The following is a 288358-nucleotide window of genomic DNA, read 5'->3' as shown; positions in this document are numbered from 1 at the left end:
CTACAGCGACCAAAACATGGGGTAGGTAAGTATAGATATTTTTTTTTACAGGTGTAGTGGATGTTACATGGAGAAGAGGACGTGAATGGTTACAGGGATGACAGGTAAGTATGTGTGTAATAAGCTTATACTTTCACGTTGTGTGAGTGTTGTCTTTATTTTAATATTTATTTTACAGGCGAACTAGAGGTACCAGTGGTCGTTTAATATCCTGAATGCTGGTACTTGTAGTTCTCCAAGTACTAGCATGCAGGGGAAGCTTTCTGGGACCTGTGCTTCTACTGTAAAAGACAAAGCTATTAAGTCTATTCTTAACACTACACTTTCATACACAATCAACCCGGCACCCACTGCCCTGGAGAGGGGGAACCTTTTATTGCAGGGGTTCCCCACTACTTGGGCTGACTAGTTGTCGGGTATAATGCTTTGGCTGGGGGGGACACAGTGAAAGGGTTACCCTGGCTGTGGCATTACGCCCCTGCTAGAAAATGTCCAGTTCCGGTTGTGCACAATATAGGGGAATCCCTACATCTTTTGTCCCCTGTATTGTCACAGCAAGGAATGTCTCTGAAAAGTCCTGGGCTGATTGTGCTCATAGGGGGGAACATTTTTTTTTCAATGTAACACTTTACAAGCAGTTTTCACACAGATGCATGTACGGATCTCACTGATCTGTGATTGCATCTGTGTCATTTATACCTGCTCTCATTACTATCGAAAGCATAAAGCAGCTCTATTATTTTGGGGATTTAAAGTTTTATTTGAAGTTTGATTTGGTGTTCATTGTCAAATCAAATCTTAGTAAATGTGGGATTTGTATGTTGGTCTATGTAAAAGTTCTGATGTTTTTCCGATGTTCGATTTTGAGTGGGATTTGAGTGAAATTTAGTTTTATGTGTGATCTGACAATCGATTTTGCCTTTAGTAAATCTCCAAAGGCAAAATCAAATGAAAATCAATTGTAAAATAACACTAAAATCAAAATAAAACATTGGTAAATATACCCCTTTGTGTCACCCAATCTTATCTCAGCCTTGCCCCTTACCATTTGATTGAAAGCTCTCACCTATCACCTTAACCATTCCTATCTCATCCACCAATTTTTTTTTCTTGTATGCTACTTACTTGTTCAACATATTACCTTCTACATATGATGAACCGTGATTTGTGTAATTAAACTATTCTTTTTGCATTTACGTTTCTTGATTGTCTGGAATTTTGCATTTCATTGTTTTGTATTTTGCCTGTTACTCCATTCTGCACCATTTTTGTGCAATAGATTTTTTTTTCCTGTGGGGCTGATTAATAAATGATACTATTGTCAGAGATCACTGATTGCTTATTAGATCGCAGCAGCACTTATATTTATTTTCCTTCATATGTAAATATTGAATGCTAAATTGATGCATAATCAGTAATGTTATAGGTTTCCTTTATAGCACACTATGCTCCAGTGACTTATGTAATAGCTTCATGTGAGCCAGACACTGAACATATTTGCATTTGATCTGCACATCGTATATATCTCAATCTCTTTCCTTGTTGTAATCATTTTGTTACAGGCGTCTTATCCATCAGGGAATTGTTACAAAAGAGGATTTACCATACTTGTAGACAATGCTGTCCGCTATGAACCTGTACACTTTGATTACTACGATGATCACTGGGATTTTTGGGGTCATCATACATTTTTCAATTATCTATGTGTACTTTAGACAGTGGGAAAAGACCAGTTCTCTGAGTGTTTGTGATAAAATCTATATCGGTATCGTGCTGACAAATGTCTTCTTCCAGGGCTTCCTGACTGTTGATGGTGTTTTTTACATCTTTGGGATATATATGATGCTGGGTAAAAACATATTTCTATTGAAGTTTATGCTACAAACTATCCTGAATATTGTTACTTTGTGGAACACCTCCTGGCTCTCCATCTTCTACTTTGTTAGATTGGTGAAAGCCTCGCATCAGGTTTTCATTTGTGTCAAAACAAGGTTCCTGTCTTCTGTTCTTCAACTCATGATGGGATCATTGTTATTTTTAATTATCATTAATGTGCCAATCTTATGGATAACAATCTTTGACATTCCTGTAAATAGCACTGAGCAAACCAATCTGCATGGCTTTGTCATTACTTGGAATTCTGCTTACTTCATCTATGGCTCATTGTTTGGACGTTATCTTCCATTGTCTGTAACTTGTCTCTGTATCGGGCTCAGTGTCGGAACTGTACTGAAGCACATCAGGAGGATGAGGCAGAGAGACTGCCATGTAAGGTCCTCTCAGCTCCAGGGCCATGTCCGAGCTGTCTGGTCAATGATCATACTAGCTATACTGGAATTTGCTTACTATACAGTAACAACAACTACACTTTTAGCTGTAAGGTTCCGTGTTGATAGTAATTCTCTGTCATTCTTTTGGGTATTATTTTCCTTTTTTCCTTCTGCTCACACTCTGATTATAGTCCATGGAAATCCGAGGTTCAAAAGCAGATTATGTGGCCCCAGCATCACCGACTAACTGGTACAGTAATTATGTCATGTGTTGCTTCTTATAACTAAGCCTAGAATTGACAGCAGACATGTAGAAAATCTTAAATGTATTTGCTACAAGCTAAATTACCGTTTATTAATGAAAAAACAGACAAAATAACAAAAAAAACCAAGTAATTGCATTTGAAATATTAATCCACTTCATATGTGTGTTATATATTACTATAGATATTATTCATACCAGGGACTATAGTAGAAATTTTTGTTTTTCTGTTAGAATAATGAGAGTAGAGGGAATTATATTCTTTTTAGATCTCTTAAATTTTAAACCGGAAGGTAAAACACGACTCCAAGTGTGATGTTTGTGTCATTATACTGTTGTATTTCAAAATATGTAATTGTACTGTGAGTCTAGAATCCCAAAACATAATGCGTCACTAGTGCTTTGCACAATCAACCAGAAAATGTTATTCCAGTTTTCTCCATAGAGGAACTAATGAGGACTATAAATCAGCCAGAAAGATATTGATACTAAACTTGCTAAGACAACTATACACCAATCTCCTCAGTAAGGCATACAAGTGTGCAACTGCTTCATGTATGGGCTGTGAAAAAGGATACTCACTAACCGGGGCTGTTTTCATCATAAACTAACTCAAGGTGAACTAACGTACAAATTATGGAGAAGCTTGCGCCGTCACTTTCTGCATATTCTACAGTAAAAGTAACATTTGTTCTAAATATAGAATGAAGGTGGAAAATACAGTATATATGTTGGTGTGTGTGTCAATTATTTATCTAAGCTTCCCATGGTTGACGACAATTACAATATTAAGGTAAATGCAGAAATGTTATGTATTAGTAATTAAATATTTTTCTGAATTAAATAATATGTATTTTCTATCTTAAAGACTGGATCCAAGTCTTTGGTTGATCACAGTGTTTTGCCATTTAATAATTACAAATAACTATACTTTCTTGCGCTGTTGTTTCCTTTTATTTTCTGTAAATATTTATATGGAGAAGCTTGTACTATTTCAGTGAGTATCAGCAGACGAAAGTATATGATTTGGATACATTGTAACTGTACTGATGTGTCCTGATTTATACCTGATTCAGAGATAGACAAATTGCTGATGTTTATGCAGTTGAGCAATTATCGGGGGTCTGCACTTGAGTCAGCATTGCACTGCGCATACGTTGACCTTAATTACCGTTTGGCGGTCACAGCGGTCATTTACCTGGAGTGTGATTGACAGTGAGGGAGCATTTATGGGAGGTAACGGGGGAGTGGCCATTCAAACACTGCCCAGTCACGACCATTTTTGTGGCAAATCTCAGCCTATGAGCAATAAAAATTACTCCAGAGTCCTAGTTCCCGCAGCCATTTTGCGCGACAATAGGGTCACTCAAAAGGCTGATTATCAACTGATCTTCACCAATACTTTGTACGCAGATGCTTTGGGTTTGCAAAGATGCCAGTGGACATCTCAGTGTATATCCCACATGTTTTGACATTCACATGTTTTTGCACAGTCGGTGTGTATGGTCGCACAGGCGGTGTGTATGGTCGCACAGGCGGTGTGTATGGTCCCACAGTCGGAGTGTATGGTCGCACAGGTGGTGTGTTGTGTATGGTCGCACAAGCAGTGTGTATGGTTGCACAGGCGGTGTGTATGGTCGCACAGGAGGTGTGTATGGTCCCACAGGCGGTGTGTATGGTCGCACAGGCGGTGTGTATGGTCCCACAGTCGGTGTCTATGGTCGCACAGGCGGTGTGTATGGTCCCACAGTCGGTGTGTATGGTCACACAAGCAGTGTGTATGGTCGCACAGGTGGTGTGTATGGTTGCACAGGCGGTGTGTATGATCGCACAGTCGGTGTGTATGGTCGCACAGGCGGTGTGTATGGTCGCACAGTCGGAGTGTATGGTTGCACAAGCTGTGTGTATGGTCGCACAGGCAGTGTGTATGGTCGCACAGGCGGTGTGTATGGTCCCACAGGTGGTGTGTATGGTCACACAGGCGGTGTGTATGGTCGCACAGTCGGTGTGTATGGTCGCACAGGCGGTGTGTATGGTCGCACAGGCAGTGTGTATGGTCCCACAGTCGGTGTGTATGGTCGCACAGGAGGTGTGTATGGTCACACAGGCGGTGTGTATGGTCGCACAGGTGGTGTGTATGGTCCCACAGTCGGTGTGTATGGTCCCACAGTCGGTGTGTATGGTCGCACAGGCGGTGTGTATGGTCGCACAGTCGGTATGTTTGGTTCCACAGTTGGTGTGTATGGTCGCACATGCGGTGTGTATGGTCGCACAGGCGGTGTGTATGGTCGCACAGGTGGTGTGTATGGTCCCACAGTCGGTGTGTATGTTCGCACAGTCGGTTTGTATGTTTGCACAGGTGGTGTGTATGTTCGCATAGGCGGTGTGTATGTTCGCATAGTCGGTGTGTATGGTCGCACAGTCGGTGAGTATGTTCGCACAGGCGGTGTGTATGGTCGCACTGTCGGTGTGCATGGTCCCACAGTCGGTGTGTATGGTCGCAAAGGTGGTGTGTATGGTCGCACAGGTGGTGTGTATGGTCGCACAGGTGGTGTGTATGGTCGCACAGTCGGTGTGTTTGGTCCCACAGTTGGTGTGTATGGTCGCACATGCGGTGTGTATGGTCGCACAGGCGGTGTGTATGGTCGCACAGGTGGTGTATATGGTCCCACAGTCGGTGTGTATGTTCGCACAGTCGGTGTGTATGTTCGCACAGGCGGTGTGTATGTTCGCACAGGCGGTGTGTATGTTCGCACAGTCGGTGTGTATGGTCGCACAGTCGGTGTGTATGTTCGCACAGGCGGTGTGTATGGTCGCACAGTCGGTGTGTATGGTCCCACAGTCGGTGTGTATGGTCGCACAGGCGGTGTGTATGGTCGCACAGGCGGTGTGTATGGTCCCACAGTCGGTGTGTATGTTCGCACAGTCGGTTTGTATGTTTGCACAGGTGGTGTGTATGTTCGCACAGTCGGTGTGTATGGTCGCACAGTCGGTTTGTATGGTCGCACAGTCGGTGTGTATGGTCGCACAGTCGTTGTTTTGTATGGACGCACAGTCGGTGTGTATGGTCGCACAGGCGGTGTGTATGGACGCACAGTCGGTGTGTATGGTCGCACAGGCGGTGTGTATGTTCGCACAGGTGTGTATGGTCGCACAGTCGGTGTGTATGGTCGCACAGGCGGTGTGTATGTTCGCACAGGCGGTGTGTATGGTCGCACAGGCGGTGTGTATGGTCGCACAGTCGGTGTGTATGGTCGCACAGGCGGTGTGTATGTTCGCACAGGCGGTGTGTATGGTCGCACAGGCGGTGTGTATGGTCGCACAGTCGGTGTGTATGGTCGCACAGGCGGTGTGTATGTTCGCACAGGCGGTGTGTATGGTCGCACAGTCGGTGTGTATGTTCGCACAGTCGGTGTGTATGTTCGCACAGTCGGTGTGTATGTTCGCACAGTCGGTGTGTATGTTCGCACAGTCGGTGTGTATGTTCGCACAGTCGGTGTGTATGTTCGCACAGTCGGTGTGTATGTTCGCACAGTCGGTGTGTATGGTCGCACAGTCGGTGTGTATGGTCGCACAGTCGGTGTGTATGGTCGCACAGTCGGTGTGTATGTTCGCACAGTCGGTGTGTATGTTCGCGCAGTCGGTGTGTATGGTCGCACAGTCGGTGTGTATGGTCGCACAGTGGGTGTGTATGTTCGCACAGGCAGTGTGTATGGTCGCACAGGCGGTGTGTATGGTCGCACAGTCGGTGTGTATGTTCGCACAGGCGGTGTATATGGTCGCACAGGCGGTGTGTATGGTCGCACAGTCGGTGTGTATGGTCGCACAGGAGAAGGTGGACAAGGCAGGCAATGTATGGGAACTGATGATTGTTAGAGTAAGCGGAGGTACAAGTACCATTCTGTAGATTCAAGATGTGGTTCTGGGTATTCTGGTCTAGCTGCTCTATATACAGTACTAACACCTTCATTTCTTTACATAGTTACGGCATTGTACAGTGACCAGCTCTGGTTACTTCTTGCAGAACAGTGTTATCTGGAAGTTCTACCGCACAGTATGATGACTATTGTATATAGTGTACTGTATGTGATATCTTTAGAGTGTGTACTGTACAAACAGTACATAACTTATGGACATCTTCTATAAAGGCAAATGTGAAACACACTCCTATTATATCCTGTGTGTCTATAAATGTGACATTTGCACAAATTTTAAGAAATCATCAGATAAATAATTGAAGTCCCCACGTCAGGTTTAGTTCAGTGTCTCAGCATATTGGTTTCTAATAGTTCTTGTCTGTCATTTAGTGTGACCCTCCTTTACCAATGTGCAAGTCTATGGTCATTAGGCATTCCCCAGCACCCATCAAGCTGCATCGATCACCTAGGTGAAATATCTCATTCAGTTTATAACAAGTTTATTTAAACATAGAAATAAAACCATAAAGGAGAATGATATTACAGAAGTACAATGCACAACATCTACACCACAATAGGATATAAGGGTCTGTTTACAAAGCAGTGTTAGGAGACAGCGTAAAAGAGCGATAAGTTACCAGCCAATCAGATCCCAACTGTCATTTTTCAAACACAGCCTGTGACATGGCAGTTAGGAGCTGATTGGCTGGTATCTTATCACTTTTCACTCTGTCTCCTAACACTGCTTAGTAAATAGATACCTCAATCACATACAGGGTACAACAATAAGTGTGCTCTCACCAGTTATCACAGAAAGTCCTTCACAACAGCTTCTCCTAGGGATTGTCTGTCCCAATCTAGTCAGTCGGCAGGAAACACAACCCCAATGCGAAACTAACATAATACTCATGAAGTACGGTACAAGAATGGAATCATTTGTCCTTTGTTGCCAGATAATTAAAACACAGAGCTGGGAAATCTGTTACTGAAAGACATACTCTGTGCTGTATGAGATATATCCAGGGGCGTATCTATAATGGGTGCAGGGTGTGCGGGGAACACAGGCACCTGGGTCCCAAGGGGCCCTGCACCGCACACCCTGCACCCATAATATTACTTACCTCTCCAGAGTCCCACGTCGGCGCTGGCATCTGGTGCCATAAAACGACTGGAAAATGGCCACGGCGGCCATTTTCCTGCCTTTTGCGCATGCGCAGTACAGGGAAAATGGCTGATGCAGATATTTTCATGATGATCTGTGCATACACTATAGACTCTGGGCACACTCTAATGCCCAGAGTCTATAACTCCGGCGCTGGCCGCGCACAGCTCATTGTGCTGCCGGCCGCCAGGCGTAGAAAAGGGGGACCGTGTCAGAGACTGCACAAGGGCCCCCTCCTCTCTAGAAATGCCTCTGGATATAGGTAATAAAGAATAAATTCCAACTGAAGCTTCTTATTATTTTTTGTGAGATACAGATATGCCCTCATACAATGTTGCTCAATTGTGGCAAATATTCACTTTTGTCATGGCAGGTGCTGGGCAACTCGATCGCACACAGTGTCTTTCTGGCTCAATATACACTTATTATGTACATTTATAAGTTTATTGCATTTCTGGGACACAGAGGAGTTAGTCCTAGGTCCAGTTTAATGTGTCACAGGAGCAGATACTTATGTTGACTACTTATTGGAAACTTTTTATGCAATTAATGCTGCTAATTTTTATAAAGCACTTGATTTTAATTTAAGTTTTTATTAATATGATTTATGAAACCGTCCATCTGTTATTTGTAGCGCTGGTACTTTTCATAAACTTAACATTTCAGAATTGATTTGACACGTTGCCCACAATCTGTTTGCATCATCAGGGGCATTTGGAAAGAAATATATTACATATTACTTAAAACTAGAATCAAGCATTGATGCCAAAATGTAATCATAATTTTTCAAGAGCTTGCAAATCTTTGTGTCCTTACAATGCAAATCCAGAACTTGATCTACACTATGTAAACAAAAGTAATTGGTCTCCTGTTGGTGAATGAATATTTATCTGATTCAGGAGTCTGTCACAGAGTCAGATCCTAATGCAAGGAACGAGTTGTCACAATTTGTTACACCTACATTGTGGCAATTTTACGTAAACAACAAATGTCACCTGTCAGGTTTTCCAAGATGACAATGGACTGGTATACAGAGAATTCGGCAACCCGGATGGACTGGCCAGCTCAGAGGCCAGATCTTAACCCCTGTGAGAACCACTTTGATTAATTGGAGTGATGGGTGCATTCTAGGCCAACTTTACCTTCTTCAGTGTCACAGTTGGTCTGAATGGGAAAACATACCGCCTGCTGTTGTCCAGGAACTTGTGGACAGTTTGCCAAGAAGGGCGTCTGCAGTAATCAGTGCTCATGGTGGACCTACAAAGTAATGATGTCAATAAAATCTTGTTGGTCTATTTGCTGTCAGTGTTCAATCACTTTTGTCTACATACAGATGTGTCCTCTTTCAAATTTGCCGCTTGGCATGTGTCTCGCACCTGAGAATGGGTACATGTGATGTGTTCGCACCTGTGACTCCAAAGGATTGCATGATGAGAAGGCAGCGAGCGACATAGGTTAGCATGGCACAAGTGGCCAGGGCTAATCGCATGGCGTGATGCGTGCACATGTTTACAGTGTGATAAGCAAAGATGCAAGAGTACAAATCTGTAGTGTACAAAGTCAAGGAGTGCAGGAGAGGTGGTAAAAAATTTAAAAAGTGTAATATTAAAAGAAACAGACCTTTGTATCACAAGGGTTAGGAAAACCACAAGGAAAAGGAAGCCAGTGTGGTTTTGGAAAGTGGTAGCAAGTATTGTGACAGCAAAAAAGATGGCCTTTAGGAAATACAAGCAGATGCAAAATAACGAGTACAAAGAGGTGTATCTTGTAAAACAAAAGGAGGCTAAGAAAGTCATTAGATGTGCACAGGCGAAAGCTGAGGAGAAAATGGCACAGTCAGTGGGTAAAGGGGCCAAACTTTTTTAAGTATATACGCAAAAGGAGAAAAACAACAGGTGGAATAAAAAGACTAAAGACAGACAGAGGGAGTCTTGTTGAGGGAGACAATGTAATAGATGATCATCTTAATAATTATTTTTGTTCAGTATTCACTACTGAGAGAGAGGGCAAGGGGCCACAGTTAAGTTGCAGGTGTGATCAGGAAAATGAGGTAGGAACAAGCACATTTACAGAGGAGAAGAACTCTCAAAACTGAAAGTGGATAAATCAATGGGGACAGATGGATAAATCCAAGGATATTAAAATAGCTTAAAGGGGAGCTGGTAACACCATTAACATTTTTATTCAACCAGTCACTAGCTACTGGAGTATTTCCAGAGGACTGGAAAAGAGCAAACGTTGTCTCACTGCACAAAAGTGGAAGCAAGGAAGAGGCAGCAACTACCGACCAGTGACTACCAACCGTGAGCCTTATATCAGTAGTAGGGAAATTAATGGAAAGACTATTAAAAGAAAGAGTCGTAGATTATCTCAAATCCAGCAATTTGCAGGACCCCATACAGCATGGATTTACAGGGGGGAGATCATGTCAAGCAAATCTTATTGATTTTTTTGACTGGGTGACTAAGGAAATAGATAAAGGGGGGCAATACATATAGCTTATCTAGACTTTAGTAAGACTTTTGATACAAAAGGCAATGAAGAGCGCTGGACATGGGTAAATAATTTATTGATCTAAAAATCACTGTCACAAGACATGTATTAAATCTCATATTACATGAAATGACATATACATAAATGAATCCCAGACTACATATTGTTGAGGCACCTTAAATGATTAAAAAGCAGAAATATGCAAGAAAGCAACATGCAATTAGCAGCAGATAAATTTGCATTTAATTAACTACAAAGCGTCTCATGAATTCTCCATCTAGCTCAACCAGAGTTAGTGAAGCAAATTGAAAATGTTTGAAAAATAAATCTGCATGTATAATAGTGCTCCAACTGAATGATGGTACAGAACAATGATACTTGAAATCACCAGAGGACTTGTATAGATGGCGGGCAATGGTGAAAAGGTAATCACCTATGTGGAGTTGAAGCTGTTAATCGGTGTTCCAGTAAAAACAGATATGTGGCATCTAGCCTACCACTCAACAGGTCCGGATGGTGTGTGTGACCTGGCCATCTGGAGAGGTGGAAGGCCACGCTGCCCACTGAAGCTCAACAGGTGAGTAGCTGGAGACAGAGGTAGGAAGACGTCTCTGTCTGCAGATGTCCCAGCGGCTGGCCATCTGGGGTGGAGATAAATGGCCATGTTGCTTACTTGGGCCCGATGGGGTAGATGGCTGGAAGCGGAGGTGCAGGCAGCATCCGTGTCCGGGGGGAACCAAGCAGCTGGAAGGCACAACAGCGCATGCCCCTGTGATTGCACTGGAGTGCTGGAAACACGCTTCGGCTGGCAGTGGTTGGTGAACCAATCGGGTGCTCTCTAGGTCCGGGATGCACAGGAAACACGTGATGCATTTCTCGGCCAATAGGAGGGGCCATTTCATAAGAGCCCAATCATAGCAAGTCTCCTTTTGACATTGTTCCACATTTCAGACTGTTAAATAAACTGGAAAGCATGGGATTGGATACAAAGATAGTGCAGTCTCAAGAGGGAAATGTTACCAGTGGAGTACCTCAAGGATCTTTACTTGGACCAGTGCTTTTTAATATCTTTATTTCTGACCTTGCAAATGGTATCGAAGGGAAACTATGCCTTTTTACAGATGACACAAAGGTATGCAACAGGGTAGACACACCAGGAGGGGTAAAACAAATGATTCATGATCTAGGTAGACTAGAGGAATGGTCAAGAATATGGCAACTACAGTTCAATGCCAAAAAATCAAGATCATGCACTTGGGTTTCAAAAATTCAAAGGCTAACTATAGCATTAATGGCACTATACTGGAAACTACTAAAGATGAAAGGGATCTTGGAGTCACTATTTCAGGTGACTTAAAGGCAAGCAAACATTTTAGCAAAGCAATGAGGAAGGCAAGTCAGATGCTTTTTGCATAGGGAGAGGAATCAGTAGTAGAAAGAAAGAAGTGATAATACCACTACATAGGTCATTGGTACATCCTCATCTCGAATACTGTGTTCAGTTCCGGAAGCCATATTTCCAGAAGTATATTAATACATTAGAGACTGTACAAATAAGGGCCACTAAAATGGTGCAAGGTCTACACCAAAAAACTTACCAGGAGAGACTAAAAGATCTGTTATGCCACAGGGGTGATTTAGAGGGTAAGTTCGATGACCTCCTTGAGGGCGGGTAATTCTTGGCTAGATGCGGCCATGCTTCAGCTTTGAGTGCTGGGGTAATCTGGCTGGCTGTTGCCAGTGGGCATAGATGAGATGAAGCCTTTGGGCTGTGGATGCAGCCTTGAGGGCTGGTATGCCTTGGCTAGTTGCGGCCTGAGGGCCGAAGATGAGGTGCAGCCTTTGGACTGTGGAAGCAGCCTTGAGGGCTGGTCAGCCTTGGCGGGTTGTGGCCTGAGGGCCAAAGATGAGGTGCAGCCTTTGGGCTGTGGAAGCAGCCTTGAGGGCTGGTCGGCCTTGGTGTGTTGCGGCCAGAGGGCCAAAGATGAGGTGCAGCCTTTGGGCTGTGGAAGCAGCCTTGAGGGCAGGTCGGCATTGGTGAGTTGTGGCCTGAGGGCCAAAGCTGAGGTGCAGGCTTTGGGCTGATGATTCTCTGACAGGATGTGCACAAAGAAGTGGAGGTGTAACCAGTGTTGCCGGGTTGACACTAGCGGAGGTATGCTGGGTTGCGCATGTAAGATGCTGAATTGTGGCCAATGTCGCCGGGTTGACACTGGCATGGATATACTGGATTGGCGCCCTTTGGATGCTAAAGTGCGGCTAATGTCACCGGGTTGACACTGGCATTGGTCTGCTGAGTAGCGCACTTGAGGATGCTAAAGTGTGGCTAATGTCACCAGGTTGACACAAGCCGCCGGATGTTAGCATGTCCCAGGAGTTCACTCTGAACCTCTGGGATGATGCACGCGGCTGAGGGCAGAGGTGCACGCCATGCTGCCTGGATGACTCGAGCAGCACACAGCAGGTGGAATGTGGATTGTGCCGCCTGGATGGAATAAAATGGCACAGGTAATATATCACTACTGGAACAATAGGAGAGGCAGGTACACTGGATCTCAACTGATGGACAGGAGATACAGCCAAATTCAGAAACACAAAACTTCTATTATCGGCATGGAGTGCAGGGCTAGCTGGAATTAAACAGAGACAGAACCCAATCAGAGCAAGTCTCCCTTGATGACAGACTACTGTGCACCTGGGCTTTGCACAGACAGGAGAATCAATGTGTGCACACAACAGGTAGTAATTAGTGCAGAGCCTCAGCAGCAATCAAGACTGGAATTGCAAACAATATGCTGCTACCACAGATCCTAACAGGAGGAAGGAGGAGACTTAAGCGAACGCTTGTGCAGTGTTCACACCGCACAGCATTGGTAGTGCTGCAACTTGTGACAGTACCCCCCCTTGATGAGGGGTTAAGGAATCCCTAGAGCCTGGTTTGTTCGGAAAGTTCTCGAAGAATCTTCTCTGCAAGGTGAAACTTCTCCACCACAAACTCTTGGTGCCCCTGGACGAGAACTGGTAGAGGTCTGACTGACATCTAGAAGTGAACCTGGAGGAAAATAACCTTGGTTTGAGGAGAGAACAATGAAATGTGCTGTTGATTCTATGGGTCTTTGGTAACTTCAGCTTGAAGGCTACGGGATTGATCTGGGCAATGATGCAAAATGGCCCGATGAACTTTGGCCCCAATTTCTGTGAACTCTGAAGCAGATTGATGTTCCTGGAAGATAGCCACACCAGATAACTGACTTACACTCCAATGTTGGTCCACCCGCACCTTGGACTGACAAGATGCTAGCAGGAGGGCATGATGTACTTTCTTCCATACTGACTGTAGTCTTGAAACAGAAAAATTAGTTCCTGTTGTTGATGGCTCAAGTGAATTACTCCTTGGATGACTCCCGTAGATGCAATAAAAAGGAGAGACAGTGGAGGCAGAATGGCAGGAGTTATTATATGCAAACTCCGCAAAAGGCAGCAGTGGAACCCATTAATTCTGGCACTTGGAAATGAAACAGCGGAGAAACTGTTCCAAGGACTGATTGGCACATTCCGTCTGACTGTTGGACTGCGGATGATAGCCTGAGGACAAACTGACGTTGATCCCCAGATTGGCACAAAAACATCTCCAAAACCAGGCAATAAATTGCGTACCACAGTCTGAGACAATATCCAGTGGAAGTCCATGGAGCCTGAAGACAAATGGTGAAGAAATAATGCTGATAATTCCTTAGCAGATGGTAACTTGAAGAACCGATCCATGATAGTCCAGATGAAAGAACAGTGTGAGGAGCTCGGCCGATCGACAATGAAGTCTATAGCAATATGGGACCATGGCTTAGAAGGCATAGGAAGAGGACATAGTAACCCTTGAGGAGTGTTCCTGGAGAGTCTTATTTTTTGCACAGACATCACATTCCAAAATGATCTCACGAATGTCTCGAGACATGGACTGCCACCAGACAGAATGATACACCAGCTCCAATGTACTGGCGATACCAGGATGACCCCCGTGATTTAGAGGAATGAAAATCCTTCTATACATCCTTGTGCGGTCTCTCAGGAACAAAAAGCACTCCTGATGGTGTTTCCTGAGGGGCTTCAGACTGACAAGAAGTAAGAGAATCTACCAAAGTCCTGGTTACTGCAAAGTGAATTCTAGAACCCGGAATGATGCTGTCTTCAAAGACCCTTGAGGATGACTGATGGAAAAGCTTTGAGACAGTGCATCTGCTTTAATAATCTTAGACCCTGGCCTGAAGGATATCACATAATTAAAGCGGGTAAAGAACAAGGCCCAGCGTGCATCTCTCGCATTCAATCTTTTAGCCATCTCAATATATGCCAGATTTTTATGATCCATGAGAACAGTCACCACATGAGATGCGCCTTATAGCCAGTGCCTCCAGTCTTTAAAGGAAAACTTGATGTTCAAAATCTTCCATTTGCCGACATCATAGTTTCTTTCCGCGGAATCAAATTTTCCAGGAAAAGAAAGTGCATGGATGAAGTTTGCCATCTTAGATATCCTTTTGTGAAAGGATAGCACCCACACAGGGAATCTGGATTGCGGTGTCAATGGACAGGAGCAGACACAAAAGCCTCTTTCAGGTTATTAAAGGCCTGGACAGCCTTAGATAACCATTTTGCAACCTCAGCTCCTTTTTTCATTAACTCCACGATGGGTGCCACAATCGAGGAGAAAGATTTAATGAACCTATGATAATAATTGGCAAACCCAAGGAATCACTGGATGGCTTTCAGCATTGTCGGTTGTTCCCAATCCAGGATGGCTTTCTTCTTGCCAGGGCCCATAGAGAAGCCTTGTGGATAGATAATATAACCCATAAATGACACCTCTTTCACATCAAATTCGCACTTCTCTAATTTGGCATAAAGGTTGTTAGCCAACAGTCTTTGAAAGATTTGCCGCACATGCCCACAATGTTCCTCTACCGACTTGGAGTAGATGAGGATGTCATCTAGATAAACCACTGCACAGACTCCCATAGAAATCCCTTAACACCTCATTGATGAAATCTTGAAAAACGGCTGAGGCGTTGGAAAGGCTGAACAGCATGACAAGATATTAAAAATGTTGTAAAAGGTTGTATGTGCCTTTATGATCAATCTTAGAAAAGATAGAAGCCTCTCGCAGCTGATCTAAGAGAACAGAGATGAGTGGTAAGGGATACACATTTTTGACTGTGATCTTATTCAGTCCTTGGAAGTCTATGCAGGGTCTAAGGAATCCATCTTTCTTCTCGACAAGGAAAAACCCTGCTCCCACCGGGGACTTAATAGGCCTAATGAATCCATTATCCATGGCCTCCTGAATGTATTCCTGCATGGCCTTATCCTCCGGAATGGATTAAGCATACAATCTGCCCTTAAGAATTCTAGAACCAGGTATATGATCAATGGCACAATCAAAAGATCGATGTGCTGGCAAGATGTCATCCTTTTTCTAGGAAAAACCTTGCCAAGGTTATTGTAAGGAGCAGAAATAGGCAACAGTTTGGCTTACACATTGGTAGCTAATCGAACAGGACGGGACAAGCATTGAGAGAAGCACGTCGATCCCCACTCAAGAATCTCGCCAGTTTGCCACTGGATGATGGGATTATAACATCTAAGTCACAGTAATCCTAACATGACTGGTGCCAGCGGATGCCACAGGAGCAGGAATTACAATTCCTCCTGATGGAGAGCTCCAATGGACAAGTGCAATGGTGGTGTATGGCAGGTTACTGAGAGTTTGACAGACTTGTCCCATCTAAACTGGTCACCAACATAGGTGAGGACAAGAACTCTGGATTCAGGCCTAGGGTCTTGAAAAAGGTCATGTCCATGAAGTTTTCTGCAGCTCTGATGTCAACAAATACAGGGACAGAGACCTGACCGTTGGACAGAGTGATGACTGTAGTGATGAGAACCGAATTTTCGGGGGAGACGGATGCAAGGCCTAAATGTACCTCCACTAAGTCATCTAGACCCTGCCTTTTCCTGACTTCAGCGGACAGACATGAACTATATGTCCTTTACTGCCACAGTAAAGGCACAGCCCTAGGACTCACCTCCTGTATTTCTCTTCAGGAAAAAGAAGAAATACTCCCAGATGCGTCAGTTCCTCAGAGTCGAGTAGAGACAGGAAAGACTGACTTTTCTCTACCTGGTGCTCTATGATCAACACAGATGGCCAAGTTCGCGAGCTCGTCAAGACAATTCAGAGAAGGATACTGAACCAAAACATCCTTGATATTATCCGCCAATCCCCAACGATACTGACTTCGCAAGGCTGGGTCATTCCAGCCTGCATCGACTGCTCATCTATGGAAGTCTGAACTGTAGTCCTCAGCAACCCTATTAACCTATTTTAAAGACCTTAGATTTGCCTCTGCCATAGCCGTTTTATCTGGGTCGTCATAAAGCAAACCCAAAGCAGCAAAAATAATTTTAAGGTCTAAAGTGCCAGACTAGTGGAAGGAAGACCGAAGGCCCATGTCTGTGGATCACCCTGTAACAAGGCTATGACAATCCCAACCTGTTGAACCTGAGAACCTGAGGATCTAGGACGGAGCTTAAAGTAGAGTCTACAGCTCTCTCTGAAATTCAAGAACACCCTGTGGTTCCTGGAAAACCTGTCAGGAAAGTTCAGTTTTGGTTCAGTCATAGCAAGAACAGTTGTACCCCGGGTCTCTTCTACCCAGAGAGATAGTGCATGTACCTGCTGCGTGAGCAGCTGAACCTGTGTGATCAGAACCTGAGCAAGGCTCTGAGTCTGCTCCATGACAAGAACAAAAAATCTTCAGAGTGATTATGTGTGTGGACAGTGATAATGTTATGCTACGGGGGTGATTTAGAAGGTAAGCCAATTATTGGCTAGATGCGGCTGTGCTTTAGCTATGAGAGATGGGGTAATCTGGCGGGCTGTTGCCAGTGGGCATAGATGAGATGCAGCGTTTGGGCTGTGGAAGCAGCCTTGAGGGCTGGTCGGCCTTGGCGAGTTGCGGCCTGTGGGCCAACGATGAGGTGCAGCCTTTAGCTGTGGAAGCAGCCTTGAGGGCAGGTCGACATTGGTGAGTTGTGGCCCGAGGGCCAAAGCTGAGGTGCAGGCTTTGGGCTGATGAGTCTCTGACAGGATGTGCACAAAGATGTGGAGGTGTAACCAGTGTTGCCGGGTTGACACTGGCAAATGTATGCTGGGTTGTGCACGTAAGACGCTGGATTGCGGCCAATGTTGCTGGGTTGACACTAGTGTGGATATACTGGATCGGTGCCCTCTGGATCCTAAAGTGAGGCCAATGTCGTCGGGTTGACACTGGCATTGGAGTGCTGTGCATCGCACTTGAGAATGCTAAAGTGCGGCTAATGTCGCCAGGTTGACACAAGCCATTGGATGCTAGTGTGTGCCCGGGTGTGCACTCTGAACCGCTGGGATGATACATGCAGCTGAGGGCAGAGCTGCACGCACAGCAGGTGGAATGCAGATCGTGCCACCTGGATGGAACAAAACGGCACAGGTAATATATCACTACTGGAACAATAGGAGAGGCAGGAACACTGGAGCTCAACTGACGGACAGGAGACACAGCCAAAGCGGAAAGACGAACTTCTGTCACCGGCATGGAGTGCAGGGCTGGCTGGAAATTTAACAGTGACAGAGCCCAATCAGAGCAAGTCTCCCTTTATGACAGAATACTGTGCACCTGGGCTTTGCACAGACAGGAGAATCAATGTGTGCACACAGCAGATAGCAATTAGAGCAGAGCCACAGCAGCAATCAAGACTAGAACTGCAAACAATATGCTGCTACCACAGATCCTAACAGGAGGAAGGAGGAGACTACAGCGAACACTTGTCCAGCATTCACCCCGCACAGCATTGGCAGCGCGGCAGCTTGTGACAAGATCTTAATATTTATATTTTGGAGCAGAGAACAGATAAAGGGGAAATGATAGAAGTGTTCAAATATATAAAGGGTTTTAACAAAGTAAAGGAAGGAGACATTCTTCAAAGAAAGAGAAGTATTAGAACAAGAGGACATGTTCTGACACTGGGGGGTGGTAGGTTCAGGGGAAATTTGAGGAAAATCTACTTCATAGAAATGGTAGTGGACAGTGGAATAGTCTCCCATAAGAGGTGGTATAGGCTAAGACAGTAGAGCAATTTATACAAGCATTGGATAGACATAAGGATATCATTCAGAATAAGTAAGGATCAAAAAGGGTTGATGTAACAATATGTTTAAAAATGGGGCAGACTAGATGGGCCAAGTGGTTCTTATCTGCCATCATATTCTATGTTTCTATGTTTCTATGTAATACACTTAGCAGAATCACTTGCTTTTAGAACCACCTTCAGCTTTTCTAGCTGCTTTTCCATTAGTATGATTAAGGTTATGACCTGACTCAGGCTGGCAGTTTCTGAACTCATTATGGACCTCATTCAGAGCTGTTCGCAAAAAGCGAGCGCTCGCTCTGAATGAGGGCGGCAGCTTTTTTTTTTAAGCCAGCCTCCTGGCTGCTCGGTAAGCTGTGGGTGACCACCAACAGCTTTTGCGAGCGGCCAGGTGGTGGTCACGATGATCGCGACCATCGGACATGTGATGAGAGCCTTGTGGTAGGGGCTCATCTGCCGCAAGCCCCAGTGAGCTTCCAGCTATAATAGAGCTGGAAGCTCACTAATGACATCATTGGTGATGTCAGTAGGGCCACCCACAAATGGCAGGAGTTCCTTCAGGAACACCTCCATTTGTCCAGCCACCCCACCTACAAAATTGGGCAGCTGTCGATCAACATCGACAGCCGCCCCATTTGTAGCGAGCCCTGAAGAGAGTGAATTTCTCACTCGCTACGGGGCTTGCGCAAGCCACGCGTGTGCAATGCACAACCATCAAACTGCTTGCGAGTGCATAGCGCTTTCAAGCGGGTCTGAATGAGGTCCTATGTTTATTAACCTTTCAAATGGTTTTAGTATCTTGTATACAACTGAACAGATTATCCAGTTTGCTTCAATAAATTAGCATGTCCACCCTCTCCTTATGTAATTGTTTTAGGTGTAGCTTTTGATAACTTTTGATGACTTGCTGCTGTTCCTTCAGTAACTCAAGCATATGAAGTTTGGAATTCCAAATTGTTAATATTGCTTGCTTAAGCTAATGCTATGGTAGCTCATATCTTTTTTGCAGATGGTGCAATTTTCTACATGTAGTTGCTAATACTGGAAATGCTACAAATGTTTACAGGTCACAGAGAGTATCTTCTTCACAGACCTTTTTTGATGAAATTCTAAAAAATAAAATGTATTGGGAGGAGCATAGAATATGTTTAAATTAACCCTGTCATAATTCATACACAATGTTCACTCTATTATATGAAATTGTGAATCTTGAGGAGAGTTTTAGCAGGGGAAGACATTTTGCTATGACATTCCTGAGTTTATACAACATACAGTATTAACACTGATATGTTTCTTAAGGAAGCCAGTTATACTGTACATAGACTAGCAAATCTGTATTTAAGCTGGCATTGTATGCTATGACTACTATGCTGAACGGATGAGGGAGTGATGATGCTACTGGTGCTGCTGCTCCTAAGGGTGATATACCTACCCAATGGGCTGTCGTGGTCATGCAGATTTTTGTTTGACATATCTTTGTTGTTCATCACATTTCTGACTGGATTGGCAATGTACATTGTAATTTTTCCCTTCATACTACAAAAACAAAATCCAGTTGGTACTGTATTGCCTTTTTCCTATGCGTCACATATGTTCACCTTAATCATTCTTTTAATAACTAATTCCTGCACCCACTACTCGCACACCTCTCTTTATATATCACTTTTGGAGCTGTGCTCATACATTAGCAGCACTGTTCTTGTACATGTATTTCTGAACATTTAACTCCAGTTTTCATCTCACTTATTACCTTGTCCACAGCATGAACACTCTTACTTCATACACCCTCATTCAGTGCCCACATAATCCTCTCCTTTATCCATCCCTATCCTCCCCATCTCATCTCCTCCACTTGCTGCCCCCCTTATTTTCTCTCATCAGTCTGCTTTTCAACCCTCTGCTCCTTTCCCCGGCCTTTCCTGTTCCTCCACTCTCAACCACCTCCCTACCTTCATGGCCTTGTTACCCCACCACTAAGCCCTATGCCCTCCTGGTTCAGCCTGTCATCTCCAGGGCTGCCAAGACAAATTCTGGGACTGGGTACAGCAACAGCCTGTGGGACCACAGCATATTGGGCATGGCTGCACCCATTTGTGGGTGGGTCTAGCATGTGAGATGCACCCACTCACAGGAGCATGGCATAGCACCCAGCAGCTGGGATTAAAGTAGTCACCACTGTATCAGGATGGCAGGACAGTCCCATAATAGCTGCATTTTTATCTGGATGTATTTAGATGCTAAAATGTAACACAATAATTAAAGTGCTACAACTTAATTTTATACATCTCTCATGTACATAACACATAATCAAAATCTATTTTTTGACATAGCAATAAATGAATGAAGGACTTAATTTTGACATAACATCAGGTCATCTGAAACACACGCATTCTGCAGCACATATCCTAACCCACTGTTCCATGCTCCTTCCTCACTATCTACCCCATCAGTATCACCCTTGTCTATCTACCCCTTCCCTTTAGAATGTAAGCTCTCACGAGCAGGGCAATCGTCCCTCATGTGCTTCTCCTCCCCTTTGTATAGTATCATTTACTCCTAACTCCCCACAATGGCACCTAACACTTGGTTGCTGATGTCCTGCTGCTTGTGTTATGCAGGTATGTGTATAAACCTTGTCCTTGTCCCGCATTGCTTTGTATTACTATTAACTGTTTTTCTTGTGTGCTCATTTATTTACTGTGTAAGGCACTGCGGAACCTTTGTGGCACCATATAAATAAAGGAGAATAATAATAATAATAATAATAATAATAATAATAATAATAATAATAATTAGTTAAGTGGATAGTTGATACAATGCTATTTTCTTGGTATCTATTTACTTTTGCATTAATCTCCTGGAACAGCTGAGGGACTGTTATCAGGAGAAATGTGTCAGGAATCGCATTACAGTGCTAAAGATTTCACCTTGTACTGGCCTGTGCAGGTCATCTATTCAGGTTAGCTCTCTGGTTCCTGCTTTGCGATGCTATCCGCAGTGTAATCCATCTTTCCCTGTCTGCTGTAACTTCACTAGCATGCCTGCTATCTCTGGGCCAGGGAACTACAATGACACCTGCATTCAGCTGACCGCTGATCCTCCAGTCCTTGGGTCAGCGGTGATCATGTGATTCTGAGTTTCACTTAGTGTGGAGTATCCTTCAGCCAATCGGACCCTCTGCAGCAGACACCTAATACTGTCAGCCAACCAACACAGACCAAGAGGGATAAAAGGATTTCACTTACTGGCAGTCAGTGCCTTGGACAACACTTCTCACGCTTGTGCTACATTACTAGGCTCCAGACTTCTCCTCGATGATGTTGCAGAAGTACTCTCATCATCGATTCCTATCCAATACCAGCACTATTGGCCCTTTTTTACAATACCAGAACCATCGGTTCCACATTCATCGGCTGTATTCAGAACCATCAGTTCCACATTCATCAAGTAAATCCAGAACCATCAATTCCAACGTCATCAGTTGCAATTGGAATCATCAGATCTTTATCATTGGCTGTTGCTATCAATCCCTATAGTGTTAGTCTGTGGTTCTGGGGCTTGGGCCTCAGTATCTTCGAAAAGTTCAAGATAGAGTTCCTGAGAGATCCTACCAGGGGGCCGTAACCAGCACTTCAGATGCACGAAGATTCATATCTCCTTGCGGGGTTCACTGGAGAAGACCACTGTTGTGTTTAGACTCTGCACCCCTAGCTAGGGTATTAGTCAACTTCCCATACCTTTCTAGTTCTCAGTTCCCCTAGTCCAGTCTACTGTGCTACCTCCTGAGCCCAGTCTACAGGTGCTGCCTCCTGAGTCCTGTCAGTCTGTGTTGCCTCCTAAGTACAGACTTCCTCCTCCAGTACTCCTGGTCATTGCCAGACTACAGTGCCTGAGCTTACTCCTTGAGTTCTATCAACCTATTACACTTGCTGCCATCCTACAGTACCATCTGCTCCTGTATATACACATGCTAGGAAACTATAATAAACCTGCTAGTCTCCAGATCCTGAGTTCCACCTCTGAACCACCAGCATCACGGTAAAGAATACAAAACACCACAGTCCTGACAAAATGGAATTAATGTGGAATTTTCAAGTGTGGGCACATTACCTTATCTAATCACCTAAAACACTTTTTCCCAAACTGGGCACCATTGCAATCTGGGGTGCTATAGGGCACCAGCAGTGGTGCCACAGGTTGGTGGTCAAGCATAAAACAAATGATTTTGATCAATGTGATAAACAACACCATTGCTGGTGGCTGCCAGTCATTCTTTTACGTGGACAAACATAAGTGCAACTCCACCACATAACTGGCTCTACGGAAGGCAGGTAAGTGTTGGATGGAGTGCGCTGAGTCCACTGCCAACAAGGCAGGGCCACCATGAGGGGGGACTGCTGGGCCTTGAGTCCCAGGCAGGGTGGGGACAGAGAAGAGGGCCTGGGTTGCAACACAGCAGCAAGTGAAGACAGGGAGGCACAGGAAGATACAAGGCAAGCAGGGCAGCCAAAATTCAGCCTGAGATCGCGGAACAGCAGCCAATCAGGAACGGCCGTAGCGGCAACTCCTGATTGGCTGCCGGTCCGTGAGCTGTGATTGGCTAGCAGAACGGCACCAAAAATCAAGAGGAAAAATATAGAGTCAGACGAGGATGTAGGGGGGGGAAACACTCCAAAAAAGCTAAAAACAAAGACATAACACCAAAGGTTATGAATGACTACGATCAAAAAGAGTCCTTGTGTATTTTTAATTTGAGTAACACCAAACTGACAACACAACATGAACAAGTCCTATCAAAAGGATTAAAATTTGCACCGACACGTGCACCTAATAAATTTGACATATATTGTGATCAACAGGCATTTTTGAGGAAATTAACACTCAAAAAATATTTTATGAATAACCCAATAATAAAAAATCATTCAGAAACAGGAAAATTTAAACACACCAATCTCAAACCTAAATCAGATTTTTCCCCGAGCCATTTGAAAAATCATTACATCAAAACTTTTGAGGCTTTGGTTATCAAAGACCTCGAACAAATACAACCTGAAATTACTAAGTATGGGAGGACACAACAGCAGGGGCAATCACAAAATATTACTAAAAAAGAGAGACTAGCGTTAACAGAACTAGAAAGGGATAAAAATATTGTGATTAAACCAGCGGACAAGGGGGGGGGGATTGTGATCCTTGATAAAAAGAATTATATTTCAGAAGCCCACAATATTCAGAGGGATAATGATACATATCAGATACTCAAGGGAGATCCCATACATAAATACAAACAAGAGCTAGACACCATACTCAAGCAGGGACTCCAGGACGGTATTCTCTCAAAACAAGAATTTCACTTTCTAAATAACACACATGCGGTCACGCCAGTTTTTTACTTTCTCCCCAAGGTCCATAAAGATCCACTGAACCCACCCGGGCGTCCAATAATTTCTGGCATTAAATCACTTACAGCGAATTTGGCACAGTATGCAGACACTTTTTTACAAAATATAGTCAAAGGATTACCTTCCTATATTAGGGATACCACAGATATAATCAATACTTTAGAGACAGTAGAGTGGCATTCAGATTACTGTTTAGTCACCAGTGACGTGTGCTCATTCTATTCGGTTATTAAACATACACAGGGCTTGGAAAGCACCAAATACTTTCTTGAAAAAGACCAACAATTAGAACAAGCACAGATAGAATTCATCATCAAGGCCATTGATTTCATATTGCATCACAATTACCTGTGGTTTGAGGATACATTATATCTTCAGACCACGGGTACCGCCATGGGATCAAAAGTTGCCCCGAGCTATGCCAACCTGTTCATGGGCAAGTGGGAGGAGGAGCGCATATGGGGGGGCATGGCTTTGGGGCAAATTTGATCCTATGGCGGAGATATATAGACGACATCATTTTTATATGGAATGGCACCAAAGCAACTCTTGATGCCTTTTTAGAACATGTTAATGATAATGACCATAATCTCAGTTTTACCACACAGATGAGCAGAGATAGAGTTGTCTTCCTGGACCTAGAGATTTACATTGATAACAATAGACTACATACTCGGACGTATAAAAAGAAGGTGGACGTGAATAGTTATATTCTATCCACTAGTGGCCACTATAAGAGCTGGCTAGATAACATACCTAGGGGACAATTTAGGAGAATACGGAGAAACTGCTCCAAGATTGAGGATTATCAGGAACAAGGACGTGAATTAAGTACACAATTCACTAATAAACTTTATGACCCTAAATTAATACAACAGGCATTTTTAGAGGCTGGACAATTGGATAGGAGAACAATTTTGAACACAAAAAATAATGATGAAACAATATCAGCATCCCAACAACAAGATGTCCAATTCTTCACTCAATATAACAAATCGGGATATCACATTAAACAGATTCTAAAGAGACACTTGGACATCTTATTACAAGATGATGATCTGGATAAAGTCCTCAGCAGAGTACCTAAAGTTATCTACAGGTAAGCCCCAGATATCAAACAGAAATTGGTCAAAAATCATATTCCTCCAAAAACATTTGTACAAAAACAACTACCCTATATGTCACAAACAGGAGGTTTCCACTACTGTGGAAAATGTACAGGGTGTAAAGTTACACACACCCGTATCAGTAAAAAATTGACACATTTCCATTCATCAACAATTGACAAGAACTTTAAAATTAGACAGAATATGTCATGTGAATCCCGGGGGGTGATTTACCTTTTAAGATGCGAATGCGGCCTCGAATATGTGGGTCGGACGATTAGACCTCTTAAAAATCGTATCTACAAGCATATCAGGAACATCAAAATTGGCTATGAGAATCATAGCGTGTCCAAACATTTCAAAGAAGCACATAATTCGGATCCTACCAATTTATTCTTCATGGCCATAGAACAACCGCAGGTCAATTGGAGGGGGGGAGATCAAAAATGAAATGAAATGGGTTTTCATTTTACACACCATGACCCCCAAAGGTTTGAATATTGAATTCAATAACATAATATTAATTAATTAATTAACACCAACATATAAGGATTCTCTTCCTTTTAAATGAATCATTCAATTTACCTAACTTTGAGTGCTCATGTACATCAGAAATGGATTAAAGATAGGAATTTAGATTTATGGATTAGTGATTCACAGATAATGTGTAGGATATATATGTTGAAGATTAATATATCTGAATTCATAGAGAGAGTAGTTCCTTTTCCCCTTCCCCACCCCTTTTTTTAACCTTGCATAACACAATCTGACAAATTCAGAGACTGGACACAGTAACATAAAAAAGAAAAAGTCTGACACACCACAACTTTAAAATAGTATGTTGTGGACTCCTCAATCTTCACACTTGCATGTCTATAAATTCAATTTTTCTTTTTCTTTTTCTTTATGTGATCTATATTGAGCGACTGCTTAACCATTTATATCAGATTTCTACTATATATTTTTATAAAGTTAGAACAACAGCCCAAAGATGCTTTTACACAGACGATTGAGTCATCAGACCTATTATTAAGGGAGACTCCCACCTCATAGATGATTGGCTGCCTGATAACATATTAACCAGCCAGCATCAGAACACACCCATCCTTGAAGAAGGCCTGATTGGCCGAAACGTGTCGACGCCCAGCTTTCCACACACGTGACTAAGGAAGCAGAGAGCCTTGTACACAGCCTCACGCTGCTACTCCTTATCCTCCTAACAGGAAACAGCACCCTCCTCTGCCATACTACAGAGCAGCATGCATTAGAAGCAGAGGGTTGAGCGAGTGGTCCGGCTGGACTGACTGCGGCAATTGAAATCATACCGCACTGCTCCCCTCCTCCATACACCGCATGGACAGTGCATCAGGTGACATTCAGTGAAGACGCTGACCGGTAAGCCCCGCTAGCGGGACGCTGCAGTCACACTTTGCACTGCTCACTCTATCACCGGGACATTGCTTCAGACAGTGCAGGGACACGTACGTGGATATCCACATACGGAGAGCTACCTTTCTACATAAGGTTACCCTCACTTCCCTAGCACATTGCAAGTAGCCAAAGGGACATACACATACTTGTCTTTTTAGACATAGTGTACCGTATATATTTATGGGAAGGTAACCCCCTCGAAGGGCACACCTACCACCCGGACATTATTTACTCACTTGGGATCAGTCCTGTTGGCTGACTTTTTCTTGGCTACTAGTAGGTATGGACAAATACTGAGCTGATATTATAACATAAGGGTACCGTATATATTTACGGAAAGGTAACCCCCTCAAAGGGCACACCTGCCACCCAGACATACCTTGATCCTTCCATATAGGACTTAATCATCATATATAATTTGTATTAGATTATTTTACCATCATACTCCTACTACCAGAAAGGAGACATATAAGAGTCTAAAATAGCCATCCATATCACTAGACGCATTGGTATATGGTGTCTATATAAAAAAAAGATTGTTTATAACATTCATTAGATCTGTTGTCATCTCCACATTTTTTACCTTAGCTACATTTTTTATAATATGATATATAGACAAGGTGAGCGCATGGTACAAAATCTATTTTTATTAGCAGAACGGCAGCCAATCAGGAATGGCCATAGTGGCCACTCCTGATTGGCTGCTGGTCTGCGAGCTGTGATTGGCTCGTGGCCCAGTGCAACAAGCTGCAAAATTAGAAATGCCATCAGGGCCGGCTCAGCAAATGTCAGCATCCTATTCTATCTCTGCTGTCCTGGCTGCCGCCGCAGCACTGCTGCCACCCAGTGCCCCATCTCTCTCCATACTTCAAAAGTAGCCAGCACAGAAAAGCATAACACACCACTAACCAGATACTCCCTAACATTGACATGAGCTACCCCCCTAGTTCAGCCAGCCTGTCCACATCCCTGTTCCAACCAGCCTTCAATGCCCTGTGCCTCCTCCCCTTGTCCAGCCAGCCTTCTCTGCACTGCCCCCCTGTTACAGCTTTCTCTGCCCTGTACTTCCCCTCATAGTTTAGCCAGCCTTCCCTGTCCTCCCCCCTGTTCCAGCCAGCCTTCAATGCCCTGTGCCTCTCCCCTTATCCAGTCAGCCTTCCCTGCTCCCCCAGTCCAGCCTGCCTTCCCTGCCCTGCCCAGTCCCCCCCAGTCCAGCCAGTCTACCCTATCATCCCCTCTCCTCCCTTGCCTAACCAGCCTTTCCCTGTCCTGTGTCCTAAACTTATCCTTCCTTTTGGCTTTGAATGTGGATGTGGCTTTTACAGTGTATTTTATGTGGGGCATATATATATATATATATATATGTGTGTGTGAATTTTATAGCAGTTTTAAAACTGGCACATGCACCAACTGATGTCCCACCCCCACCACTGCTCCAACCATCCCGGGGTGGAGGGGGGCCCTGCTGATTTTGCCAGTACTGGGCCCCACAATTTATGATGGCAGCCCTGCAACAAGGTTAGCTAATTGGGCAGTCACTTGACCCACCAGAGCTCAGCTTGCAGCCACAACCTCTAACGTGTACTACTGTGCATGAACAGAATGTGCCTTTCCTCTCTGGTGTTCCATGTAAACAGACAGACCCAGAGATTCTTCCATCATACAGCCAATCAGAGCACTATCTGAGACCACATTATTTAGCCACTGCTATAGTGAGGGGAAATAGGGCAACCATCTGCAGGTGCATTTACCATTATCAAGCCAGGTGCACTGCAAGGCCCATCAACAACTCAATCTCCATGCTGCTCTTATCCTTATATTAGTATACCTATGTTACACCTGTGACTTCCCTGTGTTCTACCTGAATAAATACATTTAACAACTGGTTAAACTGTACCACATGTGAACTAACAGCTACCAGCACCAACAAGTGCGTTACATATTTAATACAACAAATATTCTGGACAAGTATATTGTTCCATGGTTTATCAATCTGTCTGAAGGACTAATGTAACCAGCACATCCCACTGCACTTCACATTAATAGATCAACTTCTGATACCAACACTCTGCTAATAGTCCTAGGCCCAGAGTGTTGTCACAGATTACTCTGTAAAGAGTAAAAATAATTTACTTCATTTAATAATTTTTATTGAATTTCTCAAAACCAAAATGTTTACCTATTGACACTATAAGAAATGCTGATACTCTAGGGTGCCTTGATTCAAGACAGTTAGGGGGAAACTGGGCTAAAACCTGTTGTTGTTATCGCTAAAATTGAATGCAGATCCAAAGCCATCATAGCTGTCATGGCATAAGGGATCCACTGTGCAACTTGCTTCCCCATTAAAATGTTTTTATTTTACAAAGCAGCACTCCTGGGATCTAAGGAATGTATTTATGGATACAGTTTGCCTTTCTGAAATGGGCGCAGCAGGACTACATTCAATGTCACTAATGAGGAGGAGACCGATGTGAAGATGTTGGCTTTGAAGATTGCTTGAAGTATCTATCCATTCTGCTTGCACCTGATGTTGGACTGCTAGTTACTAGATATGATCTCCCTGCTGTTGTTGAACCACCTATATGAACTTGCTGCACATAATGTAACAGGAAGTAGGTGCCTAGATGGTTAACGTCCCTACCTTAACTTATTTTGGCATAATAAGACTACAGATGTTTTGATTCTCAGTTTCTTGGTTGAGGTAAAAAAATAACCGTTTAGAGTTGGGCTTTTTGGTATTTTGCCCAGGCATGATAATTCTCATATCATGGACAACTGGTCACTTTATTTATACAGGCAACATCATCATTTTCAGATACAAAATAATCCTCTTCATACTGTTGCAGATTACGAACCTCCACAATTGCTGTGTCTAGCTGTGAATCATCAACATTTCTACTCATCATTATGTTTCTAAATGGTTCAGAAATTGTGGAGGGAGGATTCCATGTCACAGTTTCAGGTTCAGAAATGTCGGCCAGACACATTACACTCATGGACAGACTTACACTTCCTTCAGGTGTCTGTGAAGGCCAATTTAGTTCTTCTTCAGGCCCAATGTTCTTTGCATGAACTAATTTTGCAGTTGTGGAGGTGACACTACACTCTAAGTGGGAAGCTAGTGTATGGGTAACTACAGAAGATGCATGGTCATACTGAGCAATGGCTGTTGCATTGGTGGGCATTCTTCTAGAACATGGAGCAGGACCACTAACAGCAGCACATAGAAATGGTCTTGACCTTTCTTTGCCACTGTGGTTGGTGTCCAACTTATACACACAGTCTAAATGTACTATTATACAATGTTTTCAATAATTTCGAGCCTTAAAAAAGTTTGTGTACATTGCACCATCAGAAAGCAAAGATATCACTATCTCAGTAATGCTCAAAACTTCTGTATTTCAGAATATTTAGACATATGAGACTCAACCTGTACACACACACACATATATATATATATATATATATATATATATATATATAGAGAGAGAGATCTATTTGATAGTAAAATCCTACTATATATTAAGTAGGGGATGTAGTCGGCATCCCGGAATGGAGGATGCTGATGGTCTAAATACCATGTGAGATTAGAGGACACGTTACAGAGATGCCATATAAAATGGGAGAAACTCTCTTTAGCTGGGCAGACCTGTTCAGCCATTTATCCATGTACCAATTATTTCTGTAGAACACATGAGCTCAGCCCCAGCCTCCAACTCCCAGCCAGCTCCTCGTCCTATGCAGTGCTGAGGAAGAGGAGGAGCTAAAGGAAGAGAGGTCAGGTGGTGGGCAGCCACATATGTAACCACAGCATGTCAGCACTGCACTACAGTGCTGACAGCCCAGGCGGACAATACAGAGACCTGGCGCTGGTAGCGCCAACATTGAGGTCATACGTGGACTGAGATAACTGATTGACAGTGGCAACTGCGGCTGGTTAGACCCATGGCCACCGCTAGCGCAAAGCTGAAGAAGGATGTCTCAAAGAGATATCCTTCAATACTTAAGTTTTTTAGTTTAAAGCATTCAGCAGCGCCCTCTAGTGGCCGGCGCCGATAGGCAGCTGCCTAAAGCTGCCTAATGGTGATGCCGGCCCTGTATATAACTGTTCTATTAGATTCATTTGTGTATTAATTGTCTTAAAATTCTCACCATTATTTCAGGATGTTTTTAATCCTTGTGAAATAAGTTATTTTAAATATTCCTGGATCCATCACTACAGATAGTTGTAGACTCCCGTATAGCTGTATAGTTTTTGAGTCAGACAACAATTACATACAAGGGTGGTTGGAGAGTCAGTCAGTAATCAGGGGCCTAAGAGCAACAGCGCTGTAACTGGGCAGCAGTGCCCCCTGTGCTGGCCCTGCCCCCACCAAAGCCGTGATGTCATGACCTCTGTAAAGAAAATTTATTTATTTTAGGAGTTATTTAGCTTTATAAAATTCTATTTTGAATATAAAAATTACTGAAATAAGCTTGTATGAGCCAGTTGAAATTACAATGGATATGTAGTTAAATAGCTTGTGATTTACTCTGAGGCTACAGACACCTGTTGAGTAACTCTATATGTACAAAGTTTGCATCTCTCCCCAGCCAGGAGAAATGACTGAGCACTTTGTTTGTCCCCATGTGAGGAGTAATGTGTAAATGACTGGTGTCGAATATAAACGTTTCCTAACACTAAACACTATCTTCCCTTGTTTCCTTCTAACACGGCTCAGATCAGTCCACTAGCTGAGCTGATGGATCCTGTGATTGTGACTTGTCTCCTTGTGTGTGCTCTGGAGGCCATTGCTGGAATCTCCACCAATCTATTTATTCTGTCTAATATTTTTATTGATGAATTTTATAAGAAGAGATCTAGCGCAAAAAATAAATTTCTTGCTGCCTTAACCATCTCCAATGTTCTCTACACGGTCATGCTCTCAGTTAATGTGTTTAGCAGTTTTTTCATGACAGATATGTACAATTTAATCTATGTATCGTACATTGTCCTTATTTTGACACTTTATGGAATCATGTCCTGTTCCTGGCTGACTGCCTGTCTCTGCTTCATGTACTTTGTGAAAATTACCCATTTTAGATGTCGTTCTTTCTCTTGGGTGAAAAGGAATATTAGCACCATTGCACCTTGGCTGATACTAGCGGTGGAAGCAGTGTCTCTATGCAGCAGCTGCTTGGATATATTTATTTCCCCAGCATCTAAGAACTCTTCAACATATCTCTTAGCCAACAGGACATTAAGCATTGAGCGAGCTATGCCAAAGAACATGTACTTTGGCTTCATTGCAAACTGTGTGCCCTTCCTCATCTCCATTGTGACCACCGCTTCCACCGTTTGGTCCTTACGTCAGCACAGTCGAAGGATTGAGAAAAACGTTGGGACATTTGGAAATATAACAGTGTACCAAAATGCTGTGCGTACAATGATAAGGCTGCTGATTTTTTATGCCGAGTTCTACGTAGTCACATTTTTTAACTATTTTAACTACTATTATTTGATTTACCCATGGGTGTTGGTATTTCTATTAATGATGTTTTCCTTTGCCCCAGTACAAGCAGCTGTTCTTATTCTTGGCAACCACAAACTGAAGAAATCCTTGATCCGAATGTTCCACTGTATGAAGGCACGGGTAGACAATTCTACAGGGTAGTGTTAGACTTCCCTGTCAACCATGATGTAATAAAATTAGGGATGTGCAGGCTCGGATAGGTTCGAGTTTGCACGTTGAGTTCGGATTTTTCCCTCCAAAAAAACGGAACTCAGAAAGAGGCTAAACGTCATCTTACATGGACAAACATCATCATTCCAAGTCCTGGAATGATGATGTTCGTCCATGTAAGATGACGTTTAGCCTCTTTCTGAGTTCCGTTTTTTTGGAGGGAAAAATCCGAACTCAATGTGCAAACTCGAACCTATCCGAGCCTGCACATCCCTAAATAAAATACTTTATGGTATATACTGTATGCATAGAGCACAGATAAGGTAATATAAATTATATGAAGTAAATCTGACAGAATGACATTCGCTTTAATCCACAAAAACCTTTTGTTCCCTGATTATGTACAAATAATGAACATGTTCAGTCCGTGGCGGGCAGGCAATTGTTTGTTCTGTCTCATTAGAAATGTGGCTGCACCAAGACATGATGGAGACATTTTCCAGTGCCGCTGTGTGTTTTATTCAGTTTTTAGTTCCCCAGCTAATATTTATTTGTAATAACATATGTGTTGGCAATCTTCTCATCGAGGAGGCGCGTAGGTCATGTGACTTCTGTCACGTCACGTTAGGAAAATGGTATTTCTGCATTGACAGCTGTGATAATAAATACTTTTGTGACGCCATGCTTAAATGACATTTCCATTTGTTGGGACTTATTGTTAAATTAAAATGAAGGGGAAATGAGGGTGTTGAGCCATTCTACATTGTACACATACACTGTAAAAGGCCATCATTCCATACTCTTCTAATTAAGAATACTCACGCAGCAAAGCTCACAGAAGCATACTCAGTGCCTAGCTGGGAAGGAAGCGCCAATCAGTGTCAGCAGCGAGTTTTACGGACGATTAGCTAGATCCAATGATTGCATCATCATCATCATCATGCATTTCCATGACTGCATCTTTTGTCACTGTTGCTTTGATTTTGGCAGCTATGTTTAAACGGATAATCTGCGCCTCCATAAGGCTGGTGCAATGTTCGATGCAGCGACCTGTGTGCAGACGATGGTGTGTATTAATATGATTGGCAGCCTGTGGGGATCCTGTATGAATCTCATACAGCTGTGGCATCAGTATAAATGCATTAGTGCCCATCTCTGAATCATGCCCAGGGTGTTCATATCTTTTTCTTTTTTTTCTAATGTCTTCAGTGTTACATGTCTGCACTGCTAAAGAACATTGTGTTCCCTTATAACTAAGTCACTCTCTTTGATCGAGCAGCACTAATTATATATCAGTTGCATCATTATTTGTGATCTTACAGCAGTTATGGGGCTGATTCTAAGATGGGAGCAAAACAGAAATAGCCAGCAACTGTGCACTGTGGTAAAGCCATGCTGCACTGCAGGTCGGGCAGATGTACAATGAAAAAATTAGGACAGCAATGATTATATACCATTTAACATCTTATCACATCCTCAGGACTAATGTAATTTATTATTTATTTATTAACAGGTTCTTATATATCATAACAGATTCCATTGAGCTTCACAATTTGAAACATTAATAGAACAAAACTGGGCAATTACTGACAGACATAGAGTTAGGAAGGCCCTGCTCGCAGTCTTACAATCTTTACTAAAATTGGTGTTGTTACACAAGTTTAGTTGCTATATATTGTATTTTGGTCCAGCTAGATTGCAGAGTTTCTTGGTGGGCTGTAGGATCCAGCCACACAGGAATCTGATAAGCTTGTATGAAGAGGAGAGTTTTCAGGGAACACTTGAAGGTTTGGAGACTAGAGGAAAATCTTATTATGTGTGGTAGGGCATTCCACTGAGTGGGTGCAGCCCAAAAAATGTCCTATAACTGTGAGTGGGAGCAACTAAACACAGATCTTGTGCTGAGTGGAGAGGTCGGGTTGGAAGATAATTTTAGTTGAGTGAAGAGATGTATGTAGGTGTGGTTTTGTTAATTGCCTTATGTGTAAGTAAAAGTCTTTTATATTGAATACAGTGTAATACTGGTAACCAATGGAGGAACAGACAGAGGGGAGCAGCAGATGATGAACTTTTGGTGAGGAAAATCAGCCTCACAGCTGTGTTCCGAATGGATTATAGTGATGAGAACCTGTTTTTGGGAAGACCAGTAAGGAGATTATTGCAATAGTCAATTCTGGAAATAATGATTGCCAGGATTAGTGTTTTTGTAGTCCTTGTGTAAGCTATGGTAACATTTTGGATATGTTTTTTCAGATGTATCTAACATGATTTTGAGACAGATTAAATGTGGGGAACAAAGGACAGTTCAGAGTCAAGGATAACACCAAGACAGTGAGCTTGTGGGGCAGGGTAGATTGTTGAGTTATCTACAGTGATAGAGAGATCAGGAATGTAACTGCTTTTGGCTGGTGGAAATATAATTAATTCTGTTTTGAAAATATTAAGTTTAAGGTGGCAAGATGCCAATAAAGATGAAATGTCAGAAAGACATTCAGTGACATGGACCAATACAGTTGGTGACAAATCTGGAAAGGAAAGGTGGATTTGAGTATCATCTGTGTGCAGATGGTATTGAAATCCAAAAGAGCTGATTAGTTTTCCAACAGAGGTGGTGCTCCAACAAATAGATGTAGTGAAGAGGAGGCAGAATCAGGAAAATTAACAGTGAAAGAGTGATCAGATAGGTAGGATGAGAACCAAGAAAGGGCTGTGTCCTTAGGACCTAAGGATTGTAGTGTTTGTATAAGAGAGTGGTGTACAGTGTCAAAAGCAGCAAAGAGATCTAGAAAAATAAGTAGTGAGTATTGGCCTTTAGCATTAGCAGTGACCAGATCATTCAATAAAGTGTGTGAGGCGGGTGTAGACAAGTCTCTCAAGTAGCTTGGAGGGGCATGGGAGCTGGGAGATGTTACATTAATTTGAGAGATAGTTAGGGTCAGAATTATTATTTTTGATCAATGCATGCTTGAACAGTGATGGAAAGATACATGTGACAGAGAATACAGGTTTTATTTAGGGTTGGGATGATCACAGAAGAAAGAGCTTTACTGATTTGTGAGGGTATAGGATGAAGAGGAGAGGTAATAGAGTAGGAGGATGAGAAGAGGGAAGATACTTCATCTTCATTAGTGAGGTCAAATGAAGAGAATGTGCCAGAGGGTTCAGGTAGGGAATTGAGAAGGTTCCTGTCTGAGGAAGAGAATAACATTTCATTTCAGAGCTTATCAATCTTGCCCTTGAAATATGAAGCAAGATCTTGTGCACAGAAAGTAGCAGATGGGTTGGGTGAAGGAGGGGTAAGAAGTGATTTAAATGTATTAAAAAGTAACTTGGGGTTAGAGGCTTGGGCATAGATGACAGATTGACAATGTGTTTGTTTGGCAGTGTTGGCAGAGCATTATGGTAAGAGTGGTAGATAGTCCTATATGTGAGGAAGTCACTTGGAGTGAGATATTTATGCCACTGACATTCTACTTTATGTGAGAGTTTTTGTAGATGCCTTGTTAATTTAAAGTGTTATCTTAAAGCAGCAGTTCTACTTTTTTCTGATGTACTTTTAGCAGCTGATTCTGAAATGAGAGCAAAGCAAAATAAAAAGGAGAAACTTTGCACCTGATCAAAACCATGCTGCATTTTTAGGTGGGGCAGATGTACAATGTGCAGAGAGAGTTGGATTTAAGAGGTACAGGTCCTGTATGAACCTTAAATTGTTGTGCAAGAATAAAGTACAGATTGCGGTCTCGATTTTCTGGAAACCAAACCCACCCAAACTTCCCTGATCCCAGTGAATCTGAACGGCAGCTCGAGTGCTCCCGCCTTGCTCGGATTCCAAATTGAGGCAAAATGTCATCATCCTGGAGTCAGATTCTTGTGGATTTTGGATTCTATATAGTGCCTCCTGCAGTGATTAGGATGTCATTTCACACTGACTCCAGTATAGGCTAACATGTTCAGTGGCTGCTGTACTATGTCCATCTTCTCCACCTCCAATGGCTGCTGCTGTACTGTGTCCACTCCAGTCCCTGTGTTCAGAGGCTGCTGCTGTGTTTATCCACTTCCTGCTGCTGTGCCCACTTCAGTCCCTGTGTCCAATGGCTGCTGTTGTGTTAATCCATTCCCTGTGTCCAGTGGCTGCTGTGTCCAGCCTCTCCAACTCCAGTGGCTTCTGCTGTGCTGTGTCCAGTCCTCAGTGCATTTTTGTTCATGTATATATATTTGCTGTGACTGTACACATTGTTAACTGAGCTGCACATTAAATAAAGTGAAGAAAAATATGTCTTCTATTGTTGTTTGTACTACATCTGTGCGCTGTCCCCCAGTGCATTGTTGTTTGTTTACAACAAATGTTGCAACTAGCCACAAGAATACATAATATGTGTATGTTATTTAATAACTTGGGATTGTAGCACTTTATTTCCTGAGCCGTATTCCTATATCTCAAATTAATAGTAAATCAGGTATAGTGAACTGTGATCAAGATCTGTCCTCTATAACAATTTTATTGACCCCTTCAGAACAAGACAGATAGAAAAACATTTATTGATAATTGTGATTACTAATAATTTATTCCCTCTTATCCCTCAGAATGTATAATCACATCACTACAATTAGTATCAGTGTAGTATAGTTTGATATAGTGTCAGGTGTATAGCCAGCACTAAGCGTTATTATGTGATGTATAGTAGGCACATCCTGCTAGAATCACTTTATTTTCTCCTATAACTACTCTATATAGTCAGAGAGATGTTGATACAGACTGATACTAATCACTAAATAAACAAAATAATAATTTCTGGGTGTTTTTATACCCAAAGGAATAGGGTAGTGAGAATGTAAGTTTAACCACTATCCTCAGTAATAAGTAGGGGTGTGCACCGGCCACTTTTCGTGTTTTGTGTTTTGGTTTTGGATCTGGATCTTTCTTCGTGTTTTGGATCTGGATTGGTTTTGCCAAAACCACCCTTCCGTGTTTTGGGTTCTGGGTTTTGTGTTTTGGATCTGTATTTTTTTGAAAAAAAGCATAAAAACAGCTAAAATCACAGAATTTGTAGGTTTTTCTGCTCCTATGCTATTATTAACCTCAATAACCTTAATTTCCACTCATTTCCAGTCTATTCTGAACACCTCACACCTCACAATAGTGTTTTTATGTCCAAAAGGTTGCACCGAGGTAGCTGGATGACTATGCTAAGCGACACGAGTGGGCGGCACAAACACGTGACCCATCTAGGAGTGACACTGCAGTGGCAGACAGGATGGCAGTTAGAAAAACTAGGCCCCAAACTGTACATAATGCAAAGAAAAAAAGAGGTGCAAGATGGAATTGTCCTTGGGCCCTCCCACCCACCCTTATGTTGTATAAACAGGACATGCACACTTTAACAAATCAATCATTTCAGCGCCAGGGTCTGCCACACAACTGTGGCTGAAATGATTGGTTCGTTTGGGCCCCCACAAAACAAGCTGGCAATTAATGTGTCCCTGCACAAACTGGCTCTACGGAGGCAAGATGTCATCCTCATCCTCCTCATCCACCGATTCCTCACCCTCTTCAGTGTGTACATCCTCATCCTCACAAAGTATTAACTCGTCCCCACTTGAATCCACCACCACAGGTCCCTCTGTACCTTCTGGAGGCTGGTCTCCCTGGAAGAGCTGATAATTCATTTTGATGAACATCATCTTCTCCACATTCTGTGGAAGCAACCTCCTACGCCTTTCGCTGACAAGGTTCCCGGCTGCACTAAACACTCTTTCGGAGTACACACTGGAGGGGGGGCAACTCAGGTAAAATAGAGCCAGTTTGTACAGGGGCCTCCAAATTGCCTCTTTTTCCTGCCAGTACAGGTATGGACTGTCTGACATGCCTACTTGGATGCTGTCACCGATGTAATCCTCCACCATTCTGTCAATGGTGACAGTATCATATGCAGTGACAGTAGACATGTCAGAAATTGTTGCCAGGTCCTTCAGTCCGGACCAGATGTCCAAACTTGGTCCTGCCTGCCCTGCATCACCGCCAGCGGGTTGCTTAGGATACCTAAGTTTTTTCCTGGCAGCCCCAGTTGCGGGAGAAAATGAAGAAGGAGCCGTTGACGTGTCACGTTCCGCTTCAGCTGACAGTGTGTTCACCAGCAGGTCTTTGCACCTCTGCAGGCTTGTGTCGGCCGGAAAGAGAGACACCACATAGGCTTTAAACCTAGGATCGAGCACGGTGGCCAAAATGTAGTGGTCTGATTTCAACAGATTGACCACCCTGGAATCCTGGCAAAGCGAATGAAGGGCTTCATCCACAAGTCCCACATGCCGAGCGGAATCGCTCCGTCTTAGCTCCTCCTTCACTTTCTCCAGCTGCTTCTGCAAAAGCCTGATGAGGGGAATGACCTGACTCAAGCTGGCAGTGTCTGAACTGACTTCACGTGTGGCAAGTTCGAAGGGCTGGAGAACCTTGCACAACACGGAAATCATTCTCCACTGCGCTTGAGTCAGGTGCATACCCCCTCCTTTGCCTATGTCATAGGTGGATGTATAGGCTTGTATGGCCTTTTGCTGCTCCTCCATCCTCTGAAGCATATAGAGGGTTGAGTTCCACCGTGTCACAACCTCTTGCTTCAGGTGATGGCGGGGCAGGTTCAAGAGTGTTTGCTGGCGCTCCAGTCTTCGGCACGCAGTCGCTGAATGGCGAAAGTGGCCAGAAATTTTTCGGGCCACCCAAAGCGTCTCCTGCACGCCCCTGTCGCTTTTCAGAAAATTCTGCACCACCAAGTTTATTGTGTGAGCAAAACATGGGACGTGCTGGAATTTGCCCAGATGTAATGCCCGCACAATATTGGTGGCGTTGTCAGATATCACAAATCCCCAGGAGAGTCTAAGTGGGGTAAGCCACTGGGCGATGATTTCCCTCAGTTTCTCTAAGAGGTTGTCGGCGGTGTGCCTCTTACTGAAACCGGTGATACACAGCGTAGCCTGCCTTGTAACGAGCTGGCGTTTCTGAGATGCTGCTACTGGTGACGCTGCTGCTGTTGCTGCGTAAGGTGATACATCTACCCAGTGGGCTGTCACAGTCATATAGTCCTTAGTCTGCCCTGTTCCACTTGTCCACATGTCCGTGGTTAAGTGGACATTGTGTACAACGGCATTTTTCAGGACACTGAGGACACTTTTTCTGACGTTTCTGTACAGTCTCGGTATCGCCTGCCTAGTGAAGTGGAATCTAGACGGTATTTGGAACCGGGGACACACTACCTCCATCAATTGTCTAAATCCCACTGCACTAATGGCGGATACCGGACGCACGTCTAACACCAACATAGCAGTCAAGGCCTCAGTTATACGTTTTGCTTCAGGATGACTGCTGTCGTACTTCATCCTCCTCGCTAAGGACTGTTGGAGGGTCAATTGTTTAGTAAAAGTAGTGGTGTTCCTACTTCCTCTCTGGGATGATGAACGACTCCCAGCAGCAGCAACAGCAGCAGCGGCAGCAGTAGGCGTAGCAATGCAGGATCCTCCAGAGGAATCCCGGATAGGAGAGTCAGTCATGCCAGTGACATGGCCTGCAGGACTACTTCCGATCCTGACTAAGGAGGAAATTGACGAGGAGGGAGTTGACGGTGTGGTTTGCAGGCGCTTGGATACAACAGGACAACGGGATTTAGGTGTCCCTGGACTGCTTACGGTCTTAGCCAAAGTTTCTGAACTTGACAGTAACTTTTTATGAACGCGCTGCAGGTGCCGTATAAGGGAGGATGTTCCTAGGTGGTTGACGTCCCTACCCCTACTTATTTCACCTTTACATATGGTACATATGGCAAGACAGTTGTTGTCCGGATTTGGATAGAAATATTGCCAGACCAAAGAGGTGGAATGTTTGGTCTTCTGCCCAGGCATGACCGTGATGGGCTTTTTCATCCCACGGACAACAACTGTCTCCCCCGGAGCCTGATTTAAACAAACCACATCACCATCAGAATCCTCCTCGCCAACTTCCTCCTCAGCGCCAGCTACACCAGTATCCTCATCCTGTTGTACTTCAACAGTGACATCTTCAATTTGCATATCAGCAAGTGGACTGTGGGTGCTCCTTTCAGCACTTGCAGGGGGCATGCAAATGGTGGAAAGAGCCACCTCTTCCCGTCCAGTGCTGGGAAGGTCAGGCATCGCAACCACCACCACACTTGGACTCTCCTTGGGGATTTGTGATATCTTCTTAGAAAGCACAGTTCTTCGCTGTGCTTTTGCCAGCTTAACTCTTTTGATTTTTTTAGTGGGAGGAGGGCTTCCATCGTCATGTGAAGCTGAACCACTAGTCATGAACATACTAGGGATCGACCTTAGCCGTTCCTTGCCACTCCGTGTCGTAAATGGCATATTGGCAAGTTTACGTTTCTCTTCAGCTGATTTAAATGTCTTTTTCAAGGTCATTTTCCTGAACTTTGCCATTTGGGATTGTATGTGCCCTCTACTATGACATTGGGCATCGGCCTTGGCAGACGACGTTGATGGCATGTTATCGTCTATGTCATGACTAGTGGCAGCAGCTTCAGCACTAGGAGGAAGTGGTTCTTGATCTTTCTCTATTTTATTTTTATCGGAGAAAGTTTGGTCCTCCATTTATGTTATATCGATTTGATATATACGTGCTGCTAAACACAGAAAATAATTTTTTTTTTGGTTTGGACTGGAGTGTACTTTGTGGGTTACAGCACCCTTTAACGGTCAAGCCAGCCGGCCCTTTACTTATGACACAGGCGCACTCTTGGCACTACTTTGTTGATGCACGTGCGGCTACTGCGCACACAATTCACAAACACAGAAAATAATTTTTTTTTGGTTTGGACTGGAGTGTACTTTCGGGGGTTACAGCACCCTTAACGGTCAAGCCAGCCGGCCCTTTACTTATGACACAGGCGCACGCTTGGCACTACTTTGTTGATGCACGTGCGGCTACTGCGCACACAATTCACAAACACAGAAAATAATTTTTTTTTTGGTTTGGACTGGAGTGTACTTTCGGGGGTTACAGCACCCTTAACGGTCAAGCCAGCCGGCCCTTTACTTATGACACAGGCGCACTCTTGGCACTACTTTGTTGATGCACGTGCGGCTACTGCGCACACAATTCACAAACACAGAAAATAATTTTTTTTTGGTTAGGACTGGAGTGTACTTTCGGGGGTTACAGCACCCTTTAACGGTCAAGCCAGCCGGCCCTTTACTTATGACACAGGCGCACGCTTGGCACTACTTTGTTGATGCACGTGCGGCTACTGCGCACACAATTCACAAACACAGAAAATAATTTTTTTTTTGGTTTGGACTGGAGTGTACTTTCGGGGGTTACAGCACCCTTAACGGTCAAGCCAGCCGGCCCTTTACTTATGACACAGGCGCACGCTTGGCACTACTTTGTTGATGCACGTGCGACTACTGCGCACACAATTCACAAACACAGAAAATAATATTTTTTTTGGTTTGGACTGGAGTGTACTTTCGGGGGTTACAGCACCCTTAACGGTCAAGCCAGCCGGCCCTTTACTTATGACACAGGCGCACGCTTGGCACTACTTTGTTGATGCACGTGCGGCTACTGCGCACACAATTCACAAACACAGAAAATAATTTTTTTTTTGGTTTGGACTGGAGTGTACTTTCGGGGGTTACAGCACCCTTAACGGTCAAGCCAGCCGGCCCTTTACTTATGACACAGGCGCACGCTTGGCACTACTTTGTTGATGCACGTGCGACTACTGCGCACACAATTCACAAACACAGAAAATAATATTTTTTTTGGTTTGGACTGGAGTGTACTTTCGGGGGTTACAGCACCCTTAACGGTCAAGCCAGCCGGCCCTTTACTTATGACACAGGCGCACGCTTGGCACTACTTTGTTGATGCACGTGCGGCTACTGCGCACACAATTCACAAACACAGAAAATAATTTTTTTTTTGGTTTGGACTGGAGTGTACTTTCGGGGGTTACAGCACCCTTAACGGTCAAGCCAGCCGGCCCTTTACTTATGACACAGGCGCACGCTTGGCACTACTTTGTTGATGCACGTGCGGCTACTGCGCACACAATTCACAAACACAGAAAATAATTTTTTTTTTGGTTTGGACTGGAGTGTACTTTCGGGGGTTACAGCACCCTTAACGGTCAAGCCAGCCGGCCCTTTACTTATGACACAGGCGCACGCTTGGCACTACTTTGTTGATGCACGTGCGGCTACTGCGCACACAATTCACAAACACAGAAAATATATTATTTTTTTAGCACTTGGGGGGAGCACCCCTGATGGACAGAGCACCCCCTGGACAACACTACAGCACTCCTTTAGGACTGGGACACTGCACAGGACTTTGGAGTGGACACAGCCCCTATGGAGAACTGACTGCACAACACAGTCCAGCCAGCCCCTATGGACTTTGAAGTAGTGGACACAGCCCCTATTAACAACAGCAGCACAGCACAACACAGCCAGCCCCTATGGACTTTGAAGTAGTGGACAACAGCAGCACTACACTACACTACACTACACAGCCCTAACTCCCACCCTCCCTCTTCACTGTCCACAGCCGAGTGAGAAAATGGCGCCGACGTGTGTACCTTATATAGGATCCAAAACCCGCGAGACTCGGAAGGCGGGAAGATGACGTTTTGCCTCGATTTCAGATCCGAGTCAGGCGGGAAAAGTCGAGCCTGACTCGGATCGGACTCGGATCGGGGGGGCTCGGGGGGGTTCGGATTTCAGAAATCCGAACCCGCTCACCCCTAGTAATAAGCATCACTTAAAAACAGCTTATTCTCTCTGGTTTCTGCTAATCGCTGGACAAGTAATAGCTGCAATTATTCTCCCAACATTGATCAGGCAGAGGCTAAGTATGACCATATAGAAGCTCATGTATATTTTGTATATATAAAGTGGTCATTACCAGCAAATGGACACTATATACTCTTTACTGTCCCTATTCATCCACAGTTCCATTAACCTGTGCCTTTACGGTGGAGTCCGCTCTCACATATTCAATTAGTGTTTAAATAGCACTCCGTATAAAACAAATAGGCACCAACTATTTAGTGTATTAATAAACCCACTGGCATACATTCAGCCAATTAAAGTGGTGAGGACGTTATATCATAACCCTGTACTTAAACAGCGCTGTTATGTAGGTTCACATCGTGCACATTCACTCAGTGCTGCAGACCCTAGTTAAATAGCACTTTGTATATACCGTGCAACTGAGCAAAAGGCCCTATAATGTATTAATCAACCCGTTGGCATACATTCAGCCCAATAAAGGGGTGAGTTTCTGAGAGTAGCGATCAGCAATCTTTTCTGATCACAGTTCTAAATAGGAATGGTTCAGGTGCTTTTCCCATTTGTTTTAACTTTGTATTACTGCCATGTACAGACGTATGTTTCGCACAAAAACTTAATCATGTATTGAGGGGGTCATACACTGGTGCGGTTTTCTCCTTTTTGAACAAGACGTGTGTATTATCCCTCTTACTCACACTCCTTGGTGCTCATCAAATGTAAGTGTTGTGTCTTCGTACTCCACGCAGTGCGAGCTGAGGGTGTTGCAGTTGGTGGCCATTTTTTTTAGTCTTTTATCAAAATAAAAATAAAAATGTAATTGTGTGTATTATCCCTCATACTCAGACTCTCCAGTGCTCATAATTGTACCACAATTGGGGGGGGGGGTTATTATGGGCAGTTATTTAGTACACAATAGGCTGATTTGGAGTGAGTTGCAACTATAAAGATTCTTGGCTTCTCTTTCAACCCTTGTGAGGAATCCTTGGCTATTGACAACATAATCTTTTATGTCTTTCTTAAGTTTTTTTTAAATGTAATACAGGGGTGTGTTACCCAATAAGGGGAGGGGTAATATGGCCGATCCGATCAGTATCCTCTTTTTTTAGTATATAATAGGCTGATTTGGACTTAGCTTTGCAGTGCAACCATTAAGATTCTTGGCTTCTGTTTCAACCCTTGTGAGGAATCCTTGTCTACTGAAATATAATCTTTTATGGCCTTAAATATAATTTTCTTAATCAATCAATTATTTATCAATGAATTAATCATATATATAATGTATAACTTTCATCCATTTGGGTTCTTGTTTTTAATAGAATATTCCACTTCTCTGCTTTGTTATTTAATAGCAGTAATAAAATAATAATGATTAATCATGATTACTCAATATTCCACTACATACTCGACCTCCATTTTCCTGTACTGCTCTCGGGCATCTGATCTAGTTCTTGATTAACTAAAACATTCTGTAGCATCATATAGTTTATATTAATGAGTCATCCTATCTGCCTCTGCAGTGCCACTCTGTTTCCTAGATGTGCCATTTTGGAAGTTTAAGTGAAATGTGCTTGTGCCACCCACTGCTGTCGCTTAGCTTAGTCAGCCAGCTGGCAGGGTGCAACCTTTTAGCCTAAACTGGATGAAAATAATATTGTGAGCTGTGATGTGGTCAAAATTCTCTTGAAATGACTGAAAATTAATGTTATTGAGGTTAATATTGTAGAAACAAAAACAGGTCAAATTATGTGATTTTAGCAGTTTTTATCATTTTTAAAAAAAATAAAGATCCAAAATCGAAAAAAGTGGTTTTTCCAAAACACAAACTTAATATATATCCAAAATAAAATCAAAAACACAGGGGCTGGCACACATCTCTAGAATAAAGCTATCCACCATCTGTGGGCTACCAGCAGAAGCAGCAAGTATTTACTCTGAATGCACATATAATTAATGTATTTGCACTTCTATATTGCATCCTGGCTTGTTCCAGATACACAGCTACAGAACCTGCTTCTTTTGCAGTGCTCCCAAAGTAGAATTAGCTCCTATGTGTTTTCATTGGATAAAATCTGAGGACATGCTGCATATCCTGTTCTTTAAATTTATTGATTACTAATAATTCTTTAGATGATGCAAATAATTTTCTATTTATTTTAACAATGCTTTCTAAACAGTAAAAACAAATATATGATCATTTTAATGTTTTTTTACTGTAATTACAGTATTAAATACAATTACAAAAATGTAATTAAAATATATAGATGTAATGAACATTATTAAACTCAGTCTTTCAACACTTACAAAAACAATATTTATTATTATTTTTAAATAAACTTATATTTATTTAGTGCCAGTATATTTTGCTTTGCTTCGCAATTGGGAATAAAATAGCAATAAAATAAGGTGGGGTAATAACAGACAGACATAGAGGTAAGAGGGCCCTGCTTGCAGGATTAAACTCTAGGTGCTACATATTGCATAATGGTTGATCCAGAATACAGAGGCTCTTAGAGGGCTGTATGACCCAGTCACATGATTTTTGGCCTGTGGCAGTGGGATGTATGAGTGTAGAAAGAGAACATGCATTAGTTTTGTGTGGGCTGTGGGCCTGATTCAGAGGTTTACATTTAAAAATTATAGAGAAGTGCTTGTGATAGTATGTACTGTAACTAAGGCTTAAGACAATGTTTTTTTATATGAGAATGCACCTTAAAATGACAATGGAAGATTGCACCCAAAATTGTGGGGTTAAAAAGCTATTTAAAAGCTAATTAAATAGACCAGTAATGTTTGTAAACACAAAGTATTCAATACATAAAATCAAGCAACATGTTTATAGCTCTTTCTGTGAAAAAAATTGTTGTGTGTATTTAAATGTTCCCTGGAAATGACATAGGCGGCTGGTTCAGGATAAGCAAGACACCTGCTCTACCTTTCCCTAGTTGCAGTGACTCTGTGAGCAGCCTGGATCCCTTGGGGTGGTTTGTACGAAGTCAATCAGTCGCATGTAGTCTCCGTTGGTCTGCCGCTAGATCTTCTTCTTGCCGGGATAGTGTTCTATCCTCTGGCTATTTGCAGAGTGCCGCCATGCCTCACCCATCAGGGTTTGTATTACCGATGTTGTGTGGTCACCTGTGTGGTGACGTCTGTCAGGGGTTGCTCACACCAATGTGTTTTGTCATTAACGTGACTTTTTCAAGGTGCCTGCATGATGAACTCGATGTCCTTTTTATTCCTGTGGGGCTCATTTAATTGGCTGATTAACTGTAGGTTGATTTAAGCATTAATAACACAGGTCTGCAAAATTTAAAGTATTGAAAGCTTTTCTAATAATACTTTTATATACTTAATTACACTCCTGTGTACATCAAGAAATAGTATGTTTAAAAAAAATTACCACATTACATTTACCTATAAGGGGGTTACATAAATTTTTAGAAAAAAAAAAAGATTAATTATTTTTGACATATTTATTGTGAAATACGAAGAAGTGTAGATGATACTGTATCACTGTGTTTTTGTCTTAATTACATAATAAAATAACAATAAATTCAAACAATAATAGAAACAAAACCAGTTATTAAAAAAATTTGTTAAGATCTTGTTTTTTAGTCTTCAAACTTTTTGTCACTTTTCGCTTATAAGCTTTTTCTGTGTCATCTCTGTGTATCATCCAGCACTAGTCAGCCATCATGCTGACGTCCCAATGACCCTGGTATCTTCTTTCTACATTTTTAACATCTTGGTGGAACCATTCACCCTGTTCTCACTGTAGTCTACGAGATTATTCGGGAAATGCTCATTATGGGAATTCAAAAAATTTACAATGTTTTATAATAAATGTAGGCAGAATACATTTATTATTTTAAAGAATATGAAAAAAATTACTTAAACATAAATACGCATTTTGCAGAAAAACATGATGTGATATGCAGTCATTTTCTTGTTCAGAAGCCAAAAATCTATAAGTATCACATAAATTCAATAAAAAAGCTTTTTAATTGCAGACCTGTGTAATATATAAATAGTGTTATTTATTCTTCAGTCAAATATTAGAAATAATATTTGTTTAAATAGATCTGGTAATAATTTGAACACATTGAGATTTGTATATTTGGGATTGGCATTGGGGACTCTATGACTTCTGTGCTCCGGCAATACATTAACAAACTATAGATGTCAGCAAGGGTTTGCATAGATGCTGGATGGCTTCTGTCACGCCCTCTTTCTCAGTATAGGCGGCCCTGTTTTTCTCAGCTCTTGGTCAGGAGAGATTTTTATTTGATAGCAGAAAGTGTATGGACAAGATGGTTAGTGCCTCCATGTGGTTTGGAATGTAGTCTTAGTTGCCCGTGAGCATCCAAGCATTATTCACTAAGCTATGATGTATTGCACAATTACTGTCTGGGTAATTTTTTTTATATATATCTGTATATCTTATATTTTCCTCAACCTCAAGTTTTCCAGCTCTACAGACTGTGCTACAGCATGTATTTATGTTCACATTTTACTTGATGTGTATTCATACTTCAAATATAAATGTTTCTGTATGTTCATAAAATTTGAATAAACATACCCAATTAAAAATAAATAATTTTGAAATATCCCAGTAATAGCTTCAAGTGCTAATATACAGTAATAAAATAATTTTCAGTATGAGGGTTCTCATCCCAAGAGCTATGAGTAGTAGTACAAAGCTGTCTGGATTCCCACGAATACAGTATGTCTTCCCTATTACCCATTGCTTGGATTAAGTACTGTGTCAATGTAACAAATGTATTGATATATCTGTCCCTAGAAGCTTAAGTTGTGTGGTAAATACTGAGCATCACTTTGCAAACAGGTAAATTGTACTTTAAAAATCAATTACTCAAAGCAGGTTTTATTATACAACCAAATCGGTCTGATGACAATAATGGCCTCAGTTTGAATGCTTGAAAAATGTGACCATATAAAGTTACAGGTCTAACGATTGAATGCAAATACTACATGGAGATGAGGCTGTGCTACTGTAGATTTATGGAAATGCTCAAACAAGTTTAAGTTCCATTTTCAGTACTGTATCAAAGTTATTTGTATTTTTATTTATTGTCAAAAATGTTGTCCTCTAAGAAGGAGGGAGGATGAGACCCCAATAATTATCTCTGTATAAATTTACCTGAATTTAGATGCAAACCTGATTTGAAAATAGATTTTCAAATTAACAAATTTATTTAAGGAAATTATAACAGTAATCACAAATGTTCCAAGTCTCTTAAAATAATCTAAAATATTATCAAATTTCAATAATTTTAGAATATGAATCTTACCACACTGATATATACAAAATAATGCCATTCTTAAAAAGAGAAACACTAATTAAAAGAAAAAAAAGCATAAATAATCATTAAAAAGCCCAATGTGAAGCCAGATGATTAAAAAAAGAGACAAGGGCAATATGCATTAGTAAAGCAATAGAAATAAATGGCATATAACATCACTGAACAAACAAATGTATGATAGTGCAGGTTACTGTACATGAATTATGAGAGATTTTTCCAAATAACTTTATCCTTAAGATAACCAGGTTGATATTCATCCAGAAAATGTATCTTAATCAGTAAGATGCTGGCTCTATCACCTCCATGTAAAGTCTCTGAGAGTTGGTCAATCATAAAGTAGCGTAGGGTGGCCAAACTGTGATTTGTTTCTTTAAAATGGCATGCCACCAATTGGGTGGTCTATTTGCCCTCAACAGCCGTTCTTATTGCAGACCAATGTAATGTAATGCAAATTTACAGATATTCTGTCCACCATATTGAAGCTCACAAGGGCATACAATGACATATACAGCATATGTGGTATTGCAAATGAGTACAAATCTAATTTTATAATGATTACCACTATGGGCATGTTTGAATGATTTACACAACACCATGTACAGATTTGTCCACATACACCTTTCCTAATATCTAGCTTTAAGCCCAAATGTGCCATGCCATTGAACCTGGAAATTAGCCACGCATTGTTATTTTTCTTAAAATTTGCTACTTAATTTGCTACTTTATACGTATACATTTGGATCCATACAATTTCTACTCGTCGTGGTGCATCTTAGCCTTGGTGGCATCTCGTGCCAAATGAAGCAAAAAAGGAAAGGTATACGAGGACACATCGGTAGCTGCATGTAATACAATTGTTACATGTATAGTCGCCTGTGGGTTTACAATACAGATTAGGAGGATGTTGGAACCAAAACCCATAATATGTGTCCTCACCAGTCTGACTCTTAGTTTGCTGCCCCTTTTTAATGCAACTACTGGTCTTATAAGTCTCAAAGCAGGAAATTCCCAATCAGAGGACGCTATAGGCCCTAATGCTTGTGTGGCATAACAAATAATTAGACTATATAGAGTATATCTGCTGCTCGAAGTGATGATGGATGTCTGATCCTTCTTGACCAGCATTAATGACATTTCTTTATGTATTTGTAAAACTTTATTATTTTGCTTTAGCAGAATTTTTCTGCAATTTCCTCTGTCCAAGAACTTCACAATGAGATCATCCAGGTGTCACTAAATTTATTCATGTTTATTTTTACATTACAAAAGGAACTAAATTGATTCACTATAGGGATGGAAAAGAAAATTGTGGGTCTGCCAAAAATAGAAACATATGGTCCACATATAGGGACATTTTCTTCTCTCTGGTAGAGACAACTAGACCCTTGATTAAATAATTGTCTCTAATTGTACAATGTAATTGCAGGTGTGAATATAATCTCTGCAGATTTATAGAGGTGGATTATATTTTAGAATATTGAATCTGCATATAACTGGTTTTAATAGGAGGAACATTGTCACAAGCAGCAGCATCCTGAATGGCACATTATTATTATTTTTATTATTATTATTATTATTATTATTATTATTATTATTATTATTATTATTATTATTATTATTATTATTATTATCCTCTATTTATATGGTGCCACAAGTGTTCCGCAGTGCCTTACATAGTACATAAAACTAATAAGTGAACGAGAAACAAGTAACTTACAGTACATTACAGTGCAGGACAAGGACATGGATTATATACATTGCTGCAATAGCGATTAAAACACTCATAATAAGCAGCAGGGAGTTGGCAGTCAAGTGTTAGGTACCCTTGTGGGGAGTAAGGGTAGAAGAAAATGTAAAGAGAAGAACATGAGGGAAGAGGTTCCTGCTCATGAAAGCTTACATTCTAAAGGGGAGGGGCAGACAGACAGACATGACACAGAAGGGGAGGGGCAGACAGACAGGTGTGACACAGAAGGGGAAGATAGAGAGGAAAGAGCATGAAGTGGGTTAGGATGAGAGCTGGAAGGCCTTGATGAAGTAGCGGGTCTTGAGAGCCCATTTGAAGATTTGTAGAGAGGTGGAGAGTCTGATAGGTAGAAGGAGAGCATTCCAAAGTTAGTGAGCAGCACGAGCAAAATCTTGGATGTGGGAGGAAGTAATGAGTTGGCAAGACAGATGGCATGCATTTGTTAAACGAAGTTGGCGGGCAGGAGTGTGAAGGGAGAGAAGGTCAGAAATGTATGTGGGAGAGGATTTGGCGAGGGCTTTGTAGGCAAGTGTAAGAACCTTGAATTGGCATCTGAAGGGGAAGGGGAGCCAGTGTAGGTCTTAAAGGAGAGGGGGAGCAGATGTAGAATGTCTGGAGAGGAAGATGAGCCAAGCAGCAGCATTGGGGACTGATTGTAGTGGAGAGAGTTGAGAGACTGGGAGGCCAGCTAGGAGACAGTTACAGTAGTCTAATCTGGAGATAACCAGCGAGTGTATGAGGGTTTTAGAGGCATTCTGGGCGAGGAACGGTCTAATACTGGAGATATGTTTTATCTTCATCTGTCTCTACTTCTTGCGTCTCTTATGTCGTATAGCCACAGTAGTGTCACAGTGGTGTGCAAATTTCATTGGGATATTTTTGTGGCTTTTTTATGACACAGAGCATGGTCTGTTGTTTAATAGTAATGGTGAAAGCTCACAAACATTGCCCTGGGCAGGTACATGTGGTTTCAGCTGCTTCTGTCCACTTACAGGCAAGTTTATGTTCTGTTTAGAAACAGAAATTTGTCGAGTGAAGACTATATTGTTTTTCTAATTTCGTGTTAAATTATTGATTCTGTTTTCAGTATAAATGGTACCGGAAGAGACAGGCAAATGCCCAAAGTCTGCAGGGCGCTATTTTCTTTCATAATTTTTGGCAATGTGGCAAGATATCTGTGTTTTGTAATAAGGTTGTTAATTAAATTAACCAGACATTTTCTCTTCAACTTTTTAAACATCCATTAGCATGTTTATTTGCAAATTTTGAGGTGTGGGAATTAACTGTTTCTTTCAGTTCTAATGGTTATTATTACTGTAGCAAAAAAGCTAGTTCTAAAATATTGGATAAAATGGTCACCCCCTTCCTTAACAGAAGTCAAAAATATACTTATTGATATCATTTACTTTGAAAGGCAAGCTACTCTTCCTGACATAGAACAGGGTGTCCAACGCTTCTACAAAAAATTAAGTTGTTATATCGAAACATTGGACATGGATACATAATCAAAATATTCAGAAAATATTTGAAAATACTTCTCGGCACCTGCATAGACAACTGGTCACTTCTTCTTAGTTTCTATACCCATAAATTCACCACCAAAATATGGATTGATATTTCAAATAAACCCATAGTATTAATTCTCAATCTGTGTAGATTAAGGATCTTTCCCAACCTCCTGTGTGTCCCTCTTTCTTTCTAGTTCACTTAAGCTTATTTTTGAGTTTATTGCTTTTATTCCATTATTTGGGTATCTTTTTTGTTGTGTTTTTGTATATTGCTATTTCCAAGTTTTGTATTTTAGTCAAATTGTGATGACCTGATAAGTTATTTTGTCATTGTTATGAGTATGTTATTGGTCATGCTTATATTTGCAATTTCTTGTATCATCAAATGTTTTTATATATATATATATATATATATATATTATATTACAGTATGACCGTGCAAGATCCGGTTCGTCATTTCTAATGATACACAGATTCTTCTTATATTTGATTTATTTGAAATTCAAATAAACAGTATACAATAAAAAAATATTACACCCAGGAATAGAGCTTCAATTGTAAATCTTAAAAAGCACACTTCCATTAATGTCTGTGATATTGATGACTCTATAATTACTAAAGTGCGAGTGTTTAGATTAAGATTCTACTTATCATTTATCTAACACTTTCTAGAAGATTGCAGCTAAAATCTTAGTTGTTGCTATGGGAAACGAATCTACTTCTAAAAATCCACCCCTTAGGATTAGTAAATCTAGTGTCTTGATGCTGCTATAACCACAATGATACAGTAACTCAGTCAACAAAACAGAAGGACAAATGCAGACAGAAATGTAAAACCACGCCCAAAACTGACAAACTATAAATTAGAGAAAGTGATAATTGTGCAGATGAAAAAAAGGATTTACCAAGTAACTTATAGTGATGGGAAATGTAGTTCATTTTGGTGATCAGTTCATTATGATCTAGTTCACTGAAAAGAATAGTTCAAATGATCAGTTCATGTAGTTCATTTAGGTCATTACATCACTGGCTCTGATTCATTGCTGAGAGAAGTGATTGGAAACCTAGAACTAGTCTATTACACACAGTAGGGATTTCAACTACTAGCTCATTAGGTGAGTTATAGTATTTTTCAAATGGTCAGCTTTTTAATATGTCTGATCTTTTAATATTTTAAAAAAGCAATATATAACAAACTACTAATAGTCGTGACATGTTTAGCTCTGCAATGTTAATTTAATTGTTGTTATAATTTTTATTTCCATAATATACATGTGACAGAGACCCAAATTCAGAGTATTGTAACGTGTCACTTTTTTTTGTTTTAAAATACAGTAATTACAAGGAAAAAAACTTTGCCTCATTTTTTAATTGCACCCATTAATGGCACTTAATGCACACCAGAGCTACTGTAGATTAACAATAGGGCAGGTGGGATTACAGCCTCCACATAAAAATAGGGGGATGGTCTCAATATGGGCAAGTTCTTTACTTGTCCTCTTTAGAATGTTTTATACATCACATCTATAAAATTTAGCTCAGTACAGTAAAGATAGGAGGAAGATGTATCAAACCTTAGAGAGAGAGATAACGTAAAGAAGTTATGCAAAGCATAGTCTATAAAATGACAGAAGCTGATAGGTTCCATTTTATCTCTCTTGAAGGTTTGATACATCTCCCCCTGTGTCTTGTAGAGTAAACAGAAGCACAATATATAGCATGCAGCACTCCGCACTGCATCTTAAGCTGATTAGGAGTGTATCTTGTGAATTAATATACTAGGAGAATGAATCCTGACAATATACATCAGATCCATACAATGCATATGTCTGATCACAGCAGCGCCACCTTTGGTCGTTTAGCAGTATTGACTCATAACTGTATGTGAGAGAGCTAATGGGGCATGTATCATGTGACTTTTGAACTACTCAATGAGTCATCATGACAATATATTTCAATCAGCTCCACATGAGTCACTGACCTATTCGCACTAGTGAACTAGAATGCCTGAATTTAGTTCAATGAGCTGCACAGTCACGCACACAGGGTGGAATTCAATTCTTTCCAGCCCCTATCGCGCCCGATGGAGCTATTCTATTCTTGCTCCTGTCGGGCGCGATCAGCTGCCAAGCGCTACATTTCAGCTTGCAGCCCCTGGGGGATGAGAGCTGAAATGTGCGAAAAGTGACATGTTTGGGCGCCCAAACATCACTTTTCACGATCGCACCCAGCACTTTGGTCATGTTTAGCTGCTTTACGCGGCTAAACCTGACCTCTATGGGTGCGATCAGCGTGAAAAGCTGGCACAATTGCATAGCGGCCCACGATCTCCTGTCACTTTAGATGGGAGATGTGGGCCACGAAATCAATTGAATTCCGCCCAGTGTCTGAGCATAGCAGTGCCACCTGTGGTCATTTAGCAGTACTGACTCATGCCTAATGGAGCTGCTGTGCTCTCTCTGTCACTGTGTCTAACTCCTCCCTCTTGTTTTACATCCTGATGAACTGATCTTTGCCAGAGCTGTGAACTACCCATCACTAGTAACTTAGCAGTTGGTGGTGACAGAATGACAGAATGATTCTTCATTAGTGCAGATTTCTACAAATGAGAAGAATAATAAGAAGCCCATTAAATGCCCAAAAAGAATCTCCTACAAGAAAATGTGCTTCATATGGGCTCAAAAATACAAGATCTCAACTAGTGATGACTGGAAAATGCAGATTATCTGATTAATTGTTTTCCCAAGGATACAGAAAAGTTATAATACAAAGGAGCCAAGTTGCATCTTTATGAACAGAATATACTGTAGAAGCACTGCAAATAAACTGTGGCCTAAGGGCCTGATTCAGACCCGGACGCTATTTGTGTCCTCTCGCTGGCTAAAAAAGGCCGGCTATTTAAATCATGCGCTCGCACTTCGTCACGTAAAGCCGCCCATTAAGTAATAGCAAGCGGCTGCACTATGCGCTCGCACCTGTATAAAGACGCCCCTTTGTCACTCGCAACACTCGTCATCTCCGGCAGTTGTAGGATTAATTGAGAGCCATCGGAGCTGCTCGCAGCGCTTGTGGTAGCCTTTTCCCACCACAACATTGTTAGCAGTTCTGGCTAAAATACATCCCAGTCACGTGTGTAATGACGCTACTTTGCTAATTATGCATGCCCATTAAACGCCGTTCTGACGGTCAGGCACGCCTGTGTTCGCACATCCACTCCCCCATTTTCAAGCACATTCCCCTGTTACCACCCACAAATGGCACTATCTGTCACTCAAAATAGCGTCCCAACTGCGGGCTATGGGCGAGCACTTTCCCATTGCAATCACTGGTTTGCGCACGCGCATTGCGACTCAAACGCATGCGCAGATTGCGAAAAATCGCTCAATGCGAGCGAGCGCAGATAAGCATCCGGGTCTGAATCCGGCCCTAAGTTCTCTGATGACCATATTGAAATTGTATCACTAAAGCGATATTACAGTTTGGAAAAATTGACTGTTCAAATAAAGAAATATTAACTTTTAACCTAATACAGATGTCCTCTTACATCTTTGCCAATCATGCTACAAATGTGCACACGCATCGCGCCATGCGATTAGCCATGGCCACGTGTGCTATTCTAAGCCATACCGTGCGCTGCATTTGCACCATGCAAACCTATGAAGTCGCGGGAGCGAATGCATCTTTACATGTGTGGTGTCATGAAGATAATAAAAAGAAACATGTGATAAAGGTGCTATGTGGATATCATGTAAAACAAGTTATATCAGCTAGGGGTGACTAAGTATTTATCTATATAATAAGCGAGACAATGTGTGTATGTGTGTTTATCCTCTATGTATGGTCAGGGTAATTGTGTCCACCAAGTATGTCGTGGAGTCTCTGATTTGAAATTTTTGTTTAAGCAAGTTCACTCAGGATGTCTTCAAGTGCCTAAAACTGCACTTATCTGTAGGCACAGGCATTTATGTACCAGTGGGGGGGGCAGGCAGAGCTGAAACGTAAGAGCAGTAAGGCCCATATTCAATTGCCAGCAAAAAGTCTGCTAAGTTTTGCCTGCTGGACTTTTCGCCTACATCACGTGTTTTTGGAGAAAAGTGTTTTCGTGCTCGACCGCTTTTTGCCCAATTCAATTCCAAAGGACGTGAAAACGGGACCCGGTGAAACTCAAACAGGCAAAAAGTGCTGTCAGATTTGGGGAAATCAGCCTGACACCCCCCAAAAGATGCACTGGAATTGGGGAACACTATAGATACCCCCGAATAGCCCTGCTGAAGGTATTTGGGGTACTTAAATAATTTCAATAGCTGCTATTATCATCTTTGCATAGGTGGTGAAGAATAGCATTTGCATTATGTCTTTGTGAAAATAACTAGTCCCAGCAAAATTGGGGTACATGAAAATGGGTGCTAGCATCTTTTTAAGTTGATAAAGTGAAGTTTAATAAAACGTAAAAAATCCATAAGCCACAATCACCTGCAATCAAAAAACCACCTGGGGCATACTTGGGGACCCCCTGGAGTCTATTTTGCTAGTTTTTAACTTTGTGCCCCAACTTTGTTTTTTTTTTCCCCCAAAATGAAAGTACTTTTTTGGGGTGTTCTAAAGTTATTTTTTTTGTTGTTGTTGCAGTTTAACTTTTGGGGACTGTCCCAAGAGTGCGGGGGGGGGGGTTCTGAAGTGTGCACCCCAAAACCGCAATTCTGCATATTTTTCACTCCCCTATTCATAGGCGAACCTTTTTCGCCAATTCCAATGCATTGACTTTCCACCTAGGCGAAAAGTCTTTGGAATTGAATACGAGGATAAGTTTTCACCTAGTGAAATGATGTCAGCGGCGAAAAGTTTTAGCCAAAAATGGCTTATCGCGGCTAATTGAATACAGGCCTAAGTTGGAGGATCAACTGTCACACTGCACCTGCACTGACAGTTACTAATTTCCTCCAAGCACATTTTCCTATGCCATGGTCTGTGCATTATCCAACTGAAATTCAAAACTGCCAGATACCGCCAGGAATGCCTCTGCACACATTAAATTTGAAGGTTGGTGCACCAATCATGCTGCTCAGAAACCTGTATGCTCAAATGTTTTGCAATGGGATTAGACTTTGCATAAAAACTCTCAAAGCCCCTGTCATCAAAGCCACTATCATAACAGGATGTTTTAGAGGAGAGGAAGTGTTCATTCATTGCATCTGACTCATACCAACAGACATGCCATTTGAAATGAAGAAATAGCATTTCCAGTCAGACTCTCTTTTGCAATGGCCATCAGTAAGGCCCAAGGTCAGTCTTTGAAGGGAGCAGATAGAGGGCATCCAAAAAGTATTCACAGCGCTTCACTTTTTCCACATTTTGTAATGTTACAGCCTTATTCCAAAATGGAATAAATTCATTTTTGTACTCAAAATTCTACACACAATACCCCATAATGACAATGTGTAAAAAGTTTTTTTGAGATTTTTGCTAATTTAATTAAAAAAAACTAAGAAATCACATGTACATAAGTATTCACAGCCTTTACCATGAAGCTCAAAATTTAGCTCAGGTGCATCCTGTTTCCACTGAGATGTTCCTACAGCTTAATTGCAGTCTACCTGTGATAAATTCAGTTGATTGGACATAATTTTGAAATCATACACCTGTCTATATAAGGTCCCACACTTGACAGTGCATGTCAGAGCACAAACCAAGCATGAAGTCCAAGGAATTTTCTTAAGACCTCCGAGACAGGATTGTCTCAAGGCATAAATCTATCTGGAGATGGGGACAGAAAAATATCTGCTGCTTTGAAGGTCCCAATGAGCACAGTGGCCTCCATCATCCAGAAATGGAAGAAGTTCAGAACCACCAGGACTCTTCCTAGAGTTGGCTGGCCATCTAAACTGAGCAATCATGGGAGACGGGCCCTAGTCAGGGAGATGACAAAGAACCTGATGGTCACTCTGTCAAATCTACAGCATTCCTCTGTGGAGAGAGGAGAACCTTCCCGAAGGACAACCATCTCTGCAGAAATCCACCAATCAGGCCTGTATGGTAGGGTGGCCAGAGGGAAGCCACTCCTTAGTTAAAAGCACATGGCAACCCACCTGAAGTTTGCCAAAATTCACCTGAAGGACTCTCAGACCATGAGAAACGAAATTCTCTTGTCTGATGAGACAAAGATTGAACTCTTTGGTGTGAATGACAGGCGTTACGTTTGGAGGAAACCAGACACCGCTCATCACCAGGCCAATACCATCCCTACAGTGAAGCATGGTGGTGGCAGCATTATGCTGTGGGGATGTTTTTCAGTGGCAGGAACTGGGAGATTAGTCAGGATAGAGGGAAAGATGAATGCAGCAATGTTCATAGACATTCTGGATGAAAACCTGCTCCAGAGCACTCTTGACCTCAGACTGAGGCGACTGTTCATCTTTCAGCAGGACAACGACCCTAAGCACACAGCCAATATATCAAAGGAGTGGCTTCAGGACAACTGTGAATGTCCTTGAGTGGCCCAGCCAGAGCCCAGACTTGAATCTGATTGAACATCTCTGGAGAGATTTGAAAATGGCTGTGCACCGATGCTTCCCATCCAACCTGATGGAGCTTGAAAGGTGCTGCAAAGAGGAATGGGCAAAACTGCCCAAAGATAGGTGTGCCAAGCTTGTGGTATCATATTCAAAAAGACTTGAGGCTGTAATTGCTGCCAAAGGTACATCAAAAAAGTATTGAGCAAAAATTGTGAATATTTAGTTTTTTTTATTAAATTTGCAAAAAATCTCAATTTTTTTTTTACATGTTGCCATTATGGGTATTATTTGTAGAATTTTGAGGACAAAAATTAATTTGTTCCATTTTAGAATAAGGCTGTAACATAACAAAATTCGGAAAAAGTGAAGTGATGTGAATACTTTCTGGATGCACTGTATTGAGCTGCAAACTCCTTGCTTTTCCCATGGTCAGGTGTGTGTAGCATTTTCAAGTGAGGGGCCTTCCAACAACCCTTTCATTCTTGCTCGTAATGGAAAAACAAATAAGATTGTTAATACCGCAGTGTTGAAGTAACTGTGTCTGAATACTCTATATAAATGGATAGATGGGTCCTTTTCAGGGCTAAAACCATGTTAGCAAACAGTGTGTTTCAGGGTTAGTAGAATAGGGTTATAGGTGAGGACAATGTAAAAATTAAAGGCTGCAGTTGTAATTAAAGGTCCATTCTTCAACCCAGGCAACGCTGACCCATGGACAAACATCGGCCGGTCACACAGCATTGATGGCAGGTCTGACCAGCCACAAACACTGGAGCTCTCCTCACACGCAGACAGTTGTCATGCTATGAATGCAATCACAATGGCTGATTTATGCATGCCTGTTACAGGAGAACTATATTATTCACCATTTAGGACTCTCAGGTACTGGTCATTTCATGCATAGAAACCAGTTTTACTTGTTTCTATTAAGATTAGCCACTTCCACACACTATCAGCTATTGAATAGAGATTACTTCCCCCGTTTCCTGGGTCAGGTTACAGTCAGAATCATATAAGTGAAGGAACAAAGGCTGTGAGCACACATGTGTTGAGACTACTGTTGAACAACATCTAAGCCAGGCCTGTGATCTCCAAGAACATAAGTATCAATCATTATATTGTATTGTTTTTATGTGTGTAATTAAATATATTGTTTTGTAGTTAATTGTAATAGGATTATATAGGTACTGTGTAATCCTACTTTGGTAAAATAATATTATATAGAGAACTGTGGGTGTTTTACGTTATGTCATGTGGTAATAGGACTTATATAGTGGGATCTAGGATTTATAAAGCAAGGAACAGTATAAGGAATTAAAGGGAATAAGTATACCTTAACATTGGCGAGCCAGTCCTACTGTATTACAGTAATTGTAATTTTATTCTAGGATACAGTACAGTGGTGAAACAAGGTTTAAACATCTTTAGGCCAAAAATTTGGTAGAAAAGGATAGGTAACACAGTAGACAGAAGGAAGTGATATTAGTGTGTTATTACTGCAAGTCTTTTCTATAAATTTGGATAGATAACAAGCTTTCACCTGAATACTAGAAAAATAAGAATTCCTTGGATACTTGTTTATTTCTTTATCTTCCCAAATTTAAAGAGAATCTCTGCACACAGCAAGTTAAGTCTTGGTGACTAAAGGGGGTCAGATTTACGATGGCGAGAAATAACGCAGATCACAGACAGACAATGAGTTTTACAAAGGAACAGATACGTATGAATGTTTTTACTATTGGGAAATTGTGCAAAAACAGTACATTTAACCCTGTAATTCACAACAAATACACCTCAGCCGAGATGCTACAGAATAAGCTAATCATGTTTGGTGTTATACTGATCTACACTTTCTCAACAGCTTCCCGGTATCATCGGTGAGAAGATCGCAACAAGCATTCTCAACTTATGGACTGTAGAGAGTTAAAACACTAAAATGTACTTTGTAAAACTAACAGCTGAGATTTGCATGAGGCGGGAAAATGGAGACAAAAGGCTGTCAGAGGCTGGTCTGTGTCCATTTGAATCGACCAGTTAAATGTCCTGTAACAGAAGCACCATGATGGAGAACCAATGGGATCACAACAAACCTCTCTATTGTATAGTCTACTCCTGTATGGGTATATATATGTGTGTTCTGACCCCAATCTGGAGTCTTCTTGCTGATGCTGATTGATGGAGGTTTCTTGTTGATGCCGGTAACTGGTCCCAGAGCGCGTGCATATGTATAACTATACCTTGGGTCTGTATAATTTCTTTGAGCTAAATTGTATTTAGACAACAGCATGTAACTATCTTTACTTTGCTTGAATAATAACCTTTGTGCATTGGAAACACATTTTCTCAGAGTCTGATGGCATTTATTTACTGTATGACTGCGTACGCAAATAGCGTCAATTTTAGAAGGTATAGGCAGGTTTTAGAAGGTATATGCAGGAGCATATAGAGGTTTAAATTCAGTATCCTTAGTTTACACAATATAAAATCACAATAAAAACGTCCAATTTATACCGTGGTGAAAAATCAACACTTTGCATCGATTGTAAAATGTACAGTAATAATACCATACTGTTTGTACCATGCATATTGGGCCTGATTCATCAACAGACTCAATGCAATATTTACAGAGATCGAGCAATTATTTGCCATTGTTCATGCATGTAAGATGCACTCTGCACACATTGCGGTTGCTTTGTGATTACATATGCAAAGAGAGTGTCAGGTGGTTGGCACTTGGTGGAGGTAATGGAGGTGATTAGTTAAATGCAGATGTGTCTGGCCATTTGAACGCGTTTCATGGTCATTGTTAAGGGATACTTATTCCCTTTAATTCCTTATACTGTTCCTTGCTTTATAAATCTTGGTCCCCACTATATAAGTCATATCACCTGATTAAATAATGTAAAACACCCACAATTCTCTGTATAATATTAGTTTATCAAAGTAGGAGTACACAGTACATACTGTACATAACCCTGTTACAATTAACTACAAAACAATATATTCAATTACACACATAAAACTAATACAATGTAATGATTGACACTTATGTTCTTGGAGATCACAGGCCTGACTTAGATGTTGTTCGGGCAGTAGTCTCAACACATGTGTGCTCACAGCCTTTGTTCCTTCACTTATATGATTCTGGCCATAACCTAACCCAGGAAATGGGGGAAGTAATCTCTAATCAAAAGCCGATAGTGTGTGAGAGTGGCTAGTCTTAATAGAAACAAGTAAAACTGGGTTCTATTCATGAAATAACCAGTTTCTAAGAGTCCTAATTGGTGAATAATATATTTATCCTGTAACAAGTACCCCTGATGGCAGTTACCTGTTCTCAACAGATAATCTGACATATGTACAGTATATAATGTCACCATTTTAGTGTTTATATAAACATCTGATGAAAGAAGGTGTATTATGACAATGTACTTTTTATATTTCAGACTAAGAAGTAATGAAAGGGTTGAGAAGCAGGGTTTCTCTCCTATGACATAGTAGATAGAAAAAAAAACTAGTTTTCTGTATTTATGCAAGGACAAAAAAATCTACCTATATAATCAGCAGGCCCTATCCTTGTGTCCATCAACATTTAAAACTACTGTTAGAGTCTATAGCTGTTTCTTCAATGAAATCATCTTCATCAAATGAGGTGGGGGGCACTTCTGGAGTGTAATCATCTTGGACATCTATTTTGGATCATCTGTGTCCCGGTCCTTCCTATCTGTGTTCCATCCAATCATCTTAGGGTCAATGCAGTCATCTGCCAGAAATATCATCTCTCTACAGCTGGGCCTCATCAGCATCTAAATAAGAAATTAAGAGATATCAGTAATTTTCAATGTCTCCACCTTTCCTACCAAATCTGACATCTTTTCTTCCATCAGATCCACCTGCAGTCTTCAGATATCCTGTTGTTGACTTGATTAACCTATATGGATGAAAAACAGATTCTCAGAGCATTAGCTGTCCCTCCCCACCCACTATGATAATTTATAACTGTCTGCTCCATATTGGAGTTTCTAAAAATCATACATAATTAACCTTTGTGAGAGCTACAGACAGAACTTTACATTGTTTTCTCCACTAGGTGGCATTCAACTTCTGACAATGGTTTTCTCATTATCAATAAAAATCTCCAAATTATCCCTAATCATGGAAGTCCTTATTTTCATGATTCAAATAGTCATATAACAACCCCCTTTTTCAACTGTTAACAGTTAACTCGCCCTCAGCATCCTTTGTTTCGACCTCCTGGTGGACTCCGGATGCCGTACCGATGCCTTGGAAACCCGATGTTCTGTGCCCCTGAGTGAGGCAGCGTACCATCTGTGTGCTGCTGGACAGGTTGTTCCACACTACTGAGATGCGAGACTTCCGGGTCCCAAGATCTCATGAGATATCATGGGCTCCAGGCTCAACGTCCTTAGTAGTGGCTACACTCAGTCGGGATGCCGAGGAGACTGTTGGAGAATGGTGCTGAATAATTCAGAGGAGATGTGTGGATGATGGTAATGTTCAAGATGTAATGATAGAGACTGCATTACATATAAGCTGTCACTATCTATAGTGCATCTCCCTGGGGGATGGAGGAAGAGTGCTTTCTTCACTGCCTCCTATTCAGCACATTGGGCTGACAGGTGACCTGGGAGTCTAACCAGACTCTGAGTTCCTGTGGTCTCATCCAAGACCGCATAACCTGTCACATATGACCCATCCAGATGAAAGCGTGACCCATCAACAATTCGATTCTGTCATCAGGGTGCACTACCTGTCTAAAGAATGGTGTTGTAATCATGCTCTGTTCCAGTTGTGTTTAGCAACTGGGAAAGGACATACTTAGCCTTGTGACAGATTTTGATATTCTGTTCACTGAGGTCAATTATTCACCTCCCAAACCTCTGTTGAGAGACTCCAGGAAGCATTTCCTGGAGTAGGAGGGTTAATGGAGAGTGTGGTGTTTGCACATTGAGCTGCCTGAACCCTACAATATCCTCAGAATCTTTGACAGCATAGCAAATGGCTGCAAGTTGCTTTGCACGCTCATCAAAACCTCTTTCAACTGGTGAAAGGAGTTTTGAGAAATACCCTAGTGGTCTACTCACAGATCCTACTTGTTGTAGCAAGACCGCTGATATAGACTCTGGGCCAGTATGGGTCTGAATGGACATTTCACCTTCTGGGTGTGGAATGACAAGCACTGCAGCAGCCATCTTTCCACAGTCATTTTTCCCTTGAGCCTATAGTTCTGGGTATTGGTACACAATTGGTTCAAAGTCTCTATTGTGAGAGATCTCTGGCCATTTGTGTACTACCATTTTAGCAGTGTCATCAATTACATTTATGGGTGATCCTAGGTGAAGTTGCTTTATCACACAGACCTTTGAGTTTCTCGAGCCTCTCCACAACATGCAATTCACTAACTCTAAGATCCACCCATTCTGTGTCATTACATCAGTTCCGATTGATGTTATCAGAACCAGAGTAATACCACAGATTTCTAAAGTGACTTTGTCAATTTTATGTGCTCTCACCCCCCCTTGTTGGTGATCAAATCCAATCAGCACACACTGAGGGCTGTCTGGATGTAAATCATGTTCAACATTGGTGATTGAAATTTCTGCTCCAGTGTCAGCATGAATTCAATAATTTGTTTTTTATTCTGGCCATTATATAGAGTCTCCCTGAGGAATCCAATATGAGACCACATATTCTAGTCAGATCCTTAGGGACCCCTAACCGTCAATCTAGTTGCACCAGACTTCCAGTCGGGACATCTGATGTGTGAACTGCTATCACTGCCTTTTGTACTGTGCAGTTATTCACACGCTCTAGGCATTTCTGTGTTTGTTTTTGTAGAGGTCCCGATGTATGTGGCTGCACATGGATCAGTTCTTCTACTTATCCTGTGTGTGTACCCACCAGTGCAATGCATTTTTGCATCTGGTCTATGGGCTGAATCTGTGTTTGAGTATGTGGGTTAACAAAAGTTGGGTCTTCTGCCTGTCTGTTATACTAAGGCTTCTTTTTGAATCCATTATTATTACCCAGGTTGTTTACATACTCTCTGTGTGCTCCTTGTGGACAATTACGTTGTATATGTCGTACTTTAAACATGCATGGCAACAAACCTTACCCTATTTATCCTGTGGTGACGCTGTAGGAGTAAGAAATGTTTTCCTGTTTGTGTTACCATAAGTTGTGTATCGGCCATCATGTGATCTGCCATTTACCACAACATGGTCCCTGATTTTCAGTGATCTTTTATTTTTCAATAAATCTTCCCTGTATTCTTCTATAACCATTGCTGCATCTGCAAGCATTGATTCTTTTGCTGCACTTAAGCACATTGGTGAGTCAATGTACATAAATATTTCCATAAACATGTGTATCATGCCTTGTGGGACATCCGTACTGTGATCTTTTGTCACGCTCCTATACATGAGACAAAGGCTCATCATGTATGGTGGGTTTAAAGTTAGATAGAATATCTGGGGTTACTTCCCAATGACCTGTTGCCACTTTCATGAGAATAGAAAGTCTCTCTTCTTTATCAGGAAATATACAATTTTTGGGAGTAGTCTTCCCAGTTGCGGCATACCTCTGGTTAAGGTGAGTGTGTACCCATAATTTAAACAACTCCATGCAATATTCTGGGGCAACGTTAAATATTTTGTAGTGTCCCTCAAAAATATCACAAGAGGAAAAAAGGGGTCTATGCTGGGGTCATACTTTGGGATTTCCTTACGAATTTTTAACAAGAATTGCGTCTTCTCCATGCTATAATTTCTATAGGGAGTGTGCAATCCAGTTCCGTTATTCTGACCCCTTTGGAGAATAGGAGCAGACTGTACCATTTGCCATCCATAGCTGAGTCCAAAAACAGGGTCATCAACATGTACATGAACATTAGATCCACTCCCAATGGGTGATGGGGAATAATTTAATGTATGTGCTACAGGGTTCCTGGGGTCACCCACTGGGGGTGTTACACAATCAGGGGTAAGTATGGGCATAGTATTTCCCATGTTTCCCATCTAACCGCCTCTATTTTCAGTTACACTGACTTGTTTCCTAGACACCATATTAGATAAATCATTTATAGTTTTGTGCATATTTGTTATCATTTGGGTTTTGTTGCTTAAATTATTCTTTAACTCTGCAATTAATGCTTCATTGGATGCTGCTTTATCTTTGAATTCATTAATCTCTGTATATAGTACTGCGAACTCTTTATCAAAATTCACATAATATCTCTCTTTTTCTTACAATTGAGATTTGAGCATACAAAATAACCTTCCTCTATCAATATTGCGCAAATCTTTCTCTTGTAATTGTGATTCTAGGGTACACACCTAGACAGGTGTGACAGCACTGGCAATGAGAATTTCCATCACTTATCTTTGTGTTATTAGCCAACATCTCAGCATGTTCTGGTCTCCAAATTGTATCCTCAAATGCATGTACCAGTTTGGCTAAAATCTGCAAATGTTTTTTTTTTCTTTTATTGAACACACTGCGCTTATTTATACATTAAGCATCATGTGTAAAAATCTGCTTTCTGCTAAGATGCATAAAACAGTAATTTCTTTACACGCTGGCATTGTGAATGAATCATGTAATAATAACCCTTTTTGCGCTACGGAACAATTGCTTTAAGTGTATGTATGCAAGGGAGAATGACATTAAATAGCATTGTGCATCTGGGGGTCTGTGGGGTACTTAGCAAGCAGCACTAAGCTGGAAAGGTATCTCTGAGTGTATGGGACTAAGTCGGTATTGGTTGTGTAGGGATCGTTACAAAGCTGAATGTTCTAATAATTAGCTATTTTGCGTTGTGCACTTTTTAACATCTCGTGTATGTGTTAATGTGAATGCAGGGAAAACACCACTAATTTGCTACTATTTTGCACTGTTCATTATTTAAGTTCATGGTGATTCTAATGTGTTGGAAAGTCATTTTTATGTATCTTAAACACTGTCGGTATGGGTTTGGGGAAGATTGTTAAAAAGTTGGCCGTGCTACTTATTAGCAATTTAGCATTGTGTTTTGTGTACTATGTGGTTTTGACAAAATGGCGCTGTGTGACCTATTTCTAAGATGGAGTCTGGTTGCCATTCACAAGATGGCGTCGCTCCAATCTAATTTTACACTGATTCTGTCTCAGCCACTAAACCAGCTTCGACAGTCCACCCTTTGATAGCAAACAACATGCTATCATTCTCTGATTTTAAAATAAATTTTAGGCTTGCATATGGGATATTATTTAACATTATTTTTATGGGATGGCACAAGGTGGTTTCAATCCATCTATAATGTGTCTCTGGGAGGGATCATAAAACTACCATTATACGCACACCACGGATCTTGGAAGATCATGGGAGTGATGTGGGGATGCCTCAATCCTATAAAGGCAGTCTTGAGGGGGAATTGGGACTTACATTATTTGAGGTGTTTTTTTTTTTTTTTTTAATAACATTTTAATAATACATTTTGTGCTCGTCTAAATATAATACATTATATGATGGTATTTCCTAGTTCAGGGTTGTACTGCAGTTCTACATTTACCTCAGTATTCATATTGTCATTACTGACCACCATCATAATTCTGTTCTTCCATTGTAGCTTATCTTTACATTTTCCACACATCAACACAGTAGGAACACACCGGATACATATGCCAATTACTATGATGATAACCAGTATAAGGATTAGGAGTTTATCTATGCTTGCGATCATTTCATGGACCCATTTCCCTAGCCCTGAGAACCATTTCACGGGGTTCAACCATGAAACCCATTCCACTACCTTCTCCTCAACTTCAGCCACTGAAGCATTATGGATCTTTCAAACTTCCCATTTCAGCTGCAGAATTTCATCCATCTTCTGGTCTATCACCTCCTTGGGGTCGCTGGTATCATTGGTGACATAGGTGCAACACTTCACTCCAAATTGGATGGCCAAAGTTACACAGTACCCTCCAGTGACAGCGGTTAAATAATTTAACACTAGTCTGTGTTGCACCAGTTCTTTCTTGTATGCTTGCAATTTTCTACCTGTATACATGAAGGTGTCATCATACATCTCGGTGATATTATCTATCAATTTAGCAAGGTCTTGGATATATCTAAAATTTAATGTACCCCGAGCGATTCTGGTGGAATCCAATGCTACTAAAACTTGAAAGCCAGTTGTCTCACTAACTGAGTGGCTTTATGCACATCACCAGGTATCATATTACTTTTGTCTCTGTGTTCATACTGTGTGTGAAGATATGGTGTTGGTGTGTTTTTATGAATACCAAGCATTTCAACATGTGTGAGGGTCATAACCTCTGGGACTACTCTTCCCAGGTAACCCAAACCTTCTGAACTCAGGGATAGCCACTTATATGCTTTTCTTCCACATATAAAATATACATTATCGGGGAGAACATAAGGAATGGTATGCATCATTATTATTAAACACATTTCCCTTGCAAATAATCCTATCTCAGGTTCTTCCATCTGGTACATACAAGTTTCTGGTTGTATTATCTTAGCACAATATCCATCTGGTATCTTACCAATAATTTCTTTGGTGGAACTTAATGTATACCGATACCTAAAGTGTCTCCCATTAGACCTCATTGAGCATAACAGATCATGATTCATAGACTCATTATCAGCTCTCAGTAAGAAGGTCATTGTCTGATTATTCACCATCACTTACCAACTCCCTGGTTTATTGGGGTTGGTTATGTTTAAACACAAAAGTGATCTATCTACTTGGAATTGATAGATTTTGAAATGAGGTGGTTTGAATGAAAGGAATTTTCCATCCAATGTTTTCCCTTTTTGCAATGCTAAAATTTCCGTAATATTCAGCGGAAATGGCACCAACCCTACATTATGCTGACCCTGTGGAACGTGTGAACACACCCAACAATCAGTCTGGTTTAGTACTTTGCCTACCATGCTATGATAATCATCTAAAGGATACCCACCCCAGTATGGGTTATATTTAGGCTGGCACCGTTGGATACAGTTCTCATCATCTAGGGACCAACAAAGCTCACAAATACAGGAATCTTCAGACGATAAACCTCCACACCATCCCCGAGTATCTGGAATAGCAGCTCTCTTAACAATTAAAGTATTAAGATTGGTCAGACACTCCCATGATTGGCATAGCACTCCTCCTCCTGACTTCACTCCATCAGCACTGCCATCAACTCCCAACTCCTCTATTTGTCCCCATCACAGAAACCGGAAATTCCTGAACAACCAGAATGGTAAATACTCTGGAAGAGAATATCAAAATGAACACAGCAGGCCAGCCCATTGCCACAACAAAGACCTGCAAATTTCTTTTAGTTCAGGTATCTCACTACAACCTTTTAATCCTCCCGGAACAAGCTTGCGATTGACAGATCCATGTTATCAGCCTTGTCTCCACCTTTTTTCTCCTTTGGTTGGTTGACCTTTTTGCAGGGAGTGGAATGGACCCAGGTATCTCTCTCAGCTACCTTCAAAGATGTGGTACTCGTCAGCAACACCAGGTACGGACTTTCCCACCGATAAGTCAAACAACCTGAACGCAAGAAATTTCTGATCAAAACATATTCTCCAGGATCAACATCATGACAGTTAGTTTCAGGCAAATCATTGGACAACAATTTCAGTTTCTGCTGTTGCTGTTTTAACTGTTTACTCATTGATATAAGATACCTTACAGTTACCTCGTTGTTACCCTTCAAGTCTTCCTGTGGACTTATAATCAAATGAGGTTGTCTACCAAACAGTATTTCAAAGGGGGACAGATTTAGAGGGGGTCTAGGAGTGGTCCTTATACTATGTAGGACCAACGGTAATGCTTCTGGTCATCCTAGTCCAGTCTCTGCCATGATTTTACTTAACTTATTTTTAATAGTCCCGTTCATCCTCTCTACCTTGGCGCTGGCCTGCGGTCGGTAAGGGGTGTGAAGTCGACTATTAATACCCATTAGTTTACACATATTTTGAAAAACATCACCTGTGAAATGAGTACCCCTGTCACTCTCGATAATTTTAGGGATACCATATCTGCATACAAACTCCTGTACAATTTTCTTGGCAGTAAACGCAGCAGTATTAGTGGCCGCAGGGTAGGCCTCAACCCAATTGGAAAACACGTCAGTGCACACATACTTGAGATTCCTGCAGGGTGGTAATTGGATGAAATCAATTTGTATTACCTGGAAAGGTCCGTCAGTCGGTGGAATGTGGGATGGTTCGGTAGGGATTGCTTTCCCAATGTTCTTCCTCAAGCAGGTCAGACAGGATATTGCTCTCTTTTCTGCTTGTGAAGAAAAACCCGGTGCACACCAGTATGCTCTCACCAATTTGCACATACCTTGCTTTCCCAGATGAGTCAGACCATGTGCTGCCTGAGCCAGGCTGGGGTAATATGCCCTGGGGGCTGCTGGCATACCTTGTCCATTCTCCAGAGCCCGGAGGACTCTTGCTCACATCCCTTGGACTTCCAGAATGACTTTTCCTGGATTGAACACAAATTTTGTATCTCAATAAATTTCAGCATATCAATTGTTTGAAAAGACATAATTTGTTCCATTGGTATGTTCATTTTTAACCCTGCTGCCCATTTTGCAGCTTCATCTGCTCTGTTGTTGCCCAGTGACACCAGATCATCCTCACATGTATGGGCTTTACACTTAATAACTTTTTTACGTTTTGGGCAGTTGGATTGCTTTTAGTAATTGTTTTATTTGTCTGGAATGTGCAACTGGTGTGCCTGCTGCTGTCATAAAATTTCTCAGACTCCATAGCGCTCCGATATTGTGTACCACTCCGAACGCATACCTAGAGTCAGTGTAAATGTTAGCAGATTTGCCTGCTGCCAATTCACATGCTGTTTTTAGTGCTACTAACTCTGCCACATGGGTTGAGTGAGGAGGACCAAGGGGTTCAGCTTCTATGTTGTCTGTGTCATTCACAACAGCATAACCTGTACATAATTCACCTGTGTCTGTTTGTCTATGGCAACTCCCGTCTGTGTAAAATGTCACATCCACATTCTCTAAAGGTATGTCACGTATGTCATGTCTTACAGTAAAGGTCTCGTTCAAATATTCCATACAATCATGTGTATCATCATGTCCGCTGAACTCACTTCCCGCCAGCAACTCGTCTCCTTCCACCCTCTGTACATCATGTTGTACATTTGGTAAATATGTTGCTGGGTTCAGTGTATTGCATCGTTTAACAGTGATGTTTTCAGGTGCTATTAGAGCTAGTTCCCATTTGGTAAATCTGGCTGAAGAAACGTGTCTGGTTTGGGCAGAGTTCAGCAAAGCAGATACAGCGTGGGGAGTATAGACAATCATATCATGGCCCAATACTATGCCCTCACTTTTACTCACCAATAGAGCAGTTGCTGCCACACTTCTTAAACACGTTGGGAGTGATCTTGCCACAGTGTCCAATTGGGCACTGTAGTATGCTACGGGCCTACTGGCATCACCATGTTTTTGTGTGAGGACACCTGCAGCACAACCATCGGCTTCCGTACAATATAAATCAAAAGGTTTTTCATAATCAGTTATTCCTAATGCAGGTGTTTTTGTAAGACTATCCTTAAGATTAAGGAAAGCCTGCACTGATTCCTCTGTGTGTATGACACGATCGGGCTTTGAGGAAGAGACTAAGTCCTGTAATGGCAAGGCCAAAATAGAAAAACCTGGGATCCACATTCTACAGTATCCACACATTCCGAAGAAGGTACAAATTTGCTGTTGGTTCTGCGGCAGTGTCATGTTCTGTATGGCTTAGATTCTGCCTTTTGTGAGATGTCGTTACCCCTGAGTTAGGCAGTGTCCCATGTATTTTACTCTGGATTGGCACGGCTGTAGTTTGTCCTTAGCAAACTTGTGTCCTGTTTGCGAGAGATGAAGCAACAAAATTATAGTATCATTTAAACATGACATAAACGAATCAGAATATAGCAATAAATTGTCTACTTATTGTATTAGAACAGACCCATTGGTAGGTTGAAAAGATTGTAAACAGTCGTGCAAGGCCTGGGAAAAGATACTGGGGCTGTTTATGAAACCTTGGGGCAATCGTGTCCATGTGTATTGTACACCCCTGTATGTGAAAGCGAATAGGTACTGACAGTCAGGATAAAGAGGCACAGAGAAGAAAGCAGAACAGAGGTCAATGACAGTGAAATGGGTTGCATTTGGTGGGATCTGCATGAGAATGACAGCTGGATTTGGCATTACGGGAAATTGGCTCTCTACTACCTTATTAACAACTCTAAGGTCTTGTACCAGCTTATAACCCCTCCCACCACTCTTCTTTACTGGGAATATGGGACTGTTGGCTACACTAGCTGTACAAACTAAAATTCCCTGTTGTAATAATTGCTCAATTATTGGATAAACCCCTAATTCTACATCGTGTTTTAGTGGGTACTGGGGAATTTTTGGAGCTTGCCTAATACCTTTTAAATTTACCATTACGGAGCTACATTTGCCATTAAGCCAGTGTCCTGTCCATCCTTGGTACAAAGTGAATCTGGGATTTGGGATAACATTTGGTCTACTTGGGATGGAGTTTCACTTAAACTGGTAGAGTGATACATTATCCTTTGGGGAGTGTCCAACATATCCCTCACCTCATGTGCAACTCTCTCTGGGATATCTATAAATACACCATCAGGGGTACAATATATGACACATCAACATAACAAATCCCTTCCCAGTAGGTTAGTAGGAGCTGCTGCTGCCAGGAGGAAAGAATGCCTGGTATGCAATGGCCCAGTAGTAACCTCTGTGGATTTTGTTAAAGGATAATGTTGCACTTTACCCGTTATGCCCATTGCTGGTACTATCTCGTTGGTTACCGGTAAATTAACGGGAGAATTTATCACTGACCTGGTCGCCCCTGTGTCTACAAGAAAATGGTATTTACTACAAGCTACATCAACCATCATGACTGGCTCTTCCCTAGTACTTCCCGTTAACCTGACTAACTATAGACTACAGGTATGACCTGACCACTAGCTTTGGCTCCCACTCTCCAATAAAGCATTAACGGCCACAATTGGTGCTGGTGCCTGTTGGACATTTGCTGGTCTCTGTGTATATCCTTTATGGGGATATCCAGGTACTCCCTGGTTTGGGGGTCCTACTCTTTTTGCCATATAGTTTCTACTTACATGACCTAGCTGGGTGCAGGTATAACACTTTCATGGGTTAGATGAAGAAAAGGATTGTTGTGTAGGTTGAGCAAGAGAAAAAGGTGGTGGGAATGGGTAAGGATATTGAGGAAAAGGATATTGTAGGAGATATGGAGTTTGTGGGTAGTATGGGACCTGTGGCTGTGTATGATAAGTGGGGTAGGGCTGTGTTTGCTGTGGTGTGGGATTAGTGAGGACGTGTAACTGTTCAGATGCAGGTGTGGATGTGGGTGCAGGTGTGTCGGTTGGCTGTGGTGTTACCGTCATTCCTTCTAGAGCTTGAATACTGACAGCCATTAGTTTCTCGCTCTGGGTCTATCTCTTTTTAGAGATGTTTTTGTCATGTTCTATGGCAGATTCTATGAGGGTATCTATTGTGACTCCCCTCATGCCAGGCTGTGAGGTCTGAACCCGGGTCTTTAGGTTTTCTTTAAGACCATCCATGAGTATAATGACAATCATTCCCCTGTGGTGAGTGCTATCTTTAATATCTTCTAACCCTGTGTACTGGGTGATAGCCTGCAGAGCCCGGTCACAATAATCTTCTGCAGATTCACTCTCTTTTTGTTTTATGGTGAAGATTTTGTTCCAGTTAACCTCTACTGGAAAATATACTCCCAATTGAGTTATGATACGGGAAATGTTACCTTGGTTTACATTGTCTATTAAGGGAACATCACCATCCAATACACAATCCGTGATAAATATTGTCACATCGATATTGTATGGTAGACAGGCCCATAACACCACTCGCCAATCTTTATTGGTTGGCTCATGGGAACTACCCAAATTTCTCCAAAATCTTTGACGTTTGGCTAATTCCTTTTTGGGATCGGGGAAGTCATTTATGATGGAATTTAGCTCCACTCTTGTCCAAGGACAATGCATTACCACTTCCCTTGTGGGCACTACTCCGTTTGCATCAGTATTCCCATTCGGAACAGTTATTGTCCGGATGGGATGCAGACCAGCCGCACTGCAACTTTTGACCTTATTACCTGGCTGGAGGTTTAGTCTGCTACTGCTACATATAGGGTTAACAACTTCCTCTATGGGTGCAGTGGATGTTAACAGTTCCTGTACTATCACTGATGGAGATGGCGGCACCACTTGTGATTGTCATGGTGAAGCATTTAACCTGTGTACAGCATGGGAAATGGCAGACATAACAATAGGCTCATCATCCACATCATAAACAATTTCCTTATGGTTACTTAGGAGAGGGTACAAATTACTTGTTGCATTTTTATGGGTTTATTCAATAACTGTACCTGCACCCCCATCCAAAATGCTACCTTGCTGCACATGCGCACTATTTCGCGGTTCGCACGCATTGCAATTTAGCGCTGCGGGTGTACTTTCTGGTAATGCATTCACAACGCTAGTTTGCGTCGCTTGCACATTTTTAAGCCACGCATTCCCTTCATGCTGCCACAAATTTAAACATTAATTGTATTTTACCTTTTTCACTCGCACCAGGCTGATGTGATCCCGGTCATTGTTCAATACATCCTTATCAAAACTACCAATTCTGGGAAATGGCATTACACTCTTTATCGTCATCTTATACCATATATCACAGTACCTAATTGCACAAGCACCATACGGAATATGCATAATACAATGTGCCAGTCCAAGCAGCACTTCCATTAGCAGCACATCATTGTCTAACATCTCTACTGTTTGCGTGGCTCCCATCTTGGGATAACTCCTACATTTTTCAATAAAGATTTAAACAGGTGAAAGGCAGTCAAGATACTTTCACTTACCTGTGGATGCCTCTGAAAGAGGGTGTATCCACGAACGCTATGGAGGAACTCTAGACGCCTCCACTCACCTATGGAAGAAAGCTGCTTCCACGCAGAAATCCCTTTTTGATTACTTTCCAACTGCTAGGGGGCAATAAATACCCTTTTTTTCCAGTTGATTTTGTCCACTCTCTCACCAGTTCACAAGCACAGTTTATCCCAAAACTATGCTGTTCAATTAAAGTGCTCAAATAAGCCTAACAGATCACACACACTGATTACTGAATACTATAATCACACTGGGAGCCGAACCCTAACAAAAATAACAACCCATACACCTGCCTTGTGTAAAGTAAACAGTAAGATGCTACCAAGTCACTAGGCCGTTCGTTACACCTAGCACTTAAGGGTCCTATGATACCCTTAACATTTAGGTTCCGTGTTAAACCCTAAACAAATACTCACAGTTACACACTTTTTTCCTGCGCAGAGAAATACACATACCCAGGTATTGGCAACAATTGATAATGTAAACTCACTGGCTTTGTTTAAACACGTGGCAGCACAACCGGAAATACGTATATGCTATTGTGCGACTAGTCACATACACAATAATGCGACTACTACACAACCGTATGACTCTTACCCTTAGCTGCATACACAAAAGCACGTTTCTGCTGCATGCGCAAAAATGCAACTCAGCCTTGTACGCAATACTGCGGAACCCCTTTTAGCGTGAAATTCTATCAACAAAGGAAAACAAACTTTTTCCTTTCTTGTCCCTGGATTCTAGTCAGTGTACCACACAATAACGGGTAGCTATTTCTCAGCATCAGGTGGTTGCAGGTAAACTGCATGTGGCCACTCTCTACCCTTTGGTGAGAGATCGATAACCGTATGTTTATCGTGTGAATAGGTAAGTGACCTTACTCAATGAACTCCCAACTAATGATACTGAATTTAAACCTCTATACACTCCTGCCTATACCTTCTAAAATTTACGCTATTTGCGTACGCAGTCATACAGTAAATAAATGCCTTCAGACTCTGAGAAAATGTGTTTCCAACGCACAAAGGTTATTATTTAAGCAAAGTACAGATAATTACATGCTGTGATCTAAATACAATTTAGCGCAAATGAATTATACAGATCCAAGGTACAGTTATACATATGCACGCGCTCTGGGACCAGTTACCGGCATCAACAGGAAACCTCCATCAATCAGCATCAGCAAGAAGACTCCAGATTAGGATCAGAACACACATATATATACCCATACAGGAGTAGTCTATACAATAGAGAGGTTTGTTGTGATCCCATTGGTTCTCCATCATGGTGCTTCTGTTACAGGACATTTAACTGGTCGATTCAAATGGACACAGACAAGCCTCTGACAGCCTTTTGTCTCCATTTTCCCGCCTCATGCAAATCTCAGCTGTTAGTTTTACAAAGTACATTTTAGTGTTTTAACTCTCTACAGTCCATAAGTTGAGAATGCTTGTTGCGATCTTCTCACCGATGATACCGGGAAGCTGTTGAGAAAGTGTAGATCAGTATAACACCAAACACGATTTGCTTATCACTTATTAAACCTTAGATGCAGAAAACAGTCATTTCTTTACACGCTGGCATTGTGAATGAATCATGTGATAATAACCCTTTTTGCGCTAAGGAACAATTGCTTTAAGTGTATTTATGCAAGGGAGAATGACGCTAAATAGCGTTGTGGGGTACTTAGCGAGCAGCACTAAGCTGGAAAGGTATCTCTGAGTGTATGGGACTAAGTCGGTATTGGTTGTGTAGGGATCGTTACAAAGCTGAACATGCTAATAATTAGCTATTTTGCGTTGTGCACTGTTTATCATTGCGTGTATGTGTTAATGTGAATGCAGGGAAAACACCACTAATTTGCTACTATTTTGCACTGTTCATTTTTTAAGTTCATGGTGATTCTAATGTGTTGGAAAGTCATTTTTATGTATGTTAAACACTGTCAGTATGTGTTTGGGGAAGATTGTTAAAAAGCTGGCCGTGCTACTTATTAGCAATTTAGCGTTGTGTTTTGTGTACTATGTGGTTTTGACAAAATGGCGCTGTGTGACCTATTTCTAAGATGGAGTCTGGTTGCCATTCACAAGATGGCGTCGCTCCAAGCTAATTTTACACTGTTTCTGTCTCTGCCACTAAACCAGCTTCAACAAATATTTATTGTTTTACAATTCCCACTGGACTCAATTGATTCATTGAAAATATATATATTTATTATTTTTATAGTATAACTTGTCTTTCAATAAAAAATAATATATACTGAATACTCAAACCCCTCTCCCCATTCATCATAAATAGAGAGCTGCTGTTTTTGCACCCATTTAATTTTACACTTCATTTAATGTTTTGTTTTGTTTTTTTGCTGCTGGTTTCCTTTCATGTGCAACAAAAATAAGCCTTAACTGACTTGGAAAGCAAATTATTTTGCATGATGTTCTTATTTAAATTAATTCAAATAACAACCAAAATACAGAATCTCAATTGGTCCAGAGTTTACACAGATATACAATGTGAAATCATGGAATATAATCACATCTCAGTGCTATACATGCTCCGGCATTGCAGGAATATCATCAAGTCAGAGTAAGCTTTAATATTATACTGGTGAAAGTTTTGGACGGGACACAAAAATCCATCTGTAAGAGTTTCCAAAAAGAGACTTTGAGATCTGGAGACAGATCAGCAACATTTGTACCCAATGGATATTAATTTGAGGAATCCCGGTATCCTGACTTGTCTTATCATTCTGTCAATTGAGGTATTTACTGTAATATTCGCCTATGCCTTTATCACATATGTCATTTTATGTGATTTACATAAAAAGAAACATTTGCTGCCCATTACAAAACTTCGGTTTGCTGTTCATACGTCCTGTTTCTGTTTCACCGTTGTGTCATATGTCAATTTATTCTGTGACATATTTTGGCCTGATCTCTTTAAAACACTCTATTCAAATGGCATATTAATCTTACTTACCATATACAGCACGAGCTCCATCGCCTGGCTCACTGCCCTACTCTGCTTCTTCTACTTCACAAAGATTGTAGATGTCAGATCTGACTTTCTTGGTTGGGCCAAGATGAAGATAAACTCTTCTGTTCACTTCTTGATAGTGGTGATAAACCTGATGTGTCTGGGCAGTGGCTTCCTGAGTATTTTGTTTTGTAGAGCTCCTGAAGACCCTTCCACGAACAGCTCATTAATGCCACCAGCAAGCATTACAGCATATGGAACAAGAACAGCAAACTTCATAGTAGCAAAGTTTCTTCTGGCTTTGATTAGCGTGCCATTCCTGACTGTGATAATAAGTGTCCTCTTATCCGTCCGATTTCTGAAGCTTCATGGTCACACGATGGGGAAGAACATGAGGAATTCTACTGATGACTTTCTGATATTCTACCAGAATGTCGCTTCTAGAATGAGCTATTTCTTCATGGTATATGCTGTATTTTATTTAGTTTTATTTCTATTTTATTTTTTACCCTTTTCTCAGCAAAGTCCGGGGTATTGGGTGACTATGATACTGGTGTTCTCCTTTACCCCAATACAGTTTATTCTGAGTATTATTTATTTTATTAAAACTAATACCTGGAAGGATTTGTCCCAGTATATAATTTGCTCTGAACAATTTAGGGCTTGCAATCATTAAAGGTTCAAGCAACTGAATCATTGCAAGAGCTACACTAGATCATTACCTGGTCATTGTTCTGTATGTTGGGGCAATAGTGGTTACATCATATGGGTGAGGACATGTAGATGGGGTAACAGTTGTCCTTGAAAGCGTAGAAGATTTGTTCCATCCAGCAGCATATTAGTAAAAACACACAAATAATCACTTTATTTAAAACTAGAAATAGCCATTGACATAAATGTATCATTATTATAAATACAGAAATATTTAATCAACAAATAAATAGATCATCTGTCATGGGTGAGACTTTACCTGATCTGTAAAAAAAGATTTTTGTATCTCTTTCCTCATGTCATACTCTAGACTGACCTCTCAGGGGATCCCAAATAGTTTCCTCTAAGATTTAGGGGGGTATTTATCAATGCTGGGAGAGAGATAAAATTGTGAAAGATAAAGTATTAATCAATCAGCTTCCAATTTACATTTTGCAGGCTGTGTTTAAAAAATTATAGTTAGGAGCTGATTAGTTGGTAATTTATTTTTTACAATTTTATTTCTCTCTCAGCTTTGCTAAATATCCCCCTTAGTCTTAGGTGTTAATTAGATAATACTTTGGCAAGATAATATTGAATAACTTGTTCTACTTTTGACTCTAATAAAATTGTATATAATAATATTAGATATAGTAATAATCTCTGTAATGTTCTTTCATGATTCTTGGAATGACTACAAACGTAATGTAGCTATGATTTCTTGCCATGTATTTAGAAACCATTGGTATGACTGAGTACCTCTGATTATATAACACTTTATTCCGAATAATTCATTCATTAGACACTGAAAACTGTCTTTGATCTATGAATGCACAGTATGTAGCTATATTAATTTTAAAAAGAAATGTTTACAGCACACACTGCATGAAAGTTTGGCAGACTATAGGATTCAGAGTAGAATTTGTATCTAAGACTTCATACAAAATCACACAATTCACTTTCATCACAGAAAGTATCCAATTCCATTAAACAACTCATTCTGGACAGTGGGAGGTGGGGAGTGTAACTGGGGCAGTACAACCATCAGACTGTAATGTAGGTGGCCTAAAGGAAGATCAGGGAGGGCAGATACCTCCAGTTGGTCCTCAGAGCATATTTACATTTAAAAAAGTTACACTTCATTCACAGTAATACCTTGTTTTTGCTTCATCCCGAATTATAACCACCACCTCTCTCCTCAGATATGTTTATGAATGGAGAAGACCACAGATGGCAGTGTATCATGTCATATGTATGGTCATAATTCTGCTGCTAGGACCATGATTTTATATGTGTTCTTCTCAATTTCACAAATTCCCTGGAGAAACCTATCCCCGGCATATACTGTATGTGTAGTTGTACAATGTGGGTACTGGATTCAATTGTGTATATTCTTATTATTATTAATCAAGGAAATGCCCAATTTAGATTCACTCTATGGTGCTCAATTTTATTTATCACTAAAAAAATAGTATATTGCCATTTAATACCATTTTATTTGGTGATTATTTTATGTTTAATTATGATAAATGATACTAAATTGTAACATAATGTGAAAAGTATACAAATAACTATTTTCTTTCATTAACAGACATTCTTAAGACTTTAGAGACCATATTATAGCCCAAACCAATGGCAATCTATTGATTGTTCTTTCAATATACTGTTATTATTGTTTAATGTTCAAACTACATATTGTAATGAAGAAAGATTTCTGTGTTGTGCACACTCTTTTGCTTAACAAATGTTTCCTATGAAATGTCTGTGTGTGTTTTTTTAGGCATCTTAGAATAATTTTCTGTTAAAATGTTTTTGGAGAATAATTTCCTCTAATTCTACTAGAATAAACTAAAATGCAATACATTACTGCAGGTAACAGGTTTAATAAAAGTTCTTGTACTGTATTACTATTTCAGACAACTGTTCTGTTTATATTCCATTCTAAAACATAAATGGGTGTATGCTAAGTTGGTAAATAGAGGCATAATTACACTGGTTGCAGGAGATGCTATTGCTATGGGCTGTATGGGCCTGGAGACTGAGGTGGCCAGCCTCTGTACATAGCTCTCCTACCCTGCACCCAGCCCACATAAACATAAGTGCTGAATTATATGGTAAGTACAGGTGACATTGTATTGAATACATAAAAAGGACATATATGAACTACTCACCACTAGTTTATTTAAAACAAATTGAATACACTAAATCATGGTGGGTAGTTATAGCCTTTCCTTTTATACCATCCCACTCTCTCACAGTGGATGAAGTAAGTGGCAAAGGTCAAGGAGCATGGTAAGCAGGAGCATAACATTGTGAAGTGGGGGGCAATGTGGCATATTACGAACTGCGGTCATTCTATATCATAATGTGCATTATGGGCACTATGGTATATAATACTGTGTGATAATGTAAATTGGGGGCACTATGGTGTGGCATTATGTGAAGTGGGGGGCTCTCTGTCATAATGTGAACTGGAGTCACTTTGTGTGAACTGGGCCTAGTCTTCTATGGGGCTCAACAACTTATTTTGCCCCTTATACAGAGAGCTTTGGCCCAATGCTAACTTACAATTGGGCAATATTACAATCAATGTGATAGGATCAGTCTTTCTATTATCATTACAGAGATAACAATACTATAGATATAACAAGGTCAACATTTCTATTGGAAGCAAAATTATTATTACTAATATGGGGCACTGTAAGAATTAATAATATGGAGGAAATATGTCTTTGTTTTTTATAAGGGATAATAATAGTGAACCCTACTGTGCCACTACAATTGTGCATATGCCTTTAAGTAGGCCAGTACTTCAACAAGTTCCCTAAGGGTTGTATCAAGGGAGCTGTTACTGGTGTCACCACACAGAGGGCCTGATTCAGAGCCGCTCGTAAGCAGCCGCTCGTTCGCTCTGAGCGATGTTCACACAACTGCGCATGCGTATGGGTCGTAATGTGCATGCGCAAACCAGTCATTGCGGTCGGAAATCATGCGCTCGTAAAAACAACGAGGGGCTGCTAATTTGAGTTACAGAATGTACCGTTTGTGGGTGGTAACATGGGAAGGTGCTTGAAAACGGGGGAGTGGAGATCCAAACGCAGGCGTGCCAAACGGTCAAAACGGCGTTTAATGGGTGTGCATAATTAGTAAAGGAGCGTCATCGACCATGTCACTTGGTTGTCTTTTAGACTGAACTGCTCGCAGTGATAGCGGGAAGTAAATCCTACCTCAAGCACTGCGAGCAGTTCAGATGCCTTTCGATGTTCCCGATTATTCTAATAAATAACGGAGATGATGTGCGATGCGAATGGCAAAGGGGTGTCTTTACAAAATAGCGAGCGCATTTTTTGGATGCTTGCTCTGACATAGAGGAGTCAACACACCACAAAGAGCGAGCGCTCAATTTAAATATCCCTTTTTAAGAACGAGCGAGCGCAAATAGCGTCCGGGTCTGAATCAGGCCCAGAGTGCAGGACCAAGGGGGAAACATGTTGTTGTCCATCAGCAACTGTCTACACAGCTTGTGGGTCACCTCCTGACTGGGAGTGTGATGTTTGTATCTTAGATCACACCTGGCACACAGCTTCCTGCTCCCAACCTCCTCTTCTGTGACATCATAAAGAGTCATGTGAGCTGGGGGTGTGGGTAGTAGGACAGGCCCATTGAGCAGAAGTGCCCTGAATATAGCACTGAGTGCTAGCATGCAACAACAGTTGTGGATTGCCAGTGCATGCTGGAAATTGTAGTACCTCAATCGTTTGCATTATATTTTGGTGTTCTTACCTTGGTGCCCAATTATTATTATTATTATTACAGTTTATTTATAGGGCGCCACAAGTGGTCATTCCATTTGATAGGTGTATGGTAAATGTGATATCCGTGAGTTAATAGGGTGACACGCTTCCCAGCGTTTTTACTCACCCGGTGCAGCGAGCTGAAGAGCAGCTTCTTATAAATACCTTCCCTTATTTAAAACCGTGGAACTCCATCCTCAAAGCGGCTTGTAGATGGTGGGAGGTGAAGGAGCGCTCTCCGCTGGCTTCTGTTTAACAAAGACATCCTACTTGTGGGGCACTTTGTACTAACATTGCAAAGACTATCAAGGAGGATATCCGTTCTTAGACTGACTATTTACAAATGGACCACTGCCATTATTAATCTTGCAGTGGTTCTGTTTTCCCCTTTTTTTGAAAAGACTGCAAGCCAGCAAAGGAGATTAACTTCCTCACTGTGCAAATCAGCTGGGGAGTAAGGAGTTTTTCAGTGGAACTGTCCGTTTAATTATATTGGATAAAATACTTATTTTGTTGTGTTTGTCCTTGTCTTTTGTCTTAACCTACATGTTGTATACCAGTATTAGGTTCTTAAATAGTGGGAGGCACATATAGAAACTGTTGTAATTCCTACACCGTTCTCCTGATTTGGATGTAATTACCCTCAAATTAAATCTGAATTTAAATCACATCTTGTTTGTTTCATTTCAAAGCCATTGTGGTGGTGAATAGAGGACAAAATATGAAAATTCTGTCAACGTCCCAATATTTATGGACCTGACTGTACATATATATATATATATATATATATATTTATATATATATATTTATATATATATATATATTTATATATATATATTTATATATATATATATATATATATATATATATATATAGGGTAATCACATACACTATGTGAGCTGTTTTTATAAAAGAAGGTGTGAAGGTTATTATGATTGAATGCAATTACTGTTTAATTAGTGCCTACTGGCATATTTCCACACTGAATTTTTGGCTTCTGATATAAATATTCACTGGCTTACACAATGACCATTATAGCCTTTTGAAAAAATCCCTGTGAGAGGGGAGAAATGTGTCAACAGAATTTTTACCTAGAGCTGCTTTGTTCCTGATACTTATAGCATTGGATTGTGGACTTTTTATACTTTGCCATGATTCATTCATCCTACCGCGGCTTAAAGAGGAAAAAGATAAGTCATTCCCGACAAACCCGCACAGTTAAAAGATCTTCCGCATTACCCAGACTGTGCATGTGAATATATTCGGCTTATTGCATTACATTGTGTGGGCTTTCTGTTTTAGTTGCCCCCCAAATTGCCACTGGAGGCAAGGCAAACTCTGTGCTTTATATCAGGTGACGTACTACTGGTGTAGGAGACACATCCCGGCTATACTAATACTAATGCCAACTGAATGGCATGGATAACTAGAATCAGAGATTATTTTATCAGCCTTAGCTATACTCCTCCTTGAAAAAATATCATCCAATTTAGGCAAGGATTAACCAATGATTCTCTCAGCAGTTTTAACAACCCTATACAAAGAAACACAATCAGAACATTTGCAATTTCCATACCACACTGTGATAGCATAAGTTATAATACTTTCAATCACACAGCGGTAGAAATGAACAAGCATTGGCTTTGATAAACCCACTGCTCGGAGTCTTCATAAGAAAAAAATACGTTGCTGGGCTTTACTAACCATAGATGCAGTGTGGGAGGACCATGATAGATCATCAGTAAAATTAATACCTAAAAACTTAATTTCACTAACTATCTCCCCCTTCTTACCATCCAAGAACAATGGCTGTGGAGAGGTTTTCCTAGATCTCCTAAAATCTATAACCACCTCTCTAGTTTTCTTACTGTTTAACAACAAATTGTTATTCTGCCCCCACTTAAACAGTCGCTATACCTCCTCCCTACAGCTGTCCTCATCTCCCTTGCTAATCAGAACCACAAGCGTGGTATCGTCTGCAAATTTTTCAATTAAATTGGACTCCAAACAAATACCCTTTTTCAGATTTTAACGGGCAATCTTATAAGCAATACTATCTTTTGCTTTAAATGCCCTATCCCTAGATCTTAATAGAGACCGGACCTCATTATTCATCCATGGCTTCTCATTTGGAAATAATCAAACCACCTTTTCCTAGTAACACTCTCTATACAACAATTGAGATATATCAGGACCATAGAGGCCAATATATCTACATTGATACTTGAGTCCACTGTTACCTCCTCAATAAACAAGTCCAAGTCAGTACATTCAAGGCAGTCTAGCAAACTTAACAAAGCCCACTCAGGCCAAACAGTAACATTTATAGTGACCGGCCTAGACCTTTTAATCACCAAAATATATTTAGGGACCAAAAATATGGAGGAATGATCCAATTGCCCAATATGGGGGGTACAAAATAGACTTATAAGCATTCCTAATATTTGTATAAATGTGGTCAAATATGTTTGCACCATGAGTAGGGAGCTCCACATTCTGTTCAAACTTCAGAAGTACAGACTTTAAATTAGCCTGATTACAATCCCCGGCAACAATGAAAGCACAGTCCGGATGAACAGTCTGCTGTCTCGAAATAGCAGCAAACAAGATGTCCAATGCTGTAGTGACATTTGCTTGGGGTGGAATGTAAACTGTGGCCACAAGAACTACAGAGAACTCCCAAGGCAGATAAAATGACCTACCCCAAACCTTAACAGCATAAATTCCAAGTCAGCTGAACAATAGTTCTCAATTAAGCTCACATCCGAGAACCAGTTGTTAGGTGTTTAAATACAAAGTCCACCTTTTTCTTGCCAGATTCTAGTGTTCTCTCAGCTCTAAACAGAGCCCACCCAGGCAATTCAAAGGGGCAAACAGGATCATTCATTCCCAACCAAGTCTCAGTGAATATCAATAATGAACAGTTATTTAATGGCTGATGGCAATCAATTCCCAGCCTGATTTCATCCATCTTATTTGAAAGATATCTTACATTGGACAAAACCACACTAGGCAGGGAAGGTTTAAATGGCAGATACCTCAATCTTGCTATGGTGCCAGCAATCATCCCCTTTTTTGCCTCCTCAGCCTCCTCAGGTGCCGCCAGCACTGATGATTAGCTTTCGGCCAGGTCTGCCTCTGCTCCCAGCTCCCTGCCAGGCCTCGATGCTCCTTCCTGTCATTGCTCTTGCTGCGATGATTACAGCTCCATCCACCTTCCTGGGAGCTAGCTCTGTGGACTGTAGAGCATGCCTATTCTGACGCAATGACCCTGGCGACCCCAACATCTCTCCGGGACACGTCACCTGGAGGGATGGCCACTGAGCATATGATGCACGGACAGTGTGTGGCGCCCATAATACTCCACGCTCCCGCAGCTCCCAAGCCTTCCAATGCCAGGATGTCAACACGGGCATATTGAATCTGCCCCCAGAAGCCCGGAGCCATGAAAGTCAGGCACAACATCAGGAGACCAGGCACTGATAGCCCCTGCTGACATCTCTTGAGCACAGTCGTAAGTATAAGTGCTGCAGCCACTGCAACTGTGTGCGCTGCCATATCTGGAGAGATATTAAATTTCACTGCTCATACAATGAAGACACTGACATCTTATTTGTTCAATGCTGTTACTTTAGGAAGGTAAATTATACAGTAGCTCATGTGTTTTTCTATATCTATGACTGCATGCATTGTGAAGCTTCCTGCAGTTGAGGTCATCCATAGCAGAAGGGCAAGGGTTCTGGAACATTGAGGTTTCAGGCAGCAGAGCCGTAAACTTTATGTGCAAGAGAGAGCATTGGTGCCCCCCATTTTATATAGGGACATAAGATAATGTACCGGAAAAAGGGCCATGTTCTCATGGGGAAGGGCCAGGGAAGAGATAGGGGAGGCTAGGGAAGAGATAAGGGAGGTCAGGGAAGATATAAGGGAGATGCCAGGGAAGAGATAAGGGAGATGCCAGGGAAGAGATAGGGGAGGCCAGGGAAGAGATAGCGGAGGCCAGGGAAGAGATAAGGGAGGCCAAGGAAGAGATAAGGGGATAAGGGAGAGGCCAAGGAAGAGATAAGGGAGGCCAGGGAAGAGATAATGGAGAGGCCAGGGAAAAGATAGGGGCCAGAAGATGCTGGGGATAAAAGAAGAGGAAGATACAAGTGAGAATGATAATAAACAGGAATATTTACCGGCCCGAACGGGCACCCCCTGTCGTGTGGTGCCCTGTGCAATGGTACTGGTCACACCACCCTAGTTACGGCCCTGAAGGACAGTTCTGCTTTTCAAGGCTTTTTAATATATCATGTCTGCTTCATATGATCCAATTAAGAATAGTGTATTACAGATAAATTAGCAATACAGTGCTTGGGTTATGTTGTCGAAAGTGGTGTCGAAGACTAATTTACATAATTCCATATTTACATATGCTTTATGCTGTATAATGAAGCAGTACATGAGATGTAATAGGGCATTGGTACTTCCATTTTGTTTCTCTGTCCAAACTCAGATTTAAATGGAAATTAGTGTGTCTTTAAGGTCGCTCCCAAGGGAAACTGTTTATCTAACACAGTGAAGAAAGCATGCCCATATATGTATGCTTGTGCTGAGGAAAATATTCAGACTAAATATGGGATGCAGCACGCCATGAGTATCACTCAAAAGGAATTCAGTTTCGAGTCTGATTGCTAAGGAGGAGTTAGCAAGAACAAGCTTTGTCTATCTATCTGATAATGTTAGTGGGTGTATAAGGGGCATATTATTTGAATATTGTAATAATGTATAAATATTGTGAGACAATGTCAATCGTGGTTGACTACTGCATTAACCCTGGGAGAATATGTCCCAGTTAAAAGGGCTTGATCTAATTATTTAATTAATTAATAAAATGACAAATTCTTAAGTATACTGGTTTGGAGAATATTACTTGTTATGGAACAACACCTGGTTAAAGGTAACATAAACAGTGGTTTAGCAAATGTCCCATGTTCAATGCTGAATGGGTCATAAAAGTAAACTTACACATGTAATTGACAAGCTACAGTATGTGTTTCATTAATTATGCTAGTGCTATGTTTAATGCCTGCATTACTAAAGACATATTAGACCTGGCTAAGTGCAAGTCCAAGTGACTCCATACAATCTCCATGTCTTCTGAGATATTGTCATAGACCATAAGGTCTCCATGTCTTCTGAGATATTGTCATAGACCATATTAGACCAAGAACAAGTGCATGTGCCATAATGTATGCCAGATAAATTATTTGTTTTTGCTGTATCTTCTGATTTATGTATTAAGATTTTATATGATCGCTACGATACTTGGTAACAGTAACTGTGTGATTATATACACTGTGCAGTATTTTCTTATTTAATTCTCTTTTGCAGGAGTGATACAAAATGTTATTTGTATAGACTGATATGTAACAACCAATCTATCTACTGTACATATGAATAAACTGATAAATGAAAATGAGAAAGTAAGAAAATGTTAAAGTAAAAGCCTCATCATCATCTTAGTTTTATGAAATCATTCACTCATTATAAATTAGAATGTTATACTGTTTAACATAGAAAATATATAAATGATCACAATATAAGCATATTTTGCACAAAGTCCTGGAGTGCTGTGTGGTGCTTGCTGTATGCATAGTTTATCACTGGGGAGTATTATTTATATATATATATATATATATATATATATATATTATTCTATTTGGATCAAAACACTATGTTTTAGATTTATAGTGATTTTTTAACACCACTGTTCATGCATATGGCACCTGATAACTAATACAACAGATACAGTATTCATAGAATTGTTATTGAAAAATAAATTGTACTTAGTACATAAAATATTTAATTTAAGTTATGTATTTATTTGCTTCTTTACATGTATGACAACACACAAACCCTCTAAGCCTTGTTGCAAATATTGCTTCTAATCATGCAAAGTATCGAGCAGTTCTGTGACTGGAGAAGACTCAGATGCATGACCTCAAAACCAAATATTAGTTACTGTTGGAAAATCAGCAATGAGTAACAGAACAGAGAGAGGGAAGAAAAGGATGAGTAATGTGTTTTGTTGGGATGTAGTCAGCATCCCATCATCCATCGTGCGGGATGTCGATGGTCTAAATACTGGCGCCGAAATCCCATCAGCATTGGGATCCTGGCTCCAGTATCCTGACCACCAGCATCCTGAAGGTAAGTATCGGGGAAAGCAGATGGTTAGCTTTAGGGTTAGACACTAAGAGGGAAGGGTTAGGGTTAGACACTAAGGGGGAAGGGTTAGGTTTAGGGTGCGGGGAAGGGGAGGTTAGGTTAGGCACTGGGGAGGGAGAGTTAGGGGTAGGGAGAGGAGGAGGTTAAGTTTAGGCACTAGGGGTGGAGGTTAGGTTTAGGCAGCGGGGAGGGAAGGTTAGGGTTAGAGTAGGGGTTAGGATTAGTGGTACTATACTTATCTACGGGTGTGAGGATTCTCACTGTCGGGATGCTGCTGTTGGTATTCTGGCCGACGGCATCCTGACCGCTGGGAACTCATACACAACCCGTTCTGTTAGATCACTGCTCTTAGAGAAATATACTCACCAAAACTCTCGTAATAGAGACTGTAGAAATAATTTGCTTCATTTGTAGCATTATCATCTGATCTTTTGGAATATCTTGTAACATAATAATTGCAGCTGTCAGTTAAAGGACCCGGGAAACTGAGGGAAATCAAAATGCTTGAGAGCTCATCAAATTTTACATTAGTGCTTTATGACAACTCTGTTAGCTTGGATTCTATTTTCATGCTAGGTTAATTTAGGCAAAACTACATTTGTATAAGAACTCCTTACATGTATTAATGAGTGAAATGTCTTTGTATTAAGGTTCATTTAGGAATCCTGTATTACATACACTGGGGAATAGTCCCACCATGTAATGTGTTATAATTGGTATTTAGATTCCAATATTAGCGCACCTTTCTACAGAACACAAAAATATTTATTTGGGTCAAACATTGTTATACACTAATTTCATGACAAACAGTTCAGTTATGGCAGAAATTGCTTAGTTAATCAGATATTATATTGGCTTAGGTTATATTATAATGCAAAACAGTTTACCCATGACTGTGTCAAACATTTATAAAACACTCTATTTATTTATTTATTAGGTTCATGTAGGAATCTTATGTTATAAACATTGGGGAAGTTTTCCTCTATTTTATGTGTTTTCATGTGTATACAGTATAGATTTCAATAATCATATACCTGTCTATTGAAAACAAAAAAATATATTAAGGTCAAAATTATTATATACTGGCTGCATGAAAGAGATCTATGTTCATCTGTTTAGGAGATAGAATATATTATATATTAAATTATTCCCATAAATTTGTGACTTTGTAAAAGGATTTACAATGTTCCTTGTTTCAAACAACAATAATAGCAGAACTTATTTGTAGCTGTAGTATTTCACAGTAGCTGGGCTACACATGTATCCATATATCCCTTTCAGATATTGTTACTTGTGAGCAGTGGTTGATTTTACCTAGGGGCTTCGAGGCTGCAGCCCCCCAGTAAAATCCTCCACTTCAGTGACCCAGTGCAGTAACTGCACTGGCTACACTGTGACTGCAGGTGGCTTCCTATTGGAAGCTCCACCTGCCAATCACGCTCAGGACAGGACAGGACCCATCAGATGGGTGCCTAACATCTCATCCCCCTGGGACTGCCAGCTCAGGCTACCCTAAGCAGAGAGTGGCTTCTGCTCTGCCTTTTGGGCAGCCTTACAGGGCTTCTCGGTGCTGCTACCAATGCAGCCCTGAGAAGCTGGTCTAGTGTTATGCGCATGTGCGACGCTACAGCCACTCATGTGATTGCGCAAGTCCTAGTACCTGACAATCATTGTGCAGGCACCGGGACCAGAAGCAGCGGCAGCCCCCCCTACAGGTAAGAGGGCAGGAGCCACTGCTGCTTGTGTGCCTTCGTGTAACTTAATCAAGAGTCTATAGGTATGCTTCTATGTTACATCATAAGGTCATTGCATCCCTTGGTGTCCATTCAATTGCAGCAATATTCTATCATTAATCACTCAATAACTGGTATACTGTAGATACAAAACATTATAGTGTACTCAGAGAGTATAATAGTTAATTTTATGTTTCAAAAGACAAATATAGAGGACAGGGGGAGGGGGTTTGGACTGCCCACCATAATTTTAAACATAATAAGAGGTGTTACCATGCTGAGACTTGTAGTACAATGCAGGGAACAAAGAATGCAGGTGCACAGGATCCTACTGTACTTTGCTGTCTACATATTAGAATGGACACTGTTATAGGTCCAAGTCCAAGTCCTCTCATCCTTTCCTTCTACTTGGTATTAGCACCCCACCCATCTGCCATTAGGTAATTTTAATCAGTATAGGTTCCTACATTGCTGTCTACATATTAGAATGGGCACTATGTCCTGGATAAATGGGTAATGGGTAAGTTCTGGATAAATCGACATAATGTATTAGTATTAGGGATGTTAGGCACCCATCTGATGGGGTTCACGTTGACGTGGTGGATGGACAAAACATCTTTGACTAAACTTGTGTTAATTGTAAAGTTTATCAGGATTATTTTGACTATCATTGTTTTTAGTACATAGAGTATATACTTGCATTTTCTGTTCTCTGAATTGTACTACAAGTCTCAGCATGGTAGCACCTTTAATTATGTTTTAAATTAAGGTGTGCAGTACAAGCTCCCTCCCCCTTTCCTGGAAATTAATGTTATTGATATTAATCAATTCTGTAGGAGCAAAACAGGTCCAAATTATATGATTTTAGCTGTTTTTTTTTTTTATTTTAAAGAAATTCAAAATTGAAATAAAATTGAGGGTGATTTTGCCAAAACCGAAATACAACAAAGATTTAGAACAAACACACAGGGGTTCGCACACATCTTCATGTTTGACTAAATCTAAAACAGTAAAGGAGAAGTGGTATGTTACTGGAACAATTTCATTAATAAAAGTCTACAGTGATTTACTATTGAAGTCATAGTCAATTTACATTTGTAAAATAATAAAAGTGATATTATTTTTGTATCCTTAACACGTCAATGTTTATCCAATAAATGTAGGCAGAATCATAATGAAAGCACATATATCTACACATATATATTTGGCTCTTATCTTAAGTGTTGTGCTGTATATTCATTTGGAATTTGCATAAAATTCTTCAACTCAGACTTTAGTCAAATTAAGTGAACATTTGCACAGTTTTAGATGATATGTTGTAAATATAAAGTAGATTTTAAAATATTGCCGCTTTAAATCTAGCAGGTAACTCACCAAAATCTTGCTACTGCCTGACACTCGCAGGCTATACAATTTACCCCAGTGTCTTTATAATGCAATCATTAATCTGCCACTCCCTTTTTACTGTTTATACTTGGTATAATACTGCCCTTTATTGTCAAAATTTAGTATTGTACTGTATCTAACTAAAAAAAAAATCTAGTAAATATACAATTCCATTACATTATTATAATGCACTTTATGAAATAATATAAGCATATTTTACAAAAAGAATAATCAATGTAAAAACTTAGTTGTTTGGGTTCAAAGATACAACCTGTAAATATGAGAGTACAAAAGTTATAGCCTACATAATAAAAGGTCATAAGTTATCAGTATAAAGGGACTGATTTCACAATAATTTAATAAACAGATAAACTATTTATAAACCACATGTGGCAATAAAATACAATTCATAAAGACAACATCCAATGTGCTAAAAAGTACTCTATATTTTATTAATATTATCAGTAAGTTTATGTGGGTAAGAAACAATTTCTTGAATACATAACAAAATCCTTTATAATATATACAAGTATAAAATGAGAGAATAACAATAGGATTAAAATATAAAATCAGACAGAAAATAATAATAATAATAATAATAATAATAATAATAATAATAATAATAATAATGTAGATCAAAATATCAAAAAGTGATCACATACACAGTATACTCAAATTTCTATAGAGAGACTCCCAGTTAGCCCCAAGAAGTATATTTTCCTATAAGACAGTGCATGTTCTCTGGAATTGTGCAGCTACAGTATATGAGATAAAAAGGGTCTAATTCAGAGTAGCATGGAAGTCAGCCTCAGGCATGGACAGATTGCATGCTGGAAAATAAATGCTGATCTTTGCCAATTGTCAGAGTTAAACCACATTTATGTGGATGCAAAGACCCCTGAGATAGTTGCCATCTCCACTGTCAGTGCACATTTGAGCAAGCCCCATAATTGATTCAATAGATCCTTCTGAAATTAGACAGATCTCAGCATACCGCAAATTCATGAAACACCCTCAGAACTCTTGTCCAACATGCTAACATCCAGTTTCTGCCTACTTGCATGCATTCCACTACAAATGGAGATGCTGCAGAGATTTGTATGACATTAATCCACCCACAGTTGCTTAACATTTGTATTTTTTTTTTAAATACATCGAGACTGTGTCTGCACATGTGCCCACAGCCAGATACTGCAACCTCCCCTCACGACTCCCCCACTCAGATTACACTTACCTATGCCCTGGTTATGTCCTCTAGGGCTCCAGTCAGCTGGTCTCCCATCCTGCACAGTGATCTGGGTCAGCTGTTCTATGGAGCAGCTGGGCGGGAGACCAGCTGTCCGGAGCCCCAGTGGAGATCAATGGAGCACCGATCACAGTTCACTTGATGCAAGTAAGTGGGGTTTTTTCAGTATTTTTTTTTGCAGTGATCAGCTTGTAGTCTATTTAGACCACACAGCTGATCACTGTTCGACCAGTTCCCCAACTCCTTCTCTGTTAGATAAGAGCAGGAGTCGGGGAACTGGGGTAAACCCTGAATAATGCCATCTCCAGGTGGCGTTATTATCACAGGGCTTCCACAGGTATTTTTTTCACAATTTATTTTTTAGTGAATCTGGCCAGATCACATTACCCATTTATGGGAAATGCGATCTGCTTACTAAAATTATGTGATAATTTGGGTTTGGATTATAATTTTACATATTCTACTCCAATTTCCCTTTAGTAAATTTCTGTGAAAACAAATAAATGTGAAAAGGGTATGAAAACATTATTTTTCACTTTATTTTAGTAAATTTTATGTTAATAAATAGAGCCCATAGTGACATCAAGGGTTAACATGTCAATCCAGACACTAATTTCCAGTCTGGTGAATCTCATTATGTCATTTGAATGACAAATGTTTACTGATAAAATAAAAAAAATCACCTTTATTGAAGCATTCAAGCACATTTTCTTAAACTTAACATTTAATAATATTTAATGAAGCATAAATACACAGATTGCAAACATAGAGAGTTAATAACACAATTGCTAATCGGACGTAGAGAATATAATCAATTTACCCTAAAGGTTTCAAACATTTGTAGCCGATTAGAGAACATCTATGAACATTCCTCAAATTACTACAACCTTTCTCCTAATGTAAAAAAGGACACAAAGCAGCACACATACAGTTAAATTTGCAGTTTTACAAAGAAGACAGTTATTATGGCAGGGAATGCAATAAAGATAAGTGATACCCCTTTCACACTACAAACAATAGCAAGGATTATTGCACATAAACGCGAAGCAACCCAGGTTACTATGCAGTGTGAAAGGGACAGGTTGAAATATACTGTGCTGAGATAGCCGGCATTAGAGCCCTGGATACTAGAAGGGTTTAACGTGTGTTCAACCTGGTTCACAGGGAAGTGTGAACGAGTATCCCGGGCTTGATGCCACCCATGTCCCATTCACTACATAGGAAGTCCTGGAGCTTGGAGATGAGATCACCAGCTCACCACATGATGGCGGCATTAGTGCCAGTCCGGACCACCAGACTGAAAGGGGTTTCACCCGGGTAGCACCCAGGGTGGCCTTGTGAACAAAATCCCAGGTGTGACCCGGCATACACATGTAAAAGAGGTATCACTGTTACATAGCAAGTTCTGGTAAAATCAAAGAACATGTTGACAATGAATATTTACTGCCATACAGTAACTTTATCAGAGTGTACAATTATGGCAAACTTTACAGCGTGTCATAAAGGCCAAGATAGTATTAAAGTATAATAATTAATATACAGATCATATCAGCTATTGCGTTTTTCTACAATTCTTCAGTAGTTTCAAACAAATTTGCTTCATCTTAACATTACCCATAATTAGTATAAAAGACTGTGCAGTGGGAAAAGAATAAATAAGTACAAAACAAACCCAGAATAATGGACTCAACATTGTTAGGAAGCCAATCCCAAGTTCTACCACGTAAAAAGTGAGATAAAGGAAAAGAAGGGACATCATAGTGCGAGCAGCCCCTTGGTGAGCCTTCACACTTGGACCACGGTCATCCTCCATGTTCTGTCTCATATGATGGGCATGGTTGTGGAGTGATCTAATTATACGACCGGTCGTGATCATTACGATCAGAAATGGGATAAAACAATTCACAAACAGTGAAAAAACATTGTACAAAGAATTAATTTCATATCCAATAACAGCTCTTGAAGTGTGATTGGTCCCAGTCTCAGCTGTGGAATTGGGGCCAAGAACTTTTGTGAATGAATACAACAAAGGAAGACAGGTGCAGAAGGACATAACCTGGGACAGCAAAATCAGCCATGGGACCAGAGTTGATATCTTCGTCTTGAGCCATGCAAAACAGCCATTTTTGAAGTTAATTATTTTCAAACAGAAGAATAAACACAGCCAGGCAGAAAGCCAAGAACTGGAGAAAATAGAGTAGGACATTATAAAATATAATATGTAAAAAACATAATCCACAAGGAAAATATCAGTAAAAAAAATGGCCGACACAATGCTGGCAGCATTTACGCAAGAGGAACAAGCATTCGAAAGAGCCAGAGAAACCACTAACTGGTCACTAGTGTTCAGGGTTTGCCCTCTCAACCAGTCATGGAAATTGATGAATACAATGAAGCCATTGGTCAAAATTCCAATAAAGACCTCAGCAATGAGGATGATAAGAAATCCCATGGCAAATGTAGGGATGAATATGTGGTCTAAACCCATTTTTTATACACAAGGAAAACAGATCTCACATTTATTCCATATATAACATTTTCATGGAGGTAAAAAATCCCAAGTATGAATGAGGAGCCATGAAGCCAAATAGTCAAAGTCTTTGCACAAGTTTTCTGTCCCTGTGCATTATTTATACATAGTTATCCTGCAGACTAATCCACTGGATGACATCAATGGATGGAATCATGGATAATTCTTTGATCCCCAGATTAAGATTTATGCAAACACAGAAAATATTTTCTTACATTCAGTATGATGACGTCCATGATGTTTTAGTCTTGTCACAGAAGCTTATGCAGAAAACTGTTGTGCAAAGCTTTGTATTAGCAGTACTCCATCAGTTTCTCCAGGAGATATACAAATAAATGGAGAACAATTTCTCTCTCTGCACATTGTGTTTTATCAGTAGGGATTCTTACAGCACCGTGTAATCAGTTGTGACAATAATAATAATGTGCTTAGATAATGATTTTTGTACATTAAACATCTTGAAGTATTCAACAGTACTAAATTAGGTGAAAAATGCTTCTGGAGGAACAGCATTATACATGCACATTATATGACTGAAAGTATCATTGCTTTAGAACACACTGACTTTGCTGATAGAACCCAAAAACTCCTTGTCCTGGCATAATTCCAGTGATACAACTGAATTTCTATAAAGAGAATGAAATGCACCACTTTCCTAGATTTGTCTTTTAGCAACTTCCTCAATGAAGTCAACACACACAATGAAGCCCATCAGGGCTGAATTACCCTTTAGGCAAGGTAGGTGTCTAGGGCTTAGTGGGTCCTATGGGGCCTGCCAGTCATCTGTTGCTGGCTTGATAAAATACTTTGTTTTCAGTAAGAATTGTTGCTGCTAAAATACCTTGGGGTAAATTTATGAAGCAGTGGGTTTAATGTAATTTAAACAATCCAGAACCCGCCAGCAGGCTCTATTCATAAAAGGTACTATAGCATTTACTAAAGGTTGTTCTGACCTACTAAATAAAATCTGCTGTCAATCCCCTGTGGTTTCTAAAGCCTTATACCACTAGGACCCCACTGCAACAGCACTGTTGACCTACCACTGTCCCACCATGGTTCACAAGGCTGCACAGATCCCTTAGATCTATACAGACTTATGTAGTATAAAAATAGTAAAGTTAAATATAGGGATCATCAAATTTCATAACCAGCCAGGGCTTATTTAACCTAGACTGTTATTGAAAAATATGGGTGAAAACAACTGTGTGGGGTCCCACCTAATGTTCACTAATCAGCTGTAGGCTGAATCATCCTAGGCTGGTGACACACAGTGTGGGGTCTTCCTGACATAATGTCAGCCAGCCCTAAACTTCTCAGCCCAGGGTTTAATGTCCTTCAAGGGGGGTGACCCCAGTTTATGGGGGATCCCCACTTACATAAGGATTCCAATCCTGGGCTGCAATGTCTAGGGCTGGTTGACATTATGGAAGGGAATTTGCTGAATGTACTCAAGTATTCCCAGTAGGAGGAGGCTCATTGATACTCCTAGTACTAAATTCATGACAACAGTGACCTGGCTGTCATGTCTGGGTGCTGAATCCAGGTGCTCTGATGCACCCTTATTTATATGTCTAACTCTGAATGCTGCAGTTGATAATGTGCCCACACATGCAGTGATTTATATTCTCAATCATAGAGACTGAGCACTGCTTGGAGAAGCTCATCACATGCTCCTCTGACCCCTGGCATCCAGCCTCACATGTCCTCTCCAGACATATATCTAAGCCATTGTTGGTAAGCACAACTGTGATGGGCACCCCGGAGGGTAGTTTAATGGGTCCAGGTTTATTGTACCAATTAAGATGTGCCCCAGGAGTTATGAATGGGTTTCAGTCCATTGGTAGAGTGTTTTGTGAAGAATAGGGAGCAAGGGGAAAAGGGGTGTAGGAGGAAAATATTGCATTTGGATTAGGTTCATGTGTAAATATTAATCATTATGTTTAGTGGGATACAGTTTTAAAGCTTCGCCTTCAGCTCTAGTTTGTCTTCAAAAGGTATTTTTGCACAGAAAGTTTGGCGTGGTGGGGGACTTACAGTAGATCAGAAACTTCATTTGGTCCCCATTTGGTCAATCTGGCTCTGTGACCCACATTTTATTCTGCCTATAAGCAATTTGTTCACTTTCTATGATTTGGATGATAGTAAGCTTTGTCTACAAATTATTCTTTTTGTCTATATATTATTACATTTATTATAATAGCATGTGTCAATTTGCTATAAAGTAATCTTAGAAGGGATACTTATAGTCTATGTTACAGCATGTTAGCATATACTGCAACACAATTGTGCTATGAGAGAGCTGTCTTGGCTCTTATCAGGCAGATCTTGGAAGATCACTGGTGGTTAGGACAAAGGACTTTCTGTGCCTATGAAATGATGGGTTGTATGTCCTTTGTACATTATTAATGTTTCTTATATCAATTTACAATATTTTTTTCATTGAACTCTTTGTTTACAACTGTGTCTTCCCTGTCACAGTTCCAGAGCCTGATATACTTTACTGTAAGAGAACTTATATTTGAGATATTTGGCTCAAACATGAGAATATCTAAATTAACTGAGCTTGTCTAGGACTGCATCGGAATAGCTTACTGTATGCTGTAAATGTGCATCTACATGGTAAAAGTGACTTTATTATTTATTAATGACACTGTCTAGACAAGCACAGTCTACATATATAACACACAAACATACACACACTTGTTCTTAAAGGGTATAGTTTTCCCACTCAGTGGCCAAAAATTCATTAAAATATTGACTTTATTTACTATTTTTTAGTTGACTTGGAAAAACAACATTTGCACAGAAAATCTCTATCAAAAAATTCCACAAAATAAGTTTAGTTTCAAGAATTAATGAGGTTTGACACTACTAAAATCATATTTATTAACAGGATTTTAAGATGCCTTGAAAATATTATACACACAAAAAGAAATATGTATGTATAACAAAGCATATTATTACTAATGACTATATGTATGTGTAATATGACAAAATCTACAATTAAGTAAAATATATCACACACACAGTGAAAGTTATATCAATACAATCTGTATGGGAGAAAGTGTTCATTTGACTATATTGATCCTATATCATTTAAAGTAAAAAAAATAGATTGCACTTGCAATGTTGTATGTTGGAACAATTATCTGCTGTGATATTACTTATGCTGGCCATACACGCTACAATTATCGGGATGATCCGCCAGATATCGGCGGATCGCCGCGATAATTGTAGCGTGTGGGGGGGGCGACCGAGGGTTAAATATTGCTAGGTCGGGTATGCTGGATTGTCCAGCATGCCCGTCCAATGCGATATTTCCCGGTAAACTGTCGGCCGCATCGGGCAGTGTGTGCCCAGCGCAGCTGACAGACAGACATTTCCTGTGTTCCTTCCTACGGAAGGAACAGGGAAATGTCTCCTCCCCCGGGGGCAGAGCGCAGATGTCTGCCGAATACACTGTGAGAGAAATCTCACAGTGTATGCCGGCGACTTCTGTGGCTGGCAGCCGGGCAGATAAAATGTCTGTCGGTCTGACAGACATTTTATCTGGTAGTGTATGCCCAGCATTACAAGGAAAACTTGCACAATCTAAGTGAAGATTTTCAGAACAAATGGTGACCAAATAGCATCTAAGTAACCATAAAGTCATCTGCTTTACTCCCCACCACAAACTTAATACAAGGTCACACTCTGACTCCAGGCACACTCCATGCATGCGGCCGCACAGGAGTGCCGGGGACAGCTGTAGAAGATACCTGCCCTTAGCCTACCTGCTGCCATTATTATTTTATGCTCAGAGGGAGGGAGGGGTTAGGGAAGGGACAGAGGGGGAGCACGGCATGGTGCTGGGTGACTTGATCAAACAGCTCACCAAGAGTCTTTGCGATCTAGCTGGACCAAGATGTAATATGTAGCACCTAACCTTATGTAACACATTCCTAATTCCCTATAAAGTATAAACTTGTGAGCAGAACTCTCTTACCTCTATGTGTGTATGCTATTATCCTGTTTCTTATTACTGTTTTATTCTCAACTGAAACTATATAAGTAAATATAAACAAATAAAAAATAAATAAAATAATAATTAGTCTACACATTATAATTATATTTTATGTTGCTATAACATAGCTTCCAAAATCATTAAAAAAATTATATTTTCTTCCATAAAAGTCTTTAAATTTAATTTTAGTCAAGCTATTTTAAATCTTTCTAATGTAACATGTTTTGATGTTTATTATTCATGAATTCTACTCATAAATTAATTTATATTTTTTTTATTTAATTTTATTTTATATATTTTGAAATGTATAAATTCACTAAATTACTTTGAACACAGCTGTTGGAATAAATGGTTTCAACACTAATTGGCTAAATGTGCTTTAAATAGTGAATGAGGTCAATGATGAAATCATCAGAAAGATTGATAAAAATCTTACAAACTAACTAATAAATAGGTTAATTATCTGTTATTAGTTTGCGCTGCAAGATTTTCAAACTAAATCTGGGTTTTCTAAGTTTGGATACAATTACCTCTGGAAAAGGATAATTTGAGAGATACCTAACCTACATAATAATAATAATAATAATAATAATAATAATAATAATAATAATAATAATAATAATAATAATAATAATAGTGAAATAAATAACATCATTGAAAAATATATTTACCTGTAAAACTTATTTTGAACAACTCATGTCCAACAGTGGAGCAAAACAGATTTGGGGTTTATTTATGATTTTTTTGTGTTTCTGTATGCCTTTTAAATATCGCAGAAACACAAACAGAAGTGTTGGGCTTTACAACCCACACTTTGTAAATAAACCCCTTAATTACAAGTGAATGAATTAATACTTATCTCTTTAAATTTAAATTAACTAGAGAATTTTTCATGTTTAGTTAATACATATATGTGCTTGAGAAACTTATAGGTGGACTCTAAACATTGTCTCTTTGCTAAATGGTACAATATATATATATATATATATATATAAATAGTGAGTTATTATCCCACATCTGATAGTGCAGTGTCCGGCAGCGTGCAGGGAACACCGACGCTCGTTTTGCCTGGAGCTGCTCTGTCAAGGCAGCCCCAGGCAAAACGCGCATGGGTGTTCCCTGCACGCTGCCGGACACCGCACATCAGATGCGGGATAATAACTCACTACACCCATACACGGGATAGTGATTAGAATACCTGGAACATCGCACTGACCACTCCATCATTGTTACCTTATTGTCAGTTGTGCTGCAGAATACTAATACGACCTAAAGATACACATGTGCATGAGAAATCTCCCTTTTGGCTATCCTTAAAATATTTGTGAAATTAAATTAAAGCAGATATAAAGAGCAACTGTGACTCTCTGCCTAATATTCTTCCTCTCTCTATATATAGACAGCTTATGCTCCCTATAAGAAGGTGATTATCTATGACATTAAGGTGTTGACAAGTGTGGGGGATTTCTGTGCGGTTACCCTCATACATATAAACAATATACTGTCACATTTGGCCCCAATAGAGTCATGATATATGAGAAAAAACATTATGCTCACAAAGAGTAATTGTGACTCTTCATAAGATAACTCAGACACTTGGTGTCTATTGATATAAAACATTGTATCTACTAAATACAAACAGGACCATCTGTTTTTTGACCACTGATTACTATAGATACTGAGTATCTACTGACAATATAAACAATTCTTGTCATTCAAACAATGGTATTTGTGTGCCTTGGTTGACACAATAGTGTAAAAAATATATATACCTATTAAATCGATATGTATAAGACTATTATTTATGAGAAACGATCCATACTATTAATAGCTACATAAATAGGCATTATTGTTTAGGATCAAGTCTATAGGATATCAAGTGGGGATTGTGCACATATATATAGATATCATACTATACTACAGACCAGTGTATTTCTATCACTATTATGATATATATGTAGTGAAGGATAGGATACAGAGCTTACGACAGTAATCCTTTATAATAGGACTCGAATAATCCGGCAGCTGCAGGAGGTGTTTTAAATCACTTATTTTCAATATATCCTTACTTTTCATTACTCTACTCTACTTATTTTATATTTTGCCCTATATATGATCACACTATTATACATTTTTTAATAATTGCTTAATAAAAGTTATATTTTATTTATTTTTCTGAGGTGACTAGATTTATCTATACTTAAGCCTATCAGTGCACCAGACCAGGAAATGTTGCTTTTCCCTTGTTCTTTTCCCCCCTTTTGTTGATACAATCTTGAATAATATTGCAGAAGATCATTGAATGGGAAGCAAATCAGCTCACATACAGTACTGTACAGTAGTGTAATTGCCGTGGTGTTATGACAATATAACCAATACATTAGGAGCTAATGAGGTCACATTAGTGCATCACAACTGCAAAATGCTGATTCATGTACAGACGTGTACGTTCAGTATACTGTAGTACTGTAACCATGGGCACGGGGAGGGGAGCGGGTACAGTTTACCCAGGCCCGGGCTTGCTAGAGGGGCCCAGCGGGGCCTGGTTCCGGCATCACCCCCCTTCTCCCTCACAGCAGCTGAGCACTCAGCTTGTGCTGGGCTGCAGTGCAAGACTGCTTGCGGATGCTGCAGCAGCCGGAGCAGTGTCCTATGGCTGTGGGGGGAGCAATCACACTGTTCGCGCCCCCCCCTGCTTAGCGCCGGGCTGGGGGGCCCTCCCCAGAGCGCAGCGCCACTACGCTATGCGGCGCTGCAAAACTTTTTTTGTCAAGGGGGTGTGGCCACACCTCCTGTGATTAGGCCACATCCCCTCCATTACCTGGGCCCGGCCGTCTCTCTACGGCCCTGACTGTAACTTGCTGTAAAAGGGATGCAAATAGTTTTTTTTTCTATAATACAAGTAGATACATTATTTTACCTTCCAACGGTGCTTCTCAGATCCATTTACAATAGGCTACAGAACTTGTAACTTCAGTGCTGACTATGCACGTCCCCCATCATACCACACAAATAAAATTCATGATTACAGAGTACGTCACTGTCTTTACCTTCCCGTATCCTCTGTAGGTATCTCAGCACCCAGTGTCATCCCGTGCTCCCCCTCTGGCCCATCCCTCACTGTGCCCTCCCCCTAAGCTTAAAAGAATAATGGCAGTGGGTGGGTGGAGTGCACATGGGTCATGTTGATATGCTTACCATGCTGCTACAACATCCATGCCCCTAGATGTATATTTGTGTATCGAGTCTCATCCCACTCCCTATTGAATCTCAACACTTTAGGTGCATCTGAGACCTCTTTAAGCCCCTGAAACACAACACTTCAGCCCCTGCACCCCATTACTGTATGGGTCTGTCATTGCATTGGGGAGTTGTGGATCTATGTAGTCCCATTAATACATTACAGTAATATTATTGTACAGGAAATCATGTGATCCTATTGAAAACTGAGGTTGCATTTGAGTCCCTGAACCCCAACACCTGTGGTTGCATCTGAAACTCGATTAGTGCGGATGGATCCACCACTGTACATTCTAAAAATATATATATAGAGGAATAAATCTAAAATAATCATGATAACTAAATAATATTGGGCTGCGTTGAGATTTGAACCCTGGACCATGGCAATGTAAAACCACCACTCTACCACTAGGTCAAGAAGACTTCACATCCATCTACTGAATCCTTGTGCAGTCCACCTACTCGCTGCCATTAGGGAGGGCGCAGTGAGGGAAGCATAATAATAATGATAATTATAGTAAAATATGTCTTCCTTTCAAAATATTATACTAGTACATGTAAACACAGTACCCGAGCAGTTACCCGATTAATTCATCTCATCTCAGTGAAAGCTGTGCGTGCGTGTGACCCCTGTATCAGCCCCTGAGACAAAAATATTAAAACATATATATTTTTTTTAAAGTACAGGACTCACACACATACAGTACTGTAATGATTTTAAACTTTATTACACGTTCTTCTACAGCCCTGATTCCATGACAAAAACACTGTACTATAGTGTTTCTGTCAGCCAATCATTGGTGATACAGAAAATGCATTGGATATCCGACACATGTGCAGTGTAGTTTAGGAATAGGGACACCTGTTGGGCAAAAAGTTGTATTACACGCTATGACTTTTACCAACGCCACTGTACGTTCTGTTGCAATTAATACTGAAAGGCGTGACTCAAGGCGTACCGTGTGGCATGAGATGCAGGGCTACATGGCTTATGGAGCAACAAACTAGGTGGGCACATCTGTATGTACAGTATGAAAGCAAATAGCGTAGAGAAAAGCACTTTTCACTATGGTTTCTGCAAACAGCTAATGATTTAGTTGTAGGACAATGGAAATCACAGAGATGTCTCTTGAATTCACTAAGCACACTTTTGTGTCTTTCCATTTATTTAAAATTTCAATACACTTTCCAACGGCATTTTTCATGGTGATCCATCTGCGCATGAGATCTCGCGATGTCAGTGAGACATGACACATGGATGTTGGGGCTGGACAAGAGGGAAGAAGCAGCATCAGCACTAGGCCGAGATGTAAATACCTCTTGACATTATTGCTTCCTGCTGCGTCTGGATATGACGCAAAGCCGTAAGAGCTATACTGACATAAGTGCCACATTAATACATCTCCCTCTTTCCCTGATAGGGACTACTAATGAGTTTGCAGTAGAAAAATGAACAAGGTCACCAGTCCACCATTTTCACTCAGAACAAGAACAGGATTGAACAATCTTATCACATTTCTACAGTGAAGACTACGTTGCATATTTTTGGGTTGTGTGGATTAATGGCAGCTGTTACCAACCAACCATGAGAGCTGCTATGAATAACACAACCTATGGAACATGCACAATGCTTTAGACCAACACAAACATACTGGGCGCTTTGCATGTAAACAGCAGGTGGATGAATAACACTATGTAAATGCACAGTTGGAATAAACAGTTTCTGTTCTACAAACAGAATGTGAGACCCAATTTCCCTGATAAAGGCCAGCTGGTATTAAATCTTCATCAAAAGCAATAAAGTTCTTAACTGAAATAAATGTTTAATGCATCTTCAAAAATTGATTTCAGAAACTATTCTCATTTAATGATATTTTCTGAGTGACAGAATTGTTCATCCAATTACTTTAACTTATAACTGGGAGTAATAATCTGATGTTGTTTTGTAGTATATTATAACTAGGGGAGAGCGGGTTCAGATTTCTGAAATCCGAACCCCCCGAGCCCCCCCCCCCCCCGATCCGAGGCAGATCCGAGTCAGGCTCGACTTTTCCCGCCTGACTCGGATTCTGAAATCGAGGCAAAACGTCATCATCCCGCCTTCCAAGTCTCGCGGGTTTTGGATCCTATATAAGGTACCCACATCGGCACCATTTTCTCACTCGGCTGTGGACAGTGAAGAGGGAGGGTGGGAGTTAGGGCTGGCTGGGCTGTGTAGTGTAGTGTAGTGCAGAGTATTGTTGTGCTGTGCTGTGCTGCGCTGTGCTGCTGTTGTCCACTACTTCAAAGTCCATAGGGGCTGGCTGTGTTGTGCTGTGCTGCTGTTGTTAATAGGGGCTGTGTCCACTACTTCAACGTCCATAGGGGCTGGCTGGACTGTGTTGTGCAGTCAGTTCTCCATAGGGGCTGTGTCCACTCCAAAGTCCTGTGCAGTGTCCCAGTCCTAAAGGGGTGCTGTAGTGTTGTCCAGGGGGTGCTCTTTCCATCAGGGGTGCTCCCCCCAAGTGCTAAAAAAATTATATTTTTTCTGTGTTTGTGAATTGTGTGCGCAGTAGCCGCACGTGCATCAACAAAGTAGTGCCAAGCGTGCGCCTGTGTCATAAGTAAAGGGCTGGCTGGCTTGACCGTTAAAGGGTGCTGTAACCCCCAAAGTACACTCCAGTCCAAACCAAAAAAAATAATATTTTCTGTGTTTGTGAATTGTGTGCGCAGTAGCCGCACATGCATCAACAAAGTAGTGCCAAGCGTGCTCCTGTGTCATAAGTAAAGGGCCGGCTGGCTTGACCGTTAAAGGGTGCTGTAACCCCCAAAGTACACTCCAAACCAAAAAAATATATATTTTCTGTGTTTGTGACTTGTGTGCACTGTGGCTGCACGTGCATCAACAAAGGAGCAGCGCCAAGCATGCGCCTGTGTCCCATAAGTAAAGAGCCGGCTGGCTCATTTCTTAAAGGGTGGTGTAACCCAAAAAGTGCACTACTCTCCAGCAAAAATAAAAAAATATTTTCTGTGTTTGTGTGCGCTTTAGCCGCACGTATATATCAATATAACATAAATGGAGGACCAAACTTTCTCCGATAAAAATAAAATAGGGAAAGATCAAGAACCACTTCCTCCTAGTGCTATTGCTGCTGCTGGGAGTTGTTCATCATCCCAGAGAGGAAGTAGGAACATCACTACTTTTACTAAACAATTGACCCTCCAACAGTCCCTAGCGAGGAGGATGAATTACGACAGCAGTCATCCTGAAGCAAAACGTATAACTGAGGCCTTGACTGCTATGTGGGTGTTAGACGTGCGTCCGGTATCCGCCATTAGTGCTGTGGGATTTAGACAATTGATGGAGGTAGTGTGTCCCCGGTTCCAAATCCCATCTAGATTCCACCTGCATCCTCAAAGCAGCAGCGACAAGCGTGCGTCTGTCTGTTAAAGGGTGGTGACACCCTCAAAGTGTGCTACACAAACAATTAAAATATTGTTCTTTTTTTTTCGGTCTTTGTGAAATGTGTGGGCTGTAGCCGCACCTGCATCCTTAAAGCAGCAGCGACAAGTGTGCGTCTGTCTGTTAAAGGGTGGTACACCCTCAAAGTGTGCTACACAAACAATAAAAATATTCTTCTTTTTTTTTCTGTCTTTGAGAAATGTGTGGGCTGTAGCCGCACTTGCATCCTCAAAGCAGCAGCGACAAGCGTGCATCTGTCTGTTAAAGGATTACATCTGTGACAGCATCCAAGTAGGCATGTCAGACAGTCCGTACCTGTACTGGCAGGAAAAAGAAGCAATTTGGAGGTCCCTGTACAAACTGGCTCTATTTTACCTGAGTTGCCCCCCCTCCAGTGTGTACTCCGAAAGAGTGTTTAGTGCAGCCGGGAACCTTGTCAGCGAAAGGCGTAGGAGGTTGCTTCCACAAAATGTGGAGAAGATGATGTTCATAAAATGAATTATCAACTCTTCCAGGGAGACCAGCCTCCAGAACGTACAGAGGGACCTGTGGTTCCAGCGGGGACGAATTAATACTCTGTGAGGATGAGGATGTACACACTGAAGAGGGTGAGCAATCGGTGAATGAGGAGGATGAGGATGACATCTTGCCTCCGTAGAGCCAGTTTGTGCAGGGACAAATTAATTGCCAGCTTGTTTTGTGGGGGCCCAAACGAACCAATCATTTCAGCCACAGTTGTGTGGCAGACCCTGGCGCTGAAATGATTGGTTTGTTAAAGTGTGCATGTCCTGTTTATACAACATAAGGGTGGGTGGGAGGGCCCAAGGACAACTCCATCTTGCACCTCTTTTTTTTCTTTGCATTATGTACAGTTTGGGGCCTAGTTTTTCAAACTGCCATCCTGTCTGCCACTGCAGTTTCACGCCTAGATGGACCACGTGTTTGTGCCGCCCACTCGTGTCGCTTAGCATAGTCATCCAGCTACCTTGGTGCAACCTTTTGGACATAAAAACACTATTGTGAGGTGTGAGGTGTTCAGAATAGACTGGAAATGAGTGGAAATTAAGGTTATTGAGGTTAATAATAGCATAGGAGCAGAAAAACCTACAAATTCTGTGATTTTAGCTGTTTTTATGCTTTTTTTAAAAAAAATACAGATCCAAAACACAAAACCAAGAACCCAAAACACGGAAGGGTGGTTTTGGCAAAACCAATCCAGATCCAAAACACGAAGAAAGATCCAGATCCAAAACCAAAACACAAAACTCGAAAAGTGGCCGGTGCACACCCCTAATTATAACCTATTATGTCTGTGGCACTTCCCAGAGTATCCTGTGTCTTAATGCCCATAAGGGTAGATTTATAAACATGTAAAAAATGAAAATGCCAACCTTAAACATCCTATATATGAAGGTACATATTATGTGGTATCTAATATACATTGAACAATGTATGCTCAAATTCAAGCTAAATTTGGAGGTTAATTTAGACAGTGTCAGTCTGAAGATTACTTTTATCATTTCAACTATTGTAGTACAGTCTCCCATATCCAATATGCTTGGGGTATTTTGAATAACGGAATATTCTGTATTTTGGAATAATTGCATATCATAATGAGATATCTTGGGAATAGGATCCAAATATACACACAGAATGCATTTATGTGTTATATACACCTTATACACACAGCCTGCAGGTAATTGTATACAATATATTCAATAATTTTGTGGTTCAAACTAAGTTTGTGCACAGAAATGAAATTCATTTATGTTTAATATACACCTTATACACACAGCCTGAAGGTAATTTTATACAATATTTTTTAATAATTTCTGCCTTAGACAAAGTTTGTGTACATTGAACCATCAAAAATCAAAGGTTTCATTATCTCAGTCATGCCAAAAAAAATCCGTATTTCGGAATATTTGGATATGGGAGAATCAACCTGTACTAAAAATTATGCAAGATAAATGTGAATATGAAATGAAAGTGTTTATTTACTATAATTTAAGCTCATTAAAACTTATTGTAATATTATAAAGCCATATTTCATTGCTATATTAACAACATTTTTATTCTGTATAACTGTTTTTACAAATGGATCTTGGATGTTATAACACTGTGCATGCTCCATAGCCAGTCACAAGTCAGTATCATCACCACTAGGTGCTAATGCAGCATTCACATCGACAACTTATTGTTATGGGTTGGACGTTTAATCAGGTAAGAGAATATGAGATGCCTCCTGTGGGCAGTAGGAGCAGCCTTGGGGGCTGGTTGTGGCCTTTATAGTCGTGTCCAAGGGACTGGTGCTGTGAAGCAGCCTTGGGGCTGTTGGAGCAGGCTTGGTGGCTGCTACCAGTGTCGCCGGGATGACACTGGCGGCGGTGTGCTTAATAGCGCACCTGAAATGCAGAGCTGCTACCAGTGCTGCCGGGATGACGCTGGTGACGTTGTGCTAGGTTGCGCACCTGGAACGCAGAGTTGCTACCAGCATCGCCGGGATGACACTGGCAATGGTGTGCTGGATTGCGCACCTGGAAGGCTAAACTGCGACTGGTGCTGCTGAGCTGACACAATTCACCGGATGATGACAGATGCTTCTGGGGTACGAAGCGCTCCATGCTGCCCAGATGGTACAAGCAGCACGTAGGGACGAGATGCAGGTGGAGCCGCCTGGATGAAATAAACGGCTCACATGAAACACAGCAAGACTGACACAGGGACTCGACTGACATGCAGGAGACAGGAACCGGAAGTACGAACAAACTTCTATCACCGGCATGGATTGCTGGGCTGGGTGGAATTTAACAGAGACAGAATCCAATCCAAGCAACTTTCCCTTAATGACAGATAACTCTGCACCTGGGCTGTGTCCAGAGAGGAGAATCAATTAGTGCACCTGACACTGCACAGGGGCAGCAATTAGTGCAGTGCTTCAGTAGTAACAAGGCTGGAAGTCCGAGCAATAGGATCTGCTAACTGCAGATCCTAACACTTATCTTGGAGGTGAAAACGTAACAAGGGACACTTTTATATTCAGTGTCAGGGCTGCAGTCAGTTTGTAAATATGTCTTGAGTGGGATGTAGGTGGCCAGGATATACTCTAATTGTGCTGCAGTGAAAAGCAGTGTCCCAAGATGATGTTTCCATTTGTCTTTGGAACCGGGCTGAAGTCTTTGGCTGGAATGGGATCTGGAACAACTGACTGAAAGCTGGGAGGCCTAATAATGTTCCTGCTCATGGACTAGGACAGAGATATAAGGTGTGTGGAGTGCACTTGTGTATTTAACTGGTTGGTAAGATGTGGCTGCTGGCGACTGAAGGCACTGGTGGGACGGCCGGAGTCTTGATGGGTACCAGATGATGGATGCTTGATGCACACAGGTGCATGTAAAATAAATTGAGAGCTTTTGTAACATCAACCAGGCTAGAACCAGCAGGACACTGGATAATGTCAATCCCAGACTATCTCTGGACTGGAGTGTTGAATAAATGAAATGGAACTGGAATGCTGGAACACCAGAATAGGACAGGAATGCCGGATAACCAGAATGGGACCAGAATGCTGGATAACCAGAATGGGACCAGAATGCTTGAACACCGGAATGGGACTATAATGCTGGATAACCTGAATGGGACTGGAATGCTGGATAACCAGAATGGGACCAGAATGCCAGATAACCAGAATGAGACCAGAATGCTTGAACACCGGAATGAGACCATAATGCTGGATAACGTGAATGAGACTGGAATGCTTGATAAACAAGATTGAACCAGAATGTTGGAACACTGGAATGGGACTGGAGTACTGGACTCAGTAGTGCAGCAAGGTGGTAAATGCACTTGGAGTCTATAGGCAAAAAATTAATTTGCAGGAGCTCACAGAAATAGCTAGTCTGTGGCCAACATTGCACTGGCAAGTGCTGTGTGCAGTGAGAATCCTTATATACCCCAGGCTTGTCAGGGATTGGCTGCAGGCATCATGTGACAACATACTGGTCTCCTGTTTGTGGATGGACAGTGACCTGATTCAGACTTTCATGGTTGAAGCCATCAGCCGGCAGGAATGCCACATGTGGAAGCCAGTGAGTATGTCAGAAGCCACAGGGAGTAGCCACTGCAGCTGAACATATGCCAAACTGAGTCACATGAGGTCTTTCACAGAGCAGGAGCATGGAGCGGGGAAGAAGAGAAATGACCCAGTGGCTGCAGCATATAGTGTGGTTTGTAACACCCAATAGCTATATTACAACAGTATAAGTATTATCAACAGTATAAGACAATGCAGAAATATAGCAGAACGAAGTAACAAGAATCACCATACCTCAGTGTTCAGGGGATAGGACAACACTCCACACCCCATTTTCTGAAAGATATAATCCTCAAAATATTTTGACCACATTTATTTACTATTCCCTTTCAGACTCGTATACTGTCCTGTCCTTAGCCTGGGAGTCAGAACCAGAATACCATACGCCCTGTGATTGGTCAATCCAAATAGGGGGTTTAACCCCTTGTCTACTTGTTACCCCTTGTGGTGGGTGCTGCAATGGTTTCCATTGAAAATCAATAGGAGCTAACCAATGTTAATGAAGGGGCAGTGTAAGCCAATGAAGGGACCCTCCAAAATTACTAATTCCAGATCTTTATGATGAAATGGAAGCTTGAATGAACAGCAGCTTCAGGTCCCCCATAATCCCCTGATGTGATTCCAGCATGAATCATATATCCATAACCTGTAATGTACATGGGAAATCAACCAGTCCATTGTTGAAGCAAATATTTTAAGTTTGAAAGAGGGATACGCACTTGAATGAGCAAGCTGAATAAACACCTAGTACCTTCTGGTGCTGTAAAGGGCCAGATGGTCAGATGAGGAGAATTGAGGAGCCAAACATTAAGCGTATTGGCCGGGAGCTTGGTAAAGATTTTTAGTTTAACATTCAGGACAGCGATCTGCCTGTTGCTATATTATATTGTGACGGATCATTTTCTTCCTTATATACAGTATAACATTACAGTATCCATTGTGATAGAGTCCTCAGTTTACTGTACGTTGGTAATGTTTCAGATTAAACATCACCAACCACCTTTAAATACATGTCAGTATGGAGCCTCAGGTGTAAGTGGCCTCTCAGCTACGACCTTGAGATATAGGGGTATATTTACTAAAGTGAGAGTTTATTGAAATGGAGATGTTGCCCATAGCAACCAATCAGATCCTATTTAACATTTAACTAGCACATCTAGAAAATAATAGCTGTAATCTGATTGGTTGCTATGGGCAACATCTCTACTTCTAACAACTCTCACTTTTGTAAATTTACCCCATAGTGTTATTTATGCTTCAGGCAAATGTGATAGTGTATATATAAAACTAAATGACAGAGGCAGTGCAGCTAACCATTGTATAGAACTGGAGTCAGGGAAGCTTGGAATATTTAATCAATACATTATATCATTTGACACTCTTTTATTGGAGAATGAGAGGACATCTACTGAACCAGACATAATATCAGATTATCAAGTATATCTAAGGACCCCACAATAGAATTATCGAACATCATAATAAATAAATGTTTCATATGCTGTAGATGGTGTGGTACACCCAGGATAGATTGATCAAAATGGACTAAACAAAAGGAGAATAGAGAATGCTATGTACTGAATGTATTGGTCACTCTGAGGTCCTTTAAAATTCTAACTATGTGTTATTACATTATTTGCTCTAATGTTTCTTTGGACACAGAAGTATATCCAGTAAGAGAAAAGGGCCAGATGATTTGAGATGATAGTTACTTTAGCTTAAGACCCCAAACGGGAGTGCAATGTTCATGGGAAAGCAGGAGAGACAAATAGAGACAGAAGGGTAGTCCAGACAGGTCAGGGAGCTGAAGGCCCACATCCAAGGACCACAATGCTGATTTCAGAACTCAGAGATCCTGGGTCGGCAGAAAGTCATCTATTCCTGTGTGGGATCATGTTTTTGCAGTAGTGTTTGTAAATCTCCGAGCTGCAATATCAGGTGAAACTCGCACAGGAATACAATCACAGCCAGACATGAGTCTAAGTAAATTTACCACTTAATGAAAGCTGCTGCCATAGTAATGCTCATCTAGGTATCTTTATTCATATTTCATTGACTGGGTCCTACCTGCAGCTGTGCGAGGGCATGATCACATTAATTGCAGATAAATTAATTGTAATTGGCTTTGCAGAAGAATTGGAACCTACAAAACGTGAAATCATTATACTGTGCAAGGAATGAAATTGCATTAAAGTGGAAGGATCTTAATCTGCTACTGTACTATAACTCTCACTGTCAATCAAGTTATTTATTGAGAGAAGAAACTTGAATGCACATAAAAAATTATATGCCCAAATTGCTAGATATCAATGTACTAACAATATATACAATATGAGTATCTGTTGCAGGACCATCTAGTAATACCAATATTCTTCCTAAAATTCATAAAAGTCTATAATGCTCACCAGGTAGGCCACTCGTGGTGGGCATAGATTCTCTTATGGAAATTTTTTCCAAATATGTAGATTTAAAAAAATAAAATAAAATCACATGACTGCTTTAAAATCATTTGTTAAGAACACTACTGCTATATTAAAAAAATTGGAAAATATTGAATGGCATAATGACTTTGCTTGGGTAACAATAAATATTAAATTATTATATACTTCTAGTAATCATAATAAAGGGATCAGTTCAACAAATTAATTATTAGATAAATAGTGTATGTCACACTGAATGATGAACAAAGAAATTTACACTTGTGCAGCACAGTGATGGACACTTTTTTGCACCTACAGTAGTTTTGGTAATTTGCATATTGGGAGCTGGGAGGAGTCAAGTATTTTTAACAATCCTTTTAAAGATAACATTTTAAGATATATGAGATATATTGATGACATTTTAGTAATTAGGAAAGGTGATAATTTAACCAGTTTTAACTTTTATTAATGAAAATTATTATAATTTATCTTTTACATCTAAGGCCCGTATTCAATTAGAAGCAAAAAGCTGAGATCTGTGAAAAAGCATCAACAGTTGCAACTTTTCGCCAGGCGGAAACTTCACTCCGTATTCTATTCCATCCGCTTTTCGCGTACACGAAAATGCAATGCAATGTAATAGGTGAAAAAGATTTGTCTCTGAATAGGTGGAGAAAAAAGTAAAAAATCGCTATTTTGGGGTGCAAAAGTGGGGAAACCACTCTGTACCCTTGGGACAGACCCCCAAAGGATAACTGCAGAAAAAAAACCTAAAAAAGTTAGGAACACCCCAAAAAAAGCACTTTGAATAAGGGGGCAAAAAAGTGCAAAGTGGGGTTACAAACATAAAAAGTAGTGAAATAGAATTTTGTGGGGTCTGTAAGTAGGGGTGAGGTGTTCTTTTGATTGCAGGTGTTTGCTGAAGGTGCATTTTTTACATTTCTTATAACTTCAATTTAGAAACTTTTAAATATGCTTGTACCCATTTTCATGTACCCCAGAATTGACTGGACTACTTATTTCATCTCAACGGCATGTTAGAGGTGTGTATAATTAAAAGACAGCATCATAGTACACGTCACCTGGCTGGTTTTTACACTGAAGTGCTCGCAGTGCTTGCAGCAGGGTATGGTCAAGCTCAAGCGCTGTGATAGCATCCGATGTCTGCATACACTATGTGATTGCTCTCTAAGAAATACTGGGTGTGCTAATGCATTGTTGTGCGACAGTACTGCCTATGCAATTTTGCATACACATTGTGTGTGCGATCGCATCTAGTGAGCAGCTCTGAATCAGGCCCTTAGTCCCTTGACACTGAGTCACACACAGTTGGTTGCAGGAGTGGACTGTTCCAAAATATGTGATAAATTTCTCCTATCTGACCGCAATTTCTCCAACAATATTTGCAAATAGAAGGCCATATTTTATGTTGCCTGCCTGGTGTTAGTTATACTCTATGAATCAATTTATAGAACATTTCTGTATGATTTATACAACGGGATTCCTTGAAACAGGAGTGGAACATACAGTAGGTGTCCAGTCTTCCTCAGAGATTAGCAGAGAGAGATCACTCTCCCAATTAGTTTGGCAATCAAGTTTATCTTTTTTAACCTCCAACATTTGAAATTGATTCCACTACGGTTGGGAGAGGTAAACTTCGACAAAAAGAAAAATGGAAAATTGAGTTTCCTGAAAGGGGAAGGCAAAAAACTTTGCAGCCAATGCCTCAATTGTAAATATTTATAGAAGTCCCGGGATGAGATACCATACACTGTCTGAAGGTGAGAAAACTGACAAAGTCCCACCACTGAAAAATATCTCCTAAAGTGGAGAGCCCGCTGCCGGACCAAGGCCCTGATTCAGAGCCGGACGCTCTGACCAGAGTGCTCGCTCTGAATCAGGGCCCACCTCCATAAATATGGAGCGTCCTCCTGGATGCTCGTATAGCTGTGGGTCACCACCCACAGCCTATACAAGCGTGCAGGATGATGGTCGCGATGGTCTTGACCATCGCGACCATCGCCACTGCATGCAGAAGCCTGCGGTTGAGTTTCTCAACCGCAAGGCCAGGAGTGATTTTGGCTCTATCAGAGCCAAAATCACTCCCACTGACATCACTAGTGATGTCAGTGGGGCCGGCTTCTGACGGTAGGCGTTCCCTTGGGAACGCCTCCATCTGGCAGGCACGCGTCCGGCACGCCCACCAAAGGAGGCATGCTGTCAATCAACATCGACAGCACGCCCCCTTTGTTCAGACACAACGAGCGAAGGAAAGTCCTTCGCTCATCGCGTCTCACGCATGCGCACCACGGAGCTCCCTCCGTCGTGCGCATGCACAGTGCACACCATCGACCCACTTGCGAGCAGATAGCCGCTCGCGAGTGGGTCTGAATGAGGCCCCAAGAGTCTAGGTGAAGGTCAGGAATTAAATTTGCAATACACTTTAGGGAAATAGTGGAAGATGGTAGTGATACATCATCTGAGGCTGATATCAGTTTACACCAAACTAGAATAGTAGCTAAAACTGCTTTAGAAACTTCCAATTCCATTGGGTTATTAGAACTAGGAAGCATTAAAAGATATTGGAGTTCAAAAGACCTAGCAAGAGCCCTTTCTCTCAAGACCTTAGGTTTCAGAGCTGTTATATCCAACCAGTCTCTCACCTGCCTAGCCTAGTAAGGCATTCAAATGCTTTAAGAAGTGGACTGTAATTACAGTTAATAAGATCCTGGTCTCTCGAGACATTTCTTCTAAATAATTAAGAGTCTGAGGGCCTCATTCAGAGGCGGTCGTAGGATGCAAGCGGTCGTTCTGAAACAGGGCGGCTGCTTGCATCCTGAACGGCCGCCTCCATGACGGTCGTTAGGCTGTGGGTTAACACCCACAGCTCTAACGACTGACAAGGGTGATGGTCACGATGGTCAAGACCATCGCAACCATCGGGGCTTACGACGAGACCTTAAGGTAGGGTCTCGTCAACCTTAAGCCCCAGGGAGCTTCCTGCTCTGATCGAGCAGGAAGCTCCCCACTGACATCACTGATGATGTCAGTGGGGCCACCCCCAAAAGGCAAGCATTCCTACTGGAACGCCTCCGTTTGGCCAGGCATGCCCCCGGCCCGCCCAGAAAATGGGGCGAGCTGTCACTCAACATCTCGCCCTGTCTATGACGAGACCCCTAACGACAGATCACCCGTCGTTAGCCGGGTCTCGCGCATGCGCACGACGGAGCCGGCTCCATCGTGCACATGCGCTGTGGGGCAACATCGAGTCGGTCGTGAGTGCTCAGCGCTCATGACCTACTCTGAATTAGCTCCTGAGTCTGCCAGGCACATTCAAAAGAGAACCATAAAATCTCTAATTCAGTGGATGTGACGTTAAAAGGAATGGCTTCCATTTTGGTTGTATTCAGTTTATAGAAGGAGATTTAAGAAAATTCCTTTAACACCAAGTGCAATGTTGGGAGAGAGAAATGAGGATGAAGTAAGCCTAACAAGAGATTGTCTGCAAATAGACAAATCCTCTGTGTACTATTCCACTTATTTGGGTTCCTTAATGGAGTCTAAACTTCTAATTTTAGCTGCTAATGGTTCAATCGCAAGCACATAAATCAGAGGGAAAGGAGGGAAACCCTGATGTGTACCACTGAAAATAGTAAATCTAAAAGAGAGAAACCCATTAACAAATAACTGCACTGAAAGAGAGGAGTACAGGGCAAGAATCATGTCTAAAATCCATCCAACAAACCCAATGAGTTTTAAAACTGCTGTAAGATAGCCCCAGTGGAGTCTATCAAACACCTATTCAGAATCAAGATAGAGTATCAATAAAGACTCCTTTCAAGACTCACAATGTTTAATAATATTGAGGACCCAACGGGTGTTGTCTGGGGCCTGCCTTCCCATAATGAACCACACTCAATTCTGGTTTATTAAAGAAGGAAGCAATGGGCCCAGTCTGTTAAAGACTTTTTTAGCATATAGCTTGACATCTGTGTGCAATAAGACAATAGGTCCATAATTCTGGACCGAGGTCGCAGACTTGCCTGGTTTAGGGAGTGCTATAATCTGCGCCTCTAAGATTTCTGTAGGAAAACTGCCTTTCTCAGAGGCCTCATTGAACACAGATGACAACACCTGAGCCAGATCTCCTTTAAAAAAATAATAGAAGTTGGAAATATAACTGTCTGGGTAGGTTCAACTCTTCCAAAAAACTTGCAATACCTATGTTAGAAGGTAAAGGTGTATCAGGGTCTGAATTAAGATTATATAGATGGGAGTAGTATCCTGCTAATACATTTGCAATCTCCATGGGATCAGTGAATGTTTTAGTCTTGCTGCAGACTGGATTGCTGATCCCCTCATTACGGCCTAAAGGGAACACCAAAGTGTCTAAAAATAAACAGGGAGCCAGCTTTAGAGCCTCTTGAGCTTTGCGATGTGACAACAAATGAGCACCTAGGGGCCTGGCGGAACGCCTCCTGCATTGGTGTCCCAAACAAGAAACAGAGGGGAGTGATCCGGCCACGAGATCGGTAAAATATAAAGTTTCTTGATATTCGAGAGGGTCCACTTATCTGACAGTGCAAGATCTATTCTAGATTAGGAATTGTGCACATGGGAGTAGAAAGAATAATCCCTCACCGTAGGGTGTTTAGTTCTCCACATATCGTACAAATCAAATTCAGTTAACAATTGTCAAAACCCCCTAGAGAATTCATGGGATTGTCAGGAATGAGGAGTTAAGGAACTAGACCTATACATTAATGGGTCAATGACCATATTGAAATAGCCCAAAAGCAGCACCACTCCCTTTCTATGTCTTTGGAGGACAGAACAAAACGTTCTACAAAATGAGAGTTGACCAGTGTTCAGGGCATAAATAGATACTAAAAGTCACCTCCATACCACTTAACTGACCAACTAGGATAATATACCACTCTTTAACATCTGAATGTTGACTAGACAAGGTAAATGGGCACTGATTAGACATGAAAATAACAACCCCTGCTTGTTTCCTAGGACCATTTGCTGTATAACAGTGAATACATTTGGGACTAGTGAACTTAGGGGGAGCAGACTGCTAAAAATTAGTTTCTTGCTCTGCAACTATATTTGCCTTTAATTTAGAAAAATAGTTCAGGTCGAGTCTGCGTTTATGAGGAGAATTGAGACCTTTAGAATTAATAGATAAAATATTTACCATTATGACACAAAAAAAGAAAAGAGCTGTATAACCTGGGTCATACGGTATAGCACAAAGCTGAGTAGGATACATGGGAAAAAGGAAAAACATACATTAGGGTGAAAAAAGTTAAAAGGGGACATTAACACAAACAGAACTGAAATGACTTCACGTGAGGCCAGGAAAGGCTGCCAAACCATGGCAGCTTGAGGTTCTAAATGGGGGGTAGTGGCCTATCCCCCCAAAAATAGTACCAGAACATCTAGGTAGCCTTTATCTAAAATGTAATGTAGAAAAATAAATCATGTAGTGGCTAAGTTTAACTAGCCTTAAAGGAGAAAAGTTAATAATATAGCTTCCAAATACAATACCCAGTTAAGGTTATAATTGAATACAATAACAGAACTTGCAATCTCACAACTGTGCACAATATATGTGGGTCAATTTGGACAGTTTTAAACACCAAATCATGCCCACGACTGCCGGGGAGCTGCTGGGGAGAGTTCAAGGGGAAATCGGACACAATTTTGCATCGTGACCACATTGCCTAGTGTGTAGGCACTTTAAGAGCCACAACCTCAGACTGCAACACTTCATGAAGAACTATATGTTCATTATAAAAGCAAACTACTTCTTCCATTTTAGTTCATACGGTCTGTCCTGCCGCCCAGATCATCTATTGATTGTTTACAGGATTGTAGAGTAGATCTGAAGTCAGCAGCAACTTCCTCCTTACACAGGAGATGTTTTATTGTCCCAACTGTAAGGGCCTCACTGTCGCTTACTTGACTCAAAGAAGGGTTGGCAGAAGAGGATGGAGAACTTCCACTTGAAGTAGAAAAATTGTGGTTCTCTACATAGTGATGTCTCCCTGAGCTTTAGACTTGGAAGGCTGAGGTGATGGCTGTAAAAATGCGACAGGTATGGATACTTTAACTCTCTTAAGAGCCATGGCAAGTTCCATAAACAGATGGTGTAAGAAAAACAGACCGAGAGAAGTGACAAATACACAATGGCTCTAAAGAAGGCTAAATTGAACAGGCCATTAAATAGAGTTGGGAGACTTTCCAATATGTGGCCTCATTGTACCTGTGACTACATATTAGCTGAAGGGGTTACACCAGAAGGCTATATATTAGAAGTGAGGAATTCCTAGGGCAAGGTGTTTGTTTCAGGATATAAGGTCTCTGCAAGGGCTGTGTACACAGTCTTCAGTGCAAGGGCACTTTACTGGTAGGGCAGAAGAATTGCAGTCAAAACTGCAGGCAGCAGCTGTACCTGGCTGTGTAAGATGGCTGCAGTCAGAGGCTCCTCAGAAAACATGGGTGATACTGCCAGTATGCAGGAAGCCTTCAGTGGTGTTGCCCCAGTTGCCTAGAGGAGGTAAGGAACCCCAGAGCCAGATCGTCTGTCAAGTTGTCAGCATCGGGTGATGAAGCAACGGACCCAGCCATGGAGATCCAGCAGCGCTAGACGAGGCCACGGCTTCAGACTGTGAGGTAGGCCTCAGTCGCCACGCTGCTTGCAGTGGTTATCAGCTGGAGGCAGAAAGTGTTGGGGGCTGCCCAGTGGTTAAGGGAGTTGCACCTGCCCCCTCCGGTCACTGCAGTCACCTGCTTCCTCTACTTAAGAGGGTACAGAGCGGGAGCTCGCAGAAAGCACGTCCTCTCACACGGACCTCTTGGCCACACTGTGTGTTCCATTTTTTAAGCACAACTTTGTCTGCTATGAGCACTTGCAGCTAAGTGCCCATCTACACCACTTTATGAACTGTGAACATGCTCAGGTAAGTGCCCCTGTCTGGCATTATGAAGTATGAGCATGTGTAGGTGAGTGCCCCATGCCCATGTATGAAGTATGAGCATGTGCAGGTAAGTGCCCCATATCCACCCCATTATGAACTTTGAACATGCTCAGGTAAGTGCCCCTGTCTGGCATTATGAAGTATGAGCATGTGTAGGTGAATGCCATATGCAACTTTATTAGTATACACTGGTAAGTTCTTCAATCCACAATCATGAGCGTCATCCGATGAGCGAGTTTATAACCCTTTATTAGGTACAGTATGAGCATGAAGGGTGAGAATATGCAGGTGAGTGCCCCATGCCCCTGTATGAAGGGTGAGCATGTGCAGGTGAGTGCCCAATGCCCCTGTATGAAGGGTGAGCATGTGTCAGTGAGTGCCCCATGCACCTGTTTGAAAGCTTAGCATGTGCAGGTGAGGGTCCCAATGCCCCTGTATGAACATGTGCAGGTGAGTGCCCCGTGCCCCTGTATAAAGTGTGATCATGCACAGGTGAGTGCCCCATGACACTATATGAAGAATGAGCATATGGAGGTGTGTTTCTTATGCCCCTGTATAAATAATGAGCATATGCAACTTTATTAGTATACACTGGTAAGTTCTTCAATCCACAATCATGAGCGTCATCCGATGAGCGAGTTTATAACCCTTTATTAGGTACAGTATGAGCATGAAGGGTGAGAATATGCAGGTGAGTGCCCCATGCCCCTGTATGAAGGGTGAGCATGTGCAGGTGAGTGCCCAATGCCCCTGTATGAAGGGTGAGCATGTGTCAGTGAGTGCCCCATGCACCTGTTTGAAAGCTTAGCATGTGCAGGTGAGGGTCCCAATGCCCCTGTATGAACATGTGCAGGTGAGTGCCCCGTGCCCCTGTATAAAGTGTGATCATGCACAGGTGAGTGCCCCATGACACTATATGAAGAATGAGCATATGGAGGTGTGTTTCTTATGCCCCTGTATAAATAATGAGCATATGCATATGGGTGCCCCATGCCCCTATATGTAGTAAAAACATGTTCAGATGAGTGCCCCATGTTCATGTATGTAGTAGTCTTTAATTACTCATACATTATAACACTTATAATTGTACATTTGAAGTTCTGTTGGCTTATGTAAGCATTGTAATTACAATCATATATAATTATTATCTTTTTATTTATAAGGTACTGTATCACAAGGGTTCTGCATCACTGAACATAGTGGATGAAACATTCAGCAAAATGACTTAGTACACAGGTGAGCAGAAAGGGCACATACAGTTACAGGTAAGATCACAATTTCACAGATATAGCAATATACATACTTATAATCCACAGATTACATTATAGATCACAGTAGGAAAGAGGGCCTGGAAAACAAGAACTTCATTTCTAGAGGGGCTGTGAGTAGGCACATAATGGCTGAGGGGTGCAGACTTGGGCATTAGGAAGAATTAGGAGAATGGATTAATGATTTAGGAGAAGAGATATATTTTGAGAGCACATTTGAAGGCTGAGTGAGAGTACGGGAGGGAATTCCAGAGGATAACAGCAGCACTGTCCTAACCCTGGTTCCGAGTGCTGGTGGAGGTTATCAGGGAGGTGGTGAGCTGGCAGTAACTGGCAGAGCAGTGTTATTGAAGGGCAGGAAGGTGTGTGAGGGAATGAGACTGAGGATGTACTGTAGGAAGGGCAGGAGAGGCTGACAATGAGTGAGATGAGTTTGACTTTGATACTAAGGGGTATATGTACTAAAGGTTGATTTTAATTGATTTTGATCAATTTAAATCGATACAAATCAATCAACATTGATGTTGTTTTTCTGGGGCTAAATCGCACATTTACTAACAGCCAATATTTGCTTTTATTTTAAGTGTTAGTAAATGTTAGTATGTGTTAGTATTGTAAATGGGTGATTTAGCCCCAGAAACACAGCATCAAAGCTTAGCAACTTTAATTCATTTTAAATCGATCAAAACCAATTAAAATCAACCTTTAGTAAATATACCCATGAGTGGGACAGGAAGCCAGCTGAGGGAATGACATAGGGACACCTTCCCATATGGTGCCTTTCCATAGAAGATGCCTTGATGGCGTGACCACCATACCATGGTAACTAATGGCTATTGCCATCATGATGAGATTATAAAACAGGACTTTATTAAAAATCTAGAACACAGAAAAAAAATAAGATATTTGCTGTTGGGCACTGAGAACCCAGCACATTATTGCAGCTCTTAGGGTATTAGCGAAGAATGTTCTCACCCTGTCATGCCTAATGAGCTTCTGTCATACAGTAAGTAGGAATAAAATGATGAGGCAAAGTGGTCCAGTGGTTAGCATTGCTGCATTGCAGCACCAGAGTCCAGATCCTGTGAGTGTTCCATCTGAGTGGAGTTAGCAGGTCATTCCTGTGCACTGATTTAAAGGGTCTATTTACTAAGACTCGGATGGTGACAAGGTGCCAGCCAATCTGATCATGTCACTTTTCAAACACATCCTGTGACATGGCAGTTAGGAGCTGATTGGCTAGTACTCTATATCCATTCACTTTATCTCCATCCAAGGCTTAGTACATAGACCCCTTAGATTCTGTGGTGAGTCATTCTTTACCCGTTGTACTATATAATATACTGACAGAAAGTGTAATGATAGCAAAAATAATAACCCTGAAATAATCAAACTCTTGACATGTTAGTCTATGAGCATATGATAACGATAAGAGTACAAGAGCATAAACATAATAGAAAGTGCATTTGTAAATGACCCATGTAACAGACCTATACTACACATTTATAGATATATGACATAGCGCATATCCATCATTTATTGCATATATTCAAAGTAAACCAGCAAATACATTATTTGTATACAAAGCACACAGCTAGACCTAGGTATCAGAGGCTGCATGGACAAAAAAAGCTACAATGTTTATATTTTATTATCATTGTTATTTTACGTGTGCCGCCGAGTGTCCGCAGGGTGGTACGATGGCATAAACATAACAACTGTATAACATCACAGAGCAGAAGAGCATAAGCACAGTACACAACAGATAGACACTGCGTAAGTACATACAGTAGTATAAGTACAGGACACCACTATATCTATACAGACTGGGTAGTACAAATAAAAGGGGCGAGGAGGCAATGGGTAATCATTTGAAATGAAAGAGCATCGGTGAGTGATAAGGAGGAGCCAGTTCAGTACCATATGACTGTGCAGGCAATGTTATACAATATATCCTGTAATGGTGATTATTAGGACTGATTATATGAATTTCAGGGGACTACCAATGCCCCTATCATAATTATGGTACTGGAGTAATTATTACTAAACATCATAATTGCCTACATCCTGGTTGTACAGAGGAGGGAGATCAGGTGGGTGGTCCGGGAAGGCTCGGTGCATGCAGGTGGGTTTTGTGGGGGCATGTTTGCATGAGGGCATAATTACAGCACCACCCTCACTATACAAAGCTGCTATATTGTGCTGGGGTTAAGGATATGGTCATGCAATTCAGCACTAACTGCATCATCAAGCAACCGCTACAACCGCTCACTTCACCCTGGAACCAGCAGTGCCAGCGAATGGTCTCTAGGAGAGCCACCCATGACGTTGGAGTATTCTGAATGTAGGTAAGTTTGCAAAAATATAAGTTAACATGCTTGAAATACTAGAGGTGCGTACACACACAATGATGTAAGTAATGAACGATATTCGTTTAACGATTTATCGTTCAGGCTTTCCCTTGAAAAAGTGAATGAAAATCGTTTCACAAAGTAGTTGGTTTTACTTTACATAATAAACGATTTTCTGTGTGTTGAAGGAAAAATGTTGCAACTTCTATTGAAAATCGTTCAGTTGGCCAGTCTGACTGAACTACAAACTACAATCGACAAATGTGATCGTGCATGAACGATGATCGTTCATTGTTTATCGTTTTACACTGAATGATTTTTTTAACGATTGAACGATAACGACGTCGTTATAGTTAAATCGTTCAAAAAATCGTTGTGTGTGTATGTACCTTAAGTTCTCTAATATATCACTGACCATAGACAGGAATGCTGAGAGGTGAAGGAGGAAATGTGGTTTAGTTCTTCTTGTACAGACAATTTTAGGGGCATTTTAGCAAAATAATAACATTTCATGTGCATTGGCCGGCCCTTTCAGAACAGAGAGCTCTCTGAGAAGAGGAGAATCAGCAATAATTAGGGAGATGGATTTCACCTATATTCAGTGTATTTTAGATGATTTCCTTTTTCTAATTGGTATGGTCAGAAAAGGTAAGTAATTAATTGACCAATTTAATATTGGCTTAGGCTAATTATCTCTTGAGCACATTTGAAAGTATTGATTCAATGTTTTTGTATGTGGGGGGGTAATACTATTTTTCTGATGGTTGGGTGCTGTAAAATTATCAGCCACATTATTTTAGTTGTTATCTCTATTCATATTATGTTAGAAAATTGGGCAGCACAGATGGTGTAATGGAATGCATTACTGCCTCATAGCACTGAGGTCATGGGTTTGATTCCCACCACGGCTCTAACTGTGTGGAGTTTGTATATTCCCCCTGTGCTTGTGTGGGTTTCCTCCAGGTACTCCGATTTCCTCCCACATTCCAAAAATATACTGGTAGGTTAATTGGCTCCCAACAAAATTAAAACTCATGTGTATGTGTGTACATGTGGTAGGGAACATAGAGTGTAAGCTTCACTGGGGCAGGGACTGAATGGACAAATATTCTCTGTAAAGCGCTGCGGAATATGTGTGCGCTATATAAATAACTGGTAATAAATAAATAAAATGTAATGAATACTTTTGTGATGTGTGCTATAAAATATATGTTCATTTATTGGCTACTTTACTGGCAGAAATCAATGAAAGAAGTTTTAAACATTTGGTCATAGACATCTTAAAATAATAAACTTGAAGAAAAACATGAAACCGACTATGTGCTAACTATAAATCGCTGCTGCCAGCCTCCTGCGCTGAGGCGTTTCTACAGTAAAATATGTTCATCACGACTTCCTTCAGTTTGGGGTTTGCAAAAATTAGAAGAACTGATTTATTCAAACCATATGATCCCATTATTGTCAGAAATATCCAGAACTCAAGACTATAAATTACAAAAATGTTGAAATAAAAAAGGAACAAAATTGCATAAAACATTCCAAAAAAAGTAAGGAGGCGTATCATGCTACGTATGGTACCTTCATAAGTTTTTATGTTGCTGCTGCCAGATGTTGTCCCTTTGTTGCGCTCCATCCTTTGGCTGTGCAGCTTTAGTGACCAAACCATGGAAGTTACAGTTGCCACGCTGATCAGGAATGGAAGAAAACTGCTAACGAATGAGATGTACAAGGATTCTGGAAATATTCCAGATGATTTCATCTTGGCTGAAAGCAGATGGGAGGTGTTTTTAGATGGGTAGGGTGCACTACTGCCAAATTGCAACACGCTTAGAGAGCCACTGAACAGAGACACCAGCTCGGCCACGAAGATCATCCATGGAACGGTAGCGCTGATATTCATCTTCAGCCGAGATAAAAACTGGGAGCTAAAATTTGTGATCTTCATGAAGTAGAAGAAGCAGAGGCAGGCCATCAGCCAGGAGGAGGAGGTAATGCAGGACATGCTGATCGCAAAGATACAAGGAGAGAGGCCAGGTTTTAGGAAAGTCATAGGCCAGAAACAAAAGATTAAAATGTTGGCAAAAGATGTAAATGTGTATATTATATTGGAGATACACAACGCCATGATGATCTTATTGGTGGGACTTACATCCTGCCCTTTAAGGTACCAGAAACAAATTAAAAATATAATAAATACATTTATTATAACTCCAATTACGGCCTCAAGAGTTATTAGAATCACACTAGTCAGAGCCAAAGGACTAATAATGCCCATGACTCAATGGCTTGTGTAACGGGATTAGCAAATAGTGAAAAATCCTCAAATTGTAGAAGCCCAGCAAATGTATTACAGACTCTGCTTTTCTTTGGTGATTCTGTCAGGATTAGCTATCTGCACACAAACTGGAGAGAAGAGTCACGTTAAGTAACTACACGTCCATTACCTGATCACAATCAGGGACTTCAGGCCACCAAAGAGAAGACATGAATGGGAGCAGGAAATGTGCAACGCTCCAAGAATCAGGACCAGGTTCCCTTCACAAGAACTGCAGGTAAATAGCTCTCAGAAAAACCTGGCAGCTCAATGAAGCTTGAAAGATCAGGAGCTGCACACTGATTGGTCAGCCAATGAGGCTCCGAGACAAGTTATTGTACGTGAAATCTCGTCACACACACGTATGCCTGAGCACAGTGCTGTATTACAGTGTAACTGTATCACATCGTGTTTAGTGTTATAAGCTTAGTCAGAATAGGGAGTGAACGGAAACAATTCATTTACATCAGCTGCTGTTTTCAAAACAATGTTAATGAAATGGGAGTAAAAAGTTCCTCCAGTAACATTCTTTCAACATAGCAGAAAAAAACACATGTAAGCAACAAGCAATGACTTTAGTAGCATTCCGGAAACATACATAATATGTTATAAGAATTGTTTATTTTCAGAATTACAGTGCAATTTAGTTAATTAATGAACAAGTAAATAAATAAATGAATATATAAAAGTCATGATTTCCCTACAGAAACGCATCAGGATATTTGAAAATAAGTGACTGCAAAGAACGTTATTATTTTTATTTCCCAAAAGTCCTAGAAGTATATTTACTTAAGTTTCATTTTGCATTAAATTTTACAGTCAATTTAAATCCATTGAAATCGAATCAGATTGACATTCGTTTTCACTGTCAAAATCCCCCATTTCCTAATATTCAATATTGAATTTGATTTAGAAACCGAAGTCAGTGTGTGCTGATTCTTGTTCGGTATTGGATGTCCATTTCAATATCGAACATAAATTCACCTATAAAATAGAAAATAAGATAAAATAGAATTAAAAATTGACAAACACTTCCTTATGTATTCCTATTGGACAAAACATATTACATGCAATAAGTGCCCCCTAAACTGCAGCCTGCCACCATTTGGGGGTGGGGAACCCAAATACACAGGAGCTATGTGCACTGGGTTCATCAGTGAATGAGGCCCATAATTCCTACAGCCACAGTGAACCGCATGTTTGGGTCCCTTTTTATTAGAGATGTGCACAAATCCTCAAGTGTTTCTTGATTTCTTTTAAAATTGCTAAACACATCTAAATCATGTCACCATGGACCTGTTACATAGAGCCTTTATAGTATTATTAATATCTGTCATTAATGGACACTGTGATGATTGCCGCTGCGATTGTGCACGTTTAGGATATGTGAATTTAAAAAAAAAAACAGCAGCCCTGAAAGTACAGAGACTCCCAGCACAACAATCACAAAGGTAAAGCGTCTGCGTACACATTCGCACACGCACATCCGTCCACAATTGTCAGCTCAAATAATTGACCACGCAGCATGGCGCCTCAACAGAGGCGCTGGAGGCACACTACTTGGGTACGGATTTTCTGGCGTGCCCAGCATCACACCCCAAAAACAACTACAACATGTCTGACTTTTTGGCACCACTCACCCTTATGGCCAAAAATGGTGCCTGCTATCAATCGCTCAGCATAAAGCTAAGCGCTGGGAGTGGCATCACTATTATACCCCTTTTACACCAGAGCAAAAACCTGGGTTTTTGCTGGGTCTATCCAGGTCGCAGCTCAGTGTAAAAGGGTCCCTGAAAAATAACCTGGGTCAAGTGACCCTGCAATCCAACCCAGGTAGCTACCAGGGTTGGACCCAGGATGGACCCGGGTAATGGTGCAGTGTAAACGGTGCAACCCGGGTTATCTGACCTGGGTCATGCCTAAAATGAGCTGATTGGTGGCTGTGGAGCAGTCACCTCCCACTTTTAATGATCTCACAGGTTTAGCAGGGCAGACCTGAGTTCAGTGTGAACAGGGCTGACCTGGGAGTAAGCCAGATGAAAGGTGCAGTGTAAATGGGTCTGACCTGGGTCTGACCAGGGTTGGAACCATGTCCAAAAACCCAGGTTGGACCTGGGTTTTTGGTGGAAAAGAGGTATTAGATTTTGCCGCATGTGCAGAGCAAATAAAATGCATGTGCAATTTACCAGTTATTGCTCAATTGCAAAAATATCGGTATAGCGTCCGTCATCCTTACTTTTATAGGCATCACAATGAAGGTTTAGGGAATAGAAAGTTGTTTAAAACCTAATATCTTCAGTCTGCTATTATTATATTATTTGGGGGATTTTGTGCTCGATTTTGAAAACAATTGTTAGTAAATCAGGGGATCCTATTTTCATCTATGTAAAAATACAGATGTTTTGGCAATAAGGTGCTGAAACTATTCAAATTAGTCACATGTGAAGTGAGTTTAGACTCTGCCATCTTGAGTCAGGTGATTACCCTAATTTAGACTTTTGGAAAAGCAGTTTAAAAAACTGAAGGAGGAGATGAAATAAAGCAATTGTAGATCGAGTCCTTCATTTGATTTCCCAGAATCCAAGGGCTGTCATCATCTTGAAATTGGATAACTACATTTTGTCAACCATGCTTGCTCTTAGGTTTAAGTCATTCATCATGTCTTTCTTTCCAAATGACACAATTCTTAAGAGATGCAAAGAGCTCCTGGTGAGCATGTTGTCAGCTCAAGTGGCACATCACAAGATTACATCTGCTCATTCAGTTTCTCCAGCAACTGCCAGGAAAAAAAATGAGCTTTTCCAAGAGAATTACTTGTGATGCAGATGAGTAAACACAACATTTTAGCATTTGGTTAGGTCTAAAAGAGTTGCCCACTACTGTAATGCAATCTGATACATTACCATCCATAGAATGGTGGAGGATTATTTTAATGACAGTAGGCCTGAGTCAGTACGGATCACAGGTGCAACTACAGATGCAGATCAAGTGAATGTTTGCCATTGCACATGTGTATAAGCCGCACTGTGCATGTGATGTGATCACACTGAAATTACAGATGCACAGAAGAATTAATTGCTAAGTGTGTGACAGACTGTCAGCATTTAGGGTTTTTTATAGGGGGTGGTTGGAAGAATGCAGGTGTGTCTGTTCCTTTGAATGCTGTTCCCTTGGCATGCATAAATTAGCCACTGTGAGAGCCCTCCGCTCCGGGGACAGTGGCAGGTGGGGAGTTTGACTGGGGCGGTACACCTGTCAAACCGTAACGCAGGTGTCCTAAGGCGAGCTCAGGGAGGACAGAAACCTCCCGTGGAGTAGAAGGGCATGCGAGAAGACTTGCAGTTTTTGCAGATGGGCCAGACCTGCTATAAATGCTGTGTGAGTGGCCAGTGTGCGTCGATGGTACCGATGTTTATGCAGAACAATGACAATGGATGGATGCGAGAAAGCAGTAGTCAGTGTCTTTAGGCCAGCTGTGTTTAACAAGCATTAACATATTTTAGCAGCTGCATTACTTAAGAATTTGCAGCAGCTATCGCAATTGCGATCCATACTTAATCAGGCCCTTGTAACTTAATCAGGCCCTTGTACAAATAGACATGTCAGACAGTCCCTTTGACTACTGGAAGGAAATTCAGGCAATTTGAAGGCCCTTGTACAAACTGGCTTTGCTTTACTTAAGCGACCCACCCTCCAGTGTGTACTCAGAAAGCATTTTCAGCACAGCCATGAGGAAGACCTTTGTAATTATGTCAAAGTACATACAATTCTGTAATGGTGTATTCCAACAGGGATCAATTAATATTGTGTGAAGATTATGTAAATACTGAGAGTATGAGGATGATAAAGATGACGACTTGTTGCCACTGCAGAGATCATTGACAGTATTGTTGGCTTAGCTGCCTTAAGCCCATTATTAACAACAAACACTGTTAGCTGCCTTAATCCCTTCATTAAGAAGATTGTTAGCTGACCATTGGTTGCTTGTTTTGTGTGGTCCCAAACAAAATAATTACTTTAGACACAATAGTGTCAATCCCTGAGGCTGAAGTGATTGGTTTATTAAACTGTGCATGTCCTTTTTAATATACAATATAAGGGTGGGAGGGCTCAAAGACAATTTCATTTTGCATAACTTTTTATTATGGGTTTTGCCAAGATTGTGTGTGTTTAACTGGCAGTGTACAGTGTATTACTGTACTTTACTGAGGCATTCATGTTATTTTTTTTATCTTGCAATGCCATCCATCACCAGCTTCTCATACAGGCATATAGACTTAATTTCCTCCAGCTTCTCAGCAGATAAAGACTAGTTTCATCAAAACTTATAACTAAATATTAATTTTTTAATAAGACCTAAAATTCATTGGGATATTGGATGCTTGTTTTTTTACAATGCTTTCCACTTCTCTGATTTGCTTTTTTTATAGTTAAAACTTGTAGTGCTCTCCCCTCCTCCCTCATAAATTTGCTTCAGAATCAAAAATTTAATTAGATTAATTTACAAGTCAACCCTGTCTTCATTTCCCTGCCACCCACTATATACATAATTCATCTCCCTCGGACCTCTGATCTAGTGCTTGATAAATTAAAACATTCTTGGTTTCTATGGGTTTTCATAGTTTATTAAATTGCCATCCTGTCTGCCACTGCAGTGCCACTCTGCTTCTTAGATGTGCCATTTTGGAAGTTGAACTGCCGTGTGTTTGTGCTGCCCACAGTTGTAACTTAGCTTAGTTAGCCAGCTAGCTTGGTGCAACCTTTTAGCCTAAACTGATGAAATCAATATTTTAAGGTTTGAATAAAATTAACAGGAAATAACTGTAAATTAATTAATTTGCGGTTATTAATACTGTAGGAACAAAAACAGACCTAAATTATGTGAGTATACTGTAGCTGTTTTTATAATTTTTATGAAAAATATACAGATCCAGAACCAAAACACATGAGGGCTGTTTTTGTAAAACCAAAACCCGAATACGAATTGGAACCAAAACCAAAACATGGGCGTTGACATCTCTAGTGATTGATAAGTGGATGTAAGTACTGATAAAAAGAAATGGGAGCGCTGTCCAATGGCTGCTGATTTGAAAAATATTTAGAACTTATTGCACATGATCACATTAAAACCTAGATCAATCAATCAATAGTATACAGATGGATAATAATTACTAAGAATATATTATCATCAAATAGAACAAGCACGGATCCGGATCTGTAAAAATAATATAAAAATACTAAAAAGTTAACTTCTTCTCAATTATTCTGGGTCAGAGCACATCGGATATCACATCACCAGTAGTTCAAAAAAGTCAAATATTATGAAGCACAGTATTTGATGTTATAATTTATAGTCACAGTCAGTAAGCAGATATCGTTAGTAGGCAGTCGCAACCAGTTAGTATGAATAGGTTAGTGTTTAGTAGACAATCAGCAAGACTTTAAGATGATTTGATAAACAGTACATTACCAACCAAATGAATAATCAATGTCCAGTATGGTGAATCCTGCTCTCACCTCTACCCCTAGCATACAGGGGGAGGATTTGAAAAGCTGCTGCCGTCATTTGTAAAATGTCTCTTGGACACTTAGAAAACATATCTGCTGTGCACACCTAGTGATCCGGGGTGCTGAGGTATCAGGCAGAGGGACCTCTACTGCTGGTCCACGGCACTCGGGGCCGCTGGCAGCGCTGTGTGTGATGTAATTCACTGGTGCCTCGCGCTTCATTACTTCTGGTTTAGGACTTCTGGCTTCCGGTATTGTGGTCCACCTGCATTCCAAATGTCCTCTGATGCGTTTCTCCGCCCTATGACAAGGCGGTTTCATCAGAGGATGTAAGTACTGTTCTGGAATATTTTAGTTAATCTGTGCAAGCAAGATGTTGTCCCTGAAATTTAAATAAATGATGATGATAATAATAATAGTTGTAACTCATAAAAATTTGCAGAGAACAAAACAAGGATACAGGATAAAGCAGAGAGTAAAACTTTTAATGCGTTCCTCAAAATTTCACCTAGTTAGACACTTGTCTCCATCATTTACCACATTTCACCAATGTCCCAAGTATTGCCATAACAACACAATACAACTTAATTCACTTTTATTGTCAGTGCTCTGTTCATAGACTCGAAATTATACAATGTGTGTGAATTCACAAATACTTACAGTGCATAATTCTACATAGTGAATGGTGAGGCAGAAGTGCAACCCAAAGAGTCAGTCACTGGAACTTTTTTAATTCTGCAGAAATTGCGGGTCTATCACAAAACTATGTGTGAAATATTCTTCAGTGTGGATAGAGCAGGGGCATAGACATCATTGGAAGGGTTAACAACATTTAAATGTGTTTTGCTTTTGGTGTTGTATTTTGCTTGGAACAAGACCCCAGAGATATGTTAATTAAACAGACAGATGCTTTGTCAAAAATTTCCATACAGTACATTTGCTTCCATGAAACTGATATGGATTCTTCAGATTTGCATCCCAGACTCTCTGACCAAGCATGATAAGTCCAGCTTTACACGCCAACTTATCTATTCAGGAGAAATGGTTGGGTTAGATTAAAATTGCATGTCTTATACTTGATGTAAATCTAGGACATTGTGGCATCCATCACTATATTAAAACATTAATATTATTATTATTATTATTATTATTATTATTATTATTATTATTATTATCATTATTATTATTATTATTATTATTATTATTATTATTATTATTATTTATTTAAATTTCAGGAACTACACCTCACTGGTACATATCAACTAAAATATCCCAGAAAAGTATTTTCACTTCCACTTATCACTAATCACACTGCACCAGTGACTGTTATTATATACAGGGAGGACCTAAGCATACACATAAACTCAACCAGTCAGTACACGCAGGTAACTGGTAATAAAAAGGTTAGCAATTTGCAAGCAAGTACTCAAAGGGTTAACTACACTGAATTGCAAAAAGTCATGGGATAGCAGTATATTAAGGTAATGGTTGGTGGCATCACCATAATGCAACATTTTGGAAATGCCCAAACCTGCATCAGTTGTAATCTGAGACCAGATTGAACACCGACTAGGCTGCCCAAGACAAGGCAGCAAGGCATGATAGTTGGTGTCTAATGGATGGGACATTCTATTTCTGAAATTGTGTGGACATTCAACATTCCTTGATCTATGGTGTTATATGTGTATCAGGCATTACCAGCAGGTCAGTGTAGTGTTATTTAACTTCCATGGGATATGGGACCCATCAGAGTGCCCCTGTTAACACTATGACACCAGACACAGCACCTCACATGGGCCCAGGAGGACTGGCAACATGTGGAGTGGTATGTTGAGTCTTGGTTCCATTTGTTTTGGCCTGATGGTAGGGTTCAGGTGTGGCACAGACCTAATAAAGCCATGGTCCCCAGTTGTCAACAAGGCACCATGCAGGCTGAAGGTGGTTCCATAATGGTGTGGGTGTGTTCACTTGGCATGGCTTTGGTCTGCTGGTTCCAAAAGGATAATACACCATGTCATCTGGCCCATGTTGACCAGAATTGATTTATTGAGCATTCTGTAGAGTTCAGATGAAAAATTTGGCCACCATTTTTGCCCGACATAGACCCAATCAAGCCATTATGGAACATGGTAGAGAGATCCATTCTTACCAAAGATCCTGCACCTACAAATATCAGGGAGCTGTGGGAAGCTATCCAGATGGCATGGGTCAGCATCTCTCCAGAGGTCTCCAGTCCTACTTCTTATGTTGACATTGACCATGTCAACATTCATCATGTTGACACTGATAAAATGTTGAAATGATTAGAATGTTGATGAAACATCTCTGTTGGTCCATTGGTAACTTAACTTGTATGGTGTGTTTGTCAGCTCCAGCAGTGTCTCCCGATTCTGGCAGTATATCTGAATGACTTCTGATGGATCCTACATTGCTTCCAGCATTAAATATTACTAACCCTATTCCTCAACCTAATATCTAATCCAAACATTCCCTCCTGCAGCCTCACCCTAAACCCTAGTGCCTTATCATTACCTCCCCAGTAGTGCCTAACCCTAACCTTCCCATAGTGCCTAACCCTATCCTCACCTTCCCCCAACATAACCCTAACCCTCACCCTAGTTCCTAACCCTAACCTCCCTTTCAACTAACCTAACCCTTCCCCTAGTGCCTAACCTATACCTCACCTTCCCCCAACCTAACTCTAACCCTCCCAGTAGAGCCTATCCCTAACCTCAGCTTCTCCCAACATAACCCTCCCAGTAGTGCCTAACCTTAAACTCATCTTAGTGCCTAACCTCACCTTCCCCCAACCTAACCCTTCCCTCCCATAGCCTAACCCTCCTCGCAGTGCCTAATTCTGACCTCCCCTTCCCACAACCTAACCCTCCTGGTAGTGCCTAACCCTAAACTCCCCTCCCCATAGCCTTAGCCCCCTCATAGTGCCTAAGCCTAACCACCCCTCCCATTGCCTAACCCTTCTCGTAGTGCTTAACCCACCATTGTCGGTCTGTTCAGAATGTCATAATTTCACATGTCAACATTTCACATTACTACACTGTGGAGATTATAGCTGTTGAATTTGTGGTTTTGACATTATGACTACATCCTGTTTTGAATCTAGAAAAAGAAGTAATACATTAATGGATAAGAAATATTATAATATAAGTTTGTTTTATGTTAAAAAAATGTTAGAAATATATGGACAACATGCAGCAGCTTCTAAGAACTGACGATAATTGTTCCTCTATGTTTGCGTAAACGTATCTTTGTTTTGGCTGTATCATTAATCTAATTGGTCTATGATCAAGTAACATTTAAGATCTAGGGCGCTATTTATGAACAGTTTTTTTACTAAAATAAAGTGAAAAAGGGTGTTTTGTGTTATCACACCATGTTCATATTATTTTAGTATCACCTACAGTTACTAAAGGGCAATTGGAGTATAATTTGTAAAATTCTACTGTAAGCCCTAATTATCACTTATTTTTAGTGAGCAGATCGCATTTCCCATAATTGTAATGGGAAATGTGATCTGGCCAAAGTTACTAAAAATAAAATGTGAAAAAATACTGGGGAAAGCTCTGTGATAATAACACCACCTGGAGGTGGCGCTATCCAGGGTCTTCCCTGGTTACCGGACTCCTGCTCTGCTCTAACGGGGAGAGCAGAGCCCGAAGCCGGCCCAGTGTTCAGCTGTGTGGTCTAAACAGCTTCTAAACCACACACTGATCACTGCAAAAAAAAAGAAAACAAAGTAAAAAAAAAAACTTACCTGAGTCCAGGGACCGGTGATCGGCGCTCCGGTAATGTCCTCCCTCCGATCAGCTGGTCTCCCATGCTGCACTGGGGCCTGGTCGTCACCTGACCAAGTCCCAGTGCAGGATGGGATGTCAGCTAACTGGAGCCACGGAGGACATTACCGGAGCACCGATCACCGGAGGTAAGTGTAATTAAGGGAGGGGGGTCATGGGGGGGAGAAGGGGAGTAGCCGTGGGTCCACAATCTCGGGGGCAGGGATAAGCGATGGTCAGTCGGTGCATGCCACGGCACTTGTCACGGTATTTTTTGCGAAAATACCATGATAAGGGTGCGGAGGGGATTCGCAGGAACAGAGCTTTCTCGCAAGCTCTGTCCCTGCAAGGGATTTTTTGTAAATCCCTGTGATATTACATGAATTCGCAATGCGAATACAGTCGGTAATCTCTTACTACAATCTGCATTCAAAATGCGGATTGTAGTAAATTGAGCCCCTAGTCAGCTATTCGCTATTACTTTACTTTCGGCAATAGAAACAATATATAGAGAGTTCAATTTCATTCACTTTCATATAGATAGTTCAGTTTCATTCATATGAATGTCCCTACTGAATCACCCACATGCTGCTAAGGAGGACTGTGCAAACTCTTAGGCAACTGAAGATTTATTTCAGAATGTCCACAATGAGGTAACCACAAAATCACACAACTAATGGCTCACACCTAAGGATTCATAGAGCAGTGTTCCTGATTTTTCAGTGCAGATTTCTTATGGCCTTACATCTCCTGGACTGACACATTCTAAACAGTTCCACAACAAGACACAGTACACCTCATACTGGGTGGGATGCAGGTCTGTGGGGGCCCCTATATATATATATATATATATATATATATATATATATACATATATATATATATATTGTGATAGGATCACTGGTAAAGTGATCTGTGACAGGGACATTTATCCCAGATTCCTGTCTTATGTGTTTTAAATCCCCAGGAGAAAGTCTGCAGTGTAGCAGGCTTGAGTCTCGGCTTTTTGAAAAGCCGGTTTGGGACCTGGGGGTTGTGGGTGAGAGGGGAGGGAGAGCTCCACCCATGGCCACTCCAGGTTTTGGTTCTCGCAGCCTGGTAACAGGCTTGTTAGGGTTTCCACCTGAGAGTGGCCAATATAAGCCTAGTGTGTTTAGGGCTGAGTGCCTCACCTGGGAGAGCAGGCAGGGAGTTTGCTCAGAGACACTTGAAAACCTAACTGTGAGTGTTGTGCTGTGCCTTTGTTGCTGGTGAGGGCATTAGGCCCTGCCAGGTTCTGGTAGTGAGGGAACCACCTGTGAAGTTAGTGCCCCGACAGGGCTACGCTTTATGTTTATGTTTTCTTTATGATTATTTCTGACATTGTACAATAAAGACTGGCGCCGACCAGCTTGTACTCGAATCCAGTCTGGCGTACTGTATCCCAGCTGCTGTGTGTGAAAGGAAGGAGTCCTCTACCCAGGAGAGGGACCCCCTAACCTGACTGTGTCACAATATGGTGGAGAATGCGGGCACCCACACACACTGAAGTTGCAGCAAGAGGAAAACTTTCCGTTTAAAAATTAAAGGGACAGACACCCAATTTGTGAGTGTGGAAATAACACTGTGTCCTTGGAGTCCCATAGAGGAGGCATCAGCCAATGCTCAGAGAGGCAAGGTTCAGCTTCCAACCTACACCCCAGGACAAAATGGAGGAAATTGTTAAGGCCTTGCTCCAAGCTACAGCAGCTCAGCAGGAATCTACCAGGGCTCAGCAGGAAGCTACAGCAGCTCAGCAGGAATCTACCAGGGCTCAGCAGGAATCCACCAGGGTGCAACTGTTGGCCTTGGAGACAGCCCAGAGGCAACAATAGGTCGCCATCGAGGAAACCCGCCAGGCCTTAGCGGAAAACAGCCAGGCCAGAGAGGTGGTACAGCACCTGGTCGTCCGGCCCAGAGATGTTACTACTGGTCCTCCCACCACCACTCACTCCGTACGAGCCAGTCACTTCCTCCAAAAGATGATTTCGGGCGATGATGTGGAGGCCTATCTCACCGCATTTGAAAGAACGGACGAAAAGGAGAGTTGGCCCAAGGAGCAGTGGGCAAGTCTGGTGGCACCTTTTTTGTCTGGGGAGCCACAAAAGGCCTATTTCGACTTATGCCTGGCTGATGCCAAGGACTATAAAAGACTAAAACAGGAGATCCTAACTCGCTTGGGAGTCACCTCCTTTGTTCGTGCCCAACGGGTCCACCGCTGGGAGTTCCATATGGACAAGCCTCCACGTTCACAGATGCATGACCTCGTCCATCTGTCCTCAAAATGGCTACAGCCCGAGACCACAGATCGTGGAAAGGGTCGTGATGGACCGGTACCTGCGATCATTACCTGCGACTCTGCGCAAGTGGGTGAGCCATGCAGACCCTAAGTCCGCGGACCAGTTGGTCGAGCTGGTGGAGAGGTACGTGGCGGCTGAGGAGCTGATGAGTATGCCCCACCGAGCCCCGATGGCGCACCGGCGAACTCCCACAGACACTGGTAAGACTGTTCCATGGGAGAAGGGTGCTGGTCGGTGGAATGTACCTAAGACTGAGGGTGTAGAACCTGGAGACAGGCCTGCCAGGCCAGGAAGGTTCTTGCCCCGTAAACGACTAGACATTAATATGATTCAGTGTTTCCGGTGTGGTGACTTCGGCCATATTTCCGCTAATTGTTCACTTACAACTGAACCTATGCAATGTGATACTGCTCATGTCTACCGCAGGGGGTCTTTCTTTGCACAGACAGCCTGTACGGCTGACCGGCAGGCTGAGACTGATAAGCACATGTGTGTACTCACTGTAGGTGGCAACCGAGTAGAGGCACTGTTAGACTCTGGTAGCTTGGTGACACTTATGAAAGCTGAGCTGGTGAACCCCTTGAGGCGTACAGGGAAAACTGTTGGTGTGACCTGCATACATGGGGATACTCGATATTATGTTACTGCCGAGGTGAACATCGAGACACCATGTGGTTCTGCTATAGTTTCTGAGGGTTTGGTGCCTGGTCTGATGTACGATGCAATATTGGGGAAAGACTTTGCTCACTTCTGGAAGTTGTGGGAAAGCCGTTTTGTTCCAGAAGTGAACAACCCCGATCCATTTGAGAAGGTTGTCGATGTAGTGGAGGAGGGAGTTTCTTCTGAGTCAGAGTTATTCCCTTTTTCTACTATGATTGGCGAACTAGAGAATGCGGAGCGTGACGGTGGCCTGCCAACTGATGTGCCTCCCATTGAGGTGGGAAGTGTTGTTGGGCCAGTTGATCGTCTGCCTGATTTAGAGGTCAGAAGAGAGGTCTTTGCCATGGAGCAGTTGAATAACCCTACTTTGGTAAAAGCCAGGGAGAATGTAAAAGTAGTTGATGGTAAACCCATAGACCCTGATAGTCCTTTGTCCTATCCCCACATGGCAATGTGTCAGGATTTGTTATATCAGGTGACTAAGAAGGGGAAAGATGTTGTGGAACAACTAATACTTCCCAAAGCCTACAGAAGAACAGTGTTGGATCTGGCCCATGGTCATATAACGGCAGGCCATCTAGGGGTAGAGAAAACCACTGAGCGAAAAATGCAGAGGTTTTTCTGGCCCAGGCTTCATAAAGAGGTATCTGACTTTTGCGCATCCTGCCCTGAGTGTCAGTATCATGCTCCCAGGCCACGTTCTAAGGGTCCACTAGTTCCATTGCCTATTATAGAGGTGCTGTTAGTAAGAGAGCACCTGGAACCGGCTCAACAGGCACGGCAGAGGGTATACAACTGCAATGCTCGGTTACGCAGCTTTGCTCCTGGGGACAGAGTGTTAGTGTTGGTTCCCACTGTGGAAAATAACTTTTGGCTAAATGGCAAGGGCCCTTTGAAATCTTAGAAAGAGTGGGGCAGGTCAATTACAAATTTTACCAGCCGGGGAAAAGAAAGCCGGAACAGATATACCATATAAATCGGTTAAAGCCCTGGAAAGATAGAACGGTACTGTCAGCCATCCAAGCCCCTCCAGTAAAACCAGGGCCCTTAGTTCCCGAAGTGACAGTGGCAAAAACCCTGTCTGCAATTCAACAACAAGAGGTCAAGGAGTTTCTGATCAGAAATAGGGTGCTGTTCTCTGACGTACCTGGGAAAACCTCGGTCGTTAAACATGACATCATCACTGACCCAGGGCTTAAAGTTAATCTAAAGCCCTATAGGTTTCCAGTAGCACAAAGAGAATCAGTGTCGAAATAAATAAAAAATATGCTAGAGTTAGGGGTTATTGAAGAATCACATAGTGAATGGTCAAGTCCCATTGGCTTGATTCCAAAGCCCGACGGGAGGCACAAATAGAAACCGTTGTAATTCCTACACCATTCACCTGATTTGGATGTAATTACCCTCAAATTAAATCTGAAAGTCTGCAGTTAAAGCACATCTTGTTTGTTTCATTTCAAAGCCATTGTGGTGGTGAATAGAGGCCAAAATATGAAAATTCTGTCAAATATTTATGCACCTGACTGTTTATATATTGCCAAACATAAAGAACGCACTCACTAGGGCTTCTTTTCAGGCTTCAAAAATTTTTTGGGAAAAACCTACTTTAATATTCACATCATGTTAGGATAAAAGATGTCAGGAGGTCAACGTTTCGACCGCACAAACGCGGTCTTCTTCAGAACACCACACATAAGACACAGGACATACATATACACAATCACATAACCTCCATATATACCCATCTTAATTAACACGTGCTTTAGCTCCACCCCCAGCAACCCCCCGGGACCGGAAGTGTCCAAAGTGTGGAAATACTATTAGTCACGTATCTAACCTTAGTGTAAACACAACTTAAACACATTCTTTGGCCATCACGGAACTCCCTGGTGAGAAGCCCTGGTGAGTACGCTCTTTATGTTTGTCAATGTACTTTTGGGTTTCCTTGGGGCACCATTGAATGGCCACCCCAGGCGATATGAGTCTGCTGCTTAAAGTGAATGCTGACCTTCGTGGGACTATATATATATATATATATATATATATCCATACATACATACATACATATCTGTACATACTAGGGATGTGCAGGCTCGGATAGGTTCGAGTTTGCACGTGGAGTTCGGATTTTTCCCTCCAAAAAAACTCGAACCTATCCGAGCCTGCACATCCCTAGTACATACACACACATCGGGCTACCAGTCTGATGTCCAATGCCCCTTATGCATTGCCCACAATTTTTGTGGCCCTTCTGCAATGCTCCAGTAGTTGTGCCCCTTCTGCAAAGCCCCAGTAGTTGTGCCCATTCTTCAATGCCCCCAATTGTTATGCCCCTTCTACAATGCCCCCAGTATTTGTGATCCTTCTACAATGCCCACAGCAGTTGTGCCTCTTCTCCATTGCCCCCTGTAGTTGTGCCCCTTCTCCAATGTCCCCAGTGTTTGTGGCCCTTCTGCAATGTCCTCAGTAGTTGTGCCCCTTCTCCAATGCCCCCTGTACTTGAACCCCTTCTCTAATGCCCCCTGTAGTTGTGCCCCTTCTGCAATGACCCCAGTTGTTGTTCCTCTCTTCCAATGCCCCCTGTAGTTGTGTGTCTTCTTCAATGCCTCAAGTAGTTGTGCCCCTTCTGCAATGCCCCCAGTAGTTGTACCTCTTCTACAATGTCCCCTGTAGTTGTGCCTCTTCTTTAATGCCCCAGCCCCTGTAGTTGTGCCCCTACTCCGATGCCCCATTAGTTGTGCATCTTCTTCAATGCCCCTGCCTATGTAGTCATGCCCCTTCTCCAATGCCCCCAGTAGTTGTGCTCCCGCAATGCCCCCTTAGTTGTGAATCTTCTCCAATGCCCCCAGTTGTGCCCCTTCTTCAATGCCCCCTAAAGTAGTGCCCCCAGTACTAGCTCCCCCTCCCCACCTACACCCCTGTGAAAAAACGTACCTGTCTTTGCTCCACACCATCAGGGCTCCCGGGTCCCGCTGACGCTGCTGCTGCCACTGCCTGCTGGATCTAATTGGAGATCCAGTAGAGGCGCGCAGCCACTTCTCATTGCAGTTGATGTCATTATGTCACCTGTGCACTTCATCACTGGGAACGCTGGCATCTGAAGGGATCAGAGGATTCAGAGACCAGCGTTCCCAGTTACCTTAAGTAAGTTGATTGTGATCTACCGGCGGGAGCTACATGAGTTTCCAGTAGATCACGATCAATTTTATCACCGGGCCTGATCTGGGGCATGTGGCCAGGGGTCGAGGACAGTGTGTTGGGGGCCCCCTATGTCTGCCTCTGTTGCCCTGCCTATAAACCAGCTCCGGTGGGATGTACTAACGGCAGAAATGTGGTTAAACCCCTGAAAATGCAATTTTCTGTTGTTTTACCGCATTTCTCTTATGTACTCTTTGTCCAGGTGGGTACTGTAATCTTTAGATGTCATTAACCATTTTCAGGATGACCCTGAGAGGGATCCAATCGGATTCCTCCCAGCTCCCCCTGCGCAAAGCATATCCTTCTGCGCATGCACAGAAAGATGCCAGAGAGACTTCAGGGTCATACAACCCGGAATTCCCTCTATCGCAAAGGACAACTTTTACCTGGAGTGCTTTCCTTTGTGTTTTCTTAGGTACATCCTGGCAATATTATCACCGGTATGTACCCGATAATATTTGGTATGTATGGCAACACAAATGCGATGCTTAGAACATCCCGTCCACTGGGAGTTCCATTCTGATGGATGGATTTTCTGAGTTAATGAGTAAATATTCAGAAATAAACCAGAAGGAAGGACTGGCACGTCTGTCACAAGGAAAGTGATCCCCATTGGCCAGTTATTATGAGCCAATTCTGCTGTGATAGCAAACAGAGGGTGAGCTAGGAGTCAGTGGGCTGAGGTCAGGACAGCCAGAGAACATATATTATAGGTGTTTGCACTTATCTGACAAACGTAGGATACAAAGCTTATGCAGTCATCTTAGAAGCAAGTACATTTTGTATTAGCTCCAATAAGTTGTCCTGAAAAGGAAAATTTTTGAATACACACCATGGAGATGTTACCAGGGATTACAGACATGAAAGATGTTCAAGATGGGGCTAAATGATGCAAAAAGGTATCAGTTCAGTCCTGCCCCTTCCCCACGGACTCACAAATTGCTGCATATTATCATAACGGGAACCTAATGATGTGAGAGCCTGGCCTTACCTCATAATAGCCAGCTGTACCCCCTCTCCGGGCTTCTCCCAGAGAGGGGATAATATGAGCAGACAAGCATGATTTATACCAACTAAGATTAGTTTGCAAAACATTCAATTTGAATAAATCAGGATGTCTGAGTATAGATTTACATTCAACATTTAGCATCCTGAAGTAATACCGACCAAAACTGGATTTCAACTCTGTTTGCAGCAGTCTGTTAATTAAGATCATGCTATAAATATTTATCACACAACAAAGCAAATGGAGGAGGTCCCCATGCAGTGAATCTAGGCTGTGATGTAACAACATAATCAAATTACCTATTTGGCATTAAACAGTGATGACCAAAGTAGATGCTTCCTCAACTCTACAGGAAATTATAAAAAATGCAATTTACAATAATCTGGGGTTTATGTTTTGAGCAATGGAAAACGTGGAGAAGTACAATCAGCTCAAGCCGTAGGGATGCCTTCATGGAACGAAGAGGACGTGATCCATGCATAGAAGAGGTGAGTATGGAATTTTTTTACAGGTACCCTATGGATCACTACTTTGGACAAGAGGACATTTCTATCAATCACACCACATTATGCTATCAACATGGTACCCACCGCTCCAGGGGTGCCGGGGATAGCCCCAGGCTATCAGCCCACACCTGGTGTGCCCTGGAGAGGGGGGCCCCTTTATTAGGGGGGTCTCCAACTTCCCAGGGATCCCCTGTCTGGGCTGACTAGCAGTCAGGGGTAATGCTTTGGCCACGGGACTTGGTGAAAGTTCCCTGGCTGTGCCATTACCCTCTAGAAATAGCCAGGTCCTGGCTATAGATAATAGAGAGACCCCTACACTTTTTGTCCCCTGTATTTCCAAAACCAGGGCCGGTTCAGGGCCCAGTGCTGGTTGTGCTATATACAGGGGACCCATACATTTTTTGTCCCCTGTATTTTGGCAACCAGGGCTGGCTCTGAATAACCCAGTGCTGGTTGTCTAGTTGTGCTAAATACAGGGGATCCCTACATCTCCCTGATCCGTGCATGCATCTGTAGGCTTTCTCACATGATCTAATGAATATGCAAATCATTAGATTATGCACAATAGATCTAGTGTATATCGTGCACTGGAGCTAATGGGGAGAGTTCGGGTGAAATCGTTCATGAGATTGGATTGTTGCCTACATCACACCAAGCGTAGGCACTTTAAGAATAGAGTTGCCCAGCATGTGTGGGCTACATGCAGAAGCAGCTTGTATTTACCATGCATGCAAACATAATACATGTACTGTATTTGTACCCCTTGCAGTGCAACATGGGTTGCTTCAGGTGCAATATCACTTGCTTTAATGCTTTGTTCCCAACTTAGGGCCATATTCAATTACTTTTGCACCCGTGATACTTTTTCACATGCCGTACTTGTCACGATCTGCCGGCTGATTCTCCAGATACGTCAACCTGAGAATCGCCACCGGTGACTTTTAAAGGTTACCTCAGCAGGTGTGGTTAAATAAACGTGGTAACTGGCACCTTCAAAGGGGAACCTTAGCGTTAAATGCAGGGTAAGCCTCTTACCTGCCATACGATTATGCACATTTAGTAATAATAGGTAACATGAGCAATATGAGGCCTCGGGTCATAGAAACTCAGATCCAGTACTAGAATTAATGTTTAATTCAAGAATATCCTCAAATCCTAGTTACAAAAGTTACAAGAATATCATAAGGTTAAAGGGGATCACACAATTAATCACAATTTCCAGTAAATAAACAAAATAACAATTTGAAAAAAACAAACCACCAGGACCACGTCGATTTAAGTGATTTGGAGATGAGGCCGTCCCCCTGGCGAATCTTGCAACATCCGTACCTTTTGATAGCCTCAAGCAGAATGAACCCTGAACTACCAGTGTGTCACATTTTTAAGCCTGCTTCTTCAGGCACCCCCCCTCCCTGGTGTGATTTTAAACCTTGTCATTTCAGAGTGTATTGTCCAGGTGGCTGAAGCTATAGGGTTTCTTGGTCATGTGAGCAAGAGTTTTTTTAATTATCCATTTAGTTCTTTTAGAAGTTGAGAAGTTTTGGGATCACACTGATCAAGTGGGGGAATACACACCTCTGCAGACTGATTGTCTGTTGGTATAAGCAACCACTCTTTGATCTATGTTTCTAAACAGCATACAGAGGGCCTGATTCAGAGGCGCTTGCTGTTGGTGAGTGCTCGCTCCGAATTAGGGCATTTTTTTCCTCCCTCCAGGCCGCTTGCAAAGCTTTGGCTGACCACCCACAGCTTGTGCAAGCGGCCTGGTGATAGTCACGATTATCATGACCATCGGGCCTGCGACAAGACCCTGTGGAAGGTTCTCGGCTCCCGACTGGACTTCCTGCTCTAATAGAGCAGGAAGTCCACTACTGACATCACGAGTGATGTCAGTAGGGCCGCCGACAAATGCCAGGCATTCCTAAGGGAATGACTGCATTTGTGCAGACACCCCCCCCGCCTACAAATTGGGGCGAGCTGTCAATCAGCATCGACAGCTGCCCCATCTTGTAGTAAGCCCTGAAGCGACGGAGCTGCCATCGCTTGCTGGGGCTTGTGCATGCACAGTCGGGGACCATTGACCCGCTTGCGAGTGTTATGCGCTTGCGAGTGGGTCTGAATCAGGCCCAGAGTACTTAATGACTTAGTTTAGCTAGAGCCTGGTCAGATGTCTTGTCATTTCCAGGGACATCTTTCTTATGTGATATACAACTGGACATTTATGGCAGGGCAGGAATACAGAATTTCCTATAACCTCTCTTTCAACCTTTGCTTGTCATCTTCTACACACAAATAACATTACATATACATTTACAAGGGAAAGTTACAGGTTTATATTAATGCAATATCATGTGCGGATGCAAAATCAGTTTTTCCGCGACAGTACTTTTCGTCAACTATGCGAGTTTTGGCTGCAGAAAGTTTTCATGCGTGCCCCTGCTATTCGCCGTATTCAATTCCAAAGGACGCAAAAACGCATCCCGGCGAAACTCAAACAGGCGAAAAATGCTGCAGGAAATGGGGAAAACAGCCTGATACCCCCCAATAGATGGAGTAACATTGGGGATCACTATAGATATCCCCAAATAGCCCTACTGAAATCACTTGGGGTACTTAAGTGCTGTCAGTTTCTTCAAATTAGCGTCTTTGCACAAGTGGTGAAGAATAGCATTTAGCAGTATATTTTGGTGAAAATAAGTAGTCCTATCAAATTTGGGGTTCTGGGAAATTGGTGCCAGCATGGTTTAAAATTGCTAAAGTGAAGTTTTAAGTGATGCAAAAAATGCACCTTCAGCAAGCCCCAGCAAACAAAAAAACACCTCCCCCATACTTGCAGACCCCCCAAAAGTCTATTTTGCTAGTTTTAATGTTTATACCCTGACTTTGACTTTTTCACACCCATTTTCAAAAGTAATTTTTTGGGGTGTCCTACACTTTGTTTTGTACAGTTATCCTTTGGGGGACTGTCCCAAGGGTGCTGGGTGGTTTCCCCACCTTTGCACCCCAAAACCGCAATTCTGCACTTTTTTTCCACCGGCCAATCGTAGGCGAATCTTTTTCACCTATTACATTACATTGCGTTTTCACGTACATGACAAAACTATTTGGAACTGAATACGAAGGAAACTTTCCGACTGGGGAAAAGTCGCAATCTGCGATACGTTTCCACGGATCTCGGCTTTTCGCACTTAATTGAATACGGGCCTTAGAATCATCTACGTTCTCCAGACAGTTGAAGATCTGGCCAAGGAGATTGGGGATAAAGTAGAAACTATTTGTAGGAAATCAGCAAACATTAAAGACCGTTTGGTACATAGCCATCTCTCAAGCCAAAATATTACAAGTGTTAGGGTTACAGGGTGTTACCCTTGTGGAAAATGCAAGGCATGTCAATTCATAAAAAAGTCTGAAGAATTTGTGGATAGATATGGAAAAAAAAATAAGATCAAGAACTACAATTGCGATACACAAGGGGTTATTTACTGCTTGGATTGCAGTTGCCAGAAGAGATACTGTATATTGGTATGATGAGTAGGGAATTTAAACAGAGATTACTTGAACATCTTGGAAATATCAGGAATGCCAGAAGAGATCAAGAGAGATTTGTACAACTCACTAGTGTGACAAGACATTTCCTGAAAGTACATGGAGGAAACCCTGGTCATTTAAAGGCCTATGGTATTGAAAAAAGAGGTGATGATGTCATGAAATAGCTTGTAAAAAGGGAGACAAGGTGGATCTTCCTGATGAATACAGTAATCCCTCATGGACTTAACAATAGCTATACGAGTTTTTTGGAGTCAATTATGTACACTACCCTAGGAGTTTCTTTTTAAATCCTAGCAGAATTGAGAGTAGAATCAAGTGAGAATTGGCTTTCATAAAGATCTTAGTATTCATAGTATTTATATTATGAGGTATGATTATAGGAGTATTTGGGTATGACATAAATAAAAGGGGTTAGAGTTGTGTACGCCTTAATAGAAATGGCTATTATAGGTTAAGGATAAACATTTGGTGATTTATTTGTGACACAAGATATTTGTTTGTTCACTTTAGAATGGTGTGTAGAATTTTTTTTTACTGTGCATTTTTTTCTTATTTCTTTTTGTACAACATTATGGTTACTTACACAATTATAATTCATGAATATGAGAATCAGGGTATTAATATTATATTAGCACTGTGAGAACATTAATGTTAATATATTTTTGTAATGACATAATTATGGAATAACTAGTGCACTGAAATGAGGGTTTTTATAATAGACTATGGTGACACTTTTCGATACACAGGCAGAATTCAATAATAGATATTTATGTTGGATGATTATAGATGTTTTTTTTTATTCACTTTCTTTTCTCCTTTTTGGTATTTACACAAAAAATCTATAAGATATAATAGAGTGATAGATTCACCCTTTAAATAATTTTGGGATAGAGGAGTACACTATAGAAATAATCACATTAAAATATGATATACATTCAAGTGCATAAATATTGGGACATTGACAGAATTTTCATATTTTGGGCTCTATTCATCACCACAATGGCTTTGAAATTAATCAAACAAGATGTGATTTACTTGCAGACTTTCAGATTTAATTTGAGGGTAATTACATCCAAATCAGGTGAACGGTGTAGGAATTACAATGGTTTCTATATGTGCCTCCCACTTTTTAAGGGGCCAAAAGTAATGGGACAAACTAAACAATCCTAAATCTAACTTTCACTTTTTAATACTATGTTGCAATTCCTTTGCAGGCAATTACAGCCTGAAGTCTGGAACGCATAGACATCACCAGGCGCTGGGTTTCATACCTGGTGATGCTCTGCCAGGCCTCTACTGCAAATGTCTTCAGTTCCTGCTTGTTCTTGGGGCATTTTCCCTTCAGTTTTGTCTTCATCAAGTGAAATGCATGCTCAATCGGATCCAGGTCAGGGGATGGACTTGGCCATTGCACAACATTCCACTTTTTAGCCTTAAAAAACTCTTTGGTTGCTTTTGCAGTATGCTTCGGGTCATTGTCCATCTGCACTGTGAAGCGCCGTACAATGAGTTCTGAAGCATTTGACTGAATATGAGCATATATTATTGCCTGAAACACTTCAGAATTCATTCTGCTACTTTTGTCAGCAGTCACATCATCAATAAATACAAGGGAACCAGTTCCATTGGCAGCCATACATACCCACGCCATGATACTACCACCACCATGCTATGCTTCACTGATGAGGTGGCATGTTTTGGATCATGAGCAGTTCCTTTCAATCTCCATACTCTTCTCTTCCCATCACTCTGGTACAAGTTGATCTTTGTCTCATCTGTCCATAGGATGTTGTTCCAGAACTGTAATTGCTTTTTTAGATGTTGTTTGGCAGACTCTAATCTGGTCTTCCTGTTTTTGAGGCTCACCAATGGTTTACATCTTGTGGTGAACCCTCTATATTCACTCTTGTGAAGTCTTCTCTTGATTGTTGACTTTGACACATATACTCCTACCTCCTGGAGAGTGTTCTTGATTTGGCCAACTGTTGTGAAGGGGTTTTTCTTCACCAGGGAAATAATTCTTCTGTCATCCACCACAGTTGTTTTCCGTGGTCTTCCGGGTCTTTTGGTGTTGCTGAGCTCTCCGGTGCGTTCTTTCTTTTTAAGAATGTTCCAAAGTTGATTTGGCCACACCTAATGTTTTTGCTATCTCTCTGATGGGCTTCTTTTGATTTTTCAGCCTAATGATGGCTTGCTTCACTGATAGTGACAGCTCTTTGGATCTCATATTGAGAGTCGACAGCAACTGATTCCAAATGCAAATGTCACACCTAGAATCAACTCCAGACCTTTTACCTGCTTAATTGATAATGAAATAACGAGGGAATAGCCCACACCTGTCCATGAAATAGCTTTTGAGTTGATAGTCCCATTACTTTTGGCCCCTTAAAAAGTGGGAGGCACATATAGAAACCGTTGTAATTCCTACACCGTTCACCTGATTTGGATGTAATTACCTTCAAATTAAATCTGAAAGTCTGCAGGTAAATCACATCTTGTTTGTTTCATTTCAAAGCCATTGTGGTGGTGAATAGAGGCCAAAATATGAAAATTCTGTCAATGTCCCAATATTTATGCACCTGACTGTACACAATTGAAGAATAATACATTAAAACAATCTATGTATATTTAAAATATCAGTGAGATGACTATATCATTTATTAGGTAATGGATTTCTTATGATAATTTGGATAAGATCAGATCTTTTAAAACCTATTCTTACTTTATTTTATACATAATGACATTAGGAGGAGATAACTATGGAATTGTTGTTCCTTCATGCATTACTCCATTAAGCTTTAATAATAGAAAATGCTCTATATAAACACTTGGAATGTACATATAATATATGATAAGAAGATAGACACTTGAATGAAATGGGTGGATAGTTAGAGTTTTAAACTATACTCCTCTGTTATATTGAAATATTATAAGGTCCGTCAGGATACAGAGAATGTACGCGCCCCGTCACCAATCAGATGTGGAGGGATGGTACACGCCCCCTCACCAGTCAGATGTGGAGGGATGGTACACGCCCCCTCTCCAATCAGATGTGGAGGGATGGTACACGCCCCTTCACCAGTCAGATGTGGAGGGATGGTATTTATACTAGGAGAGAAGAAGCGATCTGCTTGCCTTGAGAAAGCCTGATGGGTGAAATTTGCATTGACGACACATCCACTGTGTCTACAAGTTGAAGAAACACTACCAGTGCTAATTAAATGTCATGTGATGCAATGTGGGCTAAAGTGAATGAAGCCGACTAAGGAGCTTTTGTATGTGAGACTGTTACTCTGTCAGCAGCCGGTGTAGTGAGAGAGCCGTTAAGATTTAGCGTGCATTCAGACTGACACGAGGAGCGCGCTATATGCTGTGCTTACGAGCGTGCAGTGAAAAGTATCCAGCACACGGCAGACCTAATAACTGGCGAATAGACACAGGCCTTTTTTATACTTTCCGTTTTTTTGCCAGGTGTGAAATATAGTAATGCATGGAAGCAGGTGGGGACTTTTGCACGGACCAGGCATGGCACTGTTGCCGTGTTACAGCTTTAAATATCCACGGAGAAGGACGGGTGCCGTGCTGTGTCCGTGCCGTCCATGTACGCCAGTGGTGTATAGGAAACAATGTTTCCTTTCGCATACACCGGCCGACTTGTACAGAAGCTGCGCACGCCCAATAGATAGATAGATAAAAAACACATTAAAGCGACTCAATGCCGCTGCTTGTGAAAGACCACTGAGTGCCTGATAAAACCCGCCAGCTACTGCCTGGTTTTTTGCCGGCCGGTCAAAACCTGCGGGTGTGTAACGGCCACACTCTGATGACAGTGAGAGAAGTAACATCATATATCTGACATCTTTATCAGTAGATTTATGGATGCACTGGATACAGGCTGCTATTAAATCATTGTGTGGTGCAGGTTAAGCAGAATTTACCAGCTATTGGAATTGTGTCTAGCATGTGTTATAGAGGGAATATCAGCAAACAAACTACTAATTACTAACAACTCACGTACACTAATAATTATAAATAAATGTGGAATTAGCTAGATTATTATGTGTAATTAGTGATTTGTGAGAAATTAACAGTAGGCTTATGAAAAATATGCTTTACACATTGTACAGCCAGCAGGAGACATATCAACAATAATCTCCAGATACATTGTTTCTAATAATAGAATACTGACAACTTAAATGTGTCCAAAAGAGCATTATTGAAACTAAATAAAGGAGAAAAACTATTGAGTGACAAGAGTATATGATACGGACTGTGTGGCTTAAAATAACATACTGGCAAATAATAATGAGTAATTAAGTACTGATATTAATAATAATAATAATAATAATAAGATTATATATATATATATATATACTCCAACCAATGGCGGCACTCCGGATAACAAACAATGCGGACACTTAGCTGGTTTCAGCGACGTTTCAGCGCCTTTAATCAGCGCTTTTATCAAGCATATACAATAATACAAAAGTGAATAACAGACTTAAATAGCTCACCACCCAGCAGGCCAAACCTCCGATGTAGCACACGTGCGCTGCCAAACAGCAGTCGCACAGGACATGACGTCATGGTCAGCCGCTGGTGTAACCATAGTGATGTGAATGCACACTAATACTCACTGTGACTGCTCATCGAATGATCATAAGATAAAAGCAAACTCTGTGTCAAAACCGAAAAGCGGCCTGAAACAGAATATGCACCATTAAGTGAAAATGAATGAAAACACCATACTCTAAAACTTACTCTCGGCAGACTGCCGTAATTATGCTAAAAGCACCATGACCACTACCTACACCTATACATACATGACCGACAACATCAACACGACGTACCTTAACATATATGACATTGGACACATAAAACGATGTCACTTTACAATGTACAACAAAATATTAATGCACACAATAAACAGATGTACAGCAACAGATATGTACCCACCTTGTATCAACCCACAAAAAAATTATGACTATAATCAGGCCCAAAAATTAACAAAGACTGATCTTTTAACCGCTACGGCAAGCACCACTAACTGTTAAATGATAGACTCTATAGATGTTTATACAAAGCATTGAAGACCTAAAGTCTCATTCAAACCACGAGGAGCCAATGTCTCTAACCTCATGATCCAATTGGCTTCACACTGTAACAGTTTCTTGCCACGATCACCACCTCTCTGTAGAGGAGGCACATGGTCAATAATGCGATAGCGTAACGTCGCAATGCTGTGTTTGGCCTCAGAAAAATGTCTGGCTACAGGCTGTTCACTGGTGCCGCTAACAATAGCAGCCCTAATAGCTGACCTGTGTTGCGCCATACAGACTCGGAGTGTACACTCTGTCTTCCCTATGTACATTTTAGAACAAGGGCAGATAATCGCATAAACAATGTATGAACTAGTGCATGTAAGGTGATAGCGTATATTATATTTCACACCTGTGAATGGATGGAAAAACGAAGGACCTGTCTGTAAATAGCTGCAAGTGGTGCAGTTGGAACATTTATAGCAACCCAATTTAGGATTACCCAAAAAGCTGCTTTTCTTGGATTTACCCAATTGGGTGATGTCATTACGCACTAAAAGGTCTTTGAGGTTTCTACCTCTGCGATAACAAGACATAAGAGATGAATTGATGAGGGGTTGAAGGTGCTTATCTGTGCTAATGATTGGCCACAGACGTTTAGCTTGTCGATTGATGGAGGAACTCATGTGGTTAAAGTTGTTAACCCATATATGCCTATTAGCCTGAGCATTCTTAACGGTACTAGGAACACCAAGCAGTTTATCTGCTGGAATTGCCAACGCTTTAAGTTTGGCTTGGCTCAAAGTTGCCAAACTGTACCCTCTTTGTGAAAAATTAGTCAGCATCCTATCTAGTTGTTTGATCCCTTCCTCTCGATCTTTCGCTATACGCAAAGCACGTAAAAACTGTGAGAATGGTAAAGAGTTTTTTAATGGTGCTGGATGTGCACTACTGGCCAGTAACACGTTGTTCCTGTCAGTGGCCTTGGTAAATAAAGAGGGAACTAATCTACCTCCACACTTGGTAACCGTAACATCTAAGAAATTCACCGAAGTGAGACTGGTGTGGAACGTGAATCTCACAGGTCTATGCAGATTGTTATATTGCTCAATCAAATTGACAAATGCCTGTGTGGTATCTCCCCACACAATCAACAAATCGTCGATATATCGGTAAAAAGCCAATATGTTTTTAGAAATATTAGGATCAGAAAAAAATACTTCAAACTTTACTTCCAAAATTTTTTTGATAGCAGCAGGAATAGTTCCCATGCGACAAGCTTCATCCAGTATAGCATCCAATTCCTTTTTAAAAATGCACGTTGGATCCTGTACGAGTTTTTTATATGTAGTGACGTCACTAAGTTGTCGGGATGCCTCCTCAATATAATCGGTGAGGTTTAACACTACAATCCCTCCTCCCTTATCTGCTTGGCGGAATACGATGTCATCATATGCAGCTAGATGTTTAAGGGCCATGCGTTCATCTTTGGTAAGTAAAGTTTCCCATCAGACCATTGCTTTATTTGATTCCCAAGTTACACAAAGATCCCATTAGGCCGCCGGGTCGGCCCATCATCGCTGCTCGTGGCTCATTGTATCAACCGATATCCACTTATTTGGACGCGTTGCTGCAACCATGTGTTCAAGCTAGATCATCATACTTAAAGGACACTAACACTTTGTTAAAATCTTTTGTGGATCTCCCTGATTTACCTTTAGATTGTGTCTTATGTTCGGTGGACGTATGTAGCCTATACACGTGTATCCCCCATGGGGAAGGTTTACATGCCACCAGGAATTTAATACATGATAATCCCTTATTCAAGGGCATCAATGAGGAATTATTTTTACAGTTGTTAGAATTAACACTCACTAGAAATTACTTTATGTTTAATGGCGCTTATTACTTGCAGCTGTCTGGTTGCGCTATGGGGTCTAATGTGGCCCCTTCATATGCTAATTCGTATATGTTCGCCATTGAACATGAAGTATTTTTTTCTGATCCTAATATTTCTAAAAACATATTGGCTTTTTACCGATATATCGACGATTTGTTGATTGTGTGGGGAGATACCACACAGGCATTTGTCAATTTGATTGAGCAATATAACAATCTGCATAGACCTGTGAGATTCACGTTCCACACCAGTCTCACTTCGGTGAATTTCTTAGATGTTACGGTTACCAAGTGTGGAGGTAGATTAGTTCCCTCTTTATTTACCAAGGCCACTGACAGGAACAACGTGTTACTGGCCAGTAGTGCACATCCAGCACCATTAAAAAACTCTTTACCATTCTCACAGTTTTTACGTGCTTTGCGTATAGCGAAAGATCGAGAGGAAGGGATCAAACAACTAGATAGGATGCTGACTAATTTTTCACAAAGAGGGTACAGTTTGGCAACTTTGAGCCAAGCCAAACTTAAAGCGTTGGCAATTCCAGCAGATAAACTGCTTGGTGTTCCTAGTACCGTTAAGAATGCTCAGGCTAATAGGCATATATGGGTTAACAACTTTAACCACATGAGTTCCTCCATCAATCGACAAGCTAAACGTCTGTGGCCAATCATTAGCACAGATAAGCACCTTCAACCCCTCATCAATTCATCTCTTATGTCTTGTTATCGCAGAGGTAGAAACCTCAAAGACCTTTTAGTGCGTAATGACATCACCCAATTGGGTAAATCCAAGAAAAGCAGCTTTTTGGGTAATCCTAAATTGGGTTGCTATAAATGTTCCAACTGCACCACTTGCAGCTATTTACAGACAGGTCCTTCGTTTTTCCATCCATTCACAGGTGTGAAATATAATATACGCTATCACCTTACATGCACTAGTTCATACATTGTTTATGCGATTATCTGCCCTTGTTCTAAAATGTACATAGGGAAGACAGAGTGTACACTCCAAGTCCGTATGGCGCAACACAGGTCAGCTATTAGGGCTGCTATTGTTAGCGGCACCAGTGAACAGCCTGTAGCCAGACATTTTTCTGAGGCCAAACACAGCATTGCGACGTTAAGCTATCGCATTATTGACCATGTGCCTCCTCTACAGAGAGGTGGTGATCGTGGCAAGAAACTGTTACAGTGTGAAGCCAATTGGATCATGAGGTTAGAGACATTGGCTCCTCGTGGTTTGAATGAGACTTTAGGTCTTCAATGCTTTGTATAAACATCTATAGAGTCTATCATTTAACAGTTAGTGGTGCTTGCCGTAGCGGTTAAAAGATCAGTCTTTGTTAATTTTTGGGCCTGATTATAGTCATAATTTTTTTGTGGGTTGATACAAGGTGGGTACATATCTGTTGCTGTACATCTGTTTATTGTGTGCATTAATATTTTGTTGTACATTGTAAAGTGACATCGTTTTATGTGTCCAATGTCATATATGTTAAGGTACGTCGTGTTGATGTTGTCGGTCATGTATGTATAGGTGTAGGTAGTGGTCATGGTGCTTTTAGCATAATTACGGCAGTCTGCCGAGAGTAAGTTTTAGAGTATGGTGTTTTCATTCATTTTCACTTAATGGTGCATATTCTGTTTCAGGCCGCTTTTCGGATTTGACACAGAGTTTGCTTTTATCTTATGATCATTCGATGAGCAGTCACAGTGAGTATTAGTGTGCATTCACATCACTATGGTTACACCAGCGGCTGACCATGACGTCATGTCCTGTGCGACTGCTGTTTGGCAGCGCACGTGTGCTACATCGGAGGTTTGGCCTGCTGGGTGGTGAGCTATTTAAGTCTGTTATTCACTTTTGTATTATTGTATATGCTTGATAAAAGCGCTGATTAAAGGCGCTGAAACGTCGCTGAAACCAGCTAAGTGTCCGCATTGTTTGTTATCCGGAGTGCCGCCATTGGTTGGAGTATGTGTCAGTGTATCCCCGTTTGGAGGTCACAGTGAGGAGGGCACCCGGTCCAGTTATACAATATACCTGTGAGTGCCGGATCTTGGAGAGTTATATATATATATATATATATATATATATATAACCAATACCTAATATTTTGACTATATTTTGCGCATGATAACCATTTTTTTTATTTTAAGAATATAATAAAGGTTATGTTTTAGAGATATGAGTTTATCGCACATTGTTGTACAGACATAAGATAAGGAGATACTTCAGGCGTGCACCTTTAGATCCTCATCCTTTTTCTTTTTTGATATAATCATTTAAGCATGTAATATAAATTAGATAGTTCAAAATGTACCGTATACCTATGTATCGATTACAGTATGTATCAATTTATTAATACATGGCAAATAAAACAAATCAGAGGTCAAATCAAAATATAAAACTTTCTATAAAATGAAAATGTGTAAGAGATTTTTTGTAAAGTACGGCAAATACTTATTTCCTACTCTAAATGCATCAAGGTTCCTGGACCACAATACACTTCCTCAGGCTGTTGGAAGTAGACTGTAGACCAGGATAATACGCAGCTTTTCATGTACTGTACAAAACTGACAACTGATATTTTCCCACCAAACAGGAGCACAGCGTCTGCACATAGAAAGGCTGGAACTCACCCACTTTGGTCACCTACTTGTACTTCTTCCTCAGTCCAAGCAGTAGGATTGCCCTGTGGCAGAGCCTAGGCTGTACCAAGCATGTTACAGTAGCTAGGAATTGTGGCAGAATTATGGTAACAACAGCTGTGTCCTTGGCTCTAAGAGTTGGTGCCATTTGGAAGAACTGTACTGAGGTGGTAAACAAACCCAGAAAATGGATGTCCAAGCAAAGGTTATGACCCACTCTGTATTTATACTGTACATCGAGCTAATAATAATGATACAGACCTGTCCTCATACACCCAATATCTACTGTATATGCCATAGGGAACGAGATATCTGGTGCGAGTAAGATACTCCAAGAGGTGTAGCATGCAGTATTTTTCTTAAATGCATCACAGAATCAGCAAATTAGATATGCTGGGTGGAGACATTGGGCCTGATTCAGACCCGCTGAGCGCTCGCAAGCGGGTCGATGGTGCCCAAGTGCGCAAGTGCACGATGGAGGGAGCCCCGTCGTGCGCATGCGCGAGACCCGGCGAGCGATGGGGAAGCCATCGCTCCAGGTCTCGCACCAAAGGGGGCGTGCTGTCGATGGTGAATGACAGCACGCCCCCTCTGGTGGGCGTGCTGGGGGCGTGGCTGCCCAGACGGAGGCGTTGCCATGGGAACGCCTACTGTCTGGGTCCGGCCCCACTGACATCACTAGTGATGTCAGTGGGAGTGATTTTGGCTCTGATAGAGCCAAAATCACTCCAGGACTTGCGGCAACGAAACCCTACCCCAAGGGTTTTGTCGCAAGCCTTATGGTCATGATGGTCTTGACCATCGTGACCATCATCATGGATGCTCGCATAAGCTGTGGGTGGTAACGCACAGCTATGCGATCATCCAGGAGGACGCACAAAAAAAAAAAAAAACACCTTGATTCAGAGTGGGCGCTCGTTCAGAGCGTCCGGCTCTGAATCAGGACCATAATCCGCACAGGACTTAGTTGTAAACACTTAAAAAGTTGCAGATGAAGCACAACAGAACTGGGCATAAGAAAAAGTCACAGCATTTTTGTATGCAGATTCTGACTCAGTTTTGTTGCTTCCAGTTGTTTCATTTGTGTGAATAAGATGCACATTTTGAGTGAGAAAGATGCCGAATGTGGTGAAGTCTCCCGTGGATGTGGTGCGCTGAGGGGGAGTATATGTCATGACTGAGGCCACAATGTATGGGGACACATCTGCATACTGATGATGCTAATGACCCGGTATCACACTGAGCATACCGATAAGGGTGATCTAACCTCAGAGACATGTACAACTGAACATTCGGGTGAAGACACACAATTATGGCCTTATTTATCAACAAGTTTTATCATATGCAATGAGTGATAAAACTCGCTATGTATAATAAATTGTGCCACAACCAATCAGCTCCCAACTGTCATCTGTTTGAAAAATGACAAGAGCTGATTGGCTGGAGCACCATTTATCATATGAAACAAGTTATATTACTCGTTGTGAATGATAAAACTTGTTGATGAATGAGGCCCTTAGTTCTGTGTTCTGTGTACGCAGTGTTTCAGCAATTAATGCTGGCTTGTGTTGGACTCTGTATCTTTCCCTGCTTCTTTACTCAATAGCATTTTAAATATATTAGAAATCATGAACACACATTATTATGGTATAATGGACCCTTCGTGCTGTGGACATTTACAACACCTTCGATATCATGACTTCCCCTTATGATGCTGCTTTTCACAGCTACCCCACAGACAGAAGACGGGCATTGCGCTGCAAGACTGGGGCTTAGTCCAGCAGTTCGCCTCATGGCTGTTTTATGATTTCCTTATATCATGTTAGCGACAATACACGAAGATCAATTTGTCACATCACAAATTTATTTTTATGTTCACTATCCCAGGAAAGAGCCTAAAATCAATAAACTTAAACATGTTTTATATATTTTAATTAGTACATTCTCATTTTGTTGACATTTTAATCACATGTGAATACATTTATACACAAATATAGGTATGTGCAGACCACTGGCGGCTCCAGAGGCGGGGCCAAAATTCAAATAGGGGAGTCACACCAACTGCCACCACAAACACGGCCAAACATCACCAGCCTGGACTCACTGGCAGTTGGTGTGGCTCCCCTATTTGAATTTTGGACTGCGCTGCAGCCCCACCTCTGGAGCCTCCACAGGTGCAGACTGATTAAAGCCAGACCCTCCAACATGACCCCTTCCACCAGGTACAAAATGCTCTGCTCCTGGACTTCCCACCTAATTTATGTTTGCGGCCACCTGTGCTGAAACATACTTGCTCAGCACAGGTGACTTCATTCGTACATTAGGTGGGAAGTCCAGGAGCAGAGCATGTTGTACCTGGTGGAAGGGGTCATGTTGGAGGGTCTGTAAAGCGTATGGGCATGTGGAAGATACAGTCCAGTGAGCCATGGTTACCATACTCTATACCACACTGTCTACCATGTATACCAGTGTCATTGTTGTTACCACTTTTAATGCAATGAATAACTACAATGCAAGTTTGAGGGAAATACATATTAATACTCACACTGTACATACATATAGCATTTTGTTATTACATAAGCCATTATAAAATGTAAGGTTTCAGCTATAGAATAGTCTGGGCAGTGTCACTACATTAAATGAGTCTGTCACATGACATTTTTATAAAAAAGTGATTGGATGTGAGACTTGTATTACAATCTTGAAAATCACCAATGTTAAAAGGCAAAGACAGCAATTAAACATATTTCACATAATCCTTGTGGTTTTGTTGCATCAATTCATTAACATTAAACCCTGCTAAAGTGGATAACATGTGAATTACATTTTAAATAAGCTGAGGGCTGGATAAGCACAAAGCAATATAAGTGGCCTAATTTTTTGTAATTGGTTAGAGGTCAGGAACCTGTTGCTAGGTAGATTAATTGGGTTGTTGGTATTGATTGGTCAAAAGAATTGGCCTATGAGTGGGGTTTGGGGCGTATACCTTTGAAGGGGCTATTTAAGGTGAGATATGAATAGGGTACAGCCTCTTTTCGGTTTGTAAGTCCCACCCATCCGCCCAAAGCTTTTAAAACTATTTGTTTGTTTGTCTTACTAACCTTTTAGAAACGTTAAGCAGAGTCAGAAGGTGGGATGGCTCTACTAGCCAGCGGCCACAGGAGGCAAAAGTGGTCGTTGTGGGGCACTTACCCTATTGAAAGATGGCGGGTGTGTCCTACCCTTGCGGAGGGACAGTGGGCGTTTCCTTATGGAGCGTCCATACTGTGCTATAGTAAAGGGTGGTGAGTCCTGCACAGCGCAGGTTATACCATTATAGAGGGGGGGGGGGGGCATTTTAGTCATCCCCCAAATTTTTAAGAGAATCAATTGGCTAGAGCTGGTTCTTGGTAGCGTCCTTCTTTGACACCATTAAAATTAATTACAATTAATAAATAAATAACTTTGAGCTTTAAACCAAGGCAGTGGTGTCATTGTGGTATTTGTTAGTATTTAGCTTAATGGTTTGTATACAAGTGTTAATTGCAATAAATTAATGGACGCCTTACAGTATATACTGTATTTACCTTGTGGGGGGATTAAAGCATAAAATGACAGATGGACGTATGCTGAACACATTCAGATTGTGATATAGCTAATATCTGACGGTGGAGACCAGGACCAGTAAATGCAGTTATACAGTACAGAGCCAGTGTACAACTGGGAATAATATATATCTTGCATCACATATGTTACCACCATGCATGCACAATAATCTGCAGAGCTAACATTTGCAGAATCATTTTGTGATATCAGAGTACTCTATGAAACTGGCCATAATATTACTGTTAGCAAATAGAACTGTAATCTTCCACCTGGGAAATACAGCAAAGGAAGTGATGCAGAGCAACATGAATACTTTGGAAGGGGCTATTGATGTGACAAGTGATTATCTAAACAAAACGAACCATGAACCAGGACTGGTACTGAGCGGGTGACTTGTATATAAAGGACGTTCTTATTGCGCTGCGCTGTGATAACTCTACCACGTTATTACAAGATAAATGCTGACACCTGCGCCCGAGGTGAGATAAAGATGAAATCAGAGCCTCAATAGACAAATAATGACACAATATGAAACGGAGCCCGATATCTACATGGTGGAAATAAATGTATGTGAGAGGCTATAAAATAATCTGACATCTAAACACCCCCGTGTGTCTCCTGTAGGGTTCTGCCCAAGGAAATGTTCCCCCTAATGCTTCCCTTGTATGCCTTCTCCCCCAGCATTAAGGATAAATCACTTTGCCTGTACAGTACCAGAACAATGCTCGGTTCTACTGGACACACCGCCAATGGTGCAGCCACTACTTAACCGGGGGGGGGGGGAGGGGGCACAGCAATTCCTGGCCCCCCTTCTGGGAGTACTGACCGGAGGTTGGAGCAGTCTCATGGGGCCCTAACCAAAATGTGTTATGGTGCACTTTGATGCAGTGTTCCGCTACTGAGTAAAACTGATGCGGATTGGACAGAGCCTGGGACAAAATTACATTTAAACAAACTTCAGATTATGTCCAGAATACATGGAGAACATTTCAGAACTATATATGAACCAATTTTTGCAGTTATCAGACCCCGACCATGTTTCCTAGTATCATCTTCTCAGGGGAAATATTAAGACAAATGTCTATGAAACCTTCAGTCACAATGAGCAGCTCGCCGACAGCTGGAGTCGATGTTTCAGGAGAGTCCGGGTACCATGTGCCCTCACGGGCGATGGCTTTACACAAGCAATGGCTGAGGGAACAGAGATGACATTTACATCATTGCTGAGAGTATTGTCTCATTGTCTCCAGCATAGGCCGTGATAGGCATACATGTAAGTCTGCAGTGACAATGACAAGTCAGAAAAAAGTAGAAAGATAAAGTAATGTACAGTACTTGTAAAATATACAATCCTGTCACATTTGTGTTGTTGGGTGTCCTGCAGTTACACCAATATGAGGTGTGGACGTCCCTGTAAAATACTGTAGGTTTCATGAAGTGATCAATTAGTTCCATCTAGCTCTGTGTCTTCTCTATAACTACAATGATTGGGAGAACTTCACTCACAGCCAAGACAATCATTTCAGACAAGTTTAGGATAAGTTTGGGCCACGTTCAAAAGGTCAAAGGGGTCACTTAAAATATGAGCAGGGCACGGATTGCACAAATCTGCTCCTCAAACCTCCCTTGTTGATTAGGTGAGAGATTCCAGAGGAGCACCAGTAGAGTATCTATGGGACCCCAGAGTTCCAAACGTTAGAGCGAGAATGGACTTAATAAGTAATACAATTTGGAAATATCTTTTTAAAAAAAACATTTTCTTCTTTTAATGGAGCCCCTAAGTTATAGTACCGTATATAAGCCACTGTTTATTATATTATTGGGAGAATTTCAAAATGGTATTAACATATTTAGATGAAGGCTCGCTAACCAAGTGTCCTAAACCTACACTCACAGCAGGATTGGTTGCAGCCAGAATATCACAGCAGTAATGAGACCTACCTCATACATCGCTCCACCTCTATCTCTCTTGCAGCAGTTCTGCACCTACAGAAACAAGAAAACAGGAGCGTATTTACCATGGAAGTCTTTACTTTCTATCAATATTTTAGGGGAAATGAGAACTAAAACTCTTTCTTTCTTTCCTAATATGTTCTATATATATTAACTATTGGGAGAACCACCTAGAGGAACAAATTATATTAAATTTCGGTTGTTCAATCTAATCTGTCATACAAGATTAGTCCTGCGTGGAATCATTAAGTACATATGTTATCAACACTTATTGAGTTTTTAGATTAATGTAATTTCTTGTTTTAATGGCTAGATGTGGTCATCAGATGTGGAATGATTTTTATCAATGCAATAGATTAAAAATGCAGTGACTCAGCCCCTCAAACCCATATATCACCTAATGAAATAGCATTACTTTATAGTACTTCCATATGGTTTTGTAATATTAGTATTAGTGTGAAATCACAAACAGACCTTATAATACAGGGTCTAAAATCCCGGATACATTTATAAGTATACATGCAAGTAAAATGAAGAACTTCTCAGACATCATTCCAATATTAATAATATACAATATTAATATTATAAATAATAATATATTATTATTATTATTATTATTATTATTATTATTATTATTATTATTATTATTATTATTAGTAGTAGTAGTAGTAGTAGTAGTAGTAGTAGTAGTAGTAGTAGATGTAGTAGTAGTAGTAGTAGTAGTAGTAGTAGTAGTAATAGTACTCAGGGTCTGAAATCTCTGATACATTTATAACTATACATGCAAGTAAAATGAAGAACTTCACACACACATTCCAATATTAATAATATACAATTATAATATTAATAATAAACAATATTAAAATTATAAATATTATTATTATTATTATTAGTAGTAGTAGTTGTAGTAGTAGTAGTAGTAGTAGTAGTAGTACTCACAGTGTCTGAAATCTGATGCATTTATAACTATACATGCAAGTAAAATGAACTTCCCGCACACATTCCAATATTAATAATATACAAAAAATAAATTATTAATAAACAATATTAATATTATAAATAATATTATATTAGTAGTATTAGTAGTAGTAGTAGTAGTGATGGTGGTAGTAGTAATAATATTTATTATTATTATTATTAGTAGTAGTAGTAGTATTATTATTAGTAGTAGTAGAAGTAATATTTACTATTTTTAATAATAACACGCTCTAATATTAATAATATTAATATTAATAATAGAGTCTAATTCTCTAAGTGAATTAACAGTTAGGCTGATAAAATATTGGAAAGGCCTTAACACTAACAGAACCTTTCAACCCATTTAATTGACGTGTTTTTAATGAGTTTTCCAGGATGATGTGATTATCAGAGAATCATGTTAGTGCAACCCCTTCTCCCACCCATTTCACTAGGAAGTGGACAGGATGCAAGAGGGTGACTTGTTCTTCCTGGAGTCCATGGGACTCTGCAAAAATTTGGGAGACAAGAAATGCCTTGGACGTGAACCCCTTAATGTTATGGACGCCGGTATAGAGGAGCCTTGATTCTGGCCTGGCGCTTATTCATATATTTGCAAATGTATGTAACTAATACCTCTGAATTTCTATTATTATGTAGGATTCAAGTATTTTTGTTGGGTGCTACTTTTAGGTAGCAGTAATTATTTTGGGGTGAGCGTTTGGGCATGGGGCCCCCGGAGTTGCTCTGGCTGGGCCTTTTCAGGGCATCACCACTTAATTCACATAGTTACTTTTTTATCAACTTTCTATTTGGTTGTTTATTATTTATGTCATTTTAATTCTTCCTCATTTTATTAACATTGTTGATTTATCTTTACACATCTATGCTTTACACTTCACTATCACCTTTCTTTCCCCTTTTTCGTGTGATGCCCTGGGGATGGTCCTTGGCTGGAATATTTTTGGATACCTTGTGCCTCGGACTTGACCCCATTAATGTTAGGGACACCGGTACAGAGGAGCCTTGACGCTGGCCTGGCGCTTATTCATATATTTGCAAATGTATGTAACTAATACCTCTGAATCTCTATTATTATGTAGGATTCAAATATTTTTGTTGATATTGCTGCAGTGTGCTGGAGGGCAAATCCCCTTTTCTCTGAAGAAATGAAATAAGTTGCCATAGGATATAAAAATGTGAACATGGTTTTTACACAATATTAATTATGGATTATGTACAATATTTCCATGCAAAATTATAAGTTGGTGACCTAGCCAAGACTTTAGCTGGTGACCTCTCCCTCTAGTGCCTATCCTATCATGGGGGCATGGGATAGCACCTGACCTATCACAGGAGTATGGGCCTAGCACCTGATAACAAATACCTAGTACCCACACTACATGTGCTCCCTGGCCTAGTGCCCACATCACTGATGACAATACCCTGGTGGCCTTGGATGATAGTAATAAAGATAGATTGCCCCACTATGACCTTCCCTATTCTGCAAACCTATGCAGGCACAGAGGGGTAACATCTAATACCCTCTGTGTTGGCCTACTCTGCAGGGGTCAGTATTGCTCCTCAGCCTGTCAAGCTCTGGAATCTTTATTGCCTCTTTGTGCTGTCTTTATTCCATCAGACTTTGCCTGTAGCAAGGGGGCTAGAATAAGCTCTTGTGCAAGAGTACCCTTGCCACCACGAATTAGGCATCCTGGAGTCTTTTGTCTTTTTTTATGCTACCTCTTTTGGTCTTCTGTTTTCCAGCTCCTTTGATCTTCTTCCTGCCCGGTTGCCTGTTCAGTGCAGCATTTTCCGGATCTCTTAGGGAGCTCTTTTATGGTCCCCATATTCCATGGTAGTGACCATCTGATGAAATCTAGAGCACGTGGGTAGAGCGATAACATGATGATCATTGATTGGCTGGCTGCAGATGCTCCTGATTGGCTGCCAGTCTGCAAACTGCATCCTGCGCCAAATTTGAAAGCCCGCAGCAGCTTCTCTGTCAGTGCAGTGATACAATGCACAGTTCTAGTGCCAGCTGCATGTGTTCCCCTAGTGGGACACATCTCTACAGTGCTGCTCCTGCCCCATCCCTGGGGAACCGCTCTGGAGCTAGGTTGCCCTAGACAAGTGCTTACAGTATGTCACCTATGCCTAGGGCTGGCCCTGTCCACTACAGTGTCGATTTTAGGACATATCTCATCCATAGCCGGGAGGGACAGATGCAGAGGTGGAAGTAATGCTAATGTTTGCAGAATTCTGTGATTATTTTTGTACTGCTCATGCGTCTAAGTCGCACTGTCCATTGGGCCCTGATGGATTTCCAATTGTGGCTGCAGTGAGAATTTGAATGCAGAGTGATTGGCAGCCAGTGAGCACAGGTGGGAGGTAATGGTGGGAGTAATGAAACAAACGCAGCCATATTGTCACCATTTTAGGGGAGTGTCTCAGCCTTCTGTAAACACAGAAGTTTAGTAAAATTGGATACATTTATTAATTGAATAAAACAGTATGGTGGCGGAAATAATAACGGCCAGCTCATCATTGGAGCCACTTTATCTAATGCAAGTTTACTTCCAACAACATCTGCCCTGGCCAATAGCACTAACAGTAACAGAGAAGTGAGAGGTCTCTGACTCCCACCCCAACAACACACACAAAGACCACCCGACCAGGTGCTGCTGACCCCAGTAGGGTAAATTCAGCCGACCAGTGTAATGCATGCTTACCAACTCTCCCTCATTTGTCAGGGAGACTCCCTGAAATAGCAGCAATCTCCCTGTCTCCCTGAAGAGTCTAGTAATCGCCCTGATTGCACCTTACCCCCATTATGTAGCTGATATATAAAAAGACAGAGATATATACATTCAAATTTGATCATTAGCATCATTACCCTTTATTGGGTATAAGGCCCAGTGATCCCTATTGCTACATGTATTTTCTGAAAAGTATCAGTGTGTTTTCATCTACAATTAGATCTTACTGCAGTAACTGCTTTGGGGCTCATTTACATTAGGATGTAAGTCAGTATTATGACACGCCTCTCAGATGTACAGTACATGCCTATCACATGTATGACATGCCTCTCAGATGTAGCAGTACACGCCTATCACATGTATGACATGCCTCTCAGATATAGCAGTACACGCCTATCACATGTATGACATGCCTCAGATGTAGCAGTACATGCCTATCACATGTATGACATGCCTCTCAGGTGTACAGTACATGCCTATCACATGTATGACATGCCTCTCAGATGTAGCAGTACATGCCTATCACATGTATGACATGCCTCTCAGATGTAGCAGTACATGCCTATCACATGTATGACATGCCTCTCAGATGTACAGTACATGCCTATCACATGTATGACATGCCTCTCAGATGTAGCAGTACATGCCTATCACATGTATGACATGCCTCTCAGATGTAGCAGTACACGCCTATCACATGTATGACATGCCTCAGATGTAGCAGTACATGCCTATCACATGTATGACATGCCTCTCAGATGTAGCAGTACACGCCTATCACATGTATGACATGCCTCAGCTGTAGCAGTACATGCCTATCACATGTATGACACGCCTCTCAGATGTAGCAGTACACGCTCACTTTACCGCCACGCTCATAGGTGTCGCTTTCTCAATCTCCCTGAAATGCTTTTTCAAAAGTAGGCATTTATGGTGTAATGACGCTGAGCGCACCTCACCAGTACAGCAAGATGGCTACTGGGCTTCTGGTCTTTCCTGCCAAGCACTCATAAAACGGACAAGTGACATATAGCATGAGAGTGTAAGGGGGGAGGAGGGAAAACCAGGCTGCACAGGAGCGGAGACTTCAATAACAAAATACTGGTAAGTTAAGGGATAGAAAATCTTCCCTGCAATTGTTCTCATGAATTACCAGTGTCCCTATGTATGTATAACTAACTAGGGAGCAGAATGATGAGAGATTGTAACGCAGTGCTCTGGTGTAGAGGCACACCTATTATATGTCTACCATTACTTGGTTAAAATGTAACTTTTAATAAGAGATAATGAAATCACCTAGCGCTATGACATGGAAAACAAAAACGTACAAATACGCAGTATAATAAATTATTACATGGGGGATTCACCAGGTTACAAGTCTACATGACATGAATAAAGTGAACCACAAAAATACAGATAGAGATAGAAACACAAATTATAAAGTGTACATAAAGAAAGGAAAGTGAATAACGAGAGTGATCACAGATTGAGGTGATTGGTGTGAGGTGAAATATGAAAATGATAGAGGTAATAACAAAGAAAAGAGTCTTTATAAACTTATGTTATATGTTCTTTATGGCTGCTCAGATGGTGGTTATGAACATTCACTAAATATGAGAACCGTACACTGATAGTACTGCAATTATAATACAACACCGTATATTGCATCTGTGCTACAGGTTGAGTCTCCCATATCCAAATATTCCGAAATACGGAATAATTTGGCCTGACTGAGTTAATGAAACCTTTGATTTTTGATGGTTCAATGTACACAAATTTTGTCTAAGGTACAAATTTTTTAAAATACAGTATAAAATTACCTTCAGGCTGTGTGTATAAGGTGTATATGAAACCTAAATAAATTTCATGTATGTACACAAACTTTGCTTGAGCCACAAAATTATTAAAAATATTGTAATGCTGTCAGTCTATCTGACTATACAGGTAGACAAAAACTGTAGGCTGGATGTTGCAGTGAAAACCTTGTGTGATGATGAAAGCTGTATGCTGTAGGTGCCACCTCCTCTGTAAGTAACGCCACTTCGAGGATAAGGAAACGCAGTATCAGGATGTCTTGCGACACTATATTGCAGTATTAGGTAAGTGAAAACCTAATGCTGTCAGATAGACTGACAGCATTAAATTTAATTGCACAAGGACAGATGGTCCCATTTTCCGGTACCATACAAGGCTTTCATTATATCATCCTCTGCTTCACAACATCCAGCCTACAGTTGTTGCCTACCTGTTAGAGCCAGATAGACTGCCGGCTTTAATTACAAAAGCCATTGTTTGCATTTACCAATGGACTAATTCCATACTGATTATCTGTCAACTTCCAGCCTCAAGTTATTGCCTACCTGATGTCATTTATTTATATTAGGGGTGTGCACCGGCCACTTTTCGTGTTTTGTGTTTTGGTTTTGGATCTGGATCTTTCTCCGTGTTTTGGGTTCTGGGTTTTGTGTTTTGGATCTGTATTTTTTTTTAAAAAAGCATAATAACAGCTAAAATCACAGAATTTGTAGGTTTTTCTGCTCCTATGCTATTATTAACCTCAATAACCTTAATTTCCACTCATTTCCAGTCTATTCTGAACACCTCACACCTCACAACAGTGTTTTTATGTCCAAAAGTTTGCACCGAGGTAGCTGGATGACTATGCTAAGCGACACGAGTGGGCGGCACAAACACGTGACCCATCTAGGAGTGACACTGCAGTGGCAGACAGGATGGCAGTTAGAAAAACTAGGCCCCAAACTGTACATAATGCAAAGAAAAAAAAGAGGTGCAAGATGGAATTGTCCTTGGGCCCTCCCTCCCACCCTTATGTTGTATAAACAGGACATGCACACTTTAACAAAGCAATCATTTCAGCGCCAGGGTCTGCCACACAACTGTGGCTGAAATGATTGGTTCGTTTGGGCCCCCACAAAACAAGCTGGCAATTAATCTGTCCCTGCACAAACTGGCTCTACGGAGGCAAGATGTCATCCTCATCCTCCTCATCCACCGATTCCTCACCCTCTTCAGTGTGTACATCCTCATCCTCACAGAGTATTAATTCATCCCCGATGAACCACAGGTCCCTCTGTACGTTCTGGAGGCTGGTCTCCCTGGAAGAGTTGATAATTCATTTTATGAACATCATCTTCTCCACATTTTGTGGAAGCAACCTCCTACGCCTTTCGCTGACAAGGTTCCCGGCTGCACTAAACACTCTTTCGGCGTACACACTGGAGGGAGGGCAACTCAGTTAAAATAGAGCCAGTTTGTACAGGGACCTCCAAATTGCTTCTTTTTCCTGCCAGTACAGGTACGGACTGTCTGACATGCCTACTTGGATGCTGTCACCGATGTAATCCTTTAACAGACAGATGCACGCTTGTCGCTGCTGCTTTGAGGATGCAAGTGCGGCTACAGCCCACACAATTCACAAAGACAGAAAAAAAAAAATTATATTTTTATTGTTTGTGGAGCACACTTTGAGGGCGTCACCACCCTTTAACAGACAGACGCACGCTTGTCGCTGCTGCTTTGAGGATGCAGGTGGAATCTAGACGGGATTTGGAACCGGGGACACACTACCTCCATCAATTGTCTAAATCCCACTGCACTAATGGCGGATACCGGACGCACGTCTAACACCAACATAGCAGTCAAGGCCTCAGTTATACGTTTTGCTTCAGGATGACTATTGTCGTACTTCATCCTCATCGCTAGGGACTGTTGGAGGGTCAATTGTTTAGTAAAAGTAGTGATGTTCCTACTTCCTCTCTGGGATGATGAACAACTCCCAGCAGGAGCAACAGCACTAGGAGGAAGTGGTTCTTCATCTTTCCCTATTTTATTTTTATCGGAGAAAGTTTGGTCCTCCATTTATGTTATATTTATATATTCGTGTGGCTAAAGCGCACACAAACACAGAAAATATTTTTTTATTTTTGCTGGAGAGTAGTGCACTTTGTGGGTTACACCACCCTTTAAGAAATGAGCCAGCCGGCTCTTTACTTATGGGACACAGGCGCACGCTTGGCGCTGCTCCTTTGTTGATGCACGTGCAGCCACAGTGCACACAAGTCACAAACACAGAAAATATATATTTTTTTGGTTTGGAGTGTACTTTGGGGGTTACAGAACCCTTTAACGGTCAAGCCAACCGGCCCTTTTACTTATGACACAGGCGCACGCTTGGCACTACTTTGTTGATGCACGTGCGGCTACTGCGCACACAATTCACAAACACAGAAAATATATATTTTTTTGGTTTGGACTGGAGTGTATTTTGGGGGTTACAGCACCCTTTAACGGTCAAGCCAGCCGGCCCTTTACTTATGACACAGGCGCACGCTTGGCACTACTTTGTTGATGCACGTGCGGCTACTGCGCACACAATTCACAAACACACAAAAAATATTATTTTTTTAGCACTTGGGGGGAGCACCCCTGATGGACAGAGCACCCCCTGGACAACACTACAGCACCCCTTTAGGACTGGGACACTGCACAGAACTTTGGAGTGGACACAGCCCCTATGGAGAACTGACTGCACAACACGGTCCAGCCAGCCCCTATGGACTGTGAAGTAGTGGACACAGCCCCTATTAACAGCAGCAGCACAGCACAACACAGCCAGCCCCTATGGACTTTGAAGTAGTGGACAACAGCAGCACAGCGCAGCACAGCACAGCACAGCACAACACTACTCTGCACTAGACTACACTACACTACACAGCCCAGCCAGCCCTAACTCCCACCCTCCCTCTTCACTGTCCACAGCCGAGTGAGAAAATGGCGCCGACGCGGGTACCTTTTATAGGTCCCAAAACCTGCGAGACCCGGAAGGCGGGATGATGACGTTTTGCCTCGATTTCAGATCCGAGTCAGGCGGGAAAAGTCGAGCCTGACTCGGATCTGCCTCGGATCGGGGGGGCTCGGGGGGGTTCGGATTTCAGAAATCCGAACCCGCTCACCCCTATTTTATATCCACTAAAGACTCCATAATTATAAAAATCTAGATATTTTATGCACATAAAACACCATAACCATTAAGACTTTATTAATTAGTCAAAAATCTCATATACAGCCTTACATCTATATACTCCTCTACCACGGAGCGCTTTTCTCTCTTTTTTCTTGTATATAAAGAGAACCAGAAATATTATATCGGACGTTAGCCATCCCTTTTATGATTTTTTTTATAAATTTCCATCTCAAAAGAGGTTCAGAGCACTGTTGGCATACACAGGACGTTTACGGGACAGTTTTCTTCCATCTGCAGTGCGCATGTTCAATACTATGGGGTAAATTTACTAAGATTCGAGTTTGGTTGAGATGACAATCTCAGTCAGTTTAGGCATGTTTTTCATCTCGCAAATTTACTAAGATTCGAGTTTGGTTGAGATGACAATCTCAGTCAGTTTAGGCATGTTTTTCATCTCGCAAATTTACTAAAGACAAACTCTGGTGAGTTTGGGAGAGATTTCTCTTTTCTTACTCGTAAAGCTCAGATGAGATCGCAAACTTGAAACAACTTACTGTACCATCGGGCAAATTCGGAAGTACTTTTCATGCAAAAGATGCAACTTGGAAATTTACCAAGAATTGAGATTACAATCTCGGGTGAGATTGAAGCAAACTCGCAGAGAAATTGAAGTTTCAAACACTCCACCTCCTGTGCTGCGAGTTTTGCAGAAACACACACAGATCACTGTGATTTGTGTATGTTTCTGCATGTGTACCTAATGTAAACTGTTTTTATTAAAAAAAAATGATGTAGGGCCCCCCCCCACCAAAATCATAACCAGCCCCTTACTACTCAGCCAGTCCAGGTTCCTAAAATTACAGCGAACAAAATGAGTAGGGTTCCCCCTGTAATTTAGGAACCAGCAGCTGGCTGCAGGGCCAGTGCTGGTTTTAAATATAGGGGAAAAAATGCATAGAGGTCCCCCTATATTTAAAACCAGCACTGAACCCAAACCGACCGGGGTGTAATGCCACAGCCAGGAGACCCTATCACCGGGTCTCCAGGGCCAAAGCATTAACACCACAAGCCAGTAAGGCCAATCTGGGGATCTCAGGGGAGGTGGAGACCCCCCCATGAAGGTGTCCCCCCTCTCCCGAAACCCCAGGCTTAGGCTGAAGCCCGGGGCTCTTCCCCGCACCCCTGGAGCGGTGGGTATGGGGGTAATAATGTATTCCAAAATATTATAATTTACAGTGGAACTACAGGTACCAGCATGCCTGCCCTTTGACACTTGTGCAACTGGGTTACATGTAAAGCAGCCTCTGATTGGCTGGCGGGCCATGGGATTTCCTGAAGAGGTCCAGCAGCTGGCATTCGCAAAGTATTGGTATGTGTGACAACACATACCAATACTTGTCCATATGGCTTCGGGGCAGTTGGTTTGTTATGTTGCCAAGTCCAGGGATGCAACGGAGAGCAGCTCGAGGATGGAGGTGAGTATAGGATATTTTGTTCAGGTACACCCATGGAATCTACATGGTTAGGGGGACATGAATATCTGGCAGCAGGTAAGTATGTGTGAGTAAGGTAGGTGAATGTAAAACAGTTGAACTTTAGACAGTGTGTGTGTACTGTCTATTTTTAACTATTAAATTTACAGTGGGGTATGGGTGCCGGCCACCTGCTGGCACTTGTAGTTCCACAAGTGCCAAAGGGCAGGCATGCTGGCACCTGTGGTTCCAGGGTAAATTACAATATTTTGGAACTCTATAACACATTATTTCCCCTGTACCCACCGCTCCAGGGGTGCGGGGAAGAGCCCCGGGCTTCAGCGTAAGCCTGGGGTTTTGGGAGAGGGGGGCCCCTTTCTTGGGGGGCCCCCACCTCCCCTGAGATTCCTGGCTTGGGGTTTTAATGCTAATGTTAATTTTGACAAAAACTTGATCAGACTCGATTCTTAGTAAATTTACCCCTATGAATGTATCTTTTTAGCTAGTCTATTTATTTTTTGCCCCTGTATTATTTATTGTTTGTGTATTTCTTACCATGGATTGCTGCTCATTGTTATACAATGTAATTTCATTTGCTGATGACAATAACTTTGTATTGGAATCCGGCTCTAGAGCTCCCCTAGTGTCAGAGTTATTTGTCAGGTGTCTGTACTGTAACATATGTCCAGACAATCAGGAGCAGTCTCTCATCTGTCAGAGATGAAACACCACTCCTAATTGGCCCAAGCAATGTCTGTCCATTTGACATCTGTAATAACGTACATCACAGGCAGAATAACTATCACCCTCCAAACCGCTGAGCAGTAAATTCAGAGGTTGGAGGTCAAAACTTCCAGTAATGTTCTGCAGATTTAAACCACCTCTAAATGCATTTTTCAGTAAATATATCACTAAGTAGTTTAGGTGAAATGTTACAAAAACTAACTGTCCTCATAAGCACTGATTATTTTGTTTAAATAGCTATTTATGTATTGTAAAATGTTGAAACCACATGTTACTACAAATATGCTTCAATAAATATATATTTCAAAACATATATATTTAAAAAAAATTATAGATGATATTTGGTGAAACAGCTAATAATCTATAGATCCTGTAATGTTCACACTGTAACTGGAACATGAAAAGGAGTCAAACAAATAGAAAATACAGAATACTGTATCTAATTGTCCAAAAATGTGAATAAGGTTCAGACAAAATATGAACCAAACAGAGCCGGCCCTAGGTATATGCATTCTAAGCAAATGCCTAGGGCAACAGGAATGCCTTGGGGCATTCCACTGTTCTGCATCACCCCCCATGCGCTGCAGCTGCGATTGGAGCTGCAAACGTGTTTTTAAGGGGCGTGGCCACGACACTTGTGATTTGGTCACGCCCCCTGTCACCTGGGCCCGGCTTTCTGCGGCCCTGCCAGCCCCTATTAGCCAGTACTATGCTTCAGTGGCTGGCTCTTCCCCCGAGACCAGCCACCAACGAGTTCCATCACAGACTGGCGCCTCCCTCCCACTCCTCTCCTCCCAGTGCCCATCTTGTGTGACCAGTCTTCTTCAAACCTTTATACCGCTCCTTTCTGTGGTCATGACTACCCCCATAATCTCCAGAACCAGGTAAGTGGTGTGTGGGTGTGTGATGTGTGTGTACAGTATGTATGGGTAGGGAAGGGGTTTGGTAAAGGACCATCAACTTCTCTTGCAGTAGTCTATATAACACGTGCTTGTTTTTTTTTATAGTATTTATGTGGGTTTTGGATTATAATGTGTGTGTGTAGAAATCTATGATTGTTGCATGATATATGACCACTTAATAAATTCCCTCTGGAGAGGGTTTTGTTTACATCAGCCTCCGAGTGCCGCCTGACACGGTTTACATATGTGTGTATATATATATATATATATATATATATATATATATACAATTACACAATCTTCATAAAGGTAGGCACTCCTTTTGATGTCTTAGATATCACCGCAGTGACAGCAGTCACTATTGAACCAACACACATCCACAAGCTGCGGCACTCACCGGATCTACTCAAAAGAAATTTAAAGCTCACACAGTCACACAGAAGGACTATGGGCCTGATTCAGAGCCGTTCGCTATTTGTGGTCGTTCGTTCAAAAACAAGGAGTGGCTATTCAAATGATCCGTTCGCAAATTGCAGTCTGTTCCCACCTCTAAGTCTGAACGAGCGAGCAAAACATACGTTCGTTTATTTGATAAAAACGCCCCCTGGCCGCACGCACCATACGTCATGTCCGCTATTTATTAGATTAATCGAGTACATCGTACAGCGTATGAACTGCTCGCTATTCTTGTGGTTGGTGTTTTCAACCGCTATTTTACGAGCAGTTCTGAGTTAAAAAAAACCAAGTGACGTGGTCAATGACGCTGCTGTATTAATTATGCACTCCCTTAAAACGCCCGTTTTGACCTTTAAGCACGCCTGCGTTCGGATCTCCACTCCCCGTTTTCAAGCACCTTCCCCTGTTACCACCCACATACGCCTCATTCTGTCACTCAAAATAGCAGGCCCTCGCTATATTGCGTACCAACGATTTTCGGCCGCACTGACTGGTTCGCGCATGCGTACTAAAAACCGTACGCATGCGCAGATGTGCGAACATCGCTCGGAACGAGCGTACTGCCGCTAGCGAGTGGCTCTGAATGAGGGCCTATGTGTGCTTTGAATTTCTTTTGAGTAAATCTGGTGAGTGCCGCTGCTTGTGGATGTGTGTGTATATATATATATATATATATATATATATATATTTATTCTCTCTTTCTTTCTCTTTCGTAAAATGTATAGCCTCAGTGTGCCCCAGGCCCAACCCCAGCACTGCCTGAAGAAAAAAAAATAATATAAATCTATTGTTATTACAAGATATGTCACTCAGGAATGAAAACAGGCTCGCAAGGTGAGTTACCGACGTTTCAATGCTGTATTTGGTCATGCATATTCGTCAGGGTGTAAGACGAAATGCACAACCAAATACAGCATTGAAATGTTGGTAACTCACCTTGCGAGCCTGTTTTCATGCCTGAGTGCCGCCATTATGGATATGTTATGAGTCTCTGCACCTCGTGTACAGCGGATCGGAAGGCTTCGTCTTTATTTGCACATGTTACAGAGAGCTGCTTCCAAGACATTATATATATATATATATATATATATATATATATATTAGGGGTGAGCGAGTTCGGATTTATGAAATCCGAACCCCCCCGAGCCCCCCCCGAGCCCCCACGATCCGAGTCAGGCTCGACTTTTCCCGCATGACTCGGATCTGAAATCGAGACAAAACGTCATCATCCCGCCTTCCGGGTCTCGAAGGTTTTGGATCCTATATAAGGTACCCGCCTCGGCGCCATTTTCTCACTCGGCTGTGGACAGTGAAGAGGGAGGGTGGGAGTTAGGGCTGGCTGTAACCCCCAAAGTACACTCCAAACCAAATTAAAAAAAATAATTCTGTGTTTGTGAATTGTGTGCGCAGTAGCCGCACGTGCATTAACAAAGTAGTGCCAAGCGTGCGCCTGTGTCATAAGTAAAGGGCCAGCTGGCTTGACCGTTAAAGGGTGCTGTAAACCCAAAGTACACTCCAGTCCAAACCAAATAAAAAAATATTTTCTGTGTTTATGAATTGTGTGCGCAGTAGCCGCACGTGCATCAACAAAGTAGTGCCTAGCGTGCGCCTGTGTCATAAGTAAAGGGCCGGCTGGCTTGACCATTAAAGGGTGCTGTAACCCCCAAAGTACACTCCAGTCCAAACCAAATAAAAAAATATTTTCTGTGTTTATGAATTGTGTGCGCAGTAGCCGCACGTGCATCAACAAAGTAATGGCAAGCGTGCGCCTGTGTCATAAGTAAAGGGCCGGCTGGCTTGACCGATAAAGGGTGCTGTAACCCCCAAAATACACTCCAAACCAAATAAAAAAATATTTTCTGTGTTTGTGAATTATGTGCGCAGTAGCCGCACGTGCATCAACAAAGTAGTGCCAAGCTTGCGCCTGTGTCATAAGTAAAGGGCCGGCTGGCTTGACCGTTAAAGGGTGCTGTAACCCCCAAATTACACTCCAAACCAAATCAAAAAAAAAAATTCTGTGTTTGTGAATTGTGTGCGCAGTAGCCGCACGTGCATCAACAAAGTAGTGCCAAGCGTGCGCCTGTGTCATAAGTAAAGGGCTGGCTGGCTTGACCGTTAAAGGGTGCTGTAACCCCCAAAGTACACTCCAAAGCAAATAAAAAAATATTTTCTGTGTTTGTGAATTGTGTGCGCAGTAGCCGCACGTGCATCAACAAAGTAATGCCAAGCGTGCGCCTGTGTCATAAGTAAAGGGCCAGCTGGCTTGACCGTTAAAGAGTGCTGTAACCCCCAATGTACACTCCAAAGCAAATAAAAAAATATTTTCTGTGTTTGTGAATTGTGTGCGCAGTAGCCGCACGTGCATCAACAAAGTAGTGCCAAGCGTGCGCCTGTGTCATAAGTAAAGGGCCAGCTGGCTTGACCGTTAAAGGGTGCTGTAACCCCTAAACTACACTCCAAACCAAATAAAAAAATATTTTCTGTGTTTGTGAATTGTGTGCGCAGTGGCCGCACGTGCATCAACAAAGTAATGCCAAGCGTGCGCCTGTGTCATAAGTAAAGGGCCGGCTGGCTGGACCGTTAAAGAGTGCTGTAACCCCCAAAGTACACTCCAGTCCAAACCAAATAAAAAAATATTTTCTGTGTTTGTGAATTGTGTGTGCAGTAGCCACACGTGCATCAACAAAGTAGTGCCAAGCGTGCGCCTGTGTCATAAGTAAAGGGCCGGCTGGCTTGACCATTAATGGGTGCTGTAACCCCCAAAGTACACTCCAAACCAAATAAAAAAATATTTTCTGTGTTTGTGAATTGTGTGCGCAGTAGCCGCACGTGCATCAACAAAGTAGCGCCAAGCGTGCGCCTGTGTCCCATAAGTAAAGAGCCGGCTGGCTCATTTCTTAAAGGGTGGTGTAACCCACAAAGTGCACTACTCCCCAGCAAAAATAAAAAATATTTTCTGTGTTTGTGTGCGCCTTAGCCGCACGTATATATCAATATAACATAAATGGAGGACCAAACTTTCTCTGATTAAAATAAAATAGGGAAAGATCAAGAACCACTTCCTCCTAGTGCTGTTGCTGCTGCTGGGAGTTGTTCATCATCCCAGAGAGGAAGTAGGAACATCACTACTTTTACTAAACAATTGACCCTCCAACAGTCCCTAGCGATGAGGATGAAGTATGACAGCAGTCATCCTGAAGCAAAACATATAACTGAGGCCTTGACTGCTATGTTGGTGTTAGACGTGTGTCCGGTGTCCGCCATTAGTGCAGTGGGATTTAGACAATTGATGGAGGTAGTGTGTCCCCGGTTCCAAATCCCATCTAGATTCCACCTGCATCCTCAAAGCAGCAGCAACAAGCGTGCATCTGTCTGTTAAAGGGTGGTGTAACCCTCAAAGTGCGCTCCACAAACAATAAAAAAATTCTTCTTTTTTTATCTCTTTGTGAAATGTGTGGGCTGTAGCCGCACCTGCATCCTTAAAGCAGCAGCGACAAGCGTGCATCTGTCTGTTAAAGGGTGGTGTAACCCTCAAAGTGCGATCCACAAACAATAAAAAATTCATCCTTTTTTTTCTGTCTTTGTGAATTGTGTGGGCTGTAGCCACACTTGCATCCACAAAGCAGCAGCGACAAGCGTGCGTCTGTCTGTTAAAGGGTGGTGTAACCCTCAAAGTGCTCCAAAAGATAAAAAACTATTTTTTTATGTGTTTGTGACTTGTGTGCGATGTAGCCGCACGTGCATCAACACAGTAGCAGCGCCAAGCGTGCGCCTGTGTCATAAGTCAAGGGCTGGTTTGGACATCTGGTCCGGACTGAAGGACGTGCCAACAATTTCTGACAAGTCTACTGTCACTGCATATGATACTGCCCTCAAAGCAGCAGCGACAAGCGTGCGTCTGTCTGTTAAAGGGTGGTGTAACCCTCAAAGTGCGCTGCACAAACAATAAAAATATTCTTTTTTTTTTTTCTGTCTTTGTGAAATGTGTGGGCTGTAGCCGCACCTGCATCCTTAAAGCAGCAGCGACAAGCATGCGTCTGTCTGTTTAAGGGTGGTGACACCCTCAAAGTGTGCTCCACAACCAATAAAAATATTCTTTTTTTTTCTGTCTTTGTGAATTGTGTGGGCTGTAGCCGCACTTGCATCCTCAAAGCAGCAGCGACAAGCGTGCGTCTGTCTGTTAAAGGGTGGGGTAACCCTCAAAGTGCGCTCCACAAACAATAAAAAAATTCTTCTTTTTTTTTCTTTCTTTGTGAAATGTGTGGGCTGTAGCTGCACCTGCATCCTTAAAGCAGCAGCGACAAGCGTACGTCTGTCTGTTAAAGGATTACATCGGTGACAGCATCCAAGTAGGCATGTCAGACAGTCCGTACCTGTACTGGCAGGAAAAAGAAGCAATTTGGAGGTCCCTGTACAAACTGGCTCTATTTTACCTGAGTTGCCAACCCTCCAGTGTGTACTCCGAAAGAGTGTTTAGTGCAGCCGGGAACCTTGTCAGCGAAAGGCGTAGGAGGTTGCTTCCACAAAATGTGGAGAAGATGATGTTCATAAAATGAATTATCAACTCTTCCAGGGAGACCAGCCTCCAGAACGTACAGATGGACCTGTGGTTGTGGCTTCCAGCAGGGACGAATTAATAATCTGTAATGATGAGGATGTACACAACACTGAAGAGGGTGAGGAATCGGTGGATGAGGAGGATGAGGATGACATCTTGCCTCCGTAGCGCCAGTTTGTGCAGGGACAGATTAATTGCCAGCTTGTTTTGTGGGGGCCCAAACGAACCAATCATTTCAGCCACAGTCGTGTGGCAGACCATGGCGCTGAAATGTTTGGTTTGTTAAAGTGTGCATGTCCTGTTTATACAACATAAGGGTGGGTGGGAGGGCCCGGGTGGGTGGGAGGGCCCGGGTGGGTGGGAGGGCCCAAGGACAATTCCATCTTGCTCCTCTTTTTTTTCTTTGAGTTATGTACTTTTTGGGGCCTAGATTTTCAAACTGCCATCCTGTCTGCTACTGCAGTGTCACTCCTAGATGGACCACGTGTTTGTGCCGCCCACTCTTATCTCTTAGCATAGTCATCAAGCTACCTCGGTGCAACCTTTTGGATATAAAAACACTATTGTGAGGTGTGAGGTGTTCAGAATAGACTGGAAATGAGTGGAAATTAATGTTATTGAGGTTAATAATAGCATAGGAGCAGAAAAACCCACAAATTCTGTGATTTTAGCTGTTTTTATGCTTTTTAAAAAAAAAATACAGATCCAAAACACAAAACCCAGAACCCAAAACACGGAAGGGTGGTCTTGGCAAAACCAATCCAGATCCAAAACGCGAAGAAAGATCCAGATCCAAAACCAAAACACAAAACACGAAAAGTGGCCGGTGCACACCCCTAATATATATATATATATATATATATATATATATATTTATTTATAGATATATTAAAATTTTTAACATTTTTATTTTTAAGACCGCCCATAAGGAAATATTGCTTTGGGTACCAAATTTGCTAGGTCCGGCTTTGAGTGCAAACATTAACAGCAGAGATGCAGAAATAATAAGAAGATCCTCAGCAATACAGTATATTGCACAAACATAAAATAATACAAAAATAACCTCACATTTTGGATGACCCAACAAGACATTGATTTCTGAAAAGAAGGAACAAATACTGTTAGATATTAGGCTCCAGGCAACAATAATATATATATATATATATATATATATATATATATATACATCTAATACTGGTGTACCCTATCACTCTAATACTGGTGTACCCTATCATTCTAATACTGGTGTACCCTATCATTCTAATACTGGTGTACCCTATCACTCTAATACTGGTGTACCCTATCATTCTAATACTGGTGTACCCTATCACTCTAATACTGGTGTACCCTATCATTCTAATACTGGTGTACCCTATCACTCTAATACTGGTGTACCCTATCATTCTAATACTGGTGTACCCTATCATTCTAATACTGGTGTACCCTATCACTCTAATACTGGTGTACCCTATCACTCTAATACTGGTGTATCCTATCACTCTAATACTTGTGTACCCTATCAGTCTAATACTGGTGTACCCTATCATTCTAATACTGGTGTACCCTATCATTCTAATACTGGTGTACCCTATCACTCCAATAATGGTGTACCCTATCACTCTAATACTGGTGTACCCTATCACTCTAATACTGGTGTACCCTATCATTCTAATACTGGTGTACCCTATCACTCTAATACTGGTGTACCCTATCATTCTAATACTGGTGTACCCTATCATTCTAATACTGGTGTACCATATCACTCTAATACTGGTGTACCCTATCACTCTAATACTGGTGTATCCTATCACTCTAATACTTGTGTACCCTATCAGTCTAATACTGGTGTACCCTATCACTCTAATACTGGTGTACCCTATCACTCTAATACTGGTGTACCCTATCATTCTAATACTGGTGTACCCTATCACTCCAATAATGGTGTACCCTATCACTCTAATACTGGTGTACCCTATCACTCTAATACTGGTGTACCATATCACTCTAATACTGGTGTACCCTATCATTCTAATACTGGTGTACCCTATCACTCTAATACTGGTGTACCCTATCACTCTAATACTGGTGCACCCTATCACTCTAATACTGGTTTACCCTGTCACTCTAATAATGGTGTAACATATCACTCTAATACTGGTGTACCCTGTCACTCTAATACTGGTGTATCCTATCATTCTAATACTGGTGTACCCTACCACTCTAATACTGGTGTATCCTATCATTCTAATTCTGGAGTACCATATCGCATATCACTCTAATACTGGTGTATCCTATCATTCTAATACTGGTGTACCCTACCACTCTAATACTGGTGTACCCTATCACTCTAATACTGATGTACCCTGTCACTCTAATAATGGTGTACCATATCACTATAATACTGGTGTACACTATCACTCCAATAATGGTGTACCCTATCACTCTAATACTGGTGTACACTATCACTCCAATAATGGTGTACCCTATCACTCTAATACTGGTGTACCCTATCACTCTAATACTGGTGTACCCTATCACTCTAATACTGGTGTACCCTATCATTCTAATACTGGTGTACCCTATCACTCTAATACTGGTGTACCCTATCATTCTAATACTGGTGTACCCTATCACTCTAATACTGGTGTACCCTATCATTCTAATACTGGTGTACCCTATCACTCTAATACTGGTGTACCCTATCACTCTAATACTGGTGTATCCTATCACTCTAATACTTGTGTACCCTATCAGTCTAATACTGGTGTACCCTATCACTCTAATACTGGTGTACCCTATCATTCTAATACAGGTGTACCCTATCACTCTAATACTGGTGTACCCTATCAGGCTAATACTGGTGTATCCTATCACTCTAATACTGGTGTACCCTATCATTCTAATACTGGTGTACCCTATCACTCTAATACTGGTGTACCCTATCATTCTAATACTGGTGTACCCTATCACTCTAATACTGGTGTACCCTATCAGGCTAATACTGGTGTACCCTATCACTCTAATACTGGTGTACCCTATCACTCTAATACTGGTGTATCCTATCACTCTAATACTTGTCATGTGGTTCACAGCTACATACATGTTGGCTGATGGCTCTTCTATTATGTAAACTGAGTTTTCTATAATAAAGTCTTTTGCAAAAACAGAAAATACTGAGATACTATTTCTAGTTTGCTCAGGTTCTTACCAGGTAACTGCAGCAATCCAATGATCCTGATGCCTCTGTCAAGAAGAAACACAGTGTTTTTGGCAGGATATCAGCTCTTCTTCAGATAAAATCTGGTTCACTAAGCTGACACTCCCAAGTCTAGGACAGGGCTAAGAGTTAATTGTTCTCCTCTCTCAACAGCTAATACAATGCCCATGTACCAGCTCTCACAGCCCAATCAGGATAATATGACACTCTATATGTTGCAGTTTTTATCCTGACTGAAAACTTCAGTAACAAGACCATCCTCTGTTCTGTATAATATCCACTTTCACAAAGAGATCAATATCCCTGTAACATTCCTATATATGAAATATTTAGCTTTTTTATCCTACTTTAGACTCACAACTAGATACCCCATAAATAAAGTATTTCACTTAATGTCATCATCCCTGGCATTATTTTATCATCATCATAATCACCACCACCACCATCATCATCATCATCACCACCATCATCATTCTCATCACCATCATCCCCATCACTACCACATCATCATCATCATCATCATCATCATCATCACCACCATCATCATCATCACCACCACCATTATCATCATTCTCATCAGCATCATCAACAGCACCTCCATCATCCCCATCACTACCACATCATCATCATCATTATCATCACCACCATTACCATCATTATTATCAGCATCATCACCACCACCACGATCATTATCATCATCATCATCATCATCATCATCATCCTCATCACTACCATCACATCATCATCATCACCACCATCATCCTTATCACCACCACCAGCATCATCATCATCATTATTATCTTCACCACCATTACATTCATTATTATCAGCATCATCACCACCACCACCATCATCCCCACCACCACCACTTCATCATTATAGTAATCACCATCATCACCTCCATTACCATCATTCTCATCAGCATCATCACCAGCACCACCATCATCCCCATCATTACCACCACATCATCATCATCATCATCATCATCATCATCATCATCATCATCATCACCTCCATTATCATCATTCTCATCAGCATCATCACCATCATCCCCATCACTACCACCACATTATCACCATGACTACCATAATCACTATCACAACCCCTATTATAATCATCATCATCTGCACCTCCACTGTTATTACCAACACCTTCGTCACTATCACCATCATTACCACCATTATTATTATTTATCTCTGTATCTAATCCCACTAACGATCCTGTATATTTGTTAAACTGTAACATCTAAAGAAGCAGATTCTGATGTGAATTGTTCCATAGTCTCTATGAAGAGCTGTATAATATAGAATCACCATAGAAATAAATTATAATGAATGTTACTACTAACAAAATAATAATACTCATAGTTAAAACCTCTTACTTCATATCCCTTCCCCAAAAGCCTCCTTACTTGTACCAAGGCTACTGAATATTCCATTACCATGCCATACTTGTCATACACCTGTACACTTTGCTCTCTCCTATTACTTACTGCACCTCCCAAGTGTTACTCAGCCTTAGCACACGCTGACTAACCTTGTGCTACTTAGCTTCTTACCTTCATCAATCCCATTGCACGCCTATCGATTGTGGCTGCTACGCCAATCCTTAGGAATGATATTACTAATGCTGCCAGGCAATGGACTGATTGTGATTTTTATTTATGATAACATTTAAAATAAATTGTCTTATGTACAAAGCCATCTGCAATATTTCACCTGTTACATTCTGTATCTTCTCTAAACTCTTTATATCTCGTTATACTGTATCTATCATCACATACAGTACACATGCACCTCACTGATTAATGATGTTTACATTAGACCATGTACCTGCAGCTAGGAAATCTTTAATCCGCTCCAACTTCTGATGGACCATTTGTGGCTGTGTCTTCTCACACTGAGTGACAAGGATCAGATCCTGGGAATACTCCATAATATCAGGTTGCTGATGCAGGATGCGATGCTTCTCCTCAAAGTCACTCTTGTCCAGGTCATCTACCACCACGATGACATTCCTCTTACCTTTACGGTCAAAGTATCAGACAGAGCACAACAATTAAAAACTGGGAAAGTTCATTTGGTTTTAAGACAGATTTACAACATATGAGCTGATTCCTGCAAACGTCTACATATTAAACATAAATGACAAATGTTTCCCGTTTGTGGGCATGAAAGGAGCAGTCGTTAGACTTTCTAGAAGTGAATCCTTTAGTTTAGTATATTTATAGAAAAGTCAGGAAACAAAAAAACCGTTGCCCTCAAGTCAAGGAAATAAAGAGATGAAATATACATCTTCTCTATGCCTAATATACACATTTTCTTCTGTACTAGAAAGAATTCTGTAAGGAGAACATTTCTCTTTGTTCACAATTCAATAGGATAGGATAATTACAATTTCCTATCACTGCATAACATGGCAATAAGAAATTAATTAGCAGGGCAATGTATCAAAGCACTTACGCCATTACTTTACTATGAGGTTGGGAGCTGGAATTCTTACTCCACATCTGTGGTCATCAGATCACGGATATGCAAGTAGCAGATAATGGACAGTGGCCCTTCAGATCGCCATCCTGAAAACCGTTACGCAAGGTACACATAACTAAAACGGCTAACGCCATATAAAGATAATTAGTTATCAGGGCCATGGTCTTGAAAGCTTAACTTTTGTGGAGAAATCTACAGGAAACTTAAGGCCTACCTTAGACCATAAATATGATGCAACCATACTCCCCATCGCATCAGATGGGACCACGCCAGGCTGATCTTTACTTGACATGGTCGCATCTGATGCGATCAGCCAGAAACTCCAAATGGACGGCTGCTGAAAATAATCTTCCAGCAGTTGCCAATCTCAGAGGGACCTCCGGACCTCTCTACATCTGTGCATCATCCACCAGTGTGTGCCGACCACTGATGATCGCAGTGTAAGTACTGGTGCATCTTGCTCCCAGTGTATACCCGGAGTCTTTGCCTCCAGCATATTTCTGGTGGCTGCAGCGAGTAGCAGCCACTGGTGACATTCATATAAACAGCAGCACCTCTGTCCAGCAGGGCGTCACGAATATCAAAGCATATTGATGTTTTTGATGTATCGGAACATCAATATTAATATTTTCAATATTTTTTTTAATGTAAGATTTAATTAGTATCAGTTTATTCTACATATATTGTGAGGATCGATTCTGTGGCTTTGATATATTGATATCATATTAGAGAAATAGCCCCTGCCTCCTGGGGGTAAATTTACTAAGAATCGAGATTGGTCGAGAGGCCAATCTCGGGTGATTTAAGGGTTGATTTTCATCTCGCAAATTTACTAAAGGTAAAGTCGGGTGAGATAGAGAGAGATTTCTCTCTTCTCACTCGTAAAACTTGGGAGAGATAGCTAACTCGATTCAACTCACCATCGGGCAAATTGGAAGTACTTTTCACCTAAAATATACATCTCTCATATTTACCAAGAATCGAGATGACAAGCTCGGGTGAGATGACGGCAAACTCTCTGCCACATTGAAGTTGTAAACACTCACCTCCACAGCTGTGAGTTTGCCAGAAAAATACACAGATCAGTGTGATTTGTGTATGTTTCTGCCTCTAAATAGTTAAATTATGGTTAATTTTTTTTTTTTTAATGACGTAGGGCCCCTTCCCAAAAGCCTAACCAGCCCCGGACTTGCCAGCCTGTCCTGGTACCTAAAATTATGGGGTACAAAATGAGTAGGGTTCCACTGTAATTTAGGTACCAGCGCCAGGCTGCAGGGCCAGTCCTGGTTTTAAATATAGTAGGAAAAATATTGCATAGGGCTCCCCCTATATTTAAAAATAGCAACGGACCAAACTGACCAGTGTGTAATGCCACAACCAGGGGACCCTATTACCGGGCCTCCAGGGCTAAAGCATTCTCACCCCAAGCCGGTCAGGCCAAGCCGGCGATCTCATGGGAAGTGGAGACCCCCCAAAAAAGGGTCCCCCTTCTCCCGAAACCCCAGCCTTGGTCTGAAGCCTGGGGCTCTTCCCTGCACCCCTGGACTGTGGGTACGAGGTTAATATCGTGTTAAATCAAAGGTGGATCTACAGGTGCCAGCATGCCTACCCTTTGGCACTTGTAGAACTTCAAGTGCCAGCAGGTGCCCGGCACCCGTACCCCACTGTAAAATAAATAGTTAAATAAAGACAAAACACACATACCTTAGACAGTACAAGTTTAATACACACATACATCAATCACACATACTTACGTGTAGCAGCAGGTCGGTCCACTTGTCCAAAGTAGAAATCCGTTTGCATGGCCCTGCAAAAAAGATCCTATACTCACCTACATCCTGGCATTGCTTTTCATAGCATCCATGATCTTGTGAAAACAAAAAAACGACTTACCTGAACCAAGATGAACATATGTAAGTATATGCTGTTACATATACTTATACCTCGCGAAATGACAGATGTCTGAAAGCATCTATTTCTCACGGGCCGCTAGCCAATCAGCGGCTGCTTTACATGTAGCGCAAGGCCCCAGGCTTCAGGCAAGGCCTTGGGTTTCGGGAGAGGGGGGGACCCCTTTTTTGGGGGGTCCCCACCTCCCCTAAGATCCCTGGCTTAGCCTGAGCAGCTAGGGGTGATAATTCTTTGGCCCTGGAGACCTGGTAATAGGGTCCCCTGACTGTGGCATTACACCTCGGTCGTTTTGGGTCCGGTGCTGGTTTTAAATATAGGGGGACAGCTACGCAATTTCCCCCCCCTATATTTAAAACCAGGACTGGCCCTGCAGTCTGGTGAAAGTACCTAAATTATGGTGGAACCCTACTCATTATGTTCCCCATAGTTTTAGGTACCAGAACAGGCAGACAAGTCCGGGGCTGGTTAGGCTTTTTTTTCGGGGGGGGACCCTACGTCATATTTTAAAAAGAATTGAACATGTTTTTACAGGACTAACACACAAGCAGCCTGCACATATCTAGCTTGGGAGAGATTTGCAGATAGAAAACATGGCAATCTCAGGTGAGTAATCTCATCTTCACTTGCAACTTGGGGGAGATATCTCGGTCTGCTTCACCATCGGCCATCTCACTTTCATCTAAACTCTCTTCTTAGTAAATTTGAGAGATGAAAAACGGGAAAATCACCCGAAATTTGGCGATGCAAACTGAGAAATAAAAAAAAAATTAACTCGACCATTCTCGATTCTTAGTAAATTTACCCCTAGAACTTATGTCACCTACAACTTTGCATGTGAAGCAGTAAATACTGTGTTAAAAAAAATATATACTGTATATTTGTTTTAATAAATTTGTGTTGGATAAGTTTTAAAAAACTGAGATTTGGAAAAAATATTAGCCTGTTACTTGGTTATTCATAGAGCTTGTGTGCATCAAAGTCTCTCTTATGTATTTGTGGCTGAATGTGGGTCCAGCAACTGGCTGCTAATGGGACATTTCCATGTAAGCTAAGTTGAGTGAGGGCACGGTGAGGGTTTGTAGACATAATTAATTAAGATACATAGATAGATGCATGCAAGTATGTGATGATAATGATAACTAAGCGTACGGATAGGTGTGGTGCGGTTACCTATATGTCTACAATCCAGCGTACAGTATATGTGAATATCCTTGTTTAATCCCATGCAGGGAATGTAAGTATAATAGAGCCTGACATTTATGCACCTCTATATCACCCCCTCTATATTTAAACCGAGAGGTCACTCTGGTTCATTTTTATTAATGCAACTGCTGCCCTTGTTTCTATATGGTTATAGATATGTTCTCTCCACAGATCTCAGTAGAGGAATAACATACTGTGTATGTGTGAGGATGGTGGAGGAGAGAGGGAAGATGCTGTGAAAATAGGACCCAAAGTCAGAAGTCCTGGGATTCTTTCCAAAAGAGTTGATCCATGCACCCTTACTCACCGGATGAAGACTCCATGATCAAGACACTTCTGGATCAAGAGAGGATTCAGCGTTGATCTAGATTAGAATACTGAAGGAGCATCAGGGACCCATATAGGGAAAGGCCCCATGGAAAAGTGCTTTCCTGGGTCGGCTGACCTGGAGGTCCCTGTGGGGCTCCTGCCTCTTTTATATCTCTATTACAATTTGCATTAGGACGTGGGCGCTGCTAGAGCCAGATACTAGCGTACATGATTTCAGGCACTAGTCACATGGCGCAGCAGATTGTGGGTGCAAGGCTTGTGGTGTATGGGGACTAGGCCAGTGGACCTCAGCAATAAATCCTGACATTAGGCCTGAGCCCGCAGGTGTGAAGTAGATAAGGAGCTCCCATGTAGTGACAAAATTATTGTTTCTTGCCAAAACTGGTGATCTTCTAGGTCAAAGTAGTAAACTGTGTAGTGTACTTAGTAATAAATGTAGTTAGAAGTCTATGAGGCTTAATGTATGGGGCTGGTTCTGAGTTGAAGAAAAAGTATAAATAATGATGGATCTTATGGATGTCAGCTTTTCCGCAACCACCGAGGAAAGAGATCTGTGACTGCGCAGGCACCAGATCAGACTTAAGCAGAGAGAGTTTGTTAGTACATACCGATGGATGCATTCGTCAGTGGACCAGACTACCTGTGAAATGGGTGTTTCTGGGCGCTGACTGTCCCACAGCATTTACATGGTCAGTCTCATGTGAGTATAATGGGTGTGTCGGCAGACTTCAGTGCTCATTCACAGCGTGCGGACAGAGATGGGACATCTGTGTAACCCGGATCCTATGCACCCAGCATGGGGCTGGTGTAAGTCCTGATAGTAATGATGATGGTTGCGGACATAAGAGCAGTGGGCAGGACAGGCTCCCACATGCAGACGTACAGATATTACGTATACACAGCCAGATTCTAGCGTTACCATAATGCAATGAGCAAGGACCAGAAGCAAGAAGGAAAAGTGACCGTCTATGGAAAAGTGGATGACTAAGTACAAGTCCCTATAACAAGCAGTTTGGGAGTCAACATTTCTGGGCATGTTTCACACCTCCAGCAAAACTGCTGTTCAGTAAAGTTAGTCCCCAGGGTCTCAGGGGGGCAGCGCAGGCTGGACCATGTAACAGTATATAGGAAGCTGCAGGATAAACTTCCACTAAACACATGTTTGGGCCCCAGCGATATAGTTTTCCTCCACTGAATCTACATACAATACAATAGCACATTATTGGTGCATATAACAGAGTGTAAAGAACAATATATCGCTACTGTATGTGAGGGGGCTGCACTCACTCCTGTACCCAGGTATTACTGGGAGCCACTAGACAGACTTATTGTGATATAAACACTGAATGAGTCTTATTTCATGTATCTCTACCAGGGGTGTATCTAGGGATCCAAGTGCACCTGGCAATGTAATGTACTGGCGCCCTCCTACCCACCTTATGCAGTGCCCCCAGTAGTTATCCCCCAGTAGTAATCCCCCCTATGCTGCATTGCCCCCAGTAGTAGCCCCCCTTATACAGTGCTTGCAGTAATAATCCCCCCTATGCTGCATTGCCCCCAGTAGTAGTCCCCCCTATACAGTGCCAACAGTAGTAGATCCCAGTAGTAGTCCCCTATACAGTGCCCCCAGTAATAGTAGCCAGTAGTAGTCCCCCTATACAGTGCCCCCAGTAATAGTACCCAGTAGTAGTCCCCCCTATACAGTGCCCCCAGTAATAGTACCCAGTAGTAGTCCTTCCTATACAGTGCTCCCAGTAATAGTACCCAGTAGTAGTCCCCCCTATACAGTGCTCCCAGTAATAGTACCCAGTAGTAGTCGCCCCTATACAGTGCCCCCAGTAGTAATTCCCCTATACATTGCCCCCAGTAGTAGCCCCCCTAAACAGTGCCCCCAGTAGTAGTCCCCTATACAGTGCCCCCAGTTGTAGACCCCCCTATACAGTGCTCCCAGTAGTGGCCACCCCTCATAAATTGCCCCCAGTAGTGGCCACCCCAATATAGTAGCGGGCACCCCCCCATAAAGTGCCCCAGTAGCGGACACCCCCTATTTCAGTGCCCCCCCCAGTAGTGCCAGGCTTAGACACACACAAAGAAAAAAAAAATTCAACTTACCTGGTCCCCGCTGCTGACGCGACCACCGCAGTCTGAGTCCCGGCCCGCTCTTCTCCTGCATGGTAGAGACGTCATGACGTATAACGTCTCTCCCGTCACATGCTGTGGGGGGAGCTGGAACACGGAGCTCATGAGTGAGCTCCTGCCGGCTCCCTCCGCGGACGACGCAGCAGCCAATGAGAGTCTGTCTGACTCTCATTGGCTGGCTGCTATTACAAACACCTGGCGGCTGTCTGTTTGTAAACTGTGTAGGGCAGATCGCTATCACTGCGGTCTGCCCTACACTTGTGGGGCCGAGGGACTTGTCCACCCCATGGCTACTGGTGGCACTGCCGTGAGGCACCCCCCCCTTTGGTCGGCGCCCCTGGCGAGTGCCATCCTGGCCAATGGGTAGATACGCCCCTGATCTCTACCATACAGGGTGATGAGAGAAATAAATCCTATTATACAGCTAAATATGCTAGCGCTGTATAAATACCTGCTAATAAATAAGGACCCCGGGCGATCGATCCTTTACCTTTATTTACAGACAAATGCCTTAGATGCATGTCGTAGATAGAGTCCGTCACATTTGTGATGTTGATCCTCCCTCGGTTCTTGGTGTGATACAGCACGGCGCAGTCGCAGCCAATCGCGGCTTGTATGAAGTGATGGTCATTGTTAGAGATATAGATGGACCTTGTCTCTTCCACCAGATCTTTAAACATTGGGGATCTAAGGCCCTGGATGATCCAATCATAGTCACTGGCGTCAGAACGAGAAAAGATCCCAACAACCCGCCTGGTGGGCTGGAAACAGATCTGTATAGGATGTAATATGATCAGGTATACAGGTGTAACATGGATGTACTATACCACTGGTTCTCAAACTCGGTCCTCAGGACCCCAAACGGTGCTTGTTTTGCAGATCTCCTGACAGAATCACAAGTGAAATTAGCTCCACCTGTGGATCTTTTAAAATATGTCAGTGAGTAATTACTACACCTGTGCACCTGCTGAGAGACCTGGAAAACGTGACCTGTGTGAGGTCCTGAGGACCGAGTTTGAGAACCACTGTACTATACCATGCTATCTGATACAATACTATGATATTATATAGTATATTATACTGCATTTTGTTATACTGTATTGTATACTCTACCATACATTTGCATGCTGACAATAACATATACTATTTGGCACTGCACTACCATGTATTGTACTACACTTTACTGTGCTATACTATGCTAAACACTACAATACTATAGTATATTGTAATATAATATATGATATAGTATAGCATACTATATGGTACTGTCACTTATTGTATATAGTACTATAATGTACCATGCTGTCCTACACCATTCTTATATTGTAGTATTTACTTTACTTTATTTTTATCCTCAATTACACTCAGTGTTTCATTTGTAACTGAAAATTAAAGAAGTGAAACAAATTCAGTAAAGGAACTCCGAAACTAATGATGACATTAAAGATTATTACAAGACAATACTCTAGTTACTGGAGCTGGCGGCTCCACCCCCTAGGTGTGATGTCATGAAGGCTAAGAGCACTTTTACAACACTGCAGGGATCTACTTACTGGAGCTAGTGGCCCCGCCCCCTAGTTGTGATGTCATGAAGAAAAACAACCCTGTTCTGACACTGCATGTCCCTGTGCATTCCAGCATACTAAGCACACCTTAATTATACTACATTATAATTTACTGTGTAATACTGTATTTTACTACACTATTCTATAATACACGGTGCTACACTATACTGTATTGTACTTTACTATATTGTACTATACCATAATATACAGTACAAATGTTATTGTAATACACTGTAATACAATTCTATGATATAATGAATTGTTCTGTACTGTACTATTCTACACTGCACGATACCATAATATACTGTATTAAACTATATTGTAACACATTGGGCGGAATTCAATTGTTTTCGTTGCCCGCATCTCCCGTCTAAAGTGACAGGAGATCGTGGGCCGCTATGCAATTGTTCAAGATTTTCGTCCTGATTGTGCCCATAGAGGTCAGGTTTAGCCGCGTAAAGCAGCTATATCCGACCAAAGTGCTGGGCATGATCGTGAAAAGTGATGTTTGGGTGCCCAAACATGTCACTTTTTGCACATTTCAGCTCTCATCCCCCAGGGGCTGCGAGCTGAAATGTAGCGCTGCCAGCTGATCGTGCCCGACAGGAGCAAGAATAGAATTGCTCCGTTGGGCGCGATAGGGGCTGAAAAGTATTGAATTCCGCCCATTGTGTAGTAAAATATTAAAATATGTTAAAACACAGATTGCGCTCCAGGTATGTAAAGATGCAAACGTGACTGTACTAATCAAGTAATACATCTTGCATCATTACTATCAATCCAACTGAGATTTCAGGGTAATAATACACTTCATCAGAGTACATAATCTGACTATGTGTAATGTACTCTGCTGAAAGTAGTATGCTGAAACTTTTTATATTTAATAAAGCAATGGTTTAATCTAAGGCTGCATAATGCTGGGGCTAGTGACCGGGTATTGGAACCTTACACTTTGGTTTATTTCACTTACAGTTTTATGGTATCCTAGAAGTAAATGTTCTATCCAAAGAATAGGAGTCGTAATTCTTGTGGACATACAGTACAGTACCATAAGAGCTGCTCATGTTTATAGATGGAAAATATACTGAAAACAAAATCACCTAAAAAAAATCCCACTAAGAGTGACCAAAGTAATGTGACCGATGTAATGGGACCAATGTAATGGGACCGATGTGGGGATTCCCTGGGACTCGCCTTACACCAGTAAAATGCAGCTAGTATGGGAAAGTACTTATGATTGGCTGGTAGAGACGGGGAGCCCCAATTCCTATAGCTCATAAGGCCATATTCAATTAGGCTGTGAAAAAGTCATTTTCACATGTTTCAATTATCCCCGTACTCAATTTCAAAGACTTTTCGCCGGTGCCAAAAGTCTTTGAAAAAAAATGGGGATAAGTTTTCACCACTGAAATAGGTGGCAAAAAAAAGTGCAGAATTGGGGTTTAGGGGTGCAGGCTTAAAAAATATTGCCTGCACCTCTGGGAAATGTCATTTAAAAATTAACTGTGTCAAAAAACAGTAAAAAAAAAAAATAGGGACACCCCAAAAAAATGTATTTAATTTTGGAGTAAAAAAAAATAAAAAAATGGGGAACACATTTTTAAATAACAAAATTAATTCAGGGGGGTTCCCAAGTATGCGGCAGGTGTTTAAAAGAATGCGGGTGGTAGCAGCACGAGCACTTTTGCAGTATTTTAAAAATGCCCTTTAGGGACTTAAAAATATGCTTACCCCCATTTTCTTGTACCCCAAATTTGATAGGAATAGTTATTTAAAAAAATAAAAAAAATAAGTGCTATTCTTCACCACTTCCGCAAATATGCACCTGCCGCGGCTATTACAAACCCCGACTTCCTTCAGCAGGCAAAAATGGGGGTACCCATAGTGATCCCCCATGTCTGGACATCTTTAGGGGGGTCCCAGGCACATTTGCCGAAAAAATTCACGTTTTTTTTTGTAGATCCAATTTCGCCGGGTCCCGTTTTCGCTCCTTGTAAATTACATAAGGTGATAAGCGGGCGCACGCCCGATACTTTATCCCCACTCTAACCTCCAATGTGGAGCGAAAATTCCAGCACAGACTTTTGCTCCAAATTGAATATCCCCCATAGTTGCAACTGTAATTTACTGTGAGGGCATCAGACCTGGAAAATGGAAAAGAAGATTTTGTAACTACGTCATCTAAAAGCACCCGTATTTATCATAGTATGCATATGTAAGAAATAGGCTACATGAAGTCCTAAATGTTTAGGGTTTCAGTGAAATTGGCCTTTACCCTAAGTGACCACATAAGAAAAGAATATATTGGGGTAATGACCCTCCACCAATCCCAACTAACAAAACGGGTGGTTCCAACTCCTAAATATCTGTGTTCATTGAGAAACTCACCTCTTCCCAATACATAATCCTTCAGTCTGAAGTGTAAATGTAACTGGTGCAGGCTGTGGCTCTTACTGACACAGACTGATGGACAGACTGCGCCAGGGTCCTTATTTGCAGCAGTTTACATTCACGCCCCAATTCTATGGGAATATGGAAACGGGAGAGGAGAGAATGTCTCCTGAATCACATGCAGATCCTCCTATCACAGGGGGTTTATAGCGTCACAATGATGCTCTTCTATAACGTTATACACAGCAGCCAGTATTAGTCCAATTAGCAGAAATTCATTACAGTCATTGGTTCGGGTGACGGTTTCCATCCTCTATAATAAGACCATACGGTAGACAGATTACTTAGCTCCACATTGTTTGGTTGTTCTGCTTACCGGAGACAGAATGAAATTGATTGCGAAACCCAAAATAGAGAACGGGTACAGTACCAATAAGATCTAAGGAAACATGATAAAAGGTGATTACTGCTGATAACAGGAGATAATGGCAGTGTGTTTGTGTGTGTTTGTGTGTGTGTGTGTGTGTGTGCGAGAGAGTGTTTATGTGTGAGTCCGAGAGTATGTATGTGTGTGTGTCAGTGTGTGAGTGTGTGTGTTAGGGGATCGTGTGTGTGAGCGAGATAGTGTGTATGTGTGATTGTGTGTGTGTCAGTGTGTGAGTGTGTGTGTTAGGGGATCGTGTGTGAGCGAGATAGTGTGTATGTGTGATTGTGTGTGTGTCAGTATGTGAGTGTGTGTGTTAGGGGATCGTGTGTGTGAGCGAGATAGTGTGTATGTGTGATTGTGTGTGTGTCAGTGTGTGAGTGTGTGTGTTAGGGGATCGTGTGTGTGAGCAAGAGAGTGTGTATGTGTGATTGTGTGTGTGTCAGTGTGTGAGTGTGTGTGTGTTAGGGGATCATGTGTGTGAGCGAGATAGTTTGTATGTGTGATTGTGTGTGTGTCAGTGTGTGAGTGTGTGTGTTAGGGGATCGTGTGTGTGAGCGAGATAGTGTGTATGTGTGATTGTGTGTGTGTCAGTGTGTGAGTGTGTGTGTTAGGGGATCGTGTGTGTGAGCGAGAGAGTGTGTATGTGTGATTGTGTGTGTGTCAGTGTGTGAGTGTGTGTGTTAGGGGATCGTGTGTGTGAGCAAGAGAGTGTGTATGTGTGATTGTGTGTGTGTCAGTGTATGAGTGTGTGTGTTAGGGGATTGTGTGTGTGAGCGAGATAGTGTGTATGTGTGATTGTGTGTGTGTCAGTGTGTGAGTGTGTGTGTTAGGGGATCGTGTGTGTGAGCGAGATAGTGTGTACGTGTGATTGTGTGTGTGTCAGTGTGTGAGTGTGTGTGTTAGGGGATCGTGTGTGTGAGCGAGATAGTGTGTATGTGTGATTGTGTGTGTCAGTGTGTGAGTGTGTGTGTTAGGGGATCGTGTGTGTGAGCGAGATAGTGTGTATGTGTGATTGTGTGTGTGTCAGTGGGTGATTGTGTGTGTTAGGGGATCGTGTGTGTGAGCGAGAGAGTGTGTATGTGTGATTGTGTGTGTTAGTGTGTATGTGAGCAAGAGAGAGTGTGTATGTGTGATTGTATATGTGTGTATAAGAGCCTGTAAGGAATAATGTATAAATATGTAGGAAGGACAAAGTGGAGGGAACAGTCCTAATGATATCTTTACAGAATATGGAGATAATTTACTTCTAGTTTAAGCACAATTTACTGTACCTACTTTTTCTACACATCCGCAGTGTAATCCCCCCACCCCCATCTAATACTATATGGTCCATGCTGTGGTTACTGCTCGTGTAGTGGGGTCTTACCAGTCCGTTAATAAGAGACATGATGACATTCATTCTGCAACCTGTGAGAAATGGAGAGAAGAATAAACATCCCCATTATGACATGAATACCAGTCCGTACATGGAATATCAAGTAATACAGTACATGTAGAGATTATAGATATACAGTACATGTAGAGATTATAGATATACATAGATATACAGTATTGGGGCATATTGCACATTATGTTCTTTTGAGGTTAGGTTATAATTCTGCCTACACAGGTCAATGCAATATTAATTACACTCAGGAAACCAGATCGGGGCTGGTGTAGTTTCATTAACATGTACAGTACATCCTCTATGAACCTGTGAGCAGGAAAGCAATTACCTGTGCAGTCCAGGCGCTCCTGGGAGAGGAGATTGGCAAGCAAAAGGCATTTGTCTACATCTGCATATACTGTAGATTACTTGAGAATGGTCTTTTGGCACTAAAACAGCGTGGGGTATTCAAACAGCAGTCTGGTCAAAAGATGTGAATTAACATAAGCAGGGATCAAAGACCTCACCATATTTTATTTGGTTTTTATATAAACTTGATATTTCTGTAACAGCTAAGGAGTACATTTACTAATGTGAGAGTTATTAGATGTGGAGATGTTGCCCATTGCAACCAATCAGATTCTAGCTATTATCTTCTAGAAGGTGCTAGTTAAATGTTAAGTAGAATCTGATTGGTTGCTTTGGGCAACATCTCCACTTCTAAAGACTCTGACTTAAGTAAAACCCCTTTTACACCAGAGCTAAAACCTGGGTTATTGCAGGATAAACCTGGGTAGCTTCTTGATGTAAAAGGGGACAGGGTTGGATTACCGGGTTGAATAACCCGGCAATCTAACCCAGGTATCTTGGAGGGTTTAACATGGGAATGCAGTGTAAACGTTGTGATCCGGGTCACGATAACCTGGATCGTGCCGCATGGCTTCCGAATGCCCGGCTAAAGTGGTGCTTGGAGATAACGTCATTGACAAGCATCCACTTCAATGTCGGAAGAGCCGGGTCACTGCAGACCTGTCTCCGGTGTGAACGGTGCCAACTCGGGAATATCCTGGGTCGTGCAAGTGAAATTCCAGGTCTGATCTGGATTGGAACCCTGTTCCAACCTCTGGGTCAGACCCAGAATTTAGGTATAAAAGCGGTATTCATTTACCCCTATGAGTTCCCAAAATCATAGAAAATTACCTAAAGTCTGTTGCTGGACTGGTGTGATTCGGGCGCATCAAGAAGGTATGGTTTGGGAGAATTAGAAATCAAACCAATCACACCCCCCCAAGCAGTAATATTTGCTTTTATTGTAAAGCTGAAATAATAGAGATTAATGTGAACATACCAAATTTCATGTGACAATTACTCATGGGAAACAATGTACAGTTATTTGTACTCACTGTAGGTCTAAAATTATGTGGGCGGCCCTGGTATGGACCCCAGGGTTAATTAACAAGCCAGCCAGTCATCAGGAACTTGTTCGTGGCATCACATAGTGTGAGAAAAGCTGATAAAAGTTATGGGAGCAATTTGCACAGTGTCAGACTTGGGGGATGAATTCTAAGTTGAAGCCGGGATCTGCATTTCCTGCCGATAACCCTCAGGCCAGACTCAGTGGAGTGTAAATTCTGTGGAAGTTTTGGTTGTTTGTGTATGTAATCTAAGATCCTTTTTAGTTACATAATTTCTGTAACTAAACATTCCTTTGTAAATAAAATGTTCCTTTTTTAAGTCTATTCTCAAATATGCTCCAGATCCCAGTCTTTGAGGAAGCAATAGATCATTAAGGATATGCCATATAGTATCTATTACACTGCACAACAATGAAAATGTTTCCGATGTGAAGTTACTTCTAATTGATGTCAGCATGCAAAGAATATATATGACATTTAAAACTCTCAATTAGCTCTGAGTTCCGAGATATAGCCCATGTATGACGATGTAGGGGTATTCCTAGTGACGTTGGCAGAATGGAGAGAATCTTACCAGCAATCTGCGTTCTGCGCAGAGGGGGCGGGGTCTAATGACCCAATTAAATGAATCAATTATTTGTCCCCTCCCCTATTCAATTATATGCGATTCACGGGATTACCCACACAAGATACCTGTGGTGCACTGAGTGACAGCATAGGGAGCGATTCCACCAAGACATCTCAGCAATGGAACAAAGATATCAGGGGAGGTGACAGTGACAAGAGATGCCCCAGAGGAGGAGTACAAGCGCCAAGCAAAGAGAAAGCACCCCCATGTATAGGCCACTATAGTACATAGTACTTTCCTATGCTGTATGTTTGTTTCCTATGCTGTATGTTTGTATCCTATGCTGTATGTTTGTTTCCCATGCTGTATGTTTGTTTCCTATGCTGTATGTGTGTTTCCTATGATGTATGTTTGTTTCCTATGCTGTATTTATGTTTCCTATGCTGTATGTTTGTTTCCTATGCTGTAAGTCTGTTTCCTATGCTGTATGTTTGTATCCTATGCTGTATGTTTGTTTCCTATGCTGTATGTTTGTATCCTATGCTGTATGTTTGTCTCCTATGCTGTATGTTTGTATCCTATGCTGTATGTTTATATCCTATGCTGTATGTTTGTATCCTATGCTGTATGTGTGTTTCCTATGATGTATGTTTGTATCCTATGCTGTATGTGTGTTTCCTATGCTGTATGTGTGTTTCCTATGCTGTATGTTTGTATCCTATGCTGTATGTGTGTTTCCTATGCTGTATGTTTGTATCTGTATGCTGTATGTTTGTATCCTATGCTGTATGTGTGTTTCCTATGCTGTATGTTTGTATCCTATGCTGTATGTTTGTTTCCTATGCTGTATGTTTGTTTCCTATGCTGTATGTTTGTCTCCTATGCTGTATGTTTGTATCCTATGCTGTATGTTTATATCCTATGCTGTATGTTTGTATCCTATGCTGTATGTGTGTTTCCTATGATGTATGTTTGTATCCTATGCTGTATGTGTGTTTCCTATGCTGTATGTGTGTTTCCTATGCTGTATGTTTGTATCCTATGCTGTATGTGTGTTTCCTATGCTGTATGTTTGTATCTGTATGCTGTATGTTTGTATCCTATGCTGTATGTGTGTTTCCTATGCTGTATGTTTGTATCCTATGCTGTATGTTTGTTTCCTATGCTGTATGTTTGTTTCCTATGCTGTATGTTTGTTTCCTATGCTGTATGTTTGTATCCTATGCTGTATGTCTGTTTCCTATGCTGTATGTTTGTTTCCTATGCTGTATGTTTGTTTCCTATACTCTATGTTTGTTTCCTATGCTGTATGTTTGTTTCCTATGCTGTATGTTTGTATCCTATGCTGTATGCTTGTATCCTATGCTGTATGTTTGTTTCCTATGCTGTATGTTTGTTTCCTATGCTGTATGTGTGTTTCGTATGCTGTATGTTTTTTTCCTATGCTGTAAGTTTGTTTTGTTTTGAATAAAATATCAGATTATGATGACTCTGCCACGGGCGTCAGCCATTCCTCCTTGCAAGCCGGTCACCACGTCTCTTCCCACGTCGGAGGTTTCAAGGTCTGTTTCTGCGGTGGCTCACACGTCTTCCTTAGTTCCAGGCTTTGAAGTCTCTGATGGTCCAGGTGGCGAGGTGTCCATGGTTCATTCGTTGCCTGCTTTGGGACAGGAAGATACGGCACCGGTATGTGAAGCTGTGGCGTCGTCAAGGGAGAAGTCTGCTGAAGCGGTTCCGCTTCCATCTGGTTCCGGTGAGTATGAAACTCCTTTGTCTTCTTCTGACTCTTCTTCTTCTTCATCTCACTCTTCTGGTTCCCCCGCTCGCCCCCGTAAAATTGCTAGAATGGTTGCGCGGCGGCTGGCGAAAAAGTCAGGTACCGAGACTAGGAAGTCTGATGAGTCAGGGGCAAAAGCGCAGGAGGCAGGGGCAGATACAGTGCATTGCGCGAATACTGCGGTGCTATGAGGCTTGCGGAAAAGTGTAAAAGGCAAGATTCGCAAGGGTAAATTTGTAGACCCTTTTACACTCACAGATGAAATGAAGAAAGGCTTGGCACAGGCTAAAAAATTGGGAGGTATAGGGGAAGATGCTTTTTGCAGCTTTAATACTTGGTTGAAAGGCTTGCTCATATTTGCGACATGTTATTTGGAGACCAGGGCGCAGGAGCACGTTAACATTCTCAGGTATCTCTTTTTAGTGCTCGACATGTTCTTCAGGTCTCGTAACTTGGCATGGCGTGAATATGATTCACAATTTAGGAAAAAACATGACGGTTCTTCTGTTATTCCTTTCGGGGTTAAGGATGTGGAAGTATGGTTAGAGGTCTCACAACTATACAACCAACAGCAAGGGGTCGACAGGAGTGGGGAGAGAGAAATGTTTTGCCTATAACGACTCCAAATGTACTAGGGGGTCGGGGTGTCGCTTTTGGCACACCTGTCGTCTCTGCGGAGGTGAGCATCCGGCCAGGGACTGCCGACGTGGGGCAGGAGGTATTTCCAAGGACCGTGCCGAGGGACCCAAGAGTGCTAGTTAAGGCTTGTTCTCCAGTCCGTTTAGATTCTCTTATTAGATGGTTACATTTATACCCATGTAGAGAGGATGCACTTTTTCTTTTCGAGGGTTTTTCAGTAGGTTTTCGTTTACTCTTTATTGGTCCAGGAAGAAGTGACGTTTGTTCTGACCTCCTTTTTTCTGCGCAGTCCTTATTTAGAGTTTTAGGTGTTCCCGTTGCTAATGAGAAGACAGAGGGTCCGTCTGTTTGTTTATCTTATTTGGGAATTGAGATAGACACGATAGAGGGCTGTTGTAGACTTCCCATTGATAAGGTCGAGAAACTGCATGGTCTTACTGGTGTCTGCTTAGCAGAGGATTCAGTAAGGTTACGTAGAGTTCAGTCTCTCCTCGGCTCCTTAAATTTTGCTTGCCGTATTATTTCCGTGGGTAGGGTTTTTTGTAGGATATTGGAGAGGGCAACAGCTGGAGTGGTTCGGCCGCATCACTACGTTCGCCTGTCCGTGGAGATAAAGGAGGATCTTCGTATGTGGAATAGGTTTTTGATGCACTTTAATGGTGAACGCATTTGGCCTTCACCTCCTTTGGCGAACAGCTCGTTGCAACTTTTTACGGATGCGGCCGGATCGTCCGGTTTTGGGGCCTTTTTCAATGGGGAATGGTGCGCGGCTCCGTGGCCGTTAGCTTGGCGCGAGGAGGGTTTGACGGACAACTTGTTGCTGCTGGAACTTTTTCCCATTGTCAGTTGAACTCTGGTCCGTGCGACTGAGCAACTGTCATGTAGTATTTTGGTGCGACAATTTGGGTGTGGTTCATGCCATCAACAACCTGCGTTCGTCTTCACATTTTGTTTTGCGTTTGCTCCGGCATTTAGTTTTGCACTGTTTAGAGTTTAATATTAGATTCAGGGCGAAGCATGTACCAGGTGTATGTAATGACATTGCAGATGCGCTGTCCCGTTTTCAATTTGATCGCTTCCGGGTGCTGGTGCCGTCGGCTTCTAACGTTGGTTTGGTATGCCCCTCGTTTGTGTGGCAGATTATCAGGCCGGCTTAGAAGGTTTGGCGTTAAAGTCACTTGCTCCATCGACTTTCCGGGCTTACTCAGCCGCTTGGCGGGATTGGTGCACGCATTGTGCTCTCCCGGACGTGGAGGGTAAGTCTCCGGAACAGTTGATTTCATCTTTTGTTTGGCTTAGGTATCAGCAGGGCAGATCTAGAGCGTTTATGGGTTCCGCGCTTGCTGGTATCTCCTTTTTCTGCAAGTTAAAAGGTTTACATGATCCCACCAAGGCTTTCGTGTTAGTGAAGGCTTTGAGGGGTTGGGCTAAGGGGTTGCCAGCACGGTCCGACTCTCGTCGGCCAGTTGATTTGCAGCTTTTGTCTGGCTTGTTGACATCAATGGAGAAGATAGCGGTTGATACGTATGAAACTTTTCTTTTTAGGCTTGCTTTTGCGGTAGCATTTTTTGGGGCGTTTCGTGTTAGCGAGGTAGTGTATAGCAATAAAACTTCCACAGTTTCTGGTCTTTTGTTAAAGGACATTGTTTTTCGTGACTCAGCAGTACTTTGCAAGCTGCGTTTCTCCAAAACAGATCAAAGGGCAGGGGGAAATGGGATAAGAATAGGGATTTAGACAGCTGTCCAGTGCAGTTAGCTGCAAGGTTTATGGAGTTACGTCCTAGTGGGAGTGCTCAATGGCTAATTCATGCGGACGGCACTCCTCTAACCAAGTTTCAATTTGCAGCAGTTTTTAAGAAAGGTTTGTTGGAGTTGGGTTTGAATCCTTCAGAGTATGGCACGCATTCTTTTCGTATTGGCGCTGCTACTTGTGCGGCCCTCTCAGGGGCGTCTGTGCAGGACATTCAGAATGTGGGGCGCTGGAAGTCAGCTGCGTATAAAAAGTACGTGCGTTGCGATAAGTTATAGTGGCGCACCCTGCGTAACCCGAAAACGTTGCTTACCTGCCAATTGGTCAACGGTTAGCGTTGAGCAATTGGGTGTGTGAAGAGATTTTTAATTTTTCCTCCCGTTAGCCATGATTTGACCCATTTGGTTCACGGGCAGGTTTTTTGGTTTTTCTTCTTCACTCGGGTTCCTGTTTTTTCCCCAGTTCTGCATCCCTGCTAGTCAGTTGCTATGTGTTACTAAAGTTGTGTCCGTTGGAATTGGGTTTGGTGCGGTTCTCACGGTTAGGTTTTCTCTTTTTCCACAGCATTGGCGGAAGAAGAGGGGCAGGTGTGGCTACTTGGTCACTCATATATTTTTTGGGCGGAAAAATATGTGTTGTCCCAAAGACAGGTTTTGTGGCCTCGCAGGTTTAGAGTGTGTTGGATTGGTGTAAGGGGCTTGCGTGTGGATTCTGTTTTGGCACTGATAGTTTCATCGGTGGCGAAGTGGGGAGTTCCGAAAATATTGGTTTTACATGTCGGTGGCAATGATGTGGGTCAGTTGAAAGGTGTGGAACTGATTGTCAGGATTCGTGAAGTGATGGACGAGATCTGTTTGCGGTGGCCTACTATTCGGATTGTATGGTCTGAGATGATGCCTCGTTTGACATGCAGGGGAGTGCGCAAGTATGGTGCTTTGGAGAGAGCGCGTAAGAAAGCCAATGTTGCGATTGCCAGGCATGTGGAAAAAATTGAAGGAATTTTGGTGAGTCATGGCTTTTTGGTTGGCGATATTGGGAAGTTCCTTTGTCATGATGGTGTGTATTTGAATGCTTTGGGGACCAGTTTGTTTGTGAAGGATTTATTCTCATTTTTGGTGTAGTTTTTGGGTGGTGGGCCAGTCTTTCCTTAGGGCCTGGCTTTGGCGGGAGTTCGCTGCAACTCAGTGGCTTTAGGTGGCGTAAGACAACTTTGTGGGGGCACTGTCCCTCATTGCCCCTTGCGATTTTGTCCTTCTCTTTGCGGGGGGACCCGGGTGCTCTTTTTGTGCGAAAGCACCTCGGATTGGCCCAGGAGGGAAGTGAGACTCTCACATCGTTAGTACGTCTTGAAGGGGGGTCGTTTAGTCATCCTCCAAGTATTGATCAAGGTGAAAGCTAGAACTGAGTTGCAGCGTCTCTTGGCCACCCTGGTTAGGTTGATTGAATTTAATTTATAAATAAAAAGCTGTGAACTTTTTTAGCCAAGCTCTGGTGTCTGTGTCTTTATTTATTTGTAATTTAAGTTAAGTAAGCTAATCAGGTGTTAAGGTATTGTGAAGCAGTAAACCAATGCAGATCTTAAAGACATATAAATACTACTAACGTTTAACTAAATACAACATTCGTTTCTTCACCTTCAAAACATAAAAAAAACCTTCTTTTCTGTACTAAACCTACGCTGACACGTCCCCAGCCTCCTATATTCTGCCCCTCGGAAGCACCTGATGGAATCTGTATTCTGGTGGAGATATAAGAATGTTTGGAATATTGCGCTGTTATAATAATAACAACTTATGCACATGACAGATGCTGACATTATAATCTACGTACATAAGGCCCTCTATGATGTCAGCATTATGTACAGCCCGAGTGACAGATAGTAACATTCCTCTCCCCTCCGGTGTCACCTCACTGCTCACACACATGAATGGGACATAGGACAGTCATTTATTCCATATGCCACCATCAGAAGACCCCGCTTGTCTCTGTACTCACCAGCCGGGAGCTGCTCTGTCTGGTAAGTTTGGTAGCACAATGCGAGATGTCTGACAGAGAAAGTGAAAGTATGAGGACAGCAATGAGTATACGGTATACACAGCTTCTCTGCTTATCACGCCCTCAGGACTAGTAAAACATTAAAGCAGAAGTTCTACTTCTCTCCTGGTGCGTCTTAGGGGCTCATTCTGAGTTGAGAGCAAAATAAAAGTAAAGAGTAATTTTTGCATCTGAGCAAATCCATGCTGCACTGCGGGGGGGCATAGGTGTCCAATTTCAGGTCGGTGTTTCAGGGGGCATGGCGGCGGCAATGATTGGTGGTGAAGGGGCATGGCGATGCGACATGCCCCTTTACCACCCATCATTGCTGTTGCTATGCCCCCTGATACACCGTCCTCAAAGTAGGCACGTATGCCTCTGTCCCCCGTGCAGTGCAGCATGGAATTGCCCAGGAGCAAAATTACTCTTTTTTTTTGCTTTGCTCCCAACTGCACAACCCCTCTATACAACGATGACACTTCCGGCATTGTAAATCAGGGGGGGTGCTACTACAACGTGATTCAGGGCGAATTGCGTCATTGAACCCACTTCGATAGACCGCTCACTATCACTCTAAAGTGGATGGCTGCCATAGGGAATTTCATCCAGTGGCCCCCGAACCCTGAGACTTGCCATCCCCTGGGGGGGACCTGGAGTGGAACCCATTATTTGGTAGCCTCCCGGGTATTGCGGGAGAGTTGGCAATTCTGGGCAGAGGTAAGATGTGTCCTAGCGTAAACTGCAGTGTAATAATAAAGCTGCCCAGCATGTGTGTGATACATACAGAGCAGCCAGTAATTACCCTGCATGCACACATAATACATGTATGTGCTCCCTGCAGTGTAATAATAAAGCTGCCCAGCATGTGTTGGATACATACAGAGAAGCCAGTAATTACCCTGCATGTACACATAATACATGTATGTGCCCCCTGTAGTGTAATAATAAAGCTGCCCAGCATGTGTTGGATACATACAGAGAAGCCAGTAAGTACCCTGCATGCACACATAATACATGTATGTGCCCCCTGTAGTGTAATAATAAAGCTGTACAGCATGTGTGGGATACATACAGAAGCAGCCAGTAATTACCCTGCATGCACACATAATACATGTATGTGCTCCCTGCCTTGTAATAATAAAGCTGCCCAGCATGTGTGGGATACATATAGAGCAGCCTGTAATTACCCTTCATGCACACATAATACATGTATGTGCCCCCTGCAGTGTAATAATAAAGCTGCCCAGCATGTGTGGGATACATACAGAGCAGCCTGTAATTACCCTGCATGCACACATAATACATGTATGTGCCCCCTGCAGTGCAATAATTAAGCTGTTCAGCATGTGTGGGATACATACCGAGCAGCCAATAATCGCCCAGCATGCACACATACTACATGTATGTGCCCCCTGCAGTGCAAAAATTAAGCTGCCCTGCATGTGTGGGATACATACAGACCAGCCAGTAATTACCCTGCATGCACACATAATACATGTATGTGCCCCCTGCAGTCTAATAATAAAGCTGCCCAGCATGTGTGGGATACATACAGAGCAGCCAGTAATTACCCTGCATGCACACATAATACATGTATGTGCCCCCTGCAGTCTAATAATAAAGCTGCCCGGCATGTGTGGGATACATACAGAACAGCAAGTAATTACCCTGCATGTACACATAATACATGTATGTGCCCCCTGCAGTGTAATAATAAAGCTGTACAGCATGTGTGGGATACATACAGAGCAGCCAGTAATTACCCTGCATGCACACATAATACATGTATGTGCCCCCTGCAGTGTAATAATAAAGCTGCCCAGCATGTGTGGGATACATACAGAGCAGCCTGTAATTACCCTGCATGTACACATACTACATGTATGTGCCCCCTGCAGTGCAATAATTAAGCTGTTCAGCATGTGTGGGATACATACCGAGCAGCCAATAATCGCCCAGCATGCACACATACTACATGTATGTGCCCCCTGCAGTGCAAAAATTAAGCTGCCCTGCATGTGTGGGATACATACAGACCAGCCAGTAATTACCCTGCATGCACACATAATACATGTATGTGCCCCTTGCAGTGTAATAATAAAGCTGTACAGCATGTGTGGGATACATACAGAGCAGCCAGTAATTACCCTGCATGCACACATAATACATGTTTGTGCCCCCTGCAGTCTAATAATAAAGCTGCCCGGCATGTGTGGGATACATACAGAACAGCAAGTAATTACCCTGCATGTACACATAATACATGTATGTGTCCCCTGCATTGTAATAATAATGCTTCCCAGCATGTGTGGGATACATTCAGAGCAGCCAGTAATTACCCTGCATGTACACATAATACATGTATGTGCCCCCTGCAGTCTAATAATAAAGCTGTCCAGCATGTGTGGGATACATACAGAGCAGCCAGTAATTACCCTGCATGCACACATAATACATGTATGTGCCCCTTGCAGTGTAATAATAAAGCTGTACAGCATGTGTGGGATACATACAGAGCAGCCAGTAATTACCCTGCATGCACACATAATACATGTTTGTGCCCCCTGCAGTCTAATAATAAAGCTGCCCGGCATGTGTGGGATACATACAGAACAGCAAGTAATTACCCTGCATGTACACATAATACATGCATGTGCCCCCTGCAGTGTAATAATAAAGCTGTACAGCATGTGTGGGATACATACAGAGCAGCCAGTAATTACCCTGCATGCACACATAATACATGTATGTGCCCCCTGCAGTCTAATAATAAAGCTGCCCGGCATGTGTGGGATACATACAGAACAGCAAGTAATTACCCTGCATGTACACATAATACATGTATGTGCCCCTTGCAGTGTAATAATAGAGCTGTACAGCATGTGTGGGATACATACAGAGCAGCCAGTAATTACCCTGCATGTACACATAATACATGTATGTGCCCCCTGCAGTCTAATAATAAAGCTGCCCAGCATGTGTGGGATACATACAGAACAGCAAGTAATTACCCTGCATGCACACATAATACATGTATGTGCCCCCTGCAGTCTAATAATAAAGCTGCCCGGCATGTGTGGGATACATACAGAACAGCCAGTAATTACCCTGCATGCAAACATAATACATGTATGTGCCCCCTGCAGTGTAATAATAAAGCTGCCCGGCATGTGTGGGATACATACAGAACAGCCAGTAATTACCCTGCTTGCACACATAATACATGTATGTGCCCCCTGCAGTCTAATAATAAAGCTGCCCAGCATGTGTTGGATACATACAGAGCAGCCAGTAATTAACCTGCATGTACACATAATACATGTATGTGCCCCCTGCAGTGTAATAATAAAGCTGCCCGGCATGTGTGGGATACATACAGAGCAGCCAGTAATTAACCTGCATGTACACATAATACATGTATGTGCCCCCTGCAGTCTAATAATAAAGCTGCCCGGCATGTGTGGGATACATACAGAACAGCAAGTAATTACCCTGCATGTACACATAATACATGTATATGCCCCCTGCAGTGTAATAATAAAGCTGCCCAGCATGTGTGGGATACATACAGAGCAGCCAGTAATTAACCTGCATGTACACATAATACATGTATGTGCCCCCTGCAGTGTAATAATAAAGCTGTACAGCATGTGTGGGATACATACAGAGCAGCCAGTAATTACCCTGCATGCACACATAATACATGTATGTGCCCCCTGCAGTCTAATAATAAAGCTGCCCGGCATGTGTGGGATACATACAGAACAGCAAGTAATTACCCTGCATGTACACATAATACATGTATGTGCCCCCTGGAGTCTAATAATAAAGCTGCCCGGCATGTGTGTGATACATACTGAACAGCAAGTAATTACCCTGCATGTACACATAATACATGTATGTGCCCCCTGCAGTGTAATAATAAAGCTGCCCAGCATGTGTGGGATACATACAGAGCAGCCAGTAATTAACCTGCATGTACACATAACACATGTATGTGCCCCCTGCAGTGTAATAATAAAGCTGTACAGCATGTGTGGGATACATACAGAGCAGCCAGTAATTACCCTGCATGCACACATAATACATGTATGTGCCCCCTGCAGTCTAATAATAAAGCTGTACAGCATGTGTGGGATACATACAGAGAAGCCAGTAATTTCCCTGCATGTACACATAATACATGTAAGTGCCCCCTGCAGTGTAATAATAAAGCTGTACAGCATGTGTGGGATACATACAGAGAAGCCAGTAATTTCCCTGCATGTACACATAATACATGTATGTGCCCCCTGCAGTCTAATAATAAAGCTGTACAGCATGTGTGGGATACATACAGAGAAGCCAGTAATTTCCCTGCATGTACACATAATACATGTAAGTGCCCCCTGCAGTGTAATAATAAAGCTGTCCAGCATGTGTGGGATACATACATACAGAAGCAGCCAGTAATTACCCTGTAATTATTATATCGCTGACATAGGAGACATTAAGGCTTCTTAGACATGATCTGAAATTTCACACAACCTACTGAATTTGTGCCACTCAAACTAAAAAAAGCAATGAAATTATGATCATTAAAGCTGACGCCTTAATAGACATGTTCCTTGCCCAATGCAGATATGGTATGCCATCACACCCTGTGGTTTACTGCAGATTCAGCACTCTCACAGAATGAGATTGCTGTCACTCACAAAATGGTGAAGCTGCTAATTCGCAGAATTGTGTGCTCATTGGAATACACACATGAAGTCTATGCAACTGAGGTCTGAGCAGTTATGTGGCTCCAACATCCCTCACAGTGCACACATACAGTATATGCATATACAAACACATTTATACATACACACAAATATACTCATATACACAGATATTTAACCCACACACATATACTCACATTTACACACACTATATATATAATGTGTAAATAAGCAAGAAAAAAAGGATGTCGTTCAGATCTATCAATGACCTATGGGCCTGATTCAGATTCAGTAAGCGGACGCTCGTTCGCTCCGAGCGATGTTCGCACATCTGCGCATGCGTATGGGTCGTAATGCGCATGCGCCAACCAGTCATTGCAGTCGGAAATCGTGCACTCGTAAAACAGCGAGGGGCTGCTAATTTCAGTTACAGAATGAGGCGTTTGTTGGTGGTAACAGGGGAAGGTGCTTGAAAACGGGGAGTGGAGATCCGAACGTAGGCGTGCCAAACGGTCAAAACGGGTGTTTTAAGGGTGTGCATAATTAACAAAGCAGCGTCATCGACCACGTCACTTGGTTGTCTTTTAGCCTGAACTGCACGCAGTGTTTGCGGGAAGTAAAACCTACCACAAGCACTGCGAGCAGTTCAGACGCCTTTCGATGTACTCGATTAATCTAATAAATAGCGGAGATGATGTATGATGCGAACAGCCAAGGGGTTTCTTTGCAAAATAGTGAGCGCATGTTTCGGACGCTCGCTCAGACATAGAGGCGTCAACAGACCACAAAGAGCAAGCGCTCAATATAAATATCCGGCCCCTTTTTCTGTATGAGCGCCAGCAAATAGCGTCCAGCTCTGAATGAGGTCCTATGTCTCGACACTGTGGAAAAGATCTACTTTTCAGGGTGTTTTTGCGTCTTTATCAAGATGCACAAACACAGAATACACATATGTTTTATAGATACTTAACAAAGTGCACCCCAATCACTGATCCACGCTGCACATCCCGCCGGAGACCCGATGATGGAGGTATCCAATCTATCATTTTGTATTGAATGGTAGATAAAGGATGTTTATTATCTCGGAAATGTCTTGCGACAGGACGGTCTGATGGTTACCTTCCAAAGCGGCCCTAATCTTTGATCTATATAAGGCCATCTGTTCCTTTAGTTGTCTCGATATCTTCCCTATATATAGTACCCTACATGGGCACCTTCGATACAAAATGATAGATTGGATACCTCCGAATCGGAGAGGAGGTAACAGAGACCGACTCCTTCTTCAAAAGGAAGCGTGGTGGACTCACACTTTACAGACTGTAAACCCTTATGGGTTAAATGAAATCTTAACATTTTCTAGTTTTTTATAAATTATGCCTGAAGATATTTGTTAGTCTTCCTCTGCATGAGGGTATGTGTCATAGACTAGGCTTTAGATTCATGTATTGGGCATATCTGCCTTGTCAGCATACATATCAGTATTGAGTAGGTTATTACTGTGGTCTATTTAGATACATTTATCTCTGCTATGCAGCTGCTTCAGGTTAAGAAATACATTGGTTTATTGCTTCTAACCCTTAACAACCTTGTATAGCTTACTTAACTTAAACTAATAAATAACGACACAGACAACAAGAGCTTGGCTAAAAGGTCACAGCTTTTATTTATAATGAATTAACCTAACCAGGGTGGCAAAGAGACGCTGCAGACTCAGTTCTAGCTTTTACTTTGCTCAAATACTCGGGGAACGACTGACACGTCCCCCCTCTAGACGCACTAACGCTGCGAGGGTCCCACTTCCCTCCTGGGCCAATCTGAGGCGCTTCCATACCAAAAAGCGCCCGGGTCCCCCCGTGCGGAGCAGGACAAATTCGCCAGGTTCATCGAGGGCAAGTGCCCCCACAACGTATCTTACGCCACATAAAGCCACTGAGCTGCAGCGTACTCCCGCCATGCTGCGCCTCCCCTTAAACCTTCTATCGGATGAGGTGTTGTCATGTGTGCAAACCACTTATCATACTAACATAAAATAAAGACACTGAGACGTGGATTTGGCAGATAACTTGATAGCGATTTATTGGAGCAATAATAATTATTATTTATTTAAGGATGTATGGTGGCAAAGAAAGGACGGCCAGAAATCAGCCAGATCTGCTATGCCCACACACAAACAACAAAAGGCATAGCAGGCGTAGATCGCCCAGAGTGCATACACATAACCATGTAACTCATATCATCAACAAAAGGTAACGCCCACCCCCATCTTGACTTCCCACCCGTTTAGGTGGTGATACTGCCCCCCGTTAGGTTGGTACAGCCAACTACCAGTCAACGAAGGGAGCGCCCTTAAATCATAATTGCACCCGGACTGGCGACCTGCCGTTCTTTCCCGCCACAGCAAGGTTCAGCTTATAGAACCGCCGCACCGCCACCATACCAAGTACTACCCCAATAACGCCAACTCCTCAAAAAGATCCCCAATAAACAATGACACACCCTCCTCTGTTAAATGAACTCCATCAGGTCTATACATATAACTAAATCGAAATTGAATGTTATTATGGTAAATGAAACGGCCATAATTGGCCATCACAAATTTGGCAACTGCGAAATTAAGTTTCTTCCTAGCTTCGTCATTAGCAGGAAAACTCCTAACCCCACGCCAGACCTGTCGAGGTACAATGCAAGACCAAATTAATTTACACAAGGGCCAGGCCGATAGCACCCTCGCCAAATCGTTGACAATATCAACTCGTAATTCTACAGTGGACCTCTGCCCTAAGTCGTTGCCTCCTAAATAAGCCACCAAAATACGTGGCCTACCAAAAAGCCTTGCATACTCTAACAGTTTAGGACAAAAGGAATGCCATCTCATACCTCTGGAACCTATCCAACGGACCCTAGCTGAATATTCAAAAATTGGAGCTTGATCTGAACTCAAACCTAGCAGCCCAGAAAATATATGAGTGGCCTATAACCCAAATGTCCTGCGTGTCAAAGAGCAATCCTAAAGGTGGAGGAAAGCAGTAAATAAAAAATTAGTAATTGTCATAAAACAATAAAATTTTATGGTGTATTAGTGGGATCTGATAGAACATAAGTGAGTATCTGCCAAAAAGAAAAATTTTCTATTGGTCGCCGACTTTACTATTTGAAGTGGCTGAGATAAACAGAAGACACAAAGGGGAAGAATGGGTGGGGGGGAATTGGGAAAAAACAGGTGAACTCGGCAAGAGGTAAAATAAAAACCTGCTGAGGGATGGACTATGGCCTAATTAAATGATTGAGAATAGCCAAATTGAATCCGTCAGTTCAGGTAAAAATTGTAAAATCCCTCAAGACTCCCATTGCCAGCAATGGCGAGTAGCTAATCCCGAGTAGGACGGACAGGGGTAACAGACAAGACAGGACAGTACATGAGACAAGACAAAAACCAGGCAAGCATAAAATATAAACGTAACCGGAACAGACTGTGAAATGACTTTAAACAAAGGGCCTTCATGCCTAGGTCGAATGTAACCTTTATAACTATCCGATTTCCAATGTCCTAGGGCCTTAATTTCTGATGCCGAGAAACCCGCAGCTGCCGCCGAAGTTGCGGCTCCGATCAGAAACGAGTGTGTACCAAAATCTTGAGGCGGGAGGCCTAAAACTGATACACACCTCTTCAAAAACCAACCAAACTGGTATTTGGTAAGCGGAGTCCTGTCCATATGCATGAGTCATGAACCAGGAACATCCGGCCGCAATAACTCATACCGCATAGCTAGTGCCACGGGGCAGATCTGTTCGTCCCTAGATGGGCCCAACGAGATCCACCTACCCCTACCAGTCTGGTCGGTCTTCGACTGCCGAATCCTACAGAGAACAGACCTCTCACTGACCAGGATATCCGAGAGGAGCATGGCGGCATCAACCCATTTGGATGATGCCACCAGCTCCGATACCCTCAAGGTGCCGTGAAAAGCCTCCGAAAACACCACTTGAATCAGGACCGCCTCATACGCAGTAAGAGCCACTCCGAGAACCGCCCCTAATACTGCCGGAAGCAGATGAGCGTCCACAGGTCTCCTACGGTCAGCTACTGGCCGGGAGACCCGTGCCCAACCCTTTAAAGCCTTCACTATCAGAAAACTTTTAGTAAAGTCAGGTTGGCCCTTCAATTTACAATAAAATGCAATGCCCCCCAAAGAGCGTGCAACAGAAGCCCTGGATCTGCCAGCCAAACGGAGACTCCAAATAAAAGAAAGCATCGAACGATGCTGACTCTTACCTGCCTGTTTGCTGCTACGGGAATAATCTTCCCATTCATTCCATGCCTGCCGATATGCTCGCAACGTGGAGGGGGCTAAAGACTGTTCTGCTTAGCCCTCCATGCCGGCTCGATCACCTGCCAAACATAAGAGGGGCAAAGCACAACGTCAGCACCAGGGCCACAGATCGGGACCTAGCCCACTGGAAACGTGATAACGCATCGTCTATCTCATTCTCCACCCCAGGAACGTGTCTTGCCTTAAACATGATGTTACAGCGCAAACATGTGAGCACAGCTGCGCTAGCAAGCGCAAAACCAGCAGGGAAGCCGCATGTTGCTGATTGTATCGCATGGACCATGCCCAGGTTGTCACACCTGATAATGATGCTGCGATTGCGTAACCATTCCCCCCAGATTTCCAAGGAAACCATTATGGGAAAGAGTTTGAGAAGGAGTAAGTCCTTAGTCAAACCCTTTCCCACCCATTCTTCCAGCCAACGGCCAACGCACCAGGAGCCATCAAGGTAACATCCGAACCCCGTGGTGCCTGCTGCGTCGGTGAACAGCTGCAGCTGCAAATTGTCAGCGGCTGGAGACATCCACAACCGAACGCCATTAAAATCCCGAAGAAACGAGACCCAGACAGAGAGGTCCTGCTTAATCTCTGAGGATAAACGTAGCAAATGTCTCGGTTAGTGACACCAGCCGTGGCCCTTTCCAATTTACATGAAAAAGCTCTGCCCATTGGAATTACTTTACAGGCCCAGGAGGGATTGCGCCTGCCGCAGGGTAATTCTACTGGAAGCCGTGCATTCCGCTATGGCATTACTTGACAGGCTTATCGAGAGGAATGCGACAAGAACCCACCGAGGTACAGATCTCGATACCCAGGAATGACAAGGGGAAGGGCCCTCCGTTTTGTCCACAGCAACGGGAACTCCAAATGAAAAAACAGCGCTCGTAAAGAAAACAAAAGATAACTGCATCTGCCTGAACCGGAAGGGCCGACACACAGAAAGTCATCGAGATAGTGGGCTATTCCATGACTACCGCAAAAATTAAATAAATAAATTCCGCGCACCAGTGTAGGAAGGTGCTAAAATGCTCAAAAAACGCACAGGACACAGAACACCCCATAGGCAAGCATTTGTCTATGCAATATCCGTTGTCCAAGCTAAAAACCCATAAACTGGAATGACTCTGGGTGCAAAGGAAGTAGACGAAAAGCTGACTCAACATCTATCTTAGCCATCAGTGCGCCCGGACCATAACACCTAATGACGTCCAAAGCATCGTCAAAAGACTGGTACACCACCGAGGAAACCTCAACTGGTATGGCATAATTTACTGACGAGCCTGGCGGATAAGACAGATGTTGCATGAGCCCTTATTTTCCTGGAATTTTCTTGGGAACCACTCCCACCGGGGAATTCACAAGATCCCTAATGGGGGTTCTGCAAAAGGCCCAGCAATGCGCCTGCGCTAACCTCGCCAGCCACTTTTTCCCTAAGAATGTGAGGCAATTCAAAGGCAGACTTCAAATTTCTAGGCGAATATGTGTCGACATCCCTGCAAATAGGTAAACGAAAACCAAAACTGAAGCCTTTTAACGAAAATTCTGCGTCCTGCAGAACCGGGTACCAACTCAACCATTTTGCTATCGCTGTGACACGGACAGGGGATGGAACTTTACTTAGCACTTGTGCCTTTTGCTGGCTGTGCAGGCTGCTGCTGGGCACCCCCCTTGAAACACTTGGCAACTGGGTGATTGCCACCACATCGCAAGCAGAGGTGACGAAAACGACATTTTAATGTGGAATTATTAAAGGCGAAGCATTTTCCCCAGAAGCCTGCTGTTAGCCCTGACGAACTGAACTAGCTGCTTTGCTCACGTTGTACCCCTCATAGGCAGGACGCGAAGGCTGCGTGACCTCCAGCAATGTATATTTGTGGAAGTAGGAGCATAGCTGAGAATGGAGCTTCCCGGTGATAGCTGCTTGGGGCAGTGATTGCAATAATAAGCTGTGCACCCTGTAGAAATTCACTGTAGCACATGTATTCTGTCTATTTTGTAAGTTAAATGCTCAGAATACAGTATATAATACAATCTCCTCTATTGGCTGATAATAATGATTCAAAGGAGATAAAAGCTAGATCTTAGGTGCTATAGATAAATAAAGCAGTGTCAAAGCCATTACCCCTTACTGTCAGATAACGCATCACTAAAGCATTCTATTCCCCCAATGATACCTCAATGCCCAGCATAATACTGACACTGTTTGCTGCAACTGTTTTCTACCATTAAGAGGCATAATCAGCACTTAGACCATCTATAAAATACATCATACGAATGTACTGAATGATATAATTCTGGCATATACAGGACCAGCAGACACAGTAAGTAATTATATGTAGAAGTAGAGCCATCCTGTCTGAGCTGAATCTTTTTATTTCATGTGCCGGCTCCTTTACAGATCATATGAGCAAGTTGGGGAATCTGGGAGAGGGCAGAAAAAGAAACCATGCACTGTCCTGGACATAGATGCACAGATTGGTCCCCTTATGTACTGGATGGTGTATTATCCAGTATTAATAATTGATCCAATAGGTGATCCATATCAGTGCACCCCGTACAGTGCATGTTTTCCAGATCTAGTTGGTGCACAACAATATTCATTACTGGCTTTTTAACTTTTTCTACTGGCTGACACATTTAAAAGATCAACAGGGACTGTAGTGCTAGTTATTTCATTTGTGACACTGAGGGGATCCTAAAAAACATGCAACTTTAGTATTATATGCTATTTCTATTGTAGTCATCATGGTGTGGGCTGAGGGGGGGTTCAGGCAAGGCACTCATAAACCCCTCCTGCATTTGCCTATGGTGCTGGCCATTGCAGCCACAAAGATAATATTGACCAGGGGCATTAAGGACTAAAGGGAAGCACCCCTCCCCCGCACTGGCACACCTTCCACAAAGCTGCTGCAGCCTGAGGGGGGATAGAACTATCAATAGGGGAACCACACCTGCAGCTCCTAATAACATGGGGACACTGTGGAGCCAGGGACCAGGGTCTGGGGAGGCTCATTACTAGGCAGGACATAGCTACACCCACCCCCAGCAGAACAAGAAATCAGAAAAGACACTGATTGAGGACAGAAAGGAAAAGTAAAAGCAATGATATGAAGTAAATGAAAAGAGACTAAATACAATAAGGAAAAGGAGGAGAGAAGAAGAGAAGAAGGAGAAGCACTAAGAGAGTTTTATTAAGGAAAATGACAACTGACAAAATGCACTTCCCTGTCCTGGAGGAATCTGGAACAAAGAGGCTTTGGCCCACACTTTTATCCCACTATATAATGTTCCTGTTACAAACCCGCCCCTGCTTGCCATAGGCTAACTCCCACAAGTAATTTGCATACATGCCTGCCCCCATCCTAGAGGTTTAAAACACCTCTTTTCTTATGCAATCTTTCGGTTTCTCGAATTGGGAAGAAAAAGTTAGTGTGACACAACATAAACAGTAACGGGTGGGATGGTGGGTTTCAAAGATCCAGGAACCAAGAGGCTGTCCATGCTCACACAGCCCAATATATACTGATCATCTGACCACTCCTTCAAGCAATATCATTGGCTCACCCAACCAGCTGACCAGACAGCCTTATAATCTGCCCAGCAACAAGGCTGTCATCAACAGCCATACAGCAAAAAACATAGTATTCTTAATTATACTCACGCTTATCCCGCCTTCGTATACTATTCTCTGTCCCTAGGAGGACACAGCTTATCTGTGAGTTTAGCCATGTTACTGATTTTAAGTTTCAGTTTATTTTTTATCTTCATTGTTAGGAAGAGATGAGAACTGAATAAGTTTAAAGCTATATAAGAGTCCTTAGTTTTTTGTAATTGGTTGGAATTTGTCAGCAGTTGCTAGGTAGAGTAATTTGGGTGGGCTATCATGGTTGGTTGGTCACTGACCATGTGGGAGCTCGTGGGAGCTGCTTGGTGGACTTTATAAGGCTGGTGGACTTTATAAGGCTGCAACTTCCTTTTCTGGATTTCCTATCTCTTTATTGTGCATTTGTTGTGTATGTTTTTACTAACACTGGTCATTGTTGTGTTCGGCGAGAAGGTGCTACAGTCCAGCGGCCACGTAAAGTGTAAGTATATTCGATGTGGAGCACATATCCTTTGAATGGTCGTAGTATGGCCTACCTCTGCGGGAGGACTTTGGGCGTCTGTCACTGCGGACACGCTCGTACTATGCAATATCATAGGGGTTGTGAGTCTTCGCAGCTTAGCTTACAATGACCACAGGGGGAGCGTTTCAGTCGCTCCCTAATATTGGTTACGATGGCCACAGGGGGGCGTATCAGTCGTTCCCTAATATTGGTCACGATGGCCACAGGGGGCGTATCAGTCGTTCCCTAATATTGGTCATGATTGCCACAGGGGGGCATATCAGTCGTTCCCTAATATTGGTCACAATGACCACAGGGGGGTGTTTCAGTCGCTCCCTAATATTGGTCACAATGGCCACAGGGGGGGCGTATCAGTCATTCCCTAATATTGGCTAAGATCATGTGGCTGGAGCTGATTGTTTGTAGCATCCTTCTTTGCCTCCCGATAAATTAAATTCAATAGTTAACGTACAAATCAGGGTCATACCTTTAATAAAAGCGAGTTATGACCATTTAACCAAAGCAGTCCATGTCCGTGTCTTTATTTTTAGTATAAGTTAGTATAAGCTCTTATATATTGTGTTTTAATTGCAATAAAGTTATGGACGCCTTAATTGTGCATTTGTCACTATGGTGACAGACCACGCCCCCTGGAGACGACCAGAATGCCAGCGCTGTGGCACACATGTGACGTCATTGGGTCTCCGATGGGATGTGCACCGTGGATTGGTGAATGGGGAGCACATTGTGAAGTATCTATAAAAGGTATGTGTATTCTGTGCTTGTGCGTCTTGATAAAAGGGTTTGAATCCTGAAATGTTGATCTTTACCACAGTGTCGGTACATTATTCTTTGATAGATCTGAGTGACATATACACACATGCACACATATATATATATATATATACACAAACACACATATATACACACAAATACACACATATATACATACACACAAACATATAGACACATATATACATACACACATATATACATACACACACAAATTTATACACACCCACATATATATATATATATATATATATATATATACACACACACATATATGCACAAAAATACACACATGCTGTATATACACTCACACATACACATACACACACATCAACCTCAATAACATTAATTTCCACTAATTTCCAGTCTATTCTGAACACCTCACAATATTGTTTTTGGGCCAAAAGGTACAGTAGCTGGAAGACTATGCTAAGCGACACGAGTGGGCGGCACAAACACGTGGCCCATCTAGGAGTGACACTGCAGTGGCAGACAGGATGGCAGTTTGAAAAAATAGGCCCCAAACAGTACATAATGCAAAGAAAAAAAAGAGGTGCACCCACCCTTATGTTGACTTATGACACAGGCGCATGCTTGGCGCTGCTACTTTGTTGATGGACGTGCGGCTAAGGCACACACCGACACAGCTAAAGAAACAAAAATACAATGTTTTAATTTTTGGGGGCACTTTGGGGGTTACACCACCCTACAACAGACCAGTCGGCCCATTGACTTATGATGACACTGGTACACGCTTGGCGCTGCTACTTTGTTGATGCACGTGCGGCTAAGGCACACACAAACACAGATAAAGAAACAAAAATAAAATGTTTTATTTTTTGGGGGGCACTTTGGGGGTTACACCACCCTACAACAGACCAGTCGGCCCTTGACTTATGACACAGGTGCACACTTGGTGCTGCTATTTTGTTGATGCATGTGCGGCTAACGCGCACACACAAACACAGAAATCTAAAAATAATAAAATGTTTTAATATCTTGGGGCACTTGGGGTTACACCACCCTTCAACAGACCAGCCAGCCCTTGACTTATAATGACACTGGTGCACGCTTGGTGCTGCTACTTTGTTGATGCACGTGCGGCTAAGGCACACGCAAACACAGAAAAATAAAATAATATATATTTTTTTGCACTTGGGGGGAGCACCCCTGATGGACAGAGCACCCCCTGGACAACACTACAGCACCCCTTTAGGACTACAGTGACACAGGAGCCACTGAATCCCCCCCTCTTCTGTCTGCACACAGCTCCTATGGACAACACAGCCTTTATGGGACAACAGCACTGCACAACACAGCCCAGCCAGCCCCTATGGACTTTGGACACAGCCCCTATGGACAACAGCAGCACCAGCACAGCAATCCCCACCCTCCCTCTTCACTTTCCACAGCCGGAGTAAAAAATGGCGCCGACTCAGGACCTTTTATAGAATCCAAAACCCGCGAGAATCCGACAGCGCGAGGATGATGTTTTGCCTCGTTCCGTTAACCGAGTCTGACGGGAACACCCGAGCTGGACTCGGTTCCCGGCTCAGATCGGGGGGGGGCTCGGGGGGTTCGGATTTCTTAAATCTGAACCCGTTCATACCTAATATACACATACATATAAATATATATTAGGGGTGAGCGGGTTCGGATTTCTGAAATCCGAACCCCACCGAGCCCCCCCGATCCGAGTCCGATCCGAATCAGGCTCGACTTTTCCCGCCTGACTCGGGTCTGAAATCGAGGCAAAACGTCATCATCCCGCCGTCCGAGTCTCGCGGGTTTTGGACCCTATATAAGGTACCCACGTCGGCGCCATTTTCTCACTCGGCTGTGGACAGTGAAGAGGGAGGGTGGGAGTTAGGGCTGTGTAGTGTAGTGTAGTGTAGTGCTGCTGTTGTCCACTACTTCAAAGTCCATAGGGGCTGGCTGTGTTGTGCTGTGCTGCTGTTGTTAATAGGGGCTGTGTCCACTACTTCAAAGTCCATAGGGGCTGGCTGGACTGTGTTGTGCAGTCAGTTCTCCATAGGGGCTGTGTCCACTCCAAAGTCCTGTGCAGTGTCCCAGTCCTAAAGGAGTGCTGTAGTGTTGTCCAGGGGGTGCTCTGTCCATCAGGGGTGCTCCCCCCAAGTGCTAAAAAAATAATATATTTTCTGTGTTTGTGAATTGTGTGCGCAGTAGCCGCACGTGCATCAACAAAGTAGTGCCAAGCGTGCGCCTGTGTCATAAGTAAAGGGCCGGCTGGCTTGACCGTTAAAGGGTGCTGTAACCCCCGAAAGTACACTCCAGTCCAAACCAAAAAAAAATTATTTTCTGTGTTTGTGAATTGTGTGCGCAGTAGCCGCACGTGCATCAACAAAGTAGTGCCAAGCGTGCGCCTGTGTCATAAGTAAAGGGCCGGCTGGCTTGACCGTTAAGGGTGCTGTAACCCCCGAAAGTACACTCCAGTCCAAACCAAAAAAAAAATTATTTTCTGTGTTTGTGAATTGTGTGCGCAGTAGCCGCACGTGCATCAACAAAGTAGTGCCAAGCGTGCGCCTGTGTCATAAGTAAAGGGCCGGCTGGCTTGACCGTTAAGGGTGCTGTAACCCCCGAAAGTACACTCCAGTCCAAACCAAAAAAAAAATTATTTTCTGTGTTTGTGAATTGTGTGCGCAGTAGCCGCACGTGCATCAACAAAGTAGTGCCAAGCGTGCGCCTGTGTCATAAGTAAAGGGCCGGCTGGCTTGACCGTTAAAGGGTGCTGTAACCCCCGAAAGTACACTCCAGTCCAAACCAAAAAAAAATTATTTTCTGTGTTTGTGAATTGTGTGCGCAGTAGCCGCACGTGCATCAACAAAGTAGTGCCAAGCGTGCGCCTGTGTCATAAGTAAAGGGCCGGCTGGCTTGACCGTTAAAGGGTGCTGTAACCCCCGAAAGTACACTCCAGTCCAAACCAAAAAAAAATTATTTTCTGTGTTTGTGAATTGTGTGCGCAGTAGCCGCACGTGCATCAACAAAGTAGTGCCAAGCGTGCGCCTGTGTCATAAGTAAAGGGCCGGCTGGCTTGACCGTTAAAGGGTGCTATAACCCCCGAAAGTACACTCAAGGCCAAACCAAAAAAAAATTATTTTCTGTGTTTGTGAATTGTGTGCGCAGAAGTCGCACGTGCATCAACAAAGTAGTGCCAAGCGTGCGCCTGTGTCATAAGTAAAGGGCCGGCTGGCTTGACCGTTAAGGGTGCTGTAACCCCCGAAAGTACACTCCAGTCCAAACCAAAAAAAAATAATTTTCTGTGTTTGTGAATTGTGTGCGCAGTAGCCGCACGTGCATCAACAAAGTAGTGCCAAGCGTGCGCCTGTGTCATAAGTAAAGGGCCGGCTGGCTTGACCGTTAAAGGGTGCTGTAACCCCCGAAAGTACACTCCAGTCCAAACCAAAAAAAAAATATTTTCTGTGTTTGTGAATTGTGTGCGCAGTAGCCGCACGTGCATCAACAAAGTAGTGCCAAGCGTGCGCCTGTGTCATAAGTAAAGGGCAGGCTGGCTTGACCGTTAAAGGGTGCTGTAACCCCCGAAAGTACACTCCAGTCCAAACCAAAAAAAAATTATTTTCTGTGTTTGTGAATTGTGTGCGCAGTAGCCGCACGTGCATCAACAAAGTAGTGCCAAGCGTGCGCCTGTGTCATAAGTAAAGGGCCGGCTGGCTTGACCGTTAAAGGGTGCTGTAACCCCCGAAAGTACACTCCAGTCCAAACCAAAAAAAAATTATTTTCTGTGTTTGTGAATTGTGTGCGCAGTAGCCGCACGTGCATCAACAAAGTAGTGCCAAGCGTGCGCCTGTGTCATAAGTAAAGGGCCGGCTGGCTTGACCGTTAAAGGGTGCTGTAACCCCCGAAAGTACACTCCAGTCCAAACCAAAAAAAAATTATTTTCTGTGTTTGTGAATTGTGTGCGCAGTAGCCGCACGTGCATCAACAAAGTAGTGCCAAGCGTGCGCCTGTGTCATAAGTAAAGGGCCGGCTGGCTTGACCGTTAAAGGGTGCTGTAACCCCCAAAGTACACTCCAGTCCAAACCAAAAAAAAAATTATTTTCTGTGTTTGTGAATTGTGTGCGCAGTAGCCGCACGTGCATCAACAAAGTAGTGCCAAGCGTGCGCCTGTGTCATAAGTAAAGGGCCGGCTGGCTTGACCGTTAAAGGGTGCTGTAACCCCCGAAAGTACACTCCAGTCCAAACCAAAAAAAAATTATTTTCTGTGTTTGTGAATTGTGTGCGCAGTAGCCGCACGTGCATCAACAAAGTAGTGCCAAGCGTGCGCCTGTGTCATAAGTAAAGGGCTGGCTGGCTTGACCGTTAAAGGGTGCTGTAACCCCCGAAAGTACACTCCAGTCCAAACCAAAAAAAAATTATTTTCTGTGTTTGTGAATTGTGTGCGCAGTAGCCGCACGTGCATCAACAAAGTAGTGCCAAGCGTGCGCCTGTGTCATAAGTAAAGGGCCGGCTGGCTTGACCGTTAAAGGGTGCTGTAACCCCCGAAAGTACACTCCAGTCCAAACCAAAAAAAAAATATTTTCTGTGTTTGTGAATTGTGTGCGCAGTAGCCGCACGTGCATCAACAAAGTAGTGCCAAGCGTGCGCCTGTGTCATAAGTAAAGGGCCGGCTGGCTTGACCGTTAAAGGGTGCTGTAACCCCCGAAAGTACACTCCAGTCCAAACCAAAAAAAAATTATTTTCTGTGTTTGTGAATTGTGTGCGCAGTAGCCGCACGTGCATCAACAAAGTAGTGCCAAGCGTGCGCCTGTGTCATAAGTAAAGGGCCGGCTGGCTTGACCGTTAAGGGTGCTGTAACCCCCAAAAGTACACTCCAGTCCAAACCAAAAAAAAATTATTTTCTGTGTTTGTGAATTGTGTGCGCAGTAGCCGCACGTGCATCAACAAAGTAGTGCCAAGAGTGCGCCTGTGTCATAAGTAAAGGGCCGGCTGGCTTGACCGTTAAAGGGTGCTGTAATCCACAAAGTACACTCCAGTCCAAACCAAAAAAAAAATTATTTTCTGTGTTTAGCCGCACGTATATATCAAATCGATATAACATAAATGGAGGACCAAACTTTCTCCGATAAAAATAAAATAGAGAAAGATCAAGAACCACTTCCTCCTAGTGCTGAAGCTGCTGCCACTAGTCATGACATAGACGATAACATGCCATCAACGTCGTCTGCCAAGGCCGATGCCCAATGTCATAGTAGAGGGCACATACAATCCCAAATGGCAAAGTTCAGGAAAATGACCTTGAAAAAGACATTTAAATCAGCTGAAGAGAAACGTAAACTTGCCAATATGCCATTTACGACACGGAGTGGCAAGGAACGGCTAAGGTCGATCCCTAGTATGTTCATGACTAGTGGTTCAGCTTCACATGACGATGGAAGCCCTCCTCCCACTAAAAAAATCAAAAGAGTTAAGCTGGCAAAAGCACAGCGAAGAACTGTGCTTTCTAAGAAGATATCACAAATCCCCAAGGAGAGTCCAAGTGTGGTGGTGGTTGCGATGCCTGACCTTCCCAGCACTGGACGGGAAGAGGTGGCTCTTTCCACCATTTGCACGCCCCCTGCAAGTGCTGAAAGGAGCACCCACAGTCCACTTGCTGATATGCAAATTGAAGATGTCACTGTTGAAGTACAACAGGATGAGGATACTGGTGTAGCTGGCGCTGAGGAGGAAGTTGGCGAGGAGGATTCTGATGGTGATGTGGTTTGTTTAAATCAGGCTCCGGGGGAGACAGTTGTTGTCCGTGGGATGAAAAAGCCCATCACGGTCATGCCTGGGCAGAAGACCAAACATTCCACCTCTTTGGTCTGGCAATATTTCTATCCAAATCCGGACAACAACTGTCTTGCCATATGTACCATATGTAAAGGTGAAATAAGTAGGGGTAGGGACGTCAACCACCTAGGAACATCCTCCCTTATACGGCACCTGCAGCGCGTTCATAAAAAGTTACTGTCAAGTTCAGAAACTTTGGCTAAGACCGTAAGCAGTCCAGGGACACCTAAATCCCGTTGTCCTGTTGTATCCAAGCGCCTGCAAACCACACCGTCAACTCCCTCCTCGTCAATTTCCTCCTTAGTCAGGATCGGAAGTAGTCCTGCAGGCCATGTCACTGGCATGACTGACTCTCCTATCCGGGATTCCTCTGGAGGATCCTGCATTGCTACGCCTACTGCTGCCGCTGCTGCTGTTGCTGCTGCTGGGAGTCGTTCATCATCCCAGAGAGGAAGTAGGAACACCACTACTTTTACTAAACAATTGACCCTCCAACAGTCCTTAGCGAGGAGGATGAAGTACGACAGCAGTCATCCTGAAGCAAAACGTATAACTGATGCCTTGACTGCTATGTTGGTGTTAGACGTGCGTCCGGTATCCGCCATTAGTGCAGTGGGATTTAGACAATTGATGGAGATAGTGTGTCCCCGGTTCCAAATCCCATCTAGATTCCACTTCACTAGGCAGGCGATACCGAGACTGTACAGAAACGTCAGAAAAAGTGTCCTCAGTGTCCTGAAAAATGCCGTTGTACACAATGTCCACTTAACCACGGACATGTGGACAAGTGGAACAGGGCAGACTAAGGACTATATGACTGTGACAGCCCACTGGGTAGATGTATCACCTTACGCAGCAACAGCAGCAGCGTCACCAGTAGCAGCATCTCAGAAACGCCAGCTCGTTACAAGGCAGGCTACGCTGTGTATCACCGGTTTCAGTAAGAGGCACACCGCCGACAACCTCTTAGAGAAACTGAGGGAAATCATCGCCCAGTGGCTTACCCCACTTAGACTCTCCTGGGGATTTGTGATATCTGACAACGCCACCAATATTGTGCGGGCATTACATCTGGGCAAATTCCAGCACGTCCCATGTTTTGCTCACACAATAAACTTGGTGGTGCAGAATTTTCTGAAAAGCGACAGGGGCGTGCAGGAGACGCTTTGGGTGGCCCGAAAAATTTCTGGCCACTTTCGCCATTCAGCGACTGCGTGCCGAAGACTGGAGCGCCAGCAAACACTCTTGAACCTGCCCCGCCATCACCTGAAGCAAGAGGTTGTGACGCGGTAGAACTCAACCCTCTATATGCTTCAGAGGATGGAGGAGCAGCAAAAGGCCATACAAGCCTATACATCCACCTATGACATAGGCAAAGGAGGGGGTATGCACCTGACTCAAGCGCAGTGGAGAATGATTTCCGTGTTGTGCAAGGTTCTCCAGCCCTTCGAACTTGCCACACGTGAAGTCAGTTCAGACACAGCCAGCTTGAGTCAGGTCATTCCCCTCATCAGGCTTTTGCAGAAGCAGCTGGAGAAAGTGAAGGAGGAGCTAAGATGGAGCAATTCCGCTCGCCATGTGGGACTTGTGGATGAAGCCCTTCATTCGCTTTGCCAGGATTCCAGGGTGGTCAATCTGTTGAAATCAGACCACTACATTTTGGCCACCGTGCTTGATCCTAGGTTTAAAGCCTATGTGGTGTCTCTCTTTCCGGCCGACACAAGCCTGCAGAGGTGCAAAGACCTGCTGGTGAACACACTGTCAGCTGAAGCGGAACGTGACACGTCAACGGCTCCTTCTTCATTTTCTCCCGCAACTGGGGCTGCCAGGAAAAAACTTAGGTATCCTAAGCAACCCGCTGGCGGTGATGCAGGGCAGGCAGGACCAAGTTTGGACATCTGGTCCGGACTGAAGGACCTGGCAACAATTTCTGACATGTCTACTGTCACTGCATATGATACTGTCACCATTGACAGAATGGTGGAGGATTACATCGGTGACAGCATCCAAGTAGGCATGTCAGACAGTCCATACCTGTACTGGCAGGAAAAAGAGGCAATTTGGAGGCCCCTGTACAAGCTGGCTCTATTTTACCTGAGTTGCCCCCCCTCCAGTGTGTACTCCGAAAGAGTGTTTAGTCCAGGCGGGAACCTTGTCAGCGAAAGGCGTAGGAGGTTGCTTCCACAGAATGTGGAGAAGATGATGTTCATCAAAATGAATTATCAGCTCTTCCAGGGAGACCAGCCTCCAGAAGGTACAGAGGGACCTGTGGTGGTGGATTCAAGTGGGGACGAGTTAATACTTTGTGAGGATGAGGATGTACACACTGAAGAGGGTGAGGAATCGGTGGATGAGGAGGATGAGGATGACATCTTGCCTCCGTAGAGCCAGTTTGTGCAGGGACACATTAATTGCCAGCTTGTTTTGTGGGGGCCCAAACGAACCAATCATTTCAGCCACAGTTGTGTGGCAGACCCTGGCGCTGAAATGATTGATTTGTTAAAGTGTGCATGTCCTGTTTATACAACATAAGGGTGGGTGGGAGGGCCCAAGGACAATTCCATCTTGCACTTCTTTTTTTTCTTTGCATTATGTACAGTTTGGGGCCTAGTTTTTCTAAATGCCATCCTGTCTGCCACTGCAGTGTCACTCCTAGATGGGTCACGTGTTTGTGCCGCCCACTCGTGTCGCTTAGCATAGTCATCCAGCTACCTCGGTGCAACCTTTTGGACATGAAAACACTATTGTGAGGTGTGAGGTGTTCAGAATAGACTGGAAATGAGTGGAAATTAAGGTTATTGAGGTTAATAATAGCATAGGAGCAGAGAAACCAACAAATTCTGTGATTTTAGCTGTTTTTATGCTTTTTAAAAAAAAAATACAGATCCAAAACACAAAACCCAGAACCCAAAACACGGAAGGGTGGTTTTGGCAAAACCAATCCAGATCCAAAACACGAAGAAAGATCCAGATCCAAAACCAAAACACAAAACACGAAAAGTGGCCGGTGCACACCCCTAATATTAGGGATGAGCGGGTTCGGTTCCCTGAGAACCGAACCCACCCGAACTTCGGGGATCCGGGGCGATCCGAGCCCAAGCTCGGATCTCCCTGTCTGCCCCGGATCCCTCTCCCGAGGCAAAACCTCGAGATCTGCTGTCGGATCTCGAGGTTTTGCCTCGAGCGGCCATTTAAAAAAAAATGCCTTTGCCTTTAATGGGCAAAGTGCTGATTGGCTGACATAGCCGTCTGTCACGGCTCTCAGCCAATCAGCATTATGGTGCTCATTTGCATGTAGCACGGACTCGTGAGATCCGTGCTACATGCATCTGTGTGATTGACACAGAGCACTAACGGGTCCGTGAGACCCGTCTGTGCTGCTGTGTATTTCAATGACACAGATGCACGCACGGACCAGGAGATCCGTGCTACTTGCATCTGTGTCATTGACACAGAGCACTAACGGGTCCGTGAGACCCGTCTGTGCTGCTGTGGTAAATAAAAAAAAAAAAACCTGTGTAAAAAGAGAAAAAAATGGCGTCCTCCCCCCCAAAAAAAGAGCAACCAGCCCCGGGCATTAGTGACCCAGTGCTGGGTGTGCTTAAATACAGGGGACAAACGACATAGGGGTCCCCTGTACTTAAACACAACCAGCACCGGGCTAGTCAGAACCAGAGCTGGTTGCCAAAATACGGGGGACAAACGACGTAGGGGTCCCCCGTATTCTGCGCAACCAGCTCTGGGCTCTGATCCGGTCCTGGTTCTGGAATTACAGGGGAAAAAAATGAGTAGGGTTCCCCTGTATGTTCCAGAACCAGCACTGGACTTTTTCTAGCGGGGGGCTGATGCCACAGCCAGGGGAGCCCTTTCACCGGGCCCCCCAGCCGCAGCATCAGCCCTGACCGCTAGTCAGCCCAGGCCGGGGATCCCTGGAGAGCTGGGGACCCCCCCAATAAAGGGGTCACCCTCTCCAGGGCACCCCAGGCCCAGGCTGATAGCCCGGGGCTATCCCCGCCACCCCTGGTGGCGGTGGGTGGCGGGTTGATTGTGTGGTGTGGTGTAAATAAAGAATATCAAACATTGTCTTTACAAGTAGAACTGCAAGTCCCAGCAAGCCTGCCCCGCATGCTGGTACTTGGAGAACCACAAGTACCAGCATGCAGGGCATTAAGGGCCCACTAGTACCTGTAGTTCACCTGTAAAAAAATGTTTAAAAAAAACACAGGACACACACACCGTGACAGTATAAGTTTATTAAACATACATACACACACACACACACACACACACACATGTACACATACTCACCTATGTAACCCTGTAGCATCGGTCCACTTGTCCGGTAAAGTATCCATAGGGGACCTGTGAAAAAAAACATACTCACCATCTCCTATGCGAGGTTCTGTCCTCTTCGTTCCAAAGTAGGCATCCCCGGACTTGGCAAAAAAAAAAAAACGAAAACGCGATCCACGAACTTAGTACCGTTCTATAGAACGGTACTTCCCGAATGAGAGCTTAGCGGCGGGGTATCACAATGGAAACCCCGCTGCTAAGCGTTCATTGGCTGAGAGAGGCCATCTCCCGTCTCTCTCAGCCAATGAACGGCTCCCTCCATTGTAGTCAATGCTGGGAGCCGCAAGGTTATTAAAGTTTACCCTGCGGTTCCCACCATTGACTACAATGGAGGGAGCCGTTCATTGGCTGAGAGACGGGAGATGACCTCTCTCAGCCAATGAACGCTTAGCAGCGGGGTTTCCATGGTGATACCCCGCCGCTAAGCTCTCATTCGGGAAGTACCGTTCTATAGAACGGTACTAAGTTCGTGGATCGCGTTTTCGTTTTTTTTTTTTGCCAAGTCCGGGGATGCCTACTTTGGAACGAAGAGGACAGAACCTCGCATAGGAGATGGTGAGTATGTTTTTTTTCACAGGTCCCCTATGGATACTTTACCGGACAAGTGGACCGATGCTACAGGTTACATAGGTGAGTATGTGTACATGTGTGTGTGTGTGTGTGTGTGTATGTATGTTTAATAAACTTATACTGTCACGGTGTGTGTGTCCTGTGTTTTTTTAAACATTTTTTTTACAGGTGAACTACAGGTACTAGTGGGCCCTTAATGCCCTGCATGCTGGTACTTGTGGTTCTCCAAGTACCAGCATGCGGGGCAGGCTAGCTGGGACTTGCAGTTCTACTTGTAAAGACAATGTTTGATATTCTTTATTTACACCACACCACACAATCAACCCGCCACCCACCGCCACCAGGGGTGGCGGGGATAGCCCCGGGCTATCAGCCTGGGCCTGGGGTGCCCTGGAGAGGGTGACCCCTTTATTGGGGGGGTCCCCAGCTCTCCAGGGATCCCCGGCCTGGGCTGACTAGCGGTCAGGGTTGATGCTGCGGCTGGGGGGCCCGGTGAAAGGGCTCCCCTGGCTGTGGCATCAGCCCCCCGCTAGAAAAAGTCCAGTGCTGGTTCTGGAACATACAGGGGAACCCTACTCATTTTTTGTCCCCTATATTTCCAGAACCAGGACCGGATCAGAGCCCAGAGCTGGTTGCGCAGAATACAGGGGACCCCTACGTCGTTTGTCCCCCGTATTTTGGCAACCAGCGCTGATTCTGACTAGCCCGGTGCTGGTTGTGCTTAAGTACAGGGGACCCCTACATCGTTTGTCCCCTGTATTTAAGCACACCCAGCACTGGGTTACTAATGCCCGGGGCTGGTTGCTCTTTTTTGGGGGGGTGCACGCCATTTTTTTCTTTTTTTACACAGGTTTTTTTTTTTTTTTTTACCACAGCAGCACAGACGGGTCTCACGGACCTGTCATTGCTCTGTGCCAATCACACAGATGCATGTAGCACGGATCTCCCGGGTTCGTGCTACATGCAAATGGGCACCATAACGCTGATTGGCTTCCTGTCTGCCACTGCAGTGCCACTCCTAGATGGGCCACGTGTTTGTGCCGCCCCCTTGTGTCGCTTAGCATAGTCATCCAGCTTCCTCGGTACAACCTTTTGGCCTAAAAACAATATTGTGAGGTGTGAGGTGTTCAGAATAGAGTGGAAATGAGTGGAAATTAATGTTATTGGGGTTATTAATAGCGTAGGAACAAAAAAAGGCCCATTTATGTGATTTTAGCGGGGTTTTTTTATTTTTTAAGAAAAAATCCAGATCCAAAACACAAAACCCAGAACCCAAAACACGGAAGGGTGGTTTTGGCAAAACCAATCCAGATCCAAAACACGAAGAAAGATCCAGATCCAAAACCAAAACACAAAACACGAAAAGTGTCCGGTGCACACCCCTACCTAATATATATATACATACACATACATACATACACACATATATACATATACACATACATATATACATATACACACACATATATACACATACATAAACACACACATATATACACACACATATACACACACACACATACATACACATATATACACACACATATATACACACACATATACACACACATATATACACATACACACACACATATACACATATACACACACAACACACACACATATACACACACACATATATACACACACACATACATACACACACATATATACACACATATATACACACACATATACATACACATATATACACACACATATATACACACACATATACACACACATATATACACATATACACACACACATATACACATATACACACACACATATACACACACATATATACACACATATATACAAATATACACACACACATATATACACACACATATATACACATATACACACACACATATATATACACACACACACGAATATGTATAGACCAAGCAAAGAGTAATGATACCAGGTTGAGTGTTAATCGTAGACAGGATTGTGTCACCTCTGTACAGCCACACCAGACTTTTATCTTAGGCTACATATTAACTGCAAAGCCGGGAAGGTTTCGGAGCTGCACCTGGTTTATTTATCTTTATACTGATCAGTGCAAAGTTCAATGCAATAAGATAGTTCTACACATGGAAGCAGGATCTTGGGGCGAATCATTACATGTATTCTGTAACACATTCCGTAACGTCACCATATGGTTCTGTATCTGCCTTTCTTGTTGTAAGTAATCTGTAAGGAATCTTACTCTGTTGTATTTCTACTGTGTTGTACTAAGCTCATATTGCATCAATTTGTTCCAGTTAATTAATAATCAGTTTATATTTCAGTTTCAGTGTCGTGTGGGTAAATTGCAGTCAGTATGTGTCTGTGGTCACTGCTCCACCTCACGTACATCCTGTGTTATGTTTCTGGAACAGCTGGTGAGGGTGTGAGCTGCTGTGCAAGATCTGAGAGCAGGGCTGGTGCAAGGTTTCTTGGCACCTTAGGCATTTCTTCAGCCTTATGCCCCCCCTGCCCTCGATAGCTACACAAGCCCTTATACAGTGCCCCAGTAGTGCCCCAGTAGTGGTTCCCCTTATGCAGTGCCCCAGTAGTGGTCCCCCTATGCAGTGCCCCAGTAGTGGTCCACCTATGCAGTGCCCCAGTAGTGGTCCCCCTATGCAGTGCACCCAATATAGTGCCCCAATAGTCCCCCACCTATGCAGTGCCCTTTAGATAGTGTCCCCAGTAGTAAACCTCCCTTTGCAGTGTCACCAGTAGTGGTTCCCGAGGATGCAGTGCTCCTCGTAGCAGTGCCCCCATTAGTATTCCCCCCAGTAACCAGCGCTCCCCCAGCAGTGCCTCTAGTAGTAGTCCCCCCAGCAGTAATCCCTCCCTATGCAGTGCCCCCAGTAGTGGTCCCACCAGTGCAGTGCCCCCAGTAGTAGTAGTATTCTCCCCAGCAGTGCCCCCACTAGTAGTCCCCCCAGCAGTGCCCTTAGTAGTAGTCTCCCCCAGCACTGCCCTTAGTAGTAGTCCCCCCCAGCAGTGCCCTTAGTAGTAGTCCCCCCCAGCAGTGCCCTTAGTAATAGTAGTAGTCCCCCCCAGCAGTGCCCTTAGTAATAGTAGTCCCCCCCAGCAGTGCCCTTAGTAGTAGTAGTCCTCCCAGCAGTGCCCTTAGTAGTAGTAGTCCCCCCAGCAGTGCCCTTAGTAGTAGTAGTCCCCCCAGCAGTGCCCTTAGTAGTAGTAGTCCCCCCAAGCAGTGCCCTTAGTAGTAGTAGTCCCCCCCAGCAGTGCCCTTAGTAGTAGTAGTCCCCCCCATCAGAGCCCTTAGTAGTAGTAGTCCCCCCCCAGCAGTGCCCTTAGCAGTAGTAGTCCCCTTAGTTGTAGTAGTTCCCCCCAGCAGTGCCCTTAGTAGTAGTAGTCACCTTAGTAGTAGTAGTCCCCCCCAGCAGTGCCCTTAGCAGTAGTAGTCCCCTTAGTTGTAGTAGTCCCCCCAGCAGTGCCCTTAGCAGTAGTAGTCCCCTTAGTAGTAGTAGTCCCCCCCAGCAGTGCCCTTAGCAGTAGTAGTCCCCTTAGTTGTAGTAGTCCCCCCCAGCAGTGCCCTTAGTAGTAGTAGTCCCCCCCAGCAGTGCCCTTAGCAGTAGTAGTCCCCCCCAGCAGTTCCCTTAGTAGTAGTCCCCCCCAGCAGTGCCCTTAGTAATAGTAGTCCCTCCCAGCAGTGCCCTTAGCAGTAGTGGTCCCCTTAGTAGTAGTAGTCCCCCCCAGCAGTGCCCTTAGTAGTAGTAGTCCCCTTAGTAGTAGTAGTCCCCCCCAGCAGTGCCCTTAGTAGTAGTATTAGTAGCCCCCATACCCCCCCTCCCCGGCCAGACACAGGCACACACAAGCACGCACGAAGAAAAAAAAACTCCACTTACTTACATTAATCCCTGCTCCGGCGTCCTCCCAGGCTGGACCGATCTGCATGATGGGAGAGACATCATGACGTCTCTCCCATCACTCACTGCGGGAGCCGGGTGGGCGCAGCAGCCGATGACAATCTGTCTGACTCTCATCGGCTGCTAACACAAACACAGAGCTGCCAGCGCTGGCGGCTGTGTGTTTGTTATACTAATAGTGTAGTGCGGCCTGCACTTATGTGCCGTCCTCACTACTGCACTACAGGGCCGGTGCTCTTAGGCAGCTGCCTAAGTTTGCCTAGTGGTATCGCCGTCCCTTTCTGAGAGAGCTTCAAACTCTGACTCTAAATGAGCAACCAGTGATGCTGGGGTGTAAATTTACTAAGATGGGAGTTCTATGTAAGAAGTGATGTTGCCCATAGCAACCAATCAGATTTTCCTTCTCATTTATCTAGCACCTTCTACAAGATAATACCTGGAATCTGATTGGTTGCTATGGGCAACATCAATTCCTAAAAGAACTCCCATCTTTGTAAATGTACCCCTAGGAGTCATAAACAGCACACAGCAATGTCTGCTGCTCACTGGATGGGGCCAGTGTGTAAGGTTGGGAGCAGTAAGGTAACAGCAGAGGGAGTAAAAACCTGGAGATGAGCAGTTCGTAATCTGTGAAATCTGACAAAACCAAATTTTGGGGTTCTGAGTCTAATTAAGGCACGGCTCGCTTTGGTTCTCAAAATGAGGCAAAAAATAATTTTGTGGGAAATGTTGTTTCTCGCGTGTTTTGGATTGCATAAGCCCCACCCTGTCCTATTCGTATTATATTTCATGTGGCCCCTTTCCCTCTCTCTCAGTAACTGTGGCCCCTTTCCCTCTCTCTCAGTAACTGTGGCCCCTTTCCCTCTCTCTCAGTAACTGTGGCCCCTTTCCCTCTCTCTCAGTAACTGTGGCCCCTTTCCCTCTCTCTCAGTAACTGTGGCCCCTTGCCCTCTCTCTCAGTAACTGTGGCCCCTTTCCCTCTCTCTCAGTAACTGTGGCCCCTTTCCCTCTCTCTCAGTAACTGTGACCCCTTTCCCTCTCTCTCAGTAACTGTGGTCCCTTTCCCTCTCTCTCAGTACCTGTGGCCCCTTTCCCTCTCTCTCAGTAACTGTGGCCCCTTTCCCTCTCTCTCAGTAACTGTGGCCCCTTGCCCTCTCTCTCAGTAGTGATTACTGAACAAAAATAAACATTAAGATGATCAGCTATTACATTGTCTCCCTCTTTCTGTATTTAGTATTTTTATTCCAGCATTTGTTTTTCTCTTTTCACTTATATACATAAAATTTTTTTTGCCCCTTTACCCACTGACTGTGCCATTTTCTCCTCAGCTTTTGCCTTTGCACATCTGATTACTTTCTTAGCCTCCTTCTGTTTTACAAGATACTCTTTGGGGTAAATTTACTTGATGTCGATTTAGTATTTTGAGTGATTTGAGGTGCAATTTTCATTCGTTTCGGATTCGATTTTGGTTTTGAGTATTTACTAAATGCCAAATCACATGTAAAATCGGACTTCAAATCGACTTTGGACTCAAATCACTCTCAAATCGACCATCGAAAAAACATTGGTACTTTTACATAGCCCAACACATAAAACCCTTATTTACTATCATTCGATTTGAAATTGTCCTCAAAATCGGACTTCAAATCACTCTTCAAATCCCCAATACAATAGACCTGCTTCATGCTTTTGATTTGAGCATGAGCAGGTTAGATTGACACAGATACATGCAGACATCAGTGAGATGCCTGCATGTATCTCACTGTAAAAAGAATTAAAAAGTTAAATTAAGAAAAAAAAATTTGTGAGGTCCCCCCTTATTCAGAACCAGCCCTGGACTTTGCTAACCCAGTTCTGGTTGACTAAGTACAGGGATAAAATGACGTAGGGTCCCCTGTACTCAGTACAACCAGCACTGGGCTATGGGAAGAAGGGCTGGTTCTGGATTTACAGGGAAAAATTTGATTAGGGTTCCCCTGTAAGATCCAGAACCAGCCCTGGACCATTTCTAATGGGGGACTGATGCCACAGCCAGGGGAGCCCTATCACCGGGCCCCCCACCCATAGCATCAGCCCTGACGGTTAGTCAGCCCAGGCCAGGGATCCCTGGGGAGTTGGAGACCCCTTCAAAAAAAGGGGTCTCCCTCTCCAGGGCACCCATAGCCTGGGCTGATAGCCCGGGGCTATCCCCGCCACCACTGGGCGGTGGGTGGCGGGTTAATTGTGTAGGTGTGGTGTAAAAAGAGATATAATTAAACATTGTCTTTCCAGTAGAACTGCAGGTCCCAGCAAGCCTCCCCACACGCTGGTACTTGGAGAACTACAAGTACCAGCATGTGGGGAGGCTTGCTGGGACCTGCAGTTCTACTACAAGTACCAGCATGCGGGGCATTACAGGCCCACTGGGACTTGTAGTTCACCTGTAAAGAAAGTTTGCAAGAAGCACACACACACCTTACAAAGTATAAGTTTAATACATACATACACTGACACAATACTCACCTATCTTATCTCCAGTGGTCCCCTTCTCCAGTAGGCATCCATGGGTTAAAATAATAAAACGAGAAACCCGACCATCGCTTTAAGTAATAATCATTCTAACCAGAATCAGAAACTTGCCAAATCGAACAGCAAATCACTCTTCAAAACCGACTCAAATCGAATTTGTTTTGCAAATCGCCAAACAAATCGACTCATAGTAAATGCAGTGAAAAAACGGTTTTCACTGCATGCGATTTGAGTCGATTTGAGAAGTGCTAAATCACTCCTCAAATCGTGCTGCAAATTGACCTTTAGTAAATTTACCCCTTTGTCTTCATTATTTTGCGTCTGCTTGTATTTCCTAAAGGCCATCTTTTTTGCTGTCACAATACTTGCTACCTCTTTCCCAAACCACACTGGCTTCCTTTTCCTGGTGGTTTTCCTAACCCTTTTGATACAAAGGTCTGTTGCCTTTAATATGGCACTTTTTACATTTTCCCACCTCTCCTGCTCTCCTTTCACGTTCCTCCACTCTGCCAAAGATTCGCTTATACATCTTCCTATCCCAGCAAAATCAGCCTTCCTAACATCTAACCTTTGTATGGGTGAGTCAGTATCGGTCTTTATTCTGAACCATACTGCTTAATGATCACTGGATCCCAAGTTTTCACCCACTTTTACATCAGATATTCTGTCTCCATTTGTAAATATTAAGTGTAATATTGCGTCTTTCCGAGTGGGCTCCCTCACCAATTGCTGGAGGGAGGCTCCATGCAATGAATTCAGGATGTCCCTACTTCTAGTGGAACTTGCCACAGACACCTCCCAGTTTATTTGGGCAGATTAAAATCTCCCGTGATTATAACCTCTCCTTTTAATGCCATTTTAGTGATGTCCTGCAGTAGTTTATTGTCCAGTTCGTCTTCCTGACCTGGTGGTCTGTAGATCACCCCAATACGAAGAATCACTTTCTCCCCTGTTTCTATAGTCACCCAAAGGGACTCGGTTTTTTCTTCAGTACTATATATTAATGTAGTATTTATGCTTTCCGTGACATACATTGCTACTAGAGATGTGCGGGTTCAGTTCTATATGGTTCTTATCACCAAATTATGACAAGTTCGGATTAGTTTGGATTTCTCTTATTGGCTATTCAAAACACGTGACAGCCGGAGAGCCAATATGATGCCGTTTTTGAGATCCGAACATATCCGAATAAATCTCAGTAAAACCGAACCGCACATTTCTAATTGCTACTCCTGCTCCTATTCCTCCCATTCTGTCCTTCCTAAATAAAGTATTGTATACATTTAAATAATAAATACCTTCCCCCCCTCAAAATGAAGGCTTTAAATACTCTTTGTTTCATGTAGCAGCCCGTCACTTCATAAAACAAAAAGAATCCTGAGGGACGGGCTATTGGAGTGGGGGAAAACTTTTCAGGGTATGTCAACAGTACGGCGGCCATCTTGAAGTGAGCCATCTTGGATGCAACTTTATATCTTTTGAATAGAAATGTTGTAATCTGACATATCAAAGAGATACAGAATTTCATAAGAAAAACAATTTATTCTTTCTGGAGTTTTCTTTTGCAGGTAGTGACATTAATGACAATGGCACTAACACAAACAGAATGTGTTAAGATTGTCTTGATATCTGGAGAATGGAGCACACCTGCTATGGCAAATGATTCCAACCAACATCACCCAAATAAGCCACCCATTACTCACAGTGCAGTTGCCAAACTTCTTGCCAAATTTAAAGAAATTGGATCAGAAATAATTTGCCGCATCACTAAGCAATACCTGGGGCTCTATTTCTGAACATTATTTTTACTAAAATAAAGTGATAAATGCTGTTTTGTGTTGTCACACCCTTTTCACATTATTGTAGTTTCCCCTGTAGTTATTACAGGGCAATTGGAGTAGAATTCGTAAAATTCTACTCCAACACCTACTGTAATTATCACTTATTTTTAGTAATCAGATCGCATTTCCCATAATTGTAATGGGAAATGTGATCCGACCAGAGTTACTAAAAATAAAATGTGAAAAAATACTGGGGAAAGCCCTGTGATAATAATGCCACCTGGAGGTGGCATTATCCAGGGTCTCCCCCGGTTACCTTACTCCTGGCCTGCTGTAATGGGGAGAGCAGAGCCGGGAGTCGGTCCCAGTAATCAGCTGTGTGGTCTAAACAGACCGCAAGCTGATTGCTGTAAAAAAAATAGTAAAAAAAGAAAATTACTTACCTGACTCCAGGGACCGGTGATCGGGGCTCCGGTGATGACTCCCCTCCGGTCAGCTGGTCTCCCATAGTGCACTTCTGCCTGGTCATCAGGTGATCGGGTCCCAGTGCAGTATGGGAGATCACCTGACCGGAGGAATGGAGAACATCACCGGAGGCCTGGAGCATGCAGGTAAGTGTAAGTAAGGGAATGGGGGGTCGCGGGGGGGTCCACAATCAAGGGGACGGGGCTTAGCACCAGGGGGCGGGGCTTAGCATCGGGGGTAGCAGCGGCGACCAGTCGGCGCATGTGCGGGCACTTAATCACGGTATGTTTTGCGAAAATACCGTGATAAGGCTCCGAAGGGGATTCGCAGGGACAGAGCTTTATCGCAAGCTCTGTCCCTGCAAGTGATTTGTAGTAAATCCCTGTGATATTGCCTGAATTCGCAATGCAAATCCAGTCGGTAATATCACACTGCAATCTGCATTACAAATGCGGATTGTAGTAAATAGAGCCCCTGGTGTGGAAAATGAGGGTTCAGCTGAAGGTGCGGGATCAGTATTTACTTACTCATTTCCTTTTTATAAATACACTTTTTAGCTGAGTTATGCAAAAATACAACACAGGAAGGGAGAGATGACAGGAATGAGGGAGGGGATGTTCATCGGTAGCGCTTGCAAACAAAGGGGCCTATTTATCGATGAGTTTTATTATTCACAAAGAGAGATAAAACACATTGCGTATGATAAATGGGTCTACGGTATGTACATTATCTAACCCTTCTCAAGTACAATCTTTACTGTGATTCATTATATACACCAGAAACACTTATTGTTGCCCTTATACAGTAATTCAATTAACCACAATATTTATGATTGATGTTTTATTATCAATTTATGAAACTCATACCTGCCAGAATAATTGTAGTTTTGACGAAATGCTCTATTCTTAATACCCTCACCATCACTAATAATGAGCTTATATGTACATATACGAATATCCATTGCACACTGTGATAACTGAAATCATTCTGTATAACCCTATATACAGTGAGTAATCACATGGTGCAGCCCAGACATTACTAATAGGGGCCTAATTGTGATTAAGAGCTGATTGCCAAAACTACCAGTAATGATAAATGCATCCGAATACTTGAATAAGTTTGAGGATAGATAAGCACCCTGTTTGATATGTATATTTTGTTAGGTAAGTTAAGGGTTAAAAGCTGGAGGGGGATGTGGTTAGTATTCGTCACTTGAGGAGTATAAGCCTATGGTAGGATTTAAGGGAGGGCTTAGAGGTTCCATATAAACAGCCTGGTGAGGGGAGCTATCTTCCTCTTTCCAGTTTATTTCAACCAGGCTGGCTAAGTGGCATATGTATTGTATTTTATATGTCTGTCTTTCTCTTCTTCTTTCACATTTCACACCCCATTTATTTCCCCTGGTCTATCACCCTCTCTGTCTCCTGTTAATTTTATCTTTTACTACCTTCCTTTTTCTAATTTCCCCCCTGTCCTTTCCTTTCTGCACATGTTCCATACTTTTCCTCCCCCTTCCCCTGCTTGTGTTTCCATATAGTCCCTGTTACCTGCCAGTGCCCTCCCTCCCTGTCATTTCCAGATACACAGGCCCCGCGTCCCCCCCCGCCCCCGGCTGCCAGGAATCTCACCTCCGTGGCTGCTTCCCCAGCCAGGCGAGGGCCATGGTCCGCTCAGGCGCAAGGCTCCACCTGCCTGCACTCCCCCTGCCGGCTCTCGATTGCCGCCCCCCCCCACATCGACCGCCCCTTCCGCCGCGGCCGCCTGCTCTCAAGCGGCAGCGATATTAGCTAGACGGCCCCCACTCCCCGTCTCTCCTCACGCTAAGCGCGGCCATCCCGCTCCCTGCACCGGTGGCAAGCTCCACCCACAGGGCCACGGCGGCCATCGCACGGTGCTCTGCCGCACCCCTCCCCCCCATGCCCCCACTACTTAAGAACAGGGGGGCACCTCCCTGCACAGCCCCCCGCCCTGCTCTCCCAGCACCAGAGACCCCCCTTGGTGCGTTGTCCCCTAGCACGCCACCCACCAACTTGTCCCCGCTTCCCCCCCGCACCCTGGGGTGGGGGTTACACCCCCCCTTGCGTTTAGGGGCAGCTGGTGCACAGCACAATAATCCTGCCCCATTCAAGCCTACAATGACGCGCCGTCGGGCTGCCCCCCCCCCTTATTTCCCTTCCACCGGGATGCTGCACATAAGCCCAATGCAATTTTCAGCCCCTTATCATCCGCCCCGCTTCTGCACTGCCAGCCACTGCCCCCCACTCTCCACCAGTTTGCCCCCTCCACTGCTAACGCGCCCCCCCCCCCTTTTTTTTTTTTCCAGGGATTGGCGCCTCACTACAAGGCGCAATAGCTATGCCCTTCCAGCCGCATGCCACTACAGCTTTTTTCCTGAACCCATACATGTTTCCACCCCCCCTCACACCCCTCCCCCCAAAACCTGATCCCGTACCCCCGCTGGCTACAGCATCTCCTGCTCTTTCTTCTGCGGAGGGACTTTGTTGCGTGGGTTTCACCGGATATTTTTTCGAGCCCCCAGGTCACAGTTTTTTGAGCGTCTAGGCCCATTGTCCAAGTCCTGTGGACAGATGGTGCTGATGTCGAATCAAGTCGTGGTGGGCGCACCGTGCAGCGAGGGACTGTTAGCGAACACAAAGGAGCCAGTGGCTGGGCCTTCCACGTCAGGATCAGCACACATTCCCCTTCCACTAATGTTTCTAGCGATTCTTCCAGTTCATTTGTAAATCCGCGCAAGCTTATGCGTTACTTAGTGCAAATTTAATGGGAAGCAGGGGTGCCCTTAGAGATTTAACACAGTGTCGGCAATTGAGGTACCGGATGAAGTGCGGGTTATGGTTCACTGAGCGAATACGGCTATCCTTAAAGGTTTAAAGTTTTAAAGTAGGGAGCGGTTAGGGAAGAGTAAATTTGTGGAAATGTTTGTGATTACGGCTGACGCACGTAGGTTTAGTTCAGGCTAAGTCAGCAGGAGTAATGGCAGGGGCCTTCGGGTATGTTATGTTTTTTGCGACGTGCTACCTTGAGTCCAGACACAACAGGAGGGACAGGCAGTGTTTTCAATTAGGTTTCAAGGATGTTGAGGTTTGGCTTGCTCGACCAACTGCCTAGCTTGCCTGCGGAATCCTTGGTTGGTCGGAAGCAGCCCTTTCTGGCCTGCCCAGATCTGTGGGCATCAGCCACTGGTAGTGCTACGCGTGTAATAACACGCAGGGTCATATGGGGCAGGCTGTGGATACAGTCATATCTGCATGCTCTGCGGGAGCATTCATCCAGCCAAGGTGTGCGGGTTGGTCTGCCACACAGGGTCAAGGAGAATATTGCAGCAGCAGCGCAGGGGTGTTCAGAAAAGAACCGTCATTGATTAATTTGGGGTTTTTTGGCATGGGTTTGCATTTATCTTTGACACAGGAATATCCGTGGTTTCTGAGAGGAATCTGAAAGTGGAAGTTGGGTGGGGGCCCATGCGTGGCCCCTTTTGCTCCACCCACTTTTTGTAGGGTTTAGGTGCACCGCCTTCAAGGGGGTGTCGTAGAAGGAATTGGGTAAATTGGGGTTGTTACAGAGTCTCTTCCATAAATGGAAGGGTTCGGCAATCACACAAAATATCTGTCAGATCACTGCGTCGTTTAACAAACGGGGGGAGGGCTCTACTAGCTAAGGCAGATATCGCATCTGCTTTTTGACTGCTGTCCATTTCACCCCGAGTCCTTTAAATATTTGGGGTTTGGAGTTGCAGGGCTCAATTATGTTACACAGAGGGAAAGCCCTTATGACCTTGTGGTTAAGATGACTGTTTTTACATGCCGGCCAATTGGCCTTTTCATTTCCTGTACTTTATTTGAAGGTTTCAGTTACTTTTTGCAGTAGTTGTCCATGTGGGTATTGGGACATACTGTTGTGTCCCGCTACCTGGATGTTTTCATGTTATGGGGCTAGTAGATACCAGAGTTTGCCAGTATTTAATTAATTTCCTTAGTTTAGTCGTTATGGGAGCCCCGGTGGCTCGTGACAGGTAAGAAGGTTCAGTTATGCACATTATCTTATTTGCGGATAGAAATCGATACCTTGATAGGATTATGCCGCTTGCCTAGGGCGAAGGCGTGGCGTTTTGGGGAGTTGCTAGTAGCATTTCATTTTGGCAAAAAAAAAAAATTTCGCTACTACAGTTGCAGTCGCTATCGGGCCCCCTCAGTTTGGCATTTAGAGTCATACATAGGGGTCGGTTTTTCAGTAGACGGCTAGAAGGAGCCACAGCAGGGGTTAGGAAGCCTCGTCACCTCATATGCGTCTCTCTGGAGCGGAGTGGACATGCTGCGCATTTGTTTGTTTTTTATGCGCAAATTCAACGGAGTACAGTTCTGCACGCGTCACCCGTAGCCAAGTCCGAACTTAGACCGTTACATATGCGTCCTGTTCCTTAAGCAGTGCATTTGAAGGGGAGTGTGGCACGGAGCCTTGGCCGGTTTCCTGTGGGTTTCAGGGCCGAGACAGGAACATCCTTATTCTTGAGAATTTTTCAATTGTAGTGGCAGTTGAACTGTGGTCCAGCAAGCCTTGCATTAGGCAAATCCTGTTTGGTGATAACTTAGGTGTGGTATAAGAAGGCTCTAATCTAGGACGGACTTGGATCCGGCCTCGCAGTGGTTAGGCATCTATTTGTTTAAGGAATATTGAGTTTAGGGCACGGCATGTTTTCATGCGTTGCTACCAAGATAGCGGACATCTTATATCGTTCAGTGGGACATGTTTCATTCGCTCGCGCCTCCTGCTAATTTACATGGTTTATCCTTCCCCTTCCATGCCTGGCAGATCGTCACGCCGGCATCCAGGGGACTAGCACGGAAGTCATGGGCACCAAGTACATTAAGACCTACACGCTAGTTTTGTGCGATTGGCAAGGTGTTTAGCTTCCAAGAGCAGGCGGTTTCAGATGGTTAATGATTGTATGGCAGAGTTTGTCTGTAGCTACTATGACAGGGGTCGTTCCAAGGCGGCTTTGTCTCCAGCGTTACCCAGTATAATTTTCCAAGTTGCACGTTTGGCGGATCCTGACAAATTATTTGTATTAAACAAGGCATTTAAAAGGGTGGGCAAGAGAGTATTAACAAAGACATTTAATAGGGTGGGCAAGGGAGCGTCCTAACAAAGGCGTTGCGCGGAACCCCATCAATGCAGCCCTATTACAGGATTTGATTGGGCCAGTAAAGGAGTGGCTTCGGTCAAGTGCTAGGCGCCTCCCCCCCCCCCCCCCCCCCTTTTTGGTTAGCATTTTCATTAGCTTACTTTAGGGCTTTTAGAATGGGCGAGCTAGTTGCTGCTACTAAGATTTCTGCGCTATCAGGTTTGATGTTAAAATAAGGTGGTTATCAAACCGGTATTGAGCTTGTGCTGAATAGATGAGTCTAAGACAGATTAACTGGCAGGGAGCGAGGGATTTCTATTCAGATGCATGCAGATCCAGTGATTTGGCCAGTTGCTCTTTGGGGTACTTTAATAGGGTTTGCCCTCCAGGTGGCGGGCAGTGGTTATCCATGTTAATCTAACTCCCTTTGTCCAGTTCGTAGTTTACGAGGGTGTTTCAGAATTATATTATAGCTAGGGCAGTGGAAGTCGTATTAAAACAAGTAGCATTAAGTAGTTGCGCTCCTTGCGAGTTTGTTGGGAAACCCAGGGGCCTTATGCCTACTGCCGCTAGGGATTCTGAAAGGATTTTCAGCTTTTGCCCTCAAGGAGGTTTTGCTGTTTTTCATCTTCAGATGGGTCACCCAACTATTTGTTTCCCTTTCCTTGGTTGTTGTTGTTATTATACATAGCAACTTCTGTTTGTATTAAATACCAATATCTGCCAGTATAAATGCCAATTCTGTCTAGGTGAACTTTCGGATAGGGTTGTCCGGGAGTGCTAATTGTCGGGTGTGGGAAAATTCCTATATTTACTGGGCTAGCCAGCACCCTTTGGAGTTACATGCCCAATTTTGGTCGTGATTACGAGAAATGCACTGTAAGTACCTGCTAGATGCCCCATGGGCAGCAGAGGAGAAGTTTGGGGCCAGACTTGGGAGGCAATGATTTGGTCGCGTTCGTGGGTATTGAACAGATATGGCCATTGCACGCTTGTCATTTAGCGTTTGGTGGACGCGTCATACAATACCCAAGTTTATGTCACGGGGCAGAGAGCTTTCATAGGCCCGACGGGGTACATCTCACGAGCGCACGGCTAGAGCGGTTGACCGATGACCTCTGCAGTTTTCAATTTCATTAAGAAGGTCACAGTTTTGGTGGCGGGCCTGGTTCTGCGAACCGGGCTTTGGCGGGAAGCAGTGCTCTTGGGCGGCCTATTATTAGCGCAGGAGTGCCTGTGGTAGCATTCTTCCATTGAGAGCAGCCAGTTTGTCACCGCCTAAAAGGGGGGCATGGTCATTGTTCCAAGGGAGGGACCAGTGCTGTGCCAATTAGGGAAGGATGGTACTGCCCCAGGTCAGCCTGCGCAGGGCGGGGATCCGCCCCTATTATTTAGTATTGGTATCCATCGGGCTGTGGCCTTGGAGCACTGCTTTCTTCTTGTCACCTATTCTAAAATTTCAATTTGATCAATAAATTCTGGCTGTGACCTCTTTGAATTCCATATACATGTGTCATTGTGTTTATTTCTAGGTTTAGGATTAAGTTAAGTTAACAAAAGGGAATAATAAAACAAATGGATGACTTACCAAAACTCAGATTTTTTTTGTGTGTATTATTTTGACATTTTGTATATATTTCTGTGTCGTTTAGTGTGGGGGAAGATTTATGTAGTGCTTTCCTTTAATGCATGAATAAAAAGAATAGGAGGTGCACAAGGGTGAAGTACATTTAAAACCTAATTCTTTACTGACCACAATTAAGAACCACTCACATATAACGTTGTGAGACAAGGAAACATCACAAACAGTGCATAAAATATGAGATATGGTAAGAACTTACCCTTGTTATCTCTATTTCTACGAAGTCCATAGGGTTCCACAGGATACCTTGGGGTATAGGTGATGACGTCAGTCTTCAGGCACCACAGAGTTAAAGTTTTCAGCCTCCCAGGATGCATCTGGGTCCCTCTCCTATACCCCGCCCCCGGGCCAAGGCATCTCAGTTATGTCACAAGCCATAGGCCGGAGGAGAAGAAAGAGAGAGAAGAAAAAAAAAAATCTGGACACTCACAAGAATCACATTCTCACCATAGGGAGACGGAAAAAACGGTGACCAGAATAAAGCCCATCTGCAGTACAGGTGCGACAGGGCGGGAGTCCTGTGGAACCCTATGGACTTCGTAGAAATAGAGATAACAAGGGTAAGTTCTTACCATATCTCATATTTTCTACTTCAGGGTCCATAGGGTATCCACAGTATACCTTGGGGGTGTCCCAAAGCAGTATCCTTTAAGGGTGGGGACGCTCCTGTGCTGAGAGGAGAATCCGCCGCCCGAAGGAAGCATCCTGAGAGGCAAAGATGTCAAAAGCGTAATACCTCACAAAGGTATTGACAGAAGACTACGTAGCAGCCTTGCAGATCTGAACTGCAGAGGCACCACGTCTAGCTGCAAACGAAGGACCCACAGACCTAGTGGAATGAGCCCTCACCAAGGAGGGAACTGGAAGACCTTCATGAAGATAAGCTTCTGAAATTGCCATACGAATCCAGCCTGCCAAAGTCTACTTTGAAGCAGGCCAACCCTTTTTACGGAAGCCATAGAGGACAAACAAGGCGTCCGACTTCCTAAAAGAAGAAGTGCGATCAACATAAATTCTCAATGCCCGCACAACATCCCAAGTGGCGTCACCCACTGAAAGTCCAGGTGAATTGAAAGCCGGCACAACAATTTCTTCATTGATGTGAAAACTGGATACCACTTCAGGAAGGAATCCCGGACGAGTGCGAAGCACCGCCCTATTCCTATGAAAATTCAGAAAAGGGGGTCTACAAGAGAGAACCCCTAAATCCGACATCCGTCTGGCCGAGGCAATGGCCAGAAGGAATATGGTTTCAGCTGTAAGCCATTTAAAGTCCACTGAGTCCAGTGGTTCAAACGGCGGTCCCTAGAGAACTCTCAGGACCACAGCCCAATTCCAAGGCGCCACCGGTGGAACAAAAGGTGGCTGAATGCGAAGAACACCTCGCATAAAGGTGTGCACATCAGAGAGCGCAGCAATCCTACGATGAAACCAGACTGACAGGGCAGACACCTGCACTTTCAGAGAAGCCAGGCGAAGCCCATGATCCAGTCCAGCCTGTAGGAAAGCCAACACCCTAGACAGGCGGAACTCCCTAAGGGAATAACCTCTAGGTCTACATCACCGGAAGAAAGTATGCCACACACGATGGTAGATTCTTGCCGAGGAAGGTTTACAAGCTCTTAGTATGGTTTGCACCACGGAGCTAGAAAAACCCTCTGGACCTTAGAATGACCGTTTCAACAGCCACACCGAGTCAGGTCCGGGTGAAGACAAGGACCCTATGACAGCAGATTTGGTCGTAATGGTAACCTCAGAGGAACGTCTACTGACAGACTCTGGAGGTCGGAGAACCAGTGCCGTCTGGGCCACTCGGAAGCTATCAACAGTAGCGTACTTCCTTCTTGATTTGAATTTCCGTAATACCCGCGGAAGAAGGGAAAACGGAGGGAAAAGGTAGGCAAACTGGAACATCTACTAGACGGACAGGGCATACACCAGAGACGCCTTTTCGTCTCATGTTCGAGACCCGTACACCGGCAACTTGTTGTTGTGCCGGGACGCCATGAGGTCTATCTCTGGAAGACCCCACTTGTCCACCAGACTCCGAAAGACGTCCTGGTATAAAGACCACTCTCCCGGTTCCTCCTTGCTGGTTTAAATAGGCCACCGTGGTGGCGTTGTCCGACGGGACCTGCACAGGGTGACCCTGGAGAACCGGCTGTGCCCGCTGGAGAGCTCTTGACATCGCATGGAGCTCCAGAATGTTTATTGGAAGCTCCGCTACCGCCCGAGTCCACCTGCCCTGAAACAAGTGTGGACCCGTGACAGCTCCCCAGCACCGGAGACTGGTGTCCGTTGTTAACAGGACCCAGTTCGCCACCCAGAATGGGCGTCTGCAAACACCAGGTTAGAGACAGGCGAACATCCGGAGTGAGCCCCATCGTCTGGGACTTGAGACACTGAGGCAATCCATTCCATCTGGACCGGATCAATAGCAGCAGAGGTTTGGAGTGAAATTGGGCGTACTCCACCATGTCGAATACCGACACCATTGAGCCCAATAATCTCTTTGCCAAGTGTGTCGACACTCGACGACACTGCAGACAACTGCGCACCCTCAACTACAAAGCAAGGATCTTTTCCTCCGTCACAAAGATCCACTGCTGCCTGGAGTCCAATAAGGCCCCGAGGTGCAGGATCCTCTGAGACGGGGTGAGAGTGGACCTCTGCCAGTTTGTCAACCAGCCGTGACGTTGCAGTACCGCAATTGTCAGATCCAGATGGTGTAAAAGAAACTCTGGAGACCCCGCTATCAACAGGAGGTCGTCCAGATAAGGCAACAGTCGGACTCCCTGCGTCCGCAGGAGAGCCGCCATGACCGCCATGACCTTGGTGAATACCCGAGGAGCAGTCACCAGGCCAAAAGGCAGTGCCCGGAACTGGAAATGTTCGTTGCAGATTGCCAATCTGAGGAACTGCTGATGGCACAAAAAAATAGGGACATGCAGGTAAGCGTCCTGGATGTCCAATGACACCATGTAGTCCCCAGAATAATGGACTGCAGGGTCTCCATCCGAAACAGAGGCACCCTCAAGGACTTGCTGAGGGCCTTTAGGTTTAGTATTGAACGGTAAGACCCATTGGGTTTCTGCACCAAAAATAGAATGGAATAGAAACCCAGGCCCCTCTGGGAAATTGGAACATGCACTGCGACCAGCACCGGGCGAACTGAAGCAGGCGCCCCCCACTTTGGGGTCCTCCAAAAGGAGACCTGGACCGTCAGGCCGCAGGTTTGTTATCTGACCTAGGAGCCGGACATCTGGTACTCCAGACCTGATTCTTGGGCTTGGACAATTTCTTGGCCCCAGCCTGCCATGGACAGGACTGTACTTTAGGCCTACCTTGGGCCCTGTGAGGCCAAAAGGACGACCCACCAGCACTAGAAAGAATCGTAGCAGACAGAAGACATGCAGATTTTGCTGCTGCCAACGTAACTACAATTTTGTCCAGATCTGGACCAAATAGTACCTGTCCAGACCTTCTAATCCCTTTTTGGAATCCGCGTCTGCTTTCCAAGAACGCAACCATAAGGTGCGACGAGCAGCCACGGCTGCAGAGGAGATCCTAGAGGTGAGCATACAAATATCTAAGGCCGCTTCATTAATGTAAGTGGCCGAGTCTCGGAGATTGCCCACCAACTCGGTCTGTTCAGCCGAACAGTCAGAGTCCAAAGACACCTCCAAATTATCCGCCCAGCGCTCCATAGCTCTGGCTACCCAACACACGGCCAGAGCCGGTCTGGATGCTTCCCTGCAAGGGAATAAACGGCTTTGAGGCAGATCTCCACCTTGCGGTCAGTGACATCCTTCAAGGATGACATCGAAGGCATAGGCAATGGGGCACTTTTGACTAGGCGTGTGACATGTGAATCCATTTGCGTAGTGGATTCCCGCTTAGAAAAATAATTGACCGCAAACGGATAAGCCACGGCTAAGCGTCTCTGGGGCTGAACCGTTTACCTGGATTTTTCCACGCCTCCTCTAAATGATCCACTAATTGATCAGAAAGAGGGAACACCGTAGCCTCACCCTTAATATCCTTAAAAAGGCATATATGAATGTGGCCACCAAAGGATCAATATCCTCAATAACTAAAGCCGAGCGGACCGCTCGAATAAGACCAGGGATATACACCTTGGACTTAGCGTCCGGCTCTTTGGTACGGAGAGGTTCTTGGTCAGATAGATCCAGAATCTCCCCATGATCTGACGTCTCATCGTCATCCCCATAAGGAGCAGATAAAGACGCCACCGGCCGTTATGAGGCCGCAACACAGACTCCCCCTGTAAAACATCGGACAAAGGCTGAACCGATGTAGTTAAGAGTATTAACCCACTCAGGCTCCGGAGAAACCTGGGAAGGGACAGGGAGTCTGTGGGGTACCATCAATTGTCTCGGGAACTCCCGCATGGGTGACGACACCACTGACTGCTGGGACAAACCCGTCTGGGTAAACGCAGGTGGCGGAGCTAGCTGGCCCACAAGGGTTGTAAGCGCCTTAGCGAAACAAGCCCAGGGAGGTTCCTGTACCGGGACCGTGACCATAATCGGCCGTGACAGTGCCAGGCACTGGGGGCATAACCCCTCCGCGTTACCCTCTCCCTCCGCTATTGGTACCTTACATTTAGTACACATGAGCTGGAGAGGAAAATCAGTCTCAGACATGATGGTAAGTATGTGACACTCACACCTATACGTATTGGTATAGTGTGAATAACACCTTGCACACCGCGCACCGCAAGGGCTTTGAGCAGAGCAAGATCAGGGACAGTAATAAAGCTGACAGTAGAAAGTGAAAGTACAGACAGCAGGCTAGCAGTTCAGTCACATACAATGCAGAAGAAACAAATCCCTGCACTATTAGCGCTGATTCTCAACTACTCAGACCCTCAGGCTGGTAGGACTCAGCGCTGCATACACTGACCTGTGACAAACAGAGGAGAGGTATGCTGGGGGACCCAGACCGCAATGCCACCGCTCACAGGCTTCCAGCAGTGTTCACCATGCTTTAAAGATGGCCACCGAGGAGCAGAAGATGAAGGAGGCCGGCCTGGGGAGGACAGCTGACACACTGTGGCCAATCAGGCAGAGCAGAGAGGCTGTGTGCAGCAGGGGAGGCGCCGGCTGTGAGACAGGGAAAGCGCATTCCCCTGGCATGCATTTAACCCCTGGGACGCCGCAGCGCATGCCGCTCAGCAGCGGCCTGCTGTCCCTGGGGGTAGTGGAAGCGCAGGTTGGTCGCCTGGCTCCACGCTGCAGCCAGTCCCCAGGGAGCCCCCTGCCTGGGGACTCAGGACCATGTGACCAGCAGGGACCCACCGCGGGACCCCGCTGCTTACCTGCATCCCCTTGGATCCGGCCATGGTCCAAAACATCTGGGGACACCGCTAGCCGTGACCCCAGATGTCTACCGGATCAGTACCGGCGTTCTGGTACCGGCGGGGTGTAGGGGAGACGGCATGGACGTCAGTACTGACTGTCCATGCTGTACTCCCATATGTGCAGCCAGCGCTGCCTTTAAAAGAAACTTCAGGGGATCTTCATAGCCCCCCTCTGCACAGTGCCTCCGACTCTGGCCAGGCACCGACGAAACTGAGATGCCTTGGCTCGGAGGCGGGGTATAGGAGAGGGACCCAGATGCATCCTGGGAGGCTGAAAACTTTAACTCTGTGGTGCCTGAAGACTGACATCATCACCTATACCCCAAGGTATCCTGTGGATACCCTATGGACCCTGAAGTAGAAATAGGACCTTTGGTCACCCCACATCAGCCAGCACCCCTGGCGTCCACTCCAATCCACCAACGCTTCCTGGACCAATGATGTCACAGCGCCTCCATCATAAGCCAAGCCCAAACATGTTTCATCTCTTGGGGTGTGATCTTTGATGGCTAAAGTAGGGATTATGGTTAATACTGTGACGTCCTACACATAATATATGTTGATAGTACATATACCCGCACAGCTCAATGTGCTGCCAACAGTAAATCATTTCCTAAATAATCCCTAACAAAATATGTTATTTGTCTTTAAAAAAAAGAGAACAAGATCAAAACACTGACACATTATATTATATTATATTCCTGTTTCCAAGAAGGTCACCTGCGCCGGTCACAATCCCGACAGCAGAATGCCGGCTAGGGATTTATGATAGATGTCAAAACACCGACGCCAATCTTAATCCCGACCCCAGGAGTCCAGGGTGCCCGTCCTGTTTGCCGCGGGGAGGGTTTGTTTTAGGGCAGTTAGCGGGGGTTAACGTTAGGTTTTTGAGGTTTTGGGGGGGTTGTTAGGGTTAGGCACCCCTGGGGGAAAGGGTTAGGCACCCCAAGGGAGAGGTTAGGTTAAGGGAGCGGAAAGTGGGGGTTAGGGTTAGGCACTCCCGGGGGGAGGTTAGGGTTAGGCACTAGGGAGGAGGGGTTAGGCACCACTAAGGGAGGGTTAGGGTTAGGAACTCCTGGGGGGAGGTTAGGGTTAGGCACCACTAAGGGAGGGTTAGGGTTAGGCACTCCCGGGGGGAGGTTAGGGTTAGGCACCACTAAGGGAGGGTTATGGGTAGGCACTCCCAGGGGGAGGTTAGGGTTAGGCACCACTAAGGGAGCATTAGGGTTAGGGGAGCCAGGAGAGGTTAGCATACCTACCAGGCTCTGTCGGGATTTTCAGCCTGTCGGGCAGCCGCTGTCGGGATTTGAGCCACCGTTATTTCAATCCCATTCCCTTAAAATAATGTTTTCTTCACAAATCATTCAGATATATAGAATATTACAGGGGATGTGTTGTATTGTCTCTGATCGATACATGATCACAATATATACATGTTGTTCTGTGGATAATAAGCCAATGATTAGTCCAACATAACATGTAAAGCAGTTGGTCTTATGAATGATGTGGTTTCCTTTGTTCTCTGTAATGTTGAATGGTATAAACTCGTCCAACGCAGCACGTTCCATCAGCGAAGATTCAGATTGTGAACCTTTTCCAGAAATCTAAAAGACAGAAAATATGACATTATTTCCACTTGGCACATACTGACCCATTATCTTGAATCACAGACACATTTTCCATCTTAATTCCAATGTTAACACCCAAGAATTTGAATTTGTCTGGTAGCCAAAAGAAGATGAGTTCATTATACAGACTCCCTCCTCCCACCGTCAGCCCTTTGCATTGTGTTACTTTACAGTACAGAAAACTGGGAATATCCGAGTTTAGGGGTACTGAGTCGAACCAAGTGCAAGTTCTGAATCACTTTGGGGTTCGAAGTTGAACCAACTTCTGGATCGGTTTTGTGGTCAGCTCAGAACTCAGTTTTACAAACCAAACTTTTGGATTGCATGTAAACAGGTCCACGTCACATGATTTTAGCTATTTTTTTATTTATTTAAAAAAAATAAAACCCTTGCATCTGCGCATAACTCTACAATACAGCCATCAAGGCTCATGCTTGCAAAATATTTTAATCAGGCTGGGATATATTGTGCCTTTGGACACATAGAACTAACAATTCTGGTACATAAAGGTTTTCACTTTCTTGTGTGTCCTCTGGTAGCTAAGACTAATGGAACCTTAATATCTTTATCAGACAATGATGCATTTACTGTGTATTATAGATATTGTGTGGGCATCCTATCAGGATGTAGTCAGCATCCCGACAGACAGGATGCCGACAGATTGCGCTGTCAGGGGGGGGGTTTGTGATAGGCTGTGAGAGGGGTTGGTTAGGGTAAGGGTGGGTTAGGGTAAGGGTTATAATACTTACAACAGAGGTTCCCAAACACGGTCCTCATGGATCCCCAACAGTTCAGGTGTTAGAGTTATCCATGGTTGAGCACAAGGGGTTAAATCAAATTGACTGAGGTACTAAGAAAGTCACCTGTGCTCAACCACGGATATCTCTAACACCTGAACTGTTGGGGAGCCTTGAGGACCGTGTTTGGGAACCTCTGACTTACAAACATATATCAGTATTTTGACTGTCGGGATCCCATGCCCAAGCCATACTATCAATGCCTAACAGCTCCATCAGTGATAAAGGTTAAGGACCTCTTTAGGCAACTGATAGTGGCAGCTCCGTCCCACGACACAGGCCTGATTCAGAGACGGATGCATTGCCGATATGTATGACATTGAGCTATTATCGGTTGTCTGCGCATGCATCCGAGTCTCACTACGAATGTGGCAAGTTCCATCACCAATGTCACACACAGTAATGATTTATTTGCAAAGTGATTGACAGGCAGGGAGCGTTTATGGGCAGCAACAGGAGAGGGGGGTTGGGGACTCAAATGCCGGTGTGTCATGACCGTTTTCCAGGCATGTTTCTGCCTGTGGCTGCAATTCCGTATGTGGTAAATATGACTCTGGCGCCTCTGTATATTGTAAGCTCTACTGGAGCTGGGACTGATGCGGATGGACAAATATTATCTGTAAAGCGCCGCGGAATATGTGTGTGCGTTATATAAATATCTGGTGACAAATAAATATTGTTCTGCATGAAGCTCCTTAATATTCAGCGATTACAATCATCCCAAGAATAAATAACATGTACAATACATGGCCTCTGCCTTATGTAGCCTCATAAATTATAACTGTTCACGTCTGGATGTGCTCAGCCTATTCCTGCCCATCTTACAGACATACAGTCTTTACAAAACAGATAAGACAGAACCGGTAACAGAGCGTGAAACACGGTGTTAAGAAGAGCAAACTGAGCGTAACAAGGTGATCCCTATACACAGAATATATATATATTATGTGTGTGTATGTATATATATACTGTGGTAAGACCAGAATTAGTTTTATTGTGAAGAAATAAAATGAAAATCATAAACATAAATCCTAGCCCATCTGTGCACTAACTAGACAAAACTTCCCTCTCTCAAAATTGTAGAGCCTACTGCCTTCACCACAAACATACGCATATGCACATTACTTACAAGAAGTATATCACAATATCTCTGAACAAGCCTTCCTGCTTGTTCTTCCCCCAGGTGAGGGACACTGAGCCTGACACAGCTTATATGAGCCTCTTCCAGGTGCAATCACTATGCAGCCTGCTCCCAAGCTGAAAGGTTCAAATGCCTAAAATGGCCCTGTGGATAGAGCCCTCCCTTCTCTCTAACATCCACACCACCAGGACCCTTTTGTCTGGCAAGCCAAGAACTCCAACAAATCAGAATCAGACTTTTCCTGGGGGTTTAAAAGACATAGGTCTGAAACCTTGGACACATGTATACTCCATTTAGCTCTTCACCTGTGTTTCTCTCATCATACACATACACACACTCCTGGGGTCACATACACAGTATATGAACAACTGATAACTTTACAGAGCACTATACAAAAGGAGTCACACAAATTAGATAATACATAGAAGAAAATAACTCATAAAGCCTATATTGAATCATACAGTACACTTGTTACTTACCTGTCTTCTTTAGCCCACAAAAAATAAATTGTAGTATGAACACAGCCAATGGAGTCTAAACAACACAATAAGAAAATTGGAAATTTAATGTGATTATAATTATAATTGTCCATTGTGTTAGTAAGACATGTTCTGTATACACTGATGCAGTGTATTGGAGATTGCTAACACAGCAGCATTTCCAGACATGCCCATGACCCTCCCACAACATGCCCATGGCCCTCCCACAACATGCCAATGACCCTCCCACAACACACCCATGACCCTCCCACAACACACCCATGACCCGCCCACAACAAACCCATGACCCTCCCACAACATGTACATGACCCTCCCACAACACGCCCATGACCCTCCCACAACAATGATAGATCTTTGCTTCTATACAGAACATAACAGTATATTACAGTATATATCCCATATAAATAAATGTCCTAAGAAATGTAATTTGTTATTGTTGCTATCTTGGTGTCAATCCATACCAGGCTCGCAGATACTTCATATGGTATAAACACAGGGCACATACCAGGCTCGCAGATACTTCATATGGTATTAACACAGGGCACATACCAGGCTCGCAGATACTTCATATGCTATAAACACAGGGCACATACCAGGCTAGCAGATACTTCATATGGTATAAACACAGGGCACATTCCAGGCTAGCAGATACTTCATATGGTATAAACACAGGGCACATACCAGGCTAGCAGATACTTCATATGGTATAAACAGGGCACATACCAGGCTAGCAGATACTTCATATGGTATAAACACAGGGCACATACCAGGCTCGCAGATACTTCATATGGTACACACACAGGGCACATACAAGGCTAGCAGGTACTTCACATGGTATAAACACAGGGCACATACCAGGCTCGCAGATACTTCATATGGTACAAACACAGGGCACATACCAGGATTGCAGATACTTCATATGGTATAAACACAGGGCACATACCAGGCTCGCAGATACTTCATATGGTACACACACAGGGCACATACCAGGCTCGCAGATACTTCATATTGTACAAACACAGGGCACATACCAGGCTTGCAGATACTTCATATGGTATAAACACAGGGCACATACCAGGCTCGCAGATACTTCATATGGTATAAACACAGGGCACATACCAGGCTCGCAGATACTTCATATGGTACACACACAGGGCACATACCAGGCTCGCAGATACTTCATATGGTATAAACAGGGCACATACCAGGCTCGCAGATACTTCATATGGTATAAACACAGGGCACATACCAGGCTAGCAGATACTTCATATGGTATAAACGCAGGGCACATACCAGGCACGCAGATACTTCATATGGTACACACACAGGGCACATACCAGGCTAGCAGATACTTCATATGGTATAAACACAGGGCACATACCAGGCTCGCAGATACTTCATATGGTATAAACACAGGGCACATACCAGGCTCGCAGATACTTCATATGGTATAAACACAGGGCACATACCAGGCTAGCAGATACTTCATATGGTATAAACACAGGGCACATACCAGGCTAGCAGATACTTCATGTGGTATAAACAGGGCACATACCAGGCTAGCAGATACTTCATATGGTATAAACACAGGGCACATACCAGGCTCGCAGATACTTCATATGGTACACACACAGGGCACATACCAGGCTAGCAGATACTTCATATGGTACACACACAGGGCACATACCAGGCTAGCAGATACTTCATATGGTATAAACACAGGGCACATACCAGGCTCGCAGATACTTCATATGGTATAAACACAGGGCACATACCAGGCTCGCAGATACTTCATATGGTACACACACAGGGCACATACCAGGCTAGCAGATAATTCATATGGTATAAACACAGGGCACATACCAGGCTTGCAGATACTTCATATGGTACAAACACAGGGCACATACCAGGATTGCAGATACTTCATATGGTATAAACACAGGCCACATACCAGGCTCGCAGATACTTCATATGGTACAAACACAGGGCACATACCAGGATTGCAGATACTTCATATGGTATAAACACAGGGCACATACCAGGCTCGCAGATACTTCATATGGTACACACACAGGGCACATACCAGGCTCGCAGATACTTCATATGGTACACACACAGGGCACATACCAGGCTAGCAGATACTTCATATGGTATAAACACAGGGCACATACCAGGCTCGCAGATACTTCATATGGTATACACACAGGGCACATACCAGGCTAGCAGATACTTCATATGGTATAAACACAGGGCACATACCAGGCTCGCAGATACTTTATATGGTATAAACTAGGGGTGTGCACCGGCCTCTTTTCGTGTTTGGGTTTTGGATCTGGATCTTTCTTCGTGTTTTGGATCTGGATTGGTTTTGCCAAAACCACCCTTCCGTGTTTTGGGTTCTGGGTTTTGTGTTTTGGATCTGTATTTTTTTTTTAAAAAGCATAAAAACAGCTAAAATCACAGAATTTGTAGGTTTTTCTGATCCTATGCTATTATTAACCTCAATAACCTTAATTTCCACTCATTTCCAGTCTATTCTGAACACCTCACACCTCACAATAGTGTTTTTATGTCCAAAAGGTTGCACCGAGGTAGCTGGATGACTATGCTAAGCTACACGAGTGGGCAGCACAAACACGAGACCCATCTAGGAGTGACACTGCAGTGGCAGACAGGATGGCAGTTAGAAAAACTAGGCCCCAAACTGTACATAATGCAAAGACAAAAAAGAGGTGCAAGATGGAATTGTCCTTGGGCCCTCCCACCCACCCACCCTTATGTTGTATAAACAGGACATGCACACTTTAACAAATCAATCATTTCAGCGCCAGGGTCTGCCACACAACTGTGGCTGAAATGATTGGTTCGTTTGGGCCCCCACAAAACAAGCTGGCAATTAATGTGTCCCTGCACAAACTTGCTCTACGGAGGCAAGATGTCATCCTCATCCTCCTCATCCACCGATTCCTCACCCTCTTCAGTGTGTACATCCTCATCCTCACAAAGTATTAACTCGTCCCCACTTGAATCCACCACCACAGGTCCCTCTGTACCTTCTGGAGGCTGGTCTCCCTGGAAGAGCTGATAATTCATTTTGATGAACATCATCTTCTCCACATTCTGTGGAAGCAACCTCCTACGCCTTTCGCTGACAAGGTTCCCGGCTGCACTAAACACTCTTTCGGAGTACACACTGGAGGGGGGGCAACTCAGGTAAAATAGAGCCAGTTTGTACAGGGGCCTCCAAATTGCCTCTTTTTCCTGCCAGTACAGGTATGGACTGTCAGACATGCCTACTAGGATGCTGTCACCGATGTAATCCTCCACCATTCTGTCAATGGTGACAGTATCTTATGCAGTGACAGTAGACATGTCAGAAATTGTTGCCAGGTCCTTCAGTCCGGACCAGATGTCCAAACTTGGTCCTGCCTGCCCTGCATCACCGCCAGCGGGTTGCTTAGGATACCTAAGTTTTTTCCTGGCAGCCCCAGTTGCGGGAGAAAATGAAGAAGGAGCCGTTGACGTGTCACGTTCCGCTTCAGCTGACAGTGTGTTCACCAGCAGGTCTTTGCACCTCTGCAGGCTTGTGTCGGCCGGAAAGAGAGACACCACATAGGCTTTAAACCTAGGATCGAGCACGGTGGCCAAAATGTAGTGGTCTGATTTCAACAGATTGACCACCCTGGAATCCTGGCAAAGCGAATGAAGGGCTTTATCCACAAGTCCCACATGCTGAGCGGAATCGCTCCGTCTTAGCTCCTCCTTCACTTTCTCCAGCTGCTTCTGCAAAAGCCTGATGAGGGGAATGACCTGACTCAAGCTGGCAGTGTCTGAACTGACTTTACGTGTGGCAAGTTCGAAGGGCTGGAGAACCTTGCACAACACGGAAATCATTCTCCACTGCGCTTGAGTCAGGTGCATACCCCCTCCTTTGCCTATGTCATAGGTGGATGTATAGGCTTGTATGGCCTTTTGCTGCTCCTCCATCCTCTGAAGCATATAGAGGGTTGAGTTCCACCGCATCACAACCTCTTGCTTCAGGTGATGGCGGGGCAGGTTCAAGAGTGTTTGCTGGCGCTCCAGTCTTCGGCACGCAGTCGCTGAATGGCGAAAGTGGCCAGAAATTTTTCGGGCCACCCAAAGCGTCTCCTGCACGCCCCTGTCGCTTTTCAGAAAATTCTGCACCACCAAGTTTATTGTGTGAGCAAAACATGAGACATGCTGGAATTTGCCCAGATGTAATGCCCGCACAATATTGGTGGCGTTGTCAGATATCACAAATCCCCAGGAGAGTCTAAGTGGGGTAAGCCACTGGGCGATGATTTCCCTCAGTTTCTCTAAGAGGTTGTCGGCGGTGTGCCTCTTACTGAAACCGGTGATACACAGCGTAGCCTGCCTTGTAACGAGCTGGCGTTTCTGAGATGCTGCTACTGGTGACGCTGCTGCTGTTGCTGCGTAAGGTGATACATCTACCCAGTGGGCTGTCACAGTCATATAGTCCTTAGTCTGCCCTGTTCCACTTGTCCACATGTCCGTGGTTAAGTGGACATTGTGTACAACTGCATTTTTCATGACACTGAGGACACTTTTTCTGACGTTTCTGTACAGTCTCGGTATCGCCTGCCTAGTGAAGTGGAATCTAGACGGGATTTGGAACCGGGGACACACTACCTCTATCAATTGTCTAAATCCCACTGCACTAATGGCGGATACCGGACGCACGTCTAACACCAACATAGCAGTCAAGGCCTCAGTTATACGTTTTGCTTCAGGATGACTGCTGTCGTACTTCATCCTCCTCGCTAAGGACTGTTGGAGGGTCAATTGTTTAGTAAAAGTAGTGGTGTTCCTACTTCCTCTCTGGGATGACGAACGACTCCCAGCAGCAGCAACAGCAGCAGCGGCAGCAGTAGGCGTAGCAATGCAGGATCCTCCGGAGGAATCCCGGATAGGAGAGTCAGTCATGCCAGTGACATGGCCTGCAGGACTACTTCTGATCCTGACTAAGGAGGAAATTGACGAGGAGGGAGTTGACGGTGTGGTTTGCAGGCACTTGGATACAACAGGACAATGGGATTTAGGTGTCCCTGGACTGCTTACGGTCTTAGCCAAAGTTTCTGAACTTGACAGTAACTTTTTATGAATGCGCTGCAGGTGCCGTATAAGGGAGGATGTTCCTAGGTGGTTGACGTCCCTACCCCTACTTATTTCACCTTTACATATGGTACATATGGCAAGACAGTTGTTGTCCGGATTTGGATATAAATATTGCCAGACCAAAGAGGTGGAATGTTTGGTCTTCTGCCCAGGCATGACCGTGATGGGCTTTTTCATCCCACGGACAACAACTGTCTCCCCCGGAGCCTGATTTAAACAAACCACATCACCATCAGAATCCTCCTCGCCAACTTCCTCCTCAGCGCCAGCTACACCAGTATCCTCATCCTGTTGTACTTCAACAGTGACATCTTCAATTTGCATATCAGCAAGTGGACTGTGGGTGCTCCTTTCAGCACTTGCAGGGGGCGTGCAAATGGTGGAAAGAGCCACCTCTTCCCGTCCAGTGCTGGGAAGGTCAGGCATCGCAACCACCACCACACTTGGACTTTGTGATATCTTCTTAGAAAGCACAGTTCTTCGCTTTGCTTTTGCCAGCTTAACTCTTTTGATTTTTTTAGTGGGAGGAGGGCTTCCATCGTCATGTGAAGCTGAACCACTAGTCATGAACATACTAGGGATCGACCTTAGCCGTTCCTTGCCACTCCGTGTCGTAAATGGCATATTGGCAAGTTTACGTTTCTCTTCAGCTGATTTAAATGTCTTTTTCAAGGTCATTTTCCTGAACTTTGCCATTTGGGACTGTATGTGCCCTCTACTATGACATTGGGCATCGGCCTTGGCAGACGACATTGATGGCATGTTATCGTCTATGTCATGACTAGTGGCAGCAGCTTCAGCACTAGGAGGAAGTGGTTCTTGATCTTTCTCTATTTTATTTTTATCGGAGAAAGTTTGGTCCTCCATTTATGTTATATCGATTTGATATATACGTGCGGCTAAACACAGAAAATAATTTTTTTTTTGGTTTGGACTGGAGTGTACTTTCGGGGGTTACAGCACCCTTAACGGTCAAGCCAGCCGGCCCTTTACTTATGACACAGGCGCACGCTTGGCACTACTTTGTTGATGCACGTGCGGCTACTGCGCACACAATTCACAAACACAGAAAATAATTTTTTTTTTGGTTTGGACTGGAGTGTACTTTGGGGGTTACAGCACCCTTTAACGGTCAAGCCAGCCGGCCCTTTACTTATGACACAGGCGCACGCTTGGCACTACTTTGTTGATGCACGTGCGGCTACTGCGCACACAATTCACAAACACAGAAAATAATTTTTTTTTGGTTTGGACTGGAGTGTACTTTCGGGGGTTACAGCAGCCTTAACGGTCAAGCCAGCCGGCCCTTTACTTATGACACAGGCGCACGCTTGGCACTACTTTGTTGATGCACGTGCGGCTACTGCGCACACAATTCACAAACACAGAAAATTATTTTTTTTTTGGTTTGGACTGGAGTGTACTTTGGGGGTTACAGCACCCTTTAACGGTCAAGCCAGTCGGCCCTTTACTTATGACACAGGTGCACGCTTGGCACTACTTTGTTGATGCACGTGCGGCTACTGCGCACACAATTCACAAACACAGAAAATAATATTTTTTTTGGTTTGGACTGGAGTGTACTTTCGGGGGTTACAGCACCCTTAACGGTCAAGCCAGCCGGCCCTTTACTTATGACACAGGTGCACGCTTGGCACGACTTTGTTGATGCACGTGCGGCTACTGCGCACACAATTCACAAACACAGAAAATAATTTTTTTTTTGGTTTGGACTGGAGTGTACTTTCGGGGGTTACAGCACCCTTAACGGTCAAGCCAGCCAGCCCTTTACTTATGACACAGGCGCACGCTTGGCACTACTTTGTTGATGCACGTGCGGCTACTGCGCACACAATTCACAAACACAGAAAATAATTTTTTTTCGGTTTGGACTGGAGTGTACTTTGGGGGTTACAGCACCCTTTAAAGCCAGCCGGCCCTTTACTTATGACACAGGCGCACGCTTGGCACTACTTTGTTGATGCACGTGCGGCTACTGCGCACACAATTCACAAACACAGAAAATAATTATTTTTTTGGTTTGGACTGGAGTGTACTTTGGGGGTTACAGCACCCTTTAACGGTCAAGCCAGCCGGCCCTTTACTTATGACACAGGCGCACGCTTGGCACTACTTTGTTGATGCACGTGCGGCTACTGCGCACACAATTCACAAACACAGAAAATATATTATTTTTTTAGCACTTGGGGGGAGCACCCCTGATGGACAGAGCACCCCCTGGACAACACTACAGCACCCCTTTAGGACTGGGACACTGCACAGGACTTTGGAGTGGACACAGCCCCTATGGAGAACTGACTGCACAACACAGTCCAGCCAGCCCCTATGGACTTTGAAGAAGTGGACACAGCCCCTATTAACAACAGCAGCACAGCACAACACTACACTGCACTACACTACACTACACAACACAGCCAGCCCCTATGGACTTTGAAGTAGTGGACAACAGCAGCACTACACTACACTAGACAGCCATAACTCCCACCCTCCCTCTTCACTGTCCACAGCCGAGTGAGAAAATGGCACCGACGCGGGTACCTTATATAGGATCCAAAACCCGCGAGACTCGGAAGGCGGGATGATGACGTTTTGCCTCGTTTTCAGATCTGAGTCAGGCGGGAAAAGTCGAGCCTGACTCGGATCGGACTCGGATCGGGGGGGCTCGGGGGGGTTCGGATTTCAGAAATCTGAACCCGCACACCCCTAGTATAAACACAGGGCACATACCAGGCTCACAGATACTTCATATGGTACACACACAGGGCACATACCAGGCTCGCAGATACTTCATATCGTATAAACACAGGGCACATACCAGGCTCGCAGATACTTCATATGGTATAAACATAGGGCACATTCCAGGCTCGCAGATACTTCATATGGTACACACACAGGGCACATACCAGGCTAGCAGATACTTCATATGGTATAAACACAGGGCACATACCAGACTCGCAGATACTTCATATGGTACAAACACAGGGCACATACCAGGATTGCAGATACTTCATATGATATTAACACAGGGCACATACCAGGCTCGCAGATACTTCATATGGTACACACACAGGGTACATACCAGGCTAGCAGATACTTCATATGGTATAAACACAGGGCACATACCAGGCTTGCAGATACTTCATATGGTATAAACACAGGGCACATACCAGGCTCGCAGATACTTCATATGGTATAAACACAGGGCACATACCAGGCTCGCAGATATTTCATATGGTATAATCAGGGCACATACCAGGCTCGCAGATACTTCATATTGTACACACACAGGGCACATACCAGGCTAGCAGATACTTCATATGGTACAAACACAGGGCACATACCAGGCTCGCATATACTTCATATGGTACAAACACAGGGCACATACCAGGCTCGCAGATACTTCATATGGTACAAACACAGGGCACATACCAGGCTCGCAGATACTTCATATTGTACACACACAGGGCACATATCAGAAGCACAGATGGAGATAGGAGAACTGATAAGGAGGCTGTCTTATTACCTATCTGTCACTTGTTACAGTGCTCAGTTAAATATTTATGTAATGATTGAAATGTCCGTCCAGTTTAGATTTATGTGAATTCTTCATTAATTCCAAAACCTACTCACTGTGACATCCCAGTATATTAACTGACTATATCATTGATTATACATATTAGCTGGTGACGTCAGGGCGAATGAGGGGGATTTATCAAATCTTGAAGAGAGATAAAGTGGTGAAGTTGCCAGTACAGAACCAACCAATCATCTTCTAAGTGTCATTTTACACATTGTGCTAGAAAATAACAGGTAGAAGCTGATTGGCTGCTATATGCAACTTCTCAACTGTGCCCCTCATTATACATTAGGTGACATCACTAAGTATATATATATATATATATATATATATAAATAAAAAATTAGTTGATGGCATCACTGAGTATATGTTATGTGGTGACATCATCACTAGTCACTATGTCTACATATAGACGTTCGGTATTGGACTGGTACTTATATAAATATTACTGTACATATTTATGGATATTCCTGAATTAATAGTTAAACAACATAGATAAGTGATACATGTGTTTTCTATACTCACCAGGATAAGAATCTCTTCCGCTTTCTGTGAACCTACAGATCAGAAGGAAATTTGTGATATGAAAGTAGGACTCCAGATAGGATGAGATATTACGTGTTCTCTGTATGCTCTTATTACATTGGCTATCTTGTACTGATCATTAAAGAAGTAAAAGGTTCGCCAGTGACATGCTGTCAGCAATAGCAAGCAGGGAGGATCAGGAGAAAACAGAAGGGAATAAGAGGGAGCAGGAGGAAACAGGAGTGTGCAGGAGGAAACAGGAGTGTGCAGGAGGAAACAGGAGTGTGCAGGAGGACACAGGAGGGAGCAGGTGGGATTAGGACAGAGCAGGATAGAGTGGGAGGGAACAGGTGGAATCAGTACAGAGCAGGTGGGATCAGGTGGGATCAGAACAGAGCAAGAGGGAGCAGGTGGGATCAGGACAGAGCAGGAGGGAGCAGGTGGGATCAGGACAGAGCAGGAGGGAGCAGGTGGGCTCAGGACATTGCAGGAGGGGGCAGGTGGGATCAGAACAGAGAAAGAGGGAGTAGGTGGGATCAGGACAGAGCAGGAGGGAGCAGGTGGGATCAGGACAGAGCAGGATAGAGGAGAAGAGAGCTAGATGGAGCTCTGTAGAGTACAGAACAAGCAGTTGGACAAGCTGCCAGACCTCTTGAATGAGTGATCCAGGTAAATTTGAGTTTTGAGGTAAGTTATACTTTAGGTACAAACATTCTATTTTATAGGCCAATAAACCCAAAGTACAAAGGAATAAATACTAAACTACAGTCACAAATATATATTTAAACTTTCAGGAGCTTTTCCAAGCTAAATGTATTTAATATATAGCTGTGGAGAATCCAGATTAACCTACCACTTTGTCATACAATTTATCATTAATACCATTTAATTTCCCACAGGATGTTCCTTTCTAGGTTGCTCCCTCCCCACATCCCTCTTGGTGTCATGTTGTTATACAGTAGTTACTGGGAAGTGTTTGGTTATTTCATTTTGGATGGTTGTAAATGTTATAGATCTTGGTAAACTGATGTCTGATTCCTTAATTTCTACCTAGACCATAAGTATCTAAACTGAGAGAGCTCCTGAGATAAAGGGGAGATCACTGCTGGGGCACTGCTGGAGGGATCACTACTGGGGCACTGCTGGGGGGGAGATCACTGCTAGGGGCACTGCTGGGGGGGATATCACTACTGGGAGCACTGCTGGGGGGGAGATCACTGCTGGGGGCACTGTTGGGGGGGAGATTACTACTGGGGGCACTGCTGGGAGGGAGATCACTACTGGGGGCACTGCTGGGAGGGAGATCACTACTGGGGGCACTGCTGGGAGGGAGATCACTACTGGGGGGCACTACTGGGGAGGAGACAACTACTGGGGGCACTCCTGGGGGGGAGATCACTACTGGGGGCACTGCTGGGGGGTGATCACTACTGGGTAGATCACTACTGGGGGCACTGCTGGGGGGAGATCACTACTGGGGGAACTGCTGGGGGGAGATCACTACTGGGGCACTGCTGGGAGGGAGATCACTACTGGGGGCACTGCTGGGGGGAGATCACTACTGGGGGCACTGCTGGGGGGTTATCACTACTGGGGGCACTGCTGGGGGGTTATCACTACTGGGTGCACTGCTGGGGGGGAGATCACTACTGGGGGCACTGCTGGGGGGGAGATCACTACTGGGGGCACTGCTGGGGGGGAGATCACTACTGGGGGCACTGCTGGGGAGAGATCACTACTGGGGGCACTGCTGGGGGGGAGATCACTACTGGGTGCACTGCTGGGGGGTGATCACTAATGGGGGCACTGCTGGGGGGAGATCACTACTGGGGGCACTGCTGGGGGGAGATCACTACTGGGGGCACTGCTGGGGGGAGATCACTACTGGGGGCATGGCTGGGGGGGAGATCACTACTACAATGCCTTTGCAGTAGGTGTAGGTGGGTCTACAACTGCATTATATAAGGGGCACTGCATAGGAGGACTACTACTGGGGGCACTGCATAGGGGCCACTACTGGGGGCACTGTATAAAAGCTTGTGAAGCTATACAAGGGTGAAGAAATGCCTAGGGTGCCAAGAAACCTTGCACCGGCCCTGGCTCGGAGGATGAACCTATCTGGTACATTACTGTAGCTTCAGTCTTGTCTTAGTAAGAACCTTGGAGTGAGAATCAGTGACAAGATAACTTCACCGCATCGGAGCTGTATGAGGCTGTCGGGCCAAGCGGCTTCTCTCACCATTAAGTTTCCGTGACCGCACCGGCTGTTTAGCAACATGAAACACAGGACGCTATACATAAATGGTTAGACAGCACTTACCTATATCGATGTAGAAAGCCTGGTTAATGATAGATAATATGTCTTGCAGCTTCTCATTCATGTGGTCACGTGCACTTTCCTGTTTCTCCTCCTCGCTGAAGAGAAAGAGATCTTGGGCCATTTGCTGAATCTGAGGCTGATCTTGGAGTATCCTCTGCTTTTCCAATGTAGAGCTGGAATCCAAGTCATCGGCCACTACAATCACCTTACTCTTCCCTATAAAGAATAGAGCTGCTATTACCATATTGCCACTTACACCAGTCACCCCAATACACTGTACGGCACACCGTTCCCGGAGGAGAGGATTCCATATTACTCTACTTTGTGATATTTCATAACAAAAGCATCAAACAATTTTTCATATAACAAAAAAATGTATACAGTATAAACTGTTTAAATAGCCTCACTATTACAGATAGATAGCTCAAAGAAACACAAGTCTATTCTTACAGTGCAACATAAAACACTTCATCTCAATACCAAAATATGTCATATATATATATATATATATATATATATACATATAAATATAACTGTATAGAACTATCTGTCTGTCTGTCTGTCTCCCACTGCTTATAAACCCTTCCCACTTCATGTGCTGTGAATTGCTGCTTACATTGTAACTTGCTATAGCTGTTACACTGTGAGAATACAGTGGATGGATTAGAGCATAGAGTATCGGGTAAATTTACTAAGGATCGTGATGGTCTGAGATCACATTCAGGGGTGTGTTTGGCAATATTGGGTGTGAAATCATGATTCTCTCTGTAAAACATGGGTGAAAACACAAATAGAAATAAATATCAGCCAATTCCCCCATATTTCCTCAGTCAGGACTGCTTTAGGAGCCAGGTGCTGGTTCATTGAAATATGGGGAGCCCCATGCCATTTTCCCCCCTATTTCCTGAACTAGGACTGGGTCACAAAGCCCAAAGCTAGTAATGCTTGGGAGGTGGGACTCCATGCTATTTGTTTTTTACCATAAATGTTTACACTATATACATGTACTAGCCTACATGGATCTCACCGATATGTGCAGGCTGCATGTTTGGGAGTGTTTGGCTATGGTCAGACACAGGGAACATGAGCAGGAAACACAATCTCACACACCATCGAAAAATCGATTCAACAAAAACATGATTCTTGGTAAATTTGGTAGTTTCGGCTGACAAATCTCTCCGTGTGCCTGCGATTCGGAGCATGTAATTCAGGCAAACTCAAGCAAAACACGATTCTTAGTAAATGTACCCCTCAGTGTCTTTGGTTGGATCCACTTAATGAATAGCTATAAATAATGTGACTTATCAATTGGAGATGACTCGATAAACAGCAAATGCATAACACAACCTGTCCTACCTCATGTGTGTGATGTGCCTCAGTCTCTCTTACCCAGTATCCTGTGCAGATAGTCCAGCTCCTGAGTATACAGACAGTCCGTCACATCTGTGATATTCACTCTCCCTCTCTTCTTGGAGTGATACAGGATGGCGACATCGCACCTCTGCACCTCCGCGCAGAACTCCCGTTGACCGTTGTTAGTTATGATGAATGGCCGCACTTCTCCGACCACCCTACGCGATGATGTGAGAAAGTCTTGGAGAAAACCGTAACTACTCGCTCCTTCCCGGGAAAGTATCCCAACAACTTTAGTTTTTCTTATTTGTATTCTAAGAAGTTTGTATGGAAGAGATGAACAATTCCTGATAAGTGTGTTCCAGATGCGAAGAATCAATGTCAGACACATTCTGTTCTGAAAAGGAAACAGAAATTTAATTACAATAATTTCTTTTTTGGTTTGGACTGGAGTGTACTTTGGGGGTTACAGCACCCTTTAAAGCCAGCCGGCCCTTTACTTATGACACAGGCGCACGCTTGGCACTACTTTGTTGATGCACGTGCGGCTACTGCGCACACAATTCACAAACACAGAAAATAATTATTTTTTTGGTTTGGACTGGAGTGTACTTTGGGGGTTACAGCACCCTTTAACGGTCAAGCCAGCCGGCCCTTTACTTATGACACAGGCGCACGCTTGGCACTACTTTGTTGATGCACGTGCGGCTACTGCGCACACAATTCACAAACACAGAAAATATATTATTTTTTTAGCACTTGGGGGGAGCACCCCTGATGGACAGAGCACCCCCTTGACAACACTACAGCACCCCTTTAGGACTGGGACACTGCACAGGACTTTGGAGTGGACACAGCCCCTATGGAGAACTGACTGCACAACACAGTCCAGCCAGCCCCTATGGACTTTGAAGTAGTGGACACAGCCCCTATTAACAACAGCAGCACAGCACAACACTACACTGCACTACACTACACAACACAGCCAGCCCCTATGGACTTTGAAGTAGTGGACAACAGCAGCACTACACTACACTACACAGCCATAACTCCCACCCTCCCTCTTCACTGTCCACAGCCGAGTGAGAAAATGGCGCCGACGCGGGTACCTTATATAGGATCCAAAACCCGCGAGACTCGGAAGGCGGGATGATGACGTTTTGCCTCGTTTTCAGATCTGAGTCAGGCGGGAAAAGTCGAGCCTGACTCGGATCGGACTCGGATCGGTGGGGCTCGGGGGGGTTCGGATTTCAGAAATCCGAACCCGCACACCCCTAGTATAAACACAGGGCACATACCAGGCTCACAGATACTTCATATGGTACACACACAGGGCACATACCAGGCTCGCAGATACTTCATATGGTATAAACACAGGGCACATACCAGGCTCGCAGATACTTCATATGGTATAAACACAGGGCACATTCCAGGCTCGCAGATACTTCATATGGTACACACACAGGGCACATACCAGGCTAGCAGATACTTCATATGGTATAAACACAGGGCACATACCAGGCTCGCAGATACTTCATATGGTACAAACACAGGGCACATACCAGGATTGCAGATACTTCATATGGTATTAACACAGGGCACATACCAGGCTCGCAGATACTTCATATGGTACACACACAGGGTACATACCAGGCTAGCAGATACTTCATATGGTATAAACACAGGGCACATACCAGGCTTGCAGATACTTCATATGGTATAAACACAGGGCACATACCAGGCTCGCAGATACTTCATATGGTATAAACACAGGGCACATATCAGGCTCGCAGATATTTCATATGGTATAATCAGGGCACATACCAGGCTCGCAGATACTTCATATTGTACACACACAGGGCACATACCAGGCTAGCAGATACTTCATATGGTACAAACACAGGGCACATACCAGGCTCGCAGATACTTCATATGGTACAAACACAGGGCACATACCAGGCTCGCAGATACTTCATATGGTACAAACACAGGGCACATACCAGGCTCGCAGATACTTCATATTGTACACACACAGGGCACATATCAGAAGCACAGATGGAGATAGGAGAACTGATAAGGAGGCTGTCTTATTACCTATCTGTCACTTGTTACAGTGCTCAGTTAAATATTTATGTAATGATTGAAATGTCCGTCCAGTTTAGATTTATGTGAATTCTTCATTAATTCCAAAACCTACTCACTGTGACATCCCAGTATATTAACTGACTATATCATTGATTATACATATTAGCTGGTGACGTCAGGGCGAATGAGGGGGATTTATCAAATCTTGAAGAGAGAGAAAGTGGTGAAGTTGCCTGTACAGAACCAACCAATCATCTTCTAAGTGTCATTTTACACATTGTGCTAGAAAATAACAGGTAGAAGCTGATTGGCTGCTATATGCAACTTCTCAACTGTGCCCCTCATTATACATTAGGTGACATCACTAAGTATATATATATATATATATATATATATATATATATATATATATAAATAAAAAATTAGTTGATGGCATCACTGAGTATATGTTATGTGGTGACATCATCACTAGTCACTATGTCTACATATAGACGTTCGGTATTGGACTGGTACTTATATAAATATTACTGTACATATTTATGGATATTCCTGAATTAATAGTTAAACAACATAGATAAGTGATACATCTGTTTTCTATACTCACCAGGATAAGAATCTCTTCCGCTTTCTGTGAACCTACAGATCAGAAGGAAATTTGTGATATGAAAGTAGGACTCCAGATAGGATGAGATATTACGTGTTCTCTGTATGCTCTTATTACATTGGCTATCTTGTACTGATCATTAAAGAAGTAAAAGGTTCGCCAGTGACATGCTGTCAGCAATAGCAAGCAGGGAGGATCAGGAGAAAACAGAAGGGAATAAGAGGGAGCAGGAGGAAACAGGAGTGTGCAGGAGGAAACAGGAGTGTGCAGGAGGAAACAGGAGTGTGCAGGAGGACACAGGAGGGAGCAGGTGGGATTAGGACAGAGCAGGATAGAGTGGGAGGGAACAGGTGGAATCAGTACAGAGCAGGTGGGATCAGGTGGGATCAGAACAGAGCAAGAGGGAGCAGGTGGGATCAGGACAGAGCAGGAGGGAGCAGGTGGGATCAGGACAGAGCAGGAGGGAGCAGGTGGGCTCAGGACATTGCAGGAGGGGGCAGGTGGGATCAGAACAGAGAAAGAGGGAGTAGGTGGGATCAGGACAGAGCAGGAGGGAGCAGGTGGGATCAGGACAGAGCAGGATAGAGGAGAAGAGAGCAAGATGGAGCTCAGTAGAGTACAGAACAAGCAGTTGGACAAGCTGCCAGACCTCTTGAATGAGTGATCCAGGTAAATTTGAGTTTTGAGGTAAGTTATACTTTAGGTACAAACATTCTATTTTATAGGCCAATAAACCCAAAGTACAAAGGAATAAATACTAAACTACAGTCACAAATATATATTTAAACTTTCAGGAGCTTTTCCAAGCTAAATGTATTTAATATATAGCTGTGGAGAATCCAGATTAACCTGCCACTTTGTCATACAATTTATCATTAATACCATTTAATTTCCCACAGGATGTTCCTATCTAGGTTGCTCCCTCCCCACATCCCTCTTGGTGTCATGTTGTTATACAGTAGTTACTGGGAAGTGTTTGGTTATTTCATTTTGGATGGTTGTAAATGTTATAGATCTTGGTAAACTGATGTCTGATTCCTTAATTTCTACCTAGACCATAAGTATCTAAACTGAGAGAGCTCCTGAGATAAAGGGGAGATCACTGCTGGGGCACTGCTGGAGGGATCACTACTGGGGCACTGCTGGGGGGGAGATCACTGCTAGGGGCACTGCTGGGGGGGATATCACTACTGGGAGCACTGCTGGGGGGGAGATCACTGCTGGGGGCACTGTTGGGGGGGAGATTACTACTGGGGGCACTGCTGGGAGGGAGATCACTACTGGGGGCACTGCTGGGAGGGAGATCACTACTGGGGGCACTGCTGGGAGGGAGATCACTACTGGGGGGCACTACTGGGGAGGAGACAACTACTGGGGGCACTCCTGGGGGGGAGATCACTACTGGGGGCACTGCTGGGGGGTGATCACTACTGGGTAGATCACTACTGGGGGCACTGCTGGGGGGAGATCACTACTGGGGGAACTGCTGGGGGGAGATCACTACTGGGGCACTGCTGGGAGGGAGATCACTACTGGGGGCACTGCTGGGGGGAGATCACTACTGGGGGCACTGCTGGGGGGTTATCACTACTGGGGGCACTGCTGGGGGGTTATCACTACTGGGTGCACTGCTGGGGGGGAGATCACTACTGGGGGCACTGCTGGGGGGGAGATCACTACTGGGGGCACTGCTGGGGGGGAGATCACTACTGGGGGCACTGCTGGGGGGGAGATCACTACTGGGGGCACTGCTGGGGAGAGATCACTACTGGGGGCACTGCTGGGGGGGAGATCACTACTGGGTGCACTGCTGGGGGGTGATCACTAATGGGGGCACTGCTGGGGGGAGATCACTACTGGGGGCACTGCTGGGGGGAGATCACTACTGGGGGCACTGCTGGGGGGAGATCACTACTGGGGGCATGGCTGGGGGGGAGATCACTACTACAATGCCTTTGCAGTAGGTGTAGGTGGGTCTACAACTGCATTATATAAGGGGCACTGCATAGGATGACTACTACTGGGGGCACTGCATAGGGGCCACTACTGGGGGCACTGTATAAAAGCTTGTGAAGCTATACAAGGGTGAAGAAATGCCTAGGGTGCCAAGAAACCTTGCACCGGCCCTGGCTCGGAGGATGAACCTATCTGGTACATTACTGTAGCTTCAGTCTTGTCTTAGTAAGAACCTTGGAGTGAGAATCAGTGACAAGATAACTTCACCGCATCGGAGCTGTATGAGGCTGTCGGGCCAAGCGGCTTCTCTCACCATTAAGTTTCCGTGACCGCACCGGCTGTTTAGCAACATGAAACACAGGACGCTATACATGAATGGTTAGACAGCACTTACCTATATCGATGTAGAAAGCCTGGTTAATGATAGATAATATGTCTTGCAGCTTCTCATTCATGTGGTCACGTGCACTTTCCTGTTTCTCCTCCTCGCTGAAGAGAAAGAGATCTTGGGCCATTTGCTGAATCTGAGGCTGATCTTGGAGTATCCTCTGCTTTTCCAATGTAGAGCTGGAATCCAAGTCATCGGCCACTACAATCACCTTACTCTTCCCTATAAAGAATAGAGCTGCTATTACCATATTGCCACTTACACCAGTCACCCCAATACACTGTACGGCACACCGTTCCCGGAGGAGAGGATTCCATATTACTCTACTTTGTGATATTTCATAACAAAAGCATCAAACAATTTTTCATATAACAAAAAAATGTATACAGTATAAACTGTTTAAATAGCCTCACTATTACAGATAGATAGCTCAAAGAAACACAAGTCTATTCTTACAGTGCAACATAAAACACTTCATCTCAATACCAAAATATGTCATATATATATATATATATATATATATATATATATACATATAAATATAACTGTATAGAACTATCTGTCTGTCTGTCTGTCTCCCACTGCTTATAAACCCTTCCCACTTCATGTGCTGTGAATTGCTGCTTACATTGTAACTTGCTATAGCTGTTACACTGTGAGAATACAGTGGATGGATTAGAGCATAGAGTATCGGGTAAATTTACTAAGGATCGTGATGGTCTGAGATCACATTCAGGGGTGTGTTTGGCAATATTGGGTGTGAAATCATGATTCTCTCTGTAAAACATGGGTGAAAACACAAATAGAAATAAATATCAGCCAATTCCCCCATATTTCCTCAGTCAGGACTGCTTTAGGAGCCAGGTGCTGGTTCATTGAAATATGGGGAGCCCCATGCCATTTTCCCCCCTATTTCCTGAACTAGGACTGGGTCACAAAGCCCAAAGCTAGTAATGCTTGGGAGGTGGGACTCCATGCTATTTGTTTTTTACCATAAATGTTTACACTATATACATGTACTAGCCTACATGGATCTCACCGATATGTGCAGGCTGCATGTTTGGGAGTGTTTGGCTATGGTCAGACACAGGGAACACGAGCAGGAAACACAATCTCACACACCATCGAAAAATCGATTCAACAAAAACATGATTCTTGGTAAATTTGGTAGTTTCGGCTGACAAATCTCTCCGTGTGCCTGCGATTCGGAGCATGTAATTCAGGCAAACTCAAGCAAAACACGATTCTTAGTAAATGTACCCCTCAGTGTCTTTGGTTGGATCCACTTAATGAATAGCTATAAATAATGTGACTTATCAATTGGAGATGACTCGATAAACAGCAAATGCATAACACAACCTGTCCTACCTCATGTGTGTGATGTGCCTCAGTCTCTCTTACCCAGTATCCTGTGCAGATAGTCCAGCTCCTGAGTATACAGACAGTCCGTCACATCTGTGATATTCACTCTCCCTCTCTTCTTGGAGTGATACAGGATGGCGACATCGCACCTCTGCACCTCCGCGCAGAACTCCCGTTGACCGTTGTTAGTTATGATGAATGGCCGCACTTCTCCGACCACCCTACGCGATGATGTGAGAAAGTCTTGGAGAAAACCGTAACTACTCGCTCCTTCCCGGGAAAGTATCCCAACAACTTTAGTTTTTCTTATTTGTATTCTAAGAAGTTTGTATGGAAGAGATGAACAATTCCTGATAAGTGTGTTCCAGATGCGAAGAATCAATGTCAGACACATTCTGTTCTGAAAAGGAAACAGAAATTTAATTACAATAATTTCTTTTTTGGTTTGGACTGGAGTGTACTTTGGGGGTTACAGCACCCTTTAAAGCCAGCCGGCCCTTTACTTATGACACAGGCGCACGCTTGGCACTACTTTGTTGATGCACGTGCGGCTACTGCGCACACAATTCACAAACACAGAAAATAATTATTTTTTTGGTTTGGACTGGAGTGTACTTTGGGGGTTACAGCACCCTTTAACGGTCAAGCCAGCCGGCCCTTTACTTATGACACAGGCGCACGCTTGGCACTACTTTGTTGATGCACGTGCGGCTACTGCGCACACAATTCACAAACACAGAAAATATATTATTTTTTTAGCACTTGGGGGGAGCACCCCTGATGGACAGAGCACCCCCTTGACAACACTACAGCACCCCTTTAGGACTGGGACACTGCACAGGACTTTGGAGTGGACACAGCCCCTATGGAGAACTGACTGCACAACACAGTCCAGCCAGCCCCTATGGACTTTGAAGTAGTGGACACAGCCCCTATTAACAACAGCAGCACAGCACAACACTACACTGCACTACACTACACAACACAGCCAGCCCCTATGGACTTTGAAGTAGTGGACAACAGCAGCACTACACTACACTACACAGCCATAACTCCCACCCTCCCTCTTCACTGTCCACAGCCGAGTGAGAAAATGGCGCCGACGCGGGTACCTTATATAGGATCCAAAACCCGCGAGACTCGGAAGGCGGGATGATGACGTTTTGCCTCGTTTTCAGATCTGAGTCAGGCGGGAAAAGTCGAGCCTGACTCGGATCGGACTCGGATCGGTGGGGCTCGGGGGGGTTCGGATTTCAGAAATCCGAACCCGCACACCCCTAGTATAAACACAGGGCACATACCAGGCTCACAGATACTTCATATGGTACACACACAGGGCACATACCAGGCTCGCAGATACTTCATATGGTATAAACACAGGGCACATACCAGGCTCGCAGATACTTCATATGGTATAAACACAGGGCACATTCCAGGCTCGCAGATACTTCATATGGTACACACACAGGGCACATACCAGGCTAGCAGATACTTCATATGGTATAAACACAGGGCACATACCAGGCTCGCAGATACTTCATATGGTACAAACACAGGGCACATACCAGGATTGCAGATACTTCATATGGTATTAACACAGGGCACATACCAGGCTCGCAGATACTTCATATGGTACACACACAGGGTACATACCAGGCTAGCAGATACTTCATATGGTATAAACACAGGGCACATACCAGGCTTGCAGATACTTCATATGGTATAAACACAGGGCACATACCAGGCTCGCAGATACTTCATATGGTATAAACACAGGGCACATACCAGGCTCGCAGATATTTCATATGGTATAATCAGGGCACATACCAGGCTCGCAGATACTTCATATTGTACACACACAGGGCACATACCAGGCTAGCAGATACTTCATATGGTACAAACACAGGGCACATACCAGGCTCGCAGATACTTCATATGGTACAAACACAGGGCACATACCAGGCTCGCAGATACTTCATATGGTACAAACACAGGGCACATACCAGGCTCGCAGATACTTCATATTGTACACACACAGGGCACATATCAGAAGCACAGATGGAGATAGGAGAACTGATAAGGAGGCTGTCTTATTACCTATCTGTCACTTGTTACAGTGCTCAGTTAAATATTTATGTAATGATTGAAATGTCCGTCCAGTTTAGATTTATGTGAATTCTTCATTAATTCCAAAACCTACTCACTGTGACATCCCAGTATATTAACTGACTATATCATTGATTATACATATTAGCTGGTGACGTCAGGGCGAATGAGGGGGATTTATCAAATCTTGAAGAGAGAGAAAGTGGTGAAGTTGCCTGTACAGAACCAACCAATCATCTTCTAAGTGTCATTTTACACATTGTGCTAGAAAATAACAGGTAGAAGCTGATTGGCTGCTATATGCAACTTCTCAACTGTGCCCCTCATTATACATTAGGTGACATCACTAAGTATATATATATATATATATATATATATATATATATATAAATAAAAAATTAGTTGATGGCATCACTGAGTATATGTTATGTGGTGACATCATCACTAGTCACTATGTCTACATATAGACGTTCGGTATTGGACTGGTACTTATATAAATATTACTGTACATATTTATGGATATTCCTGAATTAATAGTTAAACAACATAGATAAGTGATACATCTGTTTTCTATACTCACCAGGATAAGAATCTCTTCCGCTTTCTGTGAACCTACAGATCAGAAGGAAATTTGTGATATGAAAGTAGGACTCCAGATAGGATGAGATATTACGTGTTCTCTGTATGCTCTTATTACATTGGCTATCTTGTACTGATCATTAAAGAAGTAAAAGGTTCGCCAGTGACATGCTGTCAGCAATAGCAAGCAGGGAGGATCAGGAGAAAACAGAAGGGAATAAGAGGGAGCAGGAGGAAACAGGAGTGTGCAGGAGGAAACAGGAGTGTGCAGGAGGAAACAGGAGTGTGCAGGAGGACACAGGAGGGAGCAGGTGGGATTAGGACAGAGCAGGATAGAGTGGGAGGGAACAGGTGGAATCAGTACAGAGCAGGTGGGATCAGGTGGGATCAGAACAGAGCAAGAGGGAGCAGGTGGGATCAGGACAGAGCAGGAGGGAGCAGGTGGGATCAGGACAGAGCAGGAGGGAGCAGGTGGGCTCAGGACATTGCAGGAGGGGGCAGGTGGGATCAGAACAGAGAAAGAGGGAGTAGGTGGGATCAGGACAGAGCAGGAGGGAGCAGGTGGGATCAGGACAGAGCAGGATAGAGGAGAAGAGAGCAAGATGGAGCTCAGTAGAGTACAGAACAAGCAGTTGGACAAGCTGCCAGACCTCTTGAATGAGTGATCCAGGTAAATTTGAGTTTTGAGGTAAGTTATACTTTAGGTACAAACATTCTATTTTATAGGCCAATAAACCCAAAGTACAAAGGAATAAATACTAAACTACAGTCACAAATATATATTTAAACTTTCAGGAGCTTTTCCAAGCTAAATGTATTTAATATATAGCTGTGGAGAATCCAGATTAACCTGCCACTTTGTCATACAATTTATCATTAATACCATTTAATTTCCCACAGGATGTTCCTATCTAGGTTGCTCCCTCCCCACATCCCTCTTGGTGTCATGTTGTTATACAGTAGTTACTGGGAAGTGTTTGGTTATTTCATTTTGGATGGTTGTAAATGTTATAGATCTTGGTAAACTGATGTCTGATTCCTTAATTTCTACCTAGACCATAAGTATCTAAACTGAGAGAGCTCCTGAGATAAAGGGGAGATCACTGCTGGGGCACTGCTGGAGGGATCACTACTGGGGCACTGCTGGGGGGGAGATCACTGCTAGGGGCACTGCTGGGGGGGATATCACTACTGGGAGCACTGCTGGGGGGGAGATCACTGCTGGGGGCACTGTTGGGGGGGAGATTACTACTGGGGGCACTGCTGGGAGGGAGATCACTACTGGGGGCACTGCTGGGAGGGAGATCACTACTGGGGGCACTGCTGGGAGGGAGATCACTACTGGGGGGCACTACTGGGGAGGAGACAACTACTGGGGGCACTCCTGGGGGGGAGATCACTACTGGGGGCACTGCTGGGGGGTGATCACTACTGGGTAGATCACTACTGGGGGCACTGCTGGGGGGAGATCACTACTGGGGGAACTGCTGGGGGGAGATCACTACTGGGGCACTGCTGGGAGGGAGATCACTACTGGGGGCACTGCTGGGGGGAGATCACTACTGGGGGCACTGCTGGGGGGTTATCACTACTGGGGGCACTGCTGGGGGGTTATCACTACTGGGTGCACTGCTGGGGGGGAGATCACTACTGGGGGCACTGCTGGGGGGGAGATCACTACTGGGGGCACTGCTGGGGGGGAGATCACTACTGGGGGCACTGCTGGGGGGGAGATCACTACTGGGGGCACTGCTGGGGAGAGATCACTACTGGGGGCACTGCTGGGGGGGAGATCACTACTGGGTGCACTGCTGGGGGGTGATCACTAATGGGGGCACTGCTGGGGGGAGATCACTACTGGGGGCACTGCTGGGGGGAGATCACTACTGGGGGCACTGCTGGGGGGAGATCACTACTGGGGGCATGGCTGGGGGGGAGATCACTACTACAATGCCTTTGCAGTAGGTGTAGGTGGGTCTACAACTGCATTATATAAGGGGCACTGCATAGGATGACTACTACTGGGGGCACTGCATAGGGGCCACTACTGGGGGCACTGTATAAAAGCTTGTGAAGCTATACAAGGGTGAAGAAATGCCTAGGGTGCCAAGAAACCTTGCACCGGCCCTGGCTCGGAGGATGAACCTATCTGGTACATTACTGTAGCTTCAGTCTTGTCTTAGTAAGAACCTTGGAGTGAGAATCAGTGACAAGATAACTTCACCGCATCGGAGCTGTATGAGGCTGTCGGGCCAAGCGGCTTCTCTCACCATTAAGTTTCCGTGACCGCACCGGCTGTTTAGCAACATGAAACACAGGACGCTATACATGAATGGTTAGACAGCACTTACCTATATCGATGTAGAAAGCCTGGTTAATGATAGATAATATGTCTTGCAGCTTCTCATTCATGTGGTCACGTGCACTTTCCTGTTTCTCCTCCTCGCTGAAGAGAAAGAGATCTTGGGCCATTTGCTGAATCTGAGGCTGATCTTGGAGTATCCTCTGCTTTTCCAATGTAGAGCTGGAATCCAAGTCATCGGCCACTACAATCACCTTACTCTTCCCTATAAAGAATAGAGCTGCTATTACCATATTGCCACTTACACCAGTCACCCCAATACACTGTACGGCACACCGTTCCCGGAGGAGAGGATTCCATATTACTCTACTTTGTGATATTTCATAACAAAAGCATCAAACAATTTTTCATATAACAAAAAAATGTATACAGTATAAACTGTTTAAATAGCCTCACTATTACAGATAGATAGCTCAAAGAAACACAAGTCTATTCTTACAGTGCAACATAAAACACTTCATCTCAATACCAAAATATGTCATATATATATATATATATATATATATATATATATATACATATAAATATAACTGTATAGAACTATCTGTCTGTCTGTCTGTCTCCCACTGCTTATAAACCCTTCCCACTTCATGTGCTGTGAATTGCTGCTTACATTGTAACTTGCTATAGCTGTTACACTGTGAGAATACAGTGGATGGATTAGAGCATAGAGTATCGGGTAAATTTACTAAGGATCGTGATGGTCTGAGATCACATTCAGGGGTGTGTTTGGCAATATTGGGTGTGAAATCATGATTCTCTCTGTAAAACATGGGTGAAAACACAAATAGAAATAAATATCAGCCAATTCCCCCATATTTCCTCAGTCAGGACTGCTTTAGGAGCCAGGTGCTGGTTCATTGAAATATGGGGAGCCCCATGCCATTTTCCCCCCTATTTCCTGAACTAGGACTGGGTCACAAAGCCCAAAGCTAGTAATGCTTGGGAGGTGGGACTCCATGCTATTTGTTTTTTACCATAAATGTTTACACTATATACATGTACTAGCCTACATGGATCTCACTGATATGTGCAGGCTGCATGTTTGGGAGTGTTTGGCTATGGTCAGACACAGGGAACACGAGCAGGAAACACAATCTCACACACCATCGAAAAATCGATTCAACAAAAACATGATTCTTGGTAAATTTGGTAGTTTCGGCTGACAAATCTCTCCGTGTGCCTGCGATTCGGAGCATGTAATTCAGGCAAACTCAAGCAAAACACGATTCTTAGTAAATGTACCCCTCAGTGTCTTTGGTTGGATCCACTTAATGAATAGCTATAAATAATGTGACTTATCAATTGGAGATGACTCGATAAACAGCAAATGCATAACACAACCTGTCCTACCTCATGTGTGTGATGTGCCTCAGTCTCTCTTACCCAGTATCCTGTGCAGATAGTCCAGCTCCTGAGTATACAGACAGTCCGTCACATCTGTGATATTCACTCTCCCTCTCTTCTTGGAGTGATACAGGATGGCGACATCGCACCTCTGCACCTCCGCGCAGAACTCCCGTTGACCATTGTTAGTTATGATGAATGGCCGCACTTCTCCGACCACCCTACGCGATGATGTGAGAAAGTCTTGGAGAAAACCGTAACTACTCGCTCCTTCCCGGGAAAGTATCCCAACAACTTTAGTTTTTCTTATTTGTATTCTAAGAAGTTTGTATGGAAGAGATGAACAATTCCTGATAAGTGTGTTCCAGATGCGAAGAATCAATGTCAGACACATTCTGTTCTGAAAAGGAAACAGAAATTTAATTACAATAATTTCTTGATTTTTTTTCTTTCTTTTTTTCCCCAAAAAATAAAAAAATAAAAACAGAGGGGTTGGGTCTATAACGACAGGCTTTGCTGAGAATTGCGCAGTTGTGCTCCCATCCCACCATCGTACTAGGAGTCCCTCAATATTTGGGATGTACAGTATATCCTGCATGCATAGATATATTTAATTGCATTACCCCCATTCAGTGATCCCCCTCCACTAGAATCCTGGAGGAAGCAGCCAGGAAGTAGGTGTCACACTTGTTTGACTGTGGCCCTGTTCCATTCCATGCCAAGCTGTGATTTGTGGCATTATAAAGCAGGGGTGTGGCTATGATAATGTGATGCAATGCAAATGGTGTCATTAAAACCCCAGACCACCCACTATAGTCGGGAAGTGGGGGATGCAGGAGACCGGCCTGGTCAACTTGCCATCCCAGGTTTGATGCCTGAAGATCAGGTGGGAAGAGACTGTCTGTAGTCCAGGTGTGACATGTTTTCACCTTAGGAGATTTATATTCATCCTTTGTTGTCCAATGTTCCAAGAGAGAGTACTGTATCTCACCAAGTCATACAAGTCACCGGAGAAAAGATTTCACCACCGTAAGGTACGGGATGGCTGTTCTGCCAAGCCAACCTGATCCTGATCACCAGCACTAGTGTTATAACTGCTCCTGATGGGCTGACTGGGTTGGATACGGGATCGACCCAGGTCACGGCACAGTGTGCACAGTCTGACCCAGGTTATCTGACCCAGGTTATGCCTAAATTTAGCTGATTGGCGGGTGTGGAGCAGTCGCCAACCACTTTTTATGACCTCACAAGTTAATCAGGGCAGACCTGGGTTTCATGTGAATGGGGCTTACCTGGGAATAACTCAGGTCAAAGGTGCAGAGTAAATGGGTAAAACAAAATTTGTGCAGTGGCGCGTAGAACCTCACACAGTACATCATTAACTTTATAAGAATCATTTATGAAAAAATAATGAAAAAATCTAATTGCTCTCGGGAGTATATAAAAATATTAATCTCACATATTAAACACACGCAGCTCCAGAGTGACTAATATATGACAATTCTTAATTCTAAAGTACAAGCATAAGAATACACAATTGTAATATTGTTTCTCCAATGTAAATGTAGCACACAGGGGGCCTGATTCAGAGCCGGACGCTCTGAAAGAGCGCTCGCTCTGAATCAGGGCGTTTTTGTTTTATTTTTGTGCGGCCTCCTGGCCGCTCGCATAGCTGTGGGTGACCACCCATAGCTATTGTAAGCGGCCAGGTTGATGGTCGCGATGGTCAAGACCTTGTGGTAGGGGCTTGTGGCCGCAAGCCCCTGAGAGCTTCCGGCTCTAATAGAGCCAGAAGCTCTCCCACTGACATCACTCATGATGTCAGTGGGGCCACCCTCAAATGGCAGGGGTTCGCAAGGGAATGCCTCCGTTTGGCCAGCCACCCCCCCTGCCCGCCTCCCAAATTGGGCGAGCCGTCAATCACCATCGACAGCTCGCCCCCTTTGGTGCAAGACCCGTAGCAACGGAGCTAGCCGGATCTTGTGCTTGCGAAAATCGGAGCCGGCTCAGGCGTGCAAATGCGCAGTGGCCAAACATCGACCCGCATAGCGCTCGCGAGTGGGTCTGAATCAGACCCTGTGTCTATAAATCCACACAATATAATAATATTCTCCAATACTAGGTAAAGGTAAGAGTTTGATTTAGATGTATGCCTGCTTCTTGAGATAGCCGTCTAGGTACGGAGAAACACGTTAAAGGTTACAGGTGCTCACCTCCATCCGTAGCAATGCTTAGTACTGAAGCTACCTCCTGCTCTGAATTGTCCGGCTGTTGGAGACTCACTGGTGATCACTATTGGCTGCACGCAGACTCTCACTCTGGATGGCCGGTGTGGCCTAACTCACTGAGGATACTACCTGTGCCAATTGGCTGGATTACCGTAAGAGATCATGGAACTATGGGGCTTGATTCACTACGGAACAGAATTCTGCTTATACACACGCACTGCAGGCGTTTATATCAGCGGTGATATTTAAATGTTTGCATTCACATTGCGAACGCAGCCTGACATAAGGACGCCCACTACCCCTTCCTCACATCTGTATACTGGGGGAACAGAGCGAAACAATCAGTAACATCGGACCCATATGCACACTTGCACAAGCCCTGACCTTACTCAGAAATTGTTAGTATCCACGCACGCTATTAGCGCTATTGCTGCTTTTGGCCACGCAGTGGCTAATTTATGCACGCCCCTGGAAACTTGTTGCAATACAGACACGCCTGCGTTCACCCGACCACCCCCCGTCACCGCCCACAAACGGCACTTCTTGTCAATCACTCTGCGTAGCCTCTGCATCACAATTTTGTTTGCAGTTGCTAGTTCACGCACGTACACTGCGATACATACACATGCGCAGAATGCAACAATCAGCCGATCGTGTGCGGATTTGTAACTGCAAACCAAGATGAGTCAGGCCCTTTGTTTTCCCACCCTACATGGCGTATACAGCCCAGTGTCATCTTCATAGTGACAGAGTCACATTATCGGAGCTCCCTCTTGTCACTGGCTGTGGCTGGAATCAGAGGAAGAGTTATAAGTAGTGAGTATTATTGAGGAGATGTCTTTCTGTAACCTACTGTACTGTACTTACCTTATTACACACATACAGTATATGACCTGACTTTCCCCACAGAGATCCCTATAATTGGACTACTGACAAATTTATTTTTTTATTTGCCAGTATCAAGTTTTTCTTTTACTGGTTCATAAGGAGGATTTTGGTGTGAAAGGGTATCGCACTGCACCGTGACCCGCGTCACACCACGGTCCAACCCTGGTCACTACCCGGGAGGAAATGCTCGACCTCGGTTTTTTTTTAGGACGTGACCTGGGTGGGTTATTTTTATAGTCTGAAAAGGATATTACTTGCTGGTATTTACCATTTTCTTAGATTTGTTTCTTTAGAATACAATTAATGACTGATAATTCTGCAAATTATCAACAGCCTCATGTGGCGATGATGACATGATACAGGGCGCAGAGAGGCTACATAACTCCCCCCTGACCTTTGGATTTTCTGATCTGCCCAAAATTGTCAAAAAAGTGTTTTGTTTATAATGAAAGACAGCGAAATAAAAGCCAATGTGTGTTTACCACCACCAATAAATATTTATAATTCATTCTTTATTAATTAAGTTGTGTTTGAAAATATTCCTGGTGTATTTTGAACAAACACATACCCTAAAGGTGGGTACATACCTAAGGGATATATCTGCAGATAATGGTCCTTCATACACACTGAACGACCATAATCTGCATGCTGCGGTGGGTCGTGGGGAGGTGTCAGGGGCGTGTCCCGGTGGGCGGGGGGCATGTCCCGCCCCTCCCCGTGGCTGAAGCTGTGTGTCCATCGGCTGTGCAGCGCAGCCAATGCGATATGTCGGTGAACAACGCCATTCACAGACATATCGCTGGTACACACTGGCCGACGGGCAGCGGATATGTTGGCCGACCAATTGATTGGCCTATATATCTGTCAGTGTGTACCCAGCATAAGATTCACTGTAGTTTATTGTTTTTTAAAAAATAACTGTTTGTGAGACTGTGTCTGTGTTTTTATGAGTGTGTGTGTGCCAGTGTGTGTGCTTATTATATGTGTGTGTTTATATGTGTGTGTGTGTCTGTGTGTGTGTTTATGTGTGTGTGTGTCTGTGTGTTTATATGTGTGTGTTTATATGTGTGTGTGTGTGTCTGTGTGTGTTTATATGTGTGTGTGTGTGTTTATATGTGTGTGTGTCTGTGTGTGTGTTTATGTGTGTGTGTGTGTTTATATGTGTGTGTGTCTGTGTGTGTGTGTGTGTGTGTGTGTGTGTGTGTGTGTGTGTGTTATGTGTGTGTGTGTGTTTATATGTGTGTGTGTCTGTGTGTGTGTCTGTGTGTGTCTGTGTGTGTGTTTATATGTGTGTGTGTCCGCGTGTGTGTTTATATGTGTGTGTGTGTGTGAGATAAAGAGAGGTTGAGAGAGACAGGGAGATGGAATAGATACAGTAGGTTGAGAAGGAGAGAGAGAGAGAGAGAGAGAGAGAGAGAGAGAGAGAGAGAGAGAGAGAGAGAGAGATAAGTTGGAGAGAAAGAGAGAAACTGAGAGAGAGTGAGAGACAGAGAAAGACTTACAGCACAGTAAACTGACTTTGCATATGAGTTCTCTGTCTCTCTGTCTCTCTCTCTCTCTCTTTCTCCGTCCCTCTCTCTCTCTCTTCCTCCTTCTCTCTCTCTCTCTCCCTCCCTCTCTCTCCTTCTCTCTCTCTCTCTCTCTCCCTCCTTCTCTCTCTCTCCCTCCCTCTCTCTCTCCTTCTCTCTCTCTCTCTCTCTCTCTCTCCCTCCTTCTCTCTCTCTCTTCCTCCTTCTCTCTCTCTCTCTCCCTCCCTCTCTCTCCTTCTCTCTCTCTCTCTCTCCCTCCTTCTCTCTCTCCCTCCTTCTCTCTCTCTCTCTCTCTCTCTCTCTCTCTCCCTCCTTATCTCTCTCTCTCTCTCTCCTTGTGAAGTCAGTCACTTCTCACCTCTCTCAGGTATCAAGTACTTATGATTGGCTGGCAGAGACGGGAGCCCCATTTCCTATGGCTCATAGGGCCATATTCAATTAGGCTGTGAAAAAGTCATTTTCGCATGTTTCAATTATCCCCTTATTCAATTTCAAAGACTTTTCGCCGGTGCACCTCTGGGAAATGTCATTTAAAAGTTAACTGTGTCAAAAAAAGTAAAAAAATAGGGACACCCCAAAAAATTTTATTTAATTCTGGAGTAAAAAAAATTAAAAAAATGGGGAACACATTTTTAAATAACAAAATTAATTCAGGGGGGTTCCCAAGTATGCGGCAGGTGTTTAAAAGAATGTGGGTGGTAGCAGCAGGTGCATTTTTGCAGAATTTTAAAAATGCCCTTTAGGGACTTAAAAATATGCTTACCCCCATTTTCATGTACCCCAAATTTGATAGGAATAGTTATTTAAAAAACTCACCTCTTCCCAATACATAATCCTTCAGTCTGAAGTGTATATGTAACTGGTGCAGGCTGTGGCTCTTACTGACACAGACTGATGGACAGACTGCGCCAGGGTCCTTATTTGCCGCAGTTTACATTCACGCCCCAATTCTATGGGAATATGGAAACGGGAGATGAGAGAATGTCTCCTGAATCACATGCAGATCCTCCTGTCACATGTGTGATTGTATGTGTGTCTGTGTGTGTGTGTGTGTTAGTGTGTGTGTGAGCGAGAGAGTGTGTATGTGTGATTGTATATGTGTGTAAGAGCCTGTAAGGAATAATGTATAAATATGTAGGAAGGACAAAGTGGAGGGAATAGTCCTAATGATATATTTACAGAATATGGAGTTAATTTACTTCTAGTTTAAGCACAATTTACTGTACCTACTTTTTCTACACATCCGCAGTGTAATCCCCCCACCCCCATCTAATACTATATGGTCCATGCTGTGGTTACTGCTCGTGTTGTGGGGTCTTACCAGTCCGTTAATAAGAGACATGATGACAATCAATCTGCAACCTGTGAGAAATGGAGAGAAGAATAAACATCCCCATTATGACATGAATACCAGTCCGTACATGGAATATCAATTAATACAGTACATGTAGAGATTATAGATATACATAGATATACAGTATTGGGGCATATTGCACATTATGGGCCTGATTCAGACCCACTCGCGAGCGGCTGTACGCTCGCAAGTGGGTCGATGGTCTGCACTGAGCATGCGCACGACGGAGGGAGCTCCGTCGTGCGCATGCGCCAGACACGACGAGCGAAGGACTTTCCTTCGCTCGTTGTGTCCGATCAAAGGGGGCGTGCTGTCAATGTTGATTGACAGCACGCCCCCTTTGGTGGGCGTGCCGGGGGCGTGCCTCCCTGACGGGGGCGTTCCCACGGGAACGCCTCCCGTCAGAAGCCGGCCCACTGACATCACTAGTGATGTCAGTGGGAGTGATTTTGGCTCTGATAGAGCCAAAATCACTCCGGAGCTTGCGGTTGAAAATCTCAACCGCAGGCTCCGGCTCGCAATTTCGATGGTCGCGATGGTCACGACCATCGCGGCCATCAAATTGCACGCTCGTATAGCCTGTGGGTGGTGACCCACAGCTATACGAGCATCCAGGAGGACGCTCCATGAAAAAGGAGCCCGGCCCTCATGCAGAGCGTGCGCTCTGCTCAGAGCGTACGGCTCTGAATGAGGGCCTATGTTCTTTTGAGGTTAGGTTATAATTCTGCCTACACAGGTCAATGCAATATTAATTACACTCAGGAAACCAGATCGGGGCTGGTGTAGTTTCATTAACATGTACAGTACATCTTTTATGAACCTGTGAGCAGGAAAGCAATTACCTGTGCAGTCCAGGCACTCCTGGGAGAGGAGATTGGCAAGCAAAAGGCATTTGTCTACATCTGCATATACTGTAGATTACTTGAGAATGGTCTTTTGGCACTTAAACAGCGAGGGGTATTCAAACAGCAGTCTGGTCAAAAGGTGTGAATTAGCATAAGCAGGGATCAAAGACCTCACCATATTTTATTTGGTTTTTATATAAATTTGATATTTCTGTAACAGCTAGGGAGTACATTTACTAATGTGAGAGTTATTAGATGTGGATATGTTGCCCATAGCAACCAATCAGATTCTTGCTATTATCTTCTAGAAGGTGCTAGTTAAATGTTAAGTAGAATCTGATTTGTTGCTTTGGGCAACATCTCCACTTCTAAAGACTCTGACTTTAGTAAAACCCCTTTTACACCAGAGCTAAAACCCGGGTTATTGCAGGATAAACCTGGGTAGCTTCTTGATGTAAAAGGGGACAGGCTTGGATTACCGGGTCGAATTACCTGGCAATCCAACCCAGGTATCTTGGAAGGTTTAACATGGGAATGCAGTGTAAACATTGTGATCCGGGTCACGATAACCTGAATCGTGCCGCATGGCTTCCGATTGCCCGGCTAAAGTGGTGCTTGGAGATAACGTCATCGACAAGCATCCACTTCAATGTCGGAAGAGCCGGGTCACTGCAGACCTGTCTCCGGTGTGAACGGTGCCAACTCGGGAATATCCTGGGTCGTGCCAGTGAAATTCCAGGTCTGATCCGGATTGGAACCCTGTTCCAACCTCTGGGTCAGACCCAGAATTTAGGTATAAAAGCGGTATTCATTTACCCCTATGAGTTCCCAAAATCATAGAAAATTACCTAAAGTCTGTTGCTGGACTGGTGTGATTCGGGCGCATCAAGAAGGTATGGTTTGGGAGAATTAGAAATCAAACCAATCACACCCCCCCAAGCAGTAATATTTGCTTTTATTGTAAAGCTGAAATAATAGAGATTAATGTGAACATACCAAATTTCATGTGACAATTACTCATGGGAAACAATGTACAGTTATTTGTACTTACTGTAGGTATAAAGTTATGTGGGCGGCCCTGGTATGGACCCCAGGGTTAATTAACAAGCCAGCCAGTCATCAGGAACTTGTTCATGGCATCACATAGTGTGAGAAAAGCTGATAAAAGTTATGGGAGCAATTTGCACAGTGTCAGACTTGGGGGATGAATTCTAAGTTGAAGCCGGGATCTGCATTTCCTGCAGATAACCCTCAGGCCAGACTCAGTGGAGTTTAAATTCTGTGGAAGTTTTGGTTGTTTGTGTATGTAATCTAAGATCCTTTTTAGTTACATAATTTCTGTAACTAAACATTCCTTTGTAAATAAAATGTTCCTTTTTTAAGTCTATTCTCAAATATGCTCCAGATCCCAGTCTTTGAGGAAGCAATAGATCATTAAGGATATGCCATATAGTATCTATTACACTGCACAACAATGAAAATGTTTCCAATGTGAAGTTACTTCTAATTGATGTCAGCATGCAAAGAATATATATGACATTTAAAACTCTCAATTAGCTCTGAGTTACGAGATATAGCCCATTTATGACGATGTAGGGGTATTCCTAGTGACGTTGGCAGAATGGAGAGAATCTTACCAGCAATCTGCGTTCTGCGCAGAGGGGGCGGGGTCTAATGACCCAATTAAATGAATCAATTATTTGTCCCCTCCCCTATTCAATTATATGCGATTCACGGGATTACCCACACAAGATACCTGTGGTGCACTGAGTGACAGCATAGGGAGCGATTCCACCAAGACATTTCAGCAATGGAACAAAGATATCAGGGCAGGTGACAATGACAAGAGACGCCCCAGAAGAGGAGTACAAGCGACAAGCAAAGAGAAAGCACCCCCATGTATAGGCCTCTATATTACATAGTACTTTCTTATGCTGTATGTTTGTTTCCTATGCTGTATTTTTGTTATCTATGCTGTATGTTTGTTTCCTATGCTGTATGTCTGTTTCCTATGCTGTATGTTTGTTTCCTATGCTGTATGTATGTTTCCTATGCTGTATGTTTGTTTTGTATGCTGTATGTCTGTTTCCTATGCTGTATGTTCGTTTATTATGCTGTATGTTTGTTTCCTATGCTGTATGTTTGTTTCCTATGCTGTATGTTTGTTTCCTATGCTGTATGTCTGTTTCCTATGCTGTATGTTTGTTTCCTATGCTGTATGTATGTTTCCTATGCTGTATGTTTGTTTTGTATGCTGTATGTCTGTTTCCTATGCTGCATGTTTGTTTCCTATGCTGTATGTTTGTTTCCTATGCTGTATGTTTGTTTCCTATGCTGTATGTTTGTTTCCTATGCTGTATGTCTGTTTCCTCTGCTGTATGTATGTTTCCTATGCTGTATGTTTGTTTCCTATGCTGTATGTTTGTTTTGTATGCTGTATGTTTGTTTCGTATGCTGTATGTTTCTTTCCTATGCTGTATGTTTGTTTCCTTTGCTGTATGTTTGTTTCATGTGCTGTATGTTTATTTCGTATGCCGTATGTTTATTTCGTATGCTGTATGTTTCTTTCCTATGCCGTATGTTTGTTTCCTATGCTGTATGTGTGTTTCCTATGCTGTATGTTTGTTTCCTATGTTGTATGTTTATTTCCTATGCTGTATGGCTGTTTCATATGCTGTATGTTTCTTTCCTATGCTGTATGTTTGTTTCCTATGCTGTATGTTTGTTTCCTATGCTGTATTTCTCATTCCTATGCTGTATGTTTGTTTCCTATGCTGTATGTTTCTTTCCTATGCTGTATGTTTGTTTCATGTGCTGTATGTTCATTTCGTATGCTGTATGTTTCTTTCCTATGCTGTATGTTTGTTTCCTATGCTGTATGTTTCTTTCCTATGCTGTATGTTTGTTTCCTATGCTGTATGTGTGTTTCCTATGCTGTATGTTTTTGTCCTATGCTGTATGGTTGTATCCTATGCTGAATGTTTGTTTCGTATGCTGTATGTTTGTTTCGTATGCTGTATGTTTGTTTCGTATGCTGTATGTTTGTTTCATATGCTGTATGTTTGTTTCGTATGCTGTATGATTGTTTCGTATGCTGTATGTTTGTTTCCTATGCTGTATTTTTGCTTCGTATGCTGTATGTTTGTTTCGTTTTGAACAAAATATCAGATTATTTTAAAATAGCTTTTCACTATGACTATATTACCAATGTACATACAGTATAGTGCAAGTAGTGTAGCTCAAAATATAGAGCTAGCAAAAAGATTCTGAAATCATTTTAGTTTTTCTTGGGCTCAAATTAGTAATGTATGACTGTTAGTACTGTATGACTGTTAGTAATGTATGACTATTAGTAAAGTATGACTATTAGTAATGTATGACTATTAGTAAAGTATGACTATTAGTAATGTATGACTATTAGTAATGTGTGACTGTTAGTAATGTATGACTATTAGTAATGTATGACTGTTAGTACTGTATGACTATTAGTAATGTATGACTATTTTTTTCTAAGTGCAGTTTTTTAAGTGCATAACTAGCGTTAGACCTGCGTTATTTTTTATTAGTTAATTCTTCTGCTGATCCTGAATGAATTGACACCGCCTCTCTCCCAATCTACAGGTAACTGAAGTTGACTGTGACTGCAAAGTGTTTCACCTCCTGTGCCTCCTTTATTAATTATAATCATAGGTAACTGAAGTTGACTGTGACTGCAAAGTGTTTCACCTCCTGTGCCTCCTTTATTAATTATAATCATAGGTAACTGAAGTTGACTGTGACTGCAAAGTGTTTCACCTCCTGTGCCTCCTTTATTAATTATAATCATAGGTAACTAGCTTATTCTTTACTGAATCCTTATGCTTTTGTTTCTAATGCCTTATGATTTGTAATAGTTACATTGTTTTAAGGATTCTCTCAGTTTATTGACTAAAGTGAATGCTTGATTTATTTGTAGCCTTAGATGTATGGTATGTGGTCATTGTTGACTTAAGCCATTTTTATTGCTAGCTTTCTCTGGCTG

General features: G+C 43.1%; 2 protein-coding genes across 2 annotated transcripts; both read right to left on the bottom strand.

Annotated features, from left to right (window-relative positions):
• Positions 1-93404: 93404 nt before the first annotated feature.
• Positions 93405-94340, bottom strand: LOC148477399 (taste receptor type 2 member 40-like). The gene has a single exon (XM_088456810.1). The coding sequence runs from the start codon at positions 94338-94340 to the stop codon at positions 93405-93407; it is 936 nt and encodes a 311-aa protein (XP_088312936.1).
• A 64889-nt stretch (positions 94341-159229) lies between these two features.
• LOC148477398 (uncharacterized) lies at positions 159230-283495 on the bottom strand. Its single transcript, XM_088456809.1, has 17 exons — positions 283460-283495; positions 277533-277893; positions 276136-276351; positions 273786-273817; positions 271139-271499; positions 269744-269959; positions 267394-267425; positions 264741-265101; positions 263352-263567; positions 261032-261063; positions 251731-251785; positions 194031-194071; positions 192614-192676; positions 188772-189054; positions 182011-182233; positions 160149-160193; positions 159230-159398 (listed from the first exon to the last, which is right to left on the bottom strand). Exons 1-17 carry the CDS (start codon positions 283478-283480, stop codon positions 159230-159232), a joined length of 2727 nt encoding a protein of 908 aa, XP_088312935.1. The 5' UTR covers positions 283481-283495.
• Positions 283496-288358: the final 4863 nt, after the last annotated feature.

This window comes from Taudactylus pleione, unplaced genomic scaffold (assembly GCF_031769625.1).
Source record: "Taudactylus pleione unplaced genomic scaffold, aTauple2 ptg000720l, whole genome shotgun sequence".
NCBI lineage: Eukaryota > Metazoa > Chordata > Amphibia > Anura > Myobatrachidae > Taudactylus > Taudactylus pleione.
Note: the sequence above shows the minus strand (reverse complement) of the source record. Positions and strands in the feature narration are given on the sequence as shown.

Coding starts and splice junctions, on each gene's coding strand:
- LOC148477399 (XM_088456810.1), bottom strand. CDS start 94,340: ATGGGTTTAGACCACATATTCATCCCTACATTTGCCATGGGATTTCTT.
- LOC148477398 (XM_088456809.1), bottom strand. CDS start 283,480: ATGTCTCTTATTAACGGACTG. Junction 273,818..276,135: donor GGCTTTCTACATCGATATAG/GTAAGTGCTGTC, acceptor TCTGATCTGTAG/GTTCACAGAAAGCGGAAGAG. Junction 182,234..188,771: donor GCATTTGTCTGTAAATAAAG/GTAAAGGATCGA, acceptor TTGACCGTAAAG/GTAAGAGGAATGTCATCGTG.